The sequence below is a fragment of the Oreochromis niloticus genome, linkage group LG3 (genome assembly GCF_001858045.2).
Source record: "Oreochromis niloticus isolate F11D_XX linkage group LG3, O_niloticus_UMD_NMBU, whole genome shotgun sequence".
NCBI classification, from domain to species: domain Eukaryota; kingdom Metazoa; phylum Chordata; class Actinopteri; order Cichliformes; family Cichlidae; genus Oreochromis; species Oreochromis niloticus.
The window spans coordinates 13,642,235-13,930,592 of record NC_031967.2 but is presented as its reverse complement, the minus strand read 5'-3'; the positions used below and the strand labels follow the sequence as shown (position 1 = coordinate 13,930,592).

General features: G+C 41.1%; 2 protein-coding genes and 2 long non-coding RNA genes across 9 annotated transcripts; 2 read left to right on the top strand and 2 right to left on the bottom strand.

Annotated features, from left to right (window-relative positions):
* The first annotated feature begins 17,807 nt into the window (after positions 1-17,807).
* Positions 17,808-20,066, top strand: LOC112846178 (uncharacterized). Its single transcript, XR_003219034.1, has 3 exons — positions 17,808-17,909; positions 19,679-19,769; positions 19,881-20,066. It is a non-coding gene; the product is annotated as an uncharacterized LOC112846178 (long non-coding RNA).
* Positions 20,067-61,224: 41,158 nt separating this feature from the next.
* caap1 (caspase activity and apoptosis inhibitor 1) lies at positions 61,225-66,229 on the bottom strand. The gene is made up of 6 exons (XM_003450338.5): positions 66,018-66,229; positions 65,062-65,253; positions 64,470-64,554; positions 64,318-64,375; positions 64,167-64,234; positions 61,225-64,051 (listed from the first exon to the last, which is right to left on the bottom strand). The coding sequence occupies exons 1-6, from the start codon at positions 66,120-66,122 to the stop codon at positions 63,576-63,578; spliced, it is 984 nt and encodes a 327-aa protein (XP_003450386.2). The 5' UTR covers positions 66,123-66,229; the 3' UTR covers positions 61,225-63,575.
* A 30,667-nt stretch (positions 66,230-96,896) lies between these two features.
* On the top strand, positions 96,897-131,275 carry LOC109197583 (uncharacterized). 2 transcript variants are annotated; one of them, XR_002058644.2, is made up of 5 exons: positions 96,897-98,378; positions 118,357-118,455; positions 120,417-120,456; positions 120,738-120,861; positions 130,206-131,275. It is a non-coding gene; the product is annotated as an uncharacterized LOC109197583 (long non-coding RNA). The 2 variants fall into 2 exon arrangements; XR_003219033.1 differs by lacking the exon at positions 96,897-98,378 and adding an exon at positions 110,037-110,362 and having other exon boundaries at positions 120,417-120,861.
* On the bottom strand, positions 111,362-288,075 carry LOC100691919 (ATP-binding cassette sub-family A member 1). 5 transcript variants are annotated; one of them, XM_013274475.3, is made up of 50 exons: positions 287,723-288,075; positions 278,034-278,163; positions 273,495-273,588; positions 273,224-273,365; positions 272,669-272,796; positions 270,525-270,643; positions 269,666-269,863; positions 265,872-265,958; positions 265,575-265,770; positions 252,947-253,086; positions 252,067-252,183; positions 248,015-248,212; positions 245,121-245,326; positions 243,219-243,395; positions 234,281-234,503; positions 229,593-229,814; positions 226,245-226,449; positions 225,856-225,972; positions 225,171-225,342; positions 222,548-222,679; positions 221,759-221,898; positions 221,015-221,152; positions 214,669-214,889; positions 213,638-213,713; positions 210,710-210,915; positions 208,164-208,212; positions 205,978-206,085; positions 205,805-205,825; positions 205,102-205,244; positions 200,306-200,433; positions 195,055-195,153; positions 194,266-194,455; positions 180,950-181,044; positions 179,000-179,105; positions 174,718-174,792; positions 171,144-171,313; positions 165,652-165,829; positions 164,393-164,508; positions 161,114-161,258; positions 153,862-153,985; positions 150,605-150,734; positions 150,084-150,204; positions 141,264-141,326; positions 139,808-139,914; positions 136,126-136,267; positions 135,044-135,178; positions 133,386-133,489; positions 131,282-131,374; positions 119,954-120,197; positions 111,362-113,919 (listed from the first exon to the last, which is right to left on the bottom strand). In XM_013274475.3, the coding sequence occupies exons 2-50, from the start codon at positions 278,097-278,099 to the stop codon at positions 113,791-113,793; spliced, it is 6,735 nt and encodes a 2,244-aa protein (XP_013129929.1). In that variant the 5' UTR covers positions 278,100-278,163; positions 287,723-288,075; the 3' UTR covers positions 111,362-113,790. The 5 variants fall into 5 exon arrangements, with proteins under 5 accessions (XP_013129929.1, XP_013129930.1, XP_025761278.1 ...); XM_013274476.3 differs by lacking the exon at positions 234,281-234,503 and adding an exon at positions 230,486-230,708; XM_025905493.1 differs by lacking the exon at positions 234,281-234,503 and adding an exon at positions 230,486-230,708 and having other exon boundaries at positions 205,102-205,241.
* Positions 288,076-288,358: the final 283 nt, after the last annotated feature.

Genomic DNA, 288,358 nt, shown 5'->3' with positions numbered 1-288,358 from the left:
CTCCTTCTCAGTGTGTCTTGAGGTTTCCGTCCAGTTCATGTGTTTCTAAAAGGGAGTAACTACGTGAAAGAATGAAAGTAGAAATAAAGGAATGAATGAATCTTACTCTGTAGCTATAAACAGGACAGCCTTGAGTTTACAAGATTTCACTCGCTGCCTGACCTCCCTGCCCATTTAATCGAATCTTTCAGAATTGTTCTTATTTTTCAAGGGCTACACTCAAGTTAGCAGGAGATTTCAAGGCTCCACAAAACCTAGATTTACATAGATAGATGACTTCATAAAGGGGAGGCGTAAAGTGCTCAAAGCCTGTAGTCAACTTGATGTCTGATGAATATTATGCTCGACTGAATTTATATAGCACTTAAGTGTGAGACAGCATGCTGTTACAAAGACCCCACAACACTGTCAGCCATGTGACGCCCTTCAACCTTCTAATACAGAAGAAGAAGAAATACCTGTTAACCTGAGTCAAGTAAAGTATTTTGAATTTAAAAAGAATGTATGTGCACACAATGTCACTACCATGCCAGAAGTATATGTCTCACCCCAAAGTTAGACCATGCAATACTCTGGAAACTGCAAAAAAAAAACCCTGAGAGCTACAGCTCAGGCTCTGTAGGCTTCAGTTAGCATGTTAAACTTCAGTATGGATTGTTTGCAGTTGGCAAACGTGAACATAAGGAAGCTAATACGAAAGAGCCATACACTGGATTGGAGGTCAAGGTTTAACAATGTAAAATGTCCAAAAAACAGAAGGTAGCTATCTGAAAATACTGAGTGACCAGGTTTTTCCATCAATGTTTTTTTCTGCATTGAGGCATATTCCAAGGTGACAATGCCAGGATTCACTGGGCTCAAACTGTGAAACAATGGTTCAGTCAGACAGATCTCACACATGAATTGGCCCCCACAGAGTCCAGAATGTAATGGAGAAGACTTTATGCACCACTGGGATTCATCTCATCATCAGTATAAGCATGAACAATTAACTCTGAATGGAGATAAATGTTGCGACATTTCACAAGCTTATAAAAAAAAATAAAAAACTTATGCCATCATCAAAGTTGGTCCAACAAGATATTAGTGTGTGACTTTCTTTGGCCAAGTAAAGTATGTGTAAAATGTGCAAGGTCAAAGTTGGACTAAGATGACAGCTACATAAAATACCTTAGTTGAAACTATGGAAATGCTGTGGTGATGACTAAAAGAAAAATGATACAGAAGCAAAAGTCAGAGTCGTAAAAGAAAAAGTCCTCCCAAGCATTAGCAGTTTCAGATGTATTCTCCAAATGAAAAGAATATATTAGTTTTTGTTTCAGGAGGTTGACTCAAAACATTTTATAATTCATGATTTTAAACCATTTAACGTTTGTCAGCACTTTTGAGGTTGCTTCTTACATTAGAATCTTGTATCCTGAATTAACTGGATTCACATATTGTTTTGTTTTTATTCATTTTTTTTTGCTTGTCATTGTACAGGGTGGGCCATTTATATGGCTACACCGTAATAAAATGGGAATGGTTGGTGATATTAAAGTCCTGTTTGTGGCACATTAGTATATGTGAGGGGGCAAACTCCTCAAGATGGGTGGTGACCATGGTGGCCATTTAGAAGTCGGCCATCTTGGATACAACTTTTGTTTTTTCAATAGGAAGAGGGCCATGTGACACATCAAACTTATTGGTAATGTCACAAGAACAACAATGGTGTGCTTGGTTTCAACGTAACTTTATTCTTTCATGAGTTATTTACAAGTTTCTCTTTGTTCACAGCCATTGACATGTCGAAGAGGTTAACACATAAGGAACGGATCGAAATTGTGTTGATATCTGGTGAACGCAGTAACCGGGTCATTGCAGCAGATTTCAATGCAAGACACCCTACGAGACCACCCATCTCCCATGCTACAGTTAGCAAACTGCTTGCTAAGTTTCGTGAAACTGGTTCAGTGTTGGATTTGCCAAAATGTGGACGCAAGAAAACTGTCACTAATGAAGAAACATCAGTGGCTGTCCTAGCTTCATTCAGCAAGAGCCCACAGCGTAGCACTCGCCGCATGTCACTGGAGAGTGGCATTAGTCGAACATTCCTTCGGCGGATATTAGCTACTCACAAATGGCACCCTTACAAACTCCAGCTACTGCAGCATCTCAACGAGGATGACCCAGATCGGTGCACAGAATTTGCAGAATGGGCAAAACAAAAATTGGAACAGGACCCTCAGTTCAGGCAGAAGATTTTGTTCAGTGATGAGGCTTTTATGTGAATGGTGAAGTTAACAAACAAAACCACCGCTATTGGTCTGACACTAACCCACATTGGATGGATCCCTCCAAGACTGTTGGAACAACAAAAGTGATGGTTTGGTGTGGTCTATGGGGTACAACGATAGTGGGTCCATTCTTCATCAATGGAAACCTCAAGGCCACTGGATATTTGAAACTGCTACATGATGATGTGTTTCCCTCTTTATGCACTGAAGCTGGCACGTTCCCTGAGTTTTTCCAGAAAGATGGTGCACCACCACATTATGGGTGCCGGGTCCGAGCATTCCTAGATGAACAGTTTCCTGGAAAGTGGATTGGTCATCGTGGGCCAGTTGAATGGCCCCCAAGGTCTCCCGATCTGACCCCCTTAGACTTTTATCTTTGGGGTCATCTGAAGGCAATTGTCTATGGTGTGAAGATACGAGATGTGCAGCACCTGAAACTACGGATACTGGATGCCTGTGCTGGCATTTCTCCTGCGGTGTTGCTATCAGTGTGTGAAGAGTGGGAGAAGAGGGTTGCATTGACAATCCAACACAATGGGCAGCATATTGAACGCATTTTATAAGAGGTCAGAAACTTGTAAATAACTCATGAAAGAATAAAGTTACGTTGAAACCAAGCACACCATTGTTTTTCTTGTGACATTACCAATAAGTTTGATGTGTCACATGGCCCTCTTCCTATTGAAAAAACAAAAGTTGTATCCAAGATGGCCGACTTCTAAATGGCCACCATGGTCACCACCCATCTTGAGGAGTTTGCCCCCTCACATATACTAATGTGCCACAAACAGGACTTTAATATCACCAACCATTCCCATTTTATTACGGTGTATCCATATAAATGGCCCACCCTGTATATATAAACTGCTTACCACCACTGTAAATGGGGGCTTGCCCTAAATGAGTTTTCAAGTTTAAATAAATATATATTAAAATATTTGTGTCCTGTAGACACCTTATTAATTAATAGGAAAACAAAAGAAGAAGTCCAGTAGCATATATACTCCACCAGACTGAGAAAATTTGAGACTGAATGAAATATTACACCCTCACATAGGAGACCATTGTTTCCCATTTAAACCAATAAATGATGGTGGCGTCACAGTGGAGTTCTGTGTACAGCACAAACAGAAAGTGGCTTAAGGCTTTTAACACCCTCATCCTCTGGTCGACCATTTTGGCCACAAGCGGATGGAAACCGGTCTGCAAACAGTGACTCAAACTGGAGAATTGTTGCAAATGACTGAACTTTAATGTATAAACAGACATATTGCCAACACACTGCAATGTCAGTCAGCACTTGAGTGAGTCTCTTTGGAGGGGGGGACTCTAATAACTTTATGATGTTCTGGGTGCATCTGAATGTAAGTAGCTAATGTTCCGTATTTGCACAGTTGATGGCAACAGATTTGAAACGTTCAGCAACAAAATGACCCTCACAAAAAGAAAAAGGATCCATTTTTCTGGAGTAAAGGTCAGCACGACAGATACTTTATTGTTTTTGACTTTTGCAGATTCATCAGCTAACCACCTTTATCACCAACAGATGCATGTTTTTAACAGCTTCATACTTTTCAGTCACAAACTGATAGACTGAGGCTACGCCCACACGTACATGGGTATTTTTGAAAACGGAGATTTTTCGTTTTCGTTTTTTTTTTTTTAAATCACCGTCCACACGTGCAGTTTTAAAAAAATATCTCTGTCCACATGTAAATGCGAAAAACGAAATGTTGGCCAATCAGAAGTCTAGAAGCCTGGGAGGGAAAGACTAAACAGGGTTTTGTGCCTTCACAAAACCTTAAGTACTTCCGAAAAGTTTTTGTAGGCAGCTAATTTTGTGTTACTTTTCATGTGCCTTCAACATTTCAAATGTTAATAACTAAAGACAGTATTTTGGTTGGTGTAGACTCACAACTTAGGAATGGAAAAAATGCATACAGCATACATAAATTTAAATTTAAAAAAAAAAAGTAAATTTATTCAAAACCAACATCGGGATTTGGGTTGTGTTGAATGTAGAAGCCACGTCCGAAGTTCAATCTGATGCTTCTGTCTCTCTAAATGGAAGGACAGTAACTGCGTGTGTATATGTAAGTGTGTAAAAACTGCACCTAGTCAGTATTTTGTCTATATCCGCCATTGTAGAAATTAATCTCAAGTAAAAATAACATGTTGCACAGCGTCACGTCAAAAAAGGCGCACACCTTTGACGTTGCATGACTAAATCTCCGTTTTCCTCGTCCACACGTAAACGCAAAAATGGAGTTTTCGAAAATCTCCACCCTGCCAGGAGTTTTTACAAATCTCTGTTTTCAGTGATCAAAAACACCGTCGACGTGTGGACGAAAGGTGCAAACGCATAGAAAAATCTGGGTTTTCAAAAATACCCGTGTACATGTGGACGTAGCCTGATAGCAGACTGACTTGCTTTGAAGACAGCGAGTGACTGCAGATGGTTGCAGACTGATCTCCATATTCAAAGCAACCATTTCAAAGGCAACAAAATGTAGCAAAAAGCACACTTACCAAACTGCCTTCCTTATTCCAGATAACCAGGCGTTGGGATGCACAGTCTTACACAACACATAGCATGCTCTGTTCTCATACCTTTGATTGTGATAAAAAAATATTTTGCTGAAAGGGTCTCGCTTCTTTTAATGCTAATAAAACCTGATTACTCTGTTAATATGCTACATATTATAGTGATCAGGATTTAATATGTAGGAAAAACATTCAAGAAATTGAATGGTAAATATGAAGTCAAATAAACATTTAATACATCATGTAGAAAGAAAATGCATGTCCTCAGTTAACAAGGCTGTTGGCTTGGCTTTCATGAAACTGCTTGTGAATTCAGCAGCAGCAGTTTTAGCCTGTTGTTGAATCTACAAAGTGCACATAATCCTCAGCCGACATCAGTGAGCTACCACCGCTCCCGCTTCAGACGTGCAGTCAGTGAATTCAGAGGCAGGGGACATGCAAATCAACCCGTTTCTCTGTTCAGAAAACAAGAGCGGAAACATTCTTACGCTTTCATCTTTGACTGTTTTATTTGTTTACAAAATGCTCCCTCCCCCTTAATTTATGTTATTTGCATTTAGTGCAAGGTGCTTCGTGATAATAATGACATTTTTATTGCCAAGTCTCCTTGGCTCTCTCAAAGCGGAGATCACAGGCACATCCTAGAGCTAAAGTAGGATTACTCTGTAGTGAGACTCGGCACAGCAGACACCACATTAAATCACAGACTTGATTTGGTTCTAAGATGGAAACATACAAAGGAACAGAGCAATAAAAAAACAGGATACAATAAAAAGAATCCTCTTTGCGGAGATTTGATTTCTGGGGGGAAAAAGGTGCGTGTGGAGTGCCCCTGAATGACTTTTTGACAGCTGTTTGTTTTTGAAGAAGCACCGGGCTAATTTATTTATTTCTCTGACACATCACTGGATATGTAAAGCGCCTCGGCTCTGTTTGCTCTTCGTACAAAAAGAATCAGTGAGCCCTTTTATTCATTGTTTGAGCAGCGGGAAGACGTGGTCTGTAATATTCATGAACATTTTGCCTACTTAAATGCTGAGTGCCCCAAAAAAAGGAAAGAAGAAGAAGAAGAAGCTACAGGTAATATTAAATGCATGTGCCTGTCTAATATGATATCACGCAAGATAATCAATGAGTTAACATGGCCAATGCATGCCACTCCCACTTTCAGAATTAACTGCTTCGGCTGCCTCTCAGGCTTCAATTTGCTCTCCTGTAATTGAAGGAGGAAGCGGGGAGCACAATGGACTCGAGGCGATGTGTTGATTAGAATTGATGACTGCGTTCAGTGTCTGTACATTTCTTGTGCAATGGAACGGCTGCAGACCAACAATGGAAACGTTAAAAAAGTGTGAAAAAGTTTTGATTCCATACCTTTTTATCCACCTTTATTAGCACTTTTATCCTTCTGAAGCAGGACTTACAATTTTTAATAGACACTCAGAAGACTCGGGTGGAGGCTTTTCACCTAAGATAGCTAATAAGGTTTTCAACCTTGAATTAAATCAATTATATCAACTTGCAGTCTGAGTTTTACTCATCTGCAGTCTGCTCAGTCCGAATACAAGAAAACAATGTGCAGGCAGAGTCGCTGCATGTTGCTAAATGTTACGAGTTTACACGGGCCGATAGGAATCTTTGTGCAACACAAATTTTGACCGTCTCCCGTCTGCCGAAGGCTTTGTCAATACAGCCATGACTTTTATTAATTTCACTGCTCCACTGAGGCATTGATCAGAGCTTCCATCTTTCCTATGATCTCATTTCAGGCTGTAATGTGAAACTACAGGGTCAATAAAGACATCTTATTTAATTCCTATATTTGGTCCAGTGGTTTGTGGAACTGATCTCTTTGATAACCATCTTCAGTTTCATTTAAGGGCCAGTAATACTGTAGCTGCAACCACAGGCTGTGTTGCTGTGAGACATTTACTTAGTTTAAAATGACAAGCCCCTTTGGGCTGCACCCTTGCTGTCTTATGCTATATTACATTTTGTCCAAGTTTGGGTCTGCTTTGTGTCAGTTTGTGTCATATAACATTCTTACTGGTAGTAGAGGTGGGCGGATCGATCCAAATATTGATAGTATCGATATCGGATTGATACTAGTACAGTTGGATTGATGCTTTGCTTTTATCCTTCAAGTTCATTATGTAGCCCGCTGAACTGTGTTAATTATTTCTTTGGAAAACTATTAAACCTCAAACGTGCACTATGAAAAATGTCCGAACCTTTTTGTGTGCTTTAGAAACAGAAAAATGCACATTCCAGGTCTCCATAAACCCAGTTTGAAAACACATGAAAAGCTGAAAGGTGTGTTTTGTTGTTTTAACTAATTATTGTGGAAAGTAACAGTCACAGTGATATAGTGGTGATTAAAATGTGTACAGAATTTGCAAATTGAGAATTTATCTCATAAGTCATGGCACACTACTCTTCCCAATTAGTTGCCTGAATAACTTAAAATTATTGATACCGACATCGGCAATACTGGCCCTGTATTTACTTGCTATTGGATCGGTAACAAAATTTGTAGTGTGGCACAGCAGTATTCTGAGTGAGGGAAAGCGTGAATGTTGAAGGTTTTTGTTGAAATCTCCAGGCAAGTATATACATGTTAAATGACAAAATATACGTGTTCAAATAGCGTCAATTAACACACAACTTCAGGATTTTTATTTCTATATGATAATTCTTCATAATTAAACAATAAGAACAAGTAGTCTGATGTCCTGTAATCATTATGAAGCTATAATTTGAAATACAATAACATATTAAGCTTTCGTACAAAGCATTGGTATCGGATCAGTATCGAATAAAAATTTAATCTAGGCCTATTTCATGAGCAGGCTAATTTTAATTCCAAAAGCTATTATGACAAAGTTGTACTATAAAACATAAACTAAATCAAACCAAACACAGTCCAAGAGACCATTCAGCAACCCCCTGGCAACCACTGCTATTGTTTTCTTGATTGGTTTTAGGGTGGTTGCTGGCAGTTGCTCGGTTGCAAAGAAGTTCGCAGCACTACTGTTTACATGAAAGATGGCGACTCGTGTGCAAACACCTGCTAGCTGCTGAAGAAACTACTGTGCAAGCTGAAAAACACCAACCAATAACGGAGACATTTTTCCTTCAAAGTAATTCAAACAAGTAAGAGAATGTCAGGATTACAAAGTTACAAAGTAAGAGCATGAACTAATAAAAACAGAGTATGAAGAGCCTTTCATATACAGTCACAAAGCAACAGAAAAGAGGAAAATAAGGGAGAAAATTACACAATAAAACGAACAGATAGTTAAAGTAGGAGTGCAAATAGGATAATTACCTCAGATGTACAATTGCACCTTTTTACAACTAGCATGGTGTACCCATGTTGGCCATTAGAAATAACACAAGCTTAAGGCCGTTAAGACTTTTGTGGACTTTTAAGGTTACGCCGACTTCTTTTATACTGTGTCTGAAACAAATTTATAGCCCTGTATCATTTATCAAATCATCTGAAGTCTTAAAAAAATAAAAAAAAGTCCTCCAATAAACTGCCCACCACCACCACAGACATAATTTCCTTTCTAAAAGGCATGTCACACTGTTCTTTTGTCTTTCTGCAGAGGTCAAAGCTAAGAAGAGACTACACAAAAGAACAACGCTGATAAAAGTGATATCCTCTATATTAAATGCAGGGGGAAACATTGATATCGCCGCCCTGCTCTGCCTATTCTTTTTTTTATCAACACAACACAGTATCATATCGGAAAACAAACCTCGGAGAAAATTCTGGAGAAACTCTGTTATGTGTGATAACGCTGTGGCGAGGTGCCCTTTACTTGCAGATAGGGCTTATAATGAGGTAAAAAACAGGGGAAAACATTGGATTAATAATACATGGGTCATTTGTAAATCAATGGAGGGGCACTGGGCCAGTGAATAGGCTTGAGGATTTATTCTGATTACAGAATGGCAATAAAGGACCATTTACAACCTGAATGGGACAGCTAGTAATTAAGGAGCTGCCTTAAAACAAAGAAGAAAAGAGTTCTGCGGGAGTAGGCCGTTAACTCCGGGGAGAACCACTGCATGTTAATGGACATGCTGTATTTCACCTGCAGTTGGTGGACAAGAGCAAGAAAGCTGGTCCTCTAGGAAAATTTGCAGTAGACATCCATCTTATTATAATATTTGGACCGCACTGCAGTATAACACCACTGGCCTGCTGCATTGTGAGGTAGAATGCATTGGAAATTGAGTGAACGGAGCCAAAGGGGACAAGCAAGTTATGCACGAAAAATCAACATGGTTAAAAATTTACACCCCGTGTTCTAAAATAATCCAGGCTTGTTGTCAAGCGTGCAGCCATTTTCGTATTAATTATGACTCTTTCTTTGGGTTAGTCTAATTAACTTCCGCTTTATTGTACCAAACTGCAAATACACCAACTATTGACTACATTAGTGTCAATATGATTTTATCCCTCTGACAGCATGATGGATTAAGTGCTGGTGGCTGTGGTCAGCCACCTCTTTAATTGGTTTGTCTAAATGTTTTATGAAATCAAGATAAAATTCAATCAATCTCCTGAAATTGCTGATTCAGCCTAAACCGCAATGGACATTTTGATTGATGTCCGCGGCCAAGGGGGCTGCAAAGGTGACATGTGCCTGAGTAGCAACAGCTCAAGGTTAAATGGTGCTAGGAGAGTGTTTTTATGACAGGAGGGGCGAAACGGCAGCACGCACACACACAGCGAGGGAGAAGCCTGTTGGTTTTACTGCAGGACATGCTGCTGCTCCTGCTCCTGCAGCTAGAACAGCAAAGCTACAGACGCTTCACAGATGGGTTGTGACTGCTGAGACGTTTAGAAGATGGAAAATATGGTTTGATCAATCTAACGCCCTGTGCAGGATTGACTGCGCTCACCAGATATTTCACAATCAGTCCATTAATTTCACCATCTGACTTTCAATGGAAATCAATAGTCATAAAACTTTGCCTAAAAGATTTGCTTTTATTTATTTATACATTTTGAAGCCTGGTTTGACAACTGTTTATACAGTTTTGAGCTCGCAGTTGGTGATTTAAATGTGTCAGATATAAGGCTAGAGCCAGCAAACGTCTCCTTCGATGGATTGGGTTGCTTTCACTGCTTTTATAGGGCATAAGAGGGGCGAGCAAGAGTTTAATGCTGCTAATCAAACACACTTGATTAGCAAATCATCAGAAAGTGTGAGCACCTCTATAAAAGTAGAGGATTTGGCACTTTGCTGGCCTGAAGCATTCAGGTGCATGTTAACACAATGTCACAACCTTCTCAGGAGTTAATGTCTAAATAATTTCACCCCACAAATCATCACAATTCAGCATGTTAAATATTAAAGTTAGGCTTGTTTGAATTGTGAAAGTTTCTTTCTGTAAAAAGACTTCTGAAACAATGTCTGACCACACCTAAGCAGAGGTGTTTGGTCGTAAGTTTGGTCACTTTTGGTGAAAACCAAATGTAGCAAATTAGCACAAACACCTATCATACCAACAGTTAGCACGGGCGGTGGAGGGGTGATGATTTGGGCTTGTTTGCAGTCACACTGCAGGACCTGGGCACCGTTCAGCCATTGAGTAGACCATGAACTCTACCAAAGGATTGTAAAGTCAAATGGGAAGTTACATGTCCAACAACTAAAGCTTGGCCCAAACTGGGTGAACCAAAAAAACCCAAAAATGGCCCAATCAATGACCAGACCTTGACCCAATCGAAATGTTGGGATGATTGGACCTTGGAGCTGTGCATAGATAAATGTCCACAAACCTCATGCACTGAAGCAATGCTTTAAAGAAGACTGGGCCAAACTTCATGGGCAACAATGTGACAGAATGCAAGTAATACAAAAAATGATCGTTTCAAACGATTGCTGTTTTTTACATGACAGCAAGGCCAAGCTGCCATTATCAGAAATGCACCAATCAAGCTGTCAAACTCAAAAATTCATCACACAACAAAAAGCAACAAGTAAAACATTTTGGCCTTTTATATTTTCACATTGACGCCAATGTTTGTTCATGAACCAAAGTACTGGACAAAACTGAAATTTTGACCTGATGACAACATATGCAAACCTAGAAATGTCAACCTCTTGATCGAAAAGTTAAAATATCACCAGAATACGCCGCAGACGACCAAAATGTCAACATTTGATACCAATCCACCTAATTTGTTACACCAGTCCAAACCAGGGTGGTGGACTATCTCCATCCTAAATAATCTACATGAGGAATAACCAGCATTACCATTTTTTTTCCTGTTGGTCTAATCAATACAAGACTGAGCTGTAATGACGTCTCACCATGAAACCTCCTTCACTAGAGAAGATGGCACTACTCCACCCTGCATTTTTTTTAAAAAATACACTGAGAAATGCTCCGTTTTACCCTGATGTGATTTTTAGTGTGAAACTCTAATTATGCTTTAATGGGTTTTATAATTGCAGATAAATTGCTTATTTTGGACGAGGATTGATGTTTCCATTCAAATGAGATAGATTTCTAATTAAAAGCTAATTGAGCATAAATCAGGGAATTGTCTCACATTGGAAAAGACCAAAGGTAACCACTGAGTTTTTTTTTTTTTTTTCACGTATCTGCACATTTTGCAGGTTGGGCTGTAATAGGAGTTCACTGGCTGCCTGCTGCTGTGACTCACCGTACCCTCGCGTAGATATTTTTCTACAGTGTGACATATGCTATCTGGGATGTCAGCTGAAATGAGAGGACGGCTGAAATGCAAAGCCATTTCCTGCTTGTTCTATTGTGGGGCTCAGCCATGTTGCTCGCCTATTGTATGGCTTCTTCCAAGTTATCTGTCAGGGTTGGCGAGCACCCTATTATTTTCTGCCATTTGACTGTCCCCTCTGCCACAGTGCAACACTTCTGTCGTGCCATGTGATCAATCTGATTCTTTTGACACCCAGCGAACAGTATCTAGCTATCTGTAATGGCGGTAATGTTTTCTGTCACAAAATGGTCCTGGGAAAAAGGGTGTGGGAGAGCGAGAGAAAGCTACAGTGAGAATAAGAGAGTGAGTAAGAGGAAGAGAAGATAACGGAGAAAGGCAGACAACCTTTAGGAGAAATATCATAGTCGAGTCTTTACCTAAAGTCAGAGCCACTTTTTATTGTTGCCTCTCCCTTGCATCTGCAGTCTCTTTCTATGTTTTAAACCTGTGAGTAAGACAGAAATCCAATCCCAGCCTCGGTGTGTACGTGCACAACGCAGCAAAACAACGTTATTTGAGAAGCTGTTAGTCCAAAGTGCTTTATTCGTATCGATTCTTTGAAAACTTTGAGAAAAGAATCAGCAGAAGCAAACAGAAAGGCATTATAATTCCAGCGTCTTACGTGTTGTCTTTCAAGGTGACACGGCGGCCCGCGATTACACTACACATGGCTTCACTGTCACTCCAGACTGACAAAGCTGGAAAGTGCCTCCTTAGCCCTGTTGCGCTCACGGAGAAAAGCCGGCACTGAATTCGAACTTTTCGTCGTTTCCAGTTTATAGTAACCCAGTGTCAAGTTGGACTGAACACAAAAAGTGCTAGTAAAAAACTCGAAGTTTGAAGATGAAAACTCCTTTTTTCACAGGATTACTATTACCTGGGGATCTAATAATTGTGCATAATCTCTGATCTTAATAACGTGAATCTGTCACATCTGCATTTTATAAGGATTCCACTGCAAGTTTGTCACATTTTCTGTGCTCCATACTTGTCTTCTACTTCTTCCCTACACTACACTTCTGGACACGGTGTTGGGAAGTATAAGTGAAAGTTTGGAAAGCATGCGGATGAAAACTTAGGAGGGTTCATGTCACTACACAGTAAGGAGAGTCAAACCCGTCACAAGAATGAAAACGCAAAGAATGTCGAGCTGGATAACATCCAAAGCCGCATCTGGTAAAGAATCTTTTGCCGGCTTCCAACAGAGTCGGTTATTTTGTGACAGCCTATTAATATTAATGTTACATCTCCAGCTGGTGATGTCAGTAAATGAGCGCGAGTGAAGCGCACACTTTGCTCATCCTGTTTGAATGTCCTGTACTAAACATATGCATGTCAATGAAATAATGTCTAATGTCACGAAGACCACTGGTAATGCCGGATTAGGACTATGTCAGTTTTTAAAAGTTATACTTTAGTCCACTTGACTCTTTGGAGATTAACACAGCAGCTTGTGCTGCACAAAGTGCTTTACAAACTAAAAAACAACAACTAAAATAAGGAAAATGCACGACAATGATGCAATAAAAATATAAAGGAGAAAGACTAAGGCTGTTAAAACCAAAAATGTTTGAGTCAACGTGCTAAAACGTATTCGTCCTCATTAGAGATTTAAAATGTGCAGATCTAATATTTAGCAGCAGAGTCTGGGACCTGCCAGGTTCTGATGCTGCAAGACTTTTTTTAGTTCCTGTGAATGGATAACATTAGTTTTGAACTAGACCTCATGGTTCTTTCTGGAGCATGAATAGATAGAAGCTCAGATAAGTAAGAAGGTGCTGATTTAAAAACAAAAAGTACAATTTTAATGGGATCCTGTACGTAATAGGAAGCCAGTGTAAAGAGATCAACACTGGGGTTATATGCTTCTTCCATTTAATACCAGTCAGCAGATGAGCAGCTGCATTTTGGACCAACTGGGGACGATAAATAAAGGACTGGTCCAAACCAAAGGACAGAGCATTGCAGGGTTTGCTCCGTTTTGCCTTCAGAACTACTTTAACTCTTCATAGCACACCTTAATCGAAAAAGTACTCACTTAGGTTGAGATCTGGTGATTGTGGAGGTCATTTGAATACAGTGAACCTATTGAGATGTTCTAGAAACCAGTGTGAGATCATTTGAGCTTTGTGACATGGTGTGTTATACTGCTGGAAGCAGAAATTAGAAGACGGGTACACTGCGGTCATACAGGAATAAAGGGTCAGCAGCAACACTGAGGTAGGCTGTGGTGTTTCAGTGATGCTCATTTGGTACTAAGGGACACAAAGTGTGCCAAAGAAATATCCCCCACACTATTACACCAGCAGCAATCTGAACCATTGATACAGGGCATGATCGATCCATGCTTTCATGCTGTTTACACCAAATTCTGACTCTACCATCTGAATGTCACAGCAGAAATTGAGTCTTCAGATCGGGGAACGTAGATTTTTGTGAGTTTGTGCGAATTGTATCCTCAGTTTCACAGTCTTCAGCTGCTGTAGCCAAACAGCCATTTTCACTCCGAGAACTGCTGCTCACTTTTTTCAGGTCACTCTGTGGAAAAATCCCAGTAGGTCAGAGATTTCTGTAATACTCAAACCAGACCATCTGCCACCATCAAACATACCACGCTCAAAGTCACTTAAATCACCTTTCTTCCTCATCCTGATGCTTAGTTTGAATTTGAGGCAGTCTTGTCCGCATGCCTAAATGCATTAAGCTGCTACCATGTGATCAGCTGATTAGACATTTGCCTTAATGAGCAGTTAAGCAGGTGTACCTAACAAAGTGGCGAGTGTGTGTATGTTTGCTGTGTAGCATCATGTAATTGATTCTGTGGCTGTCAGGTGTTTATTTCTGTGGAGCCTTCAGTTACAATTGTAGCTGTAATTAGTTTTGCTTGCACGGGAAATTCTGCATTCAACACTTGTCACAAAAGCAGCAACTGGAAGAGAAATGAGTCCACAGTAAAGAGGCTAGCGTAATAAAAAGCTGTAACATTCCTAATAATGCCAGTCTACCTCAGCAAAGGGCCTGGAATTACTTTGTGAGCTGGCTAGCCTCTTAATTCATCTCACTAGTTGTTATAATGCTGCTTTGTGTTGCACTATAGGAAGATAAAAAGCTGCAGAAATATATGACATTTTTTATATTTTCTTCTAACTTGCCAATTGGAAACACCATTATCCCCAGAAGAGAAGAAATCAAGGACTATCGCTGAACGCTAAAACTGCACAATGCACGGCGTAACAAAGTTGCCGAGCATAAAGGCATTTGAACACCGTAACTACAACTTCCTTAAATTGTCTGTAGCAGCAGCTCCTCTCCCGTGTCTTTCAGTTAAACTGAAGAAATGTAAAAAATGTCATTTAAAAGAAGATTATATAATTTTCTTTTAAAAACTACAGTTGTGAACTTTAAGTGGACTTTACTTTCACAGTTGAGTGCAGCTGTTGTTGCAGTGGAGGACCTCTATCCCCGTTGTGCTAGTCAGTATTTACAGACTGCAAAATAGGATTGACTGGGGTCACTAAAAATAGATGTTTCTGACAATCATTGTTTTCAGGATAGGGATGAGTCTGAGAATGAAGCATGGGCCCATCTTTTCATTGACTCTGGTGACAACAGAAAATGTATAACATGAGTTCAATAACTAATGTAAATGTGTGTGTTTGCTGTCTTACACCTTTGGTACAGAATTCAAATAATACAATAAGACTAGAGCTGAATCATTGACCAGTAAGAGGCCAGAATCAGACCATTTTTGATCAACTGCAGGGGGACCACCATGAAAACATTTGTAAAAACAAACCCAATCACACACTTCAGTCACACCCAGTGTAACTTGGCCATTTTAAAGACGCTAATAAGGAAAAGTGGCTAATGCTATCCAGAGCTCAGAGCCAACCACAAGCCAGCAGCCTGAGTATGAGCAACGGACCAAAGCAGTTATCACGAAAATTACGTAGACTAATAACGAAGACAGGAGTCGATGCACTTACATGCTGAAAATGGTGCAAGTATTTGTTTTACCATATATTTCTGTTCCACCTGCTTTTGTTTAGCACCGTAACATATGTCAGGTAAAGGTGCACAGTGACTCATTTTCACTGAACTATTTGCACTTCTTCCCAGGAGCAGAACACATTATCTTCAGTTGTTTCATTATTTGAGAAACTGTGGGTTCTCTCTGGGTACTCCGGCTTCGTCCCACAGAACAAAGACACATATATTATTTTTTTTCTCTCGTTATACGTATATTATTGTTTTCTTTACTTTTGCACCTTTCTGGTTCAGCTACCCAATTTCGCTGTGCAAGAAACCACACAATAACAATAAAAAGCTCTAAGTCTTGTCCAGGGTGTAAGACAGCTGGGAGAGGCTCCTGTGAAACTGGATATGGGGAGGCTGGAAGGAGAAGCGAAAGAGGATGGACTGAATAAAAGTTTAAGAAGTTGTTTTTTTTCATACATGCTGTCAGTTCATAGAAAGAAAACTGAAACTGGCTGAAGTCGATATCGGCGGCTTTTGGCAATTGCAGTCGGTGCATCTCTACATACTAATGTAACCCTGAAATCAAATCGGAAAACTAAATCTTTTAACTTGGATTATGATGTAGTGAAGACAGGAAAAAATCCAGAAGAATCAGCCTTACTGTCAGAATATTAAAGTAATCAAATGTCAACCTACCAACCTCAGAGGATAGTCCAAACCCAAACCTATTCGCAAAAATAACCCCCCAAAAATCTGCAGTTTCCTCATTTTGCTAGAGTTTGACTTCATAACTTTTACAAAATTATTCACTTTGTGAGTAAATAATTGTGCTTTCTGTGAAAAAGCAACAGGAAGGGTTGGTTGGGAGCTGTTCCCATAAAATTAGGCAGCAAGTTGTATTTGGGCCGATTTTCTGCCGTAGAAAGGTGGCCATTTTTAACCCTCGGTTTCATTTCACTACAAAGAGTTTCTTTGTGACTTGACTGCGAATATACTACGATAACAGAGGCAGAGAAAAAAAACAAGAAAATCCTAACTGTGAAAAACTGCAACAGGTAGACATGAGTCTGCAAAGCACTCGATAGCATTGGCACAGAAAGAACATTAACATGAAACTATCATTTAACTTGCACAGAGCTCTGGAATTGCATCTGCATAACACATAATGCTATGCGGGTAGAATCCCAAGCGTGTGAGTTTTATTATTTTGTTTACTACAGTCCAGAAAAAGAAATGCCACCTTGCACATTGAGGCTCCAAGAATTCAATGCGAACAAAGTGTGCAGTCTAAAAAGAAAAGAGATTAATGTTCCAGTATGAGTGGAGATTTCTTGGCTGCATTCAATTTACAGAAGCAAATAGGAAAGCTGAAAATAATCAACAGAAAGAGAAATTTCTGAAATCCATCTGATAGCTCCACAACAACGCACAAACCAAAGCATGCCAGTCATTTCAAGATTAATGTGTGGGTATCCATAGCCTCCCCCTAAAACCAGTTATTCACTCGAGTCTAGCAACAGTGAGCTTAGTCGTGCCACATAACTCTAAAGAAAAATCCAGAAATATTAAATGCCTTCCAAAGTTTGTCTCGTGTCACCAAAATTCCACCTCTCTGCCTTTTTCACAGTGACAGACGTTAAACATTATATCCAAATTGGATCTGGGAGATGCGAGCGTACTCTGCATCTGCTCCGAGGGACATATACACTGAGGCGGCTGATCGTTCGAGGAGGCACTGAAAATTGTGCTGTCATGGTAGAAAATGCTGAGAGATTAATACGGGTGCATTTCACTGCCATCATCTCGCTTTCATTATCAAGTAACAAGCGCTGGAGAGGGAAAAAAAACTGCTTCACTGCTCAACCTGAGATGCGAGTGTGACATTATGTTGACAATTCAGTGTGTGGGTACTGTTCAGACAGATACAGGCATATCAATGCAAGCCATTACTGTCTTTAGTAGATTGGCTTAGCTTTGTGCTGAGGTGTAATTGCGCAGCTGTCTGGCATTAGTCCTCCCGAACAAATTGGTTTGGGTAAGACTGCCTTCCAACTGCTGTATGATGCACAGTGAATGCACACAAGATCTCCTTTCGGTTAGCTTCTAGCGCGTGACAATCACTATTTTCCCCTAGCTTGCCAACATTTGTCATACTATTGTGAAGTGGCAGTTATGAAATGTTTAACATATCAAAGGTCAGAGCTCATGATCTGCCTGTGACTCTTGTTCGTCAAGGCGACCATCGAGTTGAAGAACTATGTTGAACGCGCAGAGATGTTAGCGCTACATCTAAGTTAGCGCTTACACTGTTTATGCTAATGTATGCGGAAATGTGGAAGGCTGCGGGGGTAATGTATTTCTGATCATACCTCTGTCATGGGATTTGTGTCTTTGTGGCTTAATACATTCATATGAAATACCATTTCAGTTATCTCCTTACAAAGCCCTGGGCTACATGATACCGAGGGGGGATAGCATGTTCTCAGCAAGTGATACTCCTACTGTAGTATCCTTTGGGAATCCTTTGCTATCATGAATTCCGGGCAAGACAGAGAAAATGTGGTCTGGACGTTGCTTACATTTGCCCCTTCACACATTTAGTAAGGAGAGCAGGAGATGGGTCGTGACTAGTTAGCATACTAGCTTGCTATCGGAACAGTTACCTGCTCTCCACAGACTTTATAGTAGGGACGTGGCAGGGTAAAATTCATACAGCGTTTTACTGCCACATGAAGTTTCTCCAGGTAAAATCTGCAAAAGCTCATGTGCTCTCTGTGTCTGTGTGAAAATAAATGGCCTATTTCATAGCTAATGAAAGCTAATCAGGATGTTAAGAGGCTTTAACTGCTACATAAGACAACTGGAATGTGCTGCTTACATTGTGATAGTGCAACAACTGTCATATAAATTTATACCTTTTCCCAGTCCTCGGGGTAATGGTGGCAACACTGATACATCTGAAAATCTATCAAATACTGCGGTCCAGAGAATGAGCCAGATATTACTTAGATGCGTTATATGCTCTCAATCCCCTTTTCAGTGTATTTACATTCAGTACTATAAAGTCATTATTTTTATTGAACGCCATAAAATCTGACATTCGTAACCTTGACTCAGACTGCCTGTTAAACCCAAGGGCTTCATAGAAAAGTTATGTTGCATGTAATTGAGTCTGATCTTAACTTTGATAACTGTTAACAGCTTTCTATGTAGTACTGAGTTACTGCCAATATATTTACACAGAACTTCTGATTCCTACTTTTTATTTTTTATCCTTAAAGCTGATGCATACACCAAATCTATCTTCCATAAGTCAATAAATTAGTCAAGGCAGATAAAATTGCTGTTGCTCCAGAGAGCTGATGAGAAAAATGACAATTATATGCTCAAATACATAACCCAGGCGTACGGGTTAAACCATTTTATATCACCTGAAGCCTCAACAATTTTGAATGCCACTATGTTCGGGTTCTGTTTGCTCAGAATTCACCATTTTTGGACACAAGGGTGGAAAGTTATCAAGTACTAAGGTAGCTAATGGTAATTAGCTAGAATACTAAAAGCAGCAACACATCAAACATGATTTAAATAAATGTTGAGTTCATTAACTGGAATTAGCATAGGTGAAAGGCTAAACCTTTCCATACGGGCATACTTGTTGCTCAGTACAGCCACATTTAAAACTTACCAGAGGGGGACTGATTAAGAATCAATGATAAAACATCACCCACTGTACAGTTGTGCACACTATCCATAGAGCTCCAAACCCATTTTGTTCCAGGCTGTGTAAACATGAAAGTTTTATAGCTAAAATCAAACATATTTGTGAATTGTATATAACTAGGCGCATTTTTGAAGACATTGAAGTCTTTCTACATCTAGGCAAGAAACATCATAAAGCAATACGGTGACTCCCATGCAGTTACATAAACTATTTCATAATCTTCAAATGATAAACCCAGAACATCAGTTTTGAACCAAGTACCTGAGAGTCTCTTGGGCTCGCCTACAGTCAGTCCTATACCTAAAATGGAAATCTAATACGAATTTCTTTCTTTCTCTAGGGGAAAAACATTGATTAAACTAACATTTTTTAATTTCAATTTTCATTTTTTAGACACAACTGAGCCCTGAGATAGACTGGAGACTGTACCCTGCCTCTTGCCCTATGACTTCAACTCCAGGCCTTGAAGATCGGTGTCCTGCAGGTTTTAGATGTGTCCCTGATCCAATACGGCTGATTTAAATGGTTAAATTACCACCTCAACATGTCTTTAAGTTTTCTTTTGGCCTGCTAATGAACTAATCATGTGATTCAGGTGTGTTGACCCAGGGTGAGATCTAAAACATGCAGGACATCGGCCCTGGAGGCCTGGAGTTGGAGACCCCTGCCATATCACAACTGGTAGGCCTCAACCCCGGCATGACCTTGAATTCGATAATCAGAAGAAGATGGATGGATGGATGGATGGATGGATGGGTGGGTGGGTGGACAGATGGACCATGAGTGAGCTTGGTAAGCTATAATTTCAATTCATGTTACTGATGGCTTCTTTTCTGTGTAACAATATCTTGACTCTAGGCATAAAAAAATAAGTTTTTGACAGTAAAATTTGTCTGTAGTCAGCATAAGTGTGCTTAATAGAAAAATGGGGGGAAAAGATCAAATGGGTTTCTATGACGGCTTCAAGTCAGCAGTCTTTTAACAAATCAAAACATGATTAATCTCTCCCATAAAATCTGTGGAACGGAGCAGCGTTTTTATGAATGGACCTTCAAACTCCTCAAGAGATGATTAATCAATGTCTGCTAGAGACAGAATTTTTTTTTTCTTAGAGAAAAGTGTGACTTTTGTCAGCTTTGACTCTAATGAGTTCCCCTGTAGAATTGCAAATTACAATTAGTTTTTTTTTCTGTTTTTTTCTGCCTTTGTACTCCTCATCAGCCCATGAGACACATATTGTCAAATACGATTATGAAACACAATATAAACTATACTTAGTAAGCCGGTGTCAGACCTCATATTTCAAAGACAACACAGAAGGAAAGCCTGGAGCTGACTTTAAAATGTATTGTTTGGTTACTTAACTGAGATAGTCAAAGGTATTAAAGGTGTTTGGGATAGTTTTCATTTGCAAGGTCCAGATGGGTGAAAGAGATTGATTTTTTTTTTTCATGGTTTTGCAGTACAGTTAAATGATCTGTTAGTAAATCTACGCCTACTTACGTAGTTTTACATCTAATAATTCTAGCTGATGTAGTATTCATAAAATAAAACCCTGTGCATTATTCTTTTATCCGAAAATATCCTCGACATCTGCGAGTTCTCACACAAGCTCATACCCCGCTGGACTCGGCAGTCTCAAACCAGTTAGGGAAGCGACGTGAAATGTAAATTCCAAATTTTACTTTCAAAGTAGCTTTGAGCGTTAAGGAATAGCAAACCGCTCCTATGAAAGTTTCATTCCAGCCCTTTTGACGGTAATCCCTTTCTCATCACTCCTTTGAACGCTTTCGGTGCAGTTAAAAGAGGAACAATCGATAATGAACTGAATCTGGCCACATTAGAGCCCCCATCTGGGATATAAATGCTCTCTTCCCCCAAAAAATCCATAACATCACGGGTGAAATGCAGTGACAGAGCTAAAGACAGAATATGTTCTCAATGCACTGGGCTTTTTAAAAAATTTTATTTATTTTTTTTACAAACTGAAAACAATACAGCACTTTCATCCATTTAGGGATCCATTGGCGTCCATCCACTGAGCCTTGCATTGTTCCTCTGTCAGTTTCATTCACATGTAGAAGTGTCTCAGGAAGATGACTGAAACTTTAACTGCATTTTTCCTCAAATGCCACCATATAAATTAACACGCTCTCCTTTGCAGTGTTCATTTGTGCTCTTCTTCTATTGTTGAATCTGGGCACGTATGCCCTACTCCCTCACCTGTTTCCCACAGGGTCATATTCCACCTCAGTTAATTGAGTAATTAAATATTTTTATATCCATGCTGGCGTGAGTTGGGACAGCCATATAAATACTGTAATAACAGGGCTGACTTTCTGCTATGAAGGTCAAGCTTGTTGCACAGACTTCTCTCTGCCCCTTAAATATTTCATTAGTTCAAAATGAAAAATAGTACCCCCAATTCAAACATACCTGCAAGTCATTCAGAAAGGCTTTCTGATGCAGAATTTACAATATAAGCAGGGCAATTTTGTTTTTATTTACCTTTTTTCGAACCGTCATGTTAAGATCGTCTTATTTGTGTTTCTCTATAATTCTTAGAAACAGAGATGTGACTCACTATCAGAAATGGATGAAATCATATTGCAGGTGTACTGAATCAGCCCACTCTGATTCATAAAATAGGACACAAGGTAAAAATGTAAAAAACGCTGTGATTATAAGCAAATATTTGATATTAGAAGTGGCATTTCTGGCATTTTGGCTGAAAAGTTACTTGATTGATTGATTGAAAAATAACCAATAGCGCGCAATTAAATGGGTTCCGCATATAAATGTGCTGTTAAGTAGATCAAATAGTAGACATGAAGGACACAGACATTGTACTAAGGAGCCTGCCGGTTAAAGATGATTAAACAATACGACTGTATCAGACATTTGTAATCTCACCAGTACTGTCACTGGGTAATAACTAGAAAGGTTTGGGACTGCAGTAATGTGCAAAAACACCCATGACTGAACTGTGGGACTACTAAAGGCTATGTTATCTTATCTTGCTGGCAGTCACAAGCCAGCAAAGAAAACCTCCCACTCTGTTGGTCACCAGCAGATTGTCATGGTTACCAGTGTTTGCACGGTAGATGCTAACTTATCTACCAGCACTTGCAAGCTACTCTGCAAACAGTAGTAACACTGAAATGTGGGAAAACTTTCACAGTAAAGGTTGTGCATTTTAAAATGTGTTAGTGACAGTGTTAAGGTACAGCTTTTACTTGTTTGAGGATTGTGTTACACTTTTTCCACTTTTTCAGAGGGTTTGCTCTTTATTTGCTCTTTATTATGCAAATTACAGATTTTTGACTGGTTTTAAAAAGCAGCACTCAACGGAGATTGCTCTTTTGAAGGTTTATAATAATGTTTTAATGGGTTTTGGTCAGGGAACTGTTCTGTATTGCTTCTCCTTGACTACACTGCAGCCTTTGATATTTTTTAACTTAAAATTGTACTTTGTAAATTCTCCTCTAACATTGCCTAACGTACTTTGTGGGGTTCCATAAGGTTCAGTTCTGCTACTATAATAATTTTCTTTCTTTCTTTATCCTTTAGACTGCATCATTTAGTCCTTTTCTGACATTTCTTATTTATATGCCGATAACATTCAGCTATATGTGTCTATTAAGGTTGTCCATCCTACTCTACTGTTATACCCAGGTTAGTAATTAGCTCTCTAGAAGTTACTAGTTCCTTCTGAGTTGCATTTTAAAATCTTTTTGTTCAACTGCCAAATCCGGTGTTTAAAATCTTTGTGTAATATCTAATTCCTCTCGTGACTTTCATTCACATCTATCAACCAGCATTTTGTTTTAATTTGGTAACGTATGGTATCCTTGCCTGAACTGTAGAAAATTAGTCAAGCATTTCTGTCATTAGATTATACTCAGCAGATTTTAAGACTCATTTAAAAATTCTTGCACCTACATACGGGGCACTAAATGGCCAGGATCTGCACAGTTTTTTCTAGCCTCTTGTTCTTCGTACAAGATTAAAGACCGAGGGGGGACAGAGCCTTTCAGTTTGTGGCATCAAGACTTTGGAACAGACCTTCCCTACAACTATGTTTAGCTGACTCTGCGGACTCTTAAAAACTTTTTTGTTTAAGCAGGCTTTTTGTTGAGACTTTATTGACTGGAACTGTTTTTAAACTGTGTTCACTTTCTTGTGCTTCTAAGCTTGATTTTGTATCGCTATTACAGCACTGAATTGATAGAAGAGAAGGCTCTCCTCAACTAATATCCCCAGCCTTCCTGCAGATAAAAAATGATCCCCTTAATGCAATAAGCAATAAAGAAATTAATTAATGGACAATTAAAGGTAGGGTCCAGTGTCAGACACTAATCCTTCCCTTAGCATTGCCATGTAGCCAGAAGCATGCCAAGGTTAACCTAGGATAACACTGATCAGCCTCCTTGTTTGCAAGGTGCCAGGCCCCTGCTGTCCGATCACCATCACAAAGCTCACCTCTTTGCCATTTGATGATGCACAGTGAAGACCCTAATGTTAAACATTAATTATTCCACAGACCAGGACTAATTTGACTAATCAGCAGTTATGGGACCGAAGGATGCAGTCACTTGAGTGGCAAATGCCAATATCCACACTGCTGGTTGGGGCAAAGGGAGGGGTGACTATGGATCAACAAGCCAATATGGAAGAACTGATCCATCATTTTGTCAGCCATTGTCCTGAGGGTGCATTGTGTGTTTTTCCAATGAGGAGCAGCGAGAGCACTGGTGGGGAGGGTCAATGAGCGCCGCCTCCCCGGTGATTGTGCAGCCATGCTAACAACTGACTGCTAAAGCTTTTAATTACAAAACAGCAGCAGGCAGAGGTGAGGGAGGTGCGTGCCACTCTTATCATCAGTATTACCGCTGTACAAAATGCTGTTGTGTCAGTAATGGTGCTCCAGCAGTGGTCTGAATTTTAATCAATCATTTGAAAAGGCAAAATGAATCAAAGGCCACATGTAGCCATCATCATATCATAATACTCTTAAAAACCCCACTATCAAAGCAGTCCAGACTCATCCGAATGACTGTTATTAAAGACATTGGACCAAAGGGTCTGTGAACTCATCTTCAAACAGATTGTGTACATGTTGAACCCTATTGAATCAAAGTGGAAAAGAAAAACATAAAGTGGCCATATTTCAATGGTGCATAAATTATAACCCTCTTTCCTAAAAATGCACTCAATTCCATTCCAGCTTCCCACGCTATACAAGCGTAGCATTTACAGAGAGCTTTTAACCGATTGCATTATTTAAAAAACCACCCCAACGCACAAAAGCAATTTGGTAGAATAGCAGCCGTAAAATATAGCTTTCAGTATTCAGTCGTGGGCACAAATGGTTTGTCTTTCATCACTGCTTTTTTCCTGTGACTGCTTCTGTCCTCTTGTCAGACATGGCACCCGCCGCCCCCACCCTGTTGCAGAGAGCATCATAAATGTTACTGCTGCACTCCAGTACAATTGATCTCCCATCAGGTACACTTGAACCCTCCAACCCCACCCAATTCACAGAGCATTTTCAAGGGCTCTTTTTGAATTCTCTCATTTGATTTTTAGCAGTGCCTTTATAGGAATCAGCGAATGTACAAAGACACCGCAGATGTCCAAACTTTCAAAAGGTCAAAGACAAGAATACAATGGGTTTTAAAAGCACTGGAAACACAATTTCCATTTTCTGGGATATGGAATTGAAGGTCTTTTGATAACTGTACAGAAAACTCCAGGAAAGCGGGGAAGGAGAGAGATTTCTTTGGGTTTTTAACTCATCTGGTTAAAAGCTGAGAAAAGGGGGAGGGGAACCATGCAACTAATTAAAATGCTGAGACTGTGTAACCTTCAGAGTTTGTATGTTTAAGCATGGCTTCTTGCTCCACCAGAAAGTGGTAAATTAAATCAGGTCTGAACAGTGACACGCCGTGAGAGACAAGTTCAATATGTATGATTTATCTACTTAGACAAATGAAATCACTGTCAGCTTATTCTTGCGAAAAGGTTTCGATGTCTCCTCCTTGGGAGCAAATGCAATTTGTATCAAATTTGATTTTGTCAGAAACTTTTTTTCCCTCCTTCCCATCATGTCCCGTGGGAATGGCTTTAAAGGGTGAACTTGCAGTTTGTTTTCATTCCGGATGATAGAAAGTGCCCTTCCACTGCCATTGTCATAGTAATGTGCTCAGTTAGATCTGATTTAAAACTTGGCGATGACAGGCAGCGAGACAAGTAAGCATTTTTATTTATATGAAAACTGCAAGTTAAAATTATCACCTGTGTTCATACTGAAGTGTACCTAATGAATTGAATTCTTTCCAATAAAGACATATTTACCTTGCTCGTCAGATGACTTGCACAGTTTCATTACCGCTGTGCGCAACGGAAAATTAGATCACTTGGTCATGGAATATTGATTCATTTAAAATGATTTTCTACGCAGGTGACTAAGGTAAGAATACCAGCGTATGCACAGAGTGGAGGTCAGGGTGGATGGACAGGTCAACAAAAAGTAAGATATTTGAAGCAGCTGGACACACCTTGCTTCCTGCCAGCTGGTGACAGACTGTCTGCAACTGAGATGTGTTTAGTTTATTTTTTAAAGCTATCTGAAGACCTCTGATAGTACCTTAATATCTCAATCGGTGGTTGGCCAGTAATTGCATTGAATTATTTTGCTGTAAGAGACCAACTGCAATATACAACCATGATTTTTGCGGTTTCTTTCACAGTCAGATGCCAAGTCTGTCCACTGTCCAACAGTCGGGATCTCACACTTGCAGTGAAGAACTGTACTCTGGTAGAAAGGTGTGTACGCTGATCTGCAAGGACAGGTTTAAGCTTGTTCCATTTCTCAAATGCTTGATGCTTGAGCCCAGGGTCTGCATGTCACTGCTGAAGTTTGTGATGGTGTAACCTTGGTATTAGTAGCTTCTAATGATCTTTATACTATTTACACAGACAAAGCTTTCTTGGTTCTTGATGGCTTCGTTGACATTAAAGGGCATCATTTCTATTTTGGTGTATGAAATTTCATAAATCTGGACAGAGTGCCAAAATATTGCAGTCAGTCTGAGTCAGTCAGTGCTGATGAGTGAAACTCTTTGCAATGGGGGACTTGATTCAGCTGTTTGCCAGCTTGTGTTGTGGTTAAATTCCTGTAAAAAAGCAAGGTTATGGAGCACCTGTATTATTTAGTAGTTAAATCACCACCTCGGAGCAACTACATCACAATTCATGGAGGAATTTCTGAATTTCTGTCACATGTCAATGAGGTTCTGGGTAGAATTTAAAAGTAAGTAGCTAATGTAAATTTCTAGGTTTCAGACAGCAATAGATTTACAATTTTTTTGGCAAATTACCAAAATCAGTTGCTGTATTATCATCATATTTCATCTAATTGCCAGCTTGATCCTATTTAATTGCAAGCTGATAGACTAATAGCACACTGACTCTTATTGGCGTTTTACCACCTTGTTGTGTCTGAAGGCAGCAGCTGACGACTGGTCCCAGACCTGGTCATTATCTTTGAAAGGACAGTCAAAGTCTTGCAGCAGACTCCAACCACTGTTTTCACCAGTGTGACTACAAAACCACGTTTTCCTACTGTAACTAATTGATGGACTGCCATAGAAGTGCTGACCTGTTAGTTGTGCTACTGATTTGAGCCATTAAACATCCAGATTTGTAGCTATTTCTGCATCGTCCTTATATTAAATGCAACTGCTTCAATTTATGATCACACATAAGAGCGCCTGGTAAACTTTGCCTTTTCTGCCACAAGCAAGAGGAGCACATGTTTAAAAAATGCTGACACTGGAGGTGTTTAAAGCAGCCTACGCCTTCTAGTTTCCAAATTATACAACTGTCAAATACTTTGGTTCCAACCAGCCTCTTTCAAGTAGGAAACTTGAAAGCTTCTTGGATGCAGTCGGCAATGTGCACGGTGATGCAGTTCTGACTGAAGCAAACGCTCTTTGAAATGTGTAATCTCGGGGTGGTTTGTTGATATCTCTCCTGCCGTCACCTATGGATACTCGGCGCTTAAAATTATTTACTGACCTTTTCTTCACATGTTCCATTATATAACCATTTATCCAGCCGCACTGAAGTTGCCTAAAAAGAAGAGCTAACAGATGTAATGGCTGAATTTAAGTGCATTTCCCATTTACCTCAGCTCGCCCAGCCTATTTAGGTCCCCGTGGTCTCATCATTTTCTGAATAGCATTCTCAGGGGGCAGCACCAGTCTGAATGATAACAATGACAAATGTGCTTATTTTCATTCGGCAATCACATCACCTCCAAATCCATAGTCATTTTCTCCAAAAAGGATATCCACATTAGCTAACTGGGTGATTTATGAACTTGTCCACAAAGCTTTAAACACAGAAACTACAAAGAGGAGGTTGGATAATCTCCATTATGTCACTTAGTAGAACTCTTAAGTGGGTGCCCATGTACTTTTCAAAGCAATGACACGCTAGATAATGAGCATTAGTTAAATTACGTGCAAAACCCCATCTCCAGAATAACAGCAAAAAAAAAAAGCCTATCTAAATACAATATCGCTGAGCATTAAACACATTAATTTGTACCTGAAGTGCAGCCTTCTTTAAGAAATATTTTGGCAAAGCGATGAGAGCTCTGCAATAGCCTTGGTACTTTCCATTTATGAACTATAGAGCAATTTGAATTCAATCACATGCACAATGCTGAAGAAATAAGCATGTTTTAAACATGAATAGGAAGGGAAACATATTCATGCTGGAGCTATTGGACATATTATTCTGCATGAATGTCCCGTCAGAAGGTTAATTTGGCTTTCACCAATGTCAACAAGGTTGCAAATGAAAAGATGAAAAATGTCCTGCAGCTACAGTTTTGATGTAAACAAAGGCAAATTCGTAATTATCTGAAGACCTTGTGAAATTAGACTGGTTTTAAACATAAAGGGTAACAAGTCAGGAAGTGATTACTAGTGAACCACAAGAGAAATGTCCACGCATGAAAAGTCTGAACAAACAGATGCTGAGAATGGACATTATTCATCGTTAAATCAGCACTCGAAATTCCAGACAGAAGCATGCTTCATGAGAGATGTTGCCAGGAAAATGCAGCGTCTACAGTAACTATGTGTTCACGCAATCCCAGGAAAATGGGAAAATTCACAGCAGTTTAAAGTTTATTGTTTAAAGTTGTTAATTAATACATTGTATTCAAGAATAGCTGCAGCTATAGTTATACATCCTTCCTTTCTCCCAGTCTGTATTTTGCATCCATTGTTTTATATCCAAACCAATCCTGTAAGCATGATTGAAGCATCTATAGGCCAAATGGCAGTTTCATGAAATGAAAAAGTCAATAACCAACGTCATTAAAGTGACAGATTAACTCCAGCATTGTTGAAATGGCTCAGCTGTGGCTACTGCTCATGCTTAGGGGTTAAGAGCGGCTGCTTGTCACAGTACTTGGTGCAGCATTTGATGGCCAAGCATGAGAACTGGTTGAAACTGGAACACTGTGGATGCAAATGCAGACTGCAACCCTATTGCGTCTTTCCAAATTGTAGCAGACATTAAACCAGGAATGTCAAACTCATTTTACATTGTGGGCCACTTTGATCTTGAGTGAGCCGGACCAGCTGAAGTCTCCTTTCTATCAGGGTAAAAAAGTTTAGCTCAACGCTGAATCCCTGAGATATTTTAGCATTAGAAAACGATGTGTAACCACAACAGCACATCTCATTTACTTTTCTGAATAACAAAAACTTTGCTGCTCTCACACATCAATAAAGGCCTCAGAAATCCTGAATTTTGTGAACTCTATTAATCTATGTAACATTTGCTCTCAAACGAGCCATTAGCCTCTTTCACGAAAGCAACCCTATTATTACTGCCTCATTGTTAAAGGGGAAGGTGTGGAAAGACACTAAACCTGTTTTTTCCTCTCAGGACTTTTGTTTTGCCTGTTTTTGTTGTTTTTGATGTTGTTCCTAATGCACTGATTTGCATTAATGGCTTGAAAAATCAATTAAATGCTTTAATTGCACTAAAAGTTGCTTCAGACATCTAGCACATACACAGATGTCCGTCCATCCATTACACAGATGTAAAAAACAGAAATAAATTTATGTTTGTTGAATCCTGATAGAAGTGACCATGATGTATCCAATCAGGTTTCTCCTGTTTTTATGCAGTAACTTGTTTATTAGATCCTCACATTCTTCATTTATTTTGTTGCTCTACTTGTTCATACTGCGAATTTACTATGTCGCTCTATTCCGCACACAAAATTTGCAATCTCTCCTCTGTTGCCCTCCCTGGGATTTGGTCCACATTTTCCCCATTAAAAGTTCTTCTGGGGACTTTTTCATTATTCACCTCAATAGCCTAAAGACAGAATGTTTTCTATGTGCAGACTGCAATGCGCCCTAAAGCAAATTTAGCTGTGTCTCAGTGATAAAGTGGGATTTTTGGGTTAGACAAGGTCCTTCTTTATGTCCGGTTTGTTATCCTATTTTGAGGCTCAGGATAAGAGGGATATGAAGCTCGGGGATATCAACAGCCAGTCTACCTGTTGAAAATAGTGAGGTCCAGATCTCATCTGTGAGGACCAGCTGGCTAAAGCGAGAACTCTGGACTACAGATAAGGAAAAGTGTGACCTTAATCCCTTAAATGGAGCTTCTCATGGCAGGAAAGGGAGTGTGTTAGCCAGTTTCCCCACACCCACTACGGTACTCTCACAACAATATCATCCCACTGATGCTCAGTTGTTTCATTAGGCATCCTGCGAGTTGATTAAAAAGAAAAGAAAAAGTATTTCACAATTGCTCCCAATCTAATCGCAATTAGAGATAATAGTTAGGGATGTAACTTTCAGGTTAAGAAATGATATCCAGCAGGTCTAAAAGCTTAACTTTTCAACAGCAACACAAGTGAAGATGGGCATCAGTGAGGAGGGGAATCCTTTGAAAAAATAAAACACCTTTATGATTCTTTCACTGGCAAAAGTGAACACTCCTCCATGAAAAAAACACACTTCTCTTTCAAATAGCATTTAATACTTTGTCACATTTAAGTGGCTGCCTCTGGAGCTGAAAGCTAAAGCCAATTTGGAAGTGCTAAAAACTGCAAAAGACAGTCATACTAAAAAACCCTGGCAGAAAAATAGTTTTGGTCTCTATAGCTCAATTTTTCGCCCCTTCATGACAACTGAACAAGGAGAAATCATTTTTTATAAATCACCAGTATAATCGTATTACGGCTAAATGTTATTAGAGTTATGGGTGTGGCTGCTTTAACTGACGAGTGGATGCTGACACTCGTAGATGTAGCCAATAGCGTCTGCGAGGCTTCAGTGATTGGAAGCCATGTTTTTACCTTTTGAAGCAGTTTAGTACAGTTTTTGTGTATTTAATTGTACTAGCAACAAGTCTCTGCTCCTGTTTTTTTAATTTTGTATACAGAATGCACCCATGTCTATGCAATGCAGTGATATCGTCTGCGTCTGGAGTGAGCATTAGCTGATAACTTGGCACTCCACCTTGTCATCCAAATATTGTCACTTCTAGCTCAAAAACCAACATGGCAGCTGCTGAAATGTTTAAATCTAGGACTTAAAACTAGACTTCAGAAACCAGATGTCAGATGACATCACTGTGAATAAGTCAAATTATACTTTTTCAGTATCTTCAATACATACGCCACGTTTTCAAGAACTACAGTTAAATACCTTCCAGCAGCTTAATATCAGAGTGGCTTGATTTTGCTGAAAGAAAAAGGTTAGAAGAATTCCTCTAACAAAAAACATACATATGTTTTTGCTAAAGCGTCTCATATTAAAGTCTATAAAGCTTGTTTAGCTTGCTAACTCGGCCTGCTGGACTATGAAGTCTAGATAGAAGATAGTGCTGATACATCATCTTCTAGGGCACACTAGTGTTGCGACAAGGAGCTTAACTGGATTCCACCTATACACACCGCTAATTGTGTTGCAGTGAGAATGACCCCCCAGGTTAAGCCTAAGTCAATGTAGTGCTTTAATTGGCTTTAGCTGTAAATGACTATTTTGGCAATGTGTCATTTCCAGAGTGTTTTCTGATCAAATAGTTTCAAGAGAATGACAAGAAATATCATAAATATCCTCCACAATGGTCAAGTGTATTTCTTTTCGTTTTTTAAGGATGTTTTCTGAGTTAAGTTTTAAGTTTATGGAAATTTTCAAAAGAAAAAAAATGTAATTTTTTGTAGGTAATGTGAATATAAATATACAGAACATAAACATCCCTGCAAGAAACCATAAATACAAACAATTTAAAGTGTTGATCCTGTTCTGACAGTTTTTATGTGAGCCCAGTTAATAGTCACTGGTTCCCACTGTCCAACCTTTTAACATGTCAGTGTATTAATACAAGACAGTTTCTATTATGTGACAAACAGATCTGTCTTATCCTGACCAGACAACAAAGAACTGTTGGTGCAGAATAATTCAACCAATAATTGAATTGGTACATTTGGTACATTTTACTTGGTTATACCAAGAAGAATAATTAATTCCAAACAAAAAGCACTGCTTGCATTTCTAACTATACAGATTGCCAATCAAGATATAAGGACTATATGGACAAAATGACTGGGCCGCCTGCACATTGCACCTCTTTTTAGGAGCTGCTTGGTCATGGAAACCCATGTCACGAAGCTCCCGGCACACAGTTTGTGCTGATGTTAATACCAGAGGAGGTTTGGAACTCAGCGCTCTGCAACTTTATGGCAGTCCACTTCCTAAACTCTTCCACTGCAGTTTTTTTCCCCTCCTAGATATTCCACAATCAGCTGTTAGTGGGATTATTGCAAACTCACTTGTTTTAATATCCTAACTATCTTAAACAACTAAGCTCATTCAAAGGATACACAGGAGCCCACAATGCAGCTATCATTGTGCACCAATGAAGGTTTTTAGCATGAAAACATTGAAACTATGAATCTCTGGAGAGTGCAACTTTTAAACAACCTTTAATCTGCTAAAAGGAAAAAAAAAGATTAATGTATGGCTGTAGCCTATTGTGTGCAATGGCTTATTTGTAGATAATTAAAGTTACTTGACAACAATTAGGAACAATTAAGACGCTAATGGGCAGGTAGTGAATAATCTGCCTGCTGTGGTACCCTGAAAACTCCACTCAGTGCTCAGTCCGTAATTACGATTTACGTCAGATTAATAATTGCAGTAAGCTTGCGGTGCATGGAAGACTGAATGCGTAGCTAGACGCTAAGGTGATACTTCATTATCTATTCATTTAGCATTACAGCATAATTAATACACTGTTTATGGCTGACAGGCAGTATTATGAGAAAATATTGTACCAGTTCAACATTTCTCCAGGCCTTTGCTCCTTGGATTCAGCAAACTGTGAAACACTTGAGGACTTGCAAACAAGTATGACATTTTCACCCTGAGGGACTGCTTACATTAAATATTAGCACTGACAGGTGTAGATTTCTCATGCCAACAAATCATCAGGGGAAGTGTTCTCCTACATTCTTAGGAGTAAAGGTTGTAGCCAAGATGTCTGCTTCAGTTGGAGATGTGTGCAAGTCACTAGACAAGGCAGAAAGCACCGACATTACTTGGAAATTGCAACCAAAATGATCATGGCATCTGGAATATTAGTCAACAGGCATTGAAGAAGGTGCCAGTGAACTTTCCAAATGCAAAAGTAATGTTTAGTTTGTACAGGTCAGCAGGGATGTACGAATTCTTTAACAATTAAAGTACAGCACTGGAAAAAAGACAGTAAAATGTCCCATTTTGAAATTTCTATGTAACTATGTAACCATATTTTCTAACCACACATTGAATTTTACTATTTACCATTTAAGAGAAAGTCCAAAAGCTTCTATAACAAATAAGAAAACAAACTGACAAAACATTAGCAGGACATTTTCCGTTTTTTCTTAACAGTGTAACAAAATGTCATCATTATTTATTCATAATGACAAAGCTTTACTATTTTGGCCACAACATATTTGTTTTGGATCTCTGCTCTAATTAGTTTGCTTTGCTGCTCTACTGTTAATCTGTCACTTTTTATTACTGCCTATCTTTAACGTACAGAGCTGTGCCAGAGGCATGTCGATATTGCTGCTAATTCATTGCCTGCTACCTGTTGTTGAAAAAAGAATATGGATTATTTAAGACACTGGTCAAAATTTTATACTGCTGGGAAGAAAACGGGTGGAACAGATGGAGGGAATTGAAGGTCTTTTGCAAAACTCAAAAAATAGGGCAAGTTAAAATAAGCATGGCAGGTAAGGTAAGTGATAATATTGTTTCCCAGTACGATGTTGTTTAGCCTTTTTACTGCAGTCATTTCAAGACGAAGAATAACATAAACAAGTAAATTCATGCTGTCTTCTAAAAGTAATGTAATCTAAAGAAATTGCTATAATCTCTTGGGCGTTCAGTATGAATTTTGGAGGTTGAAGCATCAACTTGTATGCAAGTTCCCAGCAGAAGTTCCCAGCTGCCTCGGGGAAAACACACATATGTGAACTTCAAAGTCCACTGAACAACGGATCCACTGTTTGAGAATGAAAAACACATTTAAGAAACCTTTTTACAACCATTTCTTCATGATAAAAATTTTAATAGTAATGTTTTAGAAATGTAAAGTAAATGAGTGACTTGTTTTAAAGGGTGTTTGGCTCATTCCAGACATTAGTCTGCACTGAATCACAACAACAGGTACATCTAATATTTGAAAGGCGGAAAAATAAAATTTGGTCTTTTTTTCTCTCATAAAGGCAGAAAATGAAATTTAGAGCCGACGGGGAGATTATACGTTTTTGAAAAGTATTTTAATGGCACCTCTAATGTATGTAAATCAATGCTCCCCTGCTCCTTTGTATAACTGAAAGGACAGCCTGTGTGGCTACAAAGTAAGAGCAGGCATCATTATGAACTGCTACACTGCCCCCTGTTGGTGATGCACAGATGTGTACAGTAAGATTGTGAATAAATGAAAGCCAGCAATTTCATATGACATGTCTTCACGACAGAATGTCGCAACGACCTCGATCTACCAAAGCCCCTGTGGAAAAATAGAATTAGGATTATGTCAAGTAAGAAGAAAAAGTGAGGTATTGAAGCCACATTGCTCCACCACTACAACGCATATATACCATCATCCAGGAGTTTTTAATGTCTGCATTCATTGCATCTCAGTTTTAGGTCAGCGATTGAGTGAGAGATTTTAATTTAGCTGTTTTGATATGATTGCAGGATCACCGAAAGTACTTAATTTCACATGAATTTTGCAATACTGGCAAACTGCAAAACAGTTGCTTACTGTCCAAGAAGAGTGGATAAATCAAACCGATAGCCTTGAAACGCTCCTGGTCAGTCACAATGGGAGATCGAGGAGGGGATGTTAGGAGTGAAAGCCCACACATTGGAAAATGAACTGCCGTCTTTCAGACCAAAATCCCACATGATGGGGAAGCAGTGAAGTGGCACTGCACTGTGACAGCGCCTTGTTAGTGACTTTAGCTTAAGAACTACTACTGCATTGGCTCCTTCCGAGAATGAGTGCTCGAGAAAATGAATAGAAAGAGAAATAGGGTGGGGTAGCAGATAGGATAGTTATAGTCAAGGGGGCGGAAAAAAAAGGAAAGAGGGAAGAGTGTGAAAAGAGAGATACATGCATGGCCATGGATCACCGGTCCTCTCTAGTTCAAGGAAAGTTCATTGGAACTCTTGCTCAGATTCATGTCATCTGTTTAGCTGTTCATTGGTCCCTGGGGCACATCTCGCTGCCTTTACAGTCTGTTCAACTTGACAAAAGGGCAGGAGGCTTATCAAATCTCCAGCAGCCAGGAACAGGTTCCCGGCCAAATTACACATTTCAAATGAAATTCACAATACCAATTATGCATCTCTTCCAGTATGGACAAAGCGGTTTCAGTTTCTCGCTGGCAAATATAGGCATATGATGGTTTGGAGCTTCTGAAGGAGAAACAACCAATAATTTGGCAGACAGTAATAGTAGTCTAATTACAAACGGTCCCTGTGACAGTGAGTAAGTCGGCATGCAGAAGGGTATGAAAAATGACTCCTTCTGTCTTTGTCCAGATGAGTGAAAAGCAACGGGAATAAATAGGAGAGTCATATGTAATTGCTGCAACAAATGCCAAAGTGGCAAATGGCTGTTGTCAAATGGAGACAGCTTTATGCATGTAAACAGGGGAATTAAGCAGAGGACAACTCACAAGCTCAACTCCAACTATGAGACAGTCTCAAGAAAAAGTTTGTGAACCTTTTGAATTTCTGCAGCGATTACCCATAAAACAGATTGTGTATGTAATTGAGATGTAGATGAAGATCACCATCTGAATAAGCAAATAACGTGAAAGCAGCTTTTCAGGTCTGCGTTAAACACAGTGACTATTTAATGTTAATGTTAATGTTTTTCTAGACATAACCAAGTAAAGCTAATCAAACAGCTACTAAAAATTAAAGTAATTAGTGAATAAAAACAAAGCTTAAATGGGACTTTAAGTTTCTTAGTGTGATTTTAACACATCTTCCCTCTTACCTCTTAAGGTGGACTATCAAAGTGAAAGTACTACAACTGAAACATAATTTACTGTGAGTTCAGCAGTATTTAAATCCAGAGATGGGCAGTAATGCGTAATCCGATTACTTTTTTCAAGTAACGAGTAAAGTAAGGGATTCCTATCGCGAAAAAGTAATTAGATTACTGTTACTTTCCTGTAAGCATTCTGCATTACTGCGTTACTAAACCGTGATTTTGTTTGTGAGTGATGACAATGACGTACAAGTGTGTGACGTCCTTGGCAGCAAAAGAGGTGTGTAGATCAACATATGGAGTGCGGGAGAGCTTAAGACCGTGCAGCGTTTAAAGCTCGGAAGCACTGACATTGTTTTGAGTTTGATTACGTAAAAAGCGACAAAAACATTAGTGTACGCTGTAAACTCTGCGTGGGAAGAAAACGTCTTTCTACAGCAAAAAATTTAACTTCAAATCTGAGCAAGCACCTAGCACGCTGCCACAGGAATGTGAAATTCACAGAGAAACCCCCGGATCCTCCCACTGACATGACCGCTGCAGCACCGGGCGAACAGGAGTTAGTGCTGCTGAATCTGTGATTTTAATTATTTTTTGCTGTTTTACTTGGATCTGTTTGAAAGAGTGAGTGTAAACACAAAACATAATTTTATTTTATATGCTGGAATATGCAGAAAATAGGTTTAAATATTAAACAAATTTCTTCATGTCAAAGACTTTCACATGTAATTTAATTTTTGCTTGATGCATAAAGTTAAAAGATTAAAACTAATAAAACAATTTTTAAAAAGAGACTTTTTCATTTGATTAAATTTTATGATTGATTATGCAGAAAAACTAGAATTGGGCTGAAAGGTCTGTTGCTTTATAACGTATTCAGGTTGTGTGTCATGTTTTTAAAAAGTAACTAAGTAATAAAATAACTAATTAATTTTGAAAATAAGTAATCAGTAAGATAACAGGATTACTTTTTTGGAGAAGTAATCAGTAATTACTAACTAATTACTATTTTCAAGTAACTTGACCAAAACTGTTTAAATCTGCATCTACATCCAGTTATCTACATTATATAATTATTCATTATAATGCTTAGTTTCTCAGATTTGAGTTTTGTTGCTCAAATATATATTATATTTCTGCTATAATTCTACTGTTCTTTACTTTGCTATATGAAGTATTTATTATTTCTACCAGAACAGCCTCTACCCTTAAAAACTGCCTCAGAGAACATTTCACCTCCAGTGCTAAAAAATGAAACCAAAATAGATGTAAGATGTTTGCTGGCTTCAAAAAGGGAGTCTCTCCAGCCCGGTACAAAAGAAACAGATTTGTACAGCTATTTTTTTCCTGGTCAGAGGGATGATTTTTTTTCCCTTTGCTATTTTAAGTCTTTAAAAAGTTTTACATGAACGAAGTGGGTGCCAATTTTCACTCAAAAAAAGGCAAGGACACTGCTATTCAGTCTTTATAGCAGGGAAAGTTTGTTTTTAAAACTGTTTGTGCAAACTTACACTAGCACACTTTTCAGTATTACAGTGACTCATGCATGCTTCTAGCTAATCAAGCTAGCTAGTCAGCAGTACATAAGATGGTCAAAATGCACGACTCAAGCCTCAAAGGAGTACTCCACAAAACAGCCAACAGCGTGCTGTCCATGTCTGAGCCTTTCATTATCCACCATCCACTTTTAGAAACAATTTGAATGTAGCTTCTTAGCAGTAAACCAGCTAGAAGTCCTCAGTCACATGACCATCGCCCCACATATTCCTTGTCTGCAATAATACTGGTATTTTATTGAAATGTGGCAGAATGGAGCGTGGACGGCAAGAAAGGAGAATCCTGATGCAGAAAGCTGCAAGGATACGTCTTGTTTTCCTTTTTCAGTGAGCAGAGTGGGTTTGAGTGTTTCAGGCTTTTAGTGACATTTCCACACAGAGATCAGTACACAATGAAAACATCTCCACATGTCTTTTCTCAGCACAGCGCAGCATTCATGTTTCTTTCTTTCTTTTGCTTCACTCGCCAAAATAACATGTATTACATTACACTGGATTGTGTTAGCGTGTTACATTAACATCTAAATGTTACAATATATTAGATTTAGGGTTAGTTAAACTAACAAGCACAATATGCCCAGTCTCAAACTTCCACTTTAGACACTCGCAAATAAGTGCAACAATACAAACGGTTTACTGTGCCAGAGTTAAATCCCACATCCAGCTGTGCTGCCCATCTTCAATATTTAATATAAAATAATGTCAAAATGCAGCAATCCAATCGATCAATCAATCAAAAAAAATAAAAACAAAAGAACAAGTTTGACATAGTGCTGTACAAAATACCAAACCACCACATAACAAATTAACAAAACAATAAAAAACAACTAAAACAATAGCAATAATAAATGCGCAGAAGAAAGAGTTAATATTACACTACAGTAGATTCCTAAGAAAACTGTCTTTTTTCAACCCACTTCTATAAATCTGCACACAGGGAAGGAAGCATCTTGTTCTATTTACTGAGATCAACATGTCATTATCAGAATTTCAGTGTTTGAGAGTTAATAATAATAACTGCCTATTTGATGCACCAAAGCAGGTTCGAAGACGGCAACTTATATGAGTGGATTCAGACCACTTGATCACTCGATCGCACGAAGGCTGCAGTAACTTTGGTCGTGCCACGGTCTCCAGCCGCTGTTGTCCCTGCGGTGACTGTAGCCTTAAGCAAAGATGGTAAATGGCCTGTATTTGTATAGCGCTTTACTTAGTCCCTATGGACCCCAAAGCGCAAGCTACATTGTAGCCACAGCCGCCCTGGGGCGCACTGACAGAGGCGAGGCTGCCGGACACTGGCACCACCGGGCCCTCTGACCACCACCAGTAGGCAACGGGTGAAGTGTCTTGCCCAAGGACACAACGACCGAGACTGTCAGAGCCGGGGCTCGAACCGGCAACCTTCCGATTACAAGACGAACTCCCAACTCTTGAGCCACGATCGCCGAGGCTGGTTTGAGACCAGTTTGAGACTGGTACAGACTCGAACTGTGAGCTCAGGTGACATTAACCTTGAAAACCTGTAGACAATAAACATAACAAACCACAGGAGTTATACACTGTTAATCATCGTTTCACTGCCTCACTTTTATTTCTGATGCTTAGGGGCTCTGAAGGGTAGGGTTAAGGTATGTGAGGCTTAACCGTGAGTACAAACTCTATATGGGATGCCCTCTACCGATGGCAGCTGACTGCACTTTTAATGTGAAAGTAAAATTATATAAGACAAGGAAAACAAGATGCTATTATCTGTTAAATGTGCACACTTACAAAAATTTTAAGCATGGGAGATTTTACAGCATAACTTAGATTGTATGAGGATGCTGAGGCCTGTATTATGTAGTGAGTTCTGTCATATGATTTAAAAGCATGACTTGCATATTTTGCTTTCCAAAAAGGAAAAATAGATTCCCAGTAGCTGTACTTAAACTTGCATCCTCCACTAACACAGCCATAACCTCCAGCTGTAGCCCCCAAAAAACAGGAATACTAACCAGATTTTTTGTTTTTGCATAACTAGCTTCAACTGTTTTTTGTCTACTCAGAATAGTCTCTACTCATCTCTAATTATTCCACTTCTAAAAAACAAAAAAGTCAGTACCAGCAAATATAACAAGATACAAGCTGAAAAAAGATGAGTGATGTAAGCCAGTAGAGGAAGACAGGAAATAAGCCAGCACTCCAATCACACTGGAATAATCCTTTATGGGAATTTCTGGAGCGCAGAGTGCAGTGCAGATTTCCTCCTCCTTCATCACTCAAATAACTGGAGGTTTTTCCTTCCTGAGGGATGCTTCAAACTTCCCACTGCATACACAGTTCAGTGCTTGTATGACATTACAAGGAAGAATGAAGCTGCTCTGAAGGCAAAAGGTGGCCTTATTTCTTACTAAGAAAATAATATTCGTGCAGCATATTGCCTCATGTTTCCATTACTCCCCCCCACCAACCTGCTGCATTTCAATATCTCTGTATGATATCCTCATGCATCTGGGGCTGAGTGAAACTACGAAAACAAACAGAGCTGATCTGTTGTTCCTGTACTGAAGAAGTGTGACTGTTAAAGGCAAATTACATTTCTATCTCATCAATAGCAGCCGCGCTGCAAAGCCTAGAGTCTCTCAAGACACGCGGTGGCGTGGCGTTCAGCACTCCGACGCAGATACACACACATACATAAAGAGCCATTAAATATACCTCGTGGTTGAGACAAATGAAAAAGGAAAAGCTCTTAAAATTAGAATCCGCTTTTGTTTTCCCGTTCTGCTTAAACCATGCTTCAATGTGATTAAAACAACACCGACTGCAAAAAAGCCCAGGATAATAAACCGAGAGGTTGTGTGCATGTATCATAATGCTTCATTTAGGCACTAATTCAAATTGAAAAACAATATAGGCTCATAACAGTGACATGATTTGCTCATGCTTATTTTCAGCTGTGGCTTTGCTTCGAGCTGAGAAGCTCTTAATTTGAGGGGCTGGTTTACATATTCGAAATAAAAGCGCTATTTTGTTATTAACAAAGCCCAAATATGAAGCCGTACAAAAACCCTTCCTCTTTATGCATGATTAAAAAGGTATTAATATTTCTCCATTAGTTCTGTTATCACAATTGGGAAAACATAATCAAAGTTAAATTTACTTGTAGCCTACACTGAGGAACGTGAAAATTACATTTCAGATTGCAATTTACTTTCTTATTTTGTTTTTTAACCACTGGCATGTAGTTTTATAACTTTCCAACCACGTTGCTCTAACAGCCTCGTGGGATTGTCTTCAGATCCTTCATATTACTAGGTTGCCAAAATATTCTGAACAGCACTTTTAGGTTTGTTTGTTCTTATTACCTGTTATTAGTTGGGCAAAGTTTCCAACTTATGCACATGATGACACCTGAGTGAACTCTATTCACTGATGAAGACTGTCATTTTCCATCAGCTGTGGTTCATGAGATACAGTACATCACTTCAAACCACTTCAAACGCGCACAATACAAGGCAAGATGGCACCAAATTTGTGCAGTTTCCAATAAGATTACCTTTTATTGGAAACTGCGTTTTAATAATTCACGTCTTAAAACATCCATTCTTCAGGCAGAGAAAGAAAGAGTAAGCATCTGCAGCAGTCGAATAGTCCAAAGGGGTCCTTTCAATGCTTTTTCCTTAAACAGTTTTCCTTGATTTTGACATGAGGTCAAGGAAAGGTGCAGGTCGTATAGACGAGGACAAGTGGTGAAAATAAATCACTTCACGAATAAAGCTGGAATTTAAAGAAGTGGAATTGAATGGCGACCTGTCTAGAGTCTGCTGGTGAAAACGTCCCTGTGACCCTGACTTGGACAAACAGTTAAGAAAATGGATGAATAGATGGGAAAGAAAAGGAATATAACCCATAAACTGAAATAAAAATGCTTCTAACGCTGAGATTAGTTGCTCATCTTGTTCAAAGATCAAAAGATTCAGAGAATTTGGAGAAATCTCTGTGCGCAAGGGACTGGTCTCAATCTGTTCTCGAATTTAAATGTGAAACTCTTCCTTCAAAACAGGGATGGTGCTTCCCCTGATCTAAAGAAGAGACGGTCCAGCTATAAATTTACTGTCTTCACATAAGACAATGACTTCATAGGAATCAAATTTCTTGAAAAAAAACAACAAAAAATGTGACAGAAAGTCAACAACTGATTTTATTAAGTCCTCATATATACAAAGCATCATCTTCTGTTAAATCTCTTTATATGTGCACATTATAAAACACTACTTCTATGTTCATGCAAGGGTTTAAACATGGCTGAGTTTTTGACAGCAAAATGAAGGCCATATTTTTGGGGGCATTTTATCATATAAATAACATCTCTGTTACCGTGCGTAACGACAACTTTTTGAAATGGATGTGGGAGGTGACAAAAAAATGACACTTGCACATGAAATCACGCTGTGTACGCTATGAACACATGCAGTGTACATTATAACTGCCATCAGGAGAGGAAATTATTTGATTTGCTCTAAAATAAGGTCTCCTGTACAAGTTGAATATATATTTAAAAAATGGATTCAGTGAGATCGGGAGATTTATTTATATGATAATCTGTTGTTGACTGGTTTGCAGCACTCATTCTTGTTTATATATCAGACCTCTGAATCAGGACAGAACTTTGGACTCTCTAATGTTAACAGCTCGTTGTTCACCAGAGCCAATAACTCTTTGCCCGATAAGATTAATTGTAGATTTCAGTCCCTGACTCATATTGTCTAATTATTCTGAAATATCAACTATTTTACTCTCTCTTATATTGAAACAAAGTATCTTTATTTACATTGCGTAGGTGTTGCTAGAACACTAATGGTTATAAATGTAGCTTCCATATATTTAATATGTGCATTTATTCTGTTTGAACCAGCATGGATGATGTACATATATCCACTTATGTGACTCTTAAAACCCTCTGACTGTACCAGTAATGATTTAATTAGTGACTTTACTGGAGAGCGTAGATATTTTCTTATAAATGAAGAAAATCCAAGGTACTGCTACAATTAAAGCAGTAAAAATCAGACAAGGGAAGCATGACGGATGCTCGGCACACAAACATTATGTAGGAGCAGGTTATTGATAATAGGGATTGATTTGCAACCTTCCTGTCGCGTTCAGGGCAAATCTGTCCGATTTACAACTTAAAACATTCATAAATATTGTGTTTTAGATCTGATTGCCTCAAGGCCCTATGACATCCTCCACACTATGCACTTGAACATATAAAGGTGATGATCACCTCTTTTCATTGAATTTTGAGTGTTTTAATCAACCTTGTTACATCTGTGGTGTTCCCGGTCAGATGTGACCGCCATAGGAAACCCCCTCCCTTTGGCCTCTGAGCCCCTGAATGGCCCACTGAATGACCACATGTAAGACCCACTGAACGACCCACTGAACTGAATGTGGTGCTGAAAAATGTTTGTTATGCTAATTTAAGAGCTGTTAAAACAGACCGGTCAATTTTGACCGGGAACACTAAAGTAAGAGGGGTGAACACAGCTGGAGCAGTAAATAAGTGGATATGAATAACATGAAGTTATTATATAGTATTATACTACAGTATATTTCTAACTAACCTCACAGCTCATTCTCTTTCTCTAGATGATACTTCCTTTAAAGATCTTGGGGTGTGCTTGAGAGACAGGCAGATGTGAAATATAAAAGTGAGGTCAGAGGTCAAATGTGACATGATGTCTGGATGTAAAATATAATGTGATGTTTGGAATCCACGTATATTATTGCCTAAATGTCTACACGTTGTCAATAAGTAAGAAACATAGTCTTACATAACTCTTAAATAGCATCGTTATCACTTTGACCTTGGTCTATTAACCTAGAAGGGGAAGTCAGAGGTCACATATGACCACATGGATATGATATTTTAAAACGTTATGTGGCATTTTACCCACAATCATGTAGGAATCATGGTTTCTAAGTTATAAGGCTTTTTGTCAAGTTGTCCTTGAAGACCTCAGCCAAATTTTAAAGGAAGTTAACGTGACCCCACTCTACACCTCTACAAAGTTTCTTTGGAATTCATTCAAAACTTTTGGAGTTATCGTGTTTCAGGCAGAGAAACAATCTCCTTGACGGAGGTAACGAAACAGCTTGTACATGTATGTACCCGAGCATCATACTGTAGATTCATCGAGCAGTAACGGGAATGCACATGACAGAAAAACATTTTAGGCAGTATAAAATGTGACAATGAGCAGGCCAACATCCCAGCTTACTTACTATTCTGTTATGGTTGCCACATGCCTCCCTTTATTGCCCAATTCATGGCAGCCCATAAAAGCCATTACCGAGCAGTTTAAAGTGACATGTGATGTGAACAAGAAGCAGCGATGCCATTATCCACCATCTAGGGCTAAGCTTGGGTGCCAAGTCCAGCTGGTACCCACAGCCCCCCAGCAGTGCCCCCATGGCGACTGAGCATCCACAGAGTAACACGCGGGTCTCACAACGGTCCTGGAATACCGCTGAACATCATCAGGATTTAATGAGGTAACAGTACATTGTATCAAAAGCTAGTAGGGGGTCTACCGCTGCCTTCCACTCTCCTCTCATTAAAACACTTTTAATGGGCTCTGAGGAGGGCCAACCTTCTGCAACCGGCTTAACGCTTGTTCAGGTTGTCAAGGAAAATTATTTTTGTTTAAGGACGAGCTTGCCATTCAGCGCTGAAATATTGATTTAAGCAAACTTCAAGGGAATTGCTGGCTGGCACTAGTATAATGGCACAGCGTCTATGGAGCTGATGGCTTTCAGGGACTCAAAGACATCACAACGAACACGGACTCGACTTTAAATTCAGTGACTTTGAAGTTGGGCGAGAAGTAACACTAGAAATGGTTGGAAAGAATGTACTGATAATTACCGATTGACACCCCGTCATCGGTACTCAGCGAAGTTACACCAGCGGCACACAGAGAGGCTTTAAACAAAAAACACACACAAAAAAACCCACGAGCGATTGTCGCAGGACTGAATTCTGTCAGAGACGGCGTGACTTTTATAGGCAGGGCTTTTTCTGGCAAACCTCATTTTCTTACACTAGCAGCATGTTTAGTAAACAGATCAATACAATTCAAATTTATAATATACAACCGTATGCCCCAGAGGCAGCTTTTCATGTTTGCGTTCATTATGTGCTCTCCACTTTTCAAGTTCACGCCTCAAAAGCGAGCCTCGAGCCAGCCCAGACGAATATTCTCCATTCAATGTGACACTTTGTGGAAATCAAGCAGGCGCAGGCATCAGAACTCCGGCTGTAGTGATTTCTAAAGAACGACTAATTGCATCATTAGGCACGTTAAAGCGGCTGTGCATTTCTGAAAAGGGCAACCTATAGAACAAAAAATGTAACGTGCTAGCTGGGGTGTCATGCTAATGTGACAATGGAAGAGATAGGTCTTTAAATTAGAGACTGGGCCAACTAATATGTTAATTACTGTGACAGTAATTGTGTATTTACTCAGCTAATGGGTGAGGATGCTTAAACAGAGATAATAGGCCAATATGTTTTTGAGGTGGTGAGATTAACACAAAATTAGATTTTTTTTTTTATCTCATCCATGTATGTATAGTCGTCTGGTCATTATTAAGCATTATAGCGTACTGATTCAATACATGAAGTTCAATATTAGAGCAAGAAATTAAAGTGTAGGAATGAAAATCTCACTAATCCCTTTAACTCTGGTGATCACGGTACCAAAGGATACCTCGTTCATCTCGTAGAGGAGAGCGGCTTTAAAATAACAGCATCCAACGCCCGAGAATGAGAACAGGCTGGAGATACAGATGGGCACAAATAGTACATATTAATTCAGGTAACACTCCTGCTATTACTCTCTTTTAAAGGTATCACATGCAATGTGGTGTCACGTTACTCCACATTACAGCGTTTGATAGAAGAAAGAAATTTAAAGACAACTATCCAGCTAAAGTATTTCAAAAATGAGCTGAACGGGAGCTAATCACATGTTTGTGACCCCGAGGATACACACTGTTCTTTTTGCTGAGAAACTCTTAAACTTAAAAAACTAAAAATGAAAAGGGGCAACTTCAAGATTCATATTTTTGACAAATTTCAACGCAACTTATTATGTCTGAAATAATTATTACATGCATGTTCTTCTACTGCATGTTTTCACTGAATTCTGTGCAGTGCCGACTACACTGGCTATGCCTTAGCTGCTCCCAGCTAACTGATAACCATTTGGCAGTTTCCTAATCTGGAATACACAACTCCATAAGATTCCCAGGAGTGGACGCCCCAGAAAATTCACCCCAGTGTCAGATTATGCAACAATTCTCAGAGAAAGTGCAAAAAAACAAAAAAAACTAGGAGGTACATCTCAGACTCTAATAAAGTCGGTTAGAATATCAAATGTTAAAGTTACTGACAGTACAATTAGAGAAAAAAACGGAACAAGCGTGGCTTGTTTGGGAGGGTTGTCAGGATAAAGCCTCTTCTCTCTAAAAAGAACATGGCAGCACAGTTTAGGTTTGCAAAGTTACATCTGAACAAACCACAAGACTTCTGGAGCAGAGTCCTTTGGACAGATGAGACCAAAGTGGAGACGTTTGGTCATAATCCATTGTGTCACATTCATTTAAAACCAAGAACAGCACATCAGCACAAAAGCTGCCTGGCAAAGTGGTGGAGGGAGGGGAGTTGATTGGTTTTGCAGCCACAGGACCTGGGACCCTGCAGTCATTGACTTGACCATGAACTCCTCTCTAAGCCAGAGTGTTCTGGAGTCAAATCTGAGGCTGTCCGTCCAGCAGGTAAAGCTTGACCCAAATTGGGTCATGCAACGGGACAATGATCCCAAGCACAGCAGTAAATCTACAACAGAATGACTGAAAACAATGAAAGTGTTGCAAAGACCCAAAGTTCAGACCTCAACGTGATTGAAATGCTGTGGCGGGACCTTCAGAGATTTGTGCTGCCATTTCAGTTTTTGTCACTGATGACCGCCGTACGGTGATCACGCTTGAACCACTGCAGTTAAAATGTAAATGGGTGGATTGTTTTCCCACTAAGTGCCAGAGTTTTGGGCGCATGCTGACATTCAAAAAGCCTCGTCAGAAAAGTCCGAAACAAAGTTTCTTTAAACAAACGCACATTTATCATGTGTTGTGCTCAGTGAAATTGAGAGACAAACCTGAAATCCCTGAATGATTTTCGCACAGAAGCACTTTCTTTGATGCGAGGGGGAAGCTATAACTCTTCAAAACAGCAGTTATCCCTGGCAATCTATAAACATACATCATCCGGTAACAACACATTCATCACAGACGGGTAAGAAAAAGAGCCGAGGAAGGGAAGGTTTGCGTAATACCTCTGATTAAATCTCTGGAAAGCGGCACAAAAGTTACATTCTCAAGCAAAATCATTTGTTCTTGGCAAATTAGTGTGGGCAGGTGCTATTATTCTCGCATGAACTCTTTGGCTTTGGGAAAGAAATTCATCTTTTCAGAAATAGGAGAGAGCAAATCACTGTGAAGTTATTCAATCACTACCTAGTGATTCAAGTAAAATTACCTTTTCGCTTTGCATGCACCTACGAAGGCTTCAGTGTGGATGGCATTTAGAACAACGATAGTGACTGTCAAAAAGAAGCCGTCCTGGTTCACAGCACCCGGGGACTGAGGCAAAAAAATAAAAAATAAAAGAAGTGGTGGTTTGTGGGCTCACTGTAACTGCGCAATTTCACTTTGAAGCTTCATTTAGCCCTCAGATGAATCACCTATTGCTCCCAATGCAAGGGTAAAACACCGTTGCCTAAGCCTCTTCCTTTAAACTTGTCAGATTTCCACCGACAACACCTCAGTGTGTTTAACTGACCCCTTCTTGCAAAACCACGTCTGAACGCCGCTGCAATATGAATAAATAAGCAAACATACGCTCATCTTGTGCCACCTCACACGGCGTACAGTTCTGAACTCAATTTCACACTCCACTGCCTTCTCAGACAATTTAGACAGGCTGATGCCAACAGCAGAAAGTGAAGAGACAATGCATTTATTTATCGACTTTTTGGCAGAAGGGGGGATTTGTCAGGCTGCGTGCGAGTGTCAGAGGAGCCGGCGGGTGTGTGCGTGCGTGCACGCGCGCGCGCGCACGTGACCGTGTACCTATATATATGACACACTGGAGGGAAGCAAGAAATGTGATTCAGCCCCAGAAAGATGCAGAAAGAGCATGAGAGAGAGAGAGAGGAAGGGCGAGACAACAGGCACATCCAGGGGAATTGTTTTCTTAGTCACTCATCCGGTGTTTGTCCCAGCACTCCTGCAACGTGTGTGAGAATGACATAAAATGTTTCATGTCCGCAGAGACACCGGCTCCATGCTGAGAAAGCTGACAAATTAAAATGACTGAAGTGGAGTTTAAACACAAGTAGGACAGCTGCCACAATTACTTGTGTGTGTGTTTTTGTGTATCTGATGCGGTACTATGTATGATAGGAAGAATATGAGTCTCGCTGTGTACACTGCACACAATGATCCTTTTAGATTTGTTGCTGAAGAAGCAAAAGGGAGAAATAAGTTGTCTTTTTAAGCAAGACCCACTACTAATCCTGTAAAAATAACTTTAGATAATAATCCCGACGACAGCATTGCCCCAGCATCCCCAGTGATTTTTGGTTTTCAATATTTCATCAATTTTTGTTAAAGACAGTGAAGGATTTTGACACAGCTTTTCCAAACAATATTTTCATTTTGTATGCAGTTGCTTATTGTAGTTTTCAACAAGTCTTACATGTTAAGACTCCTGAGAAATTCCGTCGCATTCTTCTTCGGTGAATCTGGCAAGCTCCTCCAGATTTGATGGTTTAATCCACCACCAACACTTTTAATCAAATTTGTGCAGGCCAGTCGGTGTTTAGTTTGATCTTTTGGAGGTACTTCTTCACCACGAGCGATGTTTTGGGTCTTTGTCGTGTTGGAATACACAGCGACAAACCAGACCCAGCTTTGCTGATGACTGCTTGAGATCTTCTTTCAAAATTTTCACGTTCTTCTTTCCTCGGGATTCCTTTCACCATTCTAGTGATTGTCCTCTTTGAAACTACAATTCCCAGCTTGGCTAAGTCATTCACGGGTGTCTTTGTAGTTGTTCTGGGGTCTTTAAACACATCTCTCACGACTTTTCTTCCCACAGTCTTTGAAATCTTTCACTTCCTACCTCTGCCAGCCTTGTTCTGTACTGTGTGGCTCTCTTTGAATTTCTTGATTATACTTCTCACTCCAGTGAGAAACACTGTGATAACTTTGAATATCCATCTCCTGCTTTTTGAGCATCAACAACTCTTTTTTTCAAGCCTAAACTGATTTCATTAAAACCTTTAACGCTCTTGGGGGGGTAATAATTTCATCCTGATCTGTATCTCTATATTTTGATGTCTTCTGAATGTCACACTGAGCACGATTAAATGGGCAATAAATTACCTGGGCAATCTGATGAAACAGCTTGGTTCAAACATAGTTGCTGTGCTACTTAGATACAGTCCCTGGACGAGCTGGACGAGCTGGACTCCACGAAGGTCGGCAACTCTTTGGCAATAAACTCGGTGACTGTTTTAATTCTAATTATGAATTAGCTTGATTCGGGTGTCTGTCATCTGCTGCCAAGTACTAGCAATGTTAAGAGAGGTGCTCCTGTCGGTGTTAGTAACTATAGGCTTCATACGTACAGATCTGCCAAAGAATGCTGACGACCCACGAGCACCAGCACCAGGTTAATCTACATCCATTTGATAAAAAAACTCAAGGGTTATAGGTTGACTGCATAAATTAAAGCAAAGTTGATTGGTTGGTTTGCTGTCAGTCCCCTGCTTCTGATTCGTAACAACCAATCAGAGCGTGACTCCAGACGATCCAGTTCAATACGGACAGACTTGAGGCAGGAGACATAAAACATATCTAAGGTCCAAAATGGGCAAAAAAGACTTGAAAGAGCTGTCACAAGAAGATTTAATCAAAAACTGGGTTTAATCGTGAATAAATTTATCGAGATGCCATCTGCAATGAGGAACACTGCCCTTATGAAGAAATATACTAGCATCAGAGGTGACTGTCTGTCTGCTCGGGAAAATGACTGGAGCAGTCCAGTGGGTGGGGGTTACGTAGAAAGGGCAGCAACTGGCAGAAAGTAACCAGAAACATAAATCCTCCTGCGAACTTTTGATAGGTTTATTTGAATAATCATAGCAATCGTTACATTGACTTGAGTCAAATGTTTTCACAGTTTCTCGAGCTACCCAGTTTGAAACTACTTTTTTATGTACAGTGAATTGCATTTAACTCCGTTCTTATTAAATGTAGTAAAGTTAACCCACAAGTCCAGAATTGGTACCAATGTTATACATGTTCTTAATAGCTATACTTACTAGGAGCTAAATATAGGGCATCGTGGTCTCCGCTGCTCTAATTTTCACCTTGCAAAACGCTGCCTGTTGCAAATTAAACAGTGTTTAATGCCAAACTGAGTATTTCCACACCATTCCCCAATGGTATGAAGTTTGTGTCAAAAGAGAAAAGTTAAGTTTGCAGGAAAATGAAAATCTTTTTCTTGGATTAACAAGTCCAACAAGCATCAGTCAATTACAGTTTCCCCTCATCTTGTCAGACTCCTTATTTGTAGAGGCAAGAAAAATGCTTTGCAAAGTGACATCAAGGACAAAACCTTGATGGCCCTAAGATGGCAGAAGGAAAATAGAGTGCCTTCCTACAGCAGAATTTCTACCTGGAAATTATTCAAAGCACAGCCGTGGATAAAATATCCAAGTGCTCCATGAGTAGAACTGTGGGTTCAGGTCCACTGAGCAGTTTCTTATCACAAAGACTTTGGGTAATTGACTCTGACATATCAAATAAACTTTGTACAAAAATTCACAAGTAAGCAGGTATGACATTCTAATAGCCTTCTTCATTAAGCCTTCCGGCAGGGGGTAATGTGTTTGAAATTAATGTGACATTTTCAACTCCAAAGAGTTTCGGTCTTCAGTTATTTCTGCACATCTAATAATCGCTATGGACGTAATTTATGCGCAGTTGTGATCTAATACAAAGCCGTGTTCCCTAAGCCGCTGGAATCTGACATCTAACACTGAACAACACGCACACGGGAGCCCATATCAGTGCTGAGAAAAGAGCAGCCGAGTGCCAGTGGGGCGTTAACAGGTATCTGATTTGAGCAGAGGTTTTTCACTACAAGAGGAGCCACTGGGTCAAATAGTCTTCCATTCTGTGGCTGCCTCTTTGTGAGGAATTATGTGCGATATTTCCAATTAAGTTGAGGATTTCCAGCTATTCCCTTCAAGCAACTGTAAGATTTTTCTTTAGCATGTCGGTTTGAATTAAAGAAACAAAAAGCAAGAAACAGATACTGAAGCCAGAAGCTGTCACGTTTAAAATTTACTGCTAAAAGAAATAAAATAAATCAACACTTTTTAATCAGAGTACAGCGTCAACCCAATAAACTTCTGGGATATTGATGTGACCAGTTAAGTAGCAGAGGGGGGGTTTGATCAGCTGCTTTGGCATTAATGACATTAACCCCAGGTGAACTAGAGGGGCAACAATAACACAACCTCGAAAACAGGAATGCTTTTGCTCTCCTCGTCTGACAGCTTTTCACTAGTTTTGTATTTGGCTAAGATGGGTGTCACTACTGGTAGCATGATGCACTACCTGCACCCTACAGAGGTTTGCACGGGTAGTCCACTCTTCTAAAATAACACATCACACCATTGCCAGAAGATTTGCTGCATCTACCAGCACACATCAGGAACATGGAGGAGATTCCAGGAGAAAGGCTGTAACTTATGAGGGCTGGAAAGGGCTGTAGAAGGTCCTAAACCACTAAACCAGGGCTGGACTGAGACAAAAAAATTGGCTTTTGCATTGTTTGGTCCAGGCAGCCCATCATGATCGATATATACAAATGTAATTTCATTTTGTTTGATTATAGATATTGAAGCAGGTTTTAATTAGGTTAGTACGGTTGTTGGGTTATTTCTTAGTTGCACTGCAGCATGAGACAATAATTAAAAGTTACACTTTAGCTATTAGCAGTAGCTCATGGTCAAAGTAGCCATTCATTATGCCACAAAAATGACCTCCAGAGACCTCTAGAATGTCTCTAACCAAACAAACAGAAACAGATTCATGAGGGTGGCCTGAGGGCCAGATGTCCTCTAGTGGGCTCTGTGCTTACTGCCTGGCACCGTGGAGCCCAGTTGGCATTTGCCATAGAGTGCCAGCATTGCCCTGTGCTTTTCACAGATAAGAACGGGACCATCCTGAGCAAATGTGACAGACGTGAAAGTGTCTGGAGAAGCCGTGGAGATTGTTATACTGCCTGTAACATCTTTCAGTATGACTGATTTGGTGGTTTGGTCAGTGATGGTCTGGGGAGGCATATCCATGGAAGAACACAGACCTCTCCTCATTGGGTCTCAAATCCTCTGAGCCATTGTCAGACCCTACGCTGGTGTAGTGGGTTATAGGTTCCTACTGGTGCTCAATGATTTCTGGCCTCATGTGTTGACAGTATCCAGGCAGTTTCTGGAGAATGAAGGAATTGATACCATGCTCTTCTGACCTAAATCCAAAGAACACCTCTGGGACATTATGTTTTGATCCATCTGACACTGTTAGGTTGTACCTCAGACCATCCGTCATCTCATTAGGAGCTCATGCATACAATCTGTTGGAGGTCATACAAACTACCGAACCCCACTTTGAGCTGCTGCAATGAAAGTCCTGCAAAACTGACTTTTTTCGCTTTGGTTTTTTAGTTTGTCTTTATGTACACGCACAAATATATGTATATATGTGTAATTTAGGGCGCTACAAGTTTGAGAATCTTAAATCAGAGGTTTGGCAAGCCCTAGTCTATCTGTGTCTGCTCTGTTCTTGAACAGTTACTTACACTGTCTGTTCAAGTGTGATACACGAATTTACAAAAATCAAAGCAAAGACTACAGAACATACTGTAGTGTAAAAAAACAAAACAAAGTGAGTAAAAGACTTTGCGAAAGAAGATGAACATTGTCTCTTTTCTCTGAAAAATGGAGGGGTTAGTCTTCCCCAGTTGAGTTTTATCCAACACTCTGCGCTATTATCATCATTTCCCAGTAAGCAGAAGCTCCCCAGATACTCCCCAGAGAGCGGCATTGAGCTGTGCTAGTGCCTTTGCCATGTTACCATGGAAACATTTCCGTGGCATAGCCCATTACAGAAACAGTCACTTACACATCACTTCAGAAACGCTTTCGGGGAAGATTTCAACCCCAGCAGAGAGAAGAAAAAAAACCCACTGCAAATGTCTTTTTGCTCAAACTTTAAACCTGAATCTTACACTATCTGTGCAAGAGTATGTGGCACACTTTGTTAGAGCCTCATTTTGCTCTGCGCAACACCGACTACTGATAATTTTAACGGAAAGGCACCGTGTGGCTGGGGAGGGGATTTTTTTTCTTTTCTGGGAGGGAGGGAGGCCAAATGCAGCTGGCCACAACTCTAAAGAAAAGTCTCCCAGGCATCCGGAAATGTTAAAAACAATTACACCGCGCCCGGCTTTTAATATAGAATGAGACTGCACCACATAATAAAATGTACTGCTGTAATTATCTCTAAAGTGCTGACTCATTTCATCAAGCATAAATTGAAAATAAGAAAACAGCCCCCCTAGCAGCCCCTTGCCTCAGCGCCTGCGTCCTCCATCACCTAAATGAGGACTTTGATGAGGTTAAGTAAAACAGTAGCCCCTGCCCGATTGTTCCACACACTCAGTTATGGGGAGCCAATTTTCTGGAGGCCTGCTTGTTTTTGATTAAGTCACGTTTTATTATGCCATCTCTGCACCCGTGTAATGAGTCTGGTGTAAGGATGATAAAGCTTTGATGAAACCTCCAACATGGCCGTTATGACTGCTCTGCTATCTAAAAGAAGGAAAAAAAGAAAAAGGGAGGAGGTTTGGCGAAGGCTGCCTCTAACTCTCAGCGGCAGGATGCTGTTTGTTTACCTCGAGGGAAAACACAGATAGGGTGGGCATCTATTCGGCCCCAGCTCTAAATACCAAACCCACTCAGACCAAGCGTGTACTGCATCACAGCTCGGCTGTCTTAAGCCCCAGTCATCACTCATATCCAGGACACTGATTGCTCTTTTATGACACGTCATTATATCTGTGACTAATGAGTCACCTAGGAGTAGGTTGAGGTTGAGGCTATCAATATTAAGGGGCGCGATAATAGGCGGACCTTTGCTGTGAATTCAGGATGACTCATGATGGATCTTTTGGCTTTAAAATGCTGATTTTTTTGAAGTGACTCATCACTTCCATATGACCTTTAATTGCACAAAGTGGTAGTCAATTCATCTTTGTGAGGGAAAAAAAATATGCGTATAAAAGCTCAGTTGTGAAGTCTTGAGAGGGTTGCGTTTGCCCGCTTCTGATTAGTTTGGGTTGGACCAGATTAAACTGACTGGCAAAGGTTGATTAATGTTAGAATCACTTCAAACTCACCTTGATTAATTCCAGAGAAATCATTATTAGTGCGCTCAAGTATTTAGCCTCTGACAAACAAATCATTCGCTTTCTGAGCTCACAACACAGCGAATCCATTTGACAGTGTCACTTTCTTGCTTATCAACACTGGACCCGAGTGGTTGTTTTCTTATTTGTCATAAATACGTTTGCCAACATCATTTCATTATTTCCTGGGGGTATTGTCAAGTGAATGTGGAGTCACACTTACCGCTTCAGGCAGGCTGCGCGGGTCCAGAAGAGCTGGAGCCGATCCAGGAGCTTTAGGTACACAAACACGGAGATAAACAGCAAACTATTCCCCCCCTCGCAGCAAGTCCACGCCATTTACCGGCCGACCCAGTAACACCTGTTCCCGCTGTGGTGCGAACCTTCAGTGGCATTTTAACATCTGTCCTCGCATCCCTGATTGAATCTGTGCTGGCTTCAGCTTTACAGATGTGATGACCTCACTGTCAAAGGCACAACTTGAGTTTTGTTAATTAAGGCGAGCATAATGGGCATCGCAATGAAGGGCGCGCTGATTACACAGTAACTATCACGCCCCAATCACGGCCAAACGTTCTAAGCTGAAGGGCCGGGTTGTAGCCACGCTTCGGTGTGACTCAGTATGCCGGTTGTCAGCTTTGAGTGACTTGCACAACTACATATGTGCAGAAATATGAATGCTGTTGTTTATTAATCAAAAGGTTTAAACACTTGCCTGACATCTTATTTTGAAAAATGTAAAATACACATTTACTTGTTATTATTATTTTCACCTCACTTGAGATGAATTTAATATATATATATTAAATGAATTCTGAATTTCACTGGAAGCCAATGAACTTGATGTTACAATCCCTGATACTGCATTGCATCTCGCTGGAAGCCAATGACGGGAAGCAAGAGTAGGGTGATGTGCAACAGTGGGTTAGGTTTCCTCAGCAACCTTTGTGACTAACTGAAGATGGAGCAAGTGGAAATGTAAGTGCGTATTAAATGGGGGGTCGTTGTACTTGGGACCGGAGCTGTGTGCATAAAATGACCGTACTGGGAATATCCCCTTTCACTGCCATCATCTAAGATCCAAGAGTGGGAAAAAAACAGAACAAAAGTGTTAAGAGCTGGATAATTCCTGAGCTTTTTTTCTTTGTTTTGTTCTCTGTCTGTTAAAAGCTATGCGTAGTTTGAATACTAAGTGGTTGAAACATTGTCCTGAACAGAAAATGGGAATGATGTCAGCACAGTTCACCTCATGAAGAAGACACTGACACCAACAGTGACTGGAGTGGACAGTTTTTTAAGTTTCACTCCAGTAAAAAGTACTTTTTCTATGTTATCACTTCAGACAACTACAACAAGAAAAATTGGGACTGTAAAGCTCTGTGTAGCATCTATACAGTGCATTGACTGGATCTGTCCTTGGATTTGCATGTTAAAGGTCTGGTTTGTTCTTTTTTTCAACAGAAATAGTGGTAAATGCTGCTGCTAGGTTCCTAAACTTTCTCATGTCTCACCTCTGCTGATCTCACTGCACTGGCTCCCCGTTAAATTCAGAATTCAATTCAGAGTTCTTGTTTTTACATTCTGACCTTCACATGGCAAACCTCCTTCTTACATCAGTGAACCTTTGCAGCCACATGTCGCCAGCAGGACTCAGGGTTCATTGTCCAACCCCCCAAATCTAGACTTAAAACTAAAGGAGCCTTTTTAATAGTGACCCCCCCCCTCTCTGCCCCCCACAGTCTAAGATCTGTGAGCTCATTCAAAAAGCATTTGAAGACTTTTCTCTTTAAGCTGGCATTTGGGAAGCGTTTCATTTTATTTTTATTTTGCCTTATTGCCTATTTTGTAATTTGTTGTTTTGATTTGATGTGAAGCACCTTGTGATTTTATCCTGAAAGGTGTTATATAAATAAATTTACATTAGTTATTTACTTACTAGGATACAGGCAGCAGAGTGGGCCAGTCGCACACTGAAAGGTCAGTGGTTCGAGCATCCTTGGGCAGGATAGTGAACCACAAAAGTGCCCAGGATCTGTGAACATGAAGTACTTTGAGTGGTTGAAAAAGACTAAAAAGAACTGCGGTATGAAAGTTCATTTAGCATTTTGATGTGCATCTGGCCTATAGCTTTACCCAAGAGAACCACTCACTGCCACATGGTTAAAACTGGCCATAAGGCCGTTGAGCAGGAGCGCAGAACATGATGGAAACCCTGATGGAAAGACAGACTCACCAAGCAATATACTCCTCTCTTGACATTCCTTTTGACAATTACTTATGTAATACAATTGCTTGCCAGCTGGTGGTGGGAAGCAATTTGACAGCTTTATCACAACGTTGACAAAAGTAATTTACTTGGCTCCGTCCTTTGGTGCTTCTGCAGGAAATAAATCATCCAAATATAAATAAATAAAATTGCACCCCGCCAGGATTTGACAGTTCACTGTCTCCCAACCCCGGCACAAATGGCGCTGTCGTCACCTAGCATCATAAAAAGTGCGAGCTACCAGGGCCGCTGTGCCGTGATCCATCATCTGTCTTGGGGACACTTTGGTGGTCCACTGCTGTTCGTAGGACATCTGGGACTATAACCATGCAGCTGTTTAAAGCTCAGCATTACAAGGACAGTGATTATTTTTAAGGAAAGTGGATGCAGAAGGGCGTTAGTTTGTTTCTCACATCTCTTTCAATTTTACCACAGTAGGTTGGGATCAGTGCGTGGCGGTTTCTTAATAATGTGTGTCGGAACGACTAGCATACAGGATTTTGACAGCTTCATCCCTGCAAGACTGCACGTACGCAAAGATCGGGGTATCACGGTGCAAGCCTGGCTAACACCCAGACGATGTGATAATGCAAAAAAAAACTTAAAGGTTGAATATTTGTGAAAAAAATTGCCTTTCACAGGATACTATTTAGAATGAAATCCGTCAAACTGCAGATGTCATTGTAAAGCTTCATTAAATCCAATAACATAACATATGATAACTATTAAGCACATAGACTGATGTGTTAGCTTAAAACGTTTTCCATTCTTTTGTCAAAGTTGAACATTTGCTAATTATTCAGTCAACATTTGTTTTCCTTTGATGGCGCACATTTTTCTAAATAACATTTATTCTGTTTGACCAAAAAAAACAGAATATCGATGCAGAAAAAAGAAATATATTCTGTCGCTCGAGTAATTACTGCACGTCGGATGCTAACGCAGTTAATTCTCAGAGGAGTGCTAAATCTTTGTGCAGAGCTACAGATAAGGGATGCAGTCTGCATGCACAAAGATCATTTGTGTTTGCTGATTGAAGCCTAACAATATTTTAACAGGGCATTTAAAAGCGACACACACTCATTACAAAGTCAGTAAACCTGAACCCATCAAAGAAGCGAAACGTTAACTTGAGTCCATCAACCGCAATATTTCTGCGAGAGAGCGGACGGATACCCCCGAGGACTGAGCTTGTTGGTCGTGTTGCAGTCGCTGTCGCAGTGGGAGTTGGCTTTGATGTAATATTGCGATATTTCATTTGATTATGCTGATTTGATTGTGCGAGGTCATCCATCCTGCCTGATGTCTCTCGATATCCTTCAAAAGCATTTTGCTTTATTGGCCTGCTGGTCTACCCGGCAGAATTTCAATGGTTGTTTGATGGTATTAATGCACCATTTGAATGCAGACCCCAGAGTTAAGAGGGAGGGAGTGGGGGAGACCCATGTGGAGAGAGCATGCATGGAATCTGAAAGTCAGATGTCAGAGTCAGTGAAGGGGAAGAATTTTCTCCAAATGCAGATGCTACGCTGGAGTGGAATATCAAATGTTCAAATCTCTTTCAGGCAGTCTTACTATAACCCAATTCCCTTTTTTTTTAAAAAAAAAAAAAAGGAAAAGAGGAGGAGAAAAAAAAAGGTTCTGCCAAGATTATACTTCTTTGAGGAAAAAGCCAAGCATTTATGCACACAAACAAAGTGAATAGTGAACAGATGTACAGCACACCTGTGATCAAACAAGTTCTTTTCCATTTACTGACAGATGATTCAAAACAGAAGAAGAAGGCACTGTCCCAGGGCTCATACGACTATTGAGTATAACCATTCAAATTACACAGCTCTGGAAATCTCAGATCCCAACAATGACCAGAGATTCTCAAAAGGTTATAGTGTATACATGAAGCATCATGGGAAAATAACGTGTCTGTCTGCTCTGGTGTTTTGCAAATCAGGACATCATAAACAATGATGTAGTCCTTAGCAGAGCTGTATTTGGTTTCTCCAAGCATGTTACTGTGCATTATGGTCGAACACCTCAACTTTGGTCTCATCTGTCCAAACAGCAATATCACCGAAGTCTTGTGGTTTGTTCAGATGCAGCTTTGCAAACCTAAGTTGTGCTGCCATCTTTTTAGAAAGAAGAGGATTTCTCCTGGCAACACACTTATTCAGTCTTTTTCTATTTGGAGATTAAGTATCGGAATTTCAACACGCTCCTTCCGGTTCTCATCTATATAGGTTCCCCCAGTTCATTCTCATTTACGTGCCCCCACCTTCCCTCCCCTTTTCAATTCTTTAACCTCTTCACTTCTATGTAGTACATTGGGATCCATCAGGCCCGGCAGCCGCCGCCAGTCCCCTTCGAGGCTTTCCCCAAACCGCAGCTCAATTCATGTCCAAGCCATTCACCTTTACCTACTAAAACCCTGTCAAACTTAAAATGAGGACGCGTGCCCAGCTAGTGAATTGTACTATCATGAACTTGCTAACTGAGGCCTGTAAAGTCTGAAGTGTTGCTCTTGGAATTTTTGCAATTTCTCAGAGCATTGCAGTGTCACTAAATTCAGACTTTAGGTTGAAGTTACTAGGATGGCCTGTCTCTAATATACATCCACAGTTACTGTTTTTAACTGTATCTAATAAATTAGATGCTTCACAGAATTAGATATATAGTCAAAACAAGGTATATGTAACATTTAATATCGCCTTTACTTTAAGAAAAAAAATGTTTTGTCTGCAACTTGAAGAAAATGAAATGTGTCCGATGAGTCATTGCTTGGGGAAATCAATTCATTTAGTTTACAGAGGTGCTAAGTTATTTATTGCCTGTCAGCATGAGCTGTTAGTTCAATTTAATTTCTAGCTGCAGAAAAGCACAGAGACGCTACAGAGGAAATTTGAAGAGAATTACTTTATTTATGCAAACAGGATGCGCTCCTAAAAAAATGACATCAACATTTTTCAGACCTTTTTTTTTTCTTTTCACACCGTATTTCCCTGTGGTACCACAGTAACATCTACAGTTTTATATTGGACTGACAGGTTGCATTAAACAACACACTTGTCCTTCGTCTCCTACATTTTAAACAATTCCCAGCGGCCAATAAAGACATATGAGACTATAAAAATTAAGGGCAATATTGCAAATGAAGGCAGAAAAATTCTAATACTGAAAATAAACCAGAGATGTTTATCAAAGGAAAGGAAAGGTAGAGCTGTGATAGCTTTTTGACATGCCAGCAGCAGTGACAGTGACTGTTTCCTCCTGAGATTCAAGGATGCACACAAATAAAACTGTTAGCTAAAAAATAGTTTTACTTCTTTTTAACAAAATGATGACAAAAAAACCCCAAATAACTAAAAATATAAAAGCCTTCAGTATTCAGCAGTGGAAAATTTAAAACTCAAGACAATGTGAACCCTTGAGTTGTGGTCCATTTCACATTAGCTGAAGCTAACTTAAAGATGCTAGGATACTGCAGCGTGCATGCTAGTACTGCACTTCTTCTCATTATTATTATTACCTTTTAAATTCTTACTGCTGCTGATATTTTGTTCTTAATTATTTGTACCTGTTCAGTAGAGGAAATAGCTCTCACCTTTGAATGTGCTACAACAAACTATAAAGAAAAAAATGGACATTATGTCCCGCTTGTACCTTCGGCTACAGACTGTGATCAACCACCGAGCTAAAGCTCTTTTTGCTACGCTACGGCACACCTTCATCCTTCTTCCTCTCCTTTCGGTTGGCTGTTCCACCTCCATGTTTGTTGTAAGACTGCTTCACCCAAGCCAAAAAAACATGTTTTACAGTACTCATATTAGAGACTTCTTACAGTTATATTACGGACTTTTTAGCTTGTGTTGACCTAAACGATGAATTAATGCAAAAATTATTTAGTGAGTCGTACAGGCAGTTGCAGTATATGTACTACATTACAGCAGGTAGAGAAAGTACTTTTACTCCTTGTGAAAGAAAAACTTGACTATATGAGTTTATTTATTTAATGCTACTTGTACTCATAAGTGGTCATACTTACCACAAAAGCTGCCTCTAAATCAAAATGAATGAGTAGATCATTGATATATACAAGTCATTTATACTGTGCTCTGCACTAAGTGTACTTACACATTTGTAAGTTCTTGCTTTTTACTTAATAGCAGTAACGAAGTATTTATTACCTAAAATATTGCTGTTTTTACTTATGTACAAAATCTAAATCAGGTGTCAAACTTGTTTTAGCTTATTAGCTAAATTCAGCACAAATTCGATGCAGATGGCTGCCCCTCCCCCAGAGCCTGGTTCTGCTCAAGGTTTCTTCCTGTTCAAAGGGAGTTCTTCCTCCCCACTATCCCTCTGTACTCCACAGTCACCAGATCTCAGTCCAATAGACCATCTTTGGGATGTGGAGGAGCAGGAGATTCATATCATGGATGTGCAGCGCCTGTGCGATGCTGCCGTGTTCAACATGGACCAATATTTCTGAGGAATGTTTCCAGCACCTTGTCGAATCTGTGCTGCGAAGAATGAGGGCAGCTCAACCCAGCAGTAACAAGGTGCAGGAAATAAAGTGGCCAGTGAGTGTATATAAAGGAGTAGTTATTTCATTTTCCAGGGTATCAGACTTCGCTGCCATTTTCAGTCTTTACAAAGACATCCAAACTGGATCCTTTGGTGGATGCCTCCTTCGTTTGCACCTCTGATCTAAATGTTTAAACAGGCTCTCATCTGAAGCTGGTGGTTATCCATTTATAATGTTAGATGTCTTTTGTGTCCTAAACTGTTGGATGACCGGACATATTTGCATGTTTGAAGCAGCACTAAATAAAAAGCACTCGGATCAATTATATGCAATAATAATATAATATATACTCAAAGGGTCATGGGTATCTTTGAGGTGTAATCATTCAGCAACCACAATGGACCAACTTTTTATTTAAGCACACATTTTCCACTTTCATTACATAAACACAGTACAAAGTAAATTATTATTTAGCAAAGCTTTCCAGGACGTCTGGCACACACATACATTAGGTCTATTGTTTCCTCTAACCTAGACTTCCTAACATCTCTGGGAAGACACCAAATCAGCTCTGAAAACTCTAAATCAGGAATGTCAATCTCATTTTACATCATGGGCCACATGCAACCCACTTTGATCTTAAGTAGACCGTACCAGCGAAAGTCCCGTTAGCTACACATTTACAGTCCCTGAAATGTTTTAATACAAGATAGAGAAGTTCAATTTTAGCAGTGCGGCTCAGTTTTTCCACATGAAAAGAAATGCAGCTGTAGTAAATGGAAGAAATGTGTCTGAATGAATAAATAAATGTGTAAAATCACAAAAAAAAAACGTTCTGGCAGCTTTCCTGTAATTACAAAACAATGTTTTTCATTCATAGAACATCTTTTTTTATTTTTAAACTGAGCCAATTGTGAAATAAATACATTTTATGGTAAATGGTGAAAAAACAGGAACCATTTAACTGTTTATCTATTACTCAGTTACTGAAGTCTAGTTTGAATGACAATGGGGGAAGTTTTTAATAAGTAGGAAATGCTTTAAAGTTCATGAAAATACAGTTAAAAGTTCAAAATTCATGCCTTTCCTTCTCATTTTTTTAAAGCTATCCAGTGAGCTGGATTGGAGTCTCTGCCAGGCCGATTCTGGCCCCCAGGCCTTATGTTTGACACCAACGAATGAATGAATGAATCTGAGGCTTGAGGATCAGAGAGAACTGAATCACCAACGAGCGTTGCAAACCCGTAGCTTTGGCCCAAAACAAGAGATGCGACTATGAACCGGCGGGCTCAACGCTTTTCTGCGCGACCTTGTGTTTGACTTTGATAATAGCGCCGTTCACAGAACCATCACGCTTCAATATTTTAACACGGTTCATTAGGTTCATTCGAATTCACAAAGCACTCCTTCAACAAAACAGTATCGTCTCACCTCCATCAATCCCATTTTCCAGCCTACTCATTTTTGAGGTCTGCTTAAAAAGCCATTTAATGGCACACACCAAATCGTAATTGGCATTCTAATAGCAGTAAATGACGCCGACAAATACTCACCCATCATAGATACTACAAGCACTTTACAATCTTTGTATCCCCCCCGCCTTTTTAAAAAAAAAAAAACTAAAGTGGACATTTTCGTTCCCTCTTCACATCATCAGCGAGCGCAGAGATACGTGCACATAAATTCACAGAGAACGACACGTTTAACCCTCCCGCCCTCACCTCTTCCATGAAATAACCCTTTTAAATGCAAATACCTGGAGGCAACTGGCTTCTTATCGCACATTTCATTGTCTCCTTCGGGGTAGTGGGATGGAGAGCCTTTCTTCTCTTCATCTGCATGTAATTGCGTGCACACGGACACACACATACATGCAGCCACCATACAGTTGATGCTGGAGCAAAGCAGCTTTAGAATAAATTAGAGCAAAAGAAACTGCCCTGTTAGGCTAACAGACGCTATTAATTCTCGCTGACTGACAAAAGCACGAGAAGCAGAATTTAATTTAAAGTTATCCTGGTGGGAGAGCTGGCAGGGTCTTTGTTTTGATCTACAGGAGTGAGTGGGTAGCTGTCTAATCATATCATGCACTCATGTCATTTTTGAGCCAGTGGGTAGTTTATGACCACTTGAAGGCTTTTCGGTTCCTTATCGGGCGGGCAGAGCAGAGTATAGCGGGATTTTGTATTCCTGTGCACGCTTTCAGTTTAACAAGTCAAACAGGTGTTGGGTGAAGAAAGGCTTCAAGTGTCTACAAGATACAAACAGCACTGCAACCACCTGCTCTGCCTTACAAACCTATGAAGTAACACACTTTTCTGATCCTCTCACATCCTCTAAGGCTGACTCGAGGACAGCTGCGTTTCCAAGTGACATCATTATTAAGAAAACCTGACTCTGACTGGTGCCCGAGACCACTTTCACTGTAATGTGAGCCTATAAACATGCCCTTGCTGTCCTCTCGCAGATTAGACGCAGCCCTGCGGATGAGCTCCGACAGAGTAACACTGCCATCTAGTGCTCGATGGGAGAAACACATTTGGAAAAGTGATATCCAATCCCACGCAGGAGGAGGGGTCTTTGTTTAATGCAAAAACACAATTAAACACCATCTAAAAATCATTCCAATGTGGAGCAAAACAAACATCATGGTTTGAGCTGTACCCTCTACAAACAAGACAGGATCTGCAAACTGAATTGTTTTAAGAGCATTAACCATTTCACGAAACACATGAAGTAAAGACACGCTACGTGTTTGGCGTTACATTTTTCCCGTTACTTGCTTTCATTAGAGCCTTTATGGCCCTCGCCCTCATTTCCAGCTCCAGTAGCTCCAGCTGCTGAATCGACGGCTTACAAACGGCTGGGACGCCGCTAGAAACGGGTCCGCTGACATCTGGGGACTGCAGCGTTGTGCTCTGTTCTTTAGCCGCGACTTTGATGGGAGCGGAGGAGCACGCCAAGATCTCGCTCACGCTCTTGTCTATGTCGCTTTGAATGTCCTTCTTCGGCTCTGGATTTGCCGGCTCCGGATTTGCAGCCGGGTCAGTGCACAGCCTGCTGTCATCATCGTCGTCTCCCTCCTTCACTGCTGCAGTCTGCTCCTCTTTAACCGTCTGCTCCTCTTTAACCGTCTGCTCCTCTTTGGGTCCTTCTATGTCGCTGTCGTAAGTGTCTGCGTTTATGCTGAGGACGTCGCTCTCCTCACCAGAGCCGCCACCCTCTGCAGGGAACATTACAGTCATTTAAAATGTGAAACGTCTCTTTACGGCCTCCTTCCGTCTTTGAAGTCTATAAACGCCTCGGGGATGTTCTTGCAGTCATTACATATTAATTACCTTGCTTTGGGTCCTCGCTTTTTGCAGTTTCCTTGAGGCACGATGTAGAGTCTACAATACTGTCTTGCCTTGGCGGAGGGGGAAAAAATAAACATGTGAAATAAAAACACAGTCACAGCGTACTTGTTCTCTGATTAACTGTTTCACTCACTGGCTTTCCAAAGACTCCTCAGAGTTTTCATTGTCATTCCCGGTGGTCACCTCCTCCCCTTGACACAACGACACATTTTATGTGAAATTAAATGTTTTGCAGAAGTTTCAAAATGATTTTTTTTATAAAATAGAAACTTGCTTCAGTCTTACCTGCTAAGATCTGAATGAGATTTTTCTCCGTGATGGGTTCCAGCTGCTCCCAACACAGCGTTTTGATTTCCTCTACACTGCATTCCTGTAAACGACAACAACATCTTTAAAAAGTATCTCATGCTGGGATACTTTAATGGCCTCCCAAGCCTTTGGCCTTAGCTCCTGTCTGCATGAGAACTAATCAGTTCTTTTTATTTTCAGATAAAGAGGAAAAGTCGTACTACCGACCTGGCAACAAATATTTAAAAATAGCAGGTAAAATCCAGCTGTTTGGAAATGAAAACCAATGATGTGTGCCACTACTTCACAAAACAGAAACACAAATTAAATGTTAAATTCAGGGTCTACAGTAAGGCAGACAGAAAGATATTTGAGAGTCAAAATTTATAGGAAGGAAGTCTAACATTTCAACTGTGGCCTATTTACAAGTTTGACGAGAATCTGGGCAAAAATATTCTTTGAGTATTAATTATAATTTATTAAAGAAACACACACGTGCTTGATGCAGGTGGTCCAATCAGTCCAGAGTCACAATAAGACGCTGAGTTTTGCAGATAACCGACAACGAAAGCCTTTTCGAACAAATCACCTTGAGTTCATCAGGAAGCATCTTCCGTAGCTTCTTCTCCCCCAGCACATGGAAGCACTGCTCCAGCATCTCCCGCTTGTCACTGACGTAAGCTGTGATGGGCTGGAAGGCCAGGCTGAGGTCCAGTCCCCCTTCCTCAATGTCACTGCCAATCTTGTCAAGCTCAGGATCAGCGAGTTCGTCCTTGGAGTCCTTTAAAGCGGGGAAGAAAAACTAAAGCACGCAGCTGCACTCGTATACACAGAATATGCTCTGCAAACTTAAATAAATCTCCACGATTAGGAAACAAATAATTTGAACACAATGTTGTGACTCAGGCTGTTTTCAGTATTTTATTTAATTATTTTTTTTCTTTTAAAGAGAAGATACACTATTTAATTAACTGAGTGTAACAGCATGAAATCCAGCAGCACAGTTTGCATGAAAAGGGATCATTAAAATTCATCTAAAGCCAAATTTTACTGCTGCGTAGTGGCTGAAATCCTTTAACTGGTTCTTATTAGCTAAAAAAAAAAAAAAAAATGTTAACTACACTAAAAAAAAAATGATTTAAAAAAGACAAATTAAGACTTTCCTTTTATTATATTTAGACACTGCAGTGAATAAGCAGAGCAAACAATTCATTCAGTGCGACTTAATGAAAGTATTTTTTTTTTAGTAATACGATGGTTTTCCCTCAGAGAGCACCAAACCAACAGTGAGGCTTTAACGCTAAAATAACGTTTTTGTGACGATGCAAACATAACACATAACGCAATAATAACAATAATAATCGAGAGACACTCGAGGTTCACAAAACAGCAAATGCGTCAACTTTTCAATCATTTAAAACCAGTACGTAAATTTTAAACAATTTAATTTACCCTCACATTAACCCTAAACTTATTCACATATATTTGTGGCTGTTATACTCTTTTCTATGGAGTTTAGCAAGATGCTAGTACTGAAAGCCTCACCTCCAAACCGGGTCCCGTACTCCTGCGTTTACCGCTGTCATGTCGCTCCTCGGACTGAGAGTGCTTCCTTTTCTTCTCACTGGTGTTTGATTTCTTTTTGAGCATTTTAAACCCACTTAAACTAGTCCTGCACTGAAAATCGCTACAATCACCGAAGCTAAAGGTCCTGTTAAATATACGTCATAAGCGAGCGACGGCTTCTTCTTTGCGTCTTATATGTGGCATTATCGCCACCTACCGGACAGGAGCGGTTCCAGCTCGTGGCTCTCAGTGATGTCATTCACTGAGACTGGTTTGTTTATGCCACAGGCTTAGCTGACGGTAAAAGAATGAAGAATTCATTTAAAAGGTGAAATACGGTGCTTTTAAAATTGACTGCACTCCTCACCAAGACACAATACTGTGAGTTTTGAGCCAGCCCTGGATTTCTTCATATATAAATGTAAACGCAGCATATGAGGTAAAAACAATTCTAACCAGCATGAAAGACAATATTTGCTATGATCACCTTTATTCTTCAACACAGCCTGGGCTCTCTTAGAAGCTTTCTTGTAATTTCTTATTGCCCCCTTTTTTTTTCTTTTTTTTTTTCACAGCATCCTGAGTTTGGGGGAAATCGTGTTTCTCATGGTTCCTCACTGCTGAATCATTAAAAGATCGCTGTAACATTAATAAGCACTATTGTGTGAATAATTAGCAAGTTCAGTCTATCAGTTCCCACCTGCTAACTAACAGCTCTGGCTCCAGGTGCAGCAGCAAAGCCCACGAGGCTCGACGCTACGCCACATTCAGCTGCAAACGTCTGTAATTCTGACTAGAGAGAGCTCTCGTTTTCCATCCCATCACCACACAACCCTGCTGCCTCCACTCATTTACATCTTTGAAGTTAGCAAATTTATATTTAAAAAAATCATAATTATGATAGATTATTACAGAAAAGCTGCACGAGCAACAATCAGAAACAAAGGGACGCATCTAAAGTTCTGTAAATTCAATTTAATGAAGGCTGATATTATTTACTTGACCCCCTTTGCTTCACTTAAAGAATATGTTCACATTAGCTTCTGCCTGGAGCAAAATTACATTAAATTTAGCCAATAAATAAACCTGCTGCCTGACACCCCCATTTTGATCCAGGTAGCCAAGCATTTTATTTGTCTGGACTGGAACACAAGTTTCAAGGTGTTGACGACACAAGCAAGCTGTAAATCACTCTAATTGGCTTCCCGCCTCTGCCTGAAATAAGGCGGGAGCCAATACCGTGGCTGCCCGGGCTCTGTGGCGACAGCTGTCTCCACATAATGCAGGTTGTTATCCTGATGCCATCCACCGAATTATGCAGTGGATGCGGTGGGAGGCGCGCATCGATCACAATCACGTCACAGTGTGTTTTCCTTGCAACATCTGCTCCCGTGTGTCTGGATATCACCTCATTAAAAGGGCAACGATGGAGCCGGCGCTGTGGAGGAGGGCGCCGCTTTTGGAGAGCGGAGAAAAGAATCAGAAGAAAAAGAGGGGAAAAAAACAGACAACAACAACTTTGACAACTACATCCAAAACGTTTCCATCAAAAATGTTGTCGCTTTTTGACGGTTCTGCTCGGTGTTCGAAGGGAACAAAAAGAACGCACTCAAGGCTCGGCTGTTTAATGACGGATTTCAGCTAATTGAGACGTACGGCCATTAGCTGAAAGCCTTTTGCTGTTTTTCCTCGTTTGGTTTGCTTTCGTAATGCACGCAAAATAATAAATCATAGAAATAAAGAAGCATTCTTCAGTCACTGAAAGGGAGATTAGAGATTAGAAAACTCTGAGAGCTAAGAAAGTTATTTATCAGTGGAAACAAAGGCACGAAAAAAGAAAACAAGACTATGACTGAACAGGAAAGCAAATGGAAACTACACAGCTGCTGTTGGACCTAATGCAGGAACTGATAGTGGAAGTATTTCCCACATTGTTCTCAGTTTAAAATACTGTAACACTGTAGCTCACACTCTTAGTGCGCTCTTCTGCACTTTATCTCCCACTATTCTTGCAGTCAGCCACATGTGGCTAAGCTAACATGTGCACAGTAATCCGGCTTCTGCATAAGCGAAGCAAAAGGTGGTTTTTACACACAGTTACATAAAAACCATCCAAAGGAACGACTTCCATTGTCTTTAGGTTGACTGAACATTGCGACATCTGCAGAAAAGCCTTTAAAAATAATGATCGTCCTCAAATAAAAAGCATCTTCATTAAATTCGGAGCTTATTTATCAGCTTATTAATGTCATCGCCTCGAGGACGCGAACACCTTTCACCAAGCGAGCAAACACACAACCCTCCAATCAACACCTGCCACTGACAAGTCAACACTTATTGACAGCGGGCTTATTTTTAGTGAAGAATAACAACTTCACTGCCAACTGTGATACATGGTCCAACTGTGCGTTTCTACCCAAACCAACTGACACATATCAGAGACTGAGACAGAGCTTTAGACAAAGCTGTGCTTTGTCAAATGCCAAACGCTCTCCGAATGTGGGAAAAAAACCCACAGTTTTATCACTGTAAGAGCAGAAGAGTGAGAAAATGTGGGTAGTTTTATTTAAGATGACTTCAAACTGATCAATAATAATAATTAAAGATAAAACTGGTGTTTTCCCTCCAACCTAAAGTCATTATCAGAGCTAAACATTCAGAAATAAAGTGACTATAATCAAAAAACTGAAGCGACGCTGAGCTCTTGCTGCTTTGCTCTGGAGGTTGAGGAGACCGAGTAAGCCAGCCGGCTTCGTGCGCTCTCTTTATTGGTTTTCAGCTCATCAGATCAGAGCGGCTACAGCTCAGGGGAGAGCACAGAACACAGCGAGTCATGACTCCGTATCTAACAGTCGCTGGAGCTGGAGCAGGCTGAGATGCTATTGACACTCACCCGCTTTAGTGTTGTGCTACTGGTCCAAAGATCCGGCTAAAGACAACCTAGGAGCAAAGACGTGATGCCGAATAAAGAGTGAAATGTAAAATGTGAAAGCAGTGGTTTAACAGAGACTGTGAACATGCTTTAGTAGCCTCAGCTAACATCCATGCTAACAGTTTTGTTTTTAAAAAGCCAATTAAATTTAAGCTGTAACCACTGAACGGCGTTCTGTCTTAAACACTGCTCCAGTCCACGTTTATTCTTTTGTTATCAAGCAAGAAAACGACATAAGCACTAACTTGCTCCTCCATGATTCAAACATATAAAGAACAGGTGATAAATTATTAGGTATGCCTCTTCAGCTGCTCATTAATTATTATATATCATAATTGTTAGAAAATGAAACTATACTTTTGAATATTTCTGCTTGCATTCGTGGAGATTACATTAGGAACATGTGGCACACACTGACTAAATATTTACATTCAGCGGTTTTGAAAAACAAGCTACAGCTGCACATAAACCGCTGAATAATGGCTCTAAGGGGCCACTCGCTCTATGTGTGGCTCTGGATCAGACTACAGCAGCTCTCCTGCCTCCCTCATTCAGCATGCTGTTAACTTAAATATCAATTGTTCACACTTAAGCGGCAGTCTTTTTCCACAGTGCTGCAAGGCAGCTTGTTAGAGGACCGCATAAACAAACCGACACGTACGCAGTTTGTCGCCTGGAGCAGCGAAAGCCAGCGATGTCTATTAAAATCTATTCATTGCCTCTTCATTGACTTCGAGGGCCAGTGGAGCTCATCAAGAACAGCAGTCGCGGCGGAGTGAAGTTGATTTGAATCACGGGCAAAACAGGAAATGAGAAACACTCTTACAGTGTTGCCTCTTGGCGTGCGCCAGTCGGTTTAGACTATAACAGAGGCCTCTTAAATATTCATGAGTCTGCTGAGGTTTGAAGCAGACATGTTGAAGTGCAACAAGTGTACGGCCTCGCTGAAGTCAGGAAAACTCAAGCAGGAGATTAAAAGGGATGATCATGATTAACGTGATGTGAGGAAATATTGCCTAAAGAACACTGGAGTGGTTATAGGACACACTGACTGCCTGATGAAGCGTGACTGACAAGTTGTTATCCACTGAACGCACCCTGGAAAATCCTGGAAAAGTTACACGAAGTTACAAAATGATCTTCCTTAGAAAATAGCAACCGAGCCCATTAAGGAGGAGGACAGTGTTACCTCAGGTCACACAGTGAAGCCCCCCCCCACCCAGACTTCTGTCCATCCAGAATTCTCCACAGACATCTCCCCCTACTGGCCATTAAAAAGAATGCATATTTAAAGGGACTTCAGAGTCGACTCCATGCTTTCTGTGGCCTTACTGAGAGTCTAAACCAGGGGTGTCAAACATAAGACCAGGGTGCCAGAATCAGCATTACAAAGACTCCAATCGGGCGAACTAGACTGCTTTAAAAAAATGTGAAGGAGGGCATACATTTTGGGCTTTTACTGACCTTTCAAACTACTTCAAAGCAATTGAATAACTGCTAAACAATTAAACGCGAGAGAAATTCCTGTTACTTCATAATCTACTGTATCAATTTGAACATCATACTTCGCCTTGTTCTCGAGTTATCGTGTTCACAAACGTAGATGCCCACACGGCCCATCCGCCTGCCCGTTGGGTTGGAGACGACACCCCATGAGCCTTCTATTGCTGAGTAGTAAAAAAGGAAGTGGACCTTGAGCGGACACAACCATGTCAACAAATAAGTCCATAATTCCTATGTTGGGCCCCGAGCAGATTCACAGGGGACGATAATCGCATTCAATGCTGCATAAACCAGCATTTGAACACCACAAGTGAACCCAACATAAAGCATGAGCTTTATGGACGAGATGTCCTAGAAGTTTTTATAACCGGGGAAAGTTTCCACATGCACTGCTCATTGACAACTGAGTAAACTCAGTTTGACAATGACAGCTGAAGAGAACAAACAAGTAGAAGTGCTGGGCCTTGAGCTGAGGTTGATGCAGCTGTTGTCTCTGAGGTCAAAAATGAGCCGTCAAATTCAATATTCCATCAGCGTGCTTTGGTTCGTGTAACGCGGACGTTCTTTTCACGTCCTGCTCGACACAGTCATCGCAGGGGCGATGCATGGCGTGACTTCTATTAGATAAAATTAATGTCAACACAATGATAAGAAGAAGACGCTACTTTCAGCTGATCCTGCATTCACAGGGAGTCGCCGCATTGTTTGATTTGGCAGATTTTTCCCCAGATGCCCTTCCTGACACAACGCTGAGGCCATTTGTGTTTCCTCCTGAGACTGAACTGGGGATCTTTTACTTCTCCAATACACAGCGTCAAGCAACACAAGGGTGGAGATAACTTATATTGAACAAATGCTTTTTCTTTGTTTACTGGAGGAGGTTTAATGACACAGAAAACAATACAAAAAATAAGGCTGCATGACTCTGTATGTGCATATGGAGTCACCATAGAAGAAAGTACACCCTCTTTAAATTTGAAGGTTTTACGTATTGGGAAATAATAAAAAATAAATATTCTTAGAAGGTCTTAAAACTCACCAAAGTGCACTGCATGATTCAAAATGCATGATGAGCCAGTGTGAGTTTGGCAGTTCGCTGGTTGGGCGTTGACACAATGCCAAAGAGGAAAGACACCAGCAAGGATCTTAAAGAATTGTTGCTGTCCAACAATTTGAAGTCCATCATTCTGCAGTGAGAAAGATTATTCACAAGTTGAAAACACTGACGATGGCTGCCAAGCTTCCTATGAGTGGATATCCCAGCAAATTCACCCCAAAGTCAGACTATGCAATGCTCAGTACGACCTCAAAAAACCCAAGAGCTACATTTCAGACTCAACCGACCTCAGTTAGCTTGTTAAAAGTTAAAGCTCACAACAGTAGAATTACAAAAAGACTGAACAATTATACCGTAGCTTCGCTCTAATCAACACCTCATGTCAACTGTTAAGCATGGTGGTGAAGGCGTGAAGATTTGGGCTTGTTTTGCAGCCACATAAAAAGCCCGGTTTGCAGTCACTGAGTTAACCATGAATTCCTCTGTGGGCTATTTATCCAACAACTAAAGCTCAGGCATACTGAGTCAAAGTACAGGACAATCATCCCAAGCACAGTGGCAGATCTACAACAGGATGGCTGGAAGAAGAAAAGAACCAAAGTGTTGCAATGGGACCAGTCAAAGTCCAGACCTCAGTGTGACTGACATGCTGTTGAATACCCACAATCCCCCCGTTCCCTCGATGGCACGTACACGCACACGCCGTCGGGTGCTGAAAACTGACATCTCACAGATTCTGAAGCTGCAGGTTTCATTAGTCTTCAAGCAAAACTCACTGAACCAGCAGCAAAAGAAGATCAAAACTACGCTTCACGTTTGAAAACCATCGTCGTGAATTCGCTCTTACTGTGGCGGTTTTCCTTCCACCATGATAAAATCACACTTCCTGCACAGCTTTCTCTCTCAGTGAACTCAGAGACCGGTTTCCCAAATCTCAGTTTTCTGCATTATTCGCTTATTAGTCTACCATTATGTATAGTACTGTCGGCCGCAGTTTGTTTTGAGGTTTTTTTTTTTTTCAAAAATGACCTTTGACACGAAAGCCTAATTTCTGCTGTTCAATACCGAAGAAATTTCAACTTTTACAAATGATGCCAAATTACAAAACGCTTAGCTGTGTCTCTAATAAAACCTCTGTAACTTTGCTCTGCTTCATTTCAGCAGCATCAGGTAATGCTCATATGCTGATTCATGGTTTTCCTCCTTTTTTTGATCTACTCTATTTTTAAGGAGGTTATCTGCTATAAAAGGCCAGGAAAATCTCCTTTATGTTTTTTTGCGTTTTATCCTCAGTTACTTCGACACAAAGACATCTGCTGTGATGCTCACACCTCTGATGAAGTCTCACAAGTGTCAGCTAGTTCTATAAGCTACTGAATCATGGGGTGTATGTAGTTTTCCACACACGTGTCATATTGTTTCTGTTTTAAGGTCGGGTAAGGACTAGATTTATTTAGTTTTTGTGATATGTAAAACCTTATAACTAACAGAGAGTACACTTTCTTTTTACCATGACTAGGTTTCCTTCACATCCTGGATTTACTATCAGAAATGAGTCTGCCAGAAACTATAACACACTAACTTAACTGAGGCTGATTTTTATTTTTCCTCCTGAGAATTCACACTTTATTCCTCCATCCAAATAGTCTGGAGAATATCATCTTAAATCAACACTGCGCCCAAGGAAAATAAAATTTTTTTTTAAAAACGAGGCTTTTTTCACAGCCGGTGTGCATTTCATATAAACCAGTCGAGTGATGTCAGTCATACTCGTATTTCAGCTGTCACTGCAGTAGCTTTTTTTTTCTGCTGGGATAAGCCTCCCGCTACTTATGCTATAAGCCTTGAAATTGTTTAGTAAATAACAACATGAAAAGTGCATTTCTTCATAGGACAGGCGGGGAGATAAGGCAATGGATGAGGGATGAAAACGACACTGACGTGTCTCATCTTCACGCATCCATGTGGGAGCAGCTTAGGAATAAGCAACATGTGAAGGCAGTGTGTGGGAAAAGAGGGGTGAGGAGATATCGGGAACTCATCCCATCTGCACTCCTGCCGAGAAAGAGCAATGAACTTTGAAGTTTCTTTGGAGCGCAACCAGCAGCTCGCTCGCGAGGTTCCCAAGAGCTGTGCTCAGTGTGTGTTCGAGTTAGAGTGAGTGAACAAGCAGGCACAGATAGCCTGTCGGGCTTAGCGGGGTGAGATGAGGACCAGGCGCGGGGTGGGATTTGGCTTTCCTCTCTCCTTTGATTCAGTAATTGAGGGCTAAGACTGGGAGGGAAACTGACAGGCTTTTGGCCCTCGAGGGCTGACCCCTAGCCTCCCAGAATCCTCGGGCACTACTTCGTTCCCAGATCGCTCGGCATAGGTTGAGAACATACATTTCTTATTTAATACATAAGAGAAACAAAGAGGTGAGGCAATTGTTATCTGCTATTGTCTCAGACCGTCCTCACCAGCTCACCTAGAACAAAACCGGCTGTAGAAACAGGAGGCTGCAGGACAGAAACATTCGTTAAACGTAAATGGTCTGCCTGTTAATCCTAGCACATCTACAGAGGAGGTTGCAACAGGATTCTCTCGATTACGCAACAATGGTAACAATAGAGTGGTACGTGGAGGAGCCAAGAATTAAACAGCTAAATGTGGAAACTAATAGACAACCTGTTTCAACCAACGGCTCCACGAAAGGAAAGGAAATGTTTAAAAATAGAGACTCCACCAGAAAAAAGAACAACTACAAATCCCAGTGGTTACAAACTCTGCTGTTCCCAACAAAATCACCACAATGTTAGCAAGCTAATGTTTACCATGCTATCATGTGCTACTACAAAATCTCTGCAGCAATTGAACACATATTGGGATGTTTTAGTCAGGAGGGAGGTCACTGAGCAACCATAGGCGTATGTTAGAATCAGCTCCAGCTTGCAGTATGAGAGGGAGTCCACACAAGTATGTGAACATTAGCTGGTTTATTTACAAAAGGGCAAAGCGGGAAGCGGTAAATCAGTAGTGTGGTTTGTGCTTGGATGAGTAAGCAGAGGGGGTGTGTCTGTGTTTGTGTGTCTGTGTCCATTAGCCTAGGAGTCTGTCTGCAATGTGGAGGAGAGGAGAGGAGAGAGAAAAAGTGGCCAGGCCAGGTCCTTTTATACTGCAGGCTACAATCAGCCCCCTGATGACAGGCAGCTGGCTGGGCTTCCTCAGATCCACCCCAGGGGACCATGACCTACAAGACAGAGTCCAAGGGAGACTCTGACTAGCTGATGGCAGAACTGCCACTAGTCATCCCTTCAATCATCACCACTGACAAAATGCATTTACTACAAGGGTTACCTTAGTTACCATTTGCACCCATTCCAATGCTCGCCAACTCCCCTCTGCCTAAAAAAGCACGTCTCAAAGATTGTAAGCTGGAAACACCAGACACTGATGAAAAAAGAAACCAAACAAACACATATTATATTGGAGAGCTAGGCTCTGACAGGCCATCAACCATCTGAGCCTTTCGGATGATGCATGTCCAGATGGTAAGGCTGTAAAAATAAGCCCAATTTCATCAGATGCTGATTTGGTTTCTGTAAAGAGTGCAAAAAAAGTAAGGGGACTGTGGCCGGCATCACTGCTAACCCTCACTGCAAACGGTTTCAAAGCTCAACTTAAAGAGAGCGCCTCTTTCTTCACTATACAGTCGTTTAAGAAGCTTGTAGGAAAATTAGTTTACTGTCTGCTCAATACCAGCTACATCCTGTTGTAACAATGCTGTTCCAGCACTATTCCCACTTTGCAAGCATCTACTTTCAGCTGGATCTTCCACACAATGAAAACCTTATACTCAAAAGCTTTCTGACACCTGAAACCTGAACTTTGTGCCTAACAGCTCAGCACAATTTTTCACAAAAATGTTCCACAATAATAGCCTTGGTATGCCAGATTTCCTTTATTACAGTAAGAGGAGGGAACACATTTACTTTGGCTCTTATAGCACGAACCTGCCCAACCACCCAAGGAAGTCCCCACAGCCTTAACATCCTTACACTTCGATTTTCCAGAAGGTCAAACAAAGCTTGGATGAATTTAAAAAGGAGCTCACTACGTATCGCTATACATCCCTACACCATCTAAATACACAGTCCAGAAACCACTCGATTCATTATGCGCTGAAATGTGGCAGGAGCATTTCTCAACAGTCTAACTGTGCATGAATACAACTGCATTTTCACACACGAACTCTAGACAGTGTTTGAAGTTCGTACATGTTGCACGTTGGAGAAGCCTACGTCAGATGTTTTCACTGCTATGATGAATTTTCTGGTTTAGGCACAGGCGCTGCGTGTAGAAGGCAGAACACATGACTCCCATCTGCTGGCTGGGAATTCACTGGACATGAGCTGATCTCTCATGGATGCAGTTGCACATCACACTGGCTTTGTTCGAAGCTACAGCACATATGTTAAAACAAAGCAAAAAGATATGTTAAAGAAGAATACTCTTGTTGTCTAACTGCATTAGATTGGAATTAGTACGGACAACTAAAACTAATGTATAACATGCTGACGTCATGGCATGACATTATGGCACAACTCTGACATCATAGGCTATCGTATTAAAAAAATAAAAAGAGTCTCATAAGACTCTCTCCATGTCCTTTCATATGATATATTACATGATATAGTTCCTTTAAATTTTTTTAAAGGTCCACTTTGACCTTGGGTGCTGAAAGTGAAGGTCAAGGTCAAATGCTTAGCATTGGTGCTCATGTTCCCCAAAGCCTAGTGAGTATTAGTATTGTTGTGAAGTTTGAAGATGATCCATAAAAAAAATGTAATTAAATTAAATCAGCTCGAGCTGTTACGATTTTGACGATAAACCCTGTAAAACTGTGATGCTAGACTCTTAGCAAACAGACAGACGGAAAAACAAAAGAACCAATAATACAGCCGTCCCTTCGAGGGGATAATCAAAGCAAAAACATTACTATGACAAGATTACATTTGATTTTATATGAGTATAATGGATTACTCCTATTCAAACTTTATGACTGATTTCAGTAGATTTACCTTCTCTAATGCGTTCATTGTGTGGCTTAAAATAGCAAGCACACAGTACTTTCCTCTTATTTTCAACAGTGAAGCTCAGAGTAAAACAATACAGTATGAAATGCTCTCAATATGTCACCAACCATAATACAACATTCTCAGACTTCCATCTGCTCCACAGCCTCCATCTGCTAAGAAAAAACCCTCCACACACTCATATTCATGCTTCACATTCAGCGGACAGCAAAAATGGAAGGAAGTTTGATAAATCATAAGGTAGCTTTGAAGGGACCGGTCTTTGCAGCGATCTCTAAGTATGACTGACAGCAGCCAAGCCTGACATATTAGCACCATTTCCGACTGTCGGGGCGATATTTACAGTCACATAATCCCTGGGTTTATCCATGACTAATTTCTCCCTCACACTCTGTCTCTTAAAGACTCTGAGAGGGGAATCGAAATCAGGTCAGATAAAAATATATAGAAAGCCACTCAAGGTGCATTTTTTTTAAAGCAGTTGTAAACAAATAGAAATTGCAGCACACGGCACAAAACCTCCTATCAGTGTGTCCACTGAGGAAACGGCTGCCACAGGGCCATACTTGCTGCTATTTCCATAGGTGGCAGTGTTTCCCTGCAGAGGAGGGAGGAAGGCTCTTTGCTGCCCAGAAACAATGATGCAGCAGCAGCAGACCTCAGTTCAACATGAGTATGATGTCATGCTGTGACAGGCATCGACCTGAAATTCAGCAGTCCAAGATACACGCTGTTTAAATGAGTTTAAAACCGACTCAAATGTGACGTGCGCAGGATGTTTTGGAGGGTTTTTTGTTTTTAAGCAAAATTGTGTTGTTCTATAGTTTTGGGGGTTATTTTTTTTTTCCCACTTGGCGACGTCTTTGTGTCAGTAGTGTTGATGTACCTCATTTGCAGTACGGAGAAATAAATTCTGTTACACATCAGAGCAATTTAGTCAGCAGGAGAGAACAATTATTATGCTCCCACAGGGTTCAGCAGACTGAAGAAGTGGGAGTGACGAGTCAGGAGTCTGAAAAGTGCCTGGACATATAAATGCCTTTTGTGAGCCTCAAGTGTATATTAAAACCCCTTTGTGGTGAATATTAACTCGATCATATTGTTCTCAATTTAATTTTGATTGGCCATGATGGCTGTAGAACAATTTTAATCACGATGTAATTGATTTATTGTATGTATTGACTGTCTGTGATTGAATCTGACTGAGTGAGGGCTTGGCACGAGCTGGGGGAACCTCGAGGAAGACTGCTGTGCTCTTCTCGAATCAAAAAGAATGATCGTGCGACAAGATTTTGACTAAAATGTGAGCCACTGTGTATTTATGCCATTAATGCAGTGCCATTAGACTCAGCCCAGCAGATAAGCGACCTAACCCGAAGTCCTTCTAGTCTGCTTAGACCTCCTGCGGCCACCAGAAGGCCCCAGAGGGCTCTTGAAATGTCCCACAAGGGAGGAAGAATAAAACCCATGAGAGTGCACCACAGGAACAGATATCTTTCTTCTCCAAATTATATGTCAGCAAATAACAGCAGCCAAAGCTGCACCACTCAGAAACCTAGAAGGGTGGGGGTGGGATCAAGAATTTGAAAGTAAACAGCCTCTTTCTGCAGCCTCCCATCTCGTGTTTTAAGCCCCTACACCACAGACAAGCTGCTTGTTGGGATACGCAGTAAAAGCCTGTCGATGTCACCATTCGGCTCCAGGAGATTAGAACCAAACTTTCCCTGGTGAAAGTCCCTCGGCCTCACCTGTGGCACTGATACACCTTAATCGCCATACATAGACTCTTTAACCCTGTAAGGCCTGAACCATGAAATAATTCACAGAAAATTCAAAGGTTTTTTTTGAAAGTAGAGTGGGTTTTTCTTTTTTTGGCAATTTAGAGTATAATTTATTCAAAATTGCAATTTATTTAGGTATCAAACACGATAGACTAGGCGTATCACTACATTATGCTACTTACTTGGTCTGGTCTCAAAAGTATTGACCATGTCTTTGATTTCGATAGATCAGTATTGGTGCCAACGTATACTGACCCCAACCCTAACCCCCTAACCCTAACCCTTACCCAGTTGCCTCACAGCAAGAGGGTTCCTGGTTTGATGCTGTTGGCCATCTGGGATCTTTTTTTCTGTGTGGAGTTTGCTTGTTCTCCCCCATGCCTACCTGAGCTCTCTCCGGGTCCTTCCCTCAGTCCAAATTCATGCTTGTGGGGTTAATTGGCGACTCTAAATTGACTGCAGATGTGAATGTGAGCCTCTCTGTGTTAGCACATCGACAGACTGGCAACCAGGGTGTACCCCGGGAGAGGTTCTGGCTCCCCTCCCACGCTGAATTGGATAAGTGGTTAAGAAAATGGTTGGACAGAATCAGTATAGTGCCCACAAAGGGTAATTTGCACAGGAAATAGAGGAAAATATAATCGTCCCTGAAGGCAAATAGACTTGACAGAGGCTCACCTTCAGCATTAAGGTACCCTTCACCGAGGTTTTTCGTCACACGCTCTTTTAGAATTGACAACAGCAGGAAGCCCTGTTTCATCTCTGGGCAGTTTAAGTGTGGAAGTGTGGGTGAAGGTAAAGCAGGACACTGGTGGCGAAGGAGTTTGCACACTGAGCAAGAATTAGCAGGATTTGGAAAGGTTATAAATATATACACACAGACACACACGCACTGCAATATCAAATAGGCAGGACCTGGGAATTTGTGTTGCGTATGGTTTGCAATACTGCACTGTCAGTCAGCTTTCCTTCAGTTCTTTGATTGGAGGAACAAAAAAGCCTCCAGTGAGCATGCTGATGACTGATTATGCATGACAATAATGTTTCAAAAGCATCACGCCTACTAAATATGACAAAGCAACGCACTGGGTGTGGGCTGCAGCAACCCCCAAACTACTTTCAACAATACATCATTGACGCTTTAACTACTGATGTTCTCCTGTCACCGGTCCACTGTGTACCCTCATCATCCATCACCAGCTCCTACCTGTCTCCTCTCTTTTTTCCCTCACACCTGTACTCTTTACAAATGAGCTCCCAGGATGCAGTCAGTCTATTCCACCAATATCAGCCACTGCATACTATTCTTTAAGATTTCCCTCAGACAAAACAGCTCTATATCTGAGCCCAACGAGCAGATCGATAGTTGGAAAGGACATAAAATACTGACCGTGAATCTGCGTCACTGTAACGATGGATTACCAAGGGCAGCTGGCTCCTGCTGGTGCTAAAACATTCATTCAACATATTCATTTCATTTCTATTTCCCTACAAAACTTCCCCATCACAATTGCAGATTTTATAATAGTAATAATAATAATGAGATTTATTTGTATAGCATTTTTCAAAACCAGCTTGACAAAGTGCTTCCCAGAAAAAAAAGAATAAAAGAACAAACTAAGAGGAGATTATTAAAGAAATTACAAATCAATTAAACTAGTCCATTCAGGACTCAGGGGCAGTATCAATATTTGAATAAGACACAAGGTGATCTGAAATTATAGTGAAAACTTCAAATTAACATAAAAATCTAATAAACTGAAATGGAATTAAACCATAGATAGATAGATAGATAGATAGATAGATAGATAGATAGATAGATAGATAGATAGATAGATGCATACAGACACATGATGGGAAAATCTGTAATCCATCAAGATTACAGACTTTCCCATCAGGATTGATTAGATGTTTGCACATCCATCTGAGGAAAAAATATCTATTGACAAACAGTCAGACGAACGTTACATGTTGTCGGGTCAAAAGGGTAAAAGTAAAGGTTATAAAGACTGTACGTATGTAAGATGTAACCTTTTGTTTCTGTGCCTGCGCAGAGCCAATCATTTGGAGAGTCATGAGACTGACGCTGAGGTGTAAAATGCAGATGTCTGAAGTGTGAAAATGTTCCCTGGCACAGACTCTGGTGTTTGGTTACAGGTTTTTTTCACAAACAAAATGGTACCGGTTTCCAAAATTGAGCGTACATGTTCATATAGAAGGTAGTGAGTTCAGGGCTAGAGAGAGAGAGAGAGGAAAAGAACATATTTTTTCTTAAAGAACAGATGCAGCGGCTGAGCTATTTCTAGTAATTCAGGCTGAGGCACAGTAAAAGCCAGTTTTTCCCCTACAAGTGCTATCTACACAAATGTACCCCATAGGAACACTTATTGGACTTCAAGGAAAGCATGTACCTTTTCATGTACCAAGGAGGTACATATATGTGTATTTTAATGTTTTACTAGATTCAAGCAAGTAGGTTCTGTGTTTAAACCTTTATAAGACTTGTTCTCGCTGTGATTGGTGGGTTTTCTGCAGCTGCTCCAGTTTCTTTTTCTTTTCTTTACTTTTTCCCCCCTACAATCCAAAGGCATGCATTTTATTTTAGGTAATGAATTTAAATACACAATAAATGAGCAGGCACTGTTTAGAATGTCTTTTTTATAGCATTACATGAAAGTCATTAATGCTAAAGGAGACTGGTCTGCGAACAGAAGGATAAAAATAAGCACTCCCCGTCAATAGTACCACTGCAGTACCCATCAGGAGTGATCACCAGAGGGGTGAGGGGTCCAAGACTAGGTCAGGCGGTATATGTATGAAAAATAAATAAATAAAAAAAGATCAGAAATGAAGGCCACACAGAAGCACTTGAAAGCTGGTTGAAAAGTCAGTGAGTTATAATGACTTTAATGCGCACGGACCTCCTGCCTCCATAAAGGTGCATTAGGAGACGTAGCTGGCCCATAATAATGTAGCGGCTGCACTGAAGCACTAGGTTTAATGACAGAGCTAATAAAATATAGTCTGGTTACAACAGTGAATATATTTATTTTTACCGAGCAGTATAGAAGAAAATGACGTCCTTTGTTTAGAGTAAACAGTGGACCAAACCACTGTGAGGTACATGGGCGGGGGGGATCAGATGGCTGCCCCCTCCTTGAGCCTAGTTCTGCTGGAGGTTTCTTCCTGTTAAAAGTGAGTTCTTCCTTCCCACTGTGGCCAAGTGCTTGCACATAGGGGGTCATGCTCTACCTTACAACAATTGATGCTATATAAATAAAACTGAACTGAATTAAAATCAGAGCAATGGGGGCTGTTTAACTGACATGCACCTCCAAAGAATACTAGATGCCACTTCTCTGCAGAAACTTTTGGCCATTTATATATTTTTTATGTGCTTCTGTGATACCTTTGTGGTCAGGCAATTTCTGACAGTGCCTCATAAAGTCATTACCACTAATCAACAGCCCGATTCTTTCTGCATCCTTCTTGGTTCATTTGACTCTGCAAATGAGTCTTACTTCAGCTCACATTGTGGAAGATAACTACTGGTACTTTTCCCAAGCATTAAAATGCTGGATGATGAATTAACAATTACAGAAAATTAGGTTTGCTTTAAGAAACAAACTCACTCCACTTGATAGAATTTGGCAGCCTCCCAAGTTACTTTTAGCTTGGAATTACAAATCAATGTACATTTCACAGTCTCGTTATGTTTTTCAGTGCCATCCAAATGTGAAGCAAATTGATCAACGCTGATATGTTTCAACAAAATGTACATTTATGGTTTCCTAAGATAGTATTTCCATGCCGAACTCTGAGGAAAACAATACATTCTGAATAAAAATAGTTGCTTGATTTAGCAAAATCATCTTGATCTTAAATCCTTTTTTTTTTTTACATTTAAGCTTATTTTAGCGTGTATTTACAAGGGTTGTGAATTTTTCCATCTCATACAACAGGAAGAGGCCATATTACACACAGAACCAGACATTTTTAATAGGGGTGGCCAGACTAACTTATTTTGTAGAGTTTGGGGAGTCTCATTATATCCTTATTATCTAAATTCAACATTTTTTGGGGGGGGGGGGGTCACTTATTCTTATTTGGTTATAGATTATTGCTGTGTAGAATAACATCACGAGAACTCATGCATAAGCATGACTTTGAAAATCTGTTTATAATTGTTTCACAAAGCACATATGATTTCTTACAGTTGAAACGTGTGGTTGTGTCTGCAATAACAACTGAAGAAAAATGGCTCTGCAAAAACAAGTTATGGTAGAAAAATTATTTAAAGTTACAGTATGTAAAAAAAAAAACATGGTAGATGTCAGTAGATTGCAGATGGCAGTCAACTGAGGTCTGTTTTTCATACATATCCCAATTCACATGCATAACACTGTATTTACTCTGAAACATGCAGTAAAACTTCCAGTCTGAAAAGAGCTGATTAGTGATTGAAGCCCACTTCTGTCTGCTGGCAGCTATACTGAGGTGAATTGTTGAGGATATCTTGGAACTTTTCTGTTGCTAGGCGATGCTGTTTTCCTTCTGCTAGCCAGTGTTAGCTGCTGTTAGCCGGCGTTAGCAAAAACTTTTTTACTACTGATGTTTACACTGACGCGAAATAACTCACACGATGTGAGAACGTTTATCAGAGGGAAAGTGTGATTTTTAGGAAAACTGCTTTAGCTGGCATAATGTTAGCTTTTAACCAGCTGCTATAGTTTAGCTAGCTCGTTGTTTGGTGAAGCGCTCCTCTTCTCAGATGATAAAACATAGGTATGACTGAACCTTCATATTTTCAGTCTGAAGGTGAAGACGTGAATTAAAATTTGCTTCCATTAGCTAGCTTCTTTTCCACCTCTCTGAAAAGGTCAATGATAAATGAACTGGTTCTTTTATAGCGCTTTTCTACTCTAGCTGAGCACTCAAAGCCTACCAGATAAAACACTCTCGGCCACTGTATTCAAGATGGCAGCGCAACACAAACTACATATATTTATTCAACCTGATTTTATTTGTTTAGCGCTAAATCACAAGAACAGTCACCTCAAGGCCCCTTTATAAGTAGAATATTTTTTTTATATTAAATAAACTAAAAAACAAACAAACTACTGACTGTGTTTTAAATGTGATGTATGAATGTATGAATAATGTAAGCGTATACCCTCTTGCCACGCTTTATTATTGGTGGTGTGGGGTGGCCAGATTGTAGATGCTAGTGTCAGTGGCCAAACCTTGTGAGGTTTGTTTTAAACTCTGTAACTTTCACCCTTTAAAGTTTGTGAGAGCTTTTGAGTCTACCAGCAAAACATGTTATGTAAATGACACTATTTTTTTAGTGTTTTACCAGCTGTGAATTTTTGCAGGTACATACAGTTGCTAAAGAATGAATCACCTTGGCAATAAAAATGGCAGCTTGTGTCTGACAGTTTTTAATTCGGGTCACAAGAAAGCCAATATAAGTCGTTAACTACTGTACTCTATATTACCACCAGCTAAGCAGCTGGGCGTGGCATCACCCCGTTGACACGACGGACCGCGGCTTTGATGGAGCAACCTGACCTATAGCCCCGTGTCCTACACCGCTTGGCACGACCCGCTCATTAGCAGGTTCAAGGGTCCAAACCTGCCATCTGTCCCCGAGCTAAGGTTCAGAGAGGCCCCCACTGTGCCCCATTGCACTCTCGTAGCCCTCCCAGCAGAGATGCCAACTAACAGAAGGTGACATTCCAACTTTCTGACTCTCTCCCTCGCTCGACTTCAGGTAAGGTTTATTCTAAGAAAGCTTGGATCCAAGTGAGGCGTCACTCTGCCGACAATAACTACAGAAAGAGGTGGGGAGAGTATTGTGCGTTTGTTTACAATGTGAAAACGCAGCAGGGGGAGAGTGTGTCTGTGTGAGAGTCTCAATTCGGCTGCATCTGGCTTTGAACGCCTCACCGTGCGCTTGTGTGCATGCTCACACTCCCTGCAAACATTTGCTTATACCCACTGGCAGTCTGACGAGAACGGGCAGAAATAAACAGACTTTTTTTCCTCCCCTCCTTTTTTCCAGAAGACTTTTTTTAAGGGGGGGAAAGGAGGGGTAGTGATACTTGATAGAGATATGCAATGACAATGTTCACTCCTCTCCTCTAAAAGTCACACCGGTACGAAGAAGGGGAGCGGGATGGGAGGAGGAGGATCAAGACTGGTGGGAGGAAAGAGTGAGGGATGGCAGACAGTGCTGCATCTCTCATGTCAGAGCCTGAAGTCTGACTAGTGCCGACACTCACTGTCACCCAGACTGAAATTAGGATGGGCTTTGACAGCCATAAATCAGGGCCGAAGCAACTGCAACTGATTATAAATGAATTCCGCCATTTAATCACTTTTAATCTCTGTTCTCTACAGGTACATTTTTTATCATCCGGTCTTAAACTGAAATGAGATCTAATGAAGGATGTAGGTGTATTTATGAGGACGTTCGTATTAAACAGAGTAGAAAAATTGAGGTCAGGGTATGTAATTCAAAATGCTCTAAAAGATCCATTTTAGACATTTTTTTTCTACTCTTGGCTTTGTGTGATATCACTATGAGCACAGGAGCTCCACCCACCTCTTGGTTACGAGGAGCAGCCAATCACCAGGAAGTTGGTGTAAGTAAAAGGCTAGGAGAGCTAAAACAGTTTATTCCAGACAAAAAACAAATCTGAATGATTTTGAACTGTGAATCACGGAAAGATAATAGATTCCAAAATTAAATATAAATATATAAAATAGAAATGTACAGCTGGTCCCCAGGTAAATAGGGGTAAGGTAAATAGCAGCATAATGTTGATACTGAATTTACCACCCTGATATTTGCTTTTTTTATGACTGTAAAATCATAGATTCATATATGTAACAATATATAGAATTAAAAAAAAACATGTTTTTGTTGTTATTGTTTTTTCATTTTGTTCATTTTACAAAATTCAGCAGTAAGAACTCTAATCTTTACAGAGAAAGGATAACACCTGTCTTGATCTGGCTTTATTGTACAGGTTTTCAGGGAAGAAAAATTAAAGTGATATTTTTGGTGGCTTTAAAGCACCTCCATGTGGAGATATCACTCTTACATAAACATAATATGTGTCAATAGTAGATTATTTGTTTATCAGCAGTTTGTCCTATATAAGACCTCTGATTCTGATTGGATATTACAATCGTTGGTCGTGGTCATGTGACCCATCACAAGTGATTTAAGCTGTTACCCCCCTGTCAGATCAAAATGTATTAATAAGGAAATTCTCCAGTTTACAGACCTGTAATTCTTTTCTATGTTAATTTTATTCTGCCATGCACCTGCCCCCACATGTTGGTAAGGATGTGAGTCGATTTTTTTCTCGTTTTTAAATTCCAGGCAATACAAGAAATTACTGATTTGCCACATTCTGCCTCAAAGTCAGGCCGTCTATTCGACACCTGCTCTAAGTCCCCTCGTTTTGTCTTATTCTCTGTCACAGGCTAATGAACAACCAGTACAACCAGTTGACCATTTTCAATCAGTTTGGGAAACGAACATGTTTTCCTCTCATTTTAGTTTTGTCTTGTGCGTCTTTTACTTGTCTATACTGTACTCCACAAACGTGACTCAAGTCATTGTGTTGCTGCAGTCTTACTTCTGACCTGAACCACTAGGGGCCAGTAACAGAACATCTGATCAAGATGTGTGCAGCATTTCGACAATACAATGTCAGTATGTACCTTGACACTTCTCACAGTTGGACAGTTGAACAGAAACATGCTATTTCCAAAGTGATTTGCTGAGATACACAAAAGCGCCCTGACAGCAAAGAGCGTTTTGTTCACGGGTAATAGGTATAATTCATTGTCCAATCCAGTTCATAATCTCATAATAAAAAATCATAGTGTCTACCTTAATATTTATGATAGACTGTGCTGCAGGGTGAAAACAGCCCTCCTCTCCGGTTTCTCCAGCTAAGCCTGATGATGTGAAGGGATTATTGCGGCGAGGAAGGAAGAGAAGAAATAAACCACGGCATTAATGTTGTGTTGCAAATGACTTCACCTTTGATGCCTCTCCTGTGAGCATTCAACACAGCCACCTCTCTCTCTCTCTCCTGCTTTTTCTCTGGTGACAAACTCCAGCCTATATGTGAAGTTTCTATAGCAACCCCGTTGCCAGCATGATTTCATCAGTTAATTTCCCCATAGGCTGTCTGACAAAGTGAGAAAAACAAAAAAGACTTTGGGCATCAGGTTGACTTTGCGGGGGTGAGGTCTGCTTCTCGAGCTCCACTTCTACTCAGTGTTTAATTTGCTAAATGACTGTCACTGCTGAACTGTAACCATTGGGAACCAATCGGAGTGTGAGATAACTGTTTTCGATCAACTTAATGACCTCACATTCAGAGCACCGAGGCACGCTGACACCAGGTGGCACTCTTTTTTTTTTACTTTTAAATATCACAGCAGTGAAAGCAATGGCAGCAATGGCAGCAAGGCTGGAAAATGTGTGTTAGGACTCCTGAAGGCAGCGATGCCCCGTCCGTCACCTCTTCCCAGGAAGCTCACAGAGAGAATGTCTTGAACAGTCAACAGGAAAAGCCAGGTGTTTGAGTGAAGAGGACAGAGCACAACCTGCCTTGTTAATGTCTCCCTGACAGTGGGAGATGCCTAATGTGGGTGGAACACACACAGCCTCGGCTTTGATGGGCATTCGAGGGGGCCGCTCACACGGCTGGAAATCCGGCAGCTTTTAGGCTCTCACTGTGGCCCTAGAGGTCTTTGGAAATGTCAATCATGTGCCCTTGGACCCACATGCTGGGACCTGGGCTTTGCTTTTCACCCGTCCCTGCAATTCTCTTGCAATCAAAAGACCTCAGTGGCCCACTTCATCGCGTTGGCAATACGAGCTGCCTTGAAAGTCTTCTTCAAGTAATCATAATTTAGAGAATCTTGATGGCTGGTCGCCTTGATGAAGTCTCCTTCCCAGGAAAATTGTAGTTAAAAAGAAACGTTAACTTTCAGGACTACTACGTGCCAATCCTTGTACTTGTAAAAGTTCTGTCTGTGGGGAAATATGCGAATTGCCTTCATGCAGAGCGTGAAATAAGCAGACTGATAAACCTCATATCTTTCTGTTAATAAGATAATGCAGTCCTATGATAAACAGCTTGCCATAAAGACTGTAAACAGGTGAAAACTTTGAATATGCCTCTTAAAAATGAAATACATCTGCCAGCATTCTATAATGTTATATCATCTTTCTGTTATGCATACAAAGGCCCCACAAGCTATAGTTTTATGGGTGGCGATAGGCTGGACTTCTTCACCTTTGTAAAGATCCAGGGAAATTCCATTCAATTTTATTTATTTATATAGCGCCAAATCACAACAACAATCGCCTCAAGGTGCTTTATATTGTAAGATATACCCTACAATAATACATACAGAGAAAAACCCAACAATCATATGACCCCCTATGAGCAAGCACTTTGGCGACAGTGGGAAGGAAAAACTCCCTTTTAACAAGAAGAAAGCTCCGGCAAAACCAGGCTCAGGGTTTTGCTATGACACGGTTGGGGTGAGAAAACAAAAACAAGTGCCCCCATAGAGGTGTCCCTTATTTCTAGTGTTAATGCTAAGCTAAGCTAAATGGATATTTCACACTTAAAATAATTTTTTACACATATAAGCTGAAACTTTCATGACTTTATGACTCTAGATAAATAAAACCCAATAGCGAGAGGTAAACTGAGATTTCCAGTTGTCATCTTGCATCATTACACTATCAGGCTACTAGCCTTTATGCTAACATAGGCTAACTCTTTTCTTTATGCTACTATAAGCTAGCTCTTTACTCTTTTGGTGACTAAAGGAAATTACTGATTAAATATTGCATCTACATAGTTTTAAGCCTGTTGAAAGGAATATCTTTGGGATGATATATTTTTTGAGATGATGATTACTTATCTTTTCAAAGGAGAATTGTCAGACTGGTTTGAGCTGATAGCAAAGCAACGGTAATTCAAATAACCACTTGTTACAACAAGCAGATGGTCTCCAGCAGCAGAAGACCACACTGCATGCCACTCCTATCAGCAAATAAGAGAAAACTGATGCTACAATTCAGCCAGACATGCTAAAACTGGATAGTAGAAGATTGTAAAAATGTTCGCTAGTCTGATAAGTCTGAATTTCTGCTGCAACAATCAGAAAACCCCATAATTTAGAAAGTATCTATCATCCTGAACATGAACGCATGGATCCATCCTGGATTGTATCAGCACTTCAGGCTGCTGCTGGCTGGTGGTTTTGCTTGGCACACTCCCGATCTCAATCAAACCGAGCGCCTTTGGGATGTGGCGCAACAGGAGATTCACATCATGGATGTGCAGCTGACAAATCTGCAGCAACTGTGTGATGCTATCACGTCAATATGGACCAAAATGTCTGAGGATTGTTTCCAGCACCTTGTTAAATCTGAGGATTAAGGCTGCTCTGAAGGAAAAAGGTACTAGCAGCGTGTATGTTATAAACCGTCTGGCGAGTGCATGCAGTAAAATGATCACAGAGATTGTCCACATGCAGCAGAAGAATTAGAAATCCAACAAGCTCATTATAGTGAAGTTCTGACATTGAAACAAATGGTTAACGTTAAGCAACACAATGTGTCCTTGCATATGTAACCATCCTCAGGTTGAAATGTATTTCTATTTCCCTCACTGATAATAACATATTACATTTGAAACCACCTTGGAAATTATTACAAGAGTATTAAGGTACTGGTAAAAAAAACAAAAACCTCATACACCCACATGCATTTTAAAAGAAAATGCTTTTAAAGCCTCTGTCATAAACTAAACTTACAAACATTGTGATACTTGAGAAAAGTGGCTGCCAGGTTGAAATGCACCAGTCATCCAAATCCAAATGCAGACCAATATTGTTGCGTTATTGATTTTGCCCTGCTCTTTATTTTTTTATGAGCTCTCCAATTTTCCTGTAAGTTGACAAGAAGAAGCATTTATTTGGTTGTGTATAATCACCGAAGCGGCTATTTGTTTCCCCACATATAACCCAAAGTAATCTGATTTATTACAGCTCAATCATTTTATCTACGGCTGGAAACATCAGTCTGGCTCTTGTCACAGCAGATACGACCTAATAAGTTCAGGTAAGAGCAGCCAGACGCTCAGGTAGATATTGATTTGCAGTTCTAATAAACAGCTAAATGTTTGCCTAAAAGTTACTGCTTGGCACGCTGAAAGCTGGAAATACTCGTATCCAATATTAGAAATGAAATTTTTTAAAAGAATTGAATGTTTAACCAGGGGCATGTTCTGTAAGTAATAAAAAATGTTTTTCAGGTCCTGCCTGAGGAATCTGGACGAGCCAGCGAGAGCTCTCGCAAATGAAACGTGAACTTTTAGCTGACATTAACAAAGTTTGTTTTTCAGAAGTTTGATTCATTAGAGACTTTCTTTTCCTTTCTCTAAGCACGATCAATTATACTGAGAGCCACATTTTTAGAGAGGCTAACTTTTTAACAAAAAAAGTGAGGAGGAAACTTTAGCAGTCATGCTGTCCATCTGCTTTTTTTTTTACTTTTATTTGGGCAAAGATAATTTAGCCTGCCTCTGAGCTGCTGCTGCTGTTGTCCTTGAGAAACAGCTGCCCAGGTGCCAAATTACTTGCTGATGAAAAGTTAGTGATGTTGATTCCTCCTTATATACAGTAATGTCATTTTATCTTTAAAAAAGGATCAAATGTGAAAGAGACTGTGAAGTAAAACTATGCTGCTTTTGAAAGATTCAGCACTGAGGTTGCAGGTTGATATATTTATGCTGCGTACGTCCAGCTGTTTATTAATGTAAGAACGGCCCTTTATAATGCACTAGCTGCTGTCAGAAGCACCAATTAGTAAGAGCTGTACCTCAGAAAGAGGTTAAGCTTGCCATTCATCTTCTGGACTGTTCTCAGTAGGAGCTGTTTCTAGAGTCCAATAAAAGTCTGCTGTATTTCGAGGTATCTGCCTCCACATTTCAAAGTCCCCTGACTCCTTTGCCTGCGAAAGGGCCTAAATATAATCATATCGAGCCGTGACAGCACTTCAAACCGAGCAGAACAGACTAGACTAAAATGGCATCAATAATATTTCAGACAAAAAAAAGAGGTGGTGGGGTAGGAAGCAGAAAAGCTCCTTAAACTTTTAAACATAAAAATCCACCACAATTCAATCAACAGTCTCATCCAGATGGGTCGGTCATGCCAGGTAAAAGCTCTGACATTGTCAGCGGCTCATCAGAGGAGAACCTGCGCCCGCGTGCTTTCACCCGTGCGGCCGTGACACGCTGTCATCTCCGTCTTTTCGAATGCGGATGGACCTGCCACTCAGCGCGCCCCGCCGCACGTCAATCACTCATTTCAGCCGCACATTAATGACCCTCATTATGGAGCGCGACCATATGGCGCGGCGCTCTTTGTGTCTGTGGGAGCGCGTTTGCCTAACGCAGCCACGCGTCTGCTCCGGCGTTCCTGAAAGCAGATTGCGCCGGGGGATGAGGCCAAGCTCTTGGTCACCTCCCTTTGAATCTCATTGCTGTGTTTACGCTGACAGAGGAAATATGGCCGTGGAGCTGGTGGGGGCAGCCGTAATGGAGTCTTTGCATCTGCTTCAGAATGTCATCCAAGATGTCCCCTTCTGTCCAGCAACAGCAGGAGAGCGAGCAGTGTGTGTGTGTATGTGTGAGAGGCTGAAGAAGACGGACTAGAAGCTTCTGAACGATACCGAGGGTGCAAGTCCATGTGAAGTCGTCACCCGTTGAATATTAAAAGTGTCCATCTTCATGAATGTCATCAGACCTAGACGACATTCATGAAGACGGTTGGTTCTGTCGGGAGATAACAGATCACAGATAGTGATTTGGAGACGGGTCAACACAGAGACCTGTGTATCTTTTGGGTATATCTGCAGTTACCAAGTCTAGCTGCTTTGCAGTGGCAGCTCGCTGTCAATTTCCACTCAAAGAGATCATGGAGGATAAAAATAAAGTTTTTGCTGGGAAATAACACAAATAAGCGGTTGTACAACAAACCAGATATCTCCACGGCAGCACTAATTAAGGGATTGGACAAATGGCTCCAAAAACATGGCTCTTTGCGTTCTTGCAGCAGAGTGCGATGAGCAGATCAATACCACTCTCATGCCTGTGCGATTAGTATGAAGCAATAGCTGGAGGGTGATAGCTAGGTTATAGCCAAAGTTTAAAAGAAAAATGTGTCTGCACGTACCTGTGAGGCTCAGTAATTAACAGGATGTGTCTCCTTTGTGGTTTTCAGGGTGTCACATAGTTTGCAGAGTCTCGACTGGTTGCTTACGAACCAAATGTGACAAAAGTTGAGGAAGTCACTGCAGCCGACAGCCTTTAAGCCGAGCTCCACTAATTGTCTCCAGTAGTAGGTGCTCCAGTTCAGCACCTACTACAGAAACACCGCGTGACATCAGTCTACTCGTCTAATTCAAGAAAGCAATTCAACATAAAATATCAAACCGTTCCCTCAAAGCCTAAAAAGACATTGGATTTTGACCATCACAGCAAGATTTGCATTGCAGTTTAGACAGTAAAGGCTAAATGATGGCAGGCTTATTCTGAATTTAACCGGTCGTGGCAGATCGCTGACTCTTCCTGAGCCTGGGAGTTTTAAACGGGAGTTTTTCCTTCCCACTTTTGCCAAGTGGGTTCATTTAATTGCTTTAGTTGTATTATTGTAGGGTCTTCAGCGCTTAAATAAAACTGAAGTGAAAATAAAAACTTAGCTAAACTTGAACGCCTATTTTTTTTCCATTGATATCTTATGTCAGTCTGTTGCAAATAAAGATGGAGTGCCCACCGTGTTTTTGCTACCACTGAATCTAAAAGCAATGATAACTTCTGAGCACTGTAATTCAGAAGGTCAGAGAGGGAACGAGGCCCTGGCAGCTCCTCGGGGCTTTGGGAAATCTAGCCTATGAAGAGATGCTTTTTAGATCTTTTCAACTGAAAAGTTAAGAAGTCTTTTAAAGTAGTGAGAAGTACTGATCTACTGGGTTAATGGTAGTAGCTTTCAAAAGTGGGGAGAAAGTGAGGTTCAGATCCTTTGCAAAACTAAAATACAGCCTTGGCTTGTCATTTATGAAGCACATGCAGGAGAAAGAGTGGTCGTGGACCTTGAGTATGCCTCAGTGTGTGTGTGTGTGTGTGTGTGTGTGTGTCACAGGTGGCACAGTGTCACTAGGTCATCATGTTTAGGCTCATTCACTCCAAAATTATTTTGGCCAAATCTTTCAATCGGTGTTGACCGTTTGTCTTTGGTGCTTAACTTAAATGTACCACAAACATTTAAGTTTGTGGTACATATTACATTCCTGTTTCTTGAATACTATATTCAGCCACAGCTTCCACCTGGTGCATCTCTATTTTCTAAAGTTCTATGATATGACAACCTGCCCAAGTATCTTTGTCACTAGTTTGCTTGCAGTTATTTTTATTCATTAAATCAAGCAAAAAAGGTTGTTTTCTTTACCCTTTTTGTTATACCCTTTAGATATTTTTTGAAATTAAATGCATATTCTTTAAATAATGTTCCCTTTTATAAAAGTAGGATAATTTAAAAAAAACATGTATTATAGCTCTATTGTCTGTCATTGCAATAACAACATAACATTTGTTTAACTTTATCTTTTACCTCGTTTTACCTTGCTCCTCTATTTACTTGTTGCTTTTACTTTTTTTTCAACTTATTTAACAAAATAATAAACCAACCTTAATTGATCCTTTGAGTATTTTCATCTCATTTTTGTAGAATTTTTCCAAAACATTTTCTAACATTCAGATCTGTCGTTTATTTTCTTAAATAAATCGTGAAGTAAAAAGCCTGGAATGTGGTTTGAAACATTGAAACAGTTTCAGCTGAAACCGTTGAAGTCATACGTGTGTGTGTGTGTGTGTGTGTGTGTGTGTGTGTGTGTGTGTGTGTGTGTGTGTACAGACAGTTTCAGAAAGAGGAAATCCACAGCTCACACACTGCGAGGCTCCGCTTTTACCTATTTATTGCACCAGGAGAAATGTGATGTTTGGAGCACACCTGCTCTTCCTGAGAGCAAACAGTTTTCCCTGAGGTTGTGAGGGCCTCCCGGAGGCGTGTCTACTTACGGCTCCAGCTGGTTCCCCGGATGGCACACCTGCTTCTCGTCACCAACCGCTCACCTGCAGTATATAAGGAGCGGCTCGTCCACCTACTGTCTCGTTTCGAGGTTGGCCTTCCTTCCTTTGCGTTTAGTTGCTGGTACTTACCTGCAGCTCTGTTTGTCTTCTGAGCAACCAGTCAGTCATAAGCCAGCTTCACCTCTGGAAACTCACCTGGCTGCCCACTCGCCTCACACCCCTTCAGCATGAGCCTGCACTTCTCAGATCGGTCGATGCCTTCGAGTCCATTCTTTAAGTTAATTAAAATTCCTGAACAGAGAATTTGCTGTATGCATTCTGCACTTTCGGGTCTGCCAGTTCTTACTGAAATCATGACCTTTGGTTTCATATTCTGGTGCTTTTTCTTTTCATCTCCAGAGTCCTGTCTAATGCAGCTTTAAGTGACACGGCATTGAAAGGACCATGTAGAGTATCTAATCTGTATTTCTGTACAATGAGAGCGATTATGGGGAACACCATTTTTCTTTTTTTTGATAATAACTGCAGGCTTTTAAAAAAAAGCACAGTGGAGAAAAAAATGATTTCCTGGTAATGTTTTGCTTTTTCGGTGAATTTCTGCTTCCTTGAACAATCATGATGTAAAATGGAAAGATGTCTAACGAAGCAGGATTCAGGCCCATTGTGGCCTCACATAATGACTCCATTGGTAAGGCCGCTCGCTCTCAAGGAGCTTTTGCTTTGCCATACCTATTTTTCATCTCTGTTTTATAATGACCCCCATTTGTCTCCTCTTATCCATCCAATGCTGCTTTCTCATGGTGATTTGTGCAAACTGTTGCTCGTTTTTTACTCAAATGTTTAAAAAAGCAAAAAAAAAAGTACTTCCTCCGACTGTGCGCTCTGATGGTGGTTATTTAAAATTGCTATTTTTCTGAGAAAGACCAGTTGGACAGTTCCAATTCCCTGTCTATTTATAATGAGGCTCTTATTCTTCAAAGACATTTTTAAAATAAAAGAAAGATGAGAAATTAACATTTACCCCCCCCCCCGTCACATCAGACAGAGCTTATCTGAACCACCTAATGAGAAGTTGGGTTACGATTACTGTTGACTTGCACCTCGCGATGCCACCGGGGTGTTTATTTATAGACACACAGAGCGAATGTTAGACATTTCTCTCCTCTCTGTCTCTCTTCACTTGGCCCTATCCTCAGAGACAACTTCGTGCAGAGAAGCATCGCCTCCTCTTCTCCACTGTCAATGTATTCCAGTGATGTGGGATGCCAAGTGGGCTGGAGCACAGCAATCAAAGCTGGTAGAAACACAAACAGCCAGCTGCAAAGCCGGGACCAAACAAACGCACCCCGCTTTTGCAAACCTCTCTTTCCCTCTGAGCCGAGAGCCATTGTGCACGGTTTCAGGTGATCCGTTTGACAAGCAAAGTGGTTTGATTAACTGTCTAACTAGAGAGGTTAAGATAAGAACATGCACAGGTTGCAGCAGTCGGCGAATGGCTCTAAAAATGTGGTCTGGGTTGATAACGAATAACAGGACTCCAAAAAGCAATTATTGGGGATAATTTGAGAAAAAGCAATTAGTTGCTGTTGCTGCTTTGCTTCATTTTTTTTTCCTGCACCGAGTAGAAAAAAGTCTTATGCTTGCAAATAATCATCACACCAGAGTAAGAGATTTGAGATCTTCTTCGGAGGCTTCAGTTGAACTTCTTACTGTCCCATAAGGCGGTGGGGGGATTTTCTCTCTTTCTCTCTCACTCTGTGCTGCAATCCACCGTACACAAAAACATGAAACATAAACACGATGACGAGACGCAAAGAAAATTGAAGATGTTGTTTTGACAATGCTTTATTTCACCCCAAGAAAGCATGAAAGGCGATAGCATCAAAATCCATCACAATCAGGTGGCAGAGCGAGCGTTTACGGCTTCAACCTGCTGATGCTGTCGGATCGAAAACATTTTCTTTACTCCTGCTCCTCGAAAGCTGAAAAAGAAACTGAAAACACACATCAGTTAATTTTCTTTTTTTACCTACAGGCATATACGAAACCTCTATAAATAAATCAGTCACTCAAGCGCGAGGCGTCAAGAACAAAAACATTAAGCTTGTCACTCCGGTTGATGCTGGGATTTGGGGGCAACGGAGCTGAAGTCAGTCACTTGAGCGTCTTTTTCTCGGGCCTCTTGTTTCTTTGCGGCCTTCAGATGCTTTGAGACAACTCGGGGCGACGAAGAGAGAAGTCGTGCTGAATCCCAAAAGGTACACGCTTGCCCAGAGTTGCTGACTTGTGGGCTCTGCAGAAGGGTTAGAGCAGGCTTTTGCCAAAATTCATCTAGTCTGCAGAGTCTCTCAAGCGAATATTTGGTGTGGTCTCTGTGTGGACTTCCACTGAGTCTGCTAGCCTGTACTAGTGAGATTTCTCACAGTTCACTGCTCTGCTGATATGATCATAAAAGACACCAGGTGATAAAGACTTGCTCTTGTCTTTGAAATAAGGTCTGGAACAAGGTCTTCAATCCTTGCTGACAATGGCAGGGAGCTAATGATGTTCATCTGTTGGTGAACTCTCTAGATGACAATCAAAATGTCTGGAAAGTTGCTGCTAATTCATTTTGACAGCTCTGTATTACAATTTCATTCAAATTTGCTTTGTCTTGAAAGCAAAAGCCCAGACAAGAGAGAAATCCTTTGAGTCATGTATAACCTCTTGATTTGATTATGACCAGAGACATTATGAGAGAGAAACAGCAGTGAATCCTGAATAGAAATTCATGGAGAACTCTGTACCACCAAAGATGATTCGTCCATGCCTTTAACCAGTCAGCAGCTCAAATGGATAACAATTTTGTTATTGCACTGATGCTGCTGATAATCACTGTTTTAATTATTCATTGGCAGGGACATCGTCTCCTGAACTGAAGGCAAACACACAAAAACATGCTGATTTATTCCTCATAATTATCACAATTAAACAGCAGATTCAACATGGAACCCTCCTGTCACTGGACAGCTGACTAAACAACAACAGCTGGTTACACGCTAGCTAATGTTAGGCTTGAGTGTCCCAAAAATCACACTTTCCCTCTGCTAAACAGTTTGATTCCATTCTCACATTCTATGTGAGGTTATTCGCTAAGCATCCGAGTCCAACAAAACTTCATCCACTTTAAAGACAGTTTCACAGCAGATAACGGCAGCTAACAGCGGCTAACAGCAGCTAACAGAGGCTAACAGCCGCTGAGAGAGGCTAACAGCAGCTAAGAGAGGCTAATAGCAGCTAACAGATGCTAACAGCAGCTAACAGAGGCTAAGAGTAGCACTTAACAACATTTCAGTGCATCATCAACAACTCATCTGAGCTAAACATCTTAAGCTAAACAATTTGGATCTGGTCCAAACAGTGGTAGAAACATGCTAGCCAGCCACGCTTGTTATGGGGTACACTATAAATTTAATCATTTTGATCTCTGTTGCTGGACTAAAAGCTGCAATCTACACTGTAACTTTAAACTGCTGATTTAACAGAGTGAATAAACTTTGGGGCCTTGTATAAGCTACATGAGTTTTATTTTGACCTGTGAGTCATGGAAAGTGACTCATCCAAGAACAAAGTTATGCAACTGGAAATGAGCATAAGAGGTCTGCTCTTTTTGAAATCAACTAACAGCTCTCTTCGCAGTCATTTAGGGCCTGGGTTGTGTTATCCTGAAATAGCCGCTCAGAGGAGTTACAGAGATAGCGGCCAGATGACAAGGCTTGTTTCTAGAAGGATTTGTTATGGGTTTGTTTGGCCACCTCAACTAAGCAGCCCTGCAAATTTCAGACTTTGTAAGATCATAGTCTGCTGGGCTCAGCCAGCACGTCTGAAGTTTGGACTTTACAATTCAGTCATACAATAACCACGGTACAGAAATCCCGAAGAGCACATAGCAGCAAGTCGAAATGTGCTCTTTGAGTCAAGCTGTTAAGCTCCCGCTGATCGATCGGCCTTTCCTTTAACTGGCACTCTCACACCTACAGATACAGACCTACATGCAAGCACACACATGCCAAAATGATGCAGCAATATATGGAAGTGTACTAAGACCATACATTAGGATATTTCCACCGTATTTACTTCCTTCCTCTCTGCATCCTGCTTGCGTCACAAGAAATGAGTTAGCTGTAAGGGCATGAAGTTAATGTTTCAAAAAAAAGGAGTGAGAAATGCAGATGGAAGTACAGAGCGATAATTTCAGTTCAGCAAACTACACTTGAATGTTTTGATCTTTTTCTATTAAGATATTAGAGCTGCCTTCTTTCAGATGTTGCCTTTGGTGATCTCAATAAGAAAGTCGGGATTATTTGTCCTGCTGCCGCAGCATTTTGAAGGTCAGCCATTTTGCACGTCCTTACTGTTTTTTTCCCTGATGCAGCAAAGTATAGTGATGGTAAACATGTGTATCTCTTTTTTTTTTAGCCGACTGCGCTTATCAGTGGGAGTGCAGCGTGCTGATACTGTTAGTTTCCAAGCTGTGGCACCCCCATTCGGATCTGCCTTTAAACAGTTGGCCCTCTGTCTCGCCTACTTTGTATTCCAATGACGGTAAGGTCAAACCTCATTTGATGTAAGAGGGGTGAGAAAATGTGTTGGAGGAAAAGAAACCCTTTGCCTGTGGAAAAATTTCGGAATTTGTGCTGCCACGGGCCTCGGCAACAGGCCGTCTCTGGAAACAGACTCGAGACCAAAGGGACGGCTGGATGGCTCTTCAAGTGCGGCCCTGAATTGCTCCATCAAAATAAAGACCTGGGTGAGTCATCCTGTGCTCAGTCAAGCTTTGCTGATCAGTATGCACCCACAGGCAGATGTGTGTGGTGCATTAATAGGTTCTTTCCCTGCTTTCTTCTTAACTAACCCTGCTCTGAATAGCAATCCAATTTAAATTTGTGTTTTATTGTAAGGTTTCGAATGCTACCTGTGGTGTCAGCACCAACAACAACTTCTCTGTGCTAAAATAAACACAGATCACAACCCCCGACTAACTAGTTTCTTCCTTGCTGTTTACTTACTATAGATGTTTATGCTTCCATAGCCATCTACAGTTCGATAACAGTGCCGTAGCTACAGAATCAAGCATCTGCTCGTGCTCCCAGAACAAGCCCGGGTGTAGCTGCTGGGTCATAAAACCCTGTCAAAGTGAATAATGAGGCGGTCTCCCGGGCTGAGTCTGTGCCAGACCAGGTAGGTGACGTGCTGAGGGCAAAGCATGCTGGGAGCCGCGTGGTTCTGCCGACAGCCCGGGCAGCACTTTGTCATCTGCTGAAGTTGGCTTGTGTGCACACTGAAGGGTTCGGGCTGTCAGCGAATCGGGGGAAGCCGAAACTCTTCGTGATGTCAGATAAACACTGGGAGTGGCGGAGTAGCATGCCCGGCTGCAAAACAGATTGGAAAGCGCTAGGAGGCATTAGGAGGAGAGAGAGGGTGGGCGGGGAGAAACAGAAGGGCACGAGAGAGTCTGGGCCGTGAACTCTCCTTCGGTTTTGCTTTCCCCTCTGTTTTTTTTTACTCCCCCTTCCTTTCCTCCAGCAACCTTGTTGAAAAAAGAAAAAAACGAGCATCTTCACCAGCCCATTAGACAGTGAGGTTTTGAAGTGGCGAGAGGCAGCGAGAGCCTGCTCGTTATTTCGCCTCTATTGTCAACGAGAGCACTGCTGCCTTTTCAAGCAAGTGCATCACTTTTCAGACAAGGTTACAAACAAAGTCACGACCGCTGTTGAGACTTCAAGGCACTCCTTAATGGACAAGACAACACAATAAAACAAACCGAACACGATGACAGGGGAGGAATCTGGGAGCGAGAGCGGAGAGAAATACGTCAAAAAAAATATTCATTCTCAAAATAGTACTCGCATCTACAAGCATGCCTCATTGAAAGGACACGAGTGATCTGTACTACGGCCTGACAAAAACATGATTTAGTTATTTTATCATGTGTTCTGGCCTGCACCTCAGTAACAATTTGCTGTGGGCGCAGCATACAAAAAGTCCAGCATGCATTACTGATGTCACAGGGTTCTGCAATCAGATTTGTTTTGGCTCATCCAACAGCCAAACCCTCCAACCTTTCTGGACCCCGCAGGCTACAGAAACTCCACACAGCAAGTTAATCAATCATGAGTTTTGTTGCTGAGTCCTGGTTCAGTTCAACAAACACTCCTCACCCCTCATATCTCACATTACCCCCCGCCTGTAAAAAGTAAAATAAATGAAGACAATTTAACCTGGACGGATATAAAATATGCTTACATTGTTTACCACAAAGCTATTTTGACAGACATAGTGAAAATGTGAAAAAAATGACGCAGGGAAAGTACAGCCTTACTGTTTCCATAGGAATTAAGAGGGAATGCAGCAGGTTGGTGCTTATAATCAAATGTCCTTGATTAACCGATCATCAGCAAGCGTGAGCACCTTTATAAAAGCAGAGGGTTTGTCAGTTTCCTGTCAGTTTCACCCGTGTACTGCAAAAACTCCCAAGAAGTACAGCTCAGACTCAGACCTCAGTTAGCATGTTGAATGTTAACGTTCATGATGAACAATTAGAAAAATGAAAGTATGGCTTGATTGGAAGAGCTTCCAGGAGAAAGCCTCTTCTTTCTAAAAAGAACATGGTTGGGACCAAAGTGGAGTTTTGGTATAATGAACAACACCATGTTTGGTGAAAACCAAAACACCAAAAACACCTTGTACCAGCTATCGAGCACAGTGATGGAGAGGTGATGATTTGGGCTCGTTTTCCAGCCACAGGACCTGTGCACCTCAAAGTCAAACTCCTCCATATACCAAAGTATTCTGAAGTCAGATGTGAGGACGTCTATCTGACAACTAAACCTTTGCTGAAATTGAATCATGCAACAGGACAATAATCTCATGCACAGCAACAGAATGACTGAAAAAGGAAAGAAAAATCAAAGTGTTGCAATGATGATGCCCACAAACCTCAATGAACTGGAGCAATGTTCATCGACAACAATGTGAGAGACTGACAAAGTCACATAGAAAACTCAAAGGAGGTTCTACAAGCTACCGAATCATGGGGTGTATAAAGTCCTGTGAAAATGTTCTTTTTCGCTCTATGAATATACGTTGTGCAATAATGAGCCACAGGATTAAAATCTGTGGTGAGTATTGATCATGTCCTAACAATGCAATGGTCTCCTGAGAAACCTGGCATTCATCTGGATGTTAGTTAGACCTGCATCACCCACAAAAACATTGTTACAAACCGAGCACTCACCCCTGTAACAATAGGCCAGAGTAGCAGGACACCACACCCTGCCACAGTCCTAAAGCTATTCACGATCGGCTCAAGGGCACAACAGCAAAAGTGTCGCAGGGTGACCAGGACAAATGGATTCCTCGGAGGCCTGTAAAAATCCACTGCCAACACCCACAGGATACTATTATCATGCCCTGTGTCTGTGCCATTACAGGTTAGATGTTTTGGCACAAAAGCAGGCTGCACAAGATGGTTTCGATGTTGTGGCTGATCGTTTCATGTATGCCTGAATTATGTGAACATCCCGCTAATAATCTGACAAATCTCTGTATGTCTGTCCACCTGTTCTTCACCTAACCCAACAACTGTTCATCTAATCCACTTCAGACTTGCCAAGTGTTCTGCTGGAGACCCGAGTTTCAGGTGGATTGGATATATTTCTTGTCATCTGGCTTACAGTTGTTTTCACGGCTTCCAACTGCAGAAAAAATGTCAACTGTAGCTACAAAACGACTTAAGTTTTTCCAATTCAAGTGTTTAAGAGTTAGCTTATCTCATGAAGTACAGTATAGCTCTTGAACAGATGGTTAGATGACGCTTCGAGGTCCGTTATAATTTCATTCAAAAAATGGCGCCTCATTGGGTCTGTATCAAAGCATGTTTGTTGTCACAAATTAGCAGCAAATACGCATCATTTCTGTCAGCAGGCAGGTGTTTTTTTGTTGTTTTTTAATTTGGAACCGACTGGAAAATGCAGAAAACCGACTCACGATATGTCACGTAACATCCTTGGGTTTGATGAGTAACAGAAAAAGCTTTCACCATCAGCTGAATGGAATGTAGTATGTGACGGCAGCAAGTTTTTCATTGTATACGTAAAACAGCCTTGACATTCAGCCACGCTTACACTGTATGAGTGCTGCATTTTCCGCGGGCCTGCAGTGAAACTTGTAGGTAAAAAGCCATAAAATCCACTGTGGAAATATATTTGCTGGGTGTTGCAAAAGAAAACGAGAGAGATTAAAAAAACGTGCACAAGACAAATGAATTTATGTACCACATCTGATTGTTTGTCCCTAAAGTGTCTGTGGATGATTAATATTTCATTGATATAATTGTGGAAGTGTACAATCCAATCAACCTCCCCCTACCTTGGAAAACATAATTTGTATAAACTAAGCAAGTCCAACGGAGACATGATGTAATGAATTGTGAAGGAAAGGACTTCTTCGCTGATTGCAAAGGTGACTTAAAGAAAGCTAAATTATTAAAATGGCCACAATCAGTCAGCGCAGCCGACAGTTCATTTGAACTCCACCCACCACCTTCAGTAAACACGAGCAGCGGTATGGGCGCGGTGGCCGGACAGGGGGAAAAAAGGAATAGCTGGAGGGCGGTGAGAAATGTCTCTGACTTTGTGGCCGTGTAGCAGCATTCATCTCTGCAGGAGATCCTAAATGAACACCAATCAAAAAAAGAATAGAGGCCTGTAGAGCGAGCTCCAACCCTCATCATCCCCCAGCATGAAGCCCCAGAGAGGTGTGTGGCTGCTAAAAAAAAGAAGAAGAAGAAGAATAAAAGCATATGGTGTAGCTTGAATAGCCCTTAGACTAAAAGTGCCACAATTTCTGCTGCATTCCTGCCTTGTTAAAGATTCGATTAAACTGAATCCTGCGACGGAGTGCGTCATCACAGCATCCCACCCACCGAACCTCAGCACCAGCTGCCACAAGGGTCACACATCGAAGAGACACAACAAAGCTACGCGCTTGCTTAGAACAGTCAAAAGCAATGCTCTTTGCAAAAAATCAGTGAGTGCTGCACTTCACGGGGGGGTTGGGGGATTAACGACATAACCCTAACTCAGTAAATCCAGAAATATCCATGACTAACACTCAACTGCAACAGCTACTATAAAGAATAATCAGGGAGAAATAATTGAGAAGCTACACTGTATCTTTAAAAAAAAGAAGCTTTTCCACAGTGGAGCCCAAGAAAAGGGTGATACTCTGCACCAGCTGCAGACAGGAACAACCTGTGATGGGGTTTACTGTATGGAGAACAAACAGCAGCTAGTCTGGACAAAGAAATGCAACGTCCACTGCAGAGGCTTGAGCCAAAGAAATGCCTGCTTCTATTTTTCTTGCAGTGGGATTCTGAAACTTGCTTCCACAGCCTTCACAAACCCAGAGCCTTGGATGTGGTTACATATGAGACTTTTATTCATCTCTTTTGCTGTCAAGTTCAAGTGGTACTTAAAACATTAACAATGTCACAGATGTATTCAGCAGCCATGACAGTCCTTCAGGAGAAACAGTGCAAAGACCCTGAAGCAGATTAATCAAATTCAGGTATCATTAGGTGTGTTATAAACACTAAATGCTTTTCCTACACCTCCAAATGTCTTCTCTGCAAAAAATGTAAAAGAAATAGTTACCTTCACCATGCTGTAGCTCAGCCTATCAGTCTTGGTCCTTCTTATCAAGCCTTTTCATTCACAGTGGAGAGAAAACAAATGATGGCAGAACGATTGTTTGACTCGATTGTCGGCTGAATTTGCAACACCGCTGGCAGGCAACAGAAAGATTTTTTTCAGTCTTTCTGCAAATGTCAAGTTTGAAAAACAGACTCCAGTCTACCACAGTGGTACAGAAGATGAGTGGGCCGGTTACACCCTTGCTTAAAAGCTATTTACTTCTACATCGTGGATCCACAAAGTTCTAAATCCGGGGACATTTTTTGAATGTCTAAGTGCACCTTTGTGGTGTTTGAGCTGATTGCTATCAATCTGATTTATGTTTGAAAGGCTGCTTTTTTGTGTTATCACCAAAGAGCATTATAGTCAGGACTGCTGTGGTCAAAAGAAGATTGCTGTTTCCATCTGTGGTATTTCTGTTTGCTGGGATGGTTATGCACAGAACAAAGCAGGCATCAGTGATGACAGATATGAGTCTGATTTAGTGAAAAAACACTGAAAGGTGGAAAAATGAGGAGCTGTGGTGGGGGTGGGTTGCAAAGCCACTTGCAGTTGTGCAGCAGCAGGCAGATGAACTTAAATAGATGCATGCAATGGGCTAATAAGGGACTAATAAAATACTAGAATTTCACTCACAAAAACCTCTAGGAGGTCGAAACAATCCAATAAAAATGCTCCAACAGGCTTGAAGAGGTCCAGTGTCTCGAAGTGCTGGACTATCAGTACCATCAGATGGTGGTCAAGACAAGCGGCCATGGCTCTAACTGTATTGAGTGAATGAGGTTTAAAAATAAATTTAAAAAATAAACTAAAAAATTACCCTAACTACCCTAAGGCTGCACAGTGGCACAGAGGTCAGCACTGTTGCCTCACAGCAAGAAAGTCCTGAGTTCAATTCCACCATCAGGCCAGGGTCTTTCTGCGTGGAGTTTGCATGTTCTCCACGTGTTTGTGTGAGTTCTCCCCGGGTACTCCGGCTTCCTCTCACAGTCCAAAGACATGCAGTCAGTGGGGATAGGTTGATTGGAAACTCTAAATTGGCCATAGGTCTGAATGTGGGACTGAATGTGAATAGTTGTGTGTGTCTATGTGTTAGCCCTGTGGCAGACTGGCGACCTGTCCAGGGTGTACCCCGCCTCTCACCCTAAGACAGCTGGGATAGGCTCTAGCCCCCCCGTGACCCTGAAAAAGGATAAGCGGAAATGAATGGACCCTAACTACATTTGTTATGAGAACATGGGAGTCTTTAGGGAGAGACTCAGTTCTGGACTCAAGTAGCACCTACAGGAGTTGGCTTCATTTTTCAGCGCCTTCACTTTGAGTACTGGGTGCAAAAAATCATTTCTGCTTTTAGGGTGCCATGGCTGTGGGCAATAGCCTCATTCAGTTCATTTTTACCTACAAAATTCAAGCAGAATAATGAAAAACCTTTTAAATCAAATTGCTTGTGATTTTTAATTTCACCCTGATACCCACGAAACATCACAAAAACCACAAAAAACATCAAAAAAGACAATTAAAAAAGAAAAAAAAATCTGAATTTGAGATTGAATTTCTGGACACTGTTAAAGCGCTGACCATTAAATCCATTATTAGCATACCTCCACTCTGCATGTGGAAGTCTAGACAAACTTTCCAACAAAGTTCTTAAAAAAATGAATGCATGAATAAGAAAACATCAAACAAACACTTGGAATAAGTTCAAAGTGAAAAGAAATATCAACTCAGAATAATTAGCTTTCAAAATAGTCTTCTGATCACAATAAAGGCTTAAAAGGGCAACTAGTGGTAGCAATTCCCAAATGTCAGCTGTTTGCTTTGATGTACACAGCTTCAGGCAATACATTGTTCTTGCCACAGGCCGTGTATTTTTAATTTGTTAAAATTCAGTTAAAGAAAAATAATAATTTGCGTATTCAAGCCTTCAAAGGTTGTTCGTCTGGATCCTGCTTTAAAAAACCTGGTGAGCTGCCCGGTGTATTTATCAAAAAATCAGCAAGGTTAATATTAAAATCCACATGTCAGTTGTAAAAGCCTCACTCGGCTACAGCGTGAGGCCTGTTTAAACATTATCATCCCACTACTGGCACTCTGGAGACATTTCAATTATTGAATTTAAGAGACGTTATATCATCTTTTAAATGACTGCACACGCGGCCGACTCAAGGTGTGAGAGATGTTTTTTCAGAACTTACACTACTTCAGGAGAAAGACTAGCAAAAATGATCATTGCCTAATAGTTTTGATTGAACGTTAAAATACTTACATTGCTGATATCCAAAAACACATTGTGTTACGTATCTGAAAAATGAAAACTTTTTCTTTCCCCTGAAAATCTTTTCGTTCCTGGAAATGACGGCTGTTTCATGCAGGAAATTGCACAAAACACATGCATTACTTTTCCCAGAACAGTGCAAAGTAACAGGAGAAGAACTGAGCTAGAACACAAGTACAGATTGTGGAGTTCGAGGAAAAAACGCACATCACAGGTCTTAAACTTGCAGCATCATTAAAGTTTAACCACAAAATATCACTTTTCTCCCAAAAACTGCAGTTCCTGGCTCTAAAAGTAGGTCAGACCACTGTATTGAAGCTTCCACTGGACGTATCACACTGCCATCAAACTGTCCAATGCATGTACATTTTAGTTTTAGTATCTGTTTTTATTTGGCTAAGCGACATTATGGCATTCTATTAGTCTGTTAATTAGCAAAAATTAGCAGGTATCCGTGTCTGTGCATTGCAACTGTGCCGTTTATGGTTGAAGCATGCTAACCAAGCCTGCTAGCATTAGCTGATAATCCAGCTAAGCTCATCCATAAACGGGTCTCTTCCATTAAAAACCTGCATGCTAGCAGCATAAAAGCTAGTACATTCAAAAAAGTGGAGTCAGGATAACAGTTTATACACAGTCCTTCTATACAACAACTCCTGGATGTTTGTGTTTTAGGAAGGATATTGTGCAGTAAAGAGAAAAAAAAAACAACTCCTACTACCCCGTGATCAAGATTTGACTGTATAAAACCTCCTAATGTCTATAATGTTTTACGTTTGGGTTTTAGCTGCTGTGACTTTCGGTTCAGGTTCACCAAACAGGTAAACTATACAGAAACTAAGAAAAAATTGGCACTGAGACAGACTCTTAAAGTGAGAAGCGCAAAAATACCTCATATTTTTTAAGTATTCTAGATAGAAAAAAACGTTCTCAGAAGTAGTTTCACTGGAGAAAAAAAAGAGGATGAACAAAGATATTGTACCAATTTCTAGCTACTCTATGCCGCCCATAAAAGGTACCCTGAAGCAAGAACAGCAAACTCAGAGCACAGAGAATGATTACAGCCTGAAAGAATGGCAGGGGCTTTTATAAAGCTCGCCTGTCGAGCAGATCATTGACTCTCCTCTAACTCCTGTAATCTTCCCATTCCGACTGACAATGCTTTTTATTGTAATCTTGTACTTGACACCGAGATTGGCCAAATGCTCAGTGATGGCAGAGAGTATTTTGTGTACATCATGACCAGTGATGGGAATAACGGCGTTACAAGTAACGGCGTTACTAACGGCGTTACTTTTTTCAGTAACGAGTAATCTAACTAATTACTATTCCTATCGTTACAACGCCGTTACAGTTACTAACAAGGTAACGCGGTCCGTTACTATTTTTCAACAAACAGTTGAAGCCGTGTTCAGTTCACCGCATCTTATATCAGCTGCAGGAAGTAGCTGTAAGTAATCTGGGCGCTACAGCTTTAAGCAGCTGCGCGCTCCCGCGGACGGTAATCACGATCACTGTCTAGCACAACACCTGGAGCTAAGGAGGCAAAACAATCGCATGAGTGCTGCTGTTTGACTGAGGAAGAATAAAGTAGTCGTGGTAAGCCAATCACATGACCACTTAAAGACAAAGCAACAAGGTGCTAGTTTATAAATTGTGTCGATAGGCCACGTAAAACCAGAGTCATGATAAACGATATATACGCGGCGTTTTTTCCTCAATAGTTTCGCCACGTTAGCGCTAGCAAGCACTCTCTGCTTATGAGCAAAACAAAACAAAAGTTTTAGGAGTGACGGAGAGAGAAAGAGAGAGGGAGAGAGAGAAAGAGGGAGAGAGAAAGAGAGAGGGAGAGAGAGCAGGAAAAGAGAGAGAGAGAAAGAGAGAGCGAGTTTTGAGATGTGAGATTTGTGACGTTTAGCGTGTTTGGAGTGTGTAGTTAATGTGTTGTCTTGTGTAGTTAGTGTGTAGTGTTGTGGATAGTTTTGTGTTGTGTGTCAGAACAATGAGGCGACTGCTGTCTCCAGGTAGAAACAGCAGTGATACACCTGCTGCTGTCAGACCTGCAGGTATCAGGCTGTGATGTTCTCCTTTATAGTGGACAGAAATGATTTTTTTGGAGTGGCACAAATAATTTGTGGCATCTTATTGAAGAACAGCTGATTGTTCTGTAAATAGTTTGAAATGGTTATTTAAAAAAAGGGTAAAAGGTAAATGGATGCAAATAACTTTGTTGTTTGCAAAACTTGTGCATAGGATTTTAAAATTGACAATTAATATTTGCATTTGAAGTTATAAAATATGATTCATTAAACATGTTTATGGTTGTTACAGTAAAAATATAACTTTTTCTACTCTGATTTTATGTTTTTTGTCTGATTTTAGATCAATTCTGGTTATACAGTATGACAAAATGAGAACATAACTGTAAATTCAGGCACGTGAGGTTGCGCTAAAAAGAATGATACCAAACAAGGCAAATAAATAGTTTTTAAAGGTAAAATGTGGAGAGAAAATCAAGAGTAGTAAAAAAATGGCCAATTATACTCTGGACGCCAGAGGGTTAAACGTTCTTTGTTTTTTTTTTTAAGTAACGCAATAGTTACTTTTCCAAGTAATTAATTACTTTTAGAATATTGTAACTCAGTTACTAACTCAGTTACTTTTTTGAAGAAGTAACTAGTAACTATAATTGAATTACTATTTGAAAGTAACTTGCCCAACACTGATCATGACTGATAAAGACCAACTATGAGGATAATATATGTTTGTTTACAAACTCGTCTTTTAAAGTTAACCAGTTTTACAAAAATTATTTGTTGACAAAGGGGAAAAAGAAGCAACGACAAACCCGACGCCTAAATTGTTAAATTAGCACTGGAGTCTTTGAAATGGAAATTGCTTGTACTGCTTGGGTGTTTTTCCATTCATCATTTCATACCAAATAATAACCTACAAACTACCACAGAGTGGATGTTTTCTTTTAAAATGTGCGGTCACATCAGAGAAGAGATCAAATGTAGCTCTAAATGAAGTCTTTGCATTAACACATTGACACAACTGCATTTCTGGTCCTTTTCTACTCTAGTTGAGCGCAGTCCACTTCTATTTATTCATTTTTTTCACTTCAAACTTCATTCACTCATTCATACAAGCCACTAAACATTTTTCCGCACATTCACACGGATGCATCAGAGGCGACTCGAGGTTCAGTATCTTGTCCAAGGATACTTTGACAAGCTGACTAGAGGAGCTGGGGATCAAACCATCTACCTTCCTATTAGTACGCAATCCACTCTACCTAATGAGGCACAATAAGTGGCCTTCAGAATCAGGCTTTTGTAATCTTCAATTGTCTCGTTGCATGGCTACCTTTTGTTGGATTTTGTGTCATTGTTATTAAGTTTGGTTTCTTCATGCGATGTTACACCACAACTACAGACTGTATGTAAGAGACAGATGTAACTTTAGGGAGCCTCAAGCTTATGTTCTTTGTTAGTTTCGACTCTTGTTGTAAACCTTTGAGGAAAGTTACCCTACTTGGTGCTCAGTTCATCAATTCTGTAGCTCTTCTCTTCGTCTTAATTTCTAGTTTCAAGTCTTGACTACAATGTGATGTTCGTGTTGTAAAGTATAGTCCCCATTAGGGCAATAAAGTATGACACACTTTCAGAGAAGCCAAGGATTGCTCATGTCCCGTGGTGTCTCCATCAACTTGGTGACAGTCAGCCCGAGACTTCGAGATGCAACTTCACTAACCCTGTTGAAGTCATGACAGTGCTGTCACAGTACTGTGTACAACCCACAGCCCAGGTGTTGTCAGGTTTCATGCTCTACTCTTAAGTAAAAATTTGATATATACTCACATTTCTTGCACTATCAGAGGTTTTCTTCTTTTTGTTGCATTAAAGTCGTCTTTGTGTTCTAAGTCAATACAATTTTGTTTTATTTATATAGCACAAAATCACAATGTAACATTAAAACCCTACAATGACAATGAAGACTAATACAACCAGGTGACCCCAGTGAGAAAGCACTTGGTGACAGTGGGAAGGAAAAACTCTCTTTTAACAGGAAGAAGCCTTTGATAATACCAGGTTGAGGTAGGGGCGGCTGTGTCGTGACTGGTTTAGGTTGATGGGCAGGAGACAAATTGTAGTCCATCTAATGTGTTTGTATCAGACGGTATGTAAAATTAAATATCTTTTACCTAAAGATAATGTTAACACATTTAAGGTATTCTTTCTGTTTAGCCCCAGACAACCAGCTGTCCTGGTCAGTTATTTAATTAACCCCTGCTTAAGAGCATACATATTAAGGTCAAGTAAAACCTGTTTCCACAGTAAGGCAAAGGTGTTCCCAGTAGGTGTTGGACTCTGCCAGCGCTGACCTTTATTCTATTCATAACTTTTATGGAATTATCTACTATCTTTAGGGCTTCTTCATGAGTGATGGAAGGAAGGAGCAAGAGACAGACTGGTGTGAAAGTAAAGCTATCAATTTACCGGTCAATCTACATTCACACCATCCGCCTTGTGGGCTGTGACCGAAAGAAGGGGGCGCCCGGGCTCTCCTTTACAGATAGGGTGATGAACTCAGATGAGGAACAGAGGAAGTTGTTCTGACTACACTGCCTCTTGGAAACCTCCTATGTGAAGTGATCTGGGTGTGACTGGAAGGAGACCCAAGACCTGCTTAAGGGTTATCCCTCAGCTGGCTTGGGAACACCTCAGTGATGGATGGATAGACGGACGGATGGTAACAAAGGTGAGAAGTAATCTCACTAAGTAACCATGTGCAGAAGTGTGTCTAACAATGTATCCTAGGAAGAAAAGTAATTGGAAACATGAACACAATATACTCAAGTTAAAGAAAGTGTTTGTGTGGCTTCAAATGCCAAAAATGTAAACTTTTAGAGGAATTACTGGAACTAAATTAAAGTTAGTAATGACCGACACGTAATCCAACATTAACCTAATCTTAAAGTTGATGATATTTTCTATCTAAGTTAGAAACTTACTGTATTTTTTATGTACTGAAATCCGGAGCAGACACTTTCTAAGCCTCTCAACAAACAAACAAAAAATACATTAGCACCCGAGCATGAAAACAGAAAAATGCCTCAATTATCTTTATAAATTGGACAGAAAATTACAGATGATAGTTAAGGAGATGAGTCGAGGGTTTGTCTTGAGAGGGGTATGGGAAATGTTTTACTACACACAGATGAGACGTCTTAATCTTGGTAGACGCTGTGTCTCCAAAGAAAAACTACATATTTTGTGATGTTTTGTGATAGTGAAATGAAACTGGGAGAACAATTGGTTTAACTTCAGGTAGACTAGCTTTAAATTGATTTGAAAAGAAAAAAAGTACAATAAATAAATAGAAAGCCCACGCACTAAAAGAGTCTGTGTGATAGTCTGACAGCAAAATAAATTCATTCGCAGGCATCTGGCAGACAAAATGTCTGTTCGCCCTTGAGAAGGAGCCACTCTGCTAAATGTGAAATAAAAAGCCTTCCCCCGTGTGGTGCGGTTTGAATTCTGGCATCCCATGGACTCGGTTGATGTTACGAATGTATGAGAGACAAAACAAAATATGAGCCTGCAGCTGGCACCTTCGCTCTGAGTGAAAGACGCGAAATAGTGAAAGGAAGGACACAACAATAAGACAGCATGTAGGAAGTTGAACTAGAGAGACTTTCAAACTCGGTGATTCATTGGACAAATACGGCAGTGAACAAACAACGAGTCAAAGTCGCAGTACAGTTTGTGCAAATGTTTAATCACTTGTCTTGGCATAGAGCAATATTCAGTGCAAACAGGATTCATTATTCTTTGCAACGGGCATGATAGTAATGTGAGGACTTAGCAAAGCATACAAATTATGTCAGGCTCTGAAAGCAAACAAGAAAGCCTGGGAGGAGTGAAGTGTGGACTTATTTACATCCTGAACACAAAAGCGCAACGTAATGCGAGCGCAAGCTGCGCGAGACACTGACATAACCTCTTGATGTTGCACAGTACATACAGTAAAAGACACAGAACAGTGAGAGTGCTGCTAAAAGCCAATCTCTGTATAAGCATGTAAGTATTGCACATAAAACCTTCCTGAGTTAACTTTTACTTGGGAAATGGAGTATAAGGTGTACAGTTTGTCCAAAGTTTACATATGTCTGTACAATTTAATTGTATGCAGTAATAACTTTAAAAAAAATACATTTAAAAATATATTTCTGTAGTTTTTAAGCATTCTTGATACCATAGGTGGTTGAAAATTTAAGTAATGCAATTAGCTATTTCCCAGACCAAACAGTAAAGCTTTAGCTTTACATGCTAAAGGAATGAGTGATAACATAGACTGTATTTAAAAGATGGATATTGCCAATCTCTTCTATTGACTGGCAGGGGGTGACTCCTCGAGTTGCAAAAAAATGAATGATTGTACAGAAGTCTAGAAAAGGACAAACATGATCCTGTTTCTCACTTGAACTCAGTGAAGTCCTGAGTTTATGCTAGCTTTTAATGCAAATTTTGGTGCTATTTAAAAATAAGATGGTCAAGGGTGGGTTTCCTTTGTGCTTAATATGTGTGCACGATAGAAGTATGCTGTGTCCTACAATAGATTTCTTATATTCACCCATGGGTCATCACATCTGGTATTTAGCTATGGCCAAAATGCTCAAGGATGAACTCACAAACCATCTTTTATATACAGGCTATGTGTAGTAAAAACCAACAACACAGGCGTAAAAAGATCATGAAAAATGCAAAGAATTAACATTAGTAAGTATGCTAAGTTGCTAAGTTAGCTTTGAGTAACCAAGCATGGGTCCATGGCTAAGAAGGAAGGTAGCAAGCTTAGCTAGCTAGGTACCCATATCTGATCAATGCAACTTAAAGTATCAAGAGAAAGCAGGATTATGTGTGATTATGATTATGACCACATCTTCAAAGGCATAACTACTTATGTAGAAGGTGCACTGTGCCAAAACCAGCATGTCATGTGACAAATTATTACAAGAAAAATACAGCAGAAGGATCTTACAAGTTAAGGCCTTAAAAGCTAACAAAATATAAATAAAAATGTGTTTTTGCTCATACATTCATTACTAAATCTCATGAAACATTTGACGTGTGCTCGATTACGTTCCTGATGCCTGCATATAATGGCGATAAAGCCCTGCAAGCTTTGGCCGGTGCACACATTTAGCACCTTTCTTGCAGACGCTAGATGTTCGACAGCCACTGCTGCAACCTCAGTGCTTGTTATTGAACACCATCTACAGCTAATTGTAGGCTCCCTCAGATACACAAAGCCAATACATGTGGCAGAGTAGTTATTTATCACTGGAGTGCCTATCAGCAGCTGTGATGGCAGGCTGAAACTAACTGCTGTTTAACGTCTTTAGACTTTTTGAGTTGATTTATCTTTGTTCAATCAGCAGCAAACGTAAACAAATGATAGGAGTCTAAAGCATCAGTCAATCTGAAGGTCAAGGCTGAGGTAGTGCTGTGCAATTTGTGATGCTAGGGGAAGCACAGAGGGAGATGTGGTGGAACGATCTACAATAAATGTGCAAACAAAACCAAAGTGGTGTTATTTCAGTTGTTTAACCTTTGTGAAATACAGCATTTCCTGCACACGCACCTACAATCTTATTAAGTCATTTTAGTCAGGCTTTGCTCTTAAAGTCGATTTTTGTCAAATGGAAATCAGCCTGTGTGGTAAAAAAGGAGAATCATTTTATTTTAAATAGATCGACTGTGTACTTTGAAAAATTTGGATAATCGAGTTGAATATTTCACGATTTTAATGCAGTAACCTGCCTCTCCTGTGTCAAACCAGGGAGTTCCAGAAAACTCCACAAGCTTTGCGGTAGCACTCACTATAACCAACTATTTACGGTGTCAAAATGAAAGGAAGGCTACAAAACCAGCCATTTGTAAATGAGTTAAAAAACGGGCTTGGCGAGGGACAGTTATGGAAAACATCATGAATAATTGCAAAACAGTGGGTGATTAAGACTTTGCAAGCCTGCTGATAAACCCTGAAAGCAGGGGCATGCTATATTTAGTAATTAAAGCTAAATTAGGTTAACTCATTTGGTTGCCAGTGCAAATACTGCAGATCCCCTTATTTTGAAGGCATATCGCTGGACGAGTGTAGATGCGGTTCTTTTCCCATGTGCTTTACACCTTTTCTGCTCTTTGGGAGGTCCTCAGATACTCCAACGGCAGCTCGTCTGAAACGTCCACCGGGTTGCTATAGGCCTCGGAGTCCTCTTCATCGTGCTGCTGCCTCGCAAAATTCACAAAGACCTGGAATACAAATGAGGAGAAGAAAGTACTTAAAAGCAAAGGCAAGATAATAAACTTCTGCTGAAGGGCCCGTGGACACTTCTCGTTTGCGCTCTCTCCCCACCCTCTGCCTTTAAAACAAACAGAAATAGCGGCACGGACGACGGGGTGCATGAGAATGAGATGCCAGTCGAGGGCTATGAAGCATCAAGCAAGCGCCTCGGCTCACACAGTGAATGTCAGTTTGACATCTTTGACCAGCAGAGAAAGAGAATAAAACAATCATTCTTCTCTCTGTGATGCCCATTTAATGTCAGACGAAATCAATCCTATGGCGTTCATAAAAAGCTGTGTGTATTTCATTGTGCTGTAAACATCACAGGCGAGCGGGCGTTTTAGTCTCTTAGCATCGGCGGTAAAGCTACACAAAAACTCTCTGCAGACGGAGAGGGGAAGGAAAAAAAAGGCAACAAAGCGGATCATATAAAATGATAAGAGCATTGCTTTTTCATTAAACCATTTTCATTGGCTGTGTGAATATAAAAGGACACGCGAATTACTAGATTGCACTTAAAATCTAAATGGAAAATAAATAAAATTGTCCTCCAAGCCAATTCCATCAGCAGCTACTCACAGGCCCTATCAATTAAACCTTTCTTCACAGATACACACTTGCTAAATCAAATGGCAAATAAGCACATGCAAAAGGCCATGGATGAATAGAAATAAACATTAGTAGCCTATTCTTCTGGGCTTAAAAACAATCCTCTTTTGTTTTATTGAAGCTCAGACGGGTAATAGAGATCTATCCAGTCAGCCTTTGAAGCTTCTGTTTTTAATTAACCAGTGAATATAATCTGAAACCTTATAATTTAATGGTAATGAAGTCTTTATTAGCATTAGCAACTTCCATCTTTTGAACAAAGGACATACATTTGCCAATTACTGTGATATATTTACTTTGTCATTACTGACAACATGTCTTCACTAGTGAAAATACTGATGGGAGGCTTTTCTATCGCTAAAGTAATGACCTCATTGTATGTGCCGTATACATCTAGAGTCTGACGTTTGAGAAACACAGCAGTTTGCTTTCTTCCTGAGAGTTAGATGAGAATATTGATACCATTAGTTATTCCTGTGTTCAGTCTTGACTTGAAGCTAGCAGGTGATCAGTCTATTTTAGCAACAAAGAGGAGCCCAAAACACCTGCCGGCATTTTTAAATCGTGCCGAGCACACAGACAAAAATTAACTACATACCAACTTCTGCTATCTATGGTTTCACAGTCCATAAAGATCAAGAATGACTTGATGCATAAAGTATATTTCACTTCCAAAACATATATTTAAATGATTTTGCCTGTTATGTTTCCATGTTTTAGGTTAAACAAGATGTTGTGCGACAGCAGGTGCTTTTCTCTCCTGCTTGTGGGAACATTAATTAGCCTATCTAGACGTTTAAGTAGATCTGTCTTTCATACAGACATTTATTATGAGAGAATTCTCGGCTCAGTTCAGGACATTTCAAGACATGAATATGCACAATGTGTTTTTCTGGTTCCTCTGTGATCTATCATCATGCTGATATCTATTGGCCACAGAGCAGGTGAGCAGTTGAAGAAGTGACGTGCGCCACTCTTTCACCACACAGGCATGAACTAAAAAGCCACGTTACTCTGATTCAAACAGAGATACTTCCTGTCATAAAGTTTGGAGTTAAAATAATCTGATCTCATCTTCAGGGTTTTGCTATTTATCGTTTCTCTATGTCCTCTGTTTTTCTCCCCTCGTCCCCCAAATGGCAGATATCTACCCCTCACTGATCCTGGTTCTGGTGCAGGTTCCTTCCTGTTAAAAGGGAGTTTTTTTCTTTCCTGCCATCACAAAGTGCCTTATTTCTTAAAGAATAAAATGCATTAAGGAGACTGTTGTGATTTGGCCCTATATAAATAAGCCTGAACTCAATGGAATTACTGTATTTAGAAAAGTATAATAACAATAAAACCACATGAACAGTAATTTTATACTGAACAGTGTAACTACGTGGATAAAACTTCCTTATAGAGAAGCTGCTAAGTGTAAGCTCATTGAGCTAATAATGTCATAACATCAGCAGCGTGTATCAAGGTCACCGTTGTCAAGGCATCTTCTCAGCAGAGAATGAATACGAGGATAAGAATGACAACAAATGCACCCTCCGCCCACCTCTGTTGGCCTCTGACTCACTGGCTTGATGTGCTGAGGCATGCACAGCATTTCATATTCATAGTCAAGGCTGCGTAGTTGTGCAGCAGAATTGCAAAGTGCTGTTTGTCTTGAACTTTCTGCAAAACTGAGCGTGGGAGCTTTAACGGTGCAGCCATTTTTTGACTGAGACAAGCATGGCTAAATTCCTCCGGTGCGCTGCGGTATGATTATTTCGTAATGTTCACTTTCTGCATTTAGCCAACCATCCATTCATGACCTGAATGTCATGCACCAGCGCTGCTGAGTGGCATTTTCTTAATAACAGATGGATACAGGCATTAATTACATTATAGGGGTGCGCTGGGGTGTTTATTTGGTACCCACTGAGGCAGAACCCAGGAGGGGAAGGACGCGAATCAGCCAATTAACCTCAGCTATACATCAAAGAAGGCTTTGCAGAATTTAAACTGGCTGTTTTTACATTTGTTACATGTCATTAAAATATTCCTGCTCATCTCAAGATCCTAAACAGAATCTCACAGAATGTCTTAAAAGTGGAAGATTTTACTTGTGTGAACAAACCAGTATGTAACGTTTCTGAACAACCATCGTAAGTCGCAGCAGTATTAGCAGGGTTATCAGGTGAGTGATGGGTCAGTCACACTAGATTATAAATACTACAGCAGCTGTAAGTAGGAAAAAAATCACTGCTTATCCAGCGACTGCTCTGAATTTTTACACTTTTGGCAGAGTGCAGGTACACATTTTCGATGCGCTTCTTTGCAACATGGGACTCGGCTCAATTGGTTACCAGTTATCATTATTATTATTAGGGTGCCTAATGCCTTTGCCATTTTGCAAATATACTGTCATCCTGCAGGAACTACGTCATGATTTGTGGAGGAATATCTGAACTGGTATTTCAAATCTATGAGGTCAGCTGAACTGTCAATGTAAGCAGTTAATGTAAATTTAATAAATTGAATTTTTAATGTGTATTTCTGTGTATGTAGATGGCAAATGATTTATAGGCTGCATGTAAATGCTCATTTAATCCAATTCAATTGCAAACTGACATCAGACTGACTTCATCTTACTCCAGAGAGAAAGAGCCAACAAGGTGGTTTGATCACGGCAGTGAAATACTGAGATTATAATCTATTGGACTAATATCACAGATGTCTCAGCTAATCCATTAGATAGCTAGCAAAAAAGGTTATCTTGTCCAAAATTCCTTAGTCTTACGCTTTGTTTTTAGTACATGCTAACGCTGCGGCTACATGCTTCCCTGTTTTCACATGCTAACTTTGTCTCTCAGATTATTTGACTAAAGCTGGGAGGTCAAAAAATGTTTGATGCTTGGAAAAAAGTGGAAGCTAACTCAAACAACAATAAGCAAGAAATATTGGGGGTTTTTAATGTCTGTGTCATTTGTTCACAAGCATGAACGTAGTATTAGTGCATTAAAAAAATACTGAAAGAGGGGACCTAAGTAAAGAAACTTTATAATCAACACACGCATACATATTGGATGATATATAGATCGAACAGGTCGGCTGCTTCATTAGCGCTTCGGTGACGGTGCCAGAAAAAGCCGCAAACGTTTCTCGTTTCCGCAGAAGCCGCTTCTACGAGACCATTGTGAAAGTCACATTTTCCTTTTAAATCCCTGCCCTGCACTGTCCCGGCCATCAGCATTAACGCCTGAGCTCAAGGCCGTGCGGATCAATATTAATTGTAGTGCAAGTTGGGTGTTATACTGTAGGTCAAGGCTCCTCTCTATAAATCACCAGCTGAAAGGTGACTGTCTGGGTCTCCACAGGTTCTCCAGCCCTCCCCTCTTCTGTGTGTTAATACTGTGACCTCCTGGTCCAAGCATGATTTATTTACTGCCTCTGATCTGGTAAATATTGACCAGCGCAGAATGTGGGGCAAGAAGACATAAATGTTAAAACAGATATTATGCAAGGTTCACCGCTGATCTGTGAAGTCCTGTTAAAAATGCTTCATGGAAAAAGAAAAAAACCCTGCAGGCCAAATTGAAGCATTGAGCTTTTCATCAAATTTGACACTCCTAAAGGGCAGATTTTACTTAAAAATTCTGCAGAAGATTGATTTATTTTGAATTATGGGTAATCTACAAGTTGATCATCTGTGCAGTGTCCTTTATAAGCCGTAATTCGATTTAAATCCAGTCGTGACATTGCACAACTGAACGAACAGACAATTCAACACATCTGTGTCAATTTTTTTGTTTCTCTTTTTTAAGGCTTTTTTTTCCACCCATGGCAAAGTGGAAAGATGACCTTTCTGGACCCCTCAGAGGTTACTCTCACCTCCCACATGGTCATCTGCTGCTGAGCTAATGGTGGGTTTGGAAGACCAGACACACACGTACTTGCCACTCACTGCCTGATTGCATTAGGTCCCTGGGGCTGCTTGGAAAACACAAGGTGAATCCAGTCCGCAACACGCAGCGCTCGGTTTATCTCGCCAATCAGTAAGCTGAGCTAGTGCACTCTGGCTGGAATAAAAAAAAAAAAAAGATACTGGCTGCACGAGTTTTATATAATCAGTCCAGATTTGGGATCAATACTGGTAGCTGGCGGCTGAACAATCTTGGCCGTCCAAACTCAGTGCACTCCTCATTGGTCTGTCTGACAGCCTAAATGGCAGAAAACAATGTGTAGACAATGATAGATCTTTAAATCTTATCCGCTACTGGGCAGACCCGCATTAAACAGAAGCACCTAAAATGGTCAATGCATTGATTGATGAGCTAGTGAGCCATTAAAAGGGAGCAGCTACTCCACAGAATTACAGTAGGCCTGCAGAATTACACTAAATTTAGTTTAGTTGGTGCATCGCTTTTGAATGTATCGGCCTGCACCACCTAGTGGAAGGCTGAAGCTGTTCTTATATACAGAACATGGGCAGAGTGGTTCCAGCTTAACACAGCAACAAGAGTCAGTTTCATCATAATCACATTTCACAGATTTGAGCTGCGACACTTTTTAAAGCTGCCTCTGGATGTTACTTTTGTTTCGACTTTTATGCTTGATCTTTGCTTTCAATTTTCATGTGCTGCTTGGTTAGTTGAAGGTATCAAAACACTTAATACGTCATTAAAAATGCATCATTTAACAGTGAACCAAGTTTACGCTCTTACCTTACTTATTACCAAGCAGAAATCTCACATCTCTCATAATACTTTTTTCTTTATTACGGATTAAAGGGGATCATGACTGCCTACTACACAAGAGGAACCCTCCAGAGCTGCAAACATAGAAGAGGCAAAAAGTGCAGCTTATCAAGTTGATACTTAGAGGCTGGCCCCAAAAGGGAGTCAGTATAGGGTCTGATTTTTTTTTCCCCCCAGTTTAAAAAAACTCCTTCACAACAGCTAATCAAGTCAAGAACACACTCGTGGACGTAGGCATATCATTGTCAAAGTCTACAATCAAGAGACGCCTTCATGAATGGATTTACAGAGGGTTTCCAACAAGGTGCAAAGCACTGGTTACACTCAAGGACGGATGAGACTTTGCCAGAAAGAATAATAACCCAAAGTATTCTGCAAAAGTAACTCAGGAGTTTCTCACTAGAAAATAAACGGCCAAGTCAGTCATCTGATCTCAGAGTTCCAGACTTCAAGCAGTCATCGACTGCAAGCGATTTTCATCCAAGTATGAAAAACAATCCTATGAGTTTGTCCAATTACCTTTGACCCAACAGGACACTTAAAATCCATGATGCATAATTATAATAATGAATTGTGATCGTTTCATTTGATTGAAAATCGAGCCAAAACAACAAAACTGTGTTAGTGCCTAACTGTATGTTTTTGTTCCTTTTTTCCACCTCACCTGATCCAAAGTTGTCTGGGACACCGAGTAGTCCTCCACACGCAGCCTCCGCTGATGCCTGGTGAACTGGCTGAAGATATTGGCCAAAGCTCCCTGTGCGTATGGAAACTGATACTGCAGTGTGTTGTGATGCTTCTCTTTGAGAACGCTGCCCGGAAAGGTCTTCTGGACGAAGTCCTCGACTGGCTTCAGTGCGGGCGGAGAGCCACCGACCCTCACAATCACAGTGTAGCCATCACCAAATCTAAAAAAAGAGAGGTCATTATGACACATTTAGCGCCAGACAAAAAAGAGAAGAGCTGCAAACAAGCGTGTTAGTGCCAAATAATGATCTCTCCTCTCCTGTGGTCATGCCATAGTGCGACAGAGAACAGGGATGTGTACTAGAACAAACAGACGTGCCAGGAAGCAGAAGGAATATAAATACAGTATTAAAAACGTAATTGCGCTCATGTTTCCCCAGACATTTCAAGCTTCCTGGATTCGGTGAGCAGGAGGAGCAGGTGAGTCAGACACAGCTAACGGCAACGGCAGCTCAACTTTAACAAGTATGTTGGTAGCTGATAGAAGAAAATGTATTTTCCAAATTATGTGTGTAACTAATATAAAAGAAAGCATTAATTTGGTTGACAAAGTGCTGCCATGCCATACTGCCCCCCATAGACTCTTTTAGCATCTTTTTGCTAAATGATTTGATTTCACTGCCTGCCACGTCACTATTTTGGTTCAGTTTCACTGCTCTCAGCAGCCTTGCACCAACTGAGAAGCCGGAATCTGTTTTCAGCCAGGAAGCTATGACACATTACCAACCCAGCATCAAGTAGAGAGGGTAAGGAGTACAGACTTGAGCATCGAGTGGCTAAAGAGACAGCTATTTCCCTCAGGAGTTGCTGCAGAACAAAACGGAGGTAAAGGAGATTCATTATGACACTTCTGATGACTCAGACGTGTCTTCTGGGTGCTTAAATATCCAGTGAACTGTTTATATTGTTTGCTAACAATTCTGGATATGGTCTTAATGAGCTTGTTTGTTTTGCTAACCGTAAAATGGCAGTGCGTGAAAATAAATAATTAAATGCTGCTTTAATAATCTGAACATACAAACTTTGTCTAAAGCATGCTGAGAAAAACAGCAAAATAAGTCATCATACATGAGAGGGTACATTAAAAAAAAGTATGCTCCATTGAACAGTCAGCATGCCATTTTTGAAAATGTGTCAGAATGCAACACCGCTACGAACAATATCCTGGACATAAAGCGTTGGCACAAATGAAAATGGGTCATAGCTAAGCTCTAAAGTTAATTAGCATTCTACATCTTTCCGAATGTGTGCTGTGTCTGGTGAGCACCAAATAAAACTCTGTGCCTTGTTATTCTGTCGTTAGCACTCTGATGACCCATTGTTTTCTGCCTAATTAATTCCCTAATGTTGGATTTACTCATGGAAACGTCCATTGCGGCTAGCGCGAAGCTACACGCAATGAGAGTCAGGGGCTCCCTTAGTGGCAATTAGAGATATGGTGAATAAACTACAGGCCTACATGCTCCCAGAGGGAGCGAGAGAGGAAGCGAAGTTCTGTGCTAGTTCTGAGAAGTACACCGCACACGCAGGACGGGTTGCAGCACACCTTCAGTTAAATCATTTTCAGTTGAGGAGCCACAGTCCAGGCCTGCTGCAACTTTGTATAAATTACTGATGGCAACTCTTATTTAATACTCATTTTCATTAAGAATGCATAAGAGTTTCTAATGCTCCTTTCAAAAGTGGGTCTTATCGCAGCAAGGACTCAGTTAAGCCACATATTGCAATGCTATGGTGCATGCTAGCATGTTGTCCGTCCACAATAACAACAACAACAGCCTCCATCCAACCGACCAACCAACAGGGAGGATCTGAGAACTGTGCCTGTGCTGTGATCTCCTCAGGGGCTGCACACCACGGGTGATCAAAAGCATCCCCATGTATCTCTAAAACATATTATGTAGTGCACTGCATGTGGATAGTACAGTGGGTGGCTTACAAGCATGTTACTGCTTGGGCAACCCTTTGACCATTCAAGATGTTACTCCACACTGGATTAATCCCTGCCCTCAGCCCGGCGATGAAATACTTTGCTTTTGCTAAGCATCTATTTGGTTGTTTCCAGCATGAAAGGTTCATACAAAACTGACTGTTTCACAGATTAATAGTTTTTAATAGTCAGTCATGTGAAAACCCAAGTGCTAAGCCCAAAGAGTAACTGTGAATCTGCTCGCCAAGAGATCCGGTTAAAAATGTGTATGTTTTCATCCCACATTGGCTTTCTGTAAGCTACAGAGGACTCGCGCAGTGTGTTGTGAGTCCTCTTGGTGCTTAAATTGTTTGCAGCTTCTAATGTGAAACAAATGTTTTCCTCACAATCCCTGAGTAAGAATAATATAACGTCACCACGCTCTGCTCCTCTAGACTGTGCACGATCAAGCTGGACAGCATTACAATCCTGTTATTATGGGATTAGTTTAATAATAACCCCACCCCCCCCACTCCTCCCTCTAAAAACCTCAGTGCTGTTGAAGATTGTAAAGACTAGAATTTACAGTTAAATGTAATTATGTAAATACAATATATATCCATAGAATAAAATACCATAGTTCTTATGCATATAACTGTCTGTCCTGTCTCCCTCCCCTCACCCTCAAACAGTCGGGATAGATGGCTGTCCCTCCCTGAGCCTGGTTCTGCCAGAGGTCGCTTCCTGTTAAAAGGGAGTTTTTCCTTCCCACTGTCACCAAGTACTTTTGGGGGGTTTCTCTGTATTATTGTAGCGTCTTTACCTTACAACATAAAGCAATTTGAAGCACCTTGAGGCAACTGTTGTTGAATTGAATTGAACTGTTCTTCAGCATGGTTACTGGTGTCACCAGGAGAGAAAATAGTATATCACAATGGGCTTATTTTTATAAACAACAGTCTGCACATGCATATATAGTATTTCCAAGGATTCCTGGTAACTGAAGTTGCTTTGGTGTCCATTTGTAGTCCAAGTACCATGAACCAATAACGTTTGACCAGGCTTTCAGGCTCATCTCATATTGTCAAGTCTGTGACCACAATCCCTGCATGTTTATTGTATCTAGCAGCTCTCATGATCGGCCAAGATGCAAAAACATTTTTTTGCAAAGATCCAACAGGCCAAGAAAGCATTTAGGTGAATCGTTTAGGGTTATGACTGAGATAAAAGAGCTTATGAATAATCTTCCCCCCCATTCTCACTCTCTTTTTGTCTTTCCTTCGTTGCATGAGCAACACTGAAGCTACGGGCAGTACTTTGTGTAAAAAACCCATAAAAACCAAACCAGTATTACTCTGTTTCTGTATTCACATCCAAACAAGCTATTTAATCTCTGATACACTCTGTCTTGGCTCTCCTCAATTAAACTCTGGCTGCGTTGGGGGAAAGGTAAGCTCAGCTATCAACAAACAGAGCTTGCACTGCTTGGCGTGGTCATAACAATGGCGCCGCATGTGTGAAACAATAATTAACTTTAAACTGGCGACTTAAAAACTAAAAGCGAGATCTGTGCTACTTGGGGTTGAATATAGCTCGCGAGAAAATAATGAAGGGATTATATTTACAGTCATGACTGCACCACTTTGTCACAGCTAATCCTTTCATAATATTTTACATTAGAGATATGATACAGCGGCGCAACACAGCATGGCAGAGCCGCTGTAATGTCTGCGGTGCAGTTCTCGCTTCTTCATTTTCATTATTCTGCCTCGATCCTCTCCTTCGCCCTGGTCCGCTGGAAAGTCGTTCTTCCATGTAATTTAAAACAAACAACAGCCAGACACAGATAAGGGCATGACAGGCAGAAAATAATTCGGCTGCCTTACTTCATCTGAGGGAGTCTGGAAAGGTCACCCTCACCACTGCCAAACCTTGTATTTGTGTCCGCGGGGTGGGGGAGGGATGGAGGGCAAGAGGTCACGTCATGGCTTGGGTGGTCTGATGCTTTGATCAGGCAGGAAGTCATCCAAAAAAGTTTCTTAGTTCCTGGAGGAGAAGCTAATAGAGCTGGAGGCAGAGGCTCCATTAACAATGTAAGGACAGAGGGATGCACGGGCAATCTCTGTCCAGTTAAACTGCAATTTAGGGAGGCATAAAAAAATAGAAGTGACAAAAAATGTCCAACCTACTGTAAATTTAAGTCCCCCTTAGCAATTTTCTTTGTCGAAAACAAAACAAACAAAAGACAAAAGAATAAATCAGCATAATGTGAATATATTACCTTTCTCATAAAATACATTTCAAAGCCTGTATCAAACATGCATTGCTTATATCCGTGTTTGCTCGCTAATACTCTTTTTCAATTTGCAAAGTGTATTTTCCTGTCTGTAGATGTGTATCCTTGCTTGTGTGCTAACAGAGCACATGATGACAGTGCAGTATCCTCATGTTTAAAATTAAGACCTGAACGGGAGCTTCTGTTGGCTGTGTGCATGCATGCAAACGAGGAAACTGGGATTTTTAAGTTATCGTTGTAGATGGAATAGTGCGCTGTGAGTGAAAAAAAGGACTGGATCTATCATATGATACTTAAGAGTATATACACCGATCAGGCATTAACACTATGGCCTTTTTTAGTGACGTTAATAACACTGATTATGTCTTCATTGTGGCACCTGGATATATTAGAATATTTTGTCCTGAAAGTTGCTGCTAGAAGCAGGGAAAATGGGCAATCATGAGGATTTAGGCGAGTTTGAGGGGATGGATCAACGACTGAGTCAGAGTATCTCCAAAACTGCAGCTCTTGTGAGATTTTCTTCGTCTGCAGTGGCGAGTATATATCAAAAGCGGCCCAAGGAAGGAACAGTGGTGAACCAGTGACAGGGTCATGGGTGGCCAAGGGTCACTGATGCACGTGGGGAGCAATAGCAGGCCTGTGTGGTCTGATCCACTGTAGCTACTGTAGCTCAGATTGCCAACAAAAGGTGATGCTACTTCTGATGCTAAAGGTGATGCTAGTTCGGGGCTGCACAACAAACTGTGATGCTAACACCTGTCCATCACTGAAAGCCCTAACAATGGTCACATGAGCATCAGTACTGGACCATGGAACAAGGAAGACCATGGACTATGGAAGAAGGTGGCCTCCTCTGATGAATCATATTTACTTTTACATCATGTGGATGCATCTCTTACCTGGGGAACACCTGACACCAGGATGCACTATGGGAAGAATGCAAGTAGGTGGAGGCAGTGTGATGCTTTGGGCAATGTGCTACTGGGAAACCTTGGGTCCTGCCATCCATGTGGTTGTTACTTTGACACCACCTACCTAAGCTTTGTTGGAGACCATGATCATATGCACACCTGAAGAACCCACTTGTTCAGGAATGGTTTGAGGAGCACTACGACGGGTTTGAGGTGTTGACTTGGCCTCCAAATTCCCCAGACCTTAATCGAGCATCTGTGTGATGTACTAGACAAACAAGTCTAATTCCATGGTGGCTCCGCCTCACAACTTACAGGACTTAAAGCAGTAGTGTCCAAACCCAGGCCTCGAGGGCCGGTGTCCTGGAGGTTTTAGATGTGTCCTTGATCCAACACAGCTGATTAACATGGCTAAATTACCTCCTCAACATGTCTTGAAGTTCTCCAGAGGCCTGGTAATGAACTAATCCTTTGATTCAGGTGTGTAGACCCAGGGTGAGATCTAAAACCTGCAGGACACCGGCCCTCGAGGCCTGGAGTTGGCCAAGCCTGACTTAAAGGACCTGTTGCTAACACTTAGTGCAGATACCACAGCACACCTTCAGGGGACAAGTGGAGTCCATGCCTCAGTGGGTCAGGGCTGTTTTGGCAGCCAAATGGCAACAAAATACTAGACAGATCATCATAATGTTATGCCTCAACAGTGTATATTTACTTAAATCAGCTTTAAATAAAACGTATGAACGAGTTCAAACTATCACATATAGTCTTATTAAAAACATCCTCTATCTTTGCTAAGGTGTTATGTATGGGTCCATAATAAAAAAAAAAACTGATCTTAAAATTAATTAAGGCTGCGCTCAGTGTTTCACACTACTTCTGGATTTTGGCTCAGTTTGGTTAAATAAATAATGACATAACGTAATTGCCACGTGTTGTTCTTTATCTGAGATTGTATTGACCTGCTGAGCACCAGATTATATTTTTATGTCATGATATGTAAAACCTTATTTAAAGAGAGACTATGTTACTGTTAGGCGTGTGCTCATATGAAACTGTTACAAAGTTTCAATTAATGATGTCACGTGTGTCCAAATGTTCTCTATGACCTAAAAGAGCTGGCTTCAGGCTACCAAGAAAAAGAATTTTTTTAAATTTTTGTGATGTCACAGGGAACAGTCCTCGACAGCTCAAGTCCAAACAAAACTGCAGCTGAAAGGAGTTTGTGAGGGGCAGCCAATCAGTGGAAAGTTGGCTCAAAAGGAAGGCCCAAGATAACTATTGAATTGTGAATCACTTAAAGCTACTGTAGCAGAGTCTGAGAGTAAATTATGGGACTGTAAATGAACACACAAGGTCACCTTTGGTGTTACTTTAATTTACCTGTGTGATAGCATGGTAAGATATATCTAAGATGGATTTACAAGGCATTGGCATGGGCTCATATGAAGGCCATCCTGTGGCTTGTAAAAGCTATGACTACTGCATTTTCAATAAGCATGAGCTTTATAAACCGAAAATAATAATATTGATAAAAGCGTCACCTGTGCAATTCATCAATTTTGGTTATTTGCTATCAATCCAAAATCAACGTTGCTCATCTCGAATAACAACATATGGACGGGACGTATACTGCACCTCATCTGTGACCACCAATGTTCTGGCAGGTTAAATTACACCTGCACTGGCGACGCGCTGTACACCGTAAAGAGAATTATTTTGTCATTCATCTCCGTGGGTGACATGCACTTAAAAGCCGTAAACTATTTAGTTAATGGCACACCTGCAGAGCTGACGCAGAGTGAGTGGGAGGCGAGTTTATTGGACTTCTCTTAACGTCAACTTCGGGTAGGGGGATGGTTCCAAACTTTTCTACACCGCTCTTGTAAAAAACTCCTCAGCGCTCAAAGCACATTACCTTAATGCATTTAAGGCACTTTGCATCCTACTTTTATTTCATGATGTGCTTTAAGCAAGGAGAAAATCAGACTGGAGGCTGTGGGGTGTGCTTACCGCAGCTACTCGGTGAAGTGGGGATATGAATGATATCAATCAGTGAAAAATCCTGCAAAGGCTAGTGGGTGTCCTTCCTAACTGACAAGATTATAGGAGAGCTTTGAAGCTGCTTTTATTGGTTCCTCCACTTCATTTGGGTTTACTTAACACCTGGGAACCTTCAGTCTAGCATGCTGCTAGACTGAAGCCCTATTTACAGCCCCTTGTGCATTTTATACTTATTTATTTCTCCCCATGCCCGTCAGCCTTTCATAAATTTCTAGAAGTGTGATTGATTTGAGCGGCTCAATGCCAGGGCAGGTTAAAAAAAAAAAAGACAGGGTGTTTTTAACAGCCATGGTGGAAGATAGTGGAGAGGCTACTCGAGATGGCTGCCCTATTTCTCTGAAACGCACCACCCTACTGAATCTTCAGCTCCTCTCTCACACTGACCACCTCTCTAGTGGTCTAAAATGGGCCATTTTGGCTCATTTGAGGGTTGACTAATACGCCAAAGGCAGGGGTGGGTGTGGGGAGGGTGGGGGGGGGGCGTTGCTGTCGAAGCAGCAGAAGGGCATCTGTGTGATAAATACACGCGTGCTGTCGAACTAAAGGGGGCAGTGCTAACAAGGACTTGGATGACTGGGCTGAAAGCCTCGCCACCTTCGTAGAGAGTCGGGAATAAATAAGAGTAATAGGGTGAGAGGCTTCTGAAGGAGAAGAGTCAGTCGGGGGAGGTGACGGGTGGGAGCAAGAGTTGAGAATGTGGTAGGGGTGAGCATGTATTACATGTGAGCAACAGGGGGTCAAAATGTGAGCGCTGCCCCCGTGGAGAGAGATCTGCACTCCTCTCGAGGGTTTGTGATGAAAAAGAGATGGGAAAATGGGACAGGGAAGAAGGAGCTCCCCCACCCCCCACCCCCCAGCTTTGCAGGTCATCCGCTCATGCCGTGTGGCAACGGCGTGCACCACCATTGCAATGTCCCCCCCCACACTTCAACCCCCGCTGGTCTGACTGGCAGCTGCTTGTGCACTTGTGAAAAACAGCCCCTTCATTTCCCCATTAGAGCCAGAATGTGGAGGCATATACAAAATGATGGCTATTCAAGGGTGAGTTGTGTTTGTGTGTGTGTGTGTGTGCGTGTCTCACAACATGACAGCACAAACATGTGGCAGGATAGTGACGAGAAAAGAAAACAGAGAAGACATTCCTTAATTGCCTTTTCAGTCATTAACGGGGTCCCACACCTCATGAAACATTAATTACAGCAAGCGCAGCGGAGATAGGGATGCTTAATTAGAAATTATTCACTGCGTGGCGAGAACTGAGCGATAGCATTTCAGCGGCATGTAAATTGTCCGTGTGAGATCTAAAATAAAAGTGCCACCCCCCACCCAATAAAAAAAGGCAGACGTCACGCTTATCTGACTTTCCTCTCGCTCGCTTGTCTTGTGATTTGAGAGTCCCTTTTACCTGATATCACGTGGAGTGAAGTAGGACACGTGTTAATCCTCTGTCCTCATCCCTCGTCCATCCCCTCTCCAGACTCCACCCGTGCTCTGGAGGCTCTTACCCGTCCTATACTTCCTGTGCAGTTCATGCATTATTTACCCCACCCTGCCCGTGCCCCTACCGACAGGATGCAATTGACACGCAGGATCAACGAACATCTGGGCGGGCCTGATTGCTCTCCCTCTCCAGTGCTCTGCCTCTTAGCTCCTATCACCCCCAATTCTCACTCTTTTTTTTTTATCACCATGTATAATCTACCTATTCTCTCCCCGCAGTGATCTAAAAGCCCAGATGTTTTGTATGACATTAACATACTTGATAGGAACTACCCTTGACACCGGTGGCCCCTCCTTGCTCCTCCAGGCGTTTCTGCTAATCCCCCGCACAACTTGAAAAATGGTCTGCTCCACCCCTCATCCCAGGTGTATTGATCTTTCCCTGCACCCAGAGATTGCCACGACATATTCCTGTCATGAATGCAGTGCTTGTGTGTGTGTGTGTAATGTTCTTGCAGTTACCAGCTTGCACAAAGGAGTGGTAATAATAATGTCACAACACTGTAGCTAAGGTAATGGATTGGCCTCACTGTTACATGCAGGGCTCGGGGCGTACGTGCTGGACTTGGAAAATGTCAGATGAATATCAGAGAGCAGACCTGAGCGCTAAGAGTTAACAGCAGGGGATATCTATGATGGAGAGATGTAAGAAACCCATTAAAAGCCATGAAGAATATCAATGGCCGCTCACGCTGTGAATAAAGACAGAGACGACGGAAACAGAATTTATGGGTGAGAAGAGAAACAAACGTGAATTTGAGGTAATGGCGAAAGATCTGCAACGGAAACGCCAGCCCTGCATACGTGACTGCGTCAATATGGAAAATAAACTACTACTGAATATATGAGGTTAGAGCTTTCACAGTTACTATGGGTAAATATGGTCATAATGAAAATCACAGCTGTATACTCAGCAGCCAGGTTTTCTACACCTATACCTTGTCAGTACCACTTTGGACCCCCTTTGCCTGTATATTAGCCTTAATTCCTCACAGCACGATTTTGGTCCATATTGACATGACAGCATCACACAGGTGCTGCACATCCATGATGTGAATCTCCTCTTCCACCACGACATGCCAAAGGTGCGCTACTGGGTGACTGTGAAGGCCATTTGAGTACAGTGAGCCATTTTGAGATGATCTAAGCTTTGTGACACTGCGCACGGTTATCATGCTGGAAACAGCCATCAGAAGATGGTACAACATACCATTACACCACCAATAACATGATGCTTTCATGTTTTTATGCCAAATCCACTGCAGCAGAAATTGAGACTCATCAGATCAGGAAATGTTTCTATAACCCTCTGTTGTCCAATTTTGGTGACATTTGGAGAGATGCATACTGTGGTTAAAACAAGTGTTTCTTTGAGTAATTACTTGCTTGATGTCAGCTTAAAGCAGTCTGTATAAACTCTCCTGCTGTCTGCTGTCTGATATCGACTGGCAGAACTGCTACTCAGTGAATATGTTCTCTTTTTCAGACCATTCTCTGTAAACCCTAGAGGTGGCTGGGTGGAAATATCCCATGAGATCAGCAGTTTATGAAACACTCAGGACCAACAACTCTCTTCAACCACCATTCTCCTCCATTCTCATGCTCAGGTTCAACTTCAGCAGCCCGTCTTGACCATGGCTGCATGCCTAAATGCATTAAGTTGCGAGCACGTGATTGGCCAACTGGATATTTGCACGAGCAGTTGAAAGGGTGTACCTAAAGAAGTGGCTGATGAGTACGTAAATGGAGAAAATTTGAAAGAGAAAGACTACATCAAGGTTTGAAATGAAGGCGATGAGAAGAGAAGGATGTCACCATATACTGGAACTCTACTGTTATGGGTCGTTTACAGTATTAACATGTGTTTGTTTTTACCACAGTATTTCACTGCTAAATGAAACACGATAAACTAAGCAAATAAAACATACTACAAATGAGTCATTTCACATTTATGATGGATATGAAAAAAATCCCAGTAACGGTATTTCTGTCATGTCTATAATCTGTCAGTCAAATCATCCATGACTTTGTTTATTGCGTTTTGTCTTTTTTGGCAAAAAGTGACGGAGTTTGTAGCCTTAACTATTCAAACTGCAATCGTACACTAATTTTTCAGATTATCATACATTATATACATTAATGATAACAATGCTGAAGTTCTAGTTATCATCAGTACAGTCAGCCCTGTTTAAATAGCAGCACCCTCACGAACATGCTGCCTAACATTTGCAGCATCGCTGCACGAGAGCCAACGCAACGCACTCTCTGCTGAAACTCTGTTCATTTTTGCCGCTCTCCTCCTGAGCTCCTCCTTAATGAAACAATCCAAGTATTATAAGCAAGGTTTCTCATTCTTCCTTGAAAACCTAAATCTACTCCTATATTCTTTTTATTATCAGTTTTGTGTTATTTATATACACAGTATAAATAACAGAGCGCCTCAGTGGGAGACAGGGATTTCTTTCATCTCAACTCAAGTTACTTCAAAGATTTTTGCGGTTTATTTTCTTCTCCTCTTCTCTGTCTTTGTTTTAGTGGCAAAAACCCCCAAAACATCCTTACCTGCTCTTCAGATGCTGGATGCTCCCGAGGCACTTGAAGCGACCGTTTACCATGATGGCCATGCGTGTGCACAACGCTTCACACTCCTCCATGCTATTGAGAGAAAGAGAGGAGACTTGTGAAGTAGCAAAAACAAATAAATAACTTAAAAAAATCCAGATGCCTTCGTCTATGTCTATAACTTCTGACACCTGCTCCATTTAAGGTTAAATGTTTTTATAATAGAAAGAATTCAAGTTTTCCTTCCCCAAAGCAGTTTAGCGTCCACAGTTTTCAAGATATCACGTTAAAATTTTGTGTGATGGTGGATACTAAAAACAGCTCGAGCTGGTTAATTTTGGTGAAACTCAGGTCAAGATCACACCAATGTTGAAAATCAATAAAAACTTTTTATATTAGCCGCGATTTTTTAAGGATCCTCTTTAAATTACACAACAATATACGAGGCATTCAGGGTAACGAGCACCTAGTTTGGCTAAACGTTTGACCTTGACCTTCATTATCAGCACCCAAGTTAAAAAAAAATATAGAGAAACCATATTGAGTAACATATCATATGAAAGGGCATGGAGAGAGCTGTACAAAACACCGTTTTATTTTTGCCTACGACATCACAGTGATGTCAGAGATTTTTTTTAAATTACTCACTTCATGAATCCGTCTTAAAATCTCAGGTTTTTACAGCTAATAGAAGCAAAAGATTTCAGCCAACTCTGCTCCAACCATATGGGTGGAGATGAGAAAATAATGATTTAAGGGCACAGGTCAAAGGTCAGGGTCACACGAATTCATTAAAATGTTTAGTTTCTATTGGATCATCTCTAAACTTTAAAGCAATATAACAGTGATTGGAGGACATGAGCACTTTCTTTGTTTGAACTCTTTAAAATGCTATTTTTTAATACAACGTTATATGACTTCACAAAAAGTTTAATATACTACACTAGGTTTCCATTAACAATCCTGACATCAGCACAAATGATTCATGAAAACGATGCAGTTGTCATTATTGGGGATTTCCATATAACCAATGCTGATATCAGCATAAAACATCAAAGTTTAAGTACAGCCCCTTCCCTTCGGGGGGGAGCTGCGCTTGCTGAGTGCTCTTGTTTTAGACCATGTGGACTCACACCTTCACTCACCCACTCATGCTGAGTCACAGTTCAAATTCGAGCATCTAAAGCGGACGGCAAATTCGGTAATTAGAGGGAAACGAAGGGCCCATCTGTAGTACTCACCCTCTAATTTTTTATCTCGCTCGGCGTCGCGACTGAGCACGAGTCATTTGTATCCGGGGCAGAACCTGCGATGCTTTTCTGAGGAATGACGCAATTAGGATTATGACTTTGTAAAAACCTGGCGAGCGCGCCACTTAACAAAACAAAACCACCTGGTCATGACATGGACGATTGGATGCAGCTCAGCCGGCGTGCCCGGGACAACAAACGCCTTTTATTTCTCCACGAAAGCAGCACATGTAATAAGAATCATTAATTCCACAGGCACTGCCTGCCAGCCTCACATACGACTCGGGTTTGGTAAATGGTCAAACAAACAGGCAGCAAATTGTTAAATGTTCCATATCGACTCGGGCCATCAACGTTGTGGGTTTCCCGGAGAAATGTGGCTTTTAATTTTTCATCTTTGCTAAAAAAAAAGAAAGAAAAAACCCCGCCATATCTTAAATTGGTGGCCAGCGCTACAGAAGAAATACTTAGTAAACTTAACTTTGCTCCGGGAAGCCTTGGATAATGAAAAGACTCCAGCACTGATATTGACAGTTTCTCTTTTCACAGAGGTGAAAAAAGAAAAAAAAAAAAAAGCGGCAGTCAGTCAATATGCCCTCACGCTTCATGAAAGCTTTATAGCAGCCAGTGTGTTTCTGGCAGCCGATATTAACTGCCACACAGGAAACAATACCTTTCAACTAAAGTGTGGCTCCAATCAATTATAATTACAATATTTATAGCTCGCTTTCATTGGTGGGCTGTTTGGGTGCTGTGCTTTCCCTGGTGAAGAGTCAAAATATTTGGACTCCATCTTGGTGTGAATGCATCAAATAAATAAAGGAATAAGAATCGATAGATGAGCGATGTTGCACCTGTGTGATGTGAGAACGACTGAGCGTCCCTCTCTGATGACGCTCAGGATGCAGTCCCACAGGAAGCGTCGGGCTTTGGGGTCCATCCCGGTGGTCGGCTCATCCTGCAATAAATAAAAAGCTTTCGGTCAGTTCCACCCCGGGCTTCTTCTTTTAAGAATGAGCTGTCAGGCAGCGCACGCAAGCAGGTAAGCTGTGGATGTGTGTGATTTCAGAGAGGTGATGAAATGAAAAGGGGAAAAAAAAGAATCACATGGATTTTTAGGCTCTAGCTCTTTCCGATCATCATCATCAAAACATCACGAGAGGGAATATTTTTGGAGCAGTGGTCCAATCTGTGCCGAAGGCCGCTGAATCTGCTCAGCGCAAGTGAGAGCTATATAGGCTCTGCACTACAAAGGCGAATTCTGACCAGACCCATGTTCACATGATGGGAACATAAACATGAAGCGCACACCAGCGCAGCGCGGCGCACGCTCACACATCTCAGTCACTCGCTGGTTCCTTTTCCTCGGGGCTTGTCTGTCCATGCCTGATTAGACATCGACAGTACTCGGTCCACAGGCTGGCTCCGCCTGGTTCTATCCTCACTAGCAGAATCCTACAAATCCCACGGGGCATTTCCATCGCCGTGCCCAATGTGTCCCCGTGCAAACTCTATGTGGCGCTGCCTCAAGGCCGCCTGGGCTCATTGGGCTCACGCGCAGTGGCGAAATTGACATGGGGAGCTGACAACACAGGGTCCCCCGCTGACTTGGAATGAAGGCTAGCCTGGCTCAAGGTTTAGCACAGCGCAGCTTGATAGCTTACAAATTGAGGCAGAAACGTCTGGAAAGATTACTCCTTTACATCTTTAATTTAACATGGATGGAGTCATTACTTAAATAAAATTATTATTAGCAGCGTAATCCAATGAACTGCTGCAAATGAAACAAAGTAATGTGTTAATTACAGCTGACGGGCAGCAAATGAAACAGGAATAATGTTGAATAGTTGGAGACATTTTTTTGGAGGGAAGGGGGTGAAAACAGGCATTAAAGTGTAGATTTTTCGATTTTATTTTGCCATCAAACCTCAGGAAATCACATCGGACCATGTGATACGCTGACTGAGTTGCGGAAGCTTTGCAAAAATCATGATGAAAGGTTTTTAATTAAGCGAGCCCCCGTGTGAAGCTCCAAGTGCTTAAGGCCGCTGAAGTTTGTCCCTCATAATGCCACGGCACGACTTCCTAATACACATTAATTGAAAACACGCGGCACAGCACATTCTGGGTCACTCCTCCATTATTCTTCCACGGGTGAGAAAATGTGTTGGCTCTCGGTTTTAAGATCTGATGAAGAAGGACTTAATATGTGCAAACACAATTCTGTCTGCTCCACATTTTTCCAAAAGGACCGGTGCTTTTTCCCGGAAAGTGAAATTGAATTAAAACACGACCACTGAGTGACCTCTGAGAAGCACACCCTGCTCATCCGCAATTAATGTACTTAAAAAATCCTTCAGTAGGGGTTTGCAAGTCTGATCAGTACCTTATTCTTTCTTCTTTAACTACACATTCAAACCTGTCGTATTCATGCTGCTGCATGTGTGTATTTAAAGAGAAAACAGCTTATGCTGTACACCACATACACAATATCAATAAAGCTGAATCTCACCAGAAAAATCACTGGAGGACAGCCGATCAGGGCTATCGCTGTGGAAAGTTTGCGCTTGTTCCCGCCGCTGTAGGTTCCTGCTGACTTGTTGGAATACTTGGCTAGCCCCAACTTCTGGACCCCCCACTCAGCCACCTATGGAGGAGAGAAAACAGAGCAGCCATTATGGTGTTGAGAGGAGTGTTCACCTGAGCCCCATCACCGGACTCGTGATAGCGTGATGGATGATATTTTGACTATTATATGTGAGCTGTGTGGTTTTTCAAGGACAGGGCGTGACAGCTGGTGTCACCGTGAGACTTTAATGGCAGGTCTGTGCAGGTACTTTACTGTTTTCAACAACATCTCATCAAACACAAGAAAGCAGGAGCGTGGCCAGAGCCGTGGATGTGCATGCTGCAATAAATGAAGGCTGCAGGACCACCAATGAATTCCTTTCATGCACGTGGATGCATTTGTTTATTGATTATGCAAATAAGGCACGGGGACTTTGTTTGGATGGAGACTTGCCATTGCAAAAAAAAAAAAAAAAAAAAAAAAGAATTGGCAGTGAGGAAATTTTTGCAGCAAAGTTAAGAGCTTTGTTAGTCGCACAGAACTGTGTCCTTTTGCACTGAAGCTAAGGCATCAAAGCCCTGGCACCAGGTCTGAGGCCTGTGGTCACCAGCAGCCTTTTCCTCTTTTGATCTGAGTGCTGGAGTGCGGGCAGTGTGAGGAGTGCGGGGAGGCCGCCTAGGGCGGGCCACACCACTGGGCATTGTGAATAATGCAGAGCCATAACCCACAAGCTGCTCCTTTTCTTCTACCATTTTTCATTATGTATGGCTTCTCTCATAGAGGTTATCTATCACTTTGACATGTACTTCACTTTGCCCTACATGCATTTTAGATGCACTCTGTTCGATGCAGCAAACAAACAAACAAACAAACAAACAAACAAAATAATCTAAAACTAAAGAAATATGACGGTGCTGTTTCAATAGCTTTCTATCTAGTCTATACTTGGTACCAGCCATGGTGCAGATGTGGTGATGCACACCATTAGCCAGGAGTGAAACAATGGCTTCAATTAAGAAGATTACCATGGCGACCTCTCTTGCCGGTACCCCTCGTAGCCGGGCGTAAAATTCCAGATGCTCTCGTCCAGTCAGCAGCTCATCGAGAGCATCAAACTGGGGGCAATAGCCCATGTTCTGGTGAACGGACCTCATCTCAGTTCGGATGCTGGGGAAGAAACACAAACACTGGGTGACCTTAATGTTTCTAATAAAATATCTGAAGACTGTATTATAAACCTTTGTAAGATAAAAAGGAGGACATGCAACACAAAGAGACAAAAGCTGTACAGCAAACAGCAACATAACTGAAGTAGACGTCTAGCTGGGTTTTAGAGGAGAAGATTCAAACTGGCGTAGAAAGTAAAGTTGTCAGATATTCACAATAACTTATAAGAATTAGAGGAACAGAGGTGACCCAGTCAAGGCCTCAGTGATATTCCTCCAGACTATTATGAAGCAGCAGACGGGTTCATTTCACATTCTGTATTTGCAGTCTTAAGTAAATGTCCCCAACACACATTCTCTGTTTTATCAAATACAAACACAAATACACAGAAAACATTTTCTTATATTAATACTTTCACCATCATCAGCAGCAACAAATGTTTTTCACAGCATTTTTTTTCTCTTATTTTCTTAGTAACATTCAACAAATTTTCACTTGAAATCTCTTTTACCTGCTGCCTGGAGTCCGCTAGAGCTCAACAACGTCGTGTTGTGAACCGAAAACTCCATTAATCTAATTATATGTTGAGTTCTAGCTCTGAATAAAAGTTCACAATAACAGTGAGTAATGGTCCTTTGATAATTAAAGCACGACCCGCTACAGTGCTACTATTTAAGTCTGTTAATGCTTCAGTGTTTTTTCATGTCAGTCTTAACCTTTCATATGAACATTAAAGCTTACAGACCTCCAATCAGAAGCATCCATGAAACAGGCTTAAAACGTACCATCATACCGTATGAATTCAAGTTTCTTTTTTTGCAAAAACATTTTTAAGAGCAACTGATTTGCCATGAGCTAAACAGCTGCTCAGAGCTAATCGCTGTTAGGCTCTGTCGGTGTCAGATTTATCCAAAGCGTCTACCATGGATTTGGGACTAAATTTGAACACCATTTTCCATCACAAATAAGGCTGGGAATTTATGTGCAGCATCTGGCCACAAGAGGGGAATTGTCCCAAGCCAGAAAATGCCTTGGAAATACAAACACAATTCCTGATAAAGTTGGAAAAACTGTAAAATGTAAATAAAAACTAAATACAATCGTTTACAAATCTCATTAATCCATATTTTGTTTACAATAGAACCAGAGCATTCTCATTACCCGGCCCATTCCCACGGTCCGACACGTCTCATAGTAACGGGAAAAGTACCTTTCCACGTCGTTATGAGGCGCTCCAGGTTCTCAATTGAAATTAATAGAATGCACTCGCGGTGATAATCGACGCTTTGAACTGAGGCTCCAGTCCTAACCATAACCTTAACCCTATCACAGTGTTTTCCAAAGCGATTCATGATGAGAACTTAAAGATTCATTCCATCTGGCTCTCATGCCTCCGAACACGTAACATACCGACGATTATCACATGCGTCAGTATGTTACGTGTTGGCATGAGAATGTGCAGAAAGCATATCAAATGTTATATTTTAAGAAAGATATCTGCTTATTTTAAAGTTAATGGCACCAACACATCTCTAAAACCGTTGCGGCTGTAAAACACATTGTAACACATTGACTATATCATCATGTACAGTACATAATTCTATTAAAATATCCTAAGAATCTGGAGAAATCTCTGTGCGCAAGTGACAGGTTAAATGCAGGTTAAAGCTCTACTATGGCATTACAGCTAAAGCTCACTGATTCGGTTGGAGACAAAGTGGAAAACTGTTCTCTTTGGAAAACATGGATGTTGTGTTTGCCAGAGTAAAGAGGAGAGGGCCCATCCAGTCTGGCTTGCACATCTGGAAAAACACAGTCAGCGCTGTGTTTCATAAACAGGTCTTAGAGCAACGTACGCTCCCCTCCAGACGGCATCTTTTTCAAGTAAGGCCTTGCATATTATAGCAGAACAACCTTAAACCACATGCTGCAACAACATGACTTTGGAGTAGAAGAGTCCACGTGCTGAACTGGCCTGTCTGCAGTCCTGAGCTTTCACAAACTGAAAACATCTGGCACATCGTGAAATGGAAAAAAATGCAAGAAAGAAGACTCAGGACTGTTGAGCAGCTAGAAATCTGTCCTTTTAGACAATTAAGGCACAAAAGTCCTCTCCCAAAAGACCAGCAGCCGGTCTCCTCATGTTTATGCACTGCTGTTAAAAGACCAGGGTGATGCAGTCACAAAAATGGCCTGTCCAGACTTTTCAAATTCAAAATGTTCTACATTTTATTTTCTCAGTTTAAACATTTGATATGTTTTCTATTTTGAATAGAATTTTGTCTTATGGGATTTCCAAATCGTTGTATTCTGTTTTTATTTAGATCTTAGGCAGCATCTCATCAATTTTGGCACTGGGTTTGTACAGAATACACTGCTGTTAGCTTAGTATAGAGCATGAGATCTCCCAACTCTGGATGATTCCAGCAAGAGGGGTTAATTAGCCCAAATATGTACTTATAAATGCGATGATGCGCATTAGCGTCTCTGTGGTAACTGAGGTAATCCACTTCTTTCTTGGTCTTTATCAAATAATGGCAGCTAATGAGCCACCTGCTGCGGTTAGCATGCTAGCTTTTCATGAATAGTAAAAGCATGCTAAATGTAGGCATTGCTATTTTCAGCGAGCCCACAGATGCAGACAAGAGGGACAACTGCCATGAGAGCATAAACTTCCATTTAAGAGAAGCTTCCTTTTCTCTTCCACTAATCGTTCTTGCCAATGCACAGACAGCGTAATGAGCTGAAAACAGAGGAGTGGGTGTAATCACATCTGTTTTTCCTTTTCTTTTTAGTTTTTGTTCCCCCTAAAGGTCTCGGATTTTTCTCTGATCTCCTTTGTACCTACATTAATCAACATAAACACTGCTGAGCAAAGCACTGCTCTGTTCGCCGCTTGTTTTTCGTTGAACACAAAGTCAATTGCAAGACGTGCGAATGAACGGCTGCCGCGGCAACGCGCAACCGGCCGCGGCTCAACCGCGCCTCAAGAGATGCGCGCCAAGGCAACAGAACACGGTTGTTTGTTCCTAAAAATAAGGAAGAGCAAACTTTCTTTCTCTCAAGTGCTCGAGTGTCAGGGTATTTTTTATTTTTTTTGTTTTTGGCATGTACAAAGATTTCTTATGACTGATATTGCAAGGCTGAGACAAAAAAAAAAACAGAGCAGGGTGCAGGGTGAGGATATGAAAAGGAATGAAATATGTGTAAGCTGTACAAGAGGTAAGGAGGGGAAAAAAGGCGAGAGCTGAGTCTTCAGCATTTCTGAGAATCTCAGAGTAAGGAGAGAAAACCAAAGCCGAAGGAGAGGCAGGAACAGCCAAATGTATAACAGATAGCGGAACTACATAGCTGGGAAAAACAAAGACAGTGAGAGTGCCGGAGATGGAAAAATAGAAAGCGGTATTACAGAGAATGAGCGTAGCTGTGGAACAGGATGTGAGCTATAAAAAAATACAGCTCGATCCCCATCTGAGCAGCCTTCCTGGGTGGCTAATTATGATGAGGTACTTGGTGCACTAGTGGGAGTTAGGGCCTCACCTGTATCCATTTAGGAAGGCCTCTCCACTGGAGACTGGGATGTCTCCTGTCAGCATCTTGAATGTAGTGGTTTTTCCAGCTCCGTTGATTCCCAGCAAACCGAAACACTGGCAGAGACAATGAGCAGGGGCGTCCGTTAGGGAAAACAGTGTTTTACGGTATCATTGAAAAACAGGCAGGGGAAACCAGCCCGGGATGACATTTCCAGTTTTCAGCACGCAGGTTTTTATAATAAATACCACTCATTAACACGTTTAATGAAGTTTACCTATAGACTGTGCAAATACTCGTCTGCTGCATGTAACTGGGACTGCAGTTTATATTGCATGCTCGACTGCTTCGATGTTTAGCAAAATAACAAATTGATATATTCTGTGCACAAACAAAACAACAAGACTGTAAATCAACACGGCAGGCGCACAGGAACAAATACTAAAAAAAAAAAAAAAAAAAGCATTTCTTCCTCACTCTGTAAACTGCTACAACAAACACCACCCTCTCTCTCTCTGTTTTTTTTCCTGATGCTGCTGATTTTACTTCCCTCTAGAGGGCATGTGGCAGGAAGTTGTCCCCGCAGAGCCCCGCGGTCATGTGACCCGCCTTAGGTGCTCTGCTTGGACATAAATATTTGATTTCTGTCATTCATTGATCCCTGCTTGTTTGTGACCTGTGCTTGCGAATGCATAGAGAGCTAAGCTTGATGTAAATAATGCATGGAATTGCAGTGTGTGATCAGCAGAGCCCCGTGAATCACAATATTCCACTGGCATTTACATTGGGCTTTGAGTCAACATTGGAAGGGAGGATAGGATACTAGCGGAAAGCCCGCCGAGCACGAAAGCCTGTCAGCATTTGAGATTATGTTTAAATCAAGCTTCTAGCGCTGCGCTGCATGTGACAGTGAGTGTGTGTGTGTGATATCCCACATGATATAATGAGTTTTACACAGATACGTTGTCCAGTTCCCTCCGTGGCGTCGGCCTGTTTGGTTTCCCTCTGCCAAGTGCACAGAACTCAACAATCACTGGGTCCACATGCTGCCGCTACACAACACCCATTTCTTTCCTGCTTGTATCTTTAGTAGAGACATGCTTAGCTGTAGTATGACTACATAAACAAGCCTGATAAGGATTACTGTTCCTACTAATGTCTTCTTTAAGAAGTGCATGGAAGATATTTTGATTTGACTCTGAGAAAACTCCGAGCCAAACACTCTCAAACTGTCAAGAAATGCACTCGCACTGTCAGCGCAATCGCCCCATTCAAGCCCTCGTGCTCTCGTGAGTCAGTACTGTCAGACAACTCATATCATTCATATTTTATTTTCTGCAGAAACTGATTTTTGCGAAGTAATCAAAAGTACGATTGTTAAAAAAAAAGCCCCACAACATGGAGAAGAGCAAACAGACAATCTACTTGAGAAGGCGCTTGTGTGATACAGCAGCATCTGGCTCACCTCTGCGGCAGGAACGCCCACACATAGCCTGTCCACAGCGGGGGTGCTCTTCCGAGGGTATACCTGCAGGGAGCAGACAATAAAATGAATCAACCAACCAGCAAGAGGAAAGGAGAGAAAGAAGGCGAGAAGGCGGGAGGCAATGGGAGGGTGGGAAGCAGACAGTGAGAAAGATAGCAGAGAGGATGGCATGAGAAAATATGGAGCGATAGGCCAGAGCAGCAGGGAGGAAGTGAGATGGAAGAAGCAGGTGGAAAAGAGAGAGAGAGAGCGCGAGAGAGAACGCGAAGGAAACAAATTTTAACAAGAAGGGATAATTTGCAACATTTAGAGTGAGCCAGATGGGAAAAGCTATTAAAAAAAAAAAGTTAGACACTTGCGCCGAGGAGAGAGGGAGAGGACATAAAATTGAGTATTTGTGACTGCAGTGACAGCATTCATGAGCAAATCTGTCTTGACTTTGAGTACCACTTTAGCAACCTCAATAACCATGAACACGCTGTCACTAGATGACCAGCATTTTATGCACGGACAGCGCATTCGGCCACATTCACTGGCCTCGAAATACAGTGTGACGACCTTGGTGAAAAAGCACGCCATCTTTTCTGTTAAAGAAGTCTTAAACCCAGTTTAATAAGACCGCTCAACACAAACTGTCGATTAAATGGAAGATGAAACGACCTCATCATTTTTGGAGAATGGCTACTTGCATCAAAGAGTTCTTGGGGTGAATCTTAATTGTGAAATTACATTTAGCTCATACAACAACATCCTCGATTGAAAAACAAAAGTGATGTCAAGGTGTAAAAATCTGCAGTTCTTCAAATGGCCACTTGAGGCTTATTCCCAAAAAATGAAAACAAGCTAATGATACAGCTTTATAGCAGCTTCACAAAAGAAATACAGATAATTTGCTGGTTAGTGAAAACTGTAAGGCAGTTCTTCTCAAACTTTCAAAATCTGAAAAAAATTCCCAAACCACAAAATATATTTGAACCAGTTATTCACATTAAAAATAAATACAAATTTAATTTTTGCTAGATAAAGGCAGCAAATTAGCTTTCAGCAAACCCTTTTTGGATGCTTTCTGTACCTAAAAACAATTTTGCTTAATTTGATTTCTTTCTCTTTTTTCAAACAGTTTGAGAACATATGATTATATTATAACCTGAGGTCTATGAGTAAAGGTAAGGAATAATTAAGAGTGTGAAGAGATAGAGAAACGCTGAAAAGTAGTGAACGCTGATATATTTTTACTGTTTAAATTAATTATTAAGACCTAAAATTATGTTTGTTCTTTGGGGGTGGTTACCCGAGTTACCAGTTAGAGTTACAGGTGGAGACCTGTTTTTTCAGGTTCACTGGTTGTAGACAATAAGGAACCTGTTGTTCAGTTTCTAAAGTGAGCATGTCATTTAAGCCTGTTTGTGCTAGCCAAATTAGCATCCCCTTTAGCAAACACTGAAATGTTAACCAAGCTAGCCAGCGGTATCATTAGCTGAAAACTGTCTTCTTGTCTAAATATGGTCCCGTCAAAAAAACAACCAAACAAATAAGAGCAGAAAACATATTATATTAGAATGTGGCTTCTATGAGTAGTTAAGAAATATTTAATAGTGTCGAGAGACAGTGGATAGAGAACTGCTAAGTAACTGATTAATACTGATACATTTTTAATGTTTAAATTATTAAGACCTGAAAGTATGCCTTATTTCCAGCCACAGGTGGGAACCATGTTTTTCAGGGTTCGCTGGATCTAGACAAAAAGGAACTCGTTCTTCAGTTTTTCAAGTAAGTACATTTCTAAGCCTGTTTATGCTAGCCAAAATTAGTGTCCCACTTAGTATAACACTGAATGGCTAACCAAGCTAGCCAGCGGTATCGTTAGCTTATGATAGCAACAGAAAAAATGTCAAATATGAGACATCAAGGTAAAACAATGGGTAAAGCGATAGTTATGAGCATCTTAGATAGGCTGTGCTCTTACTTCAGTATTATTTTTTGGTGGCACACTTGCTGAAACTAACATATGGTTTAGATATGAGCTCTGGCTAGTTAAATGCTATGTATGTTGCTATGTATGCTATGTTGAGGTCTCCACCAAGCCCTAAAGGCAATATATAGTGTTTTAGATGTGCATTGTTCTATTATATTTGCCATATAATTACTTTGTTTGTCTGTTAGCTTCACTAAACTAACATATTTTAGCTTTAAATGTAGGTAGAATATTTGATTATAATTGAGTAGGCAGAGGAGACTTTTTTGGCGATATCCTGCTTCAAGATATTGTTGTTACTGTATGGGGAGGAAAAAATAACCAGTATCATTAATATTTAACATCTCATCACAATGAATGCCTGTCCAAACCAAGACAGACCATTAGGTTGACCACACAAGTTCCAATCAGAATCATATCTTCAACAATGCAGAACACAATAACATTTCTTGTAATTGGATTGTGAGTCAGCATCATGTCAAGGCTGCGCGGTTACACTTTCAATAAAAAGGTGGCTTCCCACAGATTTACTTTCATCTTTTTTCTGACAAGAGCAAAATATAGAAACTTCTACTTCAAATGAAAATGTTTTGTTAAATTCTAAACAAAAATCATGAACATCCAACAAAATTAAGCATTTTTTTGGTGCTCTTCTACTTTGAAGGCTACATATGGGTTTTGTATGCTTTCAGCGTGACTTGGAAACAGTGTTGCTTTGCTCTCTTGTGGAAAGACAAGACAAGGCCTTTGTTCTTACTGGAGAGTGTGACAGTTAAAGATATTTAGCATTCAAAATCAAGGACAGCACTGTGCCCTTTTGAGTTAAAATAAGAGTGTCTGTTTTGGTTTCATAAAAGCTGAAAAAAGACTTCTCTGTGAGTGTTGTGCATGGTTATGTTCTCGTATTGGTGAGCTGCACTGGAACAAAAAAGTGTTGCTAGATTTTTGTTAGTATGAATGTTACATTTCTCGGTATTTTAAAACTTTGTATCCCAAGTAAATGCGAATTTCAGTCTGCCATTTAAGTCTGACAAACAATGACATTACATTTATTACACAGTTGGCACATCAAAAGCATCTGATAAAAGCAGGAGTAGCACAGATCCATCATTTTTTTCAGCACCATCTGGCAGCTGCACTCTGTATTTATCAATCTGGATTACATATACTACCTTTCAGTGATAGTTTTAGGTGCTAAAGCTACATCAAAGCGAGAGATATATGTATGGAGGAAGGCAATTAAAGGATAATTCCCCTCTGGCTCGAGTACCGCTGCAGCTGTCATGATAAGCAGACCGACATCTAATCAGATGAGACGGCTTTGAAAATAGGATGTCGGCACCTAAAAGGCTAAAATACAGATTTAGGTTTTAACATCTCAAGTCTTGAGTTTCAAATGCTGCATTTCTGGCTAAACCATGTACACTTACAGTCCTTTTTCCCTTTTAAACAGTACTGCAGATCATGACTCACAGTGTCACAGGGTGCCAAGGTTCACATTTTTTGTCACCTTTTACCTTCACAGCCCTGTTAAAAGAACGTGTACCCTTCGATCTCACCGCTCTTCACGTCTTGAACAAGTACCAACCTCTGGAAATGACGTACAGTGAACTCATTGTTAAGTTCAAGAAGCCAGTTTGAGATGATTTGAACTTTGTTAAATGGTTTTTATCCTGCTGGAAGCAGCCATCACAAGATGGTACATGCTTGTAAAGGGATGGACATGGTCAGCAAGAACACTCAGGTTGGCTGCGACATTTAAACAATGCTTAATTGGTACTAAGAGACCCAAAGTGTGCCAATAAAATATCCCCCACACCATTACACAACATTTTTCCGATCTCCTATTGTCCAATTTTGGTGAATTGTAGCCTTTCTTGCCCGTTGTCGTGCTCATGTTGAAACTTCAGCTGGTTGTCTTCACCACATCTACATACCTAGAGGTACTGAGTCTAAGGAGCTTGGTTTGTAAGAGGAGTAAAAGAGGCCTAAAAAGATCCCTTCCCTGCGCCTCAACCCCCTAACATCTTGGGTCAGGTGGTCTCAATAAGTCACATGATAGGGTGAGGTAAGGTCTCACCATGGTTTTACTCGAAATAATGATGATAATGACCCACAAACAAAACCCAAAGAAAGAAACAAAAAAAAGCAACATTTTACAACTTCAACCATTTTTCACACCTTGTCTCATGTGATGAGGCACATGATCAATAGTGCGTCATTCACCCTTCTAACTGACAACTCCCACTAGGGTTTAAATACCTGGGACTCTCCACCATTTGGTTTTAAAACTGAAGAAGCTTCTCGGATGAGAGGTGAAATTCTTCAAGTAACTTAAAGAAGTCCAGTCGCTTCCTTTCCAAGCCCCTTAGACCAGTGTTTCCCAACAACTGTGCCGCAGCACATAGGTGTGCTGTGGAAGATTATCTGGTCCTACCTGATTAGTACTCTAAGCGATCGGTGTGAGTAACGGGCTGAATAATGACATTCTCTTCCACTAGAGGGCAGTACAACTACCTGCTCTAATTAAATGGGTTGCCAACTGCCAGTAAAACAGAAGAAAACGAAGAAAAAATTACATAATAGTCATGTTGTGAGTGAGACAATGCACCAATAAATATTTGATAGATAAATATTAGAAAAGAAAAAGCAGTCAATCTGACCTGGGTCCTTGAGAAAATTCCGACCCAGATGAAGGCCCTAGCATGAGTAGTGGTCAGAAGAAAGCAAAAAAGGTGGACAAACCAAACTAATTCTGCTATACCTGGTGCACGGGGAAAAATGATCAATATGCTTGATTGTTTTGATTGGTGGTGTGCCGTGTGATTTTTCTAATGTGAAATATGTGCCGTGGCTCCAAAAGGTTGGGAAACACTGCCTTGGACTACCATGACCTGGATGACTGAGAACCTACACAGACCTAAAGGCACTGAGTTACTGCCATGCCTGATTAACTGGTATGAGTCTAAACAATTTAAATTATCAACACGATGCCAACTTGGAGTCACAAGTAGGCTCTAGTTTGCCTTTTAAGAAAGGGAAAACTGCCAGAAAATATACTTTTTGGAAAAAAGCTGAAAAACCACAAAATCACTTAAATCGAGTCTGGTAATCACTCAAAAATGGGTAAATAGGTTTTAGGCTAATGAACAGTTGAATCTATGTATAAATGTTTTTTGCAAACAAATGTACGCCCTCTCTAAATGTAAAACCAAGAGCTCTTGCCAAAGGAGTCTCATTTGAACGACTTAAATGCCCTCAGTACACATTACCACATTAGCACACTTGTAGTATGCCAAGGTGCCACTCATCACTCATTCTCCTTAATCCAAACAGCTGTCACGAGGTTCCTTGAAACTTTCCCTGTCATCTCAGTGAGTGACTGGAAGGTTAAACTGACAGCACTGGGCCTGGAAAATGCTCACAGACGGACACACTTCCATTACAGTCTCCATCGATTATGGTGTCGACGCTAATGCAGCAGCTAAGTGGAGGCTACCAGGTGGGGCGCATAGCAAAACGCTCCTGTTTAGTGCAGCAGGATAAGGAAGGGGAGGAGCAGGTATCTGACAGATGATTGATGGCCTGTCGATCGCTTCAGAGGCATGCTCAGATTTATGACAGGGCCCAGCCTGTGGCACATGGCCACCAAAGCCATGTGCTCATTGATCATTTTATTATCTACACCCCCCCCAATGGATGGGGCACAGCTGTGGAGGGAGTCAATGAGGGCACTGCAGGAAGAATCCTGATGCCTTCTGCCAATGCTCCGCTGTGTTTGTGTGGCGATGGGCCACTGTGTCTCATCTCGTAGACGTGCTGTCAACTGCGAACGCGCACATGAGCAATAACTGAAGTGCTTGTCGACAGCAGACGATTTCAGCCAAACCGAGTGAATACCTTCGTACTGTTTGAAAGGCACATTTGCAACAATGATTTTAAGAACTTTAAAGATGTTAGCTCTACAATTCTTAGCTGAACAACTAGCATTCCTACAACCCGGCCCAACTTTTTGCCTTTGAAGATGATTTGTAATACATTACCCATCCAACTGTTTTGTTCAGTAATTACCCTAGGGAGTGTGGCGCACAACTGTGTTTCGTGAGCAACGAGTGAGAGATTAAGTATGGTGAGAATGAGCAGACCGAGGGAGTAAAGGAGCGAAGAGAGGTGGTAAGAAGCAAAAGGCTGTTAGATCGTCCAGCTGTCGGCATTGGAGCTGCAAAGCAGGCTGCTGTGGTGACACTTCCTGCTGCCATGCTGCCCGCAGGGAGTTAACATCTGCCAATGGATGAGACGTTAATCTCGGTGGTGTTGAGGCTCGCACCGCCACAGTATGCTCAGTCTCACACACAGCGAGGAAAGGAGGGCCAGAGCTACATAGGAGCACAGACCCTTTCCACCTCTAAAAGTGTAATCTTGTTTGGTTCTCTTGCCCACTTATGATGTTTGTGATAGCGCACAGCTGCAGGCTACCAACCTGTCTTTTCCATTTGGCCTGGAAAAGAATATTGCTCGAGCACATGAAGGGAGTAACTCCGCCCACACACACGTCCACAGATTCAGGTGAACTAAAGTCTTTACGTAGAATGATCCATAATGATTCAGAAATATAGGTATCAAGTGTTGCAAAAAGTACTGTAGGTGGACTAAACAATTTTCCATATATAAAAAAGTAAACATTAACATAATCTATAGGAGTAAGTCATATAATAAGAGGCCGAGGACATGCAGAGGGCAGGGTGAATTTATCAGGTTGCAAGAAAAGGTGAGAGGTAACATGATGAAGGTCCATTATCCTGATGGCCTGAGGGTGGAAGCTTTCGTTGCTCTTTGTTGTACTTATGACTGCATGCTTCCATAAATATTTAACCCTCATCCTTTATTCTTGAGGTCGTTGGAGACCCCAAGAATATATTACTGTCAAAAGCAAACGAGCAAAAAACAACAACAGCAAACCTAATTTCTTCTTTGAGCATTATTAATTATGTAATTAATGACATATAGGGAAACAACAGATCATTATTATTATTCTGAGAGTTTATTATTCAGTTCATTCACATGCTTTCTATAATGAAAATCTTTGCCCTCTTTATCCCAAGTACAATCTTCATGAGTACCTAAAACTGTTCTTTTCCTGTGGTGTCAAACATTGTATGCCCAGTTATTGTAAAACCAACCAAGCTCATTTTGACCCCAATATAAAATAATTGAAACACAAAACTAGCAACCCCAGAGATCTAATCTCTCCAGCAGGTCCTGGGTCTGCCCCGAGGCCTGTAGCACCTCACCTAGGAGGTTCCCAGGAGGCATCCTGGTCAGATGGCCAAACCATCTCAACTGGCTCCTTTTGATGCAGAGGAGTAGCGGCTCTGCTCTGAATGACCGAGCTCCTGTAAGGCCGAGCCCAGATGCCCTCCCGAGGAAACTTGTTTCCGCTGCTAGAATCCACGATCTCATTCTTTCGGTCACTACCCAGAGCCCACGGCCACAGGTGAGGGTAGGGATGAAGCTTCATTGGTAAATTGACAGCTTCACTGTCACGGTTAGCTCACTCTTCACCGAAACAGGCCAGTACAACGTCAGCATCACTGCCAAGACGGCACCAGTCTGTCTGCCAATCTCCCATACCACTCTCCCCTCACTCATGAACAAAGCACAAGACAAACTCCATCACTTGGGGCGGCAACTCATTCCTGACCCAGAGGGGCCACTCTACTCTTTTCCAGCTAAGAACCACGGCCCTTAACTTAGAGTTGCTAATTCTCATCCCACCTGCTTCACTCTTGGCTGCAAACAGCCTCAGTGCAGGCTGGAGATCACGGTTCGATGAAGCCAAAAGAAGCACATCATCTGTAAAAGCAGAGACAAGATACCCAAACTCTTCACCCTCCACCTAGAGTTTCTAGGCTGCGCCTAGATATTCTGTCCATAGATATTATGAACAGAATCAGTGGCAGAGGTCAGCTCTCTCAGATACAGTAGATCCAGCTGCATCTCAAATGTGACATGATATTTACTAAATGTTACCTTTATAAACAAAGGCAAAAAAAGAATTTAAGCATGTTTAAAGATAAAAGACATTTTAAGACAGTTTGACCTTATTTGACTTTGAAAAAGAGGTCACTGGTCCAAAGCGGCGTGATATTTCCTCATTCCCTATATGCCTGTATGTTGTCAATGCAAACAATGGCAGTAAGAAACAGTTTTTAATAGCTCTATCAAGCATTATTGTCACTGTGACCTTCAAATCAATCTTTTGACCTTGAAGGAACGATCAGAGGTCACAGGTGACGTGACGTTTGAATCTTTATACATCACTTTCTATAGGTTGAAAATACACAGCACACTTGTAAGACTCATAGTTTCAAATTTTTAAAGCTTTTTGTTCATTTTCAACCAATATATTGTTAAGTTGACCTTGAAGACATCGGTGGATGTCAGGCAAATTTCAATGGGTTGTTAAAACGACCCCACTCTACACCCCTACAAAGTTTTATCAGAATTCATTCAAAACTTTTCGAGTTATCATGTTTTCAGGCAGAATAATGACATGCAAACACTACCGAAAACATAACCTCTGTGGCGGGGTAATTTTGCGGGGAACAAACTGACTGACAAAAGTCATAAAATATTGGAACAATTTTAAAAAAACCCTCAGACATTACAAAAAGAAAAAAATATAGGCCCCATTTGGTAAGATGAGGGTTAAATACAATTACACTTTTTACAAAGAGGCGATGGAACAAAATTAAATCAAGTACGAGCAAGAACAGAATGGAAATAAAACCACTGAAAATGTATAAAGCACCAAAGCTGGATACCTTAGTGAGGTCACAGATTCTCAGAAGGTCGCTCTGGGCTTCGCCTTCATACACCCGCCTCCGTTCCCTGGCAACATCGATATCCTCTTCCTCCGCAGGCAGCCACTTCCCTGAAATAAGTCTAGCGGAGAGAGTCAAACACAGTTGGCATAATACCCTTCATTAAAATTAACATGAACTCGTGTGACAAATTATCTTGGTCAAAGTTTAAGCTCAATGAAACAATCTCTGCAATTTTCATAAATAGATGAAGCCACGGGCATTAGTTTCTATGGCAACCTCGCTTTTAGAGTACAAAACACTACAAAAAAAGAGTTGGGAAAAAAAGAAAAGGAAGACATAATTGGTTCGAATTTGCTAAAACACATTTGCAGAGCAACAGATGTTTCATATAAAATCAATATAGAGCGTATTACTAATCCTAACAGCTGCGAACAGGAGAGAATTTGTTTATCTGACAAAACACAAAGAAGAGTTGCTTTTTCTTTTTGTTTTTTGGTTTGAAAGTTTCTTATAGTCACCTTGGTTTGCAGAAGAATTTATACTGGATGAGGATTGTAACGGCAAACATGACAATTCCCTGGATGGACATGGCACAAAGGTTCTTTCCCACCATGTCCCAGCTCAGCGGGTTCTTGAAACGGTCCTCCCCTGATAAGGAAATTAGCAAACGCACACAGGAGAAAAGCAGGTAATTACACGGATTATTTCCACGTGTCACGTCACAGTAACTTCCAACCCTTAACAGCAGGCCCTGAGGATGAGTTAGCGGACACGCTGTCAAAACAAAAGGGAAATAAGCAGATGTGTTTTCGTTCACGGACAGCCAAATGTGTCAGACGCTGGTGTTGTTGAGACGCATTTAGTCGGTCAAAGGCGGCAGTTTAAAAAGCCACTTAGCCTTTGAATAATAATAAAAAATAAATAAATGCTGTCACCTATGTCATGGGAAGAAATTGCTGACATCCTGTACTTTTCATGTTGAAGCCATATTTGTATTTTTTGGCTGATGAACATGCAAGTAAAGTAAACCGTTGACAGCCCAGCACTCTAACCATTATCATATCTGCTCTCTTTCCCTTTTCCTCTCCCTCATGGCTTCTACAGCCCTTAAGGCCAAGGGTGGGGCGGGGGCGGGGGGTGCAAAGGAGACAAGAAAAACGAAAAGAGCTTTCAGTCTCATTCTCGGGTAAATAGCCCCTTTCCACACTAGCCTTTTTAAGTTGTGATTGCTTTTCTCTTCCTTCTCTCCAACCGCCGCCGCAAATGATTCCTCAAACCGCTATTTCCTGCTCCATCTCTCCACAGATAAGACCCCTTTTTCCTCTTGCATGTGCCTCTTTGCTTCTTGATGACCTCCTCAATACCGGCTCCACCTCCACAAGCACCATTGCACTGTTTTTTTCCCCTATCCTGTCTAAATTTAACTCATGCAGAGTGTGCAGCTGTAGTGGACACTAGGGAGCTGCGTTTCTGGTCAAATATTGGAGAACTGACGTTTAGAACGAAATAGCATCGTATCAGTGGAGAAACGGGTAGAATATGAGATAAAGTGCCATATAAATGCTCTTTTGTTGGCTATTGTTATTATATTTTTGGATGACATGTACATTTCTTGCAATATTTTATGGTATTCCAATAAATTAAAGGCTCCAGTCATTTGCCAGTGTAACAGAGAACAGCGCAGTGTGGTGGGCGACTGTGATGCAAAAACGGGTTATGCAAATGTTTCGTTGCAAAGATCCACAGAACATTTATTCTGGCTGTTTTCAGAGCAGCACGCGGTGCAGTTGTGTTTGTTGTTGTTTACTAAAAGACAACGGCGAGGTTTGCAAGTAAAATGGAAGAAATCTGCGGCGCAAGTTGCTCTAAATATTTTAAGAGGCACAAAGTATAGGAGAGCGGGATGGAAATTTATACAAGCGGTCTGCTGTGATAAATTAGGTGCTGCAGCTGACTGCTGAGTGAGAGGAAACAGAGTCTGGTCAAATCGGTGCCACTTTGAGGCACCGGGGTGAGATAACCATGTTTTAAAGGGTTTTATAAATATACCAGCGCTCTCTTTTTTTCCTTCTTTTTTTTGCTAACCCGCTTTACACGCTGAGCTAGCTTTCGCTGCCCATGCATTACCTGTACATGTCACTAACTTGTGTTTTTATTCTGTATTTGGGGCTTTTCTCCCCCTTCCTGTGCTCCCTCTCCTTCACCTTTCTGCAGATACGGTCTTCGTGTTTCTGATCTGCGGTTATTGGCCCTACCAACCTGCTCAGTGTTTATTGCCTGTTATTTCTCAAACACTCATCTTTTCTCACTCTGCTCTGCTCTCACCCCAACATGTGGAGGCAAGACAGCTGCCCTGATCTGAGTCTGGTTCAGATTTTATCCTGTTAAAAAGGAATGTCTGCCAAGCGTTTCCCAAAGAGGAGACTGATGCTTTTTTTCTCTCTCGCTGAAATGCTGTAAAGTATTGAGCTTACTATGCAAAGTACCCTTAGATGACATCCATTTAGAGCCAAATGAGTCAAACTGGATGTAATCTAAGGGTACTTTGCACTAACTTTGACACAATTTCTGTCATTTTGCCTCCGTACGCCATCACAGTGGATTTTAAATCAAATAAGATGTGATTGAAGCGCTGGCTTTCAGCTTTAATTTGGTGGGTTTTACAAAAAAATTGATGTTAACTGTCATTTTTAGACATAATCCCCCATTTTCAGAGGCTCAAAATTAATTGTACAAGCTAGCATCTTTTCAAATATAAAGATTTTCTTTTATATTTCAATGAAAATTCTTTACAGACAGCCTGAAGTCTCAAACTCATGCTGTGTGTCCTCCCTTGAGAAGCTCTGCTAGGCCTTTACTGCAGCCGCCTTCAGTTGCTGCTGGTTTGCAGCTCTTTGCTGCATTCACTTTTAGCTTCAGTAACTAAAACAGTATGCTCTGTTGGGTTGGGATCCAGTGAATGACTTTTCTACTTAAGAACATCCCATTTGTTCTGTGTGAAACTCCTGGGTTGGTTTTGGTCCATTTGCACTGAGAAGCAGTTTTGCAGCATTTGGCTGAATCTGAGCAGAGAGTACAGCCCTGTGCACTTCAGCCCATGTGTTCCCTCCACATTTAACAGATGATACAGTATGCTATGGCTCGTGATCTGCTCTTTTCTCTTTATATTGTTTTCTCTTCCCATTATTCTCATTCATTTTGTTTTCATTTGTCCAAAGGATTTTCTCCCCAATTAATTAATCAATCGACTGTAACCAGTGGTTTGCACCTTGTTGTAAACCCTCTGTAGACTTTGACGATGCCATACCTACCTCGTTGAGAGGGGTCTCAACTTAGCTGGATCTTGTGAAGGGAATTTTCTTAACTATGGAAAGATCATCCACATTCTTCTGTGGTCTTTCAGGCCTTGTGGTGTTTCTGCTGGATTTTTGGGAGGTCGTCAGCCTAATGATGGCCTCCCTTATTTGCATCTATGTCCCTTTGGACCTCATATTAGAATTCTAGGGAAAAGACCTCGCAAGACAATGAAATTTAAGCCGCTGAAAATCAGGGACCGTATAAAAATGTGATTCCCGAACTGTTAATGCAGTACCTTTGCCAAACCCCTTGAATTAAACCTGAAAGTCTGGGCTTCAATCACATCTTCATTGACCACTGTGGTGTCACTGTCCAAAAACGTATGAACCCATTTCACATCTTTAAATCTAACACTAATGTATGAAACAGTTTATTTCCTCTCCTGTCTGTATTCCATACTGTGATATCATTGTCTCACCAAAGTTGCTGTAGAGTGTGGCCATTGCCTGGTTCTTGGCCATGTCAATCAGCCCTCTGCCCAGACAGAAATGTGGGAATATCAGCAGCACCTGCTTCACTATGTTGTTGATGTGGATGATATTCTGTTGAGAAAAATGCACACAGACACACAGGATACACATTAGTGGCACGAGGAAGTTTTGGACATTTAAACCCTGCCTGGGAATTGCACAGTTACGAGCTCAATATGTCGACAATTCTAGGCCTGAATAGCAGAGCCAGAGCGAGAGCTTTGGAAGATAGCGTGAAGCTCCCCGATGCAAGTGCAGGCAATTAACAAACATCCTGCGCTGCGCTTGCACGCTGAGCGCGGGTGTGTTGCAGTGCTCCAAATAGCATGCCGAGGGAACTCAGTGCATCAAGGTTCATCTACCTTCTTGATGCTGGAATTTAGGAGACGTCAGGGAACGTACTGTGCGATCTGTGGGGAGGAGCACGTACAGTAGAGCTCAGTATGTGCAAACACAAACAGATGAGTTGATGCTCAGGGAAGCAGATGCTCATCCTTAAAATCATAACTAAGGGTAGAGGAAACACCCAGACACCAAAGAGTCACAGGTGGGAGGAAGAAAAACACAGGTACTCTGTCTTCTTTTGGTTCTTCTGATAAAGCATACCACCACAACAACAAAAAGACAGAAACACAAACCCAAAGCATATTGTTTCAGTGTTTCACAAGGCATAGGCAGAAATAAAAAGTCTTATCTTGACAGTGTATTTCCACACAACAACTTTTTTTTCCCTTTCTAAAATTGTACAGTTCCTTTCTCTCCCCATTTGACCTGCCTGTGGTTAGAACAGTGACAGCTTAATAAAGCACAAAAGCAACAATTAATTCAATTAAGACACAGCGGACCAGGCTGTAACGAACTGGCACAAGCGAGGAAGGAAGTACAGGAGGAGAGGGGGTAAAACAGGAGAAGGCAGAGCAAAAGGGCAACATATTACTGTGTTTTTGTGGCTTCACAACCGACTTCATGCATTATGCATAGTGGTCTATTGCTGCATAGTCTTCAAAGCTCTTGCATACATGGATAGAGACTACAAATTCATCATTTCTGTTTTTTGGGCGAGCCTGCGAGATTAGGTGGGGCGGCGGCAGAAGTGCGATTTGTTAAAGCTGTGTGCAAGATTTCCAAATGATGGCCATTATTGTCACAGAATTTATTCATGCATGCGTGTAACAGCTCTGTGAAATTAGTTTCAGTGACTAAGCTTTCAATTGGCAGTTACAATGCGAGTGTGAGGCCTTATGAGTCTGCCAGCCTTAATAAAAAGCCAGATTTAAAGATATTTCAGTCTGCACTTTTACTGGATGTCAGCTTATTGTGTAAATGCAAGAAAAACATGACACTTTTTAAATAAGACAACATACTCTGTCAGATATTAGCAGGTGGGAAGTGAGACCGTGATCGAGGGGGAAAGGCAGACCAAGAAAAAAATCCCCAAAAATAAAACTGTTGACAAGGAGGTGTGTTTGTTTTCTAGCTTAAGGAATGGAAACAGTGAGGGCACATTTAGCCTGTGCACATTAAGAATACGTATGGTGCTGCTGCTGTATATCTGCCTTGCTTTAGTAACTTACAGGCATCCTCAAGCTAGCTCCTTCCTGCCTTCATACTAAGCTAACCACACGCTGCTTCCATATTAGGCAGACAGATGTATTACTGATCTTATCTAGCTTTTGCACTCTTGCTTTCACTGCTTCTCCTTATCCCCATGATCATTGGAGCCAGGAGCAAATCTGATCACAAAGGCGACAAAGATACTAGTGTACAGTAGCTCCAAATATAGCTAAAGATCTGCAGCCATGCTAAAGAGAAAGTACACTCTGTATCAGTTCTAAGGTTTGATGTATCAGGGCTTAAAATCATGCAAATGCAACCTCGGTGGAACTACAGAACATGACATATTACACAGCCATTCTTCATTTAACAACAACTCCATCCTCACTGCTTCTATATGAGTTTAGAGCTTTGGCTCTCCAATTACTGCTGAATGCTGACTGAGGGGAAATAGCCTTTATAGCACGGTGGTGGAGGGGTGATGATTTAGGCTTGTTTTACAGCCACAGGACTGCAAAACTCTTTGGTCTTCCAAATGTGAGACCATCTGTCTGCAAAAGCTTGGCTGAAACTGGATCATTTAACAGGACAAAGATTCCAAGCAAATCTACAAACCGGATTCCAAAAAAGTTGGGACACTAAACAAATTGTGCATAAAAACTGAATGCAATGATGTGGAGATGGCAAATGTCAACATTTTATTCAGAATAGAACATAAATCACGGAACAAAAGTTGAAACTGAGAAAATGTATCATCCGAAGGGAAAAATATGGTGATTCAAAATGTCATGGTGTCAACAAATCCCAAAAAAGTTGGGACAAGGCCATTTTCACCACTGTGTGGCATCTCCCCTTCTTCTTACAACACTCAACAGACGTCTGGGGACCGAGGAGACCAGTTTCTCAAGTTTAGCAATAGGAATGCTCTCCCATTCGTGTCTAATACAGGCCTCTAACTGTTCAATCGTCTTGGGCCTTCTTTGTCGCACCTTCCTCTTTATGATGCGCCAAATGTTCTCTGTAGGTGACAGATCTGGACTGCAGACTGGCCATTTCAGTACCCGGATCCTTCTCCTACGCAGCCATGATGTTGTGATTGATGCAGAATGTGGTCTGGCATTATCTTGTTGAAAAATGCAGGGTCTTCCCTGAAAGAGATGACGTCTGGATGGGAGCACATGTTGTTCTAGAACCTGAATATATTTTTCTGCATTGATGGCGCCTTTCCAGACATGCAAGCTGCCCATGCCACACGCACTCATGCAACCCCATACCATCAGAGATGCAGGCTACTGAACTGAGCGTTGATAACAACTTGGGTTGTCCTTGTCCTCTTTGGTCCGGATGACATGGCGTCCCACATTTCCAAAAAGAACTTCGAATCGTGACTCGTCTGACCACAGAACAGTCTTCCATTTTGCCACACTCCATTTTACATGATCCCTGGCCCAGTGAAAACGCCTGAGCTTGTGGATCTTGCTTAGAAATGGCTTCTTCTTTGCACTGTAGAGTTTCAGCTGGCAACAGCGGATGGCATGGTGGATTGTGTTCACTGACAATGGTTTCTGGAAGTATTCCTGAGCCCATTCTGTGATTTCCTTTACAGTAGCATTCCTGTTTGCGGTGCAGTGTCGTTTAAGGGCCCGGAGATCACGGGCGTCCAGTATGGGTTTACGCCCTTGACCCTTACGCACAGAGATTGTTCCAGATTCTCTGAATCTTCGGATGATGTTATGCACAGTTGATGATGATAACAGCAAAGTCTTTGCAATTTTTCGCTGGGTAACACCTTTCTGATATTGCTCCACTATCTTTCTGCGCAACATTGTGGGAATTGGTGATCCTCTACCCATCTTGGCTTCTGAGGGACACTGCCACTCTGAGAAGCTCTTTTTATACCCAATCATGTTGCCAGTTAACCTAATTAGTGTTAATTGGTCTTCCAGCTCTTCGTTATGCTCAAATTTACTTTTTCCAGCCTCTTATTGCTACTTGTCCCAACTTTTTGGGGATTTGTTGACACCGTGAAATTTTGAATCAACATATTTTTCCTCTAAAATGATACATTTTCTCGGATTAAACTTTTGATCTGTCACCTACGTTCTATTCTGAATGGAATATTGACATTTGCCATCTCCACATCATTGCATTCAGTTTTTATTCACAATTTGTTTAGTGTCCCAACCTTTTTGGAATCCGGTTTGTACAACAGGATGTCTGAAAAGAGTGAAAATGTGTTGCAAAGGATATCTAAAACCTCAGAACTGACACAGGTGTACGTTTCTTTCTCCCATGACTATATGGGGATACCTTGTATGAAAGGTCCTTGTCATTAAAAAAATAAGATGGAATAATAATAAAATGCTCTTTCTAACATATTTACTGTAAAATACACCTCGTAACAGGAAATGTTCCGATATGTGTTGGAGGTCATCTCAATGAGACGAACAACAATCCAACTTACAAACTTACACACTACAATAAGTGTTCGCTGGCCTAGTTCTCTCGGGCAGATCCAAGACCGTGATGAAAAGGTCTCATTGATCACGATGTCGACGCAAACCTTTAGACGTCTTTAGATGTTCAGCAGCAATTCATCATTTCTTTTATCTACATCTATACGTTTGCTTGAGGACAGGAGGGTAAGAAGAGCTCCAATAACAATGCATATTCAACAAAAATTGGTGCAACGTGTTATTGGTCACACCAACATTTTTTTGAACACTTGATGCCTGCTTACTAAGAAGAAAAATGGTTAAATTGTATCATTTAAATCATTAATTTATATTTGTGTATTAGTATTTTCTCTGTAGCCAATTACTTGATTGCCTTTACTAACCGTATATGGAGGAAAGGATATCCAGAAAACAAGTTTACCCTCAAAGTTGACACTAACGTTCTTTTCTTGGCGTTTGCAAACATATTTTTATCCCCCAGGATGTTCACAATGTATGTAACCACTCAAATGCAAGCATCGGGGGATTTGCTAAAGGCACCTCTATTCTTTACATTCAACACTAAGCCTAAACAGAGATAAGAAAGTCAAATAAATAAACAACAGCAATGACCTTGGCTGAGAGCGGCCCATCCGTCTGGCAGAGGAATGCAAAAAGCAGAGAGACCTAATTTGAGATCGATACATGAAATAACATATCTTCTCCTGACTGGGTGTTCATCAAGGAGATCTAAGAGGTTCTTTGTCGAAGATGATAAAACGCCGGACAATTTCCCCCCTTGTGTTTGCGCTATGTGCCCATAAATCATTTTCAAATGGTTTTTAAAGGTGGTATTGTCTGCGCCGTGCTTATCTGACCCATATCCCTACATGTGCTTATTCCCACAGCGTGGCTTCATTCATAATGCTGCGAATCACAATGAAAGGAGACAAACAGAGGATGTATGGCTCAGACAGCTGGGGAAGATATTTTTCAAGAGATGATATTCATGTGTTTTTAAGATACTGTAGGAGTTTTGTCGTGAGCAATCGACTACATTAAACCTTTGCCTGTTTTAAACACAGCGTCGATAAATTCTTCTGGACTTAAAACAATGTACTCCAATTACACTACATGAGGTAAGCAGTACCTGGCCACGCCGCCACACCTATACATTTATCCTGGAAAATCTATGCGTGCCTGCGGTTATCTCTTAGAGGCACGTGGTGGAAGTATTGACTCAGACAGCGCTTCAAGCGTACAAGGCAGGCTGGGATTGATGCAATCCACAGGGAGTTGGACAGTCCTGAGGGGAAGAAAATCTCCCATTGGTCTCAAGACAAAACTAGGGCACCAAGTCTATAACACTGCAGCGCTGCTTTCCCACTCTGCTACTCTTATTTTTTTTTTTCCTTCTTTCCATTTTCTCCCCTGGAAAAATGGTGCTATGCCCAAAAGGGATCTAGATTCACCCGATGCTTGAAAACAGAAAACAGACTGAAAGCCGGAAGCTTTACTTTTGAGCGACACTGTTTAACTAACGCCGCCGCCGCCGAGGAGCCTGAAAGTGATGAGGCGCAGCTTTGAAATCGCAGAAGCTGCGAGAGGAGAAGGCTGGATAGAGCTGTCATGTGCAGGATCTGCCGTTTCTGGTGAACTGGAGCACGTCGGGGCACTGTCATATCTGCGCTAGCTAGTTTGTGAAGAGTCTGTTCCGGGGAGATATCAGCTCTGAACTGGGGGAGACATGGAAACCTGGAGAGCTGTAACATGTCAGTTGATTGATGTTGACCCATCAGACTCTTATCAGCGGCGAAATCGGGTCAGATTAGCAGAATTATCTGGGACCTCTGTCCCCATCGAGTCTCAGAGAAACACGCTGCTCCTAATGCCTCGATCGAGAGAAGTGGGCAGTAAATCCGTCCCTTTACACCGGCCCGTGGGCAACGCGCTGTCCATTAAATTATCGGGAATGGCGCCCTTTATGAGTAATACGCTCCGCTAACGTCGCATCAATAAATAAAGAGAATGCAGACACAACAAAATGGCCACAGTGACTTTCTTGGAGGAGAGACGCGCTCATGAAAAATACAAATTGATAATGAATGTCGGTGATAATGAAATCACGATGCAAATGAGGCCGCCTCATTAGGAGACAGGAAACATCCCATGCCATCACGGAGCGGGCGCCAGAAGAAACATCAAGTCACAGGCAGGCGTGTCGGAGGGGGCAGACTGCGCAGAGGCAAGAGTCTTTGAGACGACATTACGCTGCGTCTGAAGCGGCGGATCGGGGATGTGGGAGACATTCTGATGAAGCATCAGATGCAAACGCAGCTCGTCACAGCACCGTGCTCTTGTGTCTGTTGACAAGGGATGACTGATCAGCACGAGGCTAAAAATACGTGGTGAGGTGGGAAAAAAACAAATGAGAGAGCGGGCGATGCATGGGAATCGTGCAAATAACAATTAAGGCTGCAAATGCGTTTAGACTTATTGAGATCAGAGAACAAATGAGAAAGATGTCAGAAAAGTAGAGAAATTGTTTAAAAAACTTGAGGTTGTGCTGTCTGAGTCCTGGTTGTTTACACAAATTGTGTATTCACATATTTTCTTTTTTACGTAATTTATTTAAATTCTAATAAAACAGTACAATGACTGACAGTCTCTCTCTCTCCAAACCGAGCTCTGCATTTCTTATTTAGCTCGTTTTTGGTGTCTTTGTCTTTTGATTCCACTGAGACTGGAGCAGCTTGCAGTTAAAATGAACACTTGCTGAAAGATGGATGAGCAAAGTTCTCTGAAGACCCAATTCTCAGCAAACGATTTAACATTAAAAAGAATAGGCAAAATAATTCCTTTGAAAAATCCTTGAGAGGATAAAGGAAATATATTAAAAGTTATACCAGGTGGGCACACACCCCACCCACGCGTGCGAGGAAGCCTTTGGTTTGGAAAAAAAATGGAAAAACACTGAGCGTTTATCTATGATTCAAGTCAATTAGCCATCCGCAGCTATAGCTTCTGCATAAATATCATTTTTATGCAGCCGCGGGAGCCTGAAAGTCTGCGCCTGCTGTTTCACAGGAAGTGTGTCGCCTGTCGCGTTAAAAATGTGCATGCATGCATGTGTGTCTCTTACTTTTCCATCCGCACAGACTTTGTATGTGTGGATGTGTGTGTGTGAGCGTGTGGTGAGGATGACACTTACATCATCATCGAAGAGCTCCATGATAAAGGTGGCCACGCTGCTGTTAATACCAATGAAGAGGTTGATGCAGGTCAGCACCACGTAAGCTGTGCTGGGCACGCTGAAGATGAAGGAGAACGGGTACATCATGGGCGTGATAGCCCAGCTTTAAAAAACACAAACCAAAGTAAAACAATGTTACAAAATATAAAATATAGAAGTTAAAATAACAAAGGTGATCTCCAGTGCGATCCATGCTCATTAAACTCTCCACGAGGGTAATTTGTATAATGGCAAATATCGTGCTAGCGGCTACTGAATCCTTGCTATTTTCGATTCATGAATGCGGATTACCAGGTCAGCTGTACCATTTGATGGCCTCCTCTGATCATTTGCATTTTCAGTAAGTGACCCATGAAAGCACTGCAAACTGAATGCTGCCCACGCTCGGCAGTCAGCGGTTCAAGCTCGGTATCACAAGCAGATCAAGTGAGGCACTGGTGTTGTGGTGCCACGGTGCCAACCCCTGTGATATAACCAGACCTTTGAATGTAATTTGAAAGTAACACGTTTTGATCTCATTACATTTACTCAAGTGCTGGAGTTTCAGTTTGACCTACTTCAGAGGCATGTGTGTAACTTTCTGATTCAGTTCTTTTTAGATTAGGAATCTTTGGAAAAAGACTGCAGCCTCACTCTGAGAAACACACAGACCGGTTTTTATGAGGTACGCTATACAGCATGTCTCCTTCACTATATGCCATATGGGTATCTGCGGTGGTGTTCTTCCTGACCAATCATAATGTTATGATATCAGAGGTTTTCAGGGTGGGAAAAAGCCGACCGATGTGGTTAGAGTTGGGGGTTGGGACGTGATTCTAGTTAGGGTTAAGGAGTTAGGGTTTGGTGTGTGTCACGTCCAATGACCAGTGTTTGTAATGTTGAACCTGGACCAGCATTATTAATGATGATCCATAAACAAAGCTAACATATCAGGTCGCGCACTGGTACATCTTTCAATGGAAGTGTTATAAGTATTATACAAGGTACAAAATATTGAGAAAAAACGTATAAAATAACTTTTAATTAACACACTGCATGAAAGATTTTTTAGATAACAAATAAAGATTAGCGGCATAAAGGTCAGTTCTTAGATTACTCTGGCTTTGTGGGACTTTTTGACACTGTGACAGATAACTATTTACCCATTGGACACATTAAAAGGAGTAACCCTTGTTCCCTTTTTCTGAACTGAATGGTTTCTGTCATACTTCAGGCCGCCTTTCAGGACAAATTGATTGGTTATGCAACAAAAGGGTGGTCTCTACCTGTACATCTTACTGCCTGCTAGAACCTGTTCAAATGGTCATCATACCACATATTTACTGACATTTTGTGAGGTGTCAAAACTGTTCATTAAGAGTACAGGGGAGAGGAAGTTGCCAAATGTCATCTTCTTTGGGGAAAATAGTTCAAATGAGCAAAGTGCCTGAGGAAGTGTAAGTAGTGTGGAAGTGAGCTAACGCTTGATTCTGTGGTAGTGCCAACTAATGTTATAAAATCAGTGTAATTTCAGGGAGCGATCACTTCAGTTCTCCTACAGCGTGGAAAGGACTGTGCTGGTTCAACAATGAATAATAATTTAACCAAGTCTAAAAGTTGCATGTGTGAGTTGAACAGGTCTGTTGCTTCCTGTATTTTTACCTCACAGAAAACAGGAGCTGCTGGTTTACCGAGTGTAATTTTTGCGTGGCCGATTTTTATCCCTTAAAAAAAACAAACACATGGTAACACTAACTAATGGATCGAAGCAGCAGCAGACAAACTTTGAATTACTGGAAAACTACTGTTTTTGTTCATTGAGTGTGGTGGAGTGAAACAGCTTCACTTCCTCATCAGAAAGTTGGCTGACATCAGGTAAAGCAATGGAAGTGGTCTAAATGGACATTATGCACCTTTTTTAGGTGGTTAAATGCATTTTTGATGACTCCATCCACAGCTGAACATGGCTTTAATTTCTGTGGTTGATCTCTAAAATGTAATATAATGACACGTTTCAGCTGGAAACAGCTTATTTAACCTTAACTGACTGACGAAGTGAGTAGCTTCTCATTTCTTAAACAACCACATAAAAAGACACATCCTGTGGTCGTGGAAAAGATGTTCTTTGTTTCAGAAGGGTCAGATTTAAGGGTCTGTATCAAGCAAAGAACGCAATTCGGGAGTTTACTGAAACTATTAAAACTGGGTTAAACTATCGAACACAGTACAAAAGGCTGAAGGGACTCCAAAGAAGAAATGTGAAAATCATATCTGATCATCATCAGAGGTCACTTGAATCATCAAAGATTAATAGTTGAACTCACAGCTAAGTAAAAGCATTTATACACACACAATGTAAAGAGAACTCCAGGGATCAGGACTAAACAGCTGTCTGGCCTTAAGAAAACCACTTATCAGTGAGGCTGCTTGGGAAAAAAAAACCCAATTCAATTTACCAGGGATGTTTAAAGGTTGGACTCTGGAGCGATGGAAAACAGTCATGTGGTCTGATGAGTCCAGATTTGCCCTGTTCCAGAGTGATGGGCACATCAGGTTAAGAAGAGAGGCGGGTGAAGTGATGCATCCATCACGCCTCGTGCTTACAGTACAAGCCTGATCTTGGGTTGCTTCAGTTGGTCAAGGTTCAGCAACGTTATCTCCTTAAAAACGAGGTCAGCTGACTACCTGACTTTACTGATCGACCAGAGTTTTTCCATTAATGAATTTCTTTTTCTTCCCGACGGCACGGACATGTTCCAAGATGACAATGCCAGGATTCATCGGGCTCAAATTGTGAAAGATTGGTTCAGTGAAAGTAAAACATCCTTTTCACAGATGGATCGACCACCACAGTGGAGACCTCACCTTAACCCCACTGAGATCTTAATCCCTTTACTTTGTCACGGCAAACCTCTAACATGCTGTCATCAGAGCTAAAGATAGGCCAACAAAATATTACAACCAAGAACTTACATTTCAGCCAATACCTGCACTAGTATGACTATTGTTTCTATTTTCTATTGTGGATACCTGAAGTGTTCAGAAGTCAATCAATGAATATTATGTCAATGCACTAACGCATTTGACATTTTGAATTTTAATATTTATTTAAACACGTCATGTAAAGAGACTGTAGATTTCATTAAGTGCGCAACGAAAAAATGTATAATAAAGTATACGGTGCACATGATGTGGAGTAAACTGCTTTAAATGATTTCATGAATGAATATCGGAAGGATATATTCTTAATTTACTCACCCATAAAAAATAAGCAAGAGAATCAAAGCCGGCAGGTTAGGAGGGGAAACATAGGCTTGCTGTTGGAAGGCGAGGAAGATCACAATCACGATGAAGCAGGGGACGATGTAGTTACACTGTAAACACAAACAAACACGCCAAAATAAAGCAGAGGCCAGTGCAGGCTTAAAAAGTCACTCTTTAGGGTGGTTACGACTCCGTTAAAGCGGTATGACTTTTCTTTTTTTTTTCACGCCAGCTGAAAGACCGTGTAATTATAAAACGTGTAGATGACTTTTTAATTAGCGAATGTATCCGGCTTTAGTTTTCTAATTAATCCAGTGAATAACAGAGCCATCTGATTCTCATGTGTTTGAAGCAAGCGGTCGCTCAGTGACACGCTGAATTGAATGCATGTACAATGGCGCTATAAAATTTTGATCTAAGACTAATATTTATCCAACGACTGTTTAAATCCATTCAACTTCAAATCAAACCAGACAGGACGCTTTTTACTACCCGACTTTTTTTTCCCTACAGAAGTAAACAAACATAACTGATGATGCTATTATTATATAATCACCCTTTGGATTAATATCCCCCCTGGCGAATAAATGGAATGCTGCAGATAATAGACATACAATGTATCAGGTTACAATGATACATGTTTATTACAGAAAAAGTTTAGACTGAAATATTAAAGAGCTTTCAGACTACATTCACTGTAATATCCTTATTGTTGATAGAGCGTGCATGGTAATGCGGAGAGCTTCGGGCTAGAATCATTAGACAGCCTCCTTAGGTGCATTTGTCTTCCACCCAGACAGCATTTATCCACCATAATGATGAGTGTCCTGATGCAATTTCTTTACCAAAGGTACCTGATGAAATGTTTACTTCCATTATGCCTCGGGGAAACTGCTGGTAAGCCTGTTGAGCATAACCAGCAGGGGCAGCTGCTGTCGATAATTACGCCTCAGCCAATAACTGTGTCTCAGGTGAAGCTTTTCCCAGTAGCCAGCGGTGTCAAAGCTACATTGTCAATTACAGTGGATGGATATTTTTACATTTAGCCTTAGGTGGGCAAAAAAAGGCCCAAAGTAGTATATTACAAGGCTAGTATAAAATAAAGCAGGCGAAAACTGCTGGGGTGAATCACATTATAGTACATATTACACAGTATTTACCTGGCTTTAATGGGTCGGGTAACAGAGCCGAAGCTTAAGAAAGACAGAATATTTGAGGTGCAGACACAGCTGTCAGATAAAGCTGGTACTTACCATGTCCCAGGCAAAATTGGCCAACCAGTAGACAGCTGGGTTTACTCCACTGACAAATTGCAGATGCTTGGCTTTGTTCACCCTCTCTTGGATTAGGAAGAGGACAAAGCTGGCAGGGATGAAGGACATGGCAAAGATAACGCAGATGGACACCACAACGTCAGTGGAGGTTGTGGCCCTGTGATTGAAGAGGACACAGCATAGGAAAAGTTGACTGGCGAACTATTAGGGGTCCACCAGGGCAAAAAGAAACTTTGACATAGCAGTGGATATTAAACTTTGTCCATGGGGCTAAATAAAAAGTTTGATTTTGAGGTGATGCAGACTACGTTGGCTCTGAAAATATATAGAGCACACAAAGAAAATCATTAGAATTTACATTCAGTCTAGTATCACAGGCTGTATATAAAAGATGGACACAGCTACCGTGACCCTTTAGTTTTAAACTCTTTTAGTTTTATGTTCAAACCCTTGAGCTAAGGATTGTGACTGTCACCATCTTGGTGTTTTCAAAGAGACTTGATGATCTGACTGAGAAACTGAGGGACATGAAATAGGACTGTGTCGGCCTCCGCCTGCGCCCCCACCACAGGTCCGGAGGCTGACCACGTGTAAAGCGGCAGCGGCGCAGGTGGAGCGGGTCCAGGGAGACTGACCTCCTGAGATTATAGACAAGCAATTGGGACCATAAACCCATCAGGAACATGTATACTGAGGTCACAGTCCAAAGGATCGTTTTCTGACAGATTTCTATAGAACCCCAAATTATTTTGCATTGAGAGAAATCGCCCCCTGCTGGCCATTAGAAAGAATGTAGGTGTAATGCTGCAGTCACACTGGAGAAAAACAGATGTTGCTGTGCAGCAGAATTTCGCGATCCCTGCTTTTGAAATGTCTGTTCCCACTCGCAGTCAGCTGCCATCTTCAAAGCGACTTCCACTTATTTGCTAAACTGAGACAGACTGTGACAGTTTGGAGACAAGTTGCCTCCCACCAGGTGACCTGTGTAATCAGTGTTGCTGGCACAACCTCTGGCCATCCCAACTACTTGCAATCTACCTCTGATGGCAACAAAATTCAGTGCATTCACTGGGCGACCACAGATTTTCCCTAGTCACAAGAAGGTTCCCATCCTATTTTAACTCCAGTGTGACTGAGCTGTTGGGTGCTTTCTGATTCGCATCACGTTTTTGCTACGTCCATCTTTTATCAGTCCGTGGCACCTACTAGGTTTCCAAAGCTACGAAGTAAGTCCCCAGGGCCTGTAAGGTGCTTTGGATAAAATCATCCACATGAACTGCAGTATGAGAGATATAACACATATAATAACAGACTTTATGAAATACAGAACTGCAGTCCATGAACCTTCGGTTTTCCATCCTTATGAGGTATTCACTGTATTTTAATGTACTTCTTGGGGAATATGGGCGCACTTGGTTTTCTATTTTCATGAGAAAGCACTATTTACTACCTCTAATATCGTTCACAAGGCCATCACCGCTGTGACATCAATGACAATAAAGAACAGGCGTGGAAGAGTCCGGACTGTCCTGTGGGCGAAATTCAGTCTTTTATGTGTATAAAACCAGCTTTAAGAGTTTCTGTTAGAAATCAGCAGGTTTGCTGTTGTTTCCCGCTGTTATCAGGAAATGAGCCCGATGACACTTGAAACAATGTCAGAGCAACTTTTGGCTCATTTCCTGTAATTAAGACATAATCAAATTTAACACTAGGCAACGATGCATTTAAACTAATTTCGCTACACCTGCAAAAATAAGTCAGATAACTAATGTTTCAGTGTTCTTGTTAGTATTGATGTCTAAATTAGCCTAGCTTTTACAGCACTGACTGATTGCTGTTTTTACCTGATAGAATCTTTAAAAAAAGAAGCTTTTAAATGTCACCGGCCTTCTGAAACCACGACATGTTTAGGGCTCCTTTTTGTCTCTTTCCAGCTTGTCCAACAGCACATCCTAAAATCTTAGAAGACTTTTTCATGCACAACAATATCTGTGTCACACACAAATCTCTCCTTCCTCCTTCAAAATGCTGACCTTCATTTCCCCTGCCGTGCGTCTTTATTCATGCCACGCTACCTTTGGAAGTGTCCTTTACTGTGTCTGCTCAATTAGCATTGGATAAAGCTGCGATCTGTTCCTCTGACCACCCCAGCTGCCCCCACACCCCTCCCAAATCCTCACCCCTTGCCTCCTGATAATCTTTCACGAGTCTTCCTGCTGCTTAATTAGCATATGAAATAAGTTACCCTGCGTGGCTACATGTCCATATTTATCATCGCCAACCAGGCGCAATTAGAACACGTAAATATGAAATCATTAACAGCAGTGCGTGCCAGCCCACATTTCTAGCAGTTTTCAAGGGCTGCGTGCTCTGTTTGGGTGGGGAGGTAATGTAGGGGACAAAGCTGTGAATGATCCCAGGCTGAATGCTTGAAGGTGGTTAATTGCTGTGAAAAGAGGACAAGCAATCTGCTAATTAACTACTAATGGAAGTGCAGGAAAGATGTGCAGTGGGAGTAAAGCTTTATAGTTTGTGTTGCTTTCCTTAAGTTTTTATTATTATTTTTTTATTTAGGGTGGCTGCAGGGGATTGTTATGCTAAAAGGATGCCAAAAACACAAGACAACAAATTGGCTGCACAACACTCGGGTCATTATTTCTATTATAAAGCAACATGTAGGTAGAGAACTCCAGAGACAATCATAGGGTAAGCTGTGTGATGTGCACATTATCAATGGTATACTTTTGCACAGCAGCAAGAACAGAAAGTGTCTTAATTCGTTGATTGCAAATAAATTACACATCAAATTCAAAAGCGCGGCAAGATGAGACATTTTTGTCAGTTGCCAAATTGATGTTCCCCAGCAATTAAGAAGCAATGCATATCTCTCAATAATGAAACGGTGCCAACGCTGACATTTCGCGAGGCTCCATTTCTGTGCCGACGCGAGAGAAAGCACGGAGACCTTGTGGGAATGAAGTGGTAATTTCTGTGGGTGTAAGCATCGACTTTCTTTCCACCTGCGCAGCCCTTCACAATTTTGTGGCTCATGACATCGCTTGCATTGAAATAGGCTGTGAAGTACACTAGAGGGGAGTGTCACTTCAAATTAGACGGTGCAGTGAAATACTGGTGTCCAAAAGCTAGCAAGGGAGCAAGTCATTGGGGATGAATTATTATCGAAATTACAGGTTTAGCCGTGGTCTCACCATAACATAATGGAAGTGTCAGTGACAGGGATTCATTTAGGGCCGAGGTTGGTGCATTTCAGAATATTTTGACAAGATAGGCGGGATACTTTTTTTGGCCTTTGGTGACTGTCTGTGGCTTTTTTCGAGTTTTTCTTTGGACGTTGCCATTGGCTTCTTTTTCACTCATATTCAGTCCTTGTACTTGGACATTTTCAGGGCACAAAACATTTGTTGTTCAACATTTGTTCACATTTCTGTAGCTGAGACTATGAAAAATTACAAAGATAACACATTTGACAGGCCCAAAATTGTATTTTTGCACCAACGAGGCAATTCCTAAAAAGCCATTAGCACAAAACATGGTACATCTCACCACGGTGTGAAATGCGTGTCCTTAAATAATGTGTGGAAATAGGACAAGTGGAGGACAAAAAGAGGAAGTGGAAAGTCTAAAAAGTACCTACAGCAGATGTGCAGTATCTAAAAGCAATGTCCTTAGGAAACAGTGAAAAAATATACGGCAAAGACCAGACACAGGACCTGAGAGACGTCAGCTGATTCATCTACTGTTCATCAGAAATGGAAAGCTGTGAAGAAGTCATTCATAAGGAAGGGAAACAGGGAGAAATGTGCTGTTTTGTATGTGTAAGAGGGGTGGCTCAGGAGTTTTGCACAGTACTGTGACTCTAAACCCTAAACCCCCCTTAAAAACCACTCTGAGTTAAAAAAGAGGTGTGCTAGAGTAAAGCAAAATATTTACTCGCTTCAGTTCTATTTTAATGTGCACAACTCTCTGTGTCTGCTAGCTTACCGATGCTACATGCTGCCACTTTCTAAGATCTGTTCACAGAAATAAAAGAGGCTTAGGTCTCAAGTCTCTTTGGTTCGTAAATATAAGAAAAACCTTTCGCATCGCACCCTGCCATCTGATCCATGGTCATAAAATATACATTTCTATAAGTGGAGCTTCAAATTGTGCTTAGTCAGGTGCTCTAGAAGCCATGGCCCTTTCCCCTCCTACAATGTCCGCTCTTATTCAGCGGTGAAGGAGTGTCCGAGGCAATCTGAAAATCTCAGTTCATAAATTGCAGTCTTCACGCTCTGCACGGACTGCTCGAGAGAGCAGAAGAGGCTCATCCTGAACCTACAGGATATTGTAATTATCCCTAACCCCGGCGCTGTCTCCCCCTCTCTAACTCAGGCCTGTCGTCAGCACCTGATCACCACATAAACACCTGACCGAGGGAGAGAGCTGGAGCAGCGGGGGAAAAGTGGAATGGAAATGCAGTTACCGAGCTGTGGTCGTGGCACTGTAGGATGATGTGCTGCAGAGGGACGTAATCTGACTACTTTACAGTAGATGCGCCGCTCACACTGAGGACTGCAAACGGGAAAGTGATGACGTTAAGGAATACAATCCAGCTCAAAGACACTAGCTGTGAACACAACACAGAGCCGTACACAGAAAGCAATTATATCCGAATGGTATGAGCCAATATATTATGATTTAGCACGTCATTAATCTCCAGCTCTCATAGAAATCTGCCCTAAGATAAAGCATGCGGGGAGGGAATGGTACACCCTCGTGAGGAACTCCCATGGGCCTCCAAATCTACGCACACTCGAAGCGATCCCTCATTTATCTGTCTGTTCTCTGCCTTCTACTTTATTGTCTCCCACTCATCTGCTCTCCCTCAGTCTATGCTGTTTTTCTTCCCCCTCACTTCATTTCTCTGCCCCTCTCTCTCTTTGCCTTATCTGTCGCGGTTCCCCGGTCACCATCAGTCTCTCTCTCACTCTCTTTCTTCTGCATCTCATAATGCAGTGTCAGAAAATTAAAAATCGGCTCTTCCAAACATGAGAAAATGCATCGTAGTAGCAGCGCGCGTCAAAAGGCTGGCAGAAAACTGCAGGCTGGGGTTTTTTCTCCCAGCATACTGTTAGTAGCTTGTGCTTGGAGTCAAACCAAGGCTCAGGCTCACATCCACATCTAAAGGTAATCTGGAGTCACAGTTTTACTCCATGTGCGTGGGTTGTTGGTTTTATTTTTTTGGACTTGCACATGGAAACTCTACAAAGTTCAGCAAGTTCAAATGTAGAAAATTTTTACTTTTCTTGTGAGGTACTAACACTACACTACCTTTCTGGACAGTTATACTAACCAAATGATGTACTATTCGGTATTTTAGAAGCCCTGTTCCTAATATGGACCAAAACAAAAACTTAATAAAGAGGTTAAGAAGAAAGCTTTAACCCCTATTGTTTTGCCTGATGACTCACATGGCCGCACTGGCGAGCTGCTCTTTGCTGAGGTTGAGGGGGTGATTGGTGACGGAGATGCCGTACTGGCGCGGGTCCTGTCCCGCTGGCAGATTTCCTCTCAGGATGCCGTTGTTGGCCACGCTAAAGAAGGACACCACGGCGTGCCGCAGCTGGTTGTAGAACCACACCTGCAGTGGAACAGACAATTGGTACAGAGAACAGCATGTAGAGGGGTTTGCATTTGCTTCCCATGTCTCCTAGCAACTACATCAGGTAATGTCATGGAAGACTCCTGGACAAATAATAGAAAAAATAAAATAAAACAAGCAGGTTATGAATGGAGAGATAACCGAGAGACGACGTGGAGAGGTGAAGATTCAATTCTAATCTGGAAAACAGTCTTTTTCTTTGCATTTTTTTTAAACTGTGGAACAGGTCAGTGGTGAAGGATGTGCCCTCTTAATTCTGAGGTTGCTTTCTTTGGAAAAGGGAGAAATTAACTACCCAGTGAGGTAGTGAATAAAAGATCAGGGCAGAATCTGTCTGCTGGCTGTGTTTTAGCAGCAGCACCAGTGACACCAACAAAAGTACCAGAGAGCAAACACAGTGTGAACACTTTAGTGTAACAGAAGAAAGGGCAAAATATCACCACTGTAAAGAGTTGTCTGTGACATTTACGGATTTACTACTATCCGGATCTCATTAGCGGGGCGTCAATTAATGCTGCTTATCCAGGCTGCTGATGTGGCTCGCTTTATGCACGAGGTGTACTTCAGATGTGGAGCCTGGCGCAGCAGGTTGTGGCATTAGTGCGCGGTAACGTGCAGAGTTACTTGTGCGAAACTCTAGAAGCGTGAGTAAAAAGACAAAAAACGGCTTTTTATTCTTTCAGTCAATAAAAAGAGCAAAACAAAAAGGTCCCAAAGGGATGTGAGTCATAATCTCTGGGCTGACTATCATGAGCTCTGCTACAACCTCCTAATGCAGCGAGTATAGTGCTGTGCAAATGTTTTTAGCCACCCATCATTTCTTTATATTTTCATAGAAAATTGGGACATTTAGCAGGAAAATTACTGAAATGTGAAAACACACATTGAAAGTCAATATCTGGCATGACTGCCTTTATTCTTCGACACAGTCTGAACTCTCTGAGGCAGCTTTCTTGTCATTTCTTGAAGTAATCTTCAGGAATAGATTTCTTCTTGAAGGACATTCAAAGCTCTTCTTTGGATGTTGGCTGTCTTGATGATCCCACACTTCTTCAATAACACTTTCATTTATAACTGATAGTGTTGCACTGTTTGGTTTTCTATTCAGGTCTGCTTTTACGGCATTAGCAGTGTGTGTGCGTGGCATCAAGCTCTTGTCAAGCCATTGCCAATCAACGACAGATGGTCATTTCCAGATGGTGTTACATTTCGGATTAAATCTGATGGTACTTTCCTTCATATTTCCATCGATTTTGACTAGATCCCCAACATCACTGATTAAAATGCATCCCAAACCATGACAGAGCCTCCACTGTGTTTTACAGATGGCTGTAGACACTCACTGTTTTATCTCTGCATCACTGACTTTCAGCCCAGATCTTGTAAAATTGGTTTGTTTTTGTTTTTTTGCAATTTCTTTCATATATTGGACTAAAGAAATTGAAAGAATATGTTTTTATTACAGGCTTCTAGTAAAAGAGTGTCTAAAGTCATAACACTGATTCCTTCCTTGAGTTAGGTGCATTTTAGATGCTTGAATGATTCATAGATCAGTATTGTGTGGCTTAAACAAATAATGGTCAGATAGGACTGGACTTACAATGAGTAAAAAAGCAGCAAATGACTAAAAAGAGACCTTCAAAAAGCGGGGAGAATTATTGCTTTAACCTCCTAAGACCTGAACTCTTTCATGGCATGCATTTTTAATTTCTCTTTGCCATTTGGGCTGATTGGGAACTGATGAATGTAAAACAAAAGAGTTACCTGATTATTTTTTTCACCTGATTTTTGTTTCTGAGAAACATGAGATCCACATATTCGTTTTAAATTTCGATAGGACAGCGGCAGTATAATGTCCTTGTAAGTGGATATCAGGCCCTTGTAGAGGAAACTTTTGTATTTTGGTAAAAATAACCCAAAATGTGACGTCCACATTGGTGGATGCCAGGTCCTAGGATGTTAAGAAAAATATAAGAAAGTCTGGAAAGAAAACAAAGAAATACGGGGTGGCTCAAGACTTTTGCACAGTACTGTAAGTCTCTAAAACGAAGTGGTTACCTCTCACCGCCCTGTCCATGCATCAAAAGGACCAAAAAAAGCCTTGTGTATGACTCTGGCATCTGAACTCGGTATTCTAATAGGCATATTGATGAGACCACGTTGGTCCTTCAGATCTTTGTGCAGCACGTGTGCACAGTGAGAAGTACAGTATATTATTGCTACTGATGCACATTCCCATTGCTATTTCCTGTTCTGTGTTTCTGAGCGCGCCTTCTGTTTCTACTGTAAGTGATTCCCTGAGTTTGAGGCTGCTTGTAGAAGAAAAAGAATGGATGAAAGAGAGTTGGAGTGAGAGGGAGAGCTCCCCGCTGATAGTGCAGCGCTAATTAAGAGTGGATGGTGTTTGAGTGTCAGCCCAACATAGCACCGCATCACAGAGGAGGACGTGGAGAAATCTGAATGTGCGCACACACACACACACACACACACGTCTCTTTCTGTCTGCTTGCTGCTGTGTTCTCCTTTCTTCTTCTTGTATCTCACAAGAGGAGATCGACAAAAATGGATATTATTTTCTGTTTTGTTTTCTTTTTTTCTATTTTTTTTCCTCCCATCCAGCAGTTTCTGAAAGGTCTACAGCTAAAATACCATTTGATGTATGCGAGATAACAGATAGTAAGCTAAGCTTGTCTGCTAAATACATGAGGGTGATAGAGCGAAAAATATGTAAGATATGATGGCAAGCCACATTTCCACTTCTGAAACTACTTTAAGCATCAAAGTGCTTCTGGGGGAGAAGCAAATTTTCTTCCCTCAGAATGAGAAATATAAGTGTGAGACACTTTTATAGGACAGCTTCGGCAGTATTTCAGCGTTAAACACAAATGTACTCAACTCGCAGAGCGTGCTTACTCACTTCGAGACTTCTTTTTAATTCATTACCAGATGGAAAACGGAAACACAAATTCATTTATCGCCGCTTGGAAAGCTCAAGTTTGGGTTAGCAGGTTTTTTTGTGGGTTTTTTATGTTTAGCACAGCAGAAAGGCTTCAGAATAGCAACAAGTGATCACATATTTTTTGTTTAGTTTAGTTAGAGACTAAATCACCAGGATGTAGCTGCTAAATTATTTATAGCACTGTTTGCTTTTGATTTAAATTCAGTTATACAGGTCTTAACCCACAATGAGGCTCATTATGCAGTTAAAGCAACACAATTCTATATCAAGCAATTGGCTTGAGTGAGATAGATGAGTTGATGGCCTTGTGTTTGGGCATTCGCTGCCTCTGTAGCCTGTTTCTGCACGGCGCGAGGCTGATTTCACCTCTGCGGTCGTTAAACTTTCATCCCGTGTTCGGTGTAATGTACATTCACAACAATACCTTGACGTTGTCCCTGGTTCCCAGGTTCTTGAGCAGCGTCTCAGCACTTTGGTAGACCTGATCAGTCACGTTATCCTAATGAAGAGGAAAACAAGAAATAAGAAATGAGTTGGGAGACTTAATTGGACACACTCGGAAGACCACCGCTGCTCTTTGAAATGCAAAAACATGAGGGAGAAGGGAGAGAGAGACACGAGAATTAGGATTTCCAGGGAGCCTTTTGGGGCTGTGCTGAACCATTTATTTTCCTCAGACTTGAGGGGTGGCGGGTGGAGGGGGTGGGGTTGAGGTTGGGGGTGTCCCCTTGTTATTCTTTTTACTTTTTCCCCCCTCTTTTTGACATTACTGCTTTATTAAATTATGTAAAATTGTAAAAGATGGCAGGCATGACATAAAGATTCACAGTTAGCACAAGCAGCCTAAATACCAAATGGACCAATCGGCTTTAAGGGGGTGGGAGAGGGTTTAGTCGCAAATAAAACACAAGCACAGGGATGATTTTCAGAGAGTGTCAGCCGGGCTTTGTGGTGAGGTGATGAAAATGGGAGGGAGGGAGAGAGAGAGCGATGGTAGCCCGGACAGGTTGCATTAAAATCTCCTCTGCTGCACTCATGTTTCATGTGAAATGAGCCTTGGGATGAGGGCTCGAGATGACAGGCGTGCCATTCCCAAAGTGTCGTGTTGATACCATGCTGTTCGGCCCCGGCCATAAGACTACTGAGCACATTACATGTGTGATATAAATGCAAATGGACCTCCTGTTGGACTTCTGCCTTCATCAGAGGGGCTGTGGAAGAGGAGGAGGAGGAGGAGGGGTAGCGAACGTGGCACGGAGTGAGGAGGAGAGGTTTACGGAGGTAAAGTGCAGGTGACAACTGGAGAGCGAGGGGCGGGGCGGCGGGGAAAAATAAGAGGAGAAAAATCAAGAAAGACATCCCGAGAATGCAGGAGGGTGCTCAGGTGTGAGTGGCTGTCTGCAGCGAAACAGAGAGTGGGAGTGGGAAGGGGGGGAAAAAAGAGAGAAAAGAGATCTCTCCAGCCGCTCGGCTCAGACGGTTACCTGAGGACAACGGGCCGAGGAGATCATACTGTGCCTCTTACTATTTTTTCTCTCTGTTCAAAACTCATCCAATTGTTTAGCTCCTTGTGGCTGGCTTTAGAAACATCTGGAAACATCTGCGCCTAAACACGGTGTTTACACATCATTTCAGCAAAGCGCCCTGAAATAAGAGGAGAGAAGGGAAAGAACTCCGATCTATGCTGACAGAAGTATCTGCGTTAAATAACATCCCCCTCTGTTCCAGCTCATTACTTATTCATACTCGAGGCAGAGAACAAGTCTTCTGCTTTCGTCCTAAAGCAGCAGCACGGGCAACCTCGGCCCGTGTTTCCTGTTTTCCCTTCAGTCAGGTTTGAGTTGTGCCAAGTGGCTCCAAATAGGAAGCCGTCCTGAGGATTAGCCGTCGCTGAGAACGGGATGAGAAGTGTGCCTGCCAGCGGCTGGCCGCGTCTAATCCCTGACAAACTCTCCCCCGCTCAAGGACAATGACAAGGCTGGTTCGGCCAGAGGACCCCATCGGTGCAATGGCTCACGACGCGGCAATAAAGCCACTCGAGTGTGCGGCGACTTTTCCCGAAAGCGGCCCGCGTAGTTCAGCGGTCAAACGGCCTGTGTGGCAAGTGTGTTAATATGTGTGTGTTCCAGGAATCTGCCAGGGAGAAGTTTACAGTTTATTAAATTAAGGGGCTTGTTCCTGTGAATAATTTAAATAATAAAAATGGGTTACGCAAGCATTTCGGGGAGCTGCGTATCATTAACGCCATCTACATGAAACAGTGGCTCCTCTGAGGCGGGGGGAGGGAGGGGGTGCTTAATTATACACTTCCCACCGCACAGCCTCTCTTGTTCTTTCCATTCCCACCACCTCCTGCTTCTCAGAGCTCCATTTTCTACCTGCTAGACATAGAAAATGCAATGAAACAGAAATTTCAAAGCCCACTTCCCAGTTGGCGCAGGTGGCCGCGAGTGCAAAAACACGTTACTTCCAGTTAAGAGTCTCACGTCGCAACGCCTGCAGAGCAGCAGCAGGAGCAGCAGAAGAGAAGCAGACATTTCCCAAGGACAGTGTAGCACTTTAATAACAAGGAATGCAGAGCTGGGACGGCTAATGCCCGGCCATTAGAGTTACATCATCGCTGCTGCACAAATTAAAGTCACATTAGCGTCGAGGTTCTGGGGAGACAAGAGGAGAGAGCCTCGGAGAGGGATGAGACCGGAGACGCCCGGGGGCAAAGCGATGGTGTAGTTTGAACGTCCAAAATTTAAAATGTTAATGAGAGACTCTGAGGGAGAGAGACAGAGGGAGAGGCACGGGGAGGTGACAAGTGAGTGGGCATGAATTTTAAGAAAACACTACACATTCCTAAGAGTTTGAATCCTGATGCAGGCACTGAGCAGACAGAATGGAAGAAGTTAAAGAATACAGGGAAAAAAAAAACCTGAAGCTGAATGAACTTCATTAATAAGAAGGTTAAGTAATGCGGTATGGGGAGCGGATTTGCCGGATTGTGCGATCTTGTGCACAAGATTTCTCGATTTATTCACAGCGGCGCTCAGACAATAGCAGCTTGTTGCCATGGACACTCAACAAAATGGATCTGAAGGAATTAAACCTCCTCCTTCCTTTTGAATTCGGTCCTCTCTCTCAACTGTTCGAGAATTCAGCGGAGTCCAAAAGTCCACCGCGAGTGACATCACCGGTATCCAAGATACAAAGCTGTCTGAACAAAGAACTCAACGCTCCAATTAGGAGCGGCGCAGTCGAAATAAAAGCGGCGAGCCGCAGCCTTGACAGGAGGGAGAGCAGCCTCTTCACTCACAAAACTGCTCCAAACATTTAGCGCTGGGTCGTAACACGATGCTGATGATGGCTTGCGGGTTATTTATTTGTCATTTCTATAGATGAATGAGCACCAAAGCAATGTTTATACAAAGACGGCTGTGTCACTTTGATTTTTTTTTACACTGATAAAGGTTCAAGGAAAACCTGGAAGCGGTGTTGGGAGTAGCTTTGAAGCTTTTTAGTTATAAATCACCCTGCTGGACATGTTAAATATGTATCCTGATTATCACAGTAGATTAAAAAGTAGAAATTTAGAAGAATCTGTCGTGACTTCAGCGGCATTTGGTTTATGTTGAATGTAAGAAAACTTGGTTTGAATCAAGCGAAACACAACTAGAATGAAAATGTTCTTCATTAGATGGTAAATAAACACACTCACATCCTAATTACATTGCACTTATATTAAGGCCTAATCAAGGTATATAGTTCATTATCATAGAACAGTGTGAGATCCAATTATATGATTATACATTTTATTAGAATTTTAAATAGTGCGCTTGAAGGAAGCACATTTAAAGGGTCTTTTGTTAACACAGCTGTGCTTTATAAGAGGGTCAGTTATTGCTTATAACAAGAAAACTGCACCGTGAACTCAAGTCAGCACACAACAGGTCGCACTGTTGCAATATCGCAACTCAGAGCCCAGATGGGTTTATTTGGGTTGCTGGGGCTGGAGGGTGAGGTGACGTGTCTTAACCTGTACGGGAGCGAAGCGTCGACGACGTATCCAAGAGAAATTTCGCAGGAGTCCAAACAACATCCAAGTGGGAGAAGAAATACGGTGGTGTGGTTTGACTGTTATAATGGGAAAGTGTGATATATGTTACATACAGTGTCATTTCTGTATATGTGACACTGTATGTGACCAGCTGCTATAAGACCATTTAATGCACAGTAATAACAATATGATTTTATCTACGTTTGCACTTATTAGTTATTGAGTATTTTATTCAATGCTTTCATGGCAACGCATGTAATATTTGGGTGGATAATTGAGTCTAGAGCAAAGTCGCAGACCAGACTGAGGTGACCTTGAGCCATGCCTGTAATGTTCCTAAAAAGGATAAACAAATAGTGGAACAAATTTCCTCTTTTTCAAAGACATTTCAGGTATCATCACACTGCTGATCTGAGGCAGGTCTTTTCTTGTTGCCATCATTTATATGTACAGTATGTGGTGCAGGAACAGAAAGATGGAAAAAAAAAAACCTAATTCCAAGGCTTCGTGTGTCTTTGTAGATGCCCATGGGCTATTTTCCGACAGTACAACTTCTGGCCTTGCACTACATTGTACTACTTTTCTACACCATAAAAGAAATTCATATAATCCGGTGGTATCAACAAGTTTGACTTTGTGAATGCCAATATTTATCACATACCTGAGCTGAACTGAATAGGCCTTTTAGATCTCTGAATGTATCCGTGATTGCTGCCTCCGTCACACGAACTTGAGAGTTGATTGCTCCGACGGAGATCCCTCCGTACCTGCAGTGTCAGGAAAGTAATCAGAAATGCACGCATGCACACACACACACACACACACACACACACACTCTCTCTCTCTCTCTCTTTAAACACACCTACTTTCACGCCTGTGCAAATAAATCAACAAATCAGCTCAGACCTCATGTGCAGTTATCATGGTAATCACACATGAAGTAACTCACACACATATAGGAAAGCCTCAGCACATTCCTCCCCACCCTACCCCACACACACACACACACACTGTAATTACTACATGCGGTTTTTTCACCGTGAGCTTTCACAACACTATTTCTGTCTCGCTTTTTTTTAGGTCCTCATTATATCAGGGGCATAGGAGAAATGTGAAACACTATTATTACTCTGCTCGTGTCACAAGTTATTGCCTAAGAAACATTCATTAGACATACGGGCTTAATACGATCCAATAAAACAGGAAACTCGCATCGCTGCTTATAACATTTGTATTAGTTTGGTCGCCTTCATCTGAGAGCAGCGGTGGTGACAGACAGGAAGTGAGGGTGGGGGAGTAAGCCTGGAGGGTCCACTCAGCCGGCAGTGAAATCGGGGACGATTCGGTTGCTCGGTTTGCATCCTTACTATTAAGGCTACAGAGGCGCCCCGGAAAATGACTACGTGAAATTACTTTTAAGTGAAACCTTTTCGAGGTCAGCTTGTGATATAACATTGTGATGATAGGACCTGCGGCTGCGGCTCCCCATCAGAGTCACGCCAATGCTGCTTGCTCATTAGCATGTTACAGGCCATATTAAAGCACTCCAAGCTGCGTTCACAACTATTTTTTTCAAGTTCACCGAAGTTTATATGATAAATATTGGTAGCAATTCCAATGTGGAATCTGGAAATGAGCTACTATCTCCAACAAATTAAAGGCAAATCGACCGCTTAGATCAGGGATGTCAAACCCATTTTACATCGTTGGCTGGACGAGTGTAAACGTCCTGTCAGTGTAAAGAAGTGTAACTCACATTTATCTAAATATCTAAAGAAATACAAAAAAATAAAGAAGTGCAATTTTAAGAGTTTGTCACCATGATAAAGAAATGCTGCTGTAGTAAAGGAAAGAAATTTGTCAGTCCAAAAAAAATCCCAAATTCATGCCCTCCATCACATTTCCCAAAGCTGTCCAGTGGGCCGGATTGGAATCTTTGCCGGCTAGATTCTGGCCCCCAGGCCTTGTGTTTCACACCCCTGCCTTAGAAGCTCCGTCTGGACTCTGTCCATCAAACTATTTTTCTCTGCCCTGAAGGAAGAGCTTTTTTTTTTATCAGCTTTCCAAAATTGCAGATGAAAACGATGCTTCAATTTATCGCTTTTTCCAGGCTCACAGCAAGTTGACAATTTCAATACACCCCTCACGTTTACACCCCTGGGCGGGCACACACACACACGTGGATGTGCATTCTTGCTATACATATACAGCATGAGCACATACTGCACAGAGGAAATACGTGTACATGTCCAACACGCTCTGGAATCGTGATGAAACATGCACAGAGCTGAACAAACACACCAGCCTAACGCTTACAATGAATCATTCCTCTCACTGACAGTTTGCTCTTTATGGTTTCACGCACTGAGATGACAGGTTAAGGGAAGTGCATCACAGAGCGGCCCAGCAGGATTTGCTCGAACACGATAACTGCATAACGACGAAGGATGGGAACGACAGCACGATGTGCAGGACTTCACCTTTTGCTCATGTTACCGTTGATGATCTTCTAAAAATAGACACACCGCCATCACAACAGCAAAATAAATGGACAGAATGAAAGAAATGGACAAAGCCACTGATCTCACACATTCACAGTTATAAACGTTACCTTGTTTTCCCGGACTTCTCAAAAGTCTTGACCAGGAAGTCCGTCATATTCCGTCCAGTTAAATTCAGCAAAGTGTCTGTCGTGTTCTGTATCCTCTGTTAAAAAAAGACACAAAAAAAAAAACCCAAAACAGTTGAATTGAAGCATTTTTGAAACTACTGGTTTATTATTTTGGTCAAAATAGGGTTTTTTGGACCACTTGGTGGCACCAAAAACAAGACCGACTCAGACTGATCACCTCATAAATAAGTTATCGGTACCTCCCCGTACCAATAAGTTGGTACTAGAAAACAGATATATTAAGAGACGTGTTTCTGGCCAGCTGACGAATGCAGCTGCAATAGCCACTCTCCTTTCGACCCTGCTAATAGAAGCTGCTTGCTGATTTGCTGCTGTTTCTGCTGGACAGCTGGGTTGATCGGAGGCCTTTATTTTCACTGAAGGCAACGGCCTCCTGCTGCTAAAAATGAGATTCATCAGAGCGACACGTTAAAGCTGCAGACCATAAAAGCAAAGCGATGAGCTGAAAATGCCCCATGGAACTACTCGGTAATAATCGTCCGTGGGTTTGTCAGCACCACTGACACTCTGTGCATTGCACTGAGTCAGGTGATCCATCGTTAATATAGAAACATGGCTTCGAGCAGCTTCGAGTTTAAGATGCAGAAGACCTTTCCCAAACACTGTGTAGCTTTAATAATGCAAAGATAACCTAAAGGCAGTGTTTGTTGATGCAGGCTCATGCAAAACAGGTGCAGTGGCTTTTATTTTATTTACTGTGTGGATATAAAAGCACTTTGCTTTGCCCGCGTGCCGTGGAGCATCCTGAGCGGAAAGGCTGACCACAGACAGACAGGCAGACTCCGGCCGACCCGCCCCAGAAAAAGAGAAAACAAAAAAACCCAACAAAGCTAGAGAGCGAGAGCGTTCTGCAGGTGGTATCTATCCACTCCACCGTGGAGCACATTCCCCCCAACTCTTATCATAATAGTCAATTAAGCCTAGCTATGGGAAGCCTGGCTGAAATCTACACCCCTGCCAAAGCTGGGGAAAGCTGTTTCTAATGTCAAAGGACCCTAATTAGATACCCTTCTGTGGATAAATGGGTACATTCAAACAACCAATTAAGCGAGGGTGCGACACATTGCTATGAATACACTCCACCTTGTGCAGAGTGATGCACACACAGACACACACACAACGACCCCAAGCTGCTTTAGCCCTGCTTATTTAAAGAGCTAACACTATGCTAATTAGTAGAGTGATCCTTGATAAAGTGCAATTGAGACCCCTGGACTGAAATGCAGTTTACCAACACCACCCACCCCAGCTACACTGGTTATCTGCCCTTGTGTACAAACAGCTTGATGTGTGAGCTTTGGGCAAACATACTATGTACCTCTATACATATTACACTCATTCTTTCTCACTTGTATTATATGTCAGATTACGTTAGAAGGCTCTGCGTCCATGTATCGCTCTAAAACGCACCAAATCATTAGTTTTTTGATTTTTTTGATGATCTGAAGAGAGATTAGAGAAACTGTGAAAAAGCAAATGAGAGAGGAAAGCAAAGGAGGAGAATGTTATGGAAGATGGAAAGCTAAATTCAAAATCGGACATGGGAGAAAGAAAAGGAGGCGGAGAACTCAAATTGAAAGGCAAAAAAAAATAAAAAAACAAGCAGAAGGAGAATGTAGAGGAAGAAGAGGACCCATCTGGCTTATGAATCAGAGATAAGGGGGAGGAACGGCACGGCAACCTTGGTTTATCTCTGAACAAACATGCTTCCCTTTCGAAAAAGCCACAGGAACTGAGAAACAAACAAAACCAAGGGAAAAAAAAAATAAGAGCTTTACACTCCACCGTGTGTACAATGAGTTTATACCCGGGCATACAGTCGGCATGGGTCTAATTATTTTGGCCTCCGTCCATATCCCCCATCAAAAAGACTGAAATGGGGACATTATGCGATTGTGTAATACCTGGGTCTGCATCTCTTGTTCATTACCTGGAAACAGCTTCAGTCTGTTTGGCATTCTGCACGACATCAGTTCTTCAGCTTGATAGCTAGGTAAGCAAGAAGGGGTGAGGGAAATGTAAACTGAGGAGTAATCAAATCTGTTGAATGAGCTGGCATACTCGAGCACTGGAGAGATAAGAGAGCGTGCTGTGTTCATATTAATCTTGCCACCGGTTACATCGTGCTGCTCCTCAAAGGTGAGGTTTATCTGGTGCGCACAAAGAAAAGCAATCTCGGGGAAGAATCTTCCTTGCTTAAATATGTCAGATCGTATAGTCACCTGTTTTGCCACTGAATACTGTGGAGGATGGGGAATACAGAGTTACTCATGCCACAATATCACAATACTCATTATAACAATCAATAGCATGACAATACAGCAGTTCTGCAACATTTAATACTACCGCAGGTGTCAATGCATGATGGTACTTGTGTAATGGAAGAAGATAATGCTTCAATAATGTTAAAGTCCGGTCTCTGGGGAGGCTAATCCATGACTGAGAGTGTTCAACTGTAAGCTTTTCTATCCGGGTATGCTTTTACTCATTTAATGCTGAAAAAAGAAGCTGTTGCCAATCAGAATCTTTTCAGACGTTTTGTATGGTGGCTCAAAATCCCACTTTTCTTTAAGACACAGGTGTCGAAGTCCAGGCCTCGAGGGCCGGTGTCCTGCAGGTTTTGGATGTGACCTTGATCCAACACAGCTGATTCAAATGGCTAAATTACCTCCTCAACATGTATGTAAAAACGTCAGAATAAAAAACTATTCCCATTAGAGTGACAGAACTGTAGGAGTTTTCTTTGCGTTCAGCTGACACCATCACTCACTTTTAGTAAACTGACTTAAAGTAAAATGACCTGGGTAAACTTTCTTTTTTATTTTTTAACAGCCCTCTGTGTCTTTAGTATCATTATTACATCCATACAATATTGATTGTAAATAAGGTTAGCACGTTGTTAAAGCAGGCCATAGAAAAGGCATCATACGTTTGATGCGACCAAATTTTTCAATGGTGCGACTAAAAAAAAATATTTGGTCGCACCGATGTGAACAACTGTTTGGGTACTCCGTGTGGTCAACAACAGACACACATTATGCCCCTATCGTGGACTAAACCAATCAGAGATAGTCAGGGGCGGGACCTCTTTGATTGGCCATGGTCCAGTTGAAAGTGCAGGTGGACAGAGAGAGGTGAGTAGCTTGAAAAAAGCGATATCGATTCATTAAATCCTGAATTGACTTTTAAATATAACTGTGTTTTGCCAGAAACACCAGTTTCTCAGATTAAAGCTCACAAAACTATTTCAACAACCACCAAACAGCAAATGAGAGCAGGTACACGGATTCCACACAAAGACGTAACACAGCGCGGACCCGACGCATCAGAATCAGCTTTGTCTTTCTCGGCTTTCTCACCCGACAGCACGTAGACGGACACGCTGTTGGAGCTCACCGATTCTGATGCGTCGGGTCCGCGCTGTGTTTACGTCTTTTTGCGCTGATTCTGAGATGCAGGTTTTGTCTCTCTCCAACCAAAATTCGCCGAGCCAGCAGCAAAAGAAGCAGCAAACTACGCTTCACATTTGATAAACATCGTCATGAATTTCCTCTGAGTTTTGTTGTTTTGCTTCCACCATGATAAAAATCACACTTCATGCACAGCTCTCTCTCCCTCTCTCTCTCTCTGTACTTCAAGAACAGTTTCCCGTCTCAAATCTCTGTTTTCTGCATTATCCATTCGGTTATTACCCACCAGTCTACCGTTGTTTACAGCGCTGTCGGCCGCTGTCTTTTTCTTTTCTTTTTCTTTTTTTCACTTAAATGACCTCGGACAAGAAAGCCCATTTTCTGCTGTTCAATACTGAAGAAATGTAAACTTTTTAAAATTGTGCAAAATTACAGAATATTGCAGAATATTTTTAAGGTTATCTGCTATAAAAAGCCAGGCCAGGAAAATCTTCATGTTTTTCTGTGTTTTATTCTCAGTTACTTTGACACAAAGGCATCTGCTGTGATGTTCACAATTCTGATGAAGTCTCACATGTATCAGTACTGATAAATGATCAGAATTATAATATTTCTGACTGTCTGAGGCTAAATTGAATCGAATCAGGACTTTGAGAAGCGGAATCGAATGGATTATATATGGGGTGATCGTGGCTCAAGACTTGGGTGTTCGTCTTGTAATCGGAAGGTTGCCAGTTCGAGCCCCGGCTCGGACAGTCTCGGTCGTTGTGTCCTTGGGCAAGACACTTCACCTACCGCCTACTGGTGATGGCCAGAGGGCCGATGGCGCGATATGGCAGCCTCGCCTCTGTCAGTCTGCCCCAGGGCAGCTGTGGCTACAACTGTAGCTTGCCTTTACCAGTGTATGAATCTGAGAATTGTAAAGCCCTTTGAGGGGTCCCGAAAAGCGCTATATAAATGCAATCCATTATTCATTATAGAAATCAGTGATGATACCCAGCCCTAGTGAGCAGCCTAGGCCTGACAGAAGTGGATGTAGCTGTGGGTAATAAGAAAAGATAAAAAGAACTATTGATAACTTTTTTGTTAAGTTAAGGCCTGATCCGTCTGAAATTCATAGCCAGCTCTGACACGGTGCCATCAATCTTTGAATGCTGAAAAAGCACAGTGTATCCAGAAAACACATTATATGCTGCAATAAATGCACTGCCCAAGTGTCCCCTCTCCCCACTGCCTTTCAGCAGCAGGCAGCAGCAAACAGGTCATCAGAGGAGGCCGAGATGATGATTAAGTTTTCTACAATAACATTTTCTACAATACTGACAAAGCACTTTAAGCACAAGATTGTTAGTTAATAATTTAGAAATGAATATTGTCTGTATGGACTGCAACTTCCCCCCCAAAAAAGTGCACATGTAAAACTCTGGTGTTAAGCGATGCGGTTGAAAAATTTGAGTGCGCCTAACTTTTGTGCCGGTGCGCCCATGGCAAAAAGTTAGTCTAGAGCCCTGCATTGTAATATGTTATGAAGCTTAACTTTAATCACAGCCAAACCGATTTACTCAGGAACAAATAAAACTGTGAAATAAACCAAACATTAACATTTAGAAGTGATCTAAGTGACTTATATATCATGTTTAACCTCAGTAGCGAAACCTCTATTAATAAAAATAATGTACATGTATGCCTTAATAAAAAAAGGAGGTGAGATGTTAGAACGCTTTTATTTTTACTTTAGTGGGCACTCAATACAATAGACAGCTGCTGGGGTTTGGGGTTTGTTTAACCTGAGTAGCGAAAAGACTGCGGGAGGGTTGAAAACGATGTGCCGGGAGTCCGCTGTTCTCGTCGGCTCTAGTTATCCTCGACCTTGTGGTCTGCTATGGAACTGACGGGTCACAGACGTCTCCGAAAATGTCGGAGCACGTTTGGAAATATATGATATCTTGATAAATCGAGCAGATATTTGAAGCTTACACAGCTACATTCTCGCTTGAAAATAAGTTAAAAGTTTATTTTGTGAGCAAGAAAGAGTAATATTTAAAAGTTTTTAGCCCCGCTCGTCCGCCGTTGCCGTGTTTGAGTTTTGGACGAAATGCATTCTGGGATATTTAGCTGTACCAAGTCCACACAAGTCACCACCGATGCATGCTCGATAAAACAGGCGGAGCGAGAACACATCCGGGACTTTTTCGCGTTAGTGACAGACATTCACCGTATAGCTAACGGCTAATAGCTAACACCGCTAACTAACACAGTTAGCGCTGACTAACAGAGCTAACACCATTAGCTAACAGTGCTAACGGTGCAGCAATCAATGATTTGATTCAAGAATGTCACATTTGGATTCATAACTCCATAAAAACTGCTGTTACTGATTTTCAATCAAGCTCCTGTGTAATCTGGCATACCTCAGCCCCTTTTCTCCCTCGACTGAAGAGGACGATGCATCTCTCATATCCTCTGTCAGGTCTTTGCTGGATTTTTTCCCATATTTCTCAAGGACATGACCTTCAGATAATTTTCATCTGCTGTAGTTATATTTTTTTTTCAGGCTTGATAGTTGTTCTTTTGTCCTTTGCTTGTCCAATTTCCTCAGGTTTTTAAGGACACACTGCACACCACGCTGTGTGATGTCAACTTTTCATTTAATGGCTCTTTGGGAATCACCTTGTTGGTGCAAAAATACAATTTTATGTCTGTCAAACTGTGCGGTCTTTGACATTTTTTTGTAGAATCAACCAAAGAAATGGGAGCAAATGATTTTTTATTTTTTAATTTTTTATTTTTCGCAAGTGGCTGCTCGGAACAAAGCTCCTAAAGATACAATTTAAAATTGATTCTGGTATACCAATGGTCAGATACAAAGACTGGGCTGAACATGAGAGAAAAAGGAAAGAAAGTCCGAAGAAAAGCGCTGAAAGATTTTCAGAAAGGCTGAAGGATTATTGCTCAAGACAACTTTTTTGCACAACACTGCATATTTTAAACTTACTGGCTTACTTTAAATGTATTAATAATCACAACGTCATGGCAGCAAAAAGGGAAGCAATATATTGCTGAATCATCATACGCACAAACATGTGCTTCTACATTGTTGTGAGCTCCTTCAGCTCATTATAACCTGATGTGTTGTTAGTGGCAGGTGGCCAGTTGTATACTCATGTGTACCCGTGTCACAGCACATACTTTGAGTGACGCTTTTCAGCTCAACGTGCTCATTGTGCTGCATGATTATGTCCCATAGGATCACATCAGTTTAAACTGTGCTGAACAGGAGCATTAGATAACAGCTAACGGTCCTGGCTTACAAACAGGCACCTACTAACCACAACAAAAGCCCCTCATGAAAGACTGAGCTGCAAACATACAAGCCCGGTGAAAGAATTTCATCTAAAATCCCTTTTCCTTCTGTTTAGCTGCAACAAAGGGACTTCCTCACCCTCCGCTTGCCTCGCCTCACAAGTCAATGACCTTTCTGCTTTTGTTTTCGAGCATCTCTCGCTTTCTGCTGAGAGGGAGGCCGTGGACAGGTCGTTTTACACCAAAATGAATCTGCGTGCGCTTGGAGTCAAAGTGACAAATCTGCAGGGTCCCGCAGAGAAAGGATGTGCCAGTATGCTGCGTTCGCCATTGGCTGAGGATGACCTGGTGGGGTTTGGAGCTGATCAGCACTTAACTGGATTTATTCCTTCAACAGCTGTTGTCAGAGACAAAACGTGCCCTCATATGTAAGGTTTATAGATTCATTATTGTTTCACTTAACCGCATGAATAAATTACTACGTAAGATGCTGCAAATACAGCGGACTCGCCGACCCTCACTGAACAGACCAGCGAGAAGTCCAGGGTTGTGTTACATTATAAATTCAGTTCAACAAACACTTGAAGGCATTTGTTTTTAAGCAAATTCTTAAACCAAGAAGCAAAGTTGCAGAATTATCTGTTTTTTCCTCCATCCAACGCCCTACTTCAATAGCCTGATAGATGAGGCCAAGGAGAGTAATTTGCAAACAAGCCGTAGTTAGGCCAGCCTCCAAATGATAAAGACATCAATCGTAATACATTGAAAGTGGCGGCTTTATCAATTCCTCCGCACGCATGACGGCCTATTCATCTGTGAAGGTTAAATATCACCAGCGAATGAGAGTCAATACCTTAGAATTGATAGAGGGCTTACTGTTGCCTGCCATTACCATGGAAACAATGATTTCACACTACCTCCTGCGGTGCCATGTCCACGCTTTTTTCTCTTTTGTATTTTCTGTAGTTTCTCAAGGGCATATTCGGAGGTTCGGCGGGATGAGAGATAAAAAAGAAAAGTACTGTGAAGCCGGCATGCTTTGTCATGATTTATTCAACATGGGAGGCTTTCCGGTCAAAGGGAATACATCCTCACGATGTGTTCGGCTTCCACGGGTGGTCCATGCCTCGGAGTAACATCAATTTAGTGCAACCTGCTACTGTCAATAGGTAAACAATGCAGCGAAGATGTGATATGCAGAAGTTCAATTATTTATATCTGTCCGGATATCTCTGTATCTGTGATGATATGATAACTCGTCACAGGCAGCAATTCTCCACGTGAAAAATGATACTCATACCACTGTGGACGGTAACACTAAGAGTGTGGTCACGACCTTATGCGCTACACTGTATGCCAAACACTAAAGCCTATGTTTTGACCCACTGGTAGACTTGCAGTTAACAGCAGGGAGGCTTCAGAGGTTGGAGAACGAAGTGTCGAGGGCTTGGGGTCACTGTTCTATACAAGAGAAGTGGATAAGCACCTGTGCAGGTTTAACAGTGGGATATCGGCTCTTACACAACTAAAAACTCACTAACAATTTACTATATTCGTGTTTACATCATAACGAGCTTTTTTCCCCCTGCAATTCAAACATTTTATTTTTTAAATAATTAATGTGTAACTTATAGCCTATACCACAGCACTAAATCTTAGCATGGGAGATACGAGGATTGTGCAAATGTCCAGGTAGACAATTGGTTTCTCGTGAAGAGGTTGTGTCGCTATACCTTTTTTTTTATAACGTTCTCTGTGTCTTTATCTCATGCTAAATTTCCTATTGTGTCCGAATTTCCCTGTTTTTAGTTTTGGTTACTCACTTCCTGGTTACTTTGACAGGCAGCTGTCCCTTGTGTGTCGTATTTAAACTGAATTTCTGAGATTTCCAACCCGGATGGTTGGAGCATCTCCACCAACCCTGAGTCAATAATCCAAGACGGCACTGAAAGTAAACAGCAGTGAAAGGATAAACTTTTAATTTGCCGCAGTGTTACAAAGCACTGACCAGGAAGTGCTGCCGCAGTGTTTTTAAGTACACAAAACTAAGTATTGCTGTCATGTGCATTTGCTGCACGAATGGTTTAGCTCAGAAGTAAAGAAGTAAGTAAGTCTGTTTTTTCCTCGCTTTTCCGACTTTACTGCTGAAGCAAACTGAGTGACGTCATTCCTGAGCTTCAACGCCCAACTTCCGAGGCATCTGGAACAAAGCGTTAGTTTTCTTCTCTCCTCTTGTCTTGATTGTCTGGATTGTTTTCAGCTACATCTCGTCACCCTTCTCTGTTCAATTACCTGATTACCCTGTCTGTGTGTATATAATAGCGCTGTCTCCCCTTTGTCCTTTGTTGTGTCTGTTCCTGTCTGCTTTTTTGTTTGCTTCTTGGCTTTCTTGTGTTTTTATCATCTGCATATGCCTAAATAAAGGTTTGCTTTTAGTTCATTCAGTCTGTCTTCAGAGTCTGCATTCTGGCTCCTCAGTCTCTGCATTTCATGATATAGCAAAGTCACACTTTTCCCTTTTTTCCTGATTAGAAACTTGTGTATAGTGTCTATGACCTTTTTGCAATCCTGTATAAAAACTAAACTGCAGTGTTCAACAATTAAATGAAGCTATTTTCCCAGCAAAATACCTTCCTAATGTCCAAGAAACTAAACTATTAAAGCTTTTTTTGCTCACTGTTCACTCACTTCTGCAGAAAAAGCTGCGTGGTTGTGTTTAGGAAATATTCCTGGCTTGTGCTCAAATGGACCCTCTCACAATTTTACTTTAATTCCTTCGTGCCTTATCTAATAATTGATTGCCAGAAAAGGAAAGTGGGTGGCAAATGTTTGGTTAAATTCATATTCGTGATGCATCGCAGACAAATGCAATGTGGGGAGAATCACGCGTGTCTAAGTGAAGTCTGCAAAGAAGTTTGATTGAGTGGGAGCTGCTTTTTCAGGGGCTGATGAATGCACCCCACAGTCCCTGCGCTCGTTCTGCACTCAGCTAGTTATCACCACACACCGATCTCTGTGATTTACTTCAGGATTTTGCATTTCACTGCGCTAAGTCCTGGCCAGGTGAAAGCATGCGAACCACATCATTGCACTAATTTATCACAGTTTCATCTGGTCAAAGAATGTGCTCCCAATACTAATCAGACTGCTGTTCATGATGTTTAGCGAAGTTTAATCTTCTGTCTGTATACGCCGTGTCCTTCATGCTGTGTGAGCTGAAAGTAATTTCACTTTCTGCAGAATGCCCCTGTGCTGAGTGTGAGGCACCTGCTTGTATGTTTTTTAGGATGTCCTTGGCGCCGATTAGTTTGGCCACTGTGATTACTGCTACTGTGGCTTGTTCTGCATTTCCTGATTTCTCATGTTTGTGACTCTCACAGTCAGATTTTTTAAACTTCCTCTTCCAATTTGTTTTCCATGACACAGGTATGGCTTGTTTACAAGTATAGTCATGGACATCTGGAAATTACAGGCCTTTGTGTCATTTGTGCCATTGGTGTTGCTACTGTGCTAGAGGGATGCACATCTAATGTGTTCCTCTTTTCTATTGTTGTCCGATTCTCCACTAACTTTATTTCTTCCCCTTCTGCTCTATTCTCATCTTAAATTTAAAATAGTTTTAGTGGCAGATTGTACAATAAAAACTTAAAATCCTCAAGGTTGTTTCCATGGAAAAAGTAAAGTCCATTTACAGGACCTGGATTGGAACAAATTAGATTTTATAAATAAATGAGAAATGACGCAAGTGAATTTAACAAGATCCAGGCCAGAACCGGCCTTCACAAATGGTCTTTTTACTGTGGCTAAGTGTACTAAAACGACCAGCCACTTACAGTACGACACGATAAAGTAGAAATTCAGTTAAGCACCAAAGTAGGAGCAAGAAAAAGGACAGGGGTTGTTTGAAAATTGAGAAGCACATGGAGATAAGGGGAAAAGAGCAAAAATGAAAAATTAGGCTTGGGAAAGAAAGCCCTTCATAGCTTAGCGGGGCTATCGGGAGGATACAAAGACAAGAATAACGCCTCAACAAATGGGGGACTCCTGACAGTGCTGTCATGAGCTAAGACGGAACATCAGGGATGGGAAAAGGTTACACAAAGGGCACTACTCTTGTTTTACTGTCTCAACGATCATCCTTTAGCATGATTCGTGGACAGGTGCTCCTTTTAAATGGCCCTGGAGGGCCGTGTCATGGAAAGGAGCACACGGCGAGACTCACAAGTTCAACAAAGAATTACAGATCAATGCAGAGTGTGAAAGTGCGCTGATTGCAGAGTGGTGCTGTATATAGGGGGAGTGAAAGGAATAAGGTAGGGGAATAAATGAGCGGCAAATGAGCCCAGTAGTTTTAGAGAATATCATTTAATGTCGTGCTTGTTGGAGGTTATCGACTTTGCAATTTTACCCTTCTTTTAACCGCGGTCTCTTAGCACTTCCAATATGACGTCTCCAAATGCATCAAAGGTTTGAGAGGAAGTGTCACAGCAATTATCAAATTAAACCATTTCAGTTCATGTGCCTCAATTAGGATTGTAAATTTTCTCCTCACTGAACCAAGGCTATAAGTGCTTTGAAAAACTGATATTGCAATTACTGTTTAAAACCTAAACCACAGAAGTTGACAGCTTAAACCACACTGAGGAAACTTACTGTTTTGTTTCTCTCAGTTCAGTTCAATTCAACTAAATGTTATTTATATAGCAACAAATCACAACAAAACTTCCCGAAGTGTTTTATATTGCGTGTTAAAGACTCCATTATAACACAAAGAAAACAGAGAAAACTCCAACAATCAGATCAAAATAAGTGCTTTGGTGACAGCGGGACGGAAAAACTCCCTTTTAACAGGAAGAAACCTGTGAGGCTACCTGAGCTAGCTCACCAACATGAGTTATTTCTGGTGTTTGTGTTAAAAACATTTTGATCAACAGTGTTTGAAAATTGTAGAGTAAAAATCTGATGTCACGATCCACCTGGATATCATTGGAAGTTGGCATCTGCTGGCTTACCTTCAAACCTTCAGGGGAAAAACAGTAATTACTGGGCTGCCCACTCACCAAAATATTATCCAGTATCCAAAAGTAGCATGTCATTGTCACTGGGCTAACGCAAGCCCATGCAAAACCGGGAGAAATTTAAAAAAAAATAATGATAACAATATGCCGACACTCAGCCTTGCAGGACTAATCAACACAGACCTCCACGTCTAGAAATAAAAATCCAAATGTAAAACTGTGAATTAGCTTCTGTAATTGTAATACTTCAAAGCCAAACCTCAGGCATTAGCAATCAACACTCCCCTGCTCATTTCCACCCTCTATCTAGGGTAAACTACTACAAACAAATTCTCAACCGTCATAAGTCTCCAAGAGGAAGAAAATATTGGCAGATTTAGCCGGGGTTAGCCATGAGCCATTCAAATTCTAATCTCTTAAAATGCAGGCACATGCCACAAAGCCTGAGCAAACAGACAAAGCCATCTCTAATAAAATGACATTGGAGTGCAGTGACAGCTTCTCCAGCCATTCTCTCTCAAGCTTAGATTTCTCATTATCATTGGGAGACAGCAGTGCAAATCATTTAGCTCCAAATGAGACACCGCTTTCACTCTGTGCCGTGATTGGTTCAGTCAGCAGGTGGCAGCTGGTAGACAATGACGCTGTGTCTATAACTTGTCAATCGATCCCAGCCTGGATCAAACCCCTTCAGGTCAGGTCCATGCCACATTTGCCCCAGCTGCCATGTGTAGTGTTAAAGTAATGGTCCATAGAGTATTGCTATTGACGTGTAGAGTCAAAGTGCTCAGGACTTTGGGGTTTGAGCAGAAAAGGTGAGGTCCTTTGCAGATTCTATTCGGGAACTGCATGCTATGAAATGTCCTAAGGGACTCTACAAGGTAGAAAAGTTGGGGTATATCTGAAAGGACACACTATGGGTTTATTTAAAGAGAATTTTAACAGGTGTGTGGAACAAGCTGAATCACTTGCAATGGCCAAGTCGGTGTATTTTCAGTGGAATCAATTTTGGCCCCATTTTCATGCATGCTCGCTAGTTCACAAAAAGGGAGGCAGCACAAAAGGCTGATTTACATTTTGCAATGCAATGCAAATTCCTTGTTAGTAAGTACCTTTACGTTCTCAAATCAAAATGATGCTGACTGGGACTTTCAGACTGCAAGCCAAAAGCTTCCATGATAAGCATTTTTATTGTACTGTTGTGTCACTGAGTTATTTTTTTACATTTAGACCACTCCGCTCTCTTACTGCAGTTTATCCCTCCATGACACACATTCAGTAAATGTATGCATTTTACCAAAAAGGGGGAAGAACGCTACACATCCAGCTGGGTACAGTGGGAATAGGCAGCGCTTCCATGTCTCGCTCAACAGACCTCAGACAGATACTGACACATTCACTGTTGCACATGATCGATCTCATAAATCCGTAAATTCACATACAGTACGGGCCGATCCACCCACCGCACCACAGAGAGACACGATTTCCAGAGTCGGAGACTAACCTGTGGCGGAGGGAGGCCGCCCGCACCGGGCGGGCAGTCAGGCAGTATCATTGTCCGTTTAGGAGTGCCGCACTCGCAGCCGGGGGAGGGGTTAGACATGCTCCAGTTCCCATTCAGAAAGATGTCAGCGACTGACTGATCCACGGAGGGAGTGAGCCAATCAGACCCCGTGGAGGAACAAGGTAGATTCCTGCAGGAAAATAAACATGAATATTTCACTGGCAACCGATCACCCCTGTCACCATCATCCATCACTGTATGCCTTATTTCCACTTTTTCTTAAATACTGGTGCTGTTGGGGGGAAAAATCATAACAGTAGCAAAGCTTTATCATCATTTTAATACAGCTTTATATTTTCAAGACTCCTGGAAAATAACCACTTAATTAAAAGATTACAGTTTGTGTTTTAATAATGCATGCACAACAGGCCATTCAGAGCGGCTGCCGTAAACAAGAACTTCCGAGGACTCCGAACGCTTTAAAATTTCCATCTCATAGGTTTAAACAGGTATTCATTATTCAGCTTATCCTGATCAAGACTGTGGAGAAAGCTCATTATTTATTGATCAAATTTGTTTTTACAAATTGGTTTTCAAAATCCTGCCAAGCATTTTTTTTGCTAGCTCCATGCCTGCTGCTGGATTTGTCGGAAAGAGGCTCATACACGCATGCATAACAACTCGCCAAACATACACAGCTTGCAAAGATTCAGACTCTGTCAGTATCATTTGGTTTTGATGTTTGGCTGGATTCTTAATTTGCGACTCGTGTATACCCAGCGTACTTACGGTATAGGGTCTCCTTTCATGCAGCGTGTCCCAAAGCCAGGGTTGTTCAACAAGCTTTCCACCACCTGGGACACCTCAGTATTTCCTGGCCCATCGTTGCTGTAAAATTCAGCATATAATAATGAAAAATTCCTCATTAGATATTTCGGTTTAATCTCTCACAGAAGGTCCACATAGCAATTTAATCCATGAGCGCCAGCCAATCTGTCACAATGTCAATAAAACAGACAAACAAGAATTAAATAGGCATTATGAAAGAGAATGAACTTGGACAATGGCCTGTTGTGGCAGAATCGCTGCATAATGGGGAACATGAGAACAGGACGTCTACGGGTGAAGTAAAATTTAAAGACTGTTTTAATGTCCCTTTTAGGCCAAACTGTGCACAAATCACAACTGAAAATCTGCTCGTTATAAGGAAACACATTCAGAAATAAACAGTGTTTTTGTGACAGGCTGATGGTAAAAAAAAAAAAAAAGTCCTTAAAGATACAGTTTAAAATTTTGTTCTTTGCTGTTCTGTTCGGCTCTTGAGGTAGGTGTCTTTTTTTAATGCTTTTGTCATTTAGAGGTCAGTGAAGACAAAATTCTTTTAAAAAAAAAAGACACTTTGGAAGCAAAATACAAATCATGAAGGGTGGATCAACACTTTTACTCTAGCAGGGGAAGTGTTAATTCACCAGCTTAAAGCCATGTCGGTGTCCATCCATCCATCCTTTTTCTGACGCTTGTCTAGCCCAGGTCATGGCGGCAGCAGTCTAAGCATGTTGTGGGTCTACCCTAAGGCAGGGGTGTCCAACTCCAGGCCTCGAGGGCCGGTGTCCTGCAGGTTTTAGATGTGTCCTTGATCCAGCAAGCTGATTTAAATTGTTAGATTACCTCCTCAACATGTCTTGAAGTTCTCCAGAGGCCTGGTAATGAACTAATCATTTGATTCAGGTGTGTTGGCCCAGGGTGAGATCTAAAGCCTGCAGGACACCGGCCCTCGAGGCCTGGAGTTGGACACCCTGACCTAAGGCCCCCTCCTAGTATGACATGCCTGAAAAACTTCAGCTAGGCCTAGGAGTTGTCCAGAAGACGCCCTGATCAGATACCCAAACCACCTCAACTGGCTTCTTTCAATGTGGAGGAGTAGCGACCAAGCTCCTCACTCTATAGTTGGCAGTCTAATCGCCGGTTGTGTATTCTTAAGGTATTTCTTGTTAAATGAGCATCTTCCCACTTCCACAGACTAAAGAGCAGGTAGCAGGGAGTCTTCGCTACCATCATCACACACGTTCCACCACTGTATTGCCAAAATTAAACCCCCAGACAGTCCCAGGCATCGGGGATTTGTTTTATTTCGGCATGAGATACAATATTAGTTATTGTATGTCATAATTAATAATAATTGATTGTTAATAGTTTTGTGGAGATATATGTATATATATATATACTGAAGAGCAGTAACATTATGTAACTTTTAAGACTTTTTATAAGGTCTTAAATACATATTTAGGAATAAACTTCAGAGAGTGATTATAATCTTAGTCAGCTTGATGATCCTGCTGTTCTGCCAATCCAAAACAACATGACTGTTATAAATCTGTTAAATCTGCCATCAATAGTGAAACAGAAAAACCCATATATCTGAGGTTCTATAGATATTTGTTTTAGAAGTCCTGTCTGTCGTCTCCTGTAGCACTTGATTGGGACATTTAGAGTGTTGTCTAATTCGTTTTCCATATTGGCAAAGAAGAGAAGATTGGAGTGACCATTAATGCCAAACAAATCTTTACATTCAAGAACTCCTGAGAGGAAATGAAACGCGCTGCCTGGAGGATTAGATGTGTTGAAATGCTCAATAGCAATGCTCGGTCCCGCTGGAGTTATCTTAACTGAGAATGAGAGAAAAATCTCTGAGTTTAACAACTCTGTTTTTCGGCCAGAGAGTCAAAACTTCTTTGACATCACTTATTTAAACATTATCGACTGTAAAGCGATGATGTCTCTACACCGAGCTCAGTGCAAGCATGAGCCGATATGAGCCTGATCGAGATTCTGTGTACAGTACGGGCTCCTCGAAGCCTTTCATTATTATCCCAGTGTCCTGTACATATCTAAGCCCTGTCTCAGTTAAACAGTCTTCACATTCCAATCCTGTTCTCATTACTAACCACACACACGCTGCCCTTTATCTTAAGGGTACTGTGGGAGTTAAAACACAGTGTTTCATAGAGACCACAGCGATGGCTTTCTGCCAGCAGTGGCCACAGCCCGGCCAACCGTTTGGATTAATACAGTGTTCATTGTCTCATTTAGAGGCGTCTCCGTGAAGGTCACGCGGTCATTTTCTTGGCCACCAGCGAGCGCAATTGAAGTGGTCCGATTGTAAAAATGGATTATGTGCAGCCATCTGTTTTGCTATTAACAATGGCTGGGTTACCATGTTATTAAAGATAATAAAACTATTGGACGGTTGTAAAACGAAGACTTGTGCATACACACAGAAACAGCGGAACTAATGAAGAGTTTATCTAGTCAAAATGACACAGCAGAGATGAACTGAAGATAACTGCAGAAAGTCAAATGAAGGCCACGTGACGACACAGAATAGAAAAAAAAAAAAGAAACCTGTCGGTCCACAGAGCAAATGTCCCAACTATTAAATTCTAAATGAGCATTTATGTAAAAATAAAAAAGTAACTTCAAATTTAAATCATGTTTTGTTTTGTTTTTTGTTTTTTATACAGCATGTTTTGGATTTCAGCACTGTGGAAAGAGACTTGAGTGAATCAGCACCACGGACAGAGCGAGACTAACGCTTGTCTGTTTCAGGACCACGGAGAGAGACAGCACTGCATTTCGGCAAAGGCAAAAAACGAAAAAAAGAATAAATGGTTCAGTTGCACTTTTTAAATGGCTTTTCGTGTATGTGAGAATCACCTAAAACCTCACTGTACACTTTAAAAGACTTTTTAAATGACTTATTAACAACTCCAAGTGCAGTGACAAGTTCTAGGGCTGCTGGTAACAATGGCGTCAGTTTTAAGTTTTAAGAAGACTCTGGTGACTCCATCTATCTATCCACTTGGGGAACATCCTGGACAGGTCGCATGAAAACTAGAAAAAGGGTTAGCTGTTTCTCCTCACAGCCCACCAGTCTGCCGGGGCCTTTCCGTGTGGAGTTTGCCTGTTCTCCCTGTGCCTGAGTGAAATCACTCCAGGTGCTCCAGCTTCCTCCCACAGTCCACAGATATGCATGTTGGTTAACAGGCGATTCAAAATTGGCTGTAGGTGTGATTGTGAGTGTGTCTTGTCTGTCTCTCTATACAGACTGTTGATCTGCCCAGGGTTTACCCCACCTCATCAGAAAATAGGTGGCTGTATTAAGACCACTATGTCCTCAAACTGCCTGTTTATATATTTAACCTGTCCAGCATGTGATGCCAAAACTGTGGTCTAAAGAAAGACGTGCGTATACTTCATAGCAGCACAAAGCACAAAACGTAGCAGAGTAAACTGATGCAGGAGGGTAAAGCAAGTCATATAAACTGAATCTGCAGGAAGTGTCATTTGTAATTACATAAAGTGTTATGAAAGCAACCGTAAAATTCTGCTGCAAAAGAGCATTAAAATGTTTCAGTTAGTGGTAACGGAAATAAAACCGAACTAAAATCTAAAGTTTATGATCTGAGTCCTGACTAGAATGCAGGCTCTATATTACATCATATTTTCACTCCGACCAACAGTTTCGTTTCTGTCTTGAACGAGCCGCTTTCTCACGAGGCTACACTTATTACCTATTATGCCTCGATATCCTCTGAGCGAATTTCCGCAAAGTGCCTCCAAGGGAATTGAAACACCTGTAGGCTGAATGACTAACAAACACCTCTTCGTCACAGGAGTGCAGGATGAATTACGAGTAGTTCGCTGGCCTTGACAGAAGCTGCAAATGTTGATTAAATTGTTGCAGCACTCGGGTTGTTACATCGAAAGGGTCATGTTACAGCAATTTTGACTTTACTGGTGTGAACGTGGAGGTATTTAACTATAAAATCAATCCCAGCTCATCACCGCCACCATCATCATCATCATCCTTGAGGCTCGGGTGGGGGGAGAAAGAAAATTGGAGGAATACTTCAGTATGCCTTCAGGCTTTTCTAACAAGTCTATTTAAAAGCATGGGTTGTTCCCAACATTTAAGTATTACTGTTGCCTAAAACTAACAAAAGAAAAGCTGTAAAGTGGAGATAATAATAATAATAAAAGACAAAATGGTAAATTAAGTCCAAAGGCAACATTTTCTTTTCACTTCACCTCACCTGACTTCCAAAAATATTTCTGCAATTATTTTCCATCCTCCTTCCCCAAAGTTGCAAAGCTATGACATCACCGTGGGCAGCTGTGGCTCAGCAGTTATTATAGAGGGGACCATCTAACCCGAGTCACCCGGCTTAGTCCAGGTGCTGGGGCCATAGAGTAAGCACCGTATGGATCTGTGTGTGTGTGATTTGGTGAATGGGGCTTGTAATGAAATGTGCTTTGAGAGCTCAATTAGAGGAGAAGCTCTCTATAAGTACGGGTCCATTTACACGATCCGCTTACAATGGGCGCTGTAGTAACAACACCACAGCAATATTAGATGGAGTGATTTACAGTGGTGCATATCAGCGCGCCACACGCGCCTCCTGAAGTGCTTTCAAAGTCCACTGGAGCTGGGCCTTGTCACAAGCTTTGCCATTCATTTGCAATGACGCTGAACGGCAGCCAAGGACGGGCGGTGTCCAGATCGACGTCCTCGGCAAGATCATCTCTCAGAAATAAACCGGCGAGGCCTGTTTCTGTAACATTTTTGTATTTTTTGTGCTTTGATTTTTCCATCTTTGAAGTTGAACTTTCCTACACAGTTGCAGAGTGTCTTGTTTATCTACTCAACCATGTCTGCTATTACAACTACCCACTGCTCCCTTAAATTATTCAGACCCCATCTGCCTCTGATAACAGTACAGATCATTTGTTGGAAGATTTCTTCGCTGTGAAAATCACGTTGATTCAGTTTCATGAAACGGCAATAACCTTACTGATGTTACTGTTGTATGACATCATTCAGCAGCAGTATCTCCTAAACTTTAAAAAAAATAAAATAAATCACAGGTTGTTGTTAACGCTCGAATCTAAATTAGAATCTGGGGAGAACTCGATTAAAATGCCATTTTAACTGATACCTGAAGAAAAACCACAAATCATTACTACATCTTAAACACGTTACCTATAGAAGGTGGTTTGAGGCAGGCCATACATCCAGGGCTGCAGCTCCAGGGGTGGAAATTCGTTGAACGGCGGGACGATGAGGGAGAAGATCAGAGACAGGCAGACAAAAAAAGCAGGCAAGACCACCTAGGAGGATGGTGACAAATTTAACAGGCAAAAAAAAAAGACTTTCTCTTTTTTTCCTTCTAACAGTTTCTGCTCTGCCCGAGACATTTATCTTACATCTGAAGCTCTTTTGAAGCAAAATGTAACAGAAATCAATTAAAAACAGATTTCGCTGAAGTCTAGGCAAATAATTGCAGCAGATAAAAAAAGGAGAAAGTAACGAAACTGAAACAGTTTTACTACTCGCCAAAGTTTCTCGAGCAAAATCAGAAACACAAATCCTTCATGCTTCCTTTTTTTTATATTTAAGCCTTGAAGTTTCATTTAATCATGAATGTGCTGCACAGTTTCTGCACAGATGCAGGAAGCGAGTTGGGTTCGTTTTACCGCCAATATAATGTCACAGCACGCAGCGGGTGGACGGAATCGGAGCCAGATTCCTTTTAAACAAATAAAAACAATCATTATTATGCATTCGTTATAGGATCCCTGCACGTGCGACCCAGGTGCGCGTTTTATGCACTCGGAACGGTCGACGAGAGATCGATTTCACCGCCGCGCCTCCATCGAGCCACCGCGGTGTTATTGCATTCCACGCGGCGCGGTCCGGACTGATGCGATCAACAGCGGCGGGGCACCGACGCAATAATGTGTACACATTAATATGCTCCCCGCCAACTTGTTTGGGCACTTCTCCATGCTTTATGAGTTTGATTAAACACTTCCAACACTGCCACCATCATCTGGCCACTCTGATGTAATTAGTTTCTCGCAATTCTCTTGTCTTGAGGGTGTGTGTGTGTGTCTGTGTGTGTTTAAAAAAAAACAGACGCTGCAACAATACTACCCCCCACCCACCACCCTCCAAATCCTCTTTTCTTCATCATGTAATTTGCTTTTCATTATATTGTTAGAGCTGACAAAAAGGTCTGTGTGGGGGGGAAAAAAAAGTGCGAGATATCTTTACTGTTTAATCATTCATAGGTCGGGGTGCGCTCGGCAGCAAAGGGGAGGTTTGCACACACTTGATTAATTGCGGGGCATGCAATTTGCAAGGCCAATTCAAGATGCTACAATTGAAATCCTGAATTTACTACATGGAGCTATGGCCATGGAAATGTGCTTGGAGGGAAGATAAAGCGCAGCAATGAGAGTGAAAAGCTTAATGGCAGACCGCAGAAAGAAAGAACTATTCTTGTTCTGTTGCTCCCTCGCTCTCCCTCCCTCTCTCGGCAGTAATTGCAGGTGACAGCTGGCACTTCTTCCATTGAGAGAAATCGGCAAAAAAACAGGGAGAAGTCATTATGCTCACAAAGCCAAAGCACTCACATGAACAATGCATGAGTTTATCGCATTCTCAAGTTTGGAGGGGATTTAAAGTAGAGGATGGGATTATATGCAAAATGGGTAAAAACACAACATGAATAAGATGTGTTGGTTGTGTGTGTGTGTGTGTTTTTCTTTTTGCAGCAAAGTCAAAAGCCTCATTACAAACAGACTTCTCCAAAACAACCATTCGTGTCAATCCAATTACACCGGTGAATAATAAATTTAATGCCACAGCTTGCATTAAAGTGGATAATAGCAGCTCATTGAATATTTTTCTGTAGTCTTAAAGAGGGATATTATGTTTTTCCCTTGTTTTCCATCGTATACAGTAACTTTATTAGGTACAGCTTGCTAGTACCGGGTTAGACATTTGGCAAACAAGGTGCTGAAAACCTCCTCAGAGATTTTGGACCACCTTGACTTGAAAGCATCGCACAGTTGCTGCAAATCCGTGATGTCAGTCTCACGCTTCAGGACATCCCAAAGGTGCTCTGTTGGAGGGAGAGCTGGCGACTGTGGAGGTCATTTGAGTACAGTGAACTCATTGTCATGTTTAGGAATCCAGATGGAGATGGTTAGACTTTACCTGCTGGAAGTATCCGTCAGGAGATCTGCACCTGAACCACTGATACAAGACAGGATGGATCCATGCTTTGTGTTTATTTATGGAAAATTCTCACCCGACCATCTGAATCTCGCAGTGGTAATCAAAAGCAGATAGAGCGTCTTTCCAGCCTTCTATTGTTCAAGTTTGGTGAGCCCGTGTAAACTATAGCCTCATTTTTCTGTTTTTAGTTGACGTAAGTGTCACCCGTTGTGTGGTCTTCTGTTGCTGTAGCCCATCTGCTTAAAGGCTCAGAGATGCTCTTCTGCATACCTTGGTTGTAACAAGTGGCTGTTGCATTGACTGCTCGGTTTAAATCAGTGTGATTTTCTTCTGACCTGTGGCATCAACGAGGCATTTTCTCCCATGGATCCGCAGCTCACTAGACATTTTCTCTTTTTCAGAACATTCTCTGTAAACTCCAGAGATGGTTTTGTGCTCAGCAGTTTCTGAAAGTTTCTGAACTACTCAGACCAGTCCGTTTGGCACCAACAATGACCACGCCACCTTCAAAGTCACTTAAATCACCTCATTCTGATGTTGAGTTTGAACTTCAGAAGGTCGGCTTAAACACGTCTGCATGCCTAAACGTACTGAGTTGCTGCCATGTGATTGGCTTAATATTAATGTTGCATCAACAAGCAGCTGAACGGATGCACCTAATAAAGCCAATGAGTCTATATACATATATACAGTGGTGAATATTCATATTAACACATGGCTGAAGTGTCAGATAATGTAAATCAGTGTATTTACATGTAATCTTTGTGGACTGAAAGCTTTGTGCTGCTGTAAATGTGCAGTTTTAGACTGTTGTTTTTCTACTTTTGTGTCCATGTGAGCGGGAGTAGATACATAGGCCCATAGCTCTAGCTGTGAGCACCTACATGCTCTTCAAGCCTTCTGTTTTAGAGGGGCAGCCAATCAGAAGGACATTAAATAAAAGGTATGAACTGCACCAAGCTCAAGCCCCAGTATAAGATTAATAATGGTTATTTTGGACTCTTCCTCATGTAACGCTATTCTAGTCAAGACCAATAATAGAAATACAGAGCTGGAAATGAACATAATCGCTCCACACACTAAAGTGCTTGTTATTGCCAATAAAAGTTAATATCCACAACTTTAAACAAAAAGAAAATATAATTAAACTGAACAAATTAATACTTTATCAACTATTTTCCTGTTAGTGCTTAAATGGGGAGTTGCAGTCAGTTCAGTTCAGAGTGAGCCCCAAACACAAGAAGCCTTCAAGTCCTCGGCGCCACCACATAACCAATAACCGCCTCTGCTCGATTCTGACACTGCCAAGACTCACCCGTCCCCAACTTCCAGCCCCATAAATCACTCCTTTTGTGTTTCTCACCGTAATCTCTTTTATATTCCCCTAACCATTTGTATTGGAGCAGATTACCTCACTACACAATCATATCTGCTGACAATGGGAGCTGTTGACATGACAGGGCGGGGGTGGGGTGGGGAGGAAAGAAACCCTTCAACCAAATGAATAAAGAGGAAGAGCCGGGAGGTGTGCCCTTGCAGACAATGTGCACCCTTGTACATCCGCATTCACACACTTATCCTTCTATTCCTGCTCTGCGTCCCCACTAAAGAGGGACGTCCGAGATTGACAGTGACTAATGGGGGGCTGGTACTGCAGCAAATTACAAGAAGAGCCCGCACCTCGCAAAGGTGAAACACTGCTCGCTCTCCTCCTCTCTCCTCCTTCCTCTCACACAGGAAAGGATGAGCTGCACTCTTTAGTTTTCAGCTACGGTTAGTTGTTAGCTGTCACATATGATGCAACGGCACGACGTCTACGTACGCAAGGAGTTTGTGTGTGTGTGACCGCGAGCACACTTTAGGTCAGAACACACTTTTTACAAGTTGAGAAAATAATCAGTGAAGTACCTGGAAAACTGCTGTTTACTGAAATTGGTTTTGACTTGTTTAAATTACGTCTGCTTATTGGTTTTGACTTCTGAAATTATGTTTATGAGGAGCAAAATAATATAGACATACACTTAATAAGCTAACGGCAATCTGTCATCTCTGTAATTGTTATGCGATCGCATTTAATACGTGGCTAATGAAAACACATGATTAGCACGCGGTGAAATGAAGGAAAAACAAATCATGGGTGTCACTTTGGCTTTCTGGTGCCAATCAGGGCGATCAGGTGAAACTGATGTGCTAACTGAAGCCAGCACACAAACGGACTCACGGCTTCCCGCCTACCGTCGACGTGCTGTTCTTTCAAAGTGCGACGCTGAGGCTGAAAAATATATACCTGGACTCGGATATTGACATTTTCTTTTCCAATTACAGAAACTGACTGATTGGATCCAAACACTCAAATCTCCTCCACAGCACCAATCGCAGCCTGACTTTTGTCCTCTGGGCGTGCTTTTGGTACACCCACGTGTGCCATGGGGGAGATAGAGATGATCATCGGACGTGCACTTTACTGACACGACGCTACATCATCCTGGACGCCGCCGTTCACGTTTTTCAACGCTCATATTCTGCCGTCAGTGTCGATTTCTCTCCCAACATTTTAAACCCCGTTAAACTATTGACTCCATCAAGATGGATGAGTCTTCCATCCAGGTTTTAAATGAGCTCACTCTATCACATATGCCATTAACTGATTTTGAAAGCTAACATGTATTTTGCGCAATCCTACCTTGATCCTCCCATGCAACCCTACTAGCATAACCCTTCAATCCATCAATATGACAGACTGAGGCCATTACCTGGGCAATGAGTCCTTTGCGGCTCCTTCGGGCGTGGTGGAAGCGCTTAATAAAGAGCGCCAGGAACTGCTGTCTGATCAGCTTCCGTCCGGTGATGACCGTGGATCCCCTCCCGCTGTCACTGGGGCTCTTCCTTATGTCTGGAATAGACGTTAACCTTCAGCATTATTTATCATCTATGCCTATGTAAAAGATCTGCTGAGCATGCTTTTCAGCACCACTAATAGGCTGATCAAATATAACTTAAGTGTTAAACTGGCCAGCTGCACTGGCTCATTCCTCAAAGTGGCAATTTTAGGTTTTTTTTTCATTTCATGTATCTGGGCCTGACTCAAAAGGAAAACACTGACAAACACAGGCCTTGGACACCTTTTGTTTTACATATTTTCATTAATAAGAATGATTTTTTGATTTTTTTTTTTACAGGATTCACTGTGAAAATTTACAAAAAAGTTTGAATCAAAGGCCAGTTTTGTGATGAAAAGCACACATTTAAGGTGTAAAAGACAGGTGAGATAATGTGTCGTGAAAGGGAAGCCTGCTTGAAAGTGAGTTTTTTTGGTATTATGCTGTCTCACCTGAGGAGAAACAATCAAACTGAAGCCAAAATAAATCAAATTAATAACTGAGGAACAAAGGGTGTGATGTGAAAAAAATAACAGTTGTAAAGATCAAACCATTGAGGACAAAAGAGAGTACTTACCAACTTTACTTGTGAACTTTTCTAGATGAGAAACAAAATAAAGACCAAGATTTAAACAGGAAGTGCAGTTCATTTGATGAGCTTTTAAAACTGTTAAATGTAATATATTGCTACTTCATCTATGTTTGCCTAATTAAAAAAACATAATCTGTGATAAACAATGAAGGACTTGCCACTCTTCCTGGTGGTTTGCTCTGTTTTTGAGTGGACGCTGGCAATGCTGTTCCTCTTGGCTTCGCGGGACCTTCTTTTGCTGTCTCTCACAAACGGCTCCTTTGTCGCTGTGGGAATACAAATAAGATATGTTGTTATGGCCTGACCCAATTTAGGGTTATAAATAACAATAAGAACAGCAACCTGCCCTGCAAGACGCCATATTATTCCCCGCAAAAGCACAAACCCAGGTGTTTCAGGAACACGAGGAAATCCGATTTTTGAGATTAGCCCGATAAGTGAGGTTGCTCGGCAATGGCTGCAAACAAAAATTGTGAAAAGATGGGAACGGGAGATTTACCCATTGAGGTCAATCAGTGACACATGAAAGCAGGGCTGGAAAGCGCCGTGTCTTTTTTATTTCAGTCGTCCTTCTACTGGGGCAGACGAACCCAAACGCAAGGAAAATAACTTCTACCTACATCTGAGTCATCTTTTGCAAGTACTGCTATAAAAGTGACTCGTGGCCTGAGAAGCCAGTGAACGTGTGCTTAGTTCATCGTCATTAATGCAGTCGTGCTGATTTCTGAGACCTTTACACACAGTAATTAAATCCTGCTTTAGGCTGCTTTGTTGGTTTTAGTTCATTTTGATTAATGCATCTAGAGGGTGGACATCAAAATCAAATGGCCTTTTTGGAGCCAGGAACTGCTTCAAATGCCAGGTTCTGATTGGCAAACTGCTTCCATTTTACCTAAATGGGTCTACGTAATTCAACCAAATGGCTAGTTATTAAGCAGCATCGCTAATAAATGCTGAAGGAAATACAGACATGCCTTATGTGGCAACCATATTCTGCATTTGTATAAGTAAAGCACGCTGCTTTATATTTGATGTGTTTATTTATTTTCCTGCTGTGTGTCAGTGTCAAAAACTTCCTTTAGCGATGGCATAAAAATTGTTGTGTCATCAAAAGATGTTAAAAGCTTGAAGTGGAATTACTCTGTAAACGGGCTGATTTGTTTATAACATTCAGGGGTCGTTCTCCAGGCATGAAGTACTGCCAGTTCTGGTGCATGTTGCTGGTGTAAATGATGCCCCTGAGTGTCGGGGCCTTGACTCCAAGGGCCGTCTTTAAAGTCCACGTTTGGAAGTTGGAGATTTGGTTGAGAGCTTTGACATCGAGGAGACTGAGGGTTGTGTCCTTGTTTGGAGTTTGTATATGGCTTCATTTCATTCTCACTTGCTTTTTACCCCGTTAGCCATAAAAGATCGACGGGGTATTGTCGTCGCCGCCCACTGCAGTGGAGTGGACACCCAAGTTTGTGAATGCCGTAACTCGAGAACGAGTCGACGTAGGATTTTCAAATTCATACCACACGGGCATCCACGAAAAAGTTTGAATCTCAGTGACCTCGACCTCACGGTCAAGGTAGAAGGGCAAGTTTTATGTAAATCTTGTGAATGCGATAACTCAATGAGGCGACCTAGGATGTTCACATTCATACCACAGGTCAAACTACCAGGAGGCTGAAAGGTAGCAGTTGCAGTATTTTTACTCCTCCTTTCACTCACTGGTTCCTTTGCAAGCATCCATACATGCCAAGTTGGTAGTAAGCTCCATCTCACTATTGCCACAATCTAGTTTGGTATCACAGTCACACCAAAAAACACCTTGTGGGTGTCTGTGAGATGCCACTAGTTATTAAACAGCGGCCATATTTGATGTATTTGGGACAAGGTGGGTGTACGCATTAACCATGGCATCACTTCAGGCAACCTGTTCGCAAATCTCATATGAGGCATGCCATTAAAGTTGGGCCTACAACTAGCAGAGCTGCTGCTTCTACTGCAAGCTACTTTGCAACCCACGCAGCTCCTCCATTTCATACTATTCATGCCATTTCCAAAAGCAATCCCATACACACTGAATGTGGCACGTGTTGTGCTCTCCACACCTTCAGGCCTTCCACATTCATGCAGACGAGTGGAGAGGCCCTGAGCAAAGCCACTCTACTAAAAATATATCACCAGAGATGGAATAACAATCCCACTTTGACTCAAGCGCCCCTCACAGAAATGTATTTTGTTTATTTGACAGAATGTTTCAATGCATTAACACTGACAATCATACATTTATAGTTTGTTGATGTGTTTATCTACATCAGAGACGATAGCACAGTGTGGTGTTTATTGGTCCGCTTACGTGGTATATCTGCATCCACTCCAGTGTCCTCCGCCACTTTAAGGAATATCTGTAAAAAACAGAACATATTAGGCACATTATCTATAAATGCAAAGTTATGATACTGTAGTTGTGGAGCATTAACTGAGCGACTGTGTAGCTATTTTTTTCCTAATAAACAAATCAAAAATATGCTTAACAAATAAACCTCTACAGATGTCGGAGTGCTCCCTGTAAGGTTTCTGTTCAGAATCAGATCAAAGATGTGCATCCAGAGATCGCAACCTTTACTTGAACACCTGCCAAGTGGAGTTTCTGAGCGAAGTGCCCTCCTTGACTTTATTTATGAATCCAGGTTACACAGCAAAATAAATAAATCTCCCTATTTGTGAGCATTTTTGGGTGTACGAGTTAGGCTATGTTTCATCATTTGACCTCTCAAAAGGCAAGCTGCTGGGAGACTGGATGCTATTTGATGTGTTGAATTCTTTTATTCAGGGGCAAGCTCTGACATCATAAAGCAGTATGAAAAGCCGGGCTATATTATTTTTATGCGTTACTTTATTAACGTCAATGCCTTATCAGTTCCTGTTTATTTTTCACACATAGCCAATAACTGCGTGTTTCAGAGCGTTTGGACTTCAAAAGAAAACATGGATGGATGAAATAACCGTGGCGTGGCTGAATTGTGGGAATTCAAAAGGAATTATTCACATCGCCCGCAGGCCATGAGTGTTTAATGCATGTCGGCCTTACATGAAGAGCATTAGGGAAGAGTCACTCGGCTTTATGATCCAAGACGGGTCTGCGTGGCAAACATACTGCTTGAGTCATTTGTTTATGGGTCAGTGCTTCTGGGGAACATTGATTTGCAATCTACAATATGACACTTACATATTAGTTCAAAGAGAAAGTAAAAACGTTCTGCAACTGCAAGTAAAATGATGATTTTTTTCTTATATCATGATGGTGAGTCATGGTTTTGAAAAAAGCGTATGACGTGAAAACGAGGAAGGGAGCAGGAAAATATGTGAGAATTTTAGAAAGCGAATGTAGCGCTCCAGCATTGGTCTGGTTAAAACCGCATTGAGCACGTTCATCCAAAATTGATCAATCACTACAAATTTGTTCGCTCTAAAATTAGATATGGTTTTCATCATCGTCGGTGTCTTAGCAGAAGAAAGAGAAATCAATAACAGGATCTGAAGAAAAGAGTGAATAATAGACCCACAGCTCAGGTTATTGGCTAAAATGTAAAAAGGTTGGTTTAATATAGTGTTTACTTGTTTTGGGTGAGATTTACAAAATGTCTGCAAATGATTTTTTTTTTATTATCATTGAGAAGAGACCAAAAGACCAAAAAAGTCCTACTACGGTACTGTGCAGAAGTCTTGAGCCACCACTCTTTTCTTTATATTTTGCTTTCAAGGTTCAAAGTTCCTCTTTGAACACTGGCTGCTGTTTCGCTCACTTTCCGTCCAGTCCTTGTACCTGAACATTTTCAGAGGAATGTTTGGTTTCTTGAGCCTCTCAACACTGACCTATGAATCATTCAAGCATAACTCAATGGATGAACCAGTGCTGGGGGGGGGGGTTTCTGTCACAAAAACATCATTTGCAAAACTTTATTTAGTGCAATCTATGAGAAAATACTAAAGATAACACAGTTTGATGGGGAAACTGTATGTCCTCAAAAATGGAGGACAAAAGAAGAAGTGGCAACCCTAACAATGTCCATCCATGCATTCTCTTTCCCTTATCCTTTTCAGTCTCGCGGGGGGGCTGGAGCTATCTTAAGGTACATCCTGGACAGGTAGCCAGTCTGTCGCAGGGCTCCTAACAAAATCAAAATCTTAAAAAAATGGCATCTGACCCTTCAGTTGATCCATCTGAAGCCTCATCAGAAACGGTCTAAGTGGGAGAGTGGCTGTTAAGAAGGGAAACGAGAAGAAAAGGCTCGAATACCCCAAATTACAATCAGTCTGACGGAGTGATAAATCCAAAATTTGTACATCGAGGTCAGAAGAGACAACAGTGAGTGACTACACCCATCTGTAAACCACGGTGGAGGCTCTGTCGTGGTTTGGGGCTGAATTTCAGCCAGTACTTTTCTGCATTCATAATTTAATCACTTTTGACAAGATCTCCAAAACCACCATCAGTCATGGATTGGCCTCCCCAGAGCCCGGACTTCAACATTATTGGAGCAGTGTGGGATCATTTTGACAGAACAAAAAGCAGCAAACATCCAGAAAACTGCTTTGAATGTCTTTCAAGAAGCCTGGAGAACTATTCCTGAAGACTACTTAAAGAAATGACAAAAAAAAGCTTGAAATTCTAACAAGCTAGAAAGGTGTGACCACACAGTCTGAACTCTTAGTCGAACTGGTTTTGCTCTGTTTTTCTCTATTTAAATGCCTGTACCTTCCTAGCAAAATAAAGTCATCATTTTCCCAAATTGCTATGAAATTAGTAAATAGAAACAATGTGATGCAAAGTGAATTTATAAAAATGACACATATGCACAAGGCATATGCACAAGGCCGTCAGTCCCATGTTTAGTTTACCTCCTCCAGGGTGGTGTCCGAGATGCCATAGCTGGTGAGGCCAAGGTTGGCCATGGCTCGGTCGAGCTCTCGGAAGAGCGTGCCAAAGGTCCCGTCTTTAGCTCCTCCGTAGGGCAGGATGTAGGTGATCTCCTGACCGATGCTTTCCAGGAAGATTGCCTCAGGGACATGTCTTTGCACGAGCTGACCCACTGCTGACAAATTTGCTGGATGGAAAGTCACAAAAATTATGTCAAAACAACTTCTAAAGACGGGAAAAGAGCTGAAGCTGAACAGTCGGCACAGAGGGCTGCGGAGACATATAATATTTAAACAGCATCTTTCAAACTCAGCGTTCACACAGAGAAACTTCACCAGTGAAATCCTTTAAAAACCGCCGTGCAACATATTGCAATCACAACGCACCTGATGAGGTGACATTTAAAAGCACTGTAACAGATCAGTGGACCTTATTCCCCCGTCTCATCCACTCTGAACCCGTGTCTATAGTGAGAATCTATGCAGACAGTGTTGCAGAATGCACCACATCCATTATTGATCCAAAGCCTCTCATATATAATTACTGCAGCTCAACAACCACTGGTCCTTTATGAAGAACTAAATGGCTCTGCTTCACACACCAGTCTAAAATATTTGAGAAATTGTAAGTATGTTTCGCTCTGCTTGCCTGTGTCTGTCAATAAAGAGAAATGAGCTGTCACTTGAGGAAATGTGATTTCATTTCGTGGGATTTTCTGACTTATATCAGCAGTCTTAAATATAATCCTTTTGAAGGAAGCAGCAGGTTTGATTCTGATTTTATTTCCATGCATAATAACCTGGAGCCTGCTCTAGAGTTTGCTTCTGATCATGACTTGCATTGGGCACCTTTTGTTTACGCGATCAAGGCCCGAGAATGATCAAAACAAATCAAATAACCAGCAGAAGATTCGGTTGGGCATTAATCAGCTCTATTTCTGCAGTTTCTCAACATTTCTATATTTAATATAGTCAAAACTTGTGTCAGGCAAATGAGAGAATATCATGTATAAAGCAGAACATTACAGGTTAGGAAAAATAGCAGCTGGAGAAAACGAACCACACGTGGAGCACGTTCCACGACCCGTCTCAAGCAAAGAAAACAGAAACCATGTCCAATTTTAATTTGCCCATTTTTCCCTTCAACATCATCTTCTTGCACATCTCTGTGCTGATTTCAGTGCCGCTGCTATTTATAGGTCCCTACCTAAAAATCCCATTCTGTCCTCTTGCGTTCTTGTGCGTATGCCACAGTTCTTCGGGGAAGACGAAAAAATGATAGAGAGGCAATTTGGTGAGTAGGTTGTGCCGTGAGCACTGATTGTGTTGCCAAATATCCGTGCTTTCACACAGTGGAGCTGTTGTTTGATGAGACCAGATCATTGCCACCAAATGAGACGCCCGAGACGTGTCAGGACGTTACAGTGGAACTACAGCGACAACCTGACGCCGCAGGGTTGACTGACTGTTTTATGTCAAACAGGCAAATATAGATATAAAGTAATAAGAAAATACAAACAGAAAATAAAGCAGTAAAAAAGTCACATCGCCAGGAAAACTCCTATACCGCCCATTGTAAATCAGGGGTGTCAAACATAAGGCCCGAGGGCCAGAATCGACCCAGCAAAGACTCTAAACTAGCCTACTGTACATCTTTAGAAAATATGAAGGATTTTTAACTTTTAAATGTATTTTCATAAGTTTCACAGCTTTTCTTATTGATAAAGCCCCAAGTGCCATTCATACTACACCTAAACTAATGATAAATAATAATAATGGATTAAATGACAGAAATATTCCTGTTTTTCCGCCATCAGTTACACAACTATCTGGTTTCTTTTTATGTTTGTAGTTTTTTTACAGTGAGTCCACAGAAAAAAAGGACATTTTCTGTGAATTAATGAAAACGTTATATTTTACTATTACAGAACAGTCTGGGTAATAAACTAGCCGAGCGTTTTCTGTACAGTCAGCCGATATAAATGTACAACTGAAATCGAGGCACATAAAGCCTGTGGAAGTCAAAATCCTAAATCCAGCATGCTCCTCGTCACTCTCGTAGCACGACGCGTCACCTTCACCTCTTCTCTGTTTGTAGTCTGGGCCTCAGACTCGGCCAGGTCAGATGAGATTGACACCAAAGCAGATTTTTTTCTCTTCTCTTAAATTTAAGCTCCGTAGATCCTCATGTGCAAATAGAATGGGACTTTCAGGGAGTGAGGAGAACGGGCAAAAATCAAATCCAGTACTTTTTTTTTTTTAAATTGAGTTGTGAAACTTTTTAATCGCTGCTTGTGGATTAAAACTGAAAAGATCTTAAACATGCAATAAGTGAAGTGAAGAGTGGATCTAAGAGCTAAACAGGCAAGTTGGCCCCGCTGCCACTGAACGCTCCAGCTTAACGCTTTACGAGAACAAGTGAGTAACGTGTCGCTGGCTGTTGACAATCAGCACTGCTGTGGAGTTCAACTAACAAGACGAATAACTCGCTACCGCTGCAAGAGATCAAGATCAGCGTTAAATCACCAGGAACTTGTCACACTTTGTAAGACGTTTTAGTCAAAGTACACTTCAGCGGTTCAAAGATTTCTAATCTCTCTTATCCTAAAAATCCTAGTTTTCCCACACAAATTCATCACTTTATTGTGGCCTCTAGCAGCACATCTCAAAACCTTCTCGAGGAGAGATACTTTAATGTTTTATCTGTGAGTTTGGTAATAACGAGTTGATTTTATTTTCTTCTGGTTCAGAAAGGATGAAGCGGCGTGCGCTCTAATAAACCGCACATTTAAATGTGTGTGTGTTTTTAAAAACTATATAAAGGAACTATATAAAAATTTCCATGCAACATTTGTTTTACAAGGTAATAATCATAACACACGACAGACAGTAAACGGAGATAGTTGGTACCTGATGGATCAGAGTTGCTCCAGCTTTGGCTGCCAAATCCTTCATCTGGGCTGCTGCTCAAAGGACAGTCTGTCTCCTGTTAATCAGAATTGGATTAGAAAGGCCTTATCAGGCCTTACCTCTTAGAATGATGAACAGTGCCTTGCTGACAACTCCTGTCTTGCATTAATCAAATAACGGGCATCCACAAGTTTCTATTTAATTGCTCTAAATAAAGCCGCATGCATGCGTCAACAGATAATGCTGTCAGCCTGTAATGGAATATGAAGCCACCGTCGTTCAGCCAAAGACATGCGCACAAAAAAAGGTTAAACGTTTTTAAAGAGCTGCTTCTCTTTATGGAGTTCAATCACAAGGAAATGAGATCGGGGCAATTAAACTTTTTTTTTTTTTTTGGGCAGTTAAAGGTGTGTAATTGCAAACTCTTCCTATTAATTACCAAAATGACACCCAGGGAAAAAGGAGGAGGGCTGAATCGCTACTTCGCCCACGAAGGTGTTTCCACGTTTGTTTATTTCTCTTAAACAAATGACTTCGTTCACCTCGAAGACTCGGCAGACAAATGGTAATCGCTCTCGCCCTGCTGGCACCGGTGCATCTTGTTCATTTGCTCCAATTGATTAAAACTAAGTGTGCGAGGCACCATTGGCGAGCGAAAGCGAGAAGCACCCCTCTCCCCCGCGACAATTAGTATCATCCAGCACGTAGGCGTATGCCAATTCTCATGCTGGGGCAGACTAAATACAGATCATTATGGGGGGAGGGTGGTGAAAGGAGAAAGAGAGCACTCTGGAAAGTCAGAGGCTGGTCAATAACAGATGAGAAAGAGGTTACTGCTGTGCCAAAGTGCTTGCTGCTGAAAATCCTTATTTTGGGGGATTTACTATTAAATTAAATAAGATCTGTAAAGATCTAAAGGCCTTAAAAAAGTGGCCTTACTCACTGTGTGAGCAGATTATCACAATTATCAATCAAAACACTGCTAAAGTAAGTTTCCTCTGAGTAAGTTTGAAGACCTAAAGCGCGCTTACCTTCTTCCCCCCTCTGGCCTGACCGATGATGCCGTTACGCTGAGCTGTCATCTTTCCACTCCCGTCTCTGACCAGAGTGAGGTAGTAGCCACTGCCGAAGCATTTCTTCAGGAAGATGGAGGAGCCGCAGCAGCGCATCTTGCCGTGGGAGATGATGGCAATGCGATCTCCTAAGATGTCTGCCTCGTCCATGTGGTGCGTGGACAGAATGATGGTGCGGCCTGCAGAGGGAACAGAGAGAGGCTGGGACCGCGTCGCCTGAATGGGACGAGCAACGTCGTGCACGCTCTTGCGTGAAGCTGATGTGGAGAAAACAAGTTTTTAATTAAAAAAAAAAAGCTGTTTGAACCATTTTTTTCCAGTTTGGACCTTGTTTGTTTCAACAACTGTCATCATTAAGCGTAAGCAGCACAAGAACGGGTTCCACGGATCAAAACTGTTCAAATCAAGCCAACATCGCAATCTGCGTGGTAGTCACTTATCTCCGGATTGTTGATCCCACTGTTTTTTTTTTTCTTCTCTTTTTTTTTACTCATGCTTATCCGCATGGCAACAAAGCAAACTCCAGAAGAGTGCGTGGGCGTGAATCTGGGACAAAATTAAAATGATGATAAAGGCCACCCTAAGCCTACTTTCGAGCGTTTCTATGAGACCACATTTTATTCCAGCTCTCCCTTTTGTTCTGCGAGTCCTTTGATTCGAGAGGCGTCAAACTGAGCCCAATTGCAATGACAACTAAAGCATGCATTGCAAGATTATTCACAGGTGTTCTAATCCTTTCATATCATGCTGTATCAGATAACACATATTAATTATCACGTACCCTGGTAATCAGAAAAAAAGGGCTAGATCTATAATGAAGTCACAGCGTGGTCGTGTCTCTGCAGTCTGTATGAAAGCAGTATCACAGAGTACGGGGGGAACTTTTGATCCTGCCATGTTTTAAAGCTGAAAAAGAAAAACATTTAACCTAACACGTTTAATATTGCTATGAAAGAAACCTGCTTAAAAGTGAACAGACAGAGTGGTCTGTCTTAATTTCTTTGAACTACAGAGGCCAAAAGACTCAATAAATGATACTTAATAACAGATTTGTTGTCACGCTAGTGGAAAAGCATCGTGGATGGCACCGTATTGACTGGTGGATAAATCAAAATTGTCTATCAGGATCAAATAATGGTATAACCATTGAACCCACTGATGTGACATTCAGTGCCGGAGAACGATCCCTACTGGTTGTTATAATCTCTCAACCTTTCCTGTAGTACTGATGGCTGGTTTACAGTTATTGAATGAATTCTGACAAAGCTTTGTAGGGGTGTGGAGCGGGGTCATGTTAACAATCGGTCAACTTCGTGATTTATTGGTCAAAAAGTGCCAAAAAGCCTTATAATTTAGAAACTACGATTCTTACAAGTGTCCTGTGCGTTGTCAACATATATTAAATCTTCATACGATACTTTTTATAAGTCACATTTGACCTCTGACCTCTCCTTCAAGGTCAACAGAACAAATCTGAAGGTCTAAGTGATAATAATGCCATATAAAGATGCTTAAAATGACAAAAGGTTTTCAGAGTTGCAAGAATATGTTGGCATGGCAACCTTTTTGTCTACAGTTGACTAATTGTATAGGGACTTTATTATGACATCACAGTAACAGGTTATAACCATTTACATACATAAAAATTTGAATACATCCACTTTGTTCCTAAGTAAATATTTAACTTTTTAATTAAATCTATTATGAAATAAATTTTACTGAACAGTGAAGTGAATGCTACTATATGAGAAGTGCATAATGCATCATGGGATTGCAGCCCTAACTATGAGCTTTAATAAAAGGAACATTTTAAGGCCAATCCCAGAAATGTTAGAGGTGTATCTGCCTCCTCCCACATTTGGGAACTCCAGTAAGCCTTCACTCTGAGAATGAAGCGCTCTATGGTACTACGAAGCCTTTAAAATACAGTAACACCTGAACATTTAGGTTTTTGTAAGGGTGTTAGATGAGAGAAACAAAGAGAAACCAGTTTGGGAGAAACATCTAGTACATAGCACGTCACCTCTTTGCTGAATTTCTGAGCGTTTCCTGGAAAAGGTCAGGCGCCTCTGCTGAGCACGGCTGTTTTTACACCGAGCTTGTTAAATGTGCGTCTGTATCCTGCACAGGTCACACCATCCCAAAAAACAAGGACACACTCAGAGGTCATCTACCGCAGCCCAAGGTGGGCATTTTTGCTTGGCCAACTATTACCCCACCTTTTCATCCTCCGCCCCCTCCGCCCACTCTGAGCACTGCCACCAGCTGAGCTGCTAAATCCATCCCTTCTCAGTTAAGTATTGCTGCTTTATCCTATGCCAAGCAAGTCTGGATCTCTCTCTATATAAACTCCAGCAAAATGCTCGAGTTGAATGAAAGCCCGCAACCCAGTCAATTTAACATATGCAGGAAGAAAGCTACGCTTATGAAGGGGGAGGGCTGAGGAGATTTGAGGTTTATTTTGACTGCGCCAGCTCATTTTGTTTGGGATGCTCAAACTTTCAGATGATTTTCCTGGGGATTTGTTGTGGTTTATAAGGGGAGGGGAAGAAAAATCAAAAAGCACTGCATCATCTGTGAGTTGGGGGAAAAATAAATGTGTTTGGACTGCAGATGGCCCACATAGGTATTCTGATTTATAGTGTGTTGCGGTGCATTACAGCGCAAAGTGATATATCAAATGGAGTTGGGTGTGCTCAGGTAAATTGCTAGTACTCGCACTGCGCACAGCAAAGTCAGGCTGGAAAATCTGGGTTCTTTTATTTAGCTTCCTTCCCTCTAAATCACGTTGATAGAAATGGATTTCACAGTGGTCGGGGAAAGGCTGGACAGATATTATGTGCGTCGGCAGTAAGATGAATTACTGGACAAAACCGTATTAACGGCCGTTTGTGGCAATCAATTCAGATCAATAAATTTTGAAATTACCTTCACGCTGTTTACAGCCCGTCCGGGGGAGTTATAATAACCAGATGACGCTGTGTTCACTGTAACACGGCTTATAAGTTACACCTGCTGAAAGACTCACGGTGCAGTGATTGTGAGGAGCTTGAACCTCAAGAACAACTTGCATGGCATAAAAACACACAAAAAACAACCAGTGATATGTTTTTATGCTATATGCACTGCACTATTGCCTTCAACCGCGCATTATTTTGTGCTCCTGTCAAAAATGCACTATATACAGTACTAAAATAAACACTACCGCACTTACATCAACAATAAAGGGGGCTGTTGCAAGCATACTTGACATTTGTCAATAAACGCATATGCACTAGAAGAAAATTAGACTGCAGACTGACAGCTCCTAATAATTATTCATTATTTATTTTCACTTTAGCTGCGCGCCATTTTTCTCACATGCCTTGTCAAAATCTATACATCTCTCTCTCATGTTACAGAAGTGTGAAAATATTCGCTCTGGCTCTTCTGAAACGCTGAATGCACATCGCTTCTCACAGTTCTTGCCGTCAGGGAAGGATTAAAGGTAACGCTGTGATGTACTGCTCGTGGCATTTTTTACATTTCAATCTGTAATCACTGATTAAACTCTCATTAATGATTTATGTGAATTGTCTATATTGACTACTTTTGCATTACTGCTCTTATCAACTAGTAAAAAAATATATAAAGATGTGAAATCCTTGGATATATTAGATACATATTATAGAATATATTTACTAGCTGCTATTAGGTACAGCTTCAGTGCTGCCTTAATTCTTCGGACAGACTTACTCAATACTCAGGTACTGGCTGTGGTACTGAAACAATGCTATTAGGCACTAAGGGACCCAGAGTGTGCCAAAAAACTATCCGGTCTTTAAGTGATGACGTGATGAATCCTGCTTCTGGGCCCAAACTACTCTGCGTTTAATAAGACTTTTGTGTTTTTTACATGTTTTAATGCTTTGTATCTTGTTCTATTTAATCTCAACAAGCCCCTAAAAACAGTCAGTGATCACCGTCGGCCTTTCTCGGTTTTTATTACCGCTAATCAATTCAAAGCTCAGTTTTTAGAACCTTAACTACAGCCCAGCCCATGCAGCAGTATATTATTGACTAACCTTGTACTATGGATGTATTTTCTCAGTTGTTCTTTTGACTGAAGTTTGGTCCGTTTACAGCATCCTGCTATGTGATTGCATTTGTCCCGAACCTTTGGAAACCCTCACGTTAACTTTTATTGAGTGGAAAAAGTTAGCGTTCATCCTCCAGCTTCACTGTTTATGTTATGCTAACATAGCTGTGTCGCTAGCAATCACGTAGCACATTGTTATATACGAGCTAGCCAAACTTCAGTAACTCTACAAATGTCACTGCTGTCTACTTTCCTGTCTTCATGTATGTCAGAAATGATAGAAGAGCTCTACGTCTTAATTTGTTTTGGAAATCTCGCAGTCAGAACATGGTATATTATATTTAGATGGAAACTAGCGAGCTAACTTCCTGCTAACTTCTAACTCCATTAGAATTTCATAAATTTGGTTTTCATGGATGCCTGGGTGGTAAACTTAATTGTTACACCTGGTAGAGCAGCAACACTGATCATTTTATTACAGATGAAAGGATTTAGACAGTTTTTAACTCAGTGATGCCGCAGTGATCGTGTGACTTAGCGACCTGCAGCGGAGTTTGGGCCCAGGCACGGCTAATGACGTCAGACTTAAAGACCGGATTGATATAAATCAAGATGGATCCATGCTTTCATGTTCTTAACACCAAGTTCCTACCATCTGAATTTTGCAAGAGAATTCAAGAATAATCTAATATAAATAGTCAAATAGTCTATTGTTTAACCTGTGTAAACTGTAGCCTCAGTTTTGTGCTCCTAGCTGACAGAAGTGGCACCCTGTGTGGTCTTCTGCTGTAGTAGCCCTGCTTCAAGGTTCAGAGATGCTCTTCTGCTTAGCTTGGTTGTAATAAGTGGTTATCTGTATAACTGTTGCCTTGCCTTCACCTTAAAGCAGTCTGGCTTTCTCCCCTGAACTTTGGCATCAACAAGGCATTTACACCCGGAGAACTTCCACTCAGCCTATTGCAGCTGTCACGAGGCGAACACAAAATGTATAATATCTATTATATTAATATCATCCTCAAGGCCCATTTTACAACATAATGACCGGGGTAATTTAATAGTAATCAACTTCCTGTAATGGATAATAATTAAAAATTCATAATTTGCTAATTTTTACTTTAAATCGTCACCTTCTGCAGTAATTTTCAAATGAAATATGACAGAAGAGCCATTAAAACCCACCTTAAATGCACAAATCGACCAGCTTGTAATTTTAGCTTTTTGATGAATGTCCAGTACTCGACTTAAACATGCACTGAGGGTTTAATTTAAGCTGCAGGAGCACGCACACCACGTTCGTGTTTCTCTGCATCTTGAGCAGTTTTAACAGTTTTCAGCTGCCACTAACCAAATAAGCCCCGAGTGAATTTAACACACACAAAAAAAACACCCCCTTGGAGCGTCGTGGTCAACCTGTCTGTGTGGGGGGGGAAAAAAACTGCACACTTAATTAGCTGTAAAGAAGCGCGGCATTAAGTCCAGCATCAGCCTAAAGCTTTTTCACACAAATAGACCGCCTGTAGCCTTTTTTGTTGCTTAATGACAAACCTTAGTAACACTGCGGTGCAAATAAGAGCGGAGAGACACAAAAACATGACTCACTCAACCGGCCCGAATGCAGGGGGTTCTCATTATAACGGAGTTATCTCAGGCTCCCAATTGGAGTGAAGACTTGATTAGAGAGAGAGAGAGAAAAGCTAATGACATAGAGAGGGCGGAATGTCGCTCAATGCACATTAAACATTTAGACATCTGTTGAGAGAATGTGTTACTATAATGTCCATGTCCTGCTTACAGCCACCAGCAACCACAAAGTATATTAAGGACACAGAATGACAAGCTGACTGATTTGGCAGACAATTATGGACTCTGTTAAACAGCCATGTCAATTAAAGCTTCTTCTTGGATTTACTTGTCTTCGCTCGCATTCCAATCTGTTTAAGTACGATTCACAATTTCTCCCCGTCCATGATTGAGTGTCACCCACAGCGAGGCTAAAGAAGAATTACATCGCAGAGAACCGGCCGCTTCATTACCTTAACAGCTCTCGCGCTGGATGTGTTTCACCCTCGTCAGTTTAAAGTTTACTTTGAGCTGGGCTCAGTTTTGGAAACTTTCTCGGTTTGAGACAGATCAAACATGCGCTCTGCGCATTCTGGTCAATTCTACTAACATAAGGGGGCTTCAAAGCTTTTAGTGGAGCCTCGGTTTTTACCTCTGATCTCATACCTTGTTTGTACTTTAACAGCAGTTCCCAGATACCCCTGCGGGCATAGGGGTCCACTCCTGCTGTAGGTTCATCTAAGATGACGATTTTCGAGCCACCGACGAACGCGATGGCCACGGACAGCTTTCTCTGCATGCCACCTGTAAGACAGCACAGCTTAAAAACACATCACGGCCTGAAGGAATGCACAAGCTAGTGTAAGAGCCGCTCAGCTTGTAACACGTTGCAAATCCTGCCCGAACATCTGTCACAATAAAGTTTCACATGCAAAATGGGCACAATATTGAAGAATGATTACGGAATATACCAAAATCTATCTTTCCATCTTTTAAAGTAATGCCACAAAATGATTGATGGCAGAGAAGTAGATACACCGTCCTAGCATTATTGCAGTCTGTACTCGCTTAGCTCTTCAAAATGCATCCACTGTAGTGCTAATGTAGTGGAAATGTCAGCATAGATCAACCTTGAAAGTCATATTTCAGTGATTTTGCTCACAAGCAATCCATGACTGGGGACAATTTATCAAGTAGGACTTGCTCATGACCCCCAGACAATGAATTACAACCTGTGACACACAGGTACAGTGAATGTGTGGTAGAGGAGCAATATATCCTGAATAGACAGGATAAGCTACGTGTAATATTCCTTCCCAGGGGAAACGAATGCACGGAGGACACGTCAACGGCTAAATTGACATGTGCGCACAATAGGATACAGCAACATACATTAACATACAGACTCACCCGACAGGTTCTTGGCAAGTTCTTTCCGTTTGTTTGGCAAACCGACATCCTTAATCATCTGATCCATCTCAGTTTTAACCTCTTGGCGACTGCGTCCTTTGAGCCGGGCGTAGAAGTAAATGTGCTCTTCCACTGTCAGCCTGGAAAGGTGGACATGACATCACAACGTCTGCTAAACTGACGCATGACGATGCGTTTTTAGACACGCTTAAGTATTAATGTTTTTTTGGAGACATTTTCCTAATTAAACGTCCGTGAACTAAAACAAAGTCTTACGTAATAAAGTCTTACATGCATCAGTATTTCGTGGCTGCTTCACAGGTTAGGCTGTGATACGTCGTAATGCCTTCCTCTGTGTTTGCATGAATATTTTAACCCTACTTAATATAGATGCTTTCACTGTCTGGAATTAATATTAATGAAAGTAATTTGCAGGTGCTCAGCCATAATTATGATGTAAGACTTGCGTCTAGTTTCACGTAATCAGTTTGTGGAGTGAGAGAGAAGAAAAGGATGAATCAAAAGTTAAACAGAAAAATAGAATAATGGTCGGGAATGATGTCATTAGGAGACTTCTGACTGGGCCAAGGAAGGGAAGGTCATTTTAAATTTTAAAAGGAAAAGGAAAGGAAAAGTACAGAGAGGTGTTGATGGGAAACATAAGGCAAACTCTTGTTATGTGATCGATCTGCGGTGTAATAAATTTTTAATTTTCATACAGTTGAAACACGATTAAACCAACGGCCAGCACAGAACATGAATGCACAGCTCTCTGCTAAAGTCACTCACTCATTGAATAAGACATTATGCTGAGGACACATTCCCAAGTATGTCCGGATACTGTCCATGTCAGTGCGAATGTCGTAGCCATTGATGAGAGCCGTTCCCGATGTAGGTGGAAACAGTCCCGTCAGAATAGACCTACAGAAAAGAAAAGAACAAAAGTGATCCATATTTGTTGCTGTTAACATTATCTTTGCTTAATAAACAGATTTATAGAGCTTCCAGTGCATGAAAATTAAAGCCCTCTGCGGGAAACACAGACTAAAGATACATTTAGCTAACATGAGGTTGCCCATTGGTCTGTAGCCTCAAAAATACCTAATGCTGGCAAACATGGTTACCAAGGTGTATGCATAGACTGCCCCATCAAACCTGAGCACATAATGACTGGAGAGGCTGTCAGTTTGAAGTATTTTACTATAATACTCAAAATATGTCTGTCAGGGGTGTGTCCAGAAAGGGGGCATTGGGTGGCACCAACCCCCATGAAATATGATTGGCCCCCTGGTCTAGAGTTCTGTTAATCTTGACATCCCCAACGCCCTCTAATGAGAGCTTAGCAGCAATGCAGCTGATTGCATTTACTCAGGCATGTTTAATGAGATTTAACGTAGTTGTACTTTAAGTTTTTCTATGTTAGGCAGCTTTCTGCTTTTACCCCTCTATATTTTTAATTCAATTATAGAACTTCATACCATTTACTAATTTTTTGAAAGCTTTAGTTACTTATTATAATGCAGATTTATTGCATCATTATAGATGAAGCTACCAAGCAGTAATTAAAGAATAAAATCACGAACAGCTGCAACATTAAAGTGACACACCCATCAATGGATCAATAATTCTGATCCAATAACATCATGTATATGATTCTAAAATGCTTAATTCCACATGATGAATGCATTTACATTAGTAATTTTAAATATAGTTAGCATATACGCTACATAAGTAGCATTATAACTTTTACTTCAGTAAAAAGTCTAAATACTTTTTGTCACTTTGTAAAACAGTTTTAAAGAATCGGCAATAGGACAGAGGGCTCCACACGAGGATGGAAATTGTGTTTTCTACACAAGTTTTCTAATCTAATTTTACTTCTTATGAATCTTCTGAATACCTGTGTGTTTCATTCTATTAATATGACAATAACATTTAATATTTACACAGGAAACCTGAATGTTATGAAATATATGATATATTATCATGCCACTGCACTGCCTGGCAACTACCCTATAGTGGACAAAAATGCCATTCATACAGTAGAGCTGCAGGTGGGACTGGTAAACTAACATGTTCCAGAAGGCCTACACAACACAAACATGGTTGAGAGGTCCAGTTTCAGGTGATTTGGATTTGATTAGTTTGGCACCCATTCAATGTTGAGCCATGGTAATGCTAACTATAAGCAATATTATCATTTAAGCATCTGAGTCACCCCTTGTCCAGTTGTCACAAAGTGGAGCAAACTACTCTATAAGTCATGCTGTAGACATGTTTACATGTGCTGTAACATTTGGGCCATTTTAACATTTGAGTTACCAGCACAGTCCCATGCTACAGTACTGTTTGGTCTGTTCATGGCATTGCTGAACTGATTTACTTAATCGCACTGGGAAAAAACAAAAAACTAAATAACTAGACGATAAATATGAAACTGATTGCGTAAATATATCCCCATGTGTGGGCCTCTGCAGTGCTCACATCCTGCTGTACCAATGTACAGTAAATGCCATTATAGTCATCTAATTGTAGATATAAATGAGATGTTACTCTCATTAAATCAATAGATTATAAAGCTTTCATGGTGTTATTGGTGGGTCAGTACTAAAAATTGGTCATCTTAGCTCAATGGTAGAGAACATGATGACATCATTTCATATAGAGGCGCATGTGCCTAATTAGGCTGCTCTAGTCCTGATAGGGTAGGAGGAGTTCAAACAGACGCGTGTTATAAATATATAGCATTCTACTCAATAGGTCCTATTTATTTATTTCTAATTTTATTTCCCTAAAGTATAACATTAGTGCAAATATCAAAAACTGTTGAAAAAATACTGCGTCAGACCATTTAACACTAACAAAAATGCAGAAATATTAAATTAAAAAACAGCTGAACAGCTTGGAAATGTGTTTTATTAACTGTACTGTAATACTGCATCTCACTGATAGCTACTGTGCTCTGCAAAAGCCTCAACAAGCTCTTATGTGTGCGACAGAGTCCTTCCACTGTCCTTTCTCTTATTGTGATCTGTTATGTTTCGTTCCAGTCGCTCTGCACGGATGTCTTCCCTCTAGCCCCTTAGTCTTGCGTCACTTGCTCTCTCTGTCGCTCATATTTTCTGGCCAAGTGGCTTTCATTTATTTCCTGTCGTCCTAAACCCCTTCCAACCTTTTTTTTTTGCTGTTTTTTAAACAGCAATTAGATCGCTCCCGCTATCACCACAACAGCTGAGTCTCTGTGACAAATGCCCTCACAGAGGAGGCCACTCTTTGAAAGCAGTGACCACTTAAATAATGCGGCTGGAGTACAGTCGGCATTGTGTACACTATAGATCAGCTGAAGCTTGTGAAGTGAAATGAACACTGAGCCAAGCAGTGAAACATGTCAGAGTTACATCATTCAGCTCACATTGTGGTTGTTTTTCCAGCTCCATTGTGGCCAAGAAATGATGTGATCTGGTTCTCGTAGAAGTCCACGCTCAGTCCGTCCACGGCGAGCTTCTTTCCGGTCTTGTAGATTTTGACAAGATTGTGGATTGAGACGCCTGCTGTCATATTAGGTGGCGGTTTCTCCATATGCTCTTCAGACAGAAATACAAACCATTATAAACACACACACACACACACTTATGAAACACAAAAGCAAAAAAGCAGGCAAAATGGGATCTCTAATATGAATAAATGTGTTTAAAAGGCACATTAAATCAGCAGCATTAACTGATCATAAATGCTGAAATAAAACATTTAACTGGTGATTTCATTTGCAAACACAAAATATAAACTCAATGTTATGTATCAAATAAACTTACAATCCATATAGTAAAACGGGAAGATGAAACCATAATGTTCAGAACACAACAACCAAACCAAAGTAGCCTCCACGCTTTGTTTTTTAGCAAATTGCTAACTTAAAGACTAACAAAGTGAAACTCTGTTGTTGCTATACATGACAAGTAAGCCACTAATGTTTGAGTCTCTAAACCAGTTAACCAGCACATGAACAAACTTGTGAGAATGTCACAAACGCTGCACGTAAAAACTTGACATGTTGCATACATCACACCCTGAAGGTGAGATATGAAGGTCAGGTTTACCGTTGTGTGCGTTGGAGTCTGTCAGCACACTGGGCTTATCATCCGTCACGGATGCCGTTCCACGCCAATAAGATGCAGTAAAAAGGAAGTACCACGGCTTAGGGATTCCATATTGACCTGGGATCAATTTCCGAGATCATTATTCACATTTTAATATTGGCCTGGCCTAAGGGAATATGGTACTTTACAATGTAGGTTTCCTCCTGACAGCCTGGCACAAATCCTGAGCTATTTTAATTACAGTCTCTGAGGAAAGCATAAAGTCTATGCTCCTGGATATTTGAGCGCATGTTATATATCAGCATCATTCTATGTTTTACACAACAACAACCAAAAAAATGTTTTAAACAAAGCATCAACAAAATCATTCAACAAAGAAAAAAATATACCTGGAAAGACATTCTCAATGTACCAAGTGAGCAGCCAGTATAAAAGAGCATCAATAAGCATCATGATGATGGATGTGATGAAGGTGTAGCGTCCCCCATCTTCTGGACTCTTGGCGATGTTGCGCCACTGAATACCGACGCCTTGCTCCTCAAATTTAGAAAAGTTCTCACAGCCGTATCCAAATGCCACACATGACAATAAACTCTGGGAATGAAGGATATGCAGTTGGAAGCATTAATAGTTTGCATTTTTTGTTTTCTCAAGAGATTACAAAAAGTTCAAACTAACTAAAAATAACTAAATGGTGTGTAGAGAAGAGCAAGCTAGCTGCTAGTTATTAGCGTTGTGTAAAGACTTAAACGAGGGCAACTCAGCTAGCCTTGTAAGCTACATCTCATCGTCTTAACTCTCAGCCCAACACAAATACTGACATTACAGACAAAATGCTTAGACACCACACATTCAGAAAATAGATTTTAAAAAAGAAGCTGTGATACATCTTCAGCATGATTCCATGATTTTTAAAGTGTCAGTACTCATTCTTAGGATAGAGTATCCTCGCAGCGCTCGAGCCCTGTCGCGGGGGAAAACCAGAGGAAGGGTTACATGTAAAACTTATTAAACTTGAAAAAAAAGGGACACTATTTAGACATGTGGTGTCTGGTTAAAATGCTAACCTTTATGAGCATATCTCAGGACAGGATGGACACTAAAACGAGTCTGTGACAAACAAAGATTTGTTGGATCTTTCCCACAGTAGGAAACTGCAAATGATGCTTTGCCCGGACGACATCATCTGCCATGGCCTCTCACTCTGCATTGCCATGTTGCCTGCCAGCTGTTTGATCACGCCTCATTTGCTCGCAGCATTTATACTCCGGCAGAAGTGTTTGCCGAGGCTTTAGAGGCGAATCATCATGGAGACGATAAACCTGATGTTACACTACCAGGCAGACAATCTGAAAAGCTCTGCACTGATGCCAAACCGCTAGTCTGGCTGCGACCACTGCTGGGCAACTTTCTGTGATGTCCTCTAGTCACCATCCGTCCATCAGTCAGTAGATGAGCGCTGACAGGAGGGCTAGTGGGCACCTATCCTTGACCTCTCTATGAATGGCTGACGAAATGACAGGAGCCACTCCTTTGGCTTTGGGAAAAGGGCACGAGTTGGGAGGCGGACAAAAGAAGGCCGTTCTGTTGAACACGTGTCAAACGACAGATTCAGCCATCATTCAGTCGGCTGCAGACAAAAAAAAACATTGTTGCAAGGTAGAGTAATCAAGGCTCGCGCTCTTTCTAAGAAGTCTTTTTGTAAGCCACCCTCCACAAGTACAGCAGACACAGATGCACTTCCTTTAAAAACTGCATGAGCACAATTCATGAAAATGGCTGCGTACAAAGTCTGTCCACCTGCAAAGTGTTGGACAGTGAATGAATTGGAGATCAGCAGGATACTCTGGTAGCTGGTTAAGGCGCACAGCACACAGCTGGGTGCTTTTGTTGCGTGGCATTTCTCTTTCTGCTTGTTCCCCGTCTGCCTCAATACTGCCGGCTACTTAACAAATGCAAAACTAAGCCTGTGCCCACCTTAACTGATAATAAAAATAACCTTCAGCTGCAGCCCCAGAGGAGGCCCAAAGAATACTTAAAAATATGATGAAAATCTGAAGATTCACCGCACCATTGTAGACCTGGCTGTATAGGTGAATTTACCGATTCATACCAGAGGAAAAGCTGACAGGTTTTAGGGGAGTTACCTTTTAAAAAAAAAAAAAAAAAAAGATTTTCCAGGACAGGATGATTAATTGAAAAAATCTGCGGATTTCCAGAACATGAAAGAACTTTTGGGCTCTCTCTTGTTTCTACCTCATTAAAAAAAACAGAGGTAAGAGAGGGAGAGAGTACAGCAGACTGCACCCTGTACTATAGTGGCCCTCTTCTTGATGCACTGCCTCCGGCTCTCCTTTGGCACACAGCTCCAATCAAAAACTCTTCATATGAATTCAGGTGATCTTTTGAAATTCGATTACGATTAAAGACTTCATTATCAAGGACAACGCGGGGGAGAATTTGCATGCCCTTGCACGAGGTAGATTCATCCGACCTGGGAGAAAGAGAGAACCTGCACACACACATGATATACACACACATCTCTGATAAAGTGCGGGGATGAACTGGATAGCGGTTTGGTCAGAGGAACATTGCTCATGCTAATTAGAGGGCTAGAGGGCTATCCATCTAGCTGGAGCAGGGGAGAAAAATCTCAGCGCCAGGGGAGAACCAAGCAATGGCACTTTGTGTAGAGTTTAAATAAGGTTTGCTGTGCTTTATATGTAAAATACCTACCTAGCCTGCATGCATTCTGTAAAAAGAAACTGAAGGAAAAGTTTTCTTTCACAAAAAAAGGCAAAACTACTTCATTTTAAAGGATCTACTCAAAGACAGGCAATTTCGGGTCGACGTGCTGGAACTGCTTGTTTGCGCAAAAACAAGGTGAGCAAACAGTGTCTGAAGATAAAAGCAGGGGTGACTTCTATCGGCTCCCAGCGTAAGATATTATTGATTGCCGCCATGTCAAAAAATTGATAACTACGACACACAAGACCGGCCACCCGCGGCTGGTACCGCATCGCTCGAAGTGACATGAAAGAAAAGGCGGGCCTGATTAAAATTCTGTGAAGACGCACTTGCACACGCTGCAATGAAGATTCAAGATATTGCGTGCCTTTGTCTGCAAAAGACAGCTCGAGGACAAATGATACCAGCGCTACCATAAAGGTCATGCAGAAAGGCTACACTGAAAGTTGAGCAATGGTACACAATTTATCTTTATCCCTTTCAGGATGGGAGAAAAATCAACAACTTCCTTAGTGTGTGTCTGCCTCGTCTCTTCTTTCAGGTAAACGCTTCATGTTTCTGTCACTTGAGCATGCCCGTTTTTTTTGTTTGTTTTCTAAAGAAATCTTCAGTATTGCGCGAAATATGTCAGCCTCAACAAACAGCAAACAATTCACTGTCACATTATGGACAATAAATGCAATTTTGTAGTAATTTTAATGTCACTGGACCCCTTAATTCATCTTGAAGGCTCGCACCTTATTATCGGGAGACGAAAAAACTCCCTTTCATAACAAGCTGCACCAGTGAAGTCAAAGTTATTTCTTTTTGGATTTAAAAGGCATAAGACAGAGATTTCTTTTAAAAACAAGCAACTCTGACTGACACGGTGTGATTATAGTGGAGAGAAAACACAACCTGGGAATATAACTCAAGAGTACAGTCAGCCCTCATGTATGATAACAGCAGGGGGAGATATTAAAAACTGTGTCAGCTAAAGACGGTCTTACCACAGCAACCTTGGCCCCGAAACCCATCACGTCCCTCCAGGCGTAGCAGAGGACGTGCGGCAGGTAGAGGACAAAGTAGATGAGGCCACCGCACGCCGCTGCTAAGTTGGCCTTAGAGAAGAAGACGCTGATGAAGAAGCACTGAGAGATGGTGGCCACGCAGAACACCAGGAGGAAGACAAAGATCACAGAGGGGTCGCTGTATTGGAGGATTTTGCCGTACTGTGTGAAAAGAATTGAGTGAGAGTGGGGGAAAATAACAGAGGAAAGTAAACATGTAACATGTAATGACAAACAGTTTTCTGGAGAATCCAAGAGGTTATCATTGCGGAATCAAGCAAGCAGGAGGATTCAGAGTGAAAGCTGTTTGACGATCCTCTGGCATATTTTTTCAGCTGACTGTATATAGTATAACATAATCTAAAAAATCCCTAAACATGTCACTCTTTCACTCTGCCACTTTGAAGGAGGACCCTTGTCTAATTTTAGAGAGCTCCTCGCAAATTAACCAGACTCCCTCAGTACGCAGTGATGCTGATTTCTTCGCCAAAATTTAATTCAAAGAGCCACTTGAACTCTTGGGATAATGGTGCTATTGTAACGAATGCAATTACGATTCAAATCTTTACAGAGGACGCCGTTTGAGGGAGTTGTACGATTGTTCATTATAGAGCTTCTACATTTAGACGGCCTAAATGAACCCTCGAGTGCAACTTGTGTTAGCATCACAGTAAAATTATCGTCTTTTAGTGCTCAGGTTTCACTCCTGATTAACAACTCTGTGATTTTAAACACAACCTTCAGGAGTTCATGATGAGCAAAAAAAAAAAAACTCTCTAAAAGTAGTTGTGGGTCCTCCTCAGTGAATCATTGTTTAATCATTGTGGAATCACCTTGAGTATAAGGGTAAGGAGGAGAGAGCTGACAGCCAGCACCAGCACACTGGAAACTGCCCAGCTCAGCCAATAGATGTCGCTTCTCAAGCCCATGATCCTCATTGTCTCCTTAAGCCTGGCTTCTTTCTCTGCGACGATACCCTTAATGATCATGGCGACAGAGTAGATCCAGGCTAAAGTCATGTATAAGGGGAGGGAGCTTCCCAGCGAACGGAGGAACCTGAAAGGTGGAGAGAAGCCAGCCCAGCCCAGATACTTAAATCTGGTGTTAAATCTGCACAGTAACTGGATAAAAACACTCATTTGGTGATAATATTGCATTTTTTTTTCATTTTCTTAAATCTGCATACTTTGTGACTTCTACGTAATAGCATTAATTCTTTGAATAATCAATTTTCCTTTCATATTATACACTAATCAGGCAAATATTTTTATGTTTTGCTCATTGTGTGCAAGCAAAATATCCTTAAGGTGTAAAAAAAAACCATTTCTAAATAAGAAAAAGTCGATCTAGTCACCGCGCAAGTCAAATTCTAAGAAGTGGCTGATATAGAAAGGTCAACGCTGGAAAGCGAGAAGTTGTGAGATGTGTGGAAGGGCGGGGTCACGCGAGGGTCGGTGACAAAAATGTCACGCAAGCATTCACCCATTTATTCTTTGAAGCTTGGATTGAATGTACTGCTCCTCATACTGCGTGTAATAAAGATCCCTTGAAGATTTCCATTACAAGCTCTTGTCATTTCCCTTTTCCAGTGAAGAGGTCACACGTGGCCTTCTGCCAGACATGACTCAACTAGATGAAGAAGGGAAACTAGATGGCTTTTTTGGCTTGTTGGGTGGAATTTTTTTCTTAGTTAAATTAGCATCGCTTATCCAGCTGGGGGGCAGTGGAAACGACGACACTGACAAAACTACAAACTGTATGCTATAAATTATCTAGGTCTATGAGAAAATCTTATACAGCTCATTTATGACCTAAAAACTCTCAATGTTTTTGAAATAAGTTTAAAGTCTTATATAAAGTCTTATAAATGACGGTGATAATTAGGGTAAAACAAAGGACAAAGCAGGGTATGCTTTGCGATTGGATGTTTTGGCTACACGGGACCGCTTGTGCGTCAAAAAAACCAAGATGGCGATAGTCAAAATGTTTAAAAAGAGGCTTCAGAACTACAGTCAATAAACCAGTGGGTGACTGTGGGGTGGCTACGTTCTTTTATTATATGCAGTCTGTGGACAATCTCAACTTTTAAGTCTATACAGCTAACTTTTTAGTCGACACTGGGTTATTGAAAATTGAACAATGAATGTAAAACCAACATTCAAAAACTAAATCGGTGTTGGTGCTAGAATTTAAGAATACAGGGTTTTATCCTTCTTTTTGCTGAATGCAGCTGCCTGCAGTTATAAATGATTGCATGAAAGCAACGAGACTGCAAAGCAAGCTGCAAGGCATAAAACCGAAACAATGACCTGAAAGGGGCTAAAACTACAGCTAAAGGCAGTCCTTTTCACACTAAGTACTTATTTTTTGTAGATGAAATACATTTGTTACATTTTATACTCTTTTATACAAAGTGAAAAATTGAACATTGCAAGATATAAGTAAAAATGTTGCATTTACAATCGCGATGTTAAATTTTCATTGAGAAAATTCTGACGATATATTTAAATATAAAGCAGTAATGTATAAGTTCGTATGTTTTTACTGCTAGTTTATCATTTAAAAGCTTTATATGTTTTTAGTTTATTAACACAGGTTTTGTATTTAGATTGCTAATCAACAAGGGAACTATATAACAGAGAATGAAATAAAAGTACTTTTAAAACATTTAAGAGTCATGTTTCACCACTCGCACTTTAACGAGTAGTTTTACTTATTATTTATTTTGTTGTGTGTGCCTGAGTTATTAATCAGATATCAGTGGTCTTTCCGACTGTGAAGGTGGTCTCTGATGTTGTCGTTTGCTCTCTTTTTTTCAGCTCTTCTGCACAACAAATTAATCCAGTTTTAATGACCGAGCGCAAACACGCCAAAACATTTTGGAAGGTGATTTCGCATTATCGGAACAAGAACAATACACTGCTCGGGAGAGTAAATGTGTACTGATTCGCGCTGATCGGTGTTAGTTTTAGTAGCCCAAAATCTCATCAAATAAACAACTTGATTCAGCTGATTTCAGATAAGAGCCAAGTGTGTAAATACATCCATCTGGATGCCAAACGGTAAACGCATTACTTCCTCCGTAATGAAAGAGGAAACAAGTGTAAAATGACAGAGGACTCAGGTGCAGATGACAAAACCGGTTGTTGTCACACCTAATCCAGATACAGCCTTATGATAATTACCATTTGATTTGCTATTATTATTAATGTGCTGAAAATGGCTGTGAAATTATCATTTAGAATGGGCCTGTGATCTGAATACACATCCCGCGTGCAGTTGCTCCTCCAAGGCACTCGACTAACTCAATTTATTGTTATTAATGTTTACAAATTGTTGATGGCTTGCAAACACATTAGGCTGATGGGAAATTACATTTCACCCAGCTGTTCAAATATCACTTTTTATTTACCAGCCACATTTTCCAATTAAACTGCAAAAATTGATTAGGCCAATCTTAAATAACCATCCTTTTTTATTTCATTAACTACGCCTACGAAACAAGGGGCTGTTGAAGAACATGCTCCATCTAAAGGAGACCAACAACGGCGCTGGTGCCATTGTGCGCCATCAAAGGTGCGAACGGCCTCCTTTTTTTATGATAACACTGATTTCTTCTTATTTCCTAATTGATTTTTCAAGCTGTGGATGGCTCACGCTGATAAGCAACCAGCGAGTCTGCACGAGATCAATAGACGTGAAGTCAAACAACTATTTTTATTTCTCATATTTAGATATTCGCTAACGAGGAAAGACATAATCGTGCGTGCCTATTGCTTCTTTACCCTCTCTTTGGGAATAATAGCAGCTTCTTTTTGTTTATGAATGGTGATGTTACACCTACTCGATGATTAAACTTACAATTCATTATACATCAGGAGCTCTGCAGTCATTTTATTGACCCAGTGTACATTACGAATGTATTGGATGGCTGGCAGAATATCAGATACAGCAAAATACTGTTAAATAATTAAACTATATAAAGCAGCGCTGTTCTTTCAAATTCTATCTGCGGGATGCAGTTTTGTTTAGTAAGCACAGGAGGCCAGCTTTTAGTATTACTTATTCTAATTTGTCTTAGCTGTGCAGATACAGGATTGCAAAGAATACTTTAGTCCACACTGGTCCATCAGGTATTTGTCAGGTACATACCCTCACCCTCCCCTATAGTTAAGATTAAATGTCATGTAAAATTAGCGTGCAACATCCAAGTGGCAAAAAAAAGAGTAAATATCCATTTTCTAGGCGAATGATTAAAATTCACTTCTCAGATTAAAAGCAGGCTACGATTACATCTTGAATTTACAGGGAAATACAGCTAAATACATCTGGCGTGATTCTGTTGCGTGCTGATTTCATTAGCAGGAGAGGCCTAATCATCCAAGAATCATCCGTCGTGATTTGATTCTGTGCACGGCAATTCGTTCTGATTAACAACGGCGGGCTTAGCGAAACACAAAGCATAAACAATGTTGTGACCTGAACAACTTGTGATTTACTGGAAGTTTGATTTTTCTTGGTCTGACGTAGCAGCACAGTGAAATGATAGTGATTTAATGTATCACACATCCTTACATCGTACGCTTTGTGTTTGGCTGCTTTTCACCGAGCGGCTCCTTTCTACTGACCTTAACCATGATACTTATGAGCGCACAGGGAATGGCTAGCAGAACGATGTTCTCTGTGAACACTGAAAACCAAAGAGCGCTGTTTTGCACGCCAACAGCGCGCAGGACTTCCTTGAGCCGGAGTTCCTTCTCCAGCACCAAACCCTTGATGGTCATGGACACGGTGTACATGAAGGCCAGTATCAGGAACATGGGGAGAATGCTTCCAATACTCTGAACGAAGCTGGGTACAGGAGAGAACGAGCAAAGAACATCAGAACTACTACTACGCTACAAGAGGACTGCAGAATGGACATTCTTAACAATTACTCATTCTCCATGCACGAAACGATGTCCAGATGCTTTTTTTTACACGATAGACATTTTGTTTTTATTTATTCTCTACCTACATTTTCAAATTTTAACTTACGTTACACCCTGGCTCAATACCTTTGAGGTGTTTTCATTTTTACGCTGAGCTAACCTTTTATAAACTTGGTGCATCAGCTCAATTGGGCATTTAGTGCTTCACCTCATGCCAGAGATGATGTATGATTTGATGCTGTTACAACACAATAAGGGGATATTAAACCGGCTCTATAATGCCACCAAAATGCCATGTCAATATCTTCCCCACTGCCAATATAACAAAGTGCTTCCTTTGCTTTATTAGACACTGAAGGAGAGATATCAAATACATTCTGACAAAGTATAAACTCTACACACCGCTTGTGTTTGCATTCCATAAATATTGAGGGTGTAATGCAAGCAAAGCAGCGCTGAGCACAGATGAATGGATGAAGCACAAAGTGAACGTGCTGTGCTTGGGAGCACGGAGCTGCTCGCAGGATTTACTTTAGAATAAATATCTCCTGTGAGTCCTGACAAGTTATTTTTAAGACTTGTTGAATCCCTGCCAAGTTCGAACACTTACCTCAAACAAGTACTTCACTTAATTGCTAGTTAGCTCCGCATAAGTGCTGTTGAAGAGGTGATTTTGAATATGTTATTTTTGTCTTGCTGTCAGTTTTCAAACAGCTGCTAATTGTTTTCTTAAACCCGTATTTATTTCCTTTTTTTTTTTTCTATGACGACATTTCACAAACTTGTGTAAAAGTTCTGGACGCTTGATAAAAATAAGCGTTTAAACCGTGAAGGAAGCTCTGCTACACGAGAGCCTGAACGACACAGAGAGAGAGAGACACGCTTGCTTTTTGAGGACGCTCGCTTGGCCTCGCGGGATGGATCACTTTTCAAACGAGGTCTGGAACGCTGCAGGAAAGGATTGGTTGACACAGAGTTTCAAGAGGCTCAGACACCAGAGCAACTAAATCCGAAATCCTATATAAGATTACATAAATAAAATCTCTTCTTTGAACCCCAAAAATTCCACTTGAGGAGATCACAGAATCAATACACTGAGCAAATTGATACATTAGCACCTTTTCTAGGGAGGTAAGCAGCCTCAAGTAGCGAGTGCATCAGGCTGAATACTAATTCAGGCATTATCTGCTCCCGATTCTACCCTAACATCTCTGTAACAGCTGACAGTCTGCATGAGTTAACTCCTTCTGTGACTTCTCACACCGGAGGGAGAGAAATCAGTCATGCACACTGTGTCTGACACTGACAACCTTGCCACCAGATGCTTTTGAATTATACATTTGCGGATCGATCAAACTTGCTTAAGTAATAGAACTCCAGGCAGGTCTGTGTTACGGGGCTCCCATTACATTGGCAGGCTGACCTAAATTTAGGAAAGCTAGAAGACTGATTTCTCAGTAAATCGAGAGATAGTAGAGCACAGCCTCCCGGGAGAATAGAGAACTATAGTAAAAATGAAATAAAATAAAATAAAATAAAAATAGGTTCCTGTCTCGGTTTCAAAAAAGATATACTGTTAAATTCATTCAACTGAGAAATTCATTGAAGAAAACGGGTTTATATTTCTAAATATGGATTACTTTTATACTAACACAATTTTTAAAAATACCTATGAATGTTCTGACACAAAGAGAATGTAAATGCATGCTGTTTTTCATTTTTAACAGCAAGATCAGACACAGAAAAGCAGAATTGCATTACCAATTTATGCATTAGACTTACAAAACATACAATTTTAAAATCCGTCTTCTTTTAGAGAAAGACTAAAGTATTAATAACAACTGATGGTGATGTGCTGATTTCATAATATTAAATATTAAATATTTAAAATAAAAACGAAAGGAAGAAACTAAGACTTGTGACGAGTACAAATCAATATATCAAATAAATAAAATTTAAGGTGGATCACAGAGTTCAGACTAAGTAAAAATGTATTTCTAAGATCATCATTTCTTTAGCATTACTCCTCCTTAGTATGCCATTTAATAATATCCTAATAATAATCAGAGTCATAATAATATGTCAGCATTTTTAAATGGCATACTAACGAGGCGTAATGCTAAATAAATGATGAATTAAGCGCTTCCTAATACCTTAATAATGTCTAATAGTGTGACATTATTTTAAAATGTTACTGATTCTTTTTTATATTTTATAGTTTTCGATTTTATTTATCCATATTATATTAGTTTGGTTCCTTGTAATGTGCACTAACTAATGTGTGCTCTGAACCACTGTCCCAGTCTCAGCCTGCATGCCAGAGCAGATGTTCTTTATGTGTCAGTCTGTGTTTAGTTGTAATCACCCTCGAAACAGCACCACGATGGTTCAGTGGAGGGATGGAAGCAGCCAGGTGATGACTTTCCAAGAGGTCAGCACTCATGTAATCTCACCAAAGAATCTTTTTGCTCATGTTCGCAGACAGATTTCACTGTTGGCACACTCAAAGTGGGTCATCGAATGTCCTTGTCTTAAAAGTGCTTTCCGACTAGCTACTACTGCCATAGAGGTCTGATGGAGTGCTGCTGAGATGGTCATAATTCTGGCAGGTCTCCCATCTCTGCAGAGGACTTGTGAAGCACTATTAGAGAGACCACTGGCTTCTTGGCCAAGGCCCTTCTTGCTTGCTTACTCGCTTTGACCAAATAGCTAACCCAAGGTGGAGTCTGGACGGTTTCAAACTTCTTTCAGTTCACAATTACTGAAGCCACTGTGCTCCTGGGAACACTACAAGACATAGAAATGGGTTTATATTCTTTCCCTGACCTATCCTTTGCAACAATTTCATCAGACATTTCTGCAGACAGTTCCTTGAAGTTCGTGGCAGTGGGATGATTGAGTGTGAACCACAGGATGTTATATCCAAAGCTGTGTGCCTTTTTTAATATAGTCAGTCAACAACATGTGTGGAGTCACAGCAAAGTATCAGAAAACTTTAAATGTACATTTTAGCTTCTGATTTTAATAATTTTGACACTGAAGAGGGGTTCGCACACTTTCAAATGCCTGTATATTTGTGGGAATACATGATTTGCAGCATTCCCGCTCAGGAATGAAATAAAATGCAATCTTTTGGGGGTGGTTCAAACTAATTGCTTCTTCTATTCACGGTGATTTTTCTAAAACACTGTCAACAAACACGTTTGAAAGCTGCAATTTGATTGCCCTAAGTGCTGATTTGTTTGGATGAATGCTTTTAATACAAGAAAATAAAGAACAGCGAGGAGTGGTGTTTTACACAGTGCATAGGGTAAAAATACGTCTTTTTTTAATTAAAGAGCAGTCTTGAGCTTTTTCTAGGAAAATAGGAATGGGTGCAGGGATTTACTGAAACAAATACAGTATATGAGGCAAAGGAGTTTGTACAATTCTAATAAGTCTAAAAGTCAATATTTGGTGTGACCGCCTTAATTCTTTGACATGGCCTAAATTCTGTTAGTAACATCTAATTTCTGTAAGTTCTTTAATGACATTTAAAACTCTTTGGATCTTGGCTTTGATCCCACTCTGCTCCAATAAAGTTGAGGTCCGGGCTCTGGGGAGGCCAATCCATGACTGATGGTGTCGCACTGTGTTTTCTTGCCAGGTATGCTTTTAGTGTGTTAGCAGTCTGTTGGGGATCATCTGATGCTTTTTAGAATTTATTGGTCACCATACGTCAGCCCTTTTCTTCTTTCATAATAACATCAATTTTGACAAGATTTTTAACATCGCTGGTTGGAATGGAGCCCCAAATGTCAGCGGCCCCCAACCTTTTTTGTGCCACGGACCAGTTTATGTCTGACAATACTTTCATGGACCGGCCTTTAAGGTGTCGCGGATAAATACAACAAAATAAAACCAGTACCGGTACCAAAAAAAAAGAAGATTTATTCATAAATCCCAGGGAAACCGAGTTAACGATAAAAACAATAGAAAATAACGATAAACACCAATAAAAACCCTGAAAACCATAGATTTCACACCCGAGCCTCAACTCTCGCGGCCCGGTACCAGACGACTCACAGACCGGTCCGTGGCCCGGGGGTTGGGGTCGCTGCTCTGTAAGACTTGCTGTATAATTTTGGCATCAGTTTCCCTTCCTTAAGAACTGCTTTTTCACAGCAATTTTTCCACTCAGACCAGTTCTGATGAGGCTTCAATGAACAGTAGATTGATCAGCTGAAGCAGCATCCCTCTCTGGGCTTCAGTCTGATGCTGGTCATTCAGGGCCAACCATATATCTAAACCATTAAGCAAAACTGTCATCTGGAACTGGGGTATAGTTTTAACCAGTATGTCAATTTCTGCACACTGCACAGAGTTTTTGCAAAAAATGAAAGTTCCTCAGTCTCCTGCTGTCAGATGTATTTTTTTGTATTTTGTATTAGAGACCAAATCAATACATGCGCCTTCTGTTCCCCATCCCCTGTAAACAGGGAGAAATGATTTTTGGGAAGCTGGAATTACACTATCCAGCATTAAAAGCTTCTTTTCAGCCGCGGTGACAAAAGGCTCTTTCAGTGTACAGGGAGTCATGCTGGGAATATTTTCTGATATCATTAATACAGCTTGTCGCTGCACAGCACAGAAACACTATAAACATGAAACAAAACATCAATTGCAGATTTTTGCTTGTTACAAGCGTCAGATGTTCTAATTATGCTCGGCTTTTTCAGGCACTCTCAGTAGTAACGGTACACACATCGGGTTAATTAGCCACTGAAGATGGACAAAAGCGTATTCCCCAACACATCCTTGCGTATTTGGCGCGTTCACTGCCGGCCACTATTATCTAACATCAAACCCATGTGAATGTGAAAGACCTATTGATGGGGAGCACAGCCTCAGGATCCAAACAAGGCATGCCTCTGATTCAAGAGCGTGCAATGGCTCAGAGGCCGCTGATAAAGGGTCTGTTTATGTGCTATCAGAGCCCGCAGGGGTCAGGCTTTATCCCGCACTGTCATTGCAGTCCTGTACACAGTGTGAATGTGAAGACAGTGGGAGCTAATGCAGTTTAGTTATCTCAATTTCAAAATGCCAACAGGGTCAGCTGCGGCTGAAGGAGTCCAGATTGCTCGTAGCTCGTTGCGCGCGCCGCGGCCAAAAGCTACGAGGAGGAAATGAGGGACACGAAAGGGAAATTATTTCCGAGGCAGGTCTGATGATGAGGGTTGGGGGTCAGCGCAGATAATACTTCTTAGCTGAAGTTTATCAGCGGAGTAGAAATATTGTTTACGTGAGATTAAAAGCAGACCTACAAAGATAATAAAAAAGTGACGGTCTGACAGAAAGTAATGATGTCATTAGCAACGGCTTCCTGGGCTGTTGTCATAACATTTCCTGTTGTATTAATATCATATACTCAAACTTAAATGTGTGACTGAACTAACAGAATAAAGCACCAACAATGTGAAGAATAAAAAACTAAATACTAAAACATATTATACTTTAAAACTGTGTTTTTTATGCCATTACATTTATACAACGCATCTTATGCCTTCCAGGTGGAGAGCACTACTGTCTGGACAGGACATGATTCATCCAAAGACTATGTTTTTTTTAAATAACATTTTAAAATCAGAAATCAGAAATAATAGCCATCTAAATGTGCAGTGTCCTCTCCTTCTTTCTGCCCGGTAACACACAGTTCACGATGAAAATAATTACCAGCAAAGTTCCTCCCCATCATGTCTCTCCGTGTCTAAGCACATCTGCCTTTGTGTGATTTCACTCTCTATTATTTATAAAAGAAAAAGCAGTTTTCGAGTGTTAATAATTCATAGAAATGCCCAAATGTCTCTGCAGAGGAAAGAGTAAATGGTGGAGTGACTGAGGGGGTACTGCTGTGGTTTACGGCTCCTTTTTATCATCTGTAATTATTAATCTTTTGTTTTTAAGGAAGATGTCCGCTGAAGCAAAGAGGCCAATGTGTACCAATAAGCTGCACCGTGACTGTCTAATTTAAGATCACAACAAAAAGCCTACCAGAGGGAAACTGTGGCTCTGATTTTGTGGATTAACAGCTAACTTAAAAAATAAAATCTGCTAGCTGTTGTTACTATAGTGATAAAAACAAGTAGAGTCATTTTCATCTGCGGGTTTTGTATTCTTGGTGGTTCTCGGAGTCGTTTTCAGTGAAAAGTCGGGTTCTGTATCATAAAAGAATGCTGTATATCAAAGATGGAAGCCATTAACTGCATCCAAACATGCTCATTGTGTCCTTTAGTCCCACCCACTTTATGTTTGTGCCAATGGGAGCTCTGAAACACATCACATGGCTTGATAATTATAAAGTTTGAGTATAAGCTGGTCCAAAGGGCAAAAAAGTATTGTTGGAGTCTAAGGGGAGGGGCCAATAGTGCAAGGACTCATGGGACTGTAGGTGCTGACGCTAATGTTTTATTTACAGTGTTATAAATGGTATTGCAGTTCTGCTGGATCCTCGTTGTTATTGTTCATGATGCGAGTTCATGACATGAAATCCAGTGTGTAGTTGTCCTCTTGTTTGAGGGTGGTGTTGAGCGACTAATCAATAACCTCTGGTCGCTGCACCGGTTTAGGAGGGTTAGTGCTAACAAAGCTGTATTCCAGGGGTTGAACAGTGTATGGAATATAGGAATTGCAAAAGGTGATTGGGAATGGGATGTCTTGTGGTTCCTTCTTTTGCCTGGGCTTGCCATAGTTCCAGTGATAACAAACATACTCTATGCTAATTGTGTTGGGGCTGTATGGAGGTGCATGGAGAATTCTGTCCACTGAGAGAAGTACCAGGCTTCAAGAAAATTTTATAGCCAACTTCTCAGGTTAGTATTGGCCCGGTTCCCTCAACAAAAAGACAGTGGGATTATTTCACAGTATTCTGGATTATTATTACAAAAACAAACACTTTGTTTAGCAAGATAACCTCATTAAATAATGCTACTTTTAAGATGTTTAAAGTGGAAAAGCAATTGAAGTAAAGCCAGACTCAAGTTTAACGTACATAAAGTATAACTAAGCTCCTGTGGTCAAAATGACCCCCTATTAACAAAAGCCTTGTACAGCACATACTAGCTTTTAAATTCTGTAACATAATGTATTTATTTTCATGCAATGTGTTGCAGAACAATTATAGTGAAATGCTTTGTGTCCAAGCTGTGGACAGGCTGCAGGCATAGCTGCATCATTCCAGGGCTTGGATTTAGCATGGGGGGTCTAGCCAGAACCCTTACTGGATACCGGGTAGGAATCAAACTTGCAACTCCCACTCCAAAGGTGTGTAGTCTTACCACTACACTACACGATCTAGCTGCATTTCTAAAGCTCATGTTAACCATAAACCTTAATGCATGTGCCACGCACCATGCACCACAAGCATGTTCCAAAAGTCGACTGACATTGAGACGAGGGAAGTGTAAGTGCTAACTGCTAACTCAGTTTAGGACTCGTGCAGCTCTTTATGGAGGCGATGCTTTAGTATGGATAACTTAAAATGCCAATACACCTTTTAGATGAACATCTCCACCTATCAGCAAAATGTTTCTGTTTTGTTTTGTTTCTCATTTCTCCAAGACAAACACATCATGCAGGGCAATATTCTTCTAAACTTTTCAACAGCAGGCTTGTAGAGATTTGCAGCCCACATATGAAGTCATCATTTTCATGTTCCCTGTAACCCCCAGAAGGTTGATTTACTGAAAATTTTGTGCTACCCAAACCACATAATACTTTAAAATTAGATTCCTAATTTCTGGAAATGCATTTGCCCATGGGTCGAGAATAACTTTGCGTCTACTGAAAGTGTGGGTATTGTGTTGTTGGTCTTAAATCTCACTGGTAATTATCTTTTCTCTTGATGGCATTGCTGGGTTTTTCCTTTATTAATGGGGATCATAATGTTTTGCGAATAGGAGATTTTTTTTTCCCCCGGACTCAGAGGAAATTATGGGCGTAGAAGATTGAGTGTGATACCACATCGCGTGTGTCCCCAGGTGGATGATCAAACACGATAGAAGCCAGCGATATCAATAAATACATCAAGAACACAGAGGGAAGGCTGCTATCAATCCTTGCATGCAATGGAGCTGTGTTGGACGTGCGCTGCTCTAAGCTCACTTTGTTGAAAAGGAAGTACAAAAAAGGGAGGCATTCAAAGTGGTTGCTTAAATAATTCAGCATCCACCAACTATTCAGGAATTTCCTGTGGTTTGACTAAAATCAATAGTTTGGCCTCTCTCTTTTCCACTCGCTAAGTTTCATTCGTTTCCTCCCTCTTGCAGAAAATCAATTCATGACTACATTTACTCTTATATTTCAGAGTTTCATTATTTACTTGTAACAATGACACAATTAAGGGTGCTCCCCTTCTTAGATCCTACGTCTGTGACAGCAGAAGGGAAACACATAAAATAAATAAATGGCACGTTACACAAATAGAGCTAAACAGCTTCCCAAGGGGGAATCTGATAGGTTTAGGCTTAGAGACTGAGGAGAACATGACTTAACTGTGTGGTGGCAGAGAGTGGAAAGTCATTGTGTTGCTGTATTTCTCTTCCCTCTTCCTCTATTTACAAGGCTGACAGAAAAGAAAAAACAATGCTTTTGTACTCACGCGTCATCCACATAGCAAGGATACGGCATTTGCTGGGCAAAAACACCCAGTGGTTGGGTTTTTGAGGTGTGCGCCCGTATAATGCCATGGTCAATCATATCCTGCAGGTAGGCGAAGCCTCCCCATATATAGCGCAGGTCGTTATAGGGGTTGTCTCTGGCTCCAGGAGTCCATGACCTTATTAAAAGAAGACAGACCATGATGTGTCTTAGCAAAGGGCAAGTAAACTACAACCAGAATGGTCAGAAATACTACCCGAGTATGATAAGTTATTTTAGAGGTGATATAGAGCAACAGGAACTTTATAAGGCTAAAAAAAAAACCTGATTGCTTGACAGGACAAGGATCCACTTTTTTTTTCCGATATCCAGACTTACCTCTGACGGTTTGGAAAATATTTCAGCTTTCTGCTCATGAGTCTAAGGAGAAGATATACCAGCCACTTTTACATAAGCTTTGTAATTTCAGAGAAAACAAGGCGTAATTAATAACACTAATTATGGTCTGGTTCCATTTACATGGTTCGGAGCCCTGGTATTGTGTATGCTCATTGTAATGTACTAAACCACTAAATAGAACTGGATGATAATTAATTTGGTCAGTTACATCTGTGCTGCGACGGGTCATAACGTCTGCTGGAGATTGCCTGTCACAGCCTTATAGCTTTAAATGAAAGCTTGGTTAGCATTCAGATTTGAAATGGGGAGAAAATAAAGGCAGGTTCTTTAAAAAGGGTTATTAATGGTGACACTTGGTGAAGCTTAAAGTCAGTTTTCTGTGTCATAAAAGTGGCTCTTGTTGCACTAAATCACTATGGTAACCTATGCTAAACATATAACCTGGGTAGGAGTGAGCAGGTTATGTTCAGACTTTAGGTTAAAAATCAGTTTGTTCTTTCATTGACAGCTTATTTTTTGTTTTATATGTGCTAATTCTCAAGCTGTACCTTACTCACATTATAAATGAAGCCCAGCTGTGAAGTTACAGGAGTGCAAACTGTGCATTGACACTGGAATTTAAATGCATTCATTTAGTATTGATGTATAAATGCAGTATGGAGAGTATCAAGCTGCCAAAGATAGTCTGTTTTACTGGAATTGCAGCTACTAAAACACAGAAAACTCACCGAGTAGCAGCTCAGGCAATAAAATTTGTTTTACCTTGATCTGCTGACCAAACTGTTTCTATCGCTCCTTTATTAGGCTATGGGACAGTAACATCTAATGATTAAATGTATGAAGTTTAAAGTTTTAGACCTCAACTCTGCAGCCGTCGCATTAGAAATAAACAGCAGCAAGAAGAGCAGCACTCAGCATTAACTGCAATTAAACTGTTTATTTTATTGCTCCGTGCGCTACATCCTGAGATTAACGACTTTCTGCAGCATTAATATCTCATCTTATTTGTCACAGTGTTGCATTTTACTGTTACATTTTTCATGTTGTTTATAGATTTTTATCCCCAGTTTATCATCGTCACCTGATGACGTCTGTGATTGAAGTAGGTGACACTCATAGGGATCATTTTGCATAGAAGAAAAGTTTTACATGTGAGCTCGGCTTCATAGACTTAATAAACTGGCTTTGTTGAACTTTCTTTGTAGTACACATCTCTGCACTGCATGTGGAGACAACGTCAACAACACTACATGGTACTCCAACTAGTTTTTGACCCAAGAGATAATATCGCGGATTCAGTCATATTTGCTGGATTACAAGTTCCTGGCTTTATAGCCTCATCTTTACTATTAATAGTCATACCTATGGTAGTATTGGCAAAGAAGCAAATAGAGATGTCAATCAAATGTGTGACAGAAGAAATGGCACAAAGAAAAATAAGAGTAGGTTAGAGTTATTTTGGTATTCAGCCAAAAGAACAGTTTTTTATAACAGTGTTACATACCTTCTCCTTACTGTCCTGGTACTTTCTACTTCATCAACATCCATGCGGATTTTGTACTTGACATAAGGAGGTGGGAGGCTGGAGTTCAGCTGGAGGTTTTCAAAGACAATCCCGGCCCAGAACGTACCATTTCTCAAAAGATCCAGCGATCTATTCACCAGTTGGCTTTCAGTGGAGGCCACCTCAAACTTGTCCAGATCCAAACACTGTCAGCAAACACAGACCCACACAAATGTCTTACTTTTCTAACATCCTATTATATTTACAGTAAACCACTCTGTTTTTGCAGTCTTTCAACAGCCACAAAAGGCAGGCAGGAGCTCACTGGGAGAAAGGCAGATGGATATTTAGCAAAGAAAGTATCATTCAGCTAGTGACTAAACAACACAGAGTGCAGTTCCAAATTATCTGGAGATGCCAGGGGGTGGGAAATGTTTTGAGTTTCAGTAGAGACAAGCAAATGAGATCCACCCTTGCTAGCATTCCCTTGCTCGGTAGCCTTGTCCCCCTGTTTCACGAGACGATAATGAGCTAGCCATCCTGGGAGGCAGTCACACCTGACAGCTGTCCACACATCTCAGTGCTGCAATAGTTTTATCATCTCCCCCCTCAGGAATCCGTATTGTATATCCTGCTATGGTAGGAAAGAAATATCACAAACAACACCATTTGTTCAGCTCATACTGGAGGATATTAGAGCAGTGAAGAGCTACACGAGCCCAAAGTTTGGACAAGTGCTAAATGAAATATAGGGACAAGCTGTACAAGCTGTAGCTAATCCTGGTAACAGCGGCCTCATGCTACTCAACACATCATTTGAGCAAACAATTTATTCTTTTAACAGCGTCTTTATTCAAACCTATTTGTAGGCACAATGTTTTTCATACAGATGTACTCGGTGAACCTGATTCTTCTGCATTTACAGACGTCCTTTGGAGCCTTTCCAATCTATGTTTAATCAGCTATTTGTGCTGCTACAAATCAACTTTATCTGCCCATGTCAATGAGACTTCACAAGTTATAACAGCTCATACAGTCGTGTCATCCTCAAGTGCCCTTAATGTTTAAATAAGATTAGTGCGGCACAACATTCCCAGTAAGCACCAGAGGAGTTTCATCTAAAGCCAGCGATTAAGTTCTGTCCCCAGAGTTATGAAGACGTCGCAATGGCGATGCTCAGCGCTGTTGCCATGAACATTTTCACAATGATCTTTTATGCTATTTATAGGTTTGTTTCTCTTGTTTTAATGTTTTATAAATCTCGCCGCTGTTGGATTAAACAGGTTTATGAAAGAAATGACATGAAATTTGAGGCTCTAATTTGCCTCTATTTAAAAAAATAAAATAGATGCAGCCTGAGTCTTTAGTGTTAATGCTGGTGGTGGCGACGCAGAGAGAGGAGCCATGCCAATTAGGAAATGAGCACAAATTGTTGGGCTTTAATCTTTAGAAAGTAATTGGCTCACACCAAGAAATCATTTCAAGGATACAAATGACTCATTTGGTGAACACACATTTTCAAGGTGCATAGCTCCTCTAATGTCCTGCGTCTGCACATTGGAAACTTGTTAGCCTCCTCCTGCTCATGTATGCTAAAGCTATCGATTTGCACTAATAAAGGATTGTAGTTGGTTTTGTTGACCAGTGACTGAAAATTAAGTAAATCAGGTTTAAATAATGTTAGTCATTAGTATTTTCTGTTCAGTTCACTTGTTGTGTACATAAAGCATCCGCCATGTATGGAACTAAATGCATGACTACATTGTCTTAATGACCTTTTAGCTATGCCACGCATTTGCAATGCCAATCCTAAAAAATATGTCATTTCCCTAAACATGTATGCATCCAGACAAGCGATCGCTGCAGTAAAGGCTGTCTGATAAGTGCTCCTTATCCATTCTGAGCAATGCAATTTCCATTAGGGCAGAAAATAGATTGCATTACAGTGAAATTTTATTGTCCGTGTACGGCTAATCCTGAGGGACCTAAGCTGTCATTTTACCTGCACTCGGATTGATATTGTGTGTGTATATGGGAGGGCGGGAGCGGGGCGAGGTTGGGCTTTGTGCATATATTTGATTGTGTAATTTGGAGAAAGAACAGTTTTGCTTTGAACCGTGGCACAATCAATATACAGGATGAATGTTAACTCTGTGTGTGTTCCAACTGGATGATGCCATTTCAGATTTACTAGCTCATAGCAATATTGTTATATGATTACCAGGGAAGGGATGCTGTGGTAGATCTTGCTGTGCATGTGACAGTTCTTAAGTCAAGGTTCTTCAAGTTTAATGAACAGAGACGTGTTTTCTAATGACTCAAAAGTTGAATTTGAGAGCAAGAATTTAAGAAAACACACAAAAAAAACCGATGTCCTGATTTTGGCTTGAACAATAGCAGAACAAGGACACACGAGAAAAGAGCTCACAAAGCAAAAAGTCACTGTGCTAAACACGAGCACATGCCTTATGTTTTAGATGCAAAAAACCAGGCTGACACTCAGCAGCACCACCAGAGTAAAATGACAACTAATTCACTAAAATACATTGAATTAAATGAAAAGTTAGATTGTGTTCTTTGCAACCCCCCCAAAAGAAAGCTCTCACTGATTTTACTAAAAAGCAATTTTGCTTGACTACTTCAAAGGTCATAAAGCAACTCCAGCCAAAGAAATCACACGGGTAATATCAGATAAACAAAAATAACTAAAGGAAAGGCAAAGAAAGAACAGAGGTGGAAGGGCGAGAATTAGGTTTAAAAAAACTTAAATGTCAAAGAACAGCCAACTCTTAGAAAATCTTTCACTTCACTGGAGAGGTCGCAAAACCCTGTGGAAGCCGGATTTATGAGGTGTTTCACATTTACAACAGAGCACAAGCAGATAAATTACATACACGCAAGAAAGTGGAGAGAAGCTTCAGCATTTCCGAGGTGGAGTTGTAGACGTTCCGCCAGTCGCTGGGTGGCATGCCGGGTGGACGATCTTCCGGAGGCCCGTTGTACAGGAAGTTGGCCAGCAGCTCAGGTGTCCACCCTGTGCCATTGAGAGGCGCCTTGAGGGTACCAGCAAACACAGGATTCGCCAGCAGAGCCTGATTTTGAAAGCAAGAAGACGGGTTTATTATATCTATAATGGCCACCTGTTAGAGGCTTCAAATTAATGTGGTACGAATGCAAATAAATATTTATGAGAATCAAAAGCCTTTATGAAAAAGAGAAATAAAGAAAAAAGAAGGGATGATAAAAAGGATGGGGGAGGGGCAGCTTTACTCTTTGCTAGAGCTGACATTCATTTTTCTGCAGAATTAATTAACAGCATTAAGATAGATGGCAGTGTTGTACTTGCGGCTCTAAGATGCACATCGACTATTCTCCTCTATGGCCATGAAGTGCTCATTTACAGCACAGGGTGTGTACGTGCACAAAAAAATGCATTTGCATGGTACAGATATATTAGGACCCACAGAGAGAACAAATGCAAATCAAATCTCCTCCCTGGAAATGCACAAACAAGGCCGCGTACGCACCATGAAAGAGATAAAGGCGCAGGTCCTCCCCTTCAATTCCCCTTCACTAACATGGCAAGGAACATGTGTGTGACTTACATTCATCTCGGGTCATAGATCAAGATGCAATTTCCATGATCATGCACCCAATTCATAAAGATAATACGCTGAGAAGCGGAGGAAAACAACCTTGCTGCAGCAGTAATGGCCCACTTACATACAGCACGTTACATGAATATGTATTTTGTTTTGTTTAGAGAAATAACCATTTCTAAGCTTCTTCTGCAATAACCCTTTGAGAATAAGGCTATTTGACTCCCGTCTATTGGTTTACATGTGTTTGCCCTCAAGTTACAGCACCACAGTCATTCCCCTCCCTCTCTTACACAGCGTTCCTTCGCTTTCCAGTTGCTGTGAAATTAACACCCAAGTACTAATCTGACACTGTTCCTGAAATGACAGTTTTACATCAAAGTAAAATTAAAACACTGATAAGAAGAACGGGGAAAATTCACTTCAAACCCACAATGAAATCACCCATTTAATATGGTTTTTTAAAATATGACCCGCATGCTGCGGCTAAATGTGGTGACCATTTCGAAGTGGACGATGCGGAGCCTGACTTTTGGTCAGCAAAGGGCGCTGCGCGTCAGTTGAACAAAGTGGCCTCTACAGTGTGATATTCAGAGTTAAAGATTCAGATATATTCTGCCCACTGTGCTCAGTGGCATTTCAGTGTCAACACTTTTGATCATATTCTGCTTAACCTAAGGACAAAGTGTCAAATTAAGTAATCTCTGCGCTGCGTGTGACCTTTTATAAAAATCAGTACATCTATCACTGTGGTCGCTATGTTAAGGACACGATCCATCAAAATTGTCTTTTGAGGAAATAAAAAAATCGGCGCCGTTCTGAAAGTGCAGTAAGAGAGAGTTACGCTGGCAAATTGACCGTAACTTTTTATCCGGTTCAGTAGTTCATCTCTTCATCCGGCTGCTGCTGCATGCACTTAAACGTGTAGTCCGGTGCTTAATGTTCAGTGGCATTTTAAACCACACAGATGTGCCATTTAACCTTGTTGGTCATGTGATGAAGTGAAGAATTGAACTGTAAAGGCAAGGAGAAATATCGGGTCCATGGAGAGAACTTAATCCAGATTCTGTATGTTTTATTTTATTCTGTTTGTTTGTCTGTTTGTTTGTTAGCAGGCTAGCGTCCACAGTTTTCAAGATATCATGTTAAGTTTTATTTTATTTTATAACAATTTAACATAAACCAGTGACACACTCCGGGGCCTGATCAACCCTGGCAGGGCCTCCTTGGATGAGGGTGTCTAGTGATAATGGCCGAAACACCCGATGAATCCAAGGTCCACTACTGACGATGTGTCCCAAATTTTAATATGATAATCTAGATCAGATCTCTAATCCCTAAACCCAACCAAGGAAAAAAAATGGCAGATTAGCTTGGGTAAAAGACCGAAAGTTGAGGCACACAACGATATGTGCCGCTGGTAAAGTTTCTGGGCTGCCTTTCCTCATAACAGCCATCCCAACAGCCATCTTGGTTAGGTTTTGGGCGATCGTGGTTCAGGGGGTTGGGAAGCTCATCTTGTAACTGGAAGGTTCCTGGTTCTATCCCCAGCTCTGTCTGTCTTGGTCGTTGTGTCCTTGGGCAAGACACTTCACCTACCGCCTACTGGTGATGGCCAGAGGGGCCGATGGCGTGATATGGCAGCCTCGCTTCTGTCAGCCTGCCCCAGGGCAGCTGTGGCTACAACTGTAGCTTGCCTCCACCAGTGTGTGAATGTTAGAGTGAATGAATAGTGGAATTGCAAAGCGCTTTGAGGGTCTCGAAAAGCGCTATATAAATTCAATCCATTATTATCCCTCAAGATTTTCCCCATTTAAAGCAATGCATTATCAGGGATTGTAACATCTAGTCCTTTTACTGAATATTTTATTGTTTTTTCTTAATTTTTGCTGCTCTTAACTTTGTACTGTCCACTTTCTGCCGTGACCAAGCAAATTTCCCACCTGTGGGACTAATAAAGGTTTATCTTATCTTATCTTATCTTACATGATTAGCTAGGTTAGCTAAGACCTTCATCTGAAGGTCAAAGTTGCCCTCTGTGGCCGTTGTGCTCTCTGCATGCTCTTGTAATACATTTGTAAGCGGATAATTGAGTACGGGAACAGTAACATCCATGATGTGACAGTAAGTGGCCCTCTTACGGTCAGAGGCATGGGCTTCAAGATTTTCTGTTGTGCCTCTGTTGAAGGGGCTGCTGTTTACATGCACTATCAAACAGCACTTATTCAAGCAGTACCTACAGGTGTCACTGAAGCAACCAAAACTGTAATCCTGCAGATAACTATGTAAAGGCAAAACGTATTCCCAAATACTCTTATGTCTAAGCTGTCTTGTGCTCAGTATTTCCTTTTGTTCATCTTAACACCTTAAATCACCCAACTCAGATGTAGTTGTTGTGCTGACGGCAATTGGTCCATCAAGGTAAAGCGTGTCCGTGACCTTGAATGACCTCTGACGATGACAAATCTCGGAAGCCACCGGCTTCGGAACGAGAGGTGGACAGAGGGAGAGAGAGGGAGAGGGCTGGGTGGGGAGAAAATGAAGACAAAGGAGGATTGCTGGTCCATTTGTGTAAAGGTTAGGGCTAGGGTAATGAATACCCTAGCTATATGGAGCTCCCAATGTCTGCTTCCCTCCAGCTGCCTATAAGCTCATTTGGAGTGACACTGGAGTAATGTCAGTGTCAAGGAAATACGGCGAGAGGCAAAATAGAGGGAGGAGAGGAGAGGGAGGAAGAGAGAGAAGTGGTGGCAAAGAGTCCGTGTCCTTTACTTCTATAGATAATCCTTTCTGCTAGGATGAAAATTATCCTGCACTTATCCATAATTACTTTCCTCTCTCACTCTCCACATTTAACAGAAGGTGTGAATAAATGATGTACACAGCATGTACATTCTCACCTGCAGCAGATGTAAGGCTCATCTTTCAAAGAGAAAAAAATACACTGCAGTAATTATAAAAGACACTAATGTATATTTACTGTTTTCTTCATTTAGCTCTACTGCAAAAAGAAAGTGAAGCAGGTCGTTTTGCATTTTTTGTATTTTTCTGAATTTTGTATTTTCAGTAAATCTCATCACCAAGTTTGCTGGTGACTTTTTATGTGGAGCTATCTTGGGGAGATGATCCAGTCCACTTAAGATCAAAGTGTGCTGTATGTGTCCCACAGTGTACAATGGGTGTGACATCCCTGCTCTATGATGTCACAAATCCAAGCGTAGCAAAAAAAAAAAAAAACCCCAGCAATGTAAAGTTCAGAAACTTTGACCATGTTTAATGTACTGTACAAACCAACCTTTGTAATGTGTGCAACATTACATAAAATAAACAACCATTGAGAGTCTCACCCGTATATTATTGACTTGTGAGCTATTTTGCAGAAAATCCCAAACACGCGGTCCGAGTTCATCCCAAGAGTCAGCCAGCTCCCTTAACATAGCCAAGGCGTTAAAGGTGCTATTTGCCTGAAACACAGAAAACAATAATCTGTTATTTTACACATTTGTCTCACCTTCTCCTCACCGAAAACATACTCGCTGAGCCTTCTTTTCACGCTGCGCCAATACAAACATGAAAGCACTCCACAACTGCACTTTCAGCTAATCTCCATAGGAACTCATCACACTGTAACACTGCCGTCCCCCCCGCGGTGTTGAATGTAAATGGGGTTATTTACCCCTGAACATTCACTTGTAAACACCCTGACTACGTCTGGAGTGAAGAAGGCCTCCTGCGCCAACACCAGGCCGCTCGCTGTGAAGTCGGCAGGTTTTGCTCATGCTCGTTATGTATTTTCAATGCAAAATTCTCACAGCGTGTCTGTTGTTTGTTTTGGTTACGCAGCTATCAAAACTATGCAAATCTCATGCACAAATGTCGTGTCTTTGAAAACAATATATATTTATTGCATTGCATGAACAAGCCCTCTGATTAAATGTTTTATTTTGCTGCTCTGCACTAATGCGTGACATCCTCTTTTTTTGTTTTCATAGACAGATTGCAGGCACCTTCTACCAGTAATTAGTCTGGTCCTATGTATGCGAGATTTACATATATTTGCATATGCATGCTAACTCTTAATTTAGAAAAGAATATATAAATATAGATATAATGGCTTGAACTTTTCATTGCAAACGTAACTTAAACTGACCAGAGCAATATATTCTTTTCAAGTTCACAAAAAGTCAGCATACATATAGAAACCTTTCATTTTCCCTCTAGACCTACTTCTTTCACCAGGAGACGAGCAGCAGGTGTATCAGGTGTGTAGAGGACTTTCCCCTGCAATAATGGCTTGAAGGTGCTCCAAATGTAGCGCAGACCAGGTGTGCTCTCCAGGGTGTCGACAAGAGTCTGACAAAAAGCATCTACGGAACAGAGGAGGTGAGGGGAGAAGACAGGGAAAGTCATGGCAAGACTACGAAAACAACTCTAAATCTCAAACTCCTCTGTGCATACTGGATTCATGCTCTTTCATGGGACTGGAGGAAAGAGGAGAGACAAGTTATTTGATCTGTGCAAAAATCACAGAAATTGAAGCGCCCGAGAAGCAAACATGATAAATATTGTACACGAGGTTAAAATTCATACGTGGCTACGAAAACAGACCTCTCGGTACTTGTTCTCAGCAGAGTCTGAACAAATATGAACATGAGAGAGGTTTCAGAAAATCTTCCTGGCCTTTTCAGCTGTTGTATTAATTAATACTTATAGTACTAATAACAGTTTTATTACAGATTTATGTAGTTTAAAAAGTTCACAGTGGTTAAAAAGGAGAAGAAAAGTTTTGAAGGTGGATATAATGATTTTCACTGATGCAACAAGAGCAGACTGATTTATATTGATACTGTAAAACACATAGATGGTAAAGAATGTTAAAAACTGTACATTACTGTATTCAGCGTCCCAAATGATTGCATTTGCACCATATAGGCAGTATTGATGCAATCACTGCCTTTCAGAACAGAACTGATACTAACGATTCCTTAATGTAGTCTTGATTAAAGATGAGCTAGGTAACATGTTTTTAATTCCTTTGAACAAAAAACTTAATTCTAAACTTGTCTGCTCCCTTCCCACTTCTAGGACTGGAAAACCTAGCCCCTGCTTTGGCCAGTTATGCATTTCTGCCACTTCCAACCAGATCAAGAGTGTTATGTACAGTATAGGAAACAACAAACAACACAGAGCATACACTGTGCTACCAAAAGTACTGTTTTCATGCACAAGAGCTGCTCAGCCATTGAGTTTAATTCAATTAAATTGTATTTACATAGCCTTAAATCACAACAATCGCCTGCAGGCGCTTTATATTGTATTGTTTATCTGGTCTGACATTACATTGCTGGATGAGCTGCTGTGGTTGCTAAATGCTTCTACTTCCCAATAATACCCATTTGATTGTGGAATATCTAGTCGGGAAGATATTTTATGAACAGTCAGTGAGTGGCATCCCATTACAGTATTATCGTGGCTCAAGAGTTGGCAGTTCGTCTTGTAATCGGAAGGTTGCCGGTTCGAGCCCCGGCTCGGACAGTCTTGGTCGTTGTGTCCTTGGGCAAGACACTTCACCCGTTGCCTACTGGTGGTGGTCAGAGGATCCGGTGGCGCCAGTGTCCGGCAGCCTCGCCTCTGTCAGTGCGCCCCAGGGCGGCTGTGGCTACAATGTAGGTTGCCATCACCAGTGTGTGAATGGGTGGATGACTGAATGAGTAAAGTGCTTTGGGGTCCTTAGGGACTAAGTAAAGCGCTATACAAATACAGGCCATTTTTACTTCAATCCAGTGAGCTAGCTAGCTTAATCTTATATGCCTGTAGCAATGGGACTGAAAATACTTGAATTTAAAGATTAAGAAGTGTGTTCTATGCTCGTCTGATTGGCCAGTACTTAAAACATAGATAGAGGACAGCGATATCGCTCATTGCTTACTGTAGACACTGCAAAACCTCCCACTGTGTCACGGCTGCGCAGCCAGTATGTTTGCGGAGCTGATCCAAAAACAGACACGAGAGAGTAAACTCAGTATAACCAAAGGCGATTTATTTGGCTGAAGATACATGAACATAAAACAAGGCAAACCGAGCAAAAAAAACTAAACTAAACCCTAAACTGGGAACAAACTAAGCTTAACTATGAAAACTGTGACAAGAAAGCATAAACATGAAGATGAATCTGAAAAGGTGCATGCGGAACTATGGCGTGAAAAAAAAACACATGACATAACAACCGAAACCTGGAGAGACGTGATGCAAGACAGACAGACGGCCCGACCCTGAACAGAGGAAGACAGAGGACTTAAATACACAGAAGGGTAATGAGGGAAATAGAAACATCTGGGAAACACAGCTGACACAAATGAACCTGACACCACAGGGGAAGCAAAACTAAACACACTGAACATGGAAACACAAAACTTTCAAACTAAAACAGGAAACATGGACAGATGTAAACATGATAACACAAGCTTGACAACATGAAACACGCAGAGAATAACTACACGGATTACAGGGACATAACTAAACGTTAAACAATAAGGACACGGCAGACTAACGTAGAAGACAGGAAAAGACACAAACACGGAGACATAGGTGAAACATAACCTAGACTAAAACTCAACTAAACCGTAACTAAATAATACCACAAGAACTTAACGTTATTGCAATCTAACCTAAGAAAATCAAAATTGAACACTGAACATTTTGGTATTTTGAAAGTGGACATGACGAATGTGAGTCTGAGAAATAGAGGGACGCTGCATGCTAATAATGGTAGCACCTTATCAGTCACAAGGCACACCGCATCCCACGTGATCCTACTTTATGACTTTATGGGAACCGCAATTTAGAAAATGAAAGCAATCACTCAAAACTAGAACCAGACACTATAAACCCGTCATGAAAGCGTCTGTCGAGGTTAAAGACTTAAAGGCTGTTTTATCGTGAACTTCTACGTAATTTGACCTCCTTATGCAACCAGAGTTGTCGCCTCCTGCTGGCCGTTACAAAGAATGCTTCAGATTTAATATACAGTCTTTAGGTTTGACAGTGAGATGTCTGTTAAAAAGTTATATTCCAGCCTGCTGCAGATTTAAGGATTCATGTTTGACCGTTCCACTGACTCACTCAAGAGGTTAAAGTGAGTCTTAAATCTGTTTCCTGACCTTATTTCACAGAATTTTTTACAAGAACGTTGACCCAACAGATCTCACTGTAGTTTGCACAATATAAAAGCAATATTTCAGCACACCGCTGGGAGAGGCTCGTAAATACCGGTTTTATAAGGGTCGTGCGCACTGACAGAGTTCGAGCGATGTGTGTCAGAGTTCATTGTTTGCTTTTTTTTACTCCTTTCCGTAACATGAGTCACAAGAAAGCTTCGGCGATGGTTTATTATTGTTTTATCTTACTTTACATCTACATAAAGCCATCTCAGCGGCGTAATCTATCAATATTCAACCAAAGGGCTGAACTGTAAAGGAATAACACACAACGTGAGCAGTTATCGTAATGATTGTGAAATGATGGTTGTTTGCTTTCGAATCTATAAGATGTTAGCGAGAATATTTCCTGGAAATGCCCTGCGTTGTCCTATCACAGGAAAACCTTTAAGTAATTGATATTGATTTAGTCACGGCAAAGTATTTATGAGGAAAAAAAGCATCAATTATTACTTAAAATCACAAAGAGGGAGAAAAAAACCACGCAGACCTGAGGACATTAGAAAAAGCTTCTAGAGGAAAAAAGTCAATATGCTCAGCAGCGGTAGGATCATTACTTATTTAACATATCTGCCAACATGAATATTGCCAGGTTGGTAGAGTCTTGAATAAGTTACATGAGGACCTGCGCTGCAAGCAAGAGAACCTGCAGGGGTTAGACAGCTTGTTTTTAGGCTGTGTCGGGATTGTTCTGACTGAAAACGTGTTATTCCTGGAGTTTGGCACTCCGTCGAACGGCTGATCACTTCAGTGTGTCATCTGCCAGTCAATATAGCTCTCTGCCTCTATTGCTAACTGTGCCTTTTGTCCTGACACCTGTCATTACATCAGGGCTTTTTCCAGTCCTCTCTCATTTTTCCCTTGTCAAGACTGCAACAAACCCCCTTTTCTCCTCTCATCTCACCGGGGCAACTATTTCCCCCACCGGGGACATTTTAGCGGCCATTTTCAGTGCAATTAAACGTTAGCCTTTCTGCCTGCTGGCCGTCTCTTCCAGGTGCTCCTGTGAGGTCAGTGCGCTGAGAGCTAATGGCCACCCCTTAGTCTGGGTCTGACCAGCTGTTCCTGCCACACAGTGCACGCGCAGATGCCACCTCCTGCAATCGCAACGCTTGAAAGACAGGGCATATGTGTGGCGCATAGCTCGGTAGCTCTGTTCAATAGGCTGTTAGATGTCTCCGGGGGGGGGGGGAGTGACTACAAATTGGAAGATTTTTCTGCATTTAAGAAAAATATGCAGTTCGGTGCTCGTAAGATGAAAGGGCTTGCAGTGGATTTTCCATAGAAGGAGACGCCACTGTCATCTGCAGATAACAGCCGAACAGACTGATACAGCAACTCACGGGGACTGAAATAGAGGACAGAGAAGCCTGATCGTCTCTCAGCCCAAATAAAATCATATGAAGCATTCCTATCCAGTACGAAATAACCTATATGTGCTTTGGATGTATTGTTAATAGTTTTTATCATTAAAACAAACCAAAAATGTAGCTATTTTTATAGATAATAATCTATAAACTTTTAAAGAAAAGGAGATAATACGTGGAGAAAAGGAGAAAATGTGTGCAGGAAGTATGTATGTGTTACATCATGTGTTGCCAAACTGGCATTTGTAGGTTTATATATGTGGTTTATAATAAAGTAGACCTGTTATGAGTTATAGTCAGTGAATAATTGACAACAGTAGTGTCTTTGTCCTGGTGACTGCTTCACCTTCTTGTGTTCATGACGGTGCTGGCTGGATTTAACAGGTGGGGCCAGAATATATAGAGAGCTTTTCTACTCTAACTAAGCACTCAACACATTTTAACTGGCAAGTCTCAATCACCTACACATATACAGTGCTTTTTACTTTTAAGGGAACAGTATTGTGTTTTGTATATATTCATTTTGTTTTCTTTGTTCCTTTTTAAACGTACTTTACTAAGTTTATAGTGCAGTAAAAATCTGTGTAGCATGACCGATGTTTACTTTGATTACACAGACATTATCTGAGAGTAGGTAATGGATAATAGGCATTGATTTGTAAGTAACGGCACATGGATAATTGGAGGTTATTATATAATATTATACTGCAATATAGTTGTAACTAACTAAGCAGCTCATTCTCTTTCTCTTTCTTTAAAGACATAAACACATTTTGGGGTCAACTTGAATATAAAAAGGAAGATGTGAAATGTAAAACTAAGGTCAGAGGTCAAATGGTACATGGTGTATGGATGCAAACTGTAAGGTGATATTTAGAATCCCCATATATCATCCCCTTTATGTCTACTTGTTGTCAATACAGAGAATAAGAGATGTGGTTTAAAGATCTCTATATAGCATTATTATCACTGATCTGTGACCTTCAGCTCAATCTATTGATCTTAAAGGAGAGGTCAGAGGTCATATGATATGTTACATTTTTATACACTGCTTTCTATATTTTGACAATACACAGCACACTTTAAAGAACATAGTTGCCCAGTTATACATGGATTTTGTCAGTTTTCAACCAATAAATCATTAGGTTGACCTTGAAGACTTTGGTGGACGTAAGCCAAATTTTAATGGAGTGTTAACACGACCCCACGCTACACCACTACAACTCACCACATCAGGATTAACTAAAAGACACCATGTTTTCAGGCAGACTGCAGTGTTATCTTGCAGGTGTAACTTTGCACTGATGGTTCCAAGCATATACAGTACATGTGGTGTCTAATATGACCATGATTACTATAACAATAACACATAATCAGCAGGAGTTCTGCTTCACAATGATAGGAAGAGCCAACATTAAAGGGGCAAAACTCAATGTCACTATTTTGACTTTCCCGACACCACCTGCTTAAAGTCAGAAGGATTGAGAGGCCTCGCTTTCACAGCCAGTATTTATACTGAACATCAAGATCAAACAAGCTTTTGCCCTTCAGCTCCACCGAAGGTTTCTGTCCTCCCTGAGCTCGCCTTAGGACACTTGCAGGTGCATTTAGACGACACGACAAAATATCTTAATTCCATGCTATGATTTTAAAAGCTATGTTTCCTGTTGGCGAACAGGGTTTTTCCTGCAGAGAAAAAAATGATACTCACCAAACAGGTTCTGACGTCCACAACTAGGACTGTCATTTTTTTTTTAGGTTGCTTTAAAATTCTCTTGCAAGCTGGAAATACACTTTTAAGTAGTGTACTTATAAATGACCAACAATAATGCAGAAGCTTCTGTTAAATTGAGTAAAAAACGACAACCAAGTCTCGTTATAGTATGTGCGTAATATCCCCCAAAAAAGCCAAAGAGTCGGGACTATTTCCACCTGCCTTTGTGTTCATATTCTATGATGTGATTAAGCTAATGTGTTTTTTTTCCTCTTCAAACTCTCATTCTGTGTCGTAACCACCTGCTCCGGCTGTGACACAGCTGCTGTAACAACCTGAAAAGGAAAAATTATTTCTGTCACAAGTGACAAATGTGTCATTTTAAAAGGGCCGAAGGCCAATAATGTTAGGAAACTATCTTTAAGAGGCAGCGGCCTTTCACCGAATGGGATGCGGTGAAGTCATGCAGCTGTGAGTCACTCCAGCCCGCTTCATCACTCAGTCATGCAGACTTTCCACTGGTGCTCTGAGAATATCGTCCACTAACAGCAATATATGCATCCCTATACCCAGCACTAATATTCACAGAGTGTCTCCAACATGTAGATTTTATTTAAATCTCTGGAAACCTTATTTCATAAATACAGACATAAATACATCTGATAATGAAAGGGGTTATAACATGATATGGGCAGACAGCTCCACTCAGCAATATAACGTGATTAGAGATGGCAGTGACAAACGCATATAGCTCTTTGTCTAATGCGATATATCAGGTTAAGATATATCAGTTGGATATTCTGTGGGCTACAGGGAGCATCAGATTACACAGGTTAGGTATTCTCCTGGGCTGTGTACTCCTTTTTTTCTTTCTTTTTTTTGACAACAGAACTTTGCTTTATTACAAAACAGCAGCCTGAAAGAACAAGAAAATCTGTTCTTTACACCAGGTTTAGCCACAGTCAAATAATTGCTTGGAGCCTCAAGTCAACCCCTCAACTTACCTGGCAAATTTAATCAATTTGAGTTGCACCCTGGAGATGGGCTCAATTCTGCACAACAGTGAGACAGCGCTGTCGAAGCACCACGAATGCCCGTGATACACACACGCACACGCGTGCGCACGCACAAACACAGTCTTGCACATGCTGTTGTATTATCTTCTGAGCGTGCATTACTCATATTTTATGCATTTCATGAAAGGAAGAACCTGAAGCAGACACACAGACTGGGTGCACAGATCCATACAGGTACAGCACACACATACACCAAATACGTCAGTCATGAGTGAACTACCCCCCCTGCATCAATAAAACAGCACTTATTTCTTACAAGCAGTACAAATAGTGCTGTGTTGCTGCATTTCAGCAGAGACTCAAATAAGCTTGAATAAATCTTATTGAAGTCGCTCTCTCATAACAGACACAGAGAGGCCTCTTTTGACTTTCAGCAGCACAACGAGAGCCACTCTCACTCCCGGCATCTGTCACCATAGATCTGGATTTTCTCTTCGCCGGCTACAGCAAAATAGATGTGGTTAAACTAGAACTAAAGGCTGCCAATTATTCAGAGAGATATATCGATGGGAAAATACTCAGAGGACTGTAAGTGCAAGTCTCAAGACAATCAGTAAATGTCAAATCCCAACAGCAAAATCAGGACCGTGACAATGACGGGGTTATTTTGATAAATCAAGAGAAGACTTTAAAGAAAAGATTGTTTGTGCATCACAGATTGTTCACTTTTGCTTAAAGACGCTGATCAGCTGCTGTTTGCAGAGGAGAGGGATTACCTGAGATAACATCCACTTTAATAATTAAAAAACTTGAACATGAGCATGAAAAAAAAAAAACTGACAAATCTCCCTACATAATGCATAACCGTCAGTACATGATTTGCAGAGACACCTTTTCACTTCACAAACTGAAACAACCTTCAGTTCCCTTTCGCTGTTACGTAAGAACAGCTACTGCACCAACTCTTCCTCACATCGGCGCAGAAGTCACCATCAACAATTAACTGAGAAGGGGACATTACAGAGCCGTTAACAAAACCTCAGCGCCGGCCTTTATTGTTGCTATTTCACTGTTCCTTTGAGTGTACTTTTACACTTACAAAGGAGTTGTAATTGGCCATTACGCAGACACACTGCATATTCCAGATCCATTTAGTTGTACATACCCAACACAAAGAAATAGCACAGCAAATGCAAAACAGCCATTAGCATGCTAACAGAGATGTTACTGCCTACCATGTAAGGAAGAGCCGATGTTTCTGTTAATTTGCACCGACACTAGCATGCAATCCCACTTAACAGCGTAACTTTTTTCCCAGGGAATAGAGGCTTCTTATTAAAATCTCATTTTGTGCAGTTTTCTCCAAAGAAAAGACATTTAATGAAACAGCGCTGCACGGTCTCTAATGAGCGTGAGGCTGTAGGAAGTTACACTAAAGCTCTCGTTCTCGAGGATTTTATGGAAGAAACATGTTTGGAGTTTTATTAAAGATAGCATCACCTAGTAGTGATTTTCTCTGGAAAAAACTGAGCTGTCATTTGTGCTGGGGGCGGTGTTACATTAAAAAATAACAAGTAATGTAATCTAAAAGCATCCAACTGAATTAAATGCATTAAAACATTTAGAATAACGTACTGCAGCTTTATAAATTATACATTTATGCACTTACATAGACAGCAATTACACTATGGGCGCAAAGTACTACACGCTCACCATGGACCGATTGCAGAGAAATAACTCATTTAAATCACACTTGATTCCTTCGGTTTCCTTTATCTAAATTACGTCTCTGTGTCTGTATTAAAATAAGAAAGATGTTTTATTCAAGAAATGTATTAGTTATTTTCAAATGAACTATCGAATGCACATTTTTATACGCACAATCAGACAGAAATTCATCATTCAACCGCTAAAGCTAATGTCAGGAATGAAGGTAAATAGCTGTGATTTGGTATTTTAATTTTAAAAATATTAACACGCTTTACTAATTTCTTCTGCTTTTTTCTAAAACTGCAAATTTCACAAGTTACACGGATAAAAACAATAATTATATCTGAGCTTAAAACATGTCATTCTGAGTAAAGAGCACGTGCATACTGGCGGATTAACCGTTACAGAAAAAGGATTTTGATAATCACCTTACATTGGGCGGTGGCCTAATAATAAATTTGTTAACCACTGTATATAATTATACCTATATGGATTCACTCATACATATACATACACATATTTTTATATTTATAGAATTAGTCCAAAACTTTAAACTTTTACGACTGTGGAACTTTTATCCAGCTAAAACATGTTTATCCCCATGTGGTTAAAGCTACCATCCTTTAAATAAATAAAAATAGATTCAGGTGCACTTAAGCAGGTGCAAATGATTAAAAAAAGAGTCTTAAAGGATCCACCCATAAATCAAGATCAGACACATGGTCTGGTCAGGTCTTCTTTTAAACATCCAGGTGTTGGGTTATCCATTACGGTCGCCGTCCTGCTGTGAGCAAAACACACAAAATTTTCGGACTGTTGCCAGGTAGACTATGACAGTTCAAATAACTTTAATCCACCTGCTAATCGGAGAATGCTTCAACAAGCAGTAGAAACTAAGTGATGTACTGCCACTTCTTTCCACAGTTAATGAGAAAATACATGAGCCAAGTTGCAAAAGCGTGGCCTACTTGGGAGACAAGAAAAACAAGCCAACAACCTGGTAAAGAGCCACGCTGTGACACCACTGCTGTGACGCGTCCAGACATTCATTTTCTTAGCCGTGCGGCTGGAACCTATCCCGGCTGACACTGGGTAAGATGCGGGGCAAGCTTTGGACAGTTCTTGAGCTAACACAGAGAGTCAGACAATTTTGACTTACATCCACACCTGTGGCCAGTTTAGAATAACCAATTAACCCAGGAATCATCATCGTCTTTGGGATGTGTGAGGTAGAGGGAGCACCAGGAGGAGACTCACACAGGGACAAGGAGAAAATGCAAACAACACAGACACGCAACACAAAGCCTTCTAGCTGTGAGAGCGAACCACCGAGCAACAGGAGAGGAAATCCGTGTGACTCAGGAACAATTTCTTTACAAGTCAGTAAACCCGGATGAAATTTCTGCCATGCAAATGAATAACATAACATAAAATAGATTAGAAGAATGCTTCTGCCAGCCTCGTGGCATGATCTCATTTGGGATAGACTGTCCTGCCATCTGATCAATCTCTCCTTCACACACACACACAAACTCACACAGCATGTGGAGAGGAACTAACAACAGACAGATGAAGTGAAATAATGTTAATGGAGCTGGCAACAACAAGCGCTACGTTACGGTAAGTGCAGTAAAAGCTTCCAAACAAGCGCTACACCGAGCACAACGACAGCAAGGGTGAACAAGCAAGAAGGAGAGACGGAGAGAGCGTCATCGCCGTCAGAGCTTTTCAGTCATGAAAACAGAATCGGTGTGTGGATGAATTAAGACCTGTTGTAAACATTAAAAGATTTTTAAAAACGCTGTTGGGATCGCTCGATTTTAAATGCCTCCAAACTGCTGTCGGTTTGCTTTTTAGCTTCCTCTATGCTACGTTAGCTCTCTAACTTCAAGCTATAAAAAATAAACAGCTGAACTGACTGGATCAGTCCACAGAGCGGCTCGTCGTCAACGACATCTGGACCTGGATGATCGAAATATGGGATCAGTCCATTCTCAGTCTGTGATGATGTATTAGTGCTTACAGTTTTGAAGCAACACGTGCTACCATAAAGTTAATGTCTTTGGGAAGTCTTGTTTATTTCAGCAAGACAACGGTGAACCACATTCTGCACACTGCTCTACATTGGGCCGACTAAAACCATACGCTGCAGTATGAAACAATAACAGAGGGCCTGCTTACAGAAAAAATCATGCAACACGGTGAATACCCCGTGAATTTTGTTGGGGCATGTTTCATGTTGCATCATTTATACAATATATTTATCAGTTTCTACATTTCCTATTTGCATTTTTCAGTTGCATATCTGTTTCACTCGCATTTTGCAGAGGAGCCCATCCACACAGTCACCTGCTGACGCACGCTGAAGGTGGGCGAGGTGCAGATTTTTAAAGCTGAGTAAATATATACCACACTTTCTTCCAATGTGGCTACTTGGAGTAACTCCTTAATAAGGAGCACACTGCTGCAAGGTACACATATCTGGCTGTCAAGACAACTATAAACCATGTTACCATGTTTATACACTACTCAGTATGGATGAGGTATGAGAAACAATGGTGTCCATGCACTACCCATAGCTCTTCTAGCCATGTAGGAAAATCTCTACAAATTTCTACAGTTTGCTTTTTTGCTATTCGATCAAAATAAATCACCAAACTCTCAACAAACCACTGCTTTCAGATGTTGTTTGGCAAAAACTGAAGAACTGAGCTGGATTTTTTTTAAGTTGATCCAAGTTCACTTAAACTGGGGAGGGCAACTTTTTGTGCTTTTTCGATAGATATTTCTCATCTTGAACTTGGCTGTTCTTCAGCTGCAGACGACTTTAACTTCAAACAACTGCAGTGAAATCCAAAGCAGCACAGGAGAATTTGAGCACAAATGCTGACAATATGGCTGCCATGCTTGTCTTCCCTTTCTAAATATTACAAAAAATAAATAAATAAACAAACTGGCTCAGATCTCCCAAAAAAAGTGCTAGTGACACCATCTGTCCTCTGTGGGAAGTTAAGACTGCCATATGTTCATTTTTAAGATGTCATATATTTGCGCCTTGTGCCAAAGCGCCACCCAGGCAACAACATAAGCTTCCACATGGGAGAAGCTGGTCTAGATTTTCCTTCCCGTTAAGAAAACATCGTCATGTCGGGGCAGGGAGTATGTGGCTTCTAAATGGACTGAGAAAAGCTGGTTTGATTAGCTATGGCTGTGACCGGCCTCTGACACATGCATTCCTAATCAAACCCAGTTTTCAGCTCTGATGCCAGCTGTGCCACAGGTGCCTTTTCCTGGATCTGCACAATTGGTCACATCCTGTGCACAGCTGACTGCACTGTGCGTGCACCACTGATTCAAATATTTTTTTTCCCACCTGCACTGACATTTCCATTACAGGAAATACTGGTTGTTAGCTTCTGTAGTTCTGCACTGTGTGACTCATCAGATGTACAGCAGTTATTTAAATGATGCATGTGTACTGCACTTTTAAGCCAAATTTCAAATATCATAATCCCTACAGAACAAAAAAGAAAACTTCATTTGACTGGTCAGACATCCTGTGCACATACTGATCAAGCTCAACTCTCAGCCCTTTCTCATTTTCCAAACGCTACGCAGTCAAGCAGTATGTCCGTGGCAGCAAAATTACAGCAAATCAATGGCAGCGTCCTGTGATGCTGCACATTATGCGCCACTGCCTTGTGAATATTCTCCATTTCCCAGCTACCATGACCACCTACCGTGCTGTCGAGCTAAAATGCAGATAAATGATTAGGACAAAAGTCCTGTGTGACAGCTTTGCTTTATAAAGGAGCTTGCTGCAGCACTTACCTGAACTGTTGCCCGTAATGGAAATTGACGTCTTGTTAGCCATCGGTCTAGGTGAGAGTAAACCGAGGGTCATATTGGTGGAATTGGAGTCAGGCTGCTTTCCACACAGAAACATATTGATACTGCCAATCAGGTCGCCTTGGAAATCCAGTGAACTAGCGGCCTTAAAGGCCGTGGAGTTCTGCAACCTGGCCACCTGGAAATATCAAAGTAAGGACGAATCATTTTTAAGCAAAAGAAACACAAAAAAAACCCAGTCTCGTTGTCGTTTCACGTGTACGTGATACCAGCACTAACCTCCTCAATCAGCGGTAAAGCATTTGCAGTGGTTTTTCCTATCAGCTTCGCCGCATCTGCTGCATTCAGGTTCAAAGCTGCTGGAAGCTTAAAAAGGACCAAACAAAACAATAAATATAAATATGTGCTGGGAATAATACTGAGCACTACTTTTATAAAAGTGTACTTTTAGAAGCCCTTTGTACACCCCGACTCTTAAGTGAAATCCACATTTTAGCTAAAAACACCAATTCAGAATCAGCCCTTTTAATTTAAGTACCATTATATTGGGAACGCACGCCATTTCTTTCCATTTTGACATGTAATTTGAATCTGAGCATCACCATCCTAGCACAAGCTAATAAAAGTTACATTAAAATGACAAGTGCTACTGTGCGTTTCAGTGACATTATGAAGGTGTCCAGTGTGAGCCTAATTAGAAGAGTTAAATGGCATGCCCTTTCAACCACTGTCATTTTCATGCATCAAGGCGCAACGCTGCGGTTGAGTTTCTAAATAAAACTCAAATGCTAAAAAAGAAGTCATCTGAAGCTCACCGTCAACAGCAGCCTGACTACTCACCGATTCTCGAGTGTTTTCACCGAGGATCGCTTTTACTGTTAGTGACTGAGTGGAGGACAAGGCACGGAGACGAGACAGAGTCAGACTGTTTTATGGCAAAAACGACTGAAAATCCCCCTCTCAGTGATGGTAGAGTGAGAGGGGGAGATTACAGCAGTGTCACATTAAGGTGAGCCATAGCAACAAAACAGATTTGTCAAGCCCTCTTTCTGAAGTCTCAGATGGTGAGTTGACTCTAAAAACAAGAGGCTCCAGCCCTACCCCAGTGACCCTGAATTGGATGAGGGTAAGAAAATAGATGGACGGTCCATCCAACCATCCATCAGAGAAACCACACGTATTCGGATTGAATCAAAACACCAAGACAAAAATGACTTTGACATTTCAATGACCCTCGCCGAGCTACTCATTTCTTGACGAATGCTTTTCATTCACTGTCGTTCACGCACATTACATCCTGATAATATTTCCAAAAAAATCCACCCTCAACCTTGTAAAAAGAAAACATCCAAATTACCTCTGGGCAATCACTACCTCAGTGATAAACTCTGACTTCTTCACGCGTCCTTTCCCTTATGTTGCTGTTCTTATCGCAATCAATCAACAACGTCGAGCCTTAAGTGCGAAGGCCCGATGCTCTTTCCCATCCATCTGCTTGAGGCGCTCAAGAGCTTTTCCACCGTATCCTGTCCGGCCTCTGCTTTTCTCTGCGTCTGAAAGTGCCTGTGGGCTTAAATTGTTCAAATGCTCTCTCCTATGAACTTCCTGCCTTATCACTTATTTATTGGATTTGCTGTCCCATATACGGCATTTTCTCTCAAAGATAAAGTCAAAGAAAAGTGCACACTTTCATCACCTCAAGGGAACAGAAAGATTTAATAGAATTCAAGTAAACATTGTTTCAAACAAAGTCCCATCTGATTACATGTGTTCCAGTGAACTTGCTGGAAAACGCAACAGTTTTCAAAGGCGGTGACGAACGGAGAAGTAATCCTAATATAATGAGGAACTGAGTCACTACTTAGCATGTAAAACGAATGTATTTCATGATGAAAAAGTAGTTCATTGTCTATGTTTATAGCTAAATCTAAAATAATCATTATCATCATTATTAATCATAATAATCATCACCTAATGAGTCATTAATCTACTGGCTGGATCCCAAACAAATAATCTACTATTATCCATTGTAGTCCAGTTTAGGGGTTATTAGGGATGTGCTTATGAGTGACATGTTAATTACTAGATTGTGCTTTTGTAACTAACTATTAAAGATTACATGTACCAATTTCACTAGTTATCTCTGCCTCAGAATGTAAGGCATTAAACTACATTTGGCCTTGAAGGAATTATTAGCGAGATTTACATTTTCTTCATCGTTCAAAGTCACAGAGTTGGCGAAACCTAACATTTAACTTTTAAATTAACCCAGCTGGCTGACACAGAATATATTTGTCTTTATTTCAATTTCACAGTAATTAAAGTAAACTCAAATAAGACATACAGAAAGAATATCCATAAATACTATCTTGTCCTTCAACGTTTGCTTTTTATTACTTAGGTCTCAATTTAGGGCGAGTATCGAGTTCAACTCCCACACGGAAAATGCCAAAAGAAGAATGGGAAATTTTGGCAAACAAAAGCTACTCGCACTAAACTGGCATTCCATTTTTGCTTAGGCATGAACTTCACAACATCACAGCCAATAATTAATGACCATAACCATCAATTACACCAACACGGGTGGACAGGATAGCCTCGTGGATTAGAAAGATTAACTCAGCGGAGGAGGGTTGGTGGGCAAACCTTTCTTTACCACCCTCTACAAATAAACTGTAGAGTTTGTAAAACAGCAGCTTGGTGCATAAATGTCTAACTTTATTTGAGAATTTGTTAATAATAAATATGTAACTCAAAAATGTACATAAGGTCAAGTATTTTATATTCATTTCATTTTGCTACTTCTATACGCAACTGATCTTCGGTATGAGTGATGCCTGGCTCTAACTGACGATGTCAGCATGATGTCCCAGTGGGTGGGCATTAAATTAAACTTGAATGTAACCTGTTAGCCATCACAACATCTGGACATACTAAAAGGAGAAAAACTATCACTAGCTACACCAATCAATAGCCATAGCCTATGCAACCCAGAAGGTGATACCATGGCAATCTCCAGTTGCTAAAGAACAATGTGTATTCCCTGGTGAGTGGTCATTGGCTGCTAGAGGCGCAGATTACTGTGGTCACTCATAGTGTGCATGGACAACACAGACTTCTTGTCCAGTTGTATTGAAACTTGATAAAGTGTGACACAAACCAGGAACTGAGTCCAAAGCTGTGCCTTCCTGCGGCACACATGCTGCTTGTGGCTGAAACTATCACATTTTTATCCGTTTTCATTTTGCAACACACTTGTTTGACTACTGCTCAGACAGCAGCTAGTCTGTGTCTGTAGACAAGTTGATGTCTACCATGTGAAATACAGGCGGCTGCGGCAACATGCTAGCAACCAAAGCAATTGCAAAGAGTGCAGGAGTGCATCTTTTGTGACCAGTAACACGAAGGAATACACGTTTTTCCCCAGCAACATGTGGCTGTCAGGTCTGTGTGACTGGGGCAAACAATGATCCATTGGAGTAATTAGTCTTTTAAAGGGACAAATTCTGAGAATAAAGGGCTACATTATTCTCTAGTTGATGTGGTGCATCATGAGTGTTTGTGTTACATCAAAAATAAACAGCAAAAAGTTCTTAAATGCCAATTTTGACTGTTTGACACTGTTCCTGTCCCAAAATGTCCCAAAATACTTGTGTATAAATGTAAAGTATTTATAGCAGATGCAGGATCAGACATGTATTAACATTTCCTTATATAAGGTGAGCACACAGAGGTCAAAATACATCATCCGAAATTATGTTTTTAACTGCACCGGCAGTGGCTGACACATTACAAAAGCTTCATTTTAAATTTTTAATGGCACCTTCATTAGACCAGACAGCATAATTTGTAAGAATGCTAGATGTAGGTGACCTTGCAAAGAAGGAATTAGAGCTTTTTAAATGTAGACACTGGCTCGTGTTATTACTGCCCAATCAGTGTAAATACTCTTCCAACAATGCACTATCCCTTCAGTTGTTACTAATTGGGTCCAACTTACTATGCAAAAACTTCTTCAAGTTCCATCAAACAGAAATTTAAAAAGTTGTGAGACCTGTGGGGGGACAGCTCACCTCAGAGAGCACTTTCCTTGCATCCAGGTTTTGCAGGAGTACTTGCTGGGTGTTAATCAGCTGCTGTGGAGTCAGGGAGCAGCTGACATTCTGAAAAGCCTTCTTTTCAGCTTGGCTTCTAAATTGGACATACTCATCCAGATCTGTCCCCTCACACAGGATGCTCCTCAGGCTGTCTGGCCTCGGGATGCCCATCATCTGAAAAATAAACAACAGCCTCGGCAAAAGTTGGCAAACAGAAGAACTTTGGATCTGACCATATTTTATTTAATTATGTGTCGTATCCTTTGGGTTGCTGTGCAAGCAGATGGTATGCTAAATCACTTTTCGGAACAGGAACTAAAATACTGCTTTGATTTTAAATGTGTTTTTAAATCCACAGATATTTATACAAAAAAAAACAGAACTTGGTGCACCACAGTAGCAAAAGCAAAAAATGTGATAGACAGAAACAATAGCATCCCCTCACAGACAACTATGGACAGAGGCAGAAAACAAAAAAGGACACGTAAACTTCTGTAAGATCTTTATCTTCCTGTCCACACTGTATTCAGGTGCTACCGGAGCCCACTGCAGGTATCTGAGAGCCTCATCTTATTTCATAAGACTTGCTGCACTAGGTTAGGAAGAACATTTGCAGACAAGACAATCATTTCTCCAACTGTGATCCATTTCATTCAGAATTATCTACTGCAGCCGGCTTTAAATGACATTTTGTCAAACAAAAACTAAAAAATACTTTGATTACAATGAGAGAAAGAGCGCCACCTGCTGAAAAAGGTGTTGTCCCATATTCCTAATTAGCCGGGATTCTTAACACACTACCACCGTGCTGGTAGGGGTGTGAAGCGATACTTACTGGATTGATCTGAATCCGGGCATTCATGAGGCTTTCAGCCACCGCTGGTGGCACCGATAAAACTTGTTTCAGATGTGTGGAGAAAGTTTCATTGTCTCTTAGAATATTCCTCAGGATGACTGGATGAGTTTAAAGAGAAATATAGAGTTAGTGTTACTTTTTTTAAAAAGCTGCTGTTTTATATGCATCAACATTTGATTGGCTCCTTTTTGACACAAGCCTTGTTTTGATAGCTTTGGCTATGAGTCCTCCTCGCTCACCATCTGCACTGCAGATATTCTGCAGCCAACAGGCTGTATGTCTCTGCCTCCGTTCTGTGTTTGGTTTCTATACTACTCTAAACAAATGGGAATGCATGCAGAAATCTGTGCGCCGAGTGTGCCATTTGCCCTAATGGACACCAATGCCAAACATGAAGGAGAGCCAAACCTAACAGGGTAGCAGCCCTTTCACCACGGAAGGTCAGTCCACACAAAGCACCAGAGGATTTATTCTGTTGTTGAAAGGACAAGGTTAAAGCTTAAGTCTCTGTCTTCAAAATCACTGCAGTGCAGCCAGTGAGCAAAATGTTACACCACAACATTAAATCTATAAAAATAAGAAAAACCTCCTGTGTATCTCTGTGTGTGCGGGTCTCAGAACAAAGTGGAAAAGCAGGGGAGAAGAATCTGATTTGGTTTTGTTATGCCTGTTGCTTTGAGTGGCATTACAGCCTGATAAATTTCAGTTTAAATGAGATGACAGTTGCAATTAAATCCTTCACTGGCACAAGTAGGGGGTGAACACTTGAGCTGCACGAGTGTGCGAGGGGAGACAATTTGTTGCTAAACATGTACCAGATTGTTAACCAGCCATTTTCTCCTGATTAGCAGCCAACAGATAGCATTTAAAAAGAGGACGTTTCTAAACCAGTCCTCACTGCACGCTGACAGTCACCGTAGCAGGGATCCTTCTAAACAACACCATACTATTCAGCATGCACTCTCTGCTCGCTGGGCCTCCAACATTTGTGACTGACGCGGAGGCCTGGGGGTGGAGGGGGGGGGGACATAATGTAATTAAATGATCACTTTTGTATTTGTACTACAGGCAAGTCAGTCAATTATCTGAATGGGGGAGGAAAGGGAGGAAGTCACTTGTGCCGGGCTATTCAGGGTTCAATTAGGATGAATGTTTGGTGAAAATAACTGGAAATAATTACACACTTTGATACACTAAGCTAACCTTATACAAGGCCTCGCGACTCCCGCTGAGCACATATTATTATGCTCCCCGTCACTACAGGGGCATCAGGAGGGACTGACAGGGTTAGATTACGAGGAAGCAGAACATGCTCCGCGCTCTTCCCGAACACCGTTGGCTTTCTGATTGAGGAGACCACCGGAGTGTTTTTAATCAACCCGTGGCTTTAAAAAAAAAGAAAGAAACAAAGAGGAGGACAACACAATCACCTTTGCTAGCGTAGTGTTTTGATAGTACTCCATTCCCCATTCTTGTTAGTGACCTTTTGTGCTCCCGCCTCAGACAGCGAGTCCCATTAATTACGCCCCGGCTTAGATCTCTGATGGATTTAATCTTGTATATTACAAGCCAGCGACCCCAAAATGCAAATGGCCCACGAGCCGTTTGTTGAACAGCAGAAACTCCCCCCCCCTCAGCCGCCCACCCCCACCCCCGCTTTGCCTTTTTGCAAATTAGGTGCTGTATGAAAATCTGAATACCATCAGACTAAATGAGCCTAATGCAAAGCAGCAACTTATCAAGACAAACGATCTGTCAGTCTGGATGGCAAATTGCATCATAAATAATCACACGCCATTGTTTTTGAGGGATAAAGGGGAATAACAAATCCTCCAACTTGTCATCCTCATGAAGGGGATACTTTCCTTGATGGAGAGTACTTAACAAAGGCAAAGCAGAGTGATTGTTGCTGATGCTGATTATTTATTATATCAATTATATTTTGAAGCATTAGTCAGTACCAGCAAAACTCTGAAGCCAAAAAAGAAAAATGCACCCCTTGACCTTGTCTCTCGTCACCAGTTTCTGCGGTATTTCTTGATAATGGCTTCGAAATAGGTTTTTGATATAGCTCATCAAGATTTCAATAATCAAATGACCATTAGCGGTACCACTGAACTTACCATTAGCAGAGTTAGACTGTGACAAAATTGAAGCCCACTGGTCAACACCATTTGCTAGCAGCTTGGCCCTGCTGAGAATAGATTTGTCTACCAGGGAAGTTTGCAGCTCTGTCAACATCCCAGAAATTCTGGTGAATTGGAAAGACAAAAAACAAACATTTACTCTAAATGTTCTTAAAAATATCAATGTCAACAGTTTCTAATCTAAGCGCAGTGCATCAGAGAGAGACAAGAAGAATGCACATCATTTTTTGACATCTACGTGGTAGTGTCTTGTGAAATTGTCCCCCAGGATGAGACAGTAAAACTGTGTCATATGCTAGCATGCTAACGTGGGCCAATTCAAAATGTGCGACATTTACGGAGTGACTGAATTATCTAAAAATAGCTGCTGTGCAGAAAACTGTCCAGAAGTGCACGAGAAGATGATCTAGAACAGGAGATCAGCCAAATCAGCTGAGCTTTTCGATTTTTAGTGGCCCATTCCCAAAACTTCGTAATCATGCCTCGTTTATAAATTCCTAAAAGACAGAAAAAGAACATCCCGGCACATACATGGAGTTGTCGAAGTTATTGACTTGGCCTGGTGTCTCTCCTGGAGTTGGATAAGGCAAACAGGGATTTTCAAGGTTGCACACCATACCCTGAATCCAGGGAATCACACCAGCTGATGGCATGGCTTTATTAGGGTAGTGACCTTTGAAAGGAATAGAGATGAATACTTATTAATCTAACCATGTTCATGACATTTATTTTTTTGACAAGTTAAAAGTTGTTAATGGATTCACAAAACAAAATTTAGTATTGCAAGTAGGCTTGTACTTACATTGGCCTTTGTAAATTGGTTGCGTAGTGGTCCGCACCCCCACCAGTATGAAGAAGAGAAACAGAGGCCACAGTACTTCAATGACCAGTCGCACCTACACAAAGGAAAAGGTATTTTCATTTGATTAATTTGCTGTGGATGATAGCGTGTCTAAACCTACTGCTTTCTTTGCTTGCTTAGCAAGTAGATTAGCTTACCTATAGCAGGTTAGCTTAGCTTAGCAAGTATATTAGCTTGCCTATAGCAGGTTAGCTTAGCTTAGCAAGACAAAGTTTACAATACAAACTTTTTTTACCCTTGGTTTTGTATGGATTAAATTAATGAGATACCAGCTTATTTTATTACCTCTGGACAGAATCGGGGTAGCTGTTTCTCTATTTCCAATCTGTATGTCAAGCTTAGCTAATTGGAGTTTGAGCTGTAGACTAAGGGCACCAGCAGTCTAATTCAATCATAAAAACACTCTAGCACTAGCAGCAAGTGTTGGTGGTGTTCTGCAGAAAAAACACTGGGTATATTAATTAAAACTCCAAAGCTACAGAGTTGTTTACAATTTGAAATTATTATTCAGAGACGTACATGTCTATTGCTATATATACATATATTCTCTGCAAAACCAATAATGCTGATTTCTGAGTCAAGAACCATTAAAGATTGACAGAAAATAACTTCACGCCCTGTATAGGTGAGACTTTTCATCTCCCTGTATATTTACAATGTAGATACTAAGCATAAGATTGAGAGAGCAGTCTCTGCTCGTGACTCCCCAAGCTGAAGCTATCACTCACTCCTTATCATCGCCTTGCCACACTCAATCCTCTCCTGGATGAAGAATGTCAACCACTTTCTTACTTTAATACAACCACTTTATGCCCGCTAGCAGGAAAGTGCTCCATGTGACACGACAGCTTTTCATTTTAACTTAACATAATACATACACCAGTCGGCCACAACATTAAAACCATCATGACCTAATGTTTTTCAGCAGAAAACTGACTGCACTGAACTGCATTGCCTCTGCTAGCAGCCACTCGCCAACCCCTCCCTGCTTAAAAATACATATCTGCTTCCATTGCTTTCCATTGTAGGTACAAGACATACATATGTGTCTGTGTTTTCTGACATGGCTCCATCATAGCCAGCTTTAAGGTTTGTGCTATAGTAGCTGCACAGCACAGCCTTTGCTCCCTGCATGCATCAATAAACCCTCATGGTTTTACTAGAGAACCAAGAAGCTGTTTTAGTGTTTTACAGATGATTCAACCACCTGTTTCTGCTTCTCACGCATCAACTTCAAGAACAAGCCCACTCACTTGCTACCTAATACAGCCCACCCTTTCACAGGTGCCAGTGGAACAAGATAATCAGTGTCATTCATTTCACTTCTCAGTGGTTTTAATATCGTGCCTGATCAGTACCTAGTCTATTTTTATTATAGTTATTACAAGTTCAAGCTTACACCTTTACCAAACTCACTTACAAGGTAACTCTTACAGTGCTGTCACTGTCAACGTTTCTTTACGCGTCAATTGAGGGTAACATACGCTGTAACAAAAAGTCAATTCATGCCTGCTATGAAGTGGTTTCAGCAGAGTTATATGCTTTTCCACAAATAATTATACAGCATATATAAAAATTGAACTGTTAAAACTTGTAAGTGCCAACTTTCTGCCAGCTGGGGTTTGCATGGCCCTTGTTACATTCGTCACTCACGAACTCCTAATCTTCATGCACTCCCAGCGTTTCTGTTAAAGCGACCAGCTTAGAGCAAACGGCCGGAGAGCCTCAGTCAGCAAACTCCCCCTATTAGCGCTTCTGCAAAATGTTCGGACTTTGTATTTGACAGCACATCCAGATAATAAGTGAAGACATCCGTTATTATCTTCATGATTAAAGCGCAGAGCAGGCAGAGGTGAAGAAAATGCAATAATATATATTGCTTGCTTTGCCATGGCACCATGGAGACCTTATAAGTGAGTCTGAGCACATTTCATTTAGTTCACTTGGCATTTAGGGATATAGTGAATCTTCAGTTGTAGAATTTGTCAACGAATAAAACTGCAGAAAATCACGTTGCATATATTTCAAAGAAACTAGATAGAATTTAAAATTTAGTCCTTTAATTCCTTCTAGTCTATGTGTCAGTGAGGATGTAGTTCTGCTGAGAGGGTGAATTATCATAATGTATGCCAAAGAAAAGGCCTGGAGAGGGAACACAGATCATGGGGGACTTTCTCAGTGTCTGGCTCCCCAGGCATTTGCCGTCGGACACTAGAGTCTTTGTGAATAGATAATCTTCTCCTATGAAATTATGTGGAATACTGGACCATAAAATCAGTTTCATGCCTGTTATAAAATCTTAAAATGCTTGGTGAGGCATTCATATAATTGGTCATTAACCTCCACAAGGCCTCCAGAAGCACCATTGTCCTTGCTAACTCCCACTGGTTTTGTCTAATAACAATATTTCATGTTGACATTGGCCAAATATCCTACATCCCATGCACAAAACCACTACTGTCCTCTTACATATTATTGGGGAAAAGTAGTTGCATATTTCTCCCTGTTACAAAAAGAGCCCACACTGTTCTTTCTGCTGGTTGGTAAAATTAGCAAGGGAGGAACGTTTCCCAGAAATAAAGTTGTAAAATTGCAAATGACTTTGCATTGAGTTATTCCAAGAAAGTATGAACTTTGATGAAATGTCTGAAGATGTCGTTTGTTCTGCTCAGGTAACAGGCACACTGCTGCGCTCGAACCCCCAACAAAACAAGTGGGCGGACGCGACTGCAAGGGTATAAATCAAACACATTGCAGCTTTCTACAGCAGCAATATCTGCCTCTAACAAGGCTTACAAGATTCCTTGACAACCAGTCGAGACCCTTGGAATGCCGTTGCAACTGTTATCTTCCCGCAGCATGCGAACTGCTGGTCAGTGTGGGTGATACGGCAGGCAATTATGTCCGCCCACGCACGTGGGCAAGGGACAATTGTTTGAAAAAGTTTTCTGAATGAAATACATCAACCAGGCTCATTCATATGAAAAGAATATTGTTCTTTTTATAAATCTAAAGCTTTATTATTTTTACTTAAATTAGAAATGCTTCAAGAGAAGTGTGCACAATTTTCAAGAAGAAAAATTCAGCTGCTAACTCTTGAAATGGATAAAGTGTCTTGTGTGGTAAGTGGCATAGGGTTTTAGTTGAAGCAGACAAGGGCTAAAAAAAAGTCCCAGTGAAAACGCAACAGGTCAGTGATAGGAAGCTAACGCAGTGATGTTCAACAAAACAGATATACAAGATGAGCCAGATAGGGGTAGGAAACAGCATTTGCGTCCTCCTCGTCCCTTTCAAACAGGAAATGGTCAATATTTTGTTGTCCGTCTTTGACTTGGCATTTATGTGGGTTTTTTTTAATGTGTATTAGCACTTAAATAAATGTTTGAAATAAAGATTTGATTGATTCACTGAGTTGTTTCAATGAGAGAAGATCCTGTAACTTTACAGTTTAAGTCCTGTAACAGTTCAAGTTTAAGTGTAATAACTTATTTTATTTTGAAAAGAATATTTAGCATTTAAGAAAAGTTGATTTTGCTTTGTGTCTGCTGCCACTTATAGTGGAAAATTCTTATCGGCATGGCACACTTGGAAAATAATTGGGAATTGGAATTGGCCAAGAAAACTGTATCTCTATAGTGACATTACAGCTGGCCACAATTGTTGTTATCATAGCAAAGTGCTGACTTAACATAAGAAGCAAAAGCAGGTGAAATCAGACGAGGTGTAATTGCTGAAAACATCTGACGTTAAGTTGAGTCCCTTTATGAGCACTTAAAGTGCTAAAAATGCTCATGAAAGCACAACAGCTAAAAAAAACCAACAGCTTAAGGTGAAGCGGTGGAAGTGTCTGTCAGTGAAGGAATGAAAACAGCTAAAATGTCAGCTGAACTGTAGTCAGTGATAGTAGTTCCCTTCTGTACTTAAATCCAAGGGTAGCAGAGATGTGAGAAGGAAAATTTGGCGTATTGCTTGAAAAGTGAAAATGAATAACCTTTAATTGTGTGGTCATGTTTTCGTAAACTGTAATGACACTACTCTTTATGGGTAACAGTGGTCGTTCGTCGGAGAACAGAAAGAAAATTTGCCCTTCAAACAAAGCGTTTAACATTTGTCACTCCCTATCCATTTCCACTGAGCCAAAGACCGGCTTTGTTAGAAGTAAAATCCAGCCAACGTGACATAACATGCACAGGAGATGGATCACCAAAAATTGAAGGTGACACTTTGAATTGGTCGGCATTAAGGTAAGATTGTTCTTGTTCTCTAAGGGGAGAGTTAAAGGGGGCTTACTTCTATAGTAGACAATTTTCCTAGTAAATCCCTCCTATTACCTTTCCCTCCCATGAATAACTTAGTCGCCCTTGATAACACAACCCTGGGACCACATCCTCATTTTCTCTCCATTGCTGACCAATTTTAGCAGATATAGGTTGATTTGCAAAGGGGTGGTGGTGGTGGGGTTAGCGCACAGAAGTGTACCTTTTGTCTCTTCCGTAGAGTGAAGTTCTTCCACAGGAGCAGAGTGAACTGCGTCAGGAGACCCATTACGGCTTATCCTGGCAATATCCTGCCAAAGCGTCGCTATGGCAACTGGCCCACTTAATAAACCCTGGAGGGAATAAAAGGCAGAGTTTGGTTTTAATACAGAAGAGCAATGCATCTTGGGGGAGTGCCACTAATCATTCACTTCCCCAGGCCTTGGGGCTTATGGTGCAGCACCTGTTCTAAGAATTATTATCACCTACACTCAGCACATCTCAGGATGGGGGCTCAGCTCGTGGAGGTTACGCAGCTCGGGTCTAGCAGTCAAAGAGTCTTTATTAAGGACCATGCAGTTGTTTTATATATACTGCTTATTAAACAAGTATATCAAAGCAAAATCTTTTTTTTTTGCTGTTGTTTTGCCTTTAAAGGGGGAACGTAAACTCTAGTCTTTGCCTCATTGACTACACTTGTGCAAATTCGCTGTCCATTAATCAGTCTCTTTAGTGACCAGAGAACAATAAAAGTCAGGGGGAAAAAATACATGGGCAACTCCATCACTTTTCATGTGGACCAAAGACTGCCGTAAAATATTTATTACGTATTTTACTATCTACTCACGCCTGATTACACAGATAATAAACAAATAGGTCTGCTGTGTCATTTATACACTGCTACATCAAGTATGACCTTTATTAAAAACTCCACAGCTGACAGTCCTCCCACTGACTACGGTTAATTTATCTGCTCGTCGTGGCATCCGAATCAGTCCAGCATGTTGGTCTGAGTTGCTATTAGTTTCATGCGTTCAAAGAAAAGGCACATGCTCAGGTGTAACATATCCCTACGGATTAGCCTGCATTTCTATATCAATTTACAGTTTTTATGCCAGCAATTAATGTAAGAATGGTCAATTTGACTACACATATAACCGCAGCAGCTGGGCACGCCCACATTTAACATAAACATTTATAATAGATTAAAAGAAAACAGTGGCGGACTCACACATACATGATTTCTGTTAGAGAGCACACTGCAAAATGTGACAACTTTACTGATGAAGTCATACATCATCTGTAAATATTTACAAACAATACATGAAATAAACATGTAACATTTTTGCATAATAACATGTTAATAATTTATGTATCCTGCATATTCCAAAATGCAAACATGTTTAATACTCATACATCTACAGTGTCATAGTTACAAAAGGTAAGGACCCATACGCAAAACTTTTTTGTCGGGCAGGTGTTGATGACAAACTTGCTCCATCACGCTGGTGTGACAAAAGTCTACAGACTGTTTGCATAAGCAAGGAACGCGGGCGATAAGCAAACAGATGGACTGACAGGCCATGAGTAGAAAGGTAGGATAGTAAATAAACAGAACTTTACAGGTGAAACTGAATGAACTCTGGGCACACAGTTTAAGAAAGGTGGGAAACAAGATAAGACAAGCAGTGATGAAGATGACCAGATGTCGAAAACATGGGGAAAATACGTGGGTAAGATACTTAAAAACACAACAAAAGAACCAAGAAACCAGAATGGCAGCGATCCAATAGCTTATCAGGACCGCAATCCATCACGGTTCCAAGGTTACTGCCTATAAATCGCCTATAAATCGCCTATAAATCCACAAATGTGACCTTGACTTTGAGCACAGTTTGAGTACAAATCTGTTAGGTGATTATTACGTGTGAGTAAAACCTGACCAACACTCTAGGACTGGGATGTTAAACTCATTTGGCACTGTAGACCCCGTGAAGTCCGCTTTGATGTTAAGCAGCCCGGACGACTGAACGTTAACTAACACCTGAGATATTTTAATATAAGGACAGAAGAGCAACTTCAGCAATACATCTCAGATTTTTTGTTGTTGTTGTTTTTTACATGGCAATGAAATACTGCTTTAACTGCAAGAAATAAATATGTAAAATAAACTGTTAACTTACACAAATCATCCTTCAAAAACAAAAAGGAATTCTTTGTTAACTGAAAGGATGTTTTGTTTTTTGCTTTTATCATTAAGGCACTGTGAAAAAAAAATCTCTCTATAGCAGATAGTGAAAAACAGGAACTTTCTGTAATCTGTTTATCTATTACTTAATTACTTTGGTTATATAAATGGCCACAGGGGAGCTCTTCATCAGTAGGAAAAGGCATAGGACTTGTGAAAATGCAGCTAAAAGTCTAAAATTTATGTCCTTCTTCACATTTTCCAAAGGTGTCCTTTGGGCTGATTGGAGTCTTTGGCAGGGCGATTCTGGCCCGCGGACCTCATGTTTGACACCCCTGTCCTAGAATAAGTAGTGATGGGTGATCCAAAAAAAGAAGACAGCAGACAGACGTATCCTGATGCCTGAAAGTTATAGTTTCAGATTTTCAACGTTTTTTGTTTTTTTTTTAATTTCATTTTGAATTTCTTCTTTTGTTTTGTTTTCAGTTTACTTTCGGTTTAGTTGCCAGAGTGGATTTTGTTATTTCGGTTTAGTTTTTATTGTTTGAAAATGTAACTTTTAATTGCTTTCGGTGTTAGTTTTAATCTTAAGCAGTTGACTCCCGGCTGTCATGATCCTGCATTTTCTGACTCATTTTTCTGTTTAATGTTTCCCATTTGACCTTGTTGTAGTTTTCAGTGTAAATATTACCTTTGCTTTGTTTAGGTTTTAATCATTTTGTATTCATATTTTTCTTTGTTATTCTCAAATGTTTCTGGCTTTCTGTTCCCCCATGCCTAGTCTGTGTTTCTGTTATATAATGTTTTAGTCAGTTTTGCCTTTTCGTGCTTACTTTGACCTTACTTAGTCAAGTGCATGTGTTAGTGTCAGCCTTAGTGTTTTCTGTTTTATTTTGGTAGTCTCACGCTCTGTGTGTGTTTTGCGTTCAGTTTTGCTTCCCTCTTGCTTCTTAGTTGATTCTGTTCAGCTGCGCCTTGTCTTTCCCAGCTGTGTCTTGATGATCTTGATTTAAGCCGTCTGTTTTCGCTACTTCCTTGTTGCGATATCTCTCATCCACCAGCTGCCTGTTCTGCCTGTTTGTTTAGTTTCCAGTACCTCCTAGTTTAGTTTTGTATTCTTGCAGTCCAAACCACCAAATACGAAAACTAAGCAAATTTCCTATCCTTGTGCCTGAAATGACATTTTCAAAACACGTATTTGCCAGTTAGACAGGCACACGCACAGATCGGTACGTGTTGAGTCAGAGAAATTGATTAATATTTAACACCCATGTTATGTTACCCATCTGTGCTCAAAAACATGTTTCCTAGCACTTTATCTCATGTTCTGTGAAGACATTTAAGACCCAGGTACGTGCCCTGGGTGAGGAAGGCAGGGATTCGGATGAGCTTTTTAGCCCACGGGTAGTCCTGACAAATGTGCCACCTGTTAACGCTCCATTTCCTCCTTCTGCACGGGTCCCATCTCCTCCACATGCGTTTACATTATTTAATGCTACTTCATGGATGTTTTATTTACCGTCATGAGAAAATGGATGCGGCCTCACTTCCAAACGCCCAAATAAGTGCTCTAATGGGCAAAAGAATGGGAGTGCTCAAGGCCATTCGATAATCTGTTAGAGAATATTGGTGAGAGGAAGCACAGAATCTCCTCACTTAAATTCTGTTTTTCCACCAATGCCAAGTTATATTATTATAGAGGGCAATTTAAGTGAATCATGCGGTTACTGCTGCTGGCAAACTATCCATATTGTTCAGAGATAAATGGATTACGATCAGACACGCAAGCAGTTTTTCTTGTAGCGCGCTGCTCAATATTTCACGGTTCGTGTGTATTTTTAAGGAGATCGTTTCGGACCTCTACAAGCGCCCGATGACCTGGGTCATGACACGGAGGCCTAGAGCATGCACAGGCACTTGAGTGCATCAAATGCTTTCGTAATTGGCCTGCCGATTTGTCTCGCTCAGCTTTCAAGCCTCGCCTTCATATGTAACACGCAGGAGAAGAAAGACAGCTTGGCACCACCTCCAATCTGAAATCACGTCAGGCATGAAGGGTAAACGGCATCTCTCAGAATACACTTGAGCCATATGTCAGAAAAATCTGTGTGTGTGTGTGTGTGAATTGCATTGGTATCTAGGAAAAAAAACAAAGAGAGAGAGATTTGTCTGTAAAAGACGGCGTGTGTGGGTGAGCGTTGTGGAAAAGCCCGAGCTCAAGGACTCTCTTCCGATCCCACATCTAAAGAAGAGATAACAAGTAACAAGAGAGGAGTCTGATTGTGATTTGCATTGCAGCCGCAGTGTTGCAAAACAAAGCGAACTGTTCTCCGGAGAACAAAAACCATACAAGTGAAGTGTTTTCCAGATCATCGTTTTAATCTACGACTTGGAGCACAAAGAATAATTGAAATGAGTTCTTTCTCTCTTTATTTTTTGTCCTCACAAGACTACGGCCATCAGGCGCCAGCATCACTGTATCATTAGCTCCAAAGAAAGCCCCAAGAAAAAAACAGCAAGGAATGAGAGAAAAGGGAAAGAATATAGCGCTGGGGAAAAAAAGGAAAGGAAGAAAGAAGCGTATTGAGAGGATATAAGTGCTGATGCATGCCTGGCATTTGGGGACTAGGGACAGCAAAGTGCATTATTTCAGCCCTTAGGATGATGGAAAGAGAAAACAGATATTTGTCATAGAGCATGAGAGCAGAGGACAGCAGCAAATGACTGCAACATCAGTTACAAGGGGGTCGCCATAGCCTTGTGAAGGGTATAATGGTCCCTGCGCTCCTTTGTCCAATCCGTCTTTTTTTCCCTCCAAGTATCTCGATCACGAGCTCCATACAACTTTGCTACAGCGGGAAATCATACAGTGGCGAAGGCAAGTCTGGGGAAAAGGTACTGTGTGTATTAAGTGCAGCTGCTACACCGACAAGCACGTCGCCTCAATCGTGCTGCTTTACTCCATTAGACACCAATACACCAATCACTGGTGTTCAAAGAGATAGCGCTATATCAAGATAACAGGGGTACACTCAATTAAAGCTTATGAAAGGTGTTCAAAGGATCCTTAAAACTGACACCTCCAATTTGGGATCACATTTGAATACAGAAGAAAAAACTCTGACTTCATAATCACAGCTTTGTGATGCAAAACACTGAGAGTGGGGGAAAGTATTGATGATATTGATTTAGTACATTTTAATCTTCTCCCGCCTGGATCTCTCAGTGCTCCATGGCTCGTCTCCAGTCGGTGCAGATTCCCCTTTTAAAAATCTGCTTATTAACATATAAAGCTCCTAACCGTCCCGCGCTTTGATTTCAAAACAAGAGGAGATCACACTGAGCTTGTTGATTTGTTTTAAACAACTCCTCAAAACGTATGTATATAGTATCAATACCAAATCGATAATTAACATTCAAACTGCGATAACTTTATTCGTCCCAAAAAAGGGAAATTTGTTTACAGCTTACCCGCACTGCCTATTCACATAGCCAAACTCAACCTATAGTCTTTAAACACTGATCACAAGCATTGTTGCAGGTAAAGGCAGAGACAATGAGGTCAAGAAAGATAAATAAAAATAAAAATGAATAAATATATTCCAAATAAATTAATAGAATAGTTTTATTAGTTTCTGATAATGAAAAAAAAAATATGTCTAACATGAACTATTAAAAAAAGGATAATAATAATGTTTTTATATAGCACATTTAGACGACAGAAAGTGCTTTAGAGACAGGCACTTTATGTCGCAGCTTAAAAATGTATGAAAGTTGTGTTTTCTTGTATTAACTAATTACTCTGAAAAGTAAAAATCACAGTGATTTAATGGTCATTAAATTGTGTTCAGATTTGGCAAACTGATGACTATTCTCATAAATCACGACGCACTGCTCCATCCTACATAAGCTGCCTTTATGAGTTAAAAGTATTGGCCCTGTATTTATATGGGACTAGTGAAAATGCAGCTAAAAGTCTAAAATTTATGTCCTTCTTCACAAAGCCCAATTTTTACTTTCCATTATAGTTTCCATCTGTTTGTGTGTATGGAAGTGTATAGTTTGGAATCAATGTCTGACTGTATGGCTGATTGTGTTCGTATGTCTTTATACGTACACACTTTGAACATGCATGTGTGGCTTTGATTCAAATTTTGCAGCACATCATTTTTAATTATTATTGTTATATGAAAATACTGGAGCTGTCAGCGTTAATCTCGTTAAAATGATCTCCGTTAGCGAGTTAGCGCGGATCGCCCGGTGCGTGGGGCTGCACGGCGTCAACGCATTAGCGCGGTTAGCTCGTTAATGCGTCAGCGCCGATTTGCCGTGTTAATGCGGCTATGGCGTTAACATCATTTTAAGGAGATTAACGCTGACAGCACTAGAAAATACGTTGCGCTATTTGCATCATAATGTGAGTTCCTCACAAAAAAAAAAGTAACCTCGGTAAACATTTTCTCTTATCAACAGTCCTGCACTTGAGGTGCACTCAACTTTTACTCAAACATCCAAAATAGGACTGAAACGTTTTATTCTACCTGCTTCACAGAAAACTCCAGTTTGAATTCATGGCGACTACAATGGATTCAGACCCAGTTTCACGGTAAAAGACAACATTAAAATGTCCACAGAAACTTTTAAAGCCACTCCATAATCCACTTCTCCTTGGTCCATTCATATCCTCAGAATGCTCCAAAACCTCTTTTCCCCCCTTAAAACGCTGCTAAATGCAGGGCTTCCATTTGTTGCATTGTGAGTTTGAGAGTCACAGAAACCCTGGGCTCTCAAGCTGCTCCAGTCTTGGTCATTTTAGCTCAAGGTTGATGATCTCACTGTGTTTCAAAACACTAACAAAACAAAACACCTTCGTCAGACCGACCTGAATCAATGCACATTATCAAACTCTGTGCACGCTTTGGAGGTTATCGTTTGTATTCCTGTTCAGGTGCACTGACGAGCATTTCTACCATCCCATTTATATTACCTCTCTCTATAATGCAATGCAGTTTAACAGCGTCTTGCAGGTACATCTTGCAAAATGGAATTAACAACTCTATAAAACTGTTTAAAACATTATAACCTTGATAGAGTTTGGAATAATTTCAAGGTGGCTGGTTTAGCTTCTGGAGAACTACTATGTCAGACTGCATTAGGTTTAGTCAGGTGTATAAATGTATACAGCTTTCCTTTTCCCAATCGGCTTGATGTATTAACTCTAGCTGCAAATGCCAACACCTTAGTTTTGCTGCTTTTAGTCGTGCCTGCTGTAATGCTTAGTGCATATTTCTGCATATTTCCAATACAAACGGCATAACGTGCGGATGCAAGGATGAAGACCCATTTGGCCTTCATCTGTTAACCTACACCCAGCTGTAGAACACAAGGATCGAAGTGATGAAGCTGCAAGAATCTGCCGTTTCTCTTTGCATTGCTATCACTCTAACACTGCACATCACCAGCAACTAGTCCCCTCCCTATGCTCTCCCTCAGGCAAGTCTCCTGCCTGTCCCTGTGCCAGCTCTGCCAAGCGACCCAAAGATGGATCTTAATTTTCTTTTAGAGCCACACATAGAAATCTCAGCAATGTAAGTAGAGAGCCCTACTGGACTATAATACTTGGTATTAAAAGAGATTCTTGACCCCGCTGCTCACAGTTGTACACATAAGCTTCTGAAAACTGCAGCAAGGTCAGTCTCCTTACACGCAGCGCAGCGTTAGATGTTAGGAATGATCTAAAGACTCAACATCAGATGTAAATAATGAGCCCTTCTGGAACACTCTGGATAAGATAATATCAGTATGATGCACTAAATAAACTAAATACTTCTCTCTACAGTCGCCACACTGTAAAGAGAGAATGTATTATAAAGAGGAAAAAAAGCACTACACATTTATTTACTTATTGGACTGACAAGGACATCTACCCATTATGCCTTTGCTTTAGAAGATGGTGTGACGTGAGTATGCTGTTGCAGAATTAGCTTGACAAGCTAGTTCTGAGAATAAATAAAGCACACACTTCAAAGAAAGTGCTCAGCTCTGCATCATCAGAAGATGTTTGTGTTTTGTTTTTTTTATATAGCGCCAAATAACAAAACGAGTCACCTCAAGGTGCCTTTTATCACAAGGTCAAGACGCTACATTATTGGAAAGGAGCCCCATTAATCACACAACGCCCTATGAGCAAGCGCTTTGGCAACAGTGGGAAGGAAAAACTTCCTTTTACCAGAAAGAAACCTCCAGTAGATCCGGTAGATTTGTGGTGGAGCACGAGATTCCCATCTGTCCACATAAACACAAATCTCTCAGGAATGTTTACAGCACCTTGTTTAATCTGTGCCACAATAAATCAAACCATTTCTAAAATGCAAAACTGTAAACTAGAGAGCAAAGTAAGCACTGAGTGTATCCTTCTAACATAGATGGCTTAAATTGAAATGATCAGCCTAATCGGGGGTTTTGCTGATGGCATCAGTGGGATTGCAGTGCTAGTTTATATAAAGTTCTCTTTTAACAACTTCTTTTGAAAACTTTTTTACGTCCTTGTGATCTGCACGCTGAACAAAACTGAAAATCTCCGGAGTGATATTTTTTTTCTTCACCTGTTTAACCTGCATCTGATTTTTGCACCAATTACTCCCTTTATTCACAGAAACCTTAAGCTGTCAAACTGATAATAAGTCAGAACGCTATTACTGATTTTAAAGTGGTCATTACATGTAATTAGTTACAGGGACGTAATACTTCTAAGCTCTCATCTACTCGGATCAACTTGTCAGTCATTTTCAGGCCCTGATTACTCATTCATTAGATATAAATTAAACTGATGAATTAAAAAAAATTATTGCTGGCGCTTAAATGACTCATTAAGACACGTACAAAGGTACACGCTACGCGGCATTGCTTATACTTAGCTCGCTGGCTGTCGAAGCAGCCCTGGCACTGAGTAGATCATTAGCATGGGAGTAAGGTTCCTCAGCATGGGTTAAAGTTCACTTTGTCTCCCTTCTAAGTCAGCTGTTACGCTAGTGCTGTGCCATACTGCAAATTGTGGTTTCAATCTGACATCAATACAGAATAAATGCAGGCCCAGTATGTTGATACCAATACCGATACGTTTTCTTTATAAAGGCAGCTTATGTAGAGAGCAGTGTGCCATGATTTCAGCTACATACTGAACTTAGAGTATACAAACAAAGTATTGATCAATCTAATACCAATAGCAGCGGTGGTATCGATACTATGATATTCGGTTCGATCTGTCCACCTGTAGGATGAGGACGTTTAAGTTCCCTGACACCAAACACTAAACAGCAAGTATTTCATGTTCTTTGGTTATTATGTAAAACAAAAACCCCCCAAATAGGTATAAACTGTAATCCCTTATATCCTCCTCAGCCCTCTTTATTGACATTTTAAATGTAGCCAGCCTCCAGAAGAGTTTTTTTTTTTTTTTTTTTTCCCCACTAAGATAATCGCTTCTCTGGGCGCTCTGTTTTATCCGCTGCAGACAAGACAGGAGGGGGAATAAAAAGGAGAGGAGTGTGTTTGGCTTCCCAGAGCCTGAGCCTGGGCTAGCCCCGGGAGTTGAGAGAGCAAGCTACAAAAAAAGAAAAAGAAAAAAACGCAGAAGAACACCAGAAAGAGAGCATCACAAACACGTGTCCTGTTAGAGGAAAAACAAACTCTCACCCTCTTAGAAAGAAGAAGAAGTAACCTACCTCAAAGCTGTTTGGCTTTCACCCATCAGCACATCTTGGGGTTTAAAGATGGATTAAGAGCAGTTTTAACTGGCAGCCTTTATGACTGACGCAGAAAGCCTTTTGCAATCTCTCTCTCTCTCTCTCTCATTCCCTGCCTGTTTCTCATGATCGCTGTCCCCTTTTACCTGGAATCATAAAGTATGCAAATGACCTCCGCTGAGCCTGTCGTAGCGACTGTAGCCACAGCCGGTAAGCGCACAGGTGGTGCACATTGCACAGCGCGCTCCCTTAAAGCCGAGGCCCGCAGCAGAGCGCATATGTCTGCGTCTTGTAGTCCTGTCTCAGTCACCCGGAGAGGCGAGAGAGGGCGAACGGGAGCACTGGCCTTACATTTGGCTTCCCCTGTTGTGGCATTGTGTGCGTTTGTCTCGCGGGGCGCCTCGCAGCAAACTTTCAAATTTGGTCACCTGTTGACTTAGCTGAAATTATTCATGATCTCATTAGTCGGAAACATTCATCTTTATTTTAATAAGTCGAGCTGCGATGAGAGCGGTTTGAGACCAGATGGGATCACGGGAAGAGCATTTATTTACCGAGACAGAGCCAAAGTGAAAACGTTGATGATGTTGGTGATAATCAGCGGAATGCGTCACA

What these genes read in the sequence shown, in the direction of transcription:
- caap1 (XM_003450338.5), bottom strand. Translation starts at nt 66,122, where the DNA reads ATGCTCAAAAAGAAATCAAACACCAGTGAGAAGAAAAGGAAGCACTCT. An exon ending in GTACGGGACCCGGTTTGGAG is followed by an intron (nt 65,254 to 66,017) that starts GTGAGGCTTTCA and finishes CCCGCTTTAAAG; the next exon opens with GACTCCAAGGACGAACTCGC. An exon ending in TCTCATTCAGATCTTAGCAG is followed by an intron (nt 64,376 to 64,469) that starts GTAAGACTGAAG and finishes CGTTGTGTCAAG; the next exon opens with GGGAGGAGGTGACCACCGGG.
- LOC100691919 (XM_013274475.3), bottom strand. Translation starts at nt 278,099, where the DNA reads ATGGGTCTCCTGACGCAGTTCACTCTGCTCCTGTGGAAGAACTTCACT. An exon ending in ACAGTCTAACTCTGCTAATG is followed by an intron (nt 270,644 to 272,668) that starts GTAAGTTCAGTG and finishes AAACTCATCCAG; the next exon opens with TCATCCTGAGGAATATTCTA. An exon ending in GCTGTTAAAGTACAAACAAG is followed by an intron (nt 214,890 to 221,014) that starts GTATGAGATCAG and finishes TTCCCTCTGCAG; the next exon opens with GCCGCACCATCATTCTGTCC.